The sequence below is a fragment of the Vanessa cardui genome, chromosome 11, assembly GCF_905220365.1.
Source record: "Vanessa cardui chromosome 11, ilVanCard2.1, whole genome shotgun sequence".
NCBI lineage: Eukaryota > Metazoa > Arthropoda > Insecta > Lepidoptera > Nymphalidae > Vanessa > Vanessa cardui.
Window position 1 is genome coordinate 10,595,685 of NC_061133.1, and position 288,358 is coordinate 10,884,042.

The 288,358-nt window shown below is 31.7% G+C and overlaps 5 protein-coding genes and 1 non-coding gene across 8 annotated transcripts in view; 1 reads left to right on the forward strand and 5 right to left on the reverse strand.

Moving 5' to 3' along the window:
• Positions 1-44,265: 44,265 nt before the first annotated feature.
• On the reverse strand, positions 44,266-48,513 carry LOC124533882 (troponin C, isoallergen Bla g 6.0101-like). Its single transcript, XM_047109435.1, has 6 exons — positions 48,432-48,513; positions 48,280-48,307; positions 46,923-47,066; positions 46,024-46,146; positions 45,195-45,326; positions 44,266-44,517 (listed from the first exon to the last, which is right to left on the reverse strand). The coding sequence occupies exons 1-6, from the start codon at positions 48,432-48,434 to the stop codon at positions 44,489-44,491; spliced, it is 459 nt and encodes a 152-aa protein (XP_046965391.1). The 5' UTR covers positions 48,435-48,513; the 3' UTR covers positions 44,266-44,488.
• Trnah-gug lies at positions 46,571-46,642 on the forward strand. The gene has a single exon. It is a non-coding gene; the product is annotated as a tRNA-His (tRNA).
• A 26,503-nt stretch (positions 48,514-75,016) lies between the features above and the next one.
• On the reverse strand, positions 75,017-81,179 carry LOC124533767 (troponin C, isoallergen Bla g 6.0101-like). Its single transcript, XM_047109273.1, has 6 exons — positions 80,932-81,179; positions 80,784-80,811; positions 80,455-80,598; positions 78,499-78,618; positions 77,876-78,007; positions 75,017-75,562 (listed from the first exon to the last, which is right to left on the reverse strand). The coding sequence occupies exons 1-6, from the start codon at positions 80,932-80,934 to the stop codon at positions 75,528-75,530; spliced, it is 462 nt and encodes a 153-aa protein (XP_046965229.1). The 5' UTR covers positions 80,935-81,179; the 3' UTR covers positions 75,017-75,527.
• Positions 81,180-97,218: 16,039 nt separating this feature from the next.
• On the reverse strand, positions 97,219-102,974 carry LOC124533766. Its single transcript, XM_047109272.1, has 3 exons — positions 102,829-102,974; positions 100,279-100,498; positions 97,219-100,133 (listed from the first exon to the last, which is right to left on the reverse strand). Exons 1-3 carry the CDS (start codon positions 102,888-102,890, stop codon positions 98,331-98,333), a joined length of 2,085 nt encoding a protein of 694 aa, XP_046965228.1. The 5' UTR covers positions 102,891-102,974; the 3' UTR covers positions 97,219-98,330.
• Positions 102,975-114,655: 11,681 nt separating this feature from the next.
• LOC124533537 (slit homolog 1 protein) lies at positions 114,656-238,735 on the reverse strand. 3 transcript variants are annotated; one of them, XM_047108891.1, is made up of 12 exons: positions 238,535-238,735; positions 178,392-178,441; positions 130,389-130,483; positions 125,333-125,516; positions 124,211-124,379; positions 123,698-123,807; positions 121,790-121,902; positions 121,319-121,455; positions 120,498-120,650; positions 120,243-120,423; positions 115,513-115,652; positions 114,656-115,259 (listed from the first exon to the last, which is right to left on the reverse strand). In XM_047108891.1, exons 4-12 carry the CDS (start codon positions 125,504-125,506, stop codon positions 114,994-114,996), a joined length of 1,443 nt encoding a protein of 480 aa, XP_046964847.1. In that variant the 5' UTR covers positions 125,507-125,516; positions 130,389-130,483; positions 178,392-178,441; positions 238,535-238,735; the 3' UTR covers positions 114,656-114,993. The 3 variants fall into 3 exon arrangements, with proteins under 3 accessions (XP_046964847.1, XP_046964846.1, XP_046964845.1); XM_047108890.1 differs by lacking the exons at positions 178,392-178,441; positions 238,535-238,735 and adding an exon at positions 135,943-136,495; XM_047108889.1 differs by lacking the exons at positions 178,392-178,441; positions 238,535-238,735 and adding an exon at positions 135,939-136,495.
• A 42,218-nt stretch (positions 238,736-280,953) lies between these two features.
• LOC124533762 (laccase-2-like) overlaps positions 280,954-288,358 on the reverse strand; it is a 28,363-nt gene continuing 20,958 nt past the window's right edge. The window contains exon 5 of the mRNA XM_047109256.1: positions 280,954-281,635. Coding sequence (XP_046965212.1) covers positions 281,265-281,635 — 371 coding nt within the window. The 3' untranslated portion in view covers positions 280,954-281,264. The remainder of the gene's footprint in view (positions 281,636-288,358) is intronic.

Genomic DNA, 288,358 nt, shown 5'->3' on the forward strand with positions numbered 1-288,358 from the left:
TCGCGAATCATTGACGGCTGTACAAAATACTTCTTAATCTTGACAGATTAAGTGACGTCAGTCAATCAATGATAAGGATCATTAATCGTTGATATATATATAATCTATACATATATAATACAATTGGAGAGTATTTTTGTAATATTAAAGGCATATGTATGTACACACAGTATATACATCAAAATATACTTTTTGTCTTGCTGTCTGTCTATTCCCGCTAATTTTTGGAGCGGCTGAACCGATTTTAACAGGAATGTTGTTCGCTGATAGCTGATGTAATAAGGAGTAAGACGCGCACAAAGTCGAAGGCACAGCTAGTTATTAAAACGTGAAACAACGAATGAGTTTTTTTCTATGAAAGACTAGTTGCCGCCCTCGGCGTCGTTTGTGTTTTTGTAGTTTGTCGCGTCAGGTTTAAGCACATATCCTGTATTGAAGTACAACTTTACAATAATTTGTTCAAAAAGGACCAACAGACAGACAGAGAGAGTTGTTTTTTTAAAGAGTGGTTGTGTGAGACGGAAAATCGCTTAGAATCCGCACTTTTGTGGGGTTTCGGACATCTGTGGCTTGGGTGGAACTTTTAATTTTGACAAGATGTCCAAACGTGAACTTCCGCATTTATAAAATAAATCCATAAGAAATACATAAATTTAAAAACATTTCACGCATAACACACAACATACATACACACACAAACATATTTATACAATTTTAGAAAAAGAACCATTCATAGTTTACATTAATACTTATAATGACACACGTCATAACAACGTTAAAAATTAACGACGAGATTTTGAGATTTGCGTCTTTTTATTACAATTATATCAGACATCGTCTAGCTGATCCTTATCTTTTCTATTTATAAAGTCAGTGTATCTCATTTTCACTATTTATAAATTAAGGTCGAATACCGATCGATGGGCGCCTATCTTAATAAATTGTTCATTTAATAGTACTTACAATTAAGGAGCCCTCAAGCCTAAACTATATTAATTTTGTATTAATACAATGATACCTCTTTTGTGTAAAATGATACTATACCTGTACCAGGTTACTGACCTGCTTTCGTGTACTACATAATAATAGGGTACAGGATTAGTACAGATTGCTAGGAATATTGTTATTTATATTAATATTATAAATGTAAACGTCTGTCTGTCTGTCTTTTTCTCTTTCACGACCAAACCGCTGAACCGAATTTAATGAAACTTGCTATGAATCAAACTTGGACTCCAAGAAAGCACATGGGTTACTTTTTGCCTGACACATGACAACCAACGCCCTAAAAAGCGAACGATGCCGCGTGCGACTACTATATAGTTAATAAAAGTATAATAGCTAATATTTTTGACAGGTTGTGCGTGTGTGAAGTTAAGTGTGTGTTTGAGATGCGCTTTTAAGAGATAGGTATATTTTATATGTGAGAAAATATTATTATAATATTATTATTATAATGATATTCGTTATAAGAGACACTTACGTATTATTCTTTTTTTACTCTTGTTTCTTTACATTATTGTTTATTATACTGTTATTTAATAATGAAAAGGTTATAACTATAACCGAACACGATCGTGAAATATGAGAAGGTACATTACCTACACTATAACACCGTAAATAGATTTTCAACATTTCAAGAGTAATATACGAAGTGACTTCTTACAGAACAGAATTGCAATGTCGGAAATACTAAAAGGCGGGGCGTCGGTTAATATTTATTAGAACTGAGTAGGATGGCTGGGTACTACGGGTCCTCAATTACGAATACATCCATATTAATATCAAATGAACATGACCGTGTTCGTTTCTTGTGGTAGAAAACCTAGTTTGAACATCCGGAATGATATTTATGATATATGTTGAGTATATTTCATAATATTACTGCACTGTCTCGTTGGTTTAGTGGTAAGTAATGCCGATTTCTAGAATATAAGGTTAAACATCTAATCACTTATACGCAATGACTTTTTCTGATAAGAAATTCATAGTAACAGATAATATCTTCAATGATGCTAACATGTCGCAGATTTTGGACTTAGGCTCAACCCCATTCGTTAATATTTAGAATTTATTACAATTGTTATCAAACGGTACCCAAGAGAAAGTAAAAGAAGAAGAGGAATATAATTTAAACGATGAGGAGATGACTATAAGAAAGTAGCAGGCCCAGATTTCATACTCATAGAAAAACAAAACATAATTAAATGGAAGTACTTAGAATATGCCTTTGTTGAAAAACATGATGTGGATGTAACCAAATGCAGTGAAAAAAATATAAGAAGCGTCAACAGCGCAATGGGCTGCCTATCCATTTAAAGTCGTAATCCATCCCGATCACTTGGCCTAGTGTCGCGCCCAGTCCCAAAACAAGTAATAAGCTTAAGGAATATTAGTAATTTCTTAATTAGTTTGGGGTATTGATAGTGCATATTCTTAAAAAAATAGTTTAAAATTGTTCTACCTCACTTTTGAACTCAATCTTTTTTTTTTGTTATTTATGTTAATTTAAAGAGGAATCGAGATGGCCCAGTGGTTAGAACGCGTGCATCTTAACCGATGATTCCGGGTTCAAACCCAGACAAGCACCGCTGTTTCATGTGCTAAATTTGTCTTTATAATTCATCTCGTGCTCTGCGGTGAAGGAAAACATCGTGAGGAATACCTGCATGTGACAAATTTCATAGAAATTCTGCCACATGTCCATTCCACCAACCCGCATTGGAACAGCGTGGTGGAATATGTTCCAAACCTTCTCCTCAAAGGGAGAGGAGGCCTTTAGCCCACCAGTGGAAATTTACAGGCTGTTGTTGTTGTTGTTGTAAGGAGTAATAGAGGTTTATTTTACTTTTTACTTACTCTCATATCTCTTTACCGTTTACCATTTGTCGGAAACAGCATTTTTTATAACTTTTTTTTTTCTAATATAGAATAGAGTACCTATGTGAATTACAATTCAAGGCACAAATTAAAGCAATATTATGAATTTGCTCGTATGTACTAATACATCACAAAACTATATTTAGCACTTATTTTAAATACCGTATTTAAAAAATATATCGTTTATACTGTTTATATAATTTGACGCATTTTAAAAATCGAATGAAGGATAGCTTTAAATGATATAAATAGAATTAGAATACATTAAAGTAAATTACAGGTAATAAAACATTGTTCCTCATTGTTCTACTTTACCTTAAATTCCAAGTGCACTATAAAGTCTCTATGTATGGAGTCGTCGATACGAATTAAACACATTTCATAAATTTTTGCGTTTGACCTTCCGTTATAACAAGTATTTCCTTTCAATTGTTTTAATAAATATAATAAATATACGTTCCGCATTGGTTTCTAATGATAAAATGATATAGTCGCTCCACTAAAAGGAAAACTTTTACTATTTTTTTAACTGTTTATATATGGTATTGGATTTATATCAGTTATGTGTATTATAACGTTTTCATATTTCCTATCTGTTTATTCATTTAAGACTTAAAGTACATGAGTTTGCACATTATTTTAGACCATGTTTTAAATAATGTGCTATAACAGCATATTAATTCAACCCTGTGATATGATGATCCGTAAGTGCTTTAATGAGCACACTTGAATATATTATATTTTGATTCTTGTAAGAGATATCGTTTTTCTTGATGGTGGTTTGCAAATCTGTCTAAGTAGGTATATAAAATCTTATATCTTGAATGGACAATGTAAATGTTTTATTTTTCTTACAGTGCCTTTGTATATTTTTGGTGGTGACCACTTAACATTAGGTGACGCATGCCATAAATACAATAAATTAATGTGGTATGTCTTTAAAGTCATTAACCTTTTGTCCAGTACACATCACCTTTGATTTGGTCAAGAACTAAATCAAGATGTTAATTTAGTAAACGAGGTTTATGCTTGGTGGGTGATGGTGACCACTTACCATCATAGGCTCGCCTTCGACCTCTACAATAAGAATATTGTAAAATATATTATTAAAATAAAAGAAATAAATATGAGACAACATCACATACATTCCTCTGATCCCATTGTAAGTAGCTGAAGCACTTGTGTTATGGAAATCAGAAGTAATCACGGTACCACAAACGCCCAGACCCAAGACAACATAGAAAACTAATGGTAATCTACATCGACTCGGCCGGGAATCAAACCCGGGACCTCAGAGTGGCGTACCCATGAAAACCGGTGTACACACCACTCGACCATGGAGGTCGTCATGTTTTGTTTATTATGTAAAGACTGATATTGTGACACCAAGACAGACACAGAAACAGCCTGTAAACTTAACACTGCTGGGCCTCCTATGCCTTTTAGAGGAGAAGGTTGGGAGTATATTCCACCACGCTGCTCCAATGCGGATTCGTGGATTCACATGTGGTGAATTCCGATGAAATTAGACACATGAAGGTTTCCTCACGAAGTTTTCCTTCATCATAGAGTTCGAGAGGAATTACAAACATATATTAAGCATATGATAATGTAGTGGTAAAACCCTGGCAAGTGCATGGGTTTGAACCAGCAATCATCGATCGAGATGTACGCGCTCTAACTATTGAGCCATCTCGAGTAAGACGTTAAATATATTTAGTTATAATAATAATAATAAATTGAATTTCTCATTAATTTCTATAAATGCCTGTTTATAAAATATCACAATACTACCAAACGATGACAATACATTACTTTATTGTAATTAACTTGATTTTATATAAAATGTAATCTTTATATATTAAAATAACTAACATATTATTCCTCTTATCAGGGAAATCTGTTTTTAATCAAATTAACGTATTTTTGCATTGTTATATGTAGATTATTGAAGATTATAAAAAATAATTAGCTTTGCGGTTCTGACAAAGAAGGATATCTAAATGCATGAATATTAAAGACAGCTTTGAAGCATTTACGCTTGTGTGCAAAAGACGTTTAAGAATTAAAGAGCTCATGGTTGATAGCAACTTTTTAATCGGAGCGATCGCTTTGGGACTATTTCTTTGTTATATATTACATATGTCATAATCATCATCATAATTTCAGCCGAAGGACGTCCACTGCTGGACATAGGGCCTCCCCCAAAGATCGCCACAACGCCCGGTCTTGTGCAGCCCGCAACCAGCGTCTTCCCGCGACCTTCACCAGGTCGTCGGAGCATTGTGGGGGCTGCCTCTTCCGGTCCATGGTCACCACTCGAGTACTCGTCAGGTCCATCGGCCGTCAGATCTTCGAGTAATGTAAATGTATGTAAACTATCACAAAATTGTCAAAAAAGACCCGTTGGGTTTCTTTATCTGACTCGCCTCAGGTCAGTATTGTCATTAGTTTACAATGCGTAAGTAATGCTGCTATATTAAATAAAGGAGTTTAATTGGACTCGATTCACAAGAATATTAAAAACAGTAAATTTTCGACCATGGTAATAGCTGGCGACACAATTAGGTTGCAAAACGTTTTAATAGGCTGTATTATACCCTGCATATAATGATGTAATCCGGCAGATTTCGGTTACGGCTGTTTATCTCACGGGAGACTGACCAATTTCATATATAAAATGCACAGATAGACTCTCCATTCCGTCACACTTGTAAACCAATGGGTCATCAGATCTGACACGAATGGACAGAGATCAGGACCAATGGTTTTACGTGTTTCAAGTGGAATATACAGAAAAACTCGATAGCTTTTTACTGGGGTTTGAACCAATAACATCGGTAGCTGTGATCTATGAAAGCCACTGAACTAACGAGCAGTTTTACTATGTACATAGGGGCACGGAATAGTCTACTTTGTTAACTAACTTGCATAAATTGTCATCTGTAATAACTGGCCAAGTTACTACGTAATCATTTTGTAACACTTAAAACAGTGGTCAGGTGTATTTCTTCCTGCAGAAATATATCGTTATTTGTATATATAAACAACTCGTTATGATATAATCTAAGGATAAATGCGAATAAGGAACTGTGCTCAATGATGAAATACTCGCATACATATTTAGTACTTCCCACGATTAGACTTTCGGGGTATTATAGTAGTTATTAAATGCAGTTTTTCAGGTTTGGTCGTAAAACATAAGCAAAGAAAACTGATAGACAGATAGACTTCTGTAACTTAAACGCAAATGTTTGCTCTTAAAACAAAAGCTTTTAAAGCACCATAGATAAAAAATACAAATAAAACAATGTCTAAAAAAGAGGTGGCATGGAGCACCCGGTTGGAAGGAAATCGTTTTCGCTATTAATTATGTACGTATTAAATAACAGACGCAAAAATAATTGAACAATGTTTAAGAATGATAAAATTATAATGATAAAATTATTATAAAAGATCCCGTGTGAATTAAAACAATAAATAAAAAGTAATTGTTAGTAATTTGTTTACAAACCCTCATAGGTTTCTGGTCTGTCTCTTTCTATTAAAACCTTACAACAAGAGCCTGTAAATTCCCACTGCTGGGCTAAAAGCCTCCTCTGCATTTGTGGAGAAGGTTTGGAACATATTCCACCACGCTTTTCCAATGCGGGTTGGTGGAATACACATGTGGCAGAATTTCTATGAAATTTGTCACATGCAGGTTTTCTCACGATGTTTTCCTTCACCGCTGAGTACGAGATGAATTATAAAGACAAATTAAGCACATGAATCAGCGGTGCTGGCCTGGGCTTGAACCCGCAATCATCGGTTAAGATGCACGCGTTTTAACCACTGGGCCCTCTCGACTCATTAATTATTAAAACCTTAAAAGGTTTTAAAAAGAGACAGAGAGAAAGAGAGGTAAGATAACGGTTACTTTTGTGACGATTTCTGTTTAAAAAAAATCGTAACACGAACTATTTTTTAATTTGAATAAGACTAGAAGGTAAAGGCAATCAGCCTAGGCAATGTGTTTATTTTAATATTTTGAAGTTGAAACATAAGTATTCCGTTCGCGTACGGTCAGCTTTATCGGTAAATGACGGCCTAAGTGACATATACGTATATCACTTAAAAGCTTTGCGATGTAGCACAATTCTGAGACACCAATATAAATGTAATAAATGTTTTATCAAATATTCGAAATACTTATACATTTGAATTATAACCACTTGTTTGATAAATTCTGAGGACCTGGGTTCAAACTCGAGGTTGAAAAAAAAATTGTATCGAAAATTATTTGAAAAGTTTAATTGTGTACTTTCCAGTGCCACAAAAAACACGCTAATCTGAACGTGAAATTATTTCAATCTTGGCGGATTTGAAATTCCAACGAATTATGAATGTGAGGCAACAGAGAGTGCAACTGCGTTTGCGCACACTCTTGATCGCTAGTATTAACTGATGATTATTCTCCATTAAGGAAGGCTGTGTCCAACATCATATATCTTATTAGCTGGAACCCTCATTTTCGCGACCAAGTTTTTGTTGTAGCCTAAGTGAGTTTCATTATCTAACAGTTAAAGTCTCGTCGAAATCGGTACAGCGTTTCATAGATTAGCCGGCACAAAGAGATAAACAGACAGACATTTTTTTGTTAAAAAATGTTATTTTGGTATACGTAAAATGTATACGTTTACATTTGTTGTTGCAAACAAATGTTACGATGTCAAAGGATTTTATTATCGTACTAACTTATTCGAGACCATTCTAGAATACAAGTAAACTGTGTCAAACGAAAAATAACAAAAATCTATATAGCCATTAAACATTATTAAAGACCTAATTATTGATGAGTCATTTTGTAAGACCCAATGCCTTATGATACTGTTTATATTAGACAGCTCTGATATAATTGAAGTCGTACTTTGGATAGAAATTTATGACATCATGCTCAAACTCTATCAGATACAACAAACTAGCCTTTAATATTTCATTGAATGCTAACAATGCTTTGAATTGTTATATCACTCTGATAGCCAAGTTAGACAATGTTATTACAGGAACGTTCCGACATGTCCCACGCTCGACAGCGCATTAGCAATGAATGACAACCTCAATGCTTTTTGACATTGCCTATCGTCCATATTCGTTAGACCACTTAGTATCTGGAGAGTTATTCTGCAAGAACGAGTTTGAAAAGCAAAACCGTACACGATTTATATTATGGTATTAATAATAAAAATACTAAAAAAATTGTTGGTTTATCCCCTTTCAACGTGAGTAGGAAGTGAGATAATCATACAAATTAAGATTCAAGATTCGAATATAAGAACAACAACAACAACCTGTAAATTTCCCACTGCTGGACTAAATCTCCTCTCCCTTTTTAGGGAAAGTTTGAAACATTTCCACCACGATTTTCCAATGCATGTTGGCGGAATACACATGCGGTAGAATTTATATGAAATTCGACACATGCAGGTTTCCTCACGATGTTTTCCTTCACCGCCGAGCTCGAAATCAATTATAAACACAAATTAGGCACATGAATAATCAGTGGTGCCTGCCTGGGTTTGAACCCGCAATCATCAGTTAAGGTGCACGCGTACTAACCATTGGGCCACCTCGGCTCCAATGTAAATACAAATAATAATAATGAAAGAATAGAAATATAAGAAACATATACAGAAAAAAGTCTAAATATAATATGTAACTTACCCCCTGTAAAATTGTATTTCAATATAATATAATCTTCTAGAATATAGTTGCTACTCTACTTTCTTGTTTTGGGAGCCATCTTAATTATCTTAAGTGACAATATTTAGATATTTGCTATATATTTATTAGCTCGAGCTAACATCAATATAAGCTCATTGATGTATAGTAAAGCTCACGTAAACATCGGAAACACGAACCTTCCAATGAAACATTAGTCAAAATAATAATTAAATTGTTATAAGCTCTTCAATAATTATAGTGCATAGTGAAGTATTAAATCCTTAGTCTGAATTAATTTGACGACCTCCGTGGTCGAGTGGTATGTACACCGGTTTTCATGGGTACGCCACTCCGAGGTTCAATTCCCGGCCGAGTCGATGTAGATTACCTTGCTATGTCGTCTTGGGTCTGGGTGTTTGTGGTACCGTCGTTAATTCTAATTATCTATAACACAAATAATTTAGCTACTTACATTGGGATCAGAGTAATGTATCTAATGTTGTCTCATATTTATTTTCTATTTATTTATAAATTAAAAAATTCCATTAACAAATACCTACTTTAAAAATTAGCTATGTATTGTTTTTTGTTTTGACTTCGCTCAAGTTTTATTTCTTTCAAAACGACTAACCTTAACTTTAGCTAATATATATTATTGTTTAATTCAAATATTTATTATTGTATCTTAAACGAATTCAGTTTATTCAAATTTTGCTGAATTTCCGTGAGCGATGAATGAATAATGTAATTGTATGGGTGTATATTGTTTATGTAGTTGTTGTTATGTCTCCTTTGCAGAGAACAGTGACTTTAGTGGCGGATATCCATCAGTATTCATCAATTAATTATAATATTAATTACATATGTTACGTGAGAATTATACTGGATCCACTATCCGTTTTAATTTTGAAATGAAGGCTTTATTTGTTCATTTTCATGACTACAGGAAAAATCATTGTTAAAATATGGTTATGTGGTATTCATAATGACATTGCTGTGTTAAACTACTTAAACGAATCGTATTTTATTCAAATAACTATAAATATAAATAAAAGATTCAGAAAATCACTAAAAATGAACAAGAATAATCTTGTTCATTTGAAAAATCTTTGAAGTGTTAATAGTATAAATGTAATTTTATAAAAGTTATTTTATTATAAAGTAGCTGTTACTATGAAATATGAATATATTTGCCAATTAACTTTTTTTTTTATTTAATTATTTATTTATCATAAGAGTTTTTACAAAAAAAAAATAGTTCTCGCCAAGCTGTTAGGCTTAACGGCGAGAACTAATATATTACATGATTTAGTAATTAATATCAGTATGGATTGACTACTGTTAAAATATTTTATTTTTTTAATATTATATGGTATGTTTTTATTTCATTAAACTTTCGTCGATTGCAAGCAAAACATTACATTTAATTTACGTAAGAATTAAACATAGATGCAAATTTAATAAAAAAACGAAGTTTTATTTTGAAGTGTCTTTGGCAAAATTGTTTTAATTCGGTCACATGTTTTTGTATAATCTTTAATTGTACAACATCTAAAATAAACACAATATTTATAGTTCTTATATCTGCGTCAGATGGAAGAGACCAATTATGATTGTTATGAATTGTATTATCCGCTTATGGTCTGTGGTCTGTCGATCCGAAACTATTAAGCTATGCTGTACCAACATTTGTCACGAAAATATAATTATTAGTATTCATATAATTAATCGCTGTGACTAATGACTCAGCTACTATTTAGCTGTTCTTGCTTGCAATATCCGTATAAAAGGACTGACAGACCAATGCAAGAATCTGAAGGAATGTTGGTGAAATACTAATATGACTCATTATAAAATCATAATGATAGAATCATATTATTTTATTCTCTTGAAGATGTAAAAACACTTTGATATTGACAGTGTTAATTTTTTACGTGATATATTTAAAAAAAGAACTATGCATATTTACTGTTAATACTTTATAATTGTAGAGGTATTCTGAAAGAAGAAACTCGCAACTTACCCCTGAATAAAAGTGTAGAATTTCCGGATATGATATATTATATAATAATATTGCATATATTGACTATAATTAATTATGAAATTTATAGGATGATCGTATCAAATTGGCGTATCACAGTAAGCCGGCTGCTATCATTTCACGAGTGAGAAATAAAGTTAACTCTTACAGAACCGCACTGCTGAAATCATATCCTGACAGACTAATTGTGGGAAGTTATAAATATGTTTATTTCATAATTATTCGCACAGTTCCTTATTCGCATTTACCTTTAGATAATATCTTAATGAATTGCTGTTTCGCTATGCTAATGATTATTAATTTATAATAATTATGCGTTTATTAAGTTATACTTAAAAAAAAAACGTATGGAAGTGAATGTTTCGGGCACACGGGACATCAAAACTACATTATAAAGTTAAGCCGCCAATTAAGTGTCAAGTTAAATTATTTTACCTTAAATTTAAGTTATTACAAATTTTAAACTGTATTTTATTTTGTAAGTAAATGCTATAGCAGTAATGAAAACAAAAAAACTAGTAGATTATGATTATTTAAATGTAAGTCAAAACGACTTTTAATTAAGCACAAAAAGTACAACTACTCATGTGCGTACCTCTATCTTATCTCAATGTGACCTATTATTATTTTGCGTAAATGTTGTATTAATAAATTTAGATATCGCTTGCAACCTAGTGGTATGAGAGCCAGAGGACGTCCTAAAGATGGGTAGATTAAATTCAAAAATTGCTGGAATAGACTTGATGAAGAAAGCACGGGTAAAGAAAACCTAGAAACTGTTGGAGGAGGCCTATACATGCTATGGGCTTTAATAGAAAAAAAATGTATTGTTATGATGTTTTTTTTATTTATCTACGTATGTTAAAAACATAAAGAAAGGCTCTATTAATCATATTATATTGCGTGCAACCATTAAATAAAGCCGAGATCTGAGAATGAATTATATCATTTCTTAAATTTGATGTCAAACAATTTTTCTTACAACATATTTAAATATTTAGTGTAATGCATATTCATTAAAATCAGAACATCAATAAATCATAAATCAACGAGTTTATGTGTGTATTTAAATTTCAAACGAATATAACATAATTGCATACAATTTACGTAATTTATTGATTATTCTGATATCCTTTAGTGATATTTATTGTCATCATACAACTGAGACATAAATCACTGTTACTTAGCTATTGAAAGTAAACGGATGGTTGGAATGAAACACGCTTTTTGCAATGGTCTCTAAGCCAATGCAATTGCGTTTATCTTGCCTATAATCAAATCAAAGATGTTGAATTGAATTCGTTATAAGACCGGCTTCGCGCGTTGATATCACACAGATGCAATATTTATTTAAATGTAATATTTTGAATGAAAACTATAAATTTGTATTTAAATTGACTCCTCAGTTCGAATACAAATTGAGTGTTCAATTTTTTTATTGCATTGTAAATCTTTTTATTTGAAAAAAGCAACTATGCGACTTTCTTGCTGTTTCTTCTCGCTACAGGCTGCTTTCCGAAACGCTGGTGTTATTTAATCAGTGACGATTCAAAAACGCTTAATTGTGAAGTTTACTCGAATAAAATTTGATTTGTTTTTGTATAGATTGGTGAACGGGCAAATTGGCCACTAAATAAGTGGTCACTGCCGCCTTCCGATATTGGCGCCATCAAAAATATCAGACATTCCTTACATCACCAATACGCCACCAACCTTGGGAACAAGATGTTATGTCCCTTATATTAATAGTTACAATCGCGAACTCATCACCAATCGAGAAAGGCCAATGATCTCCTCCTGTCAAAAATAAAACACAATTTAAAAAAATCAGATCAAGTCAGTATAAATAAATTAAGCTTCTATTAATAAGTGACAGACGCATTTCGAGCGGTAAGATTATTATATTTTACACGTAAAATTGGTTTCTTTGACATTTTACACTTTTTAATTTAGTCAGTTCACTAGCGACCCGTTCCGGCTTCGCACGGGTGGACATTAGATTTTTTTAATATTTTATACTTTTATAAATATATTTTTAATGTTTTATTAAATATATTAAAATATCTTTATTATTGAAATGACATTAACAACTATCGTTCTATTTCAACTTATTTACAAAAAACCTTAATAAATGATATACCTTAACATACATCATGAATAATTCTGTCTATTAGTGAAAACCGCATGAAAATCCGTTCAGGAGTTTTGGAGTTTACCGAGAACATACAGACAAACAGACGCGACCATACCATACCATTTATTCTAATTAGTTTGCATTTTGTATCAAAATTCGCGAATCAAACACCGCAAAGTAACATTAAATTATGTATACAACGCAATCAGTTCTATTGACCTTCAATAAAACCACAATGTATCTGTTTTAGGGGCATTTCGATTTTATGATCCCATATCAAGTTAATTAAACCATTCTCGGCCTTCCGGAGGCTAAAGGCTTACCTTTTTAGTCTATTATAATTTTGTAATACTATTCATATAAATACAATTATCTCTCGCTATCCAAAGACAATCATTATACTGAAAATAATAAAAAAATAATTAATATATTCATACAGATGTGTGTGTGAGTTAACTGTCTACTTAAATACATTATTTATTTTTCTTGTGATTATTACAAACGGTCTTGTCTGCACTTCCTAAGGACGCCTGACACTGAACACTTTTGCTATTAAGCCAACTTTTTGTACAGCCAGCGGATACGAATAGAATAAATATAATAAAACTAAACGAAAACCCGACTACGATCGGATAAAATAAATAAATACGGTATATTAATTATTAATAACTTACTGTAGACAAGTTTCAATTTACCTTTTTTACCCATTTTTGGAACACACTGAACGCACCCGTAAACGTCAAACATGGCCGCCCGTTTCATTTCATCACCTGTCATGTCATTGAATTTTATGGATTTAATAACAAAATATATAATAATCTCTGCCTTTTTGGCACAAATAAAAGCCAATAATATATCAAACTCAATTATATGATTTTTTATGGACATGTTGTCGTCTAAAGAATTATTATCAAGAATCTATAGTTGTGTATAAGTTTCGATATTGTTTATCGTAGAAATACATCAAATTATTAATATAGATAATAGAAATATATTATTTAACTGTCAAGTACAGTCAAACGTGTTACGTTTTATTATTACATACCTACCTACATTATAATATTTAACGAAGTCATTCCCGATTTCATTTAATTAAACAAAATAAAACAGAATTGTCCATTTTAATTGCTAGCGAAATGAACGTTTCGTTTGGCGTTCGTAAAAACGAGTAATAAAATTCGTGTTTCGCTGCAGAGATTGTCAGCAGACACCAATTTGTGGGCGACAAAGCTGATTTTTAATCTTTTTTGAACCATCAGACCGTATAAAGTTACATTTAATTAAGCTAGTCATGTAACTGAAATTGTGACAGTAACAGAACATTGAATAAATATTCACGGATCATTATTATCCTCCGTATATAGTCTTATTGTATGAAAAATAAAAAAATAATCTTTGACAATTATGAATTCATGAATTTAATATGTTATATTGGGCACGAACTGTTTGTATTAGGCTTGTCGAAATTGTGGGACGCGTAGCAGATGTCAGATAGAAATTGATACGTATTCAAATATTTTCTGATTTAACAAAACTAATCTATAGGACATAGGCTATTCTTTATGCCTTACAGAGGATAGACAACCCTGACACGGCAAGTATAAAGTAGTAAATAATATTGCAAAAATAAAAGCAGCTTCTATATTGCTTCTGCTTTCTTCTATATATCTTAAAATAATGAACAGAGAAGTATGTAAACGTATAACAAACAAACATTTGTTAAATCATAAAAAACAATAAAAATACTCGGTGGTAGGGCTTTGTGCAAGCCCGTCTGGGTAGGCACCACCCACTCATCAGTTATTCTACCGCCAAACAACAGTACTCAGTATTGTTGAATTCCGGTTTAAAGGGTGAGTGAGCCAGTATAACTTAGTAACAGGCATAAGGAACATAATATCTTAGTTCCCAAGGTAAGTGGCGCATTGACGATTTAAGAAATAGTTAATATTACTTACACCATTATTGTCTATGGGTAATGGTGACCACTTACCATCAGGTAACCCATACGCTTGTTCGCCAACCTATACCATAAAAAAAAAAAACAAAATATACATAGGTACTACATTCCTATATACTTTTTTGACAAATACTTAGTATTATTTGACAAATATATACATATACACACATATATATACACACATATATATACACACATATATATATATATATACATCCTACAACCTTTTTGGCGTCATGTACGTGGTGCATTATTACGACGTCCCCAACTTCCCCTTACTTTACTTAACATGTCTTAATGAATACTGCTTAGTTTTTTGATTTCCAGGTTCTTGGGATACGTTGTTTTCCGATAAAAAGAAAATCCGCGATATTCGTCTTTCAGTCATGCCCAAACATTTTTGAACCCCTAACCATGATGATATATTTAAGGCATCCTAGATATATTGATCATAATTTACCTATGGCATCGATTATTTAGCGTCCTCACAGGATGGACTGTATTTGGAAGTGCGACGTTGCCAGCTTTAGGTTTGTTGTCTCTTTCTTTTCCTATCGCTGTTCTGTACAAACGGTTCAACGTTTATTTTGTTCCAATATTCGTAAGGCTTATATATATACGGATGCCCAATATGTTATAATATGTAAATACGAATCTTTTGCTTCCCATCCTGGATTACGCCGACGACTGTTATACACATCTCACGGAGGATCAGCGAAAAACTTGGGCGATTTCAAAATTTCTAAATAAGATTCATATTTGGTTTGCGTAAATATGATTGTGTCTCTCATTTTCGCTCTTAGCAAAAGTTCATCGGAATAATTATGTCCTCTCTATCATATTATTTTGTTGTTGTATTTGTTATCTCCTGTGTTTTATTTTTCCTGTATGTCATAAAAGTCTACCTACCAAATTTTATATTTACAATAATAAAATGATAGTACTTCTAATAAAATGAATTTACTGGGAACAGTGCTTCATTTTATAGTTGGTAGCTTGCAGTCACATAATACCACCTCAAATAATACTGTATGGCCTCAAGATCACTATCGCTCGGCTATCGTACAAGGTTCAATTTTGGGTCCCTTTCTATTTCTGGTATATATAAATGATCTTCCTTTCTATGTTAAAGGTATTTGTGATATAGTGTTGTTTGCTGACGATACTACACAGATTTTAAAGGTTGACAAAAAAACTGACTATGACGACATGAACGGTGCGTTATCACAGATACACAAGTGGTTTACGGTAAATAATTTCGTTTTGAATACCTAAAAAAACAAAATGTGTAGTTTTTACCCTACCCAATGTTAGAAAGCATAATTATAAGATATCTTAAAACGGTGACCGTCTTGATGTAGCCGATACTACGGTGTTCTCAGAAATAGAATTGGATTCCAAACTTCAGTGAAGTCCTCATTCATCATCCCTAACAGGAAGACTCAGCTTCGCAACATACGCGGTTAGAAAAGTTAGACAAGTAACTGATGTTGATACCGCTCGTCTAGTATATTTTGGTTATTTTCACAGTATTATGTCATATGGCATATTACTTTGGGGTAACGCTGCAGATATTGGATCTGTCTTTATTTTACAAAAGAGAGCAATCCGGTTTATTTATAATCATGGAGCTAGGGACTCTCTTCGGGATGTTTTTAACAAAGTAGGAATACTCACTGTTCCTTCACAGTATATTTACAACAATATTATGTATATTCACAGCAACATTGATCACTTTGATAAAATCAGTGATCATCATTGTACGTGCCAAGTTTCCGACTCCGCAAAGTCAATAAATCCTTCTTGGGGCAAGGTATCCGATTCTATAATAAAATTCCGCAGACATTTTTAACTTTGCCGTTTCGTAAATTCAAATCGTTTGTAAAAAATACATTGGTAAAAAAAGCATATTATTCGAAACAAGATTTTATAGATGATAAAAAAGCGTGTAGGTATCTGTTGACTTCCAAGCTGAATATATTAATTTAAATATATAAATAATCGTCGTCATAATTTGCAACAGTCTTAAGAATGATCGTTTTAAATACTTATTTATCATACTTGCCTAATTTATATAAAGCGCAGTGAAATTTTAGAATTAGGGACAAACCTTTGTGGTTTTTTATAGTGCTAATCAACACATTGTACTGTAATATTGTTTTTTTTTTCTGATAAATAAATTAAAAAAATAAATAAAAAATAATTGTATTTAATTAACATGACTTTGTATTTTTTAAGTGTTGAAAAAGAGTAACTACTGAGATTTTTGCCGATTCTTCTCGGTAGAATCTACTTTCCGAACCGGTGGTAGCTTTACTTAATTGTAAAATGACTCTTCAAAAGTGCTTGTTTAAGCCTACTTGAATAAATTTTATTTTGATTTCTGTTTTTTTTTTGATTGAGCGTCCGTATGAAGCTATTGGGCGTCCGTATACAGCTATTAGGCGTCCGTATACAGCTATTGGACGTCCGTATACAGCTATTGGGCGTCCGTATACAGCTATACGGCGTCCGTATACAGCTATACGGCGTCCGTATACAGCTATTGGGCGTCCGTATATGGCTATTTGGCACCTGTACAAAGTTACTAAGCTTTACGCCGGTTTGTTTACCCCGAATAATAAAAACTACCAATCACAGATAACAGAAGATTTAACAGTACAGATACCAATCACGATTGATATAGATGTTGTACAAACTTTCACCCCCTTTTATCCCCTTAGAGGATGATTTCGTGGATGGAAACTATCCTATCTTGATACCAAATTTAATTTAAATTAGTTTATCGGATATAGATTCCCTGTACAAACTTCTACTTTCCTTTATTATCTCGTTAGAGACAAAATTATCCTATGTCCTACAATCCTATGTCCTCTACAATGTCCCCATACCAAATTACATCTAAATCGGTTCAGCAATTTAAGCGTGTAAAGATAACAGACAGACAGACATACTTTATACCATTATTATGAATAATTAATATAAATATTAATTATTGTAATATATTTCAAAAAAACTTCCACCAAACCCCCGGGAATTCATATATTCATTATTTATAAACATTAAATGACTGATGTAAAACAAACAATAATCAAGCACAGAATAGGTATTATGTAGCGCGTAAGTAATGAGCGAGATGGCAACGTCGCAATTTTGGACGCCAAATACGCGAATCCGTAGTCAGGAATTCCCCTCGATATACAGTGTGCGATATACGCGCTGCGGCAGCGCCTCACCTGTGCGGTGATTTCTTTGGGAACTTTTCAATATTTTATTGCAACTATTTAGAGCGATTTTTAGCTTCCGTCGATTTTTGTACTACGGCTAGCTAGGATGTATAGGACCTCAGTGCCACCGGCTAAAAAAGTGGCGTCCGGTATACGGACGCCAAAAGCAGGTGGACGCCAGTTTAAATGCATTTTCGCCTTCAGTGGACGGCCAATTGTTTGCGGGATAAATATATATATATATATATATATATCGTCATCGGATATGATGATATTCAAAATAATAAGTTAGTCGTTCACATTCGTAATATAATTCTCTCGATATCCTTTGAAATATCCCATTATCGCTGTCATGTGTATTACGTCAGACTCACGTCGCCAGAGAGATTTAAAGAAAGCTAAGAAAGTCATCGAAACGGTAATAAATACAAAATTAAATTTGGGTATCCAAATTATTCATTAAAAATTATGACAAACATGTTTTTTTTTTATTATTTACAAAACCAGGAAATTATAATTGATTATATAATAAAGCCCATACTTTTTTGAATTTAGAACTTATAAACGTTTCTGAGCACGAATAAAATGCATGAATGTATATTTAAAACTTTATAAGGTTGTTAGAATGAAATAAAAAACTCTATTTGCATATAAAATAATGCGATTAGAACGTAAATTTCATAAAGTTATAGCATTTTTGCATTTAATTTCATCATACGGTATATTTTGTTTCAAATATGGAATTCGTTATTTTTAAACGGTAATAGTTTATGTGGGAAGTGGACGAAAGTCTGACGTCGTAATTCCATAAATCAACGTCAGTGTCGCGTGGCATTACAAATAGACTCTTCGCTTCGCTTCGCCAGCGTTTTGTTTACGACTCCAACATATATAAATACATCCGCTTCAAACATAGACGATCATATATTTTAACATGTCGTTACATAAAAAATACAAGATAGGTAGTATTTAGTTTAGTAATTACAATTCTTTAAATTCTTGTCACTGCTTTGAAGTACTTGTTGGTTTATTATGGATCCTTAAATAGGTACTCCACACAGCAATAAATCATTCAAAGATATAATTCTAAGGCTTTATATAAACCTATCTGGTAACCACCAATATATAAATAATATCGCAAAACAATAATAATCTCTACTACTGTAATAAAGTATGCCATATGTACCATTAAACACAAATTTTGATTCGGGTAAGCCAGTAGAATATAGTAAAGTGCAACAATACAATATATTCTAGTTAGTTCCCATCCTTCGCGGAGCATTGTATATACTAATATCTACATTATATATTGTAATTAAATAAATACATTTTAATAACACAATACAACATTTATTTTTATTTCGTTTCCGCAAAATAATCTTTGTTATACACACAATGTTATTTATTTTAAAATACGTTTAGAAGATCTTTAAGATAAGATGACCGGACACAACACATCAGTCAGAAATGCTAAACAACTATAATGAAATCATTTAACAATTCACCGACAAAAAATATCAAAATATTTTTTGATTGTAATCGGATCGGATAAAATCGGAATTTATTTCCGATACTTTATTCAAGGAGGCTATTACAGGTATTTTTCATTTTCATTTACCATCGTGCCATGTAGATTCTACCGAGAAGCGTCGTCAAAAATCTCAGATGTTATTCTTTTCGAACATTTAACTTTATACATATAATATTACAAACCGCCTGAAAGTCAACAGGCCTTAGTTTTACGCTTTTTGTCATCTTTATAATGTTATATTGAATAATATTGATGATTTTTTAACAAATGAGGTAAATTTATGAACCTTACATAACACTAAAATTATACTAAATTCTACATTTTAGTCTATTGACCTCGTTGTTGAATACTTATTTAAAAAAAACCGTTTGAGACACTGCCAGGCGCTAATACACTGTAATCGCTTCAAACTGCCGATATTATTATATAATTTAAAACTAGTACAATAAAACTTTTAAAACTACCACTTAATAATGTAATTTTATGCATCATGTATTTTACTGTATAGCTTGAGTAATAAATTGCATAATTATTAATTATCTTCTTTAATTATACTGGATCGTAAATGTTCACACTGTAATGGAATATAATTGAAAATTACATTACTTTTAGCAAGTAAACTTCAATGGTGATTTGAATCGTCAACGACCAACATCGTAATCAAAACAGCTAATGCAAGCAGGCGTTGTTAACTTGTATAAATCGCTTCGAATCAAGCTGTTAAATTTATTGATATTATGGGCATAAAAGTTTAATGGATTTATTCAGCGCGATAAAGTACTTTTTGTCTCAGAAAATGCGTAGATTCATAGATTATAATATAGATGTATGTATAGTTGTATAATTCTTAACATTCCATGGGATAAAGTACTGATAAATCAGTGAGAATCAATCTATCTGATTATTTTAATATCTATGCCGAATGTCGCACTACAAAAAACTAAAACAAACAACGCAAACTATCTTAGTGTGCGTGGCAGTTACGTTTATCAAACGTCATAATTCTTTGCTAGTGTGAGTACTTACTGGCTACCAAAAGGAATCCCAAAAATATAATATATTCGATTATTTGTTCTCTCTGATAATTGCGTAATTTGTTATAACTGTATTTATAATTACATCTGTTATTCTTATTCTTACGCGCTATATTATTATTATCTTATGTCTTCGTGTTAACATTATTAAATATCACATCCCTCTGTTCCAGACAGCTTCTGGAAAACCACGATACATCTGTTCACGCCATTTTGACGTCACGAGCGAACAATGTTTTCTCTCTTTTACTCTTTAACAAAAAGCAGAAAATCCTCTATAACTTGACAACCGTTATACGTATTTTTGTCGCAGGTTTATATAACACAGAAAAAATATATGGTCTTGTAATGAAAATCTTAAGTAAGGTTATTTAGTTTAGTAAGCCAATATCGAGTTCAGGGGATTATCTAATTGTACCAATTTATTGACTAAGACAGTTACGAGGGCATTGTTGAAGAAATTATGAGATAAAAAAATATATTAAGTAAGTCAATCGCTTCCGATCTCTGGTCACGAATCTAGACAATTTCGACACAACTGCTAAACAAAGATATTTTGAAAACTGTTAAATCGTTATGTCACGATTTTTGTTCTATTTCCGTCCTATTGAATTTTCATTGTATTCATAAAGATTAATATTAATTTATAAATCTTCATTGTTTTTTAAACACTTAGCCTAAAGAGAACCCAGGACATCTGACAGTGGTTAGAAAATCTGAATCTTAATCGAAGATTTTGGATTATAAATAAAATTTTAACAAAAAGAAAAACCGACTTCAAACAAAACACTATTTTATAACAAAATGAAAATGCGCTAAAAAGTAATAAAAATAATTGCGTATTCAAAATATTTTTTAGAGTCTTCCTAAGTAAAATGAAATGAAAAATATTAGACTACTTAAAAGTCAATTTACGATTATATAATGTAGTTATAGTTATTGTTATATTTGGAGTCGGTGTCAGCCACGGTGCCCTTGTCCCAACAATCAAACGAAAGAAGCGATACGAGCCCCTTGACTGATCCAGTATATTATTGTATAAAAGGTAATTTGTAAAAAACATATTTGTTAAAGTATTCTCGTATTGTTTTTTGATAGATATACTGTAGGGTTTTCTTGGCTCGTTCAAAATCGGTCCACCCAGTAAAAAATTATGAGGTAACAAACATAAAAAAAAAAAATACAGACGAATTGATAACCTCCTCCTTTTTGAAGTCGGTTGAAAACTCGGGCCGCTGAGTCTTCGTATTATAATTATGAGTCAATTAGCAAATACATAGGAAAACTCAGGTTGAAGTAAAGGAAGAGAAGCGTTGGAATAAGTAGGTACTTATAATTCTTCTGTAAGAGAGAAGAGCAATGGAAATGTTACGTTAAATAAAATTTTCGGTAAAATTAATGGCAAAAACAATCAATTAATTAATTTATTTATAAACATATTTGAGACAGCGGTTGTCATCATTAAATATGAAGGTCTAGGTTAAACTTGATTAAATTCTAATTACCTACGTCTCATTAAAGAATATATGAATTGACAATTTATATAAGACCTTTTTTTTTAATAATCATAATTAAAATATTTGATAACGATAGTAAAACTATCGATATATAATTTAACACAATGTCCTATAATCATCTATTAAAAATTGTAATCTTTGACGTAAAAATGTACATTTTCTAATTTGAGAATTAAAGCCATTTCATGCTACATTTCTTTTGATTGAGATAAACGAAGTCGCTCTAAGGAGGTTTCATTACATTACACTTTTACGACAAAAAATATAAAACACTCAACATTAAGGAACCGATAACCGTTTTTGTAACGTATCATGCAATATATAAACACGGACCACTCCCAGAGAATTTATTTTATACGGAAACATAATTTGTACACTGGAAAAATAACCGGAAAACACACCTACGATTTTATTTGATCTACATATCGTTGATCTCTAATTGCGATATAAATGTGTAAAAATGTGTCAAATAGATATACTATTAGGCCAACCCTATTTCAAATCAATGGATTTGGAGAGGTTATGTCCAGCAGTGGACCAACATGGGCTGATGATGATGTAGGCTTTTACAAGCACTTTTGAATCGCCATTGAACAACTATGTTAAGTTAACCACCGGTTAGGAAAGTAGATTCTACCGAGAAGAACCGGCAAGAAACTAAGTAGTTACTCTTTTTAACATACAAAAATATAGTCATGTTAGTTAGATACAATTATATAAGTGTGTAATATACTGCCTAGAAGTCAACGAGTATTATTCCCACGTTTTTATATCAGCTGTTTTATCTTGTATTGAATAATATGCCTTCTTTAACAATGTAGTTTTTATAAATGATGTAAATTGATGAAACGGTAAAGTTAAAAATGTCTGTGGAAACTGTATATAATTTAACAAAGACCTTTTGTTATATCGTCATATATAGACCTATACTGAGTAGTATACTGGAACCAGGTTAGTTTATAACGTAGTGCTATTCGATACTAGTGTTAAGTAAGATACTGTAGACATTTCTGAATTGTTATAAATTTACTAGTTCTGTAATCCCAAGCAATAGTGTCAGGTTTCAAAATTAACGGAAATTCGAAATCAAAATATAAGGATGTGGTTCGAAAAATGAAATTTCGTATTTGGCTTATTATATTCGTAATTAGCGTCAAAGTATACAGCTTTAAAAATACGTATCAATTGGAATTATGAGGTCTCCGGAACATTATTCTAATTACTAATGTCTTTTATTTATCACATAATGCTATTATAAATTCAGACAGTCGTTTGTTTACATTATTATAAATTAGATTAATTCGCGATTATCATTCCTTGGAAAAACCAGTTGTATTAAATTCTGTCTATCTGTATATCCACCAAACTACAGCGAGTGGAGCATTATTATCAGTAAGCTTTAAACCTTATTCGCATACACTAATATTCTATGAATAGTCAATATTTTTTCTAAATATAATAAAATTTTAAACATATTTAAAGCTATGACTAAAACCAGTTTTCAATTACATTGTTACAATAATAGTGACTAAGGTTAGTCCTGTTGACATGAATAATCTGTGAAGCGAGTGAGGTCCGAATTATTGCTACATTTTGGACCTCTTATAAAAAGCATGACAAACGCTATTAAAGCCGAGAACAATTCAAAAGATTTCTAAGGCGTTTTTCACATGAGCAATCTGATCATTTTTAATAAACACAATTCTCAAAATTATCCCAAATTGTAAATTGTGTTTCTATAATTAAATTTGTCTTAAAAGATAATATAAAAATAAAACACGAAAGTATCTCCATTTTTCTCTTGATCGTTCACGGTTAAGTCACTGATCCGATTTTGATAAGATTTGATATAAAGTAAGGTTTTATGTGTTTAATTATTTCAGTAGCCAATAATCTAAACGAGCCAACGATTGGGTTCAATTATTTTATAATAAATATAATATTATATTTGTGTCGTTGATTTTTTCCGTCGCAATTATCGAATTTAAATTAGTTATTATTTAAATTATTTACGCAGCTACCGATTACCTTGCAACAGATACAACAGTCATATAAATAAAACCTCATTACGCAAATTAAAAAAAAAACAAATTCATAAATGGAACACAGTATTCAAACGAATATTATGACGTATTTTAATAGCATTTCTGTTGAATTTTGTTCATTTGGACCAACTTAACTCATTGCTTTTAATTAACACCTTATTTTAAAGAGTAGCATGGGAACAGAGCTTTACAAATTAAGTATTTCGCAACATTTCACCTTGCTCTGTACAATGGGGACTAACAAAGTTAAATATCTTACTTGTTTCATATTGTACTACTTGTTTAAATGTAATTGGCGTTTTAAAGAACTGCTTCTATTATTTTGAAAACACGTCCATTTAAATATTATGAAATAGAATAATTCTTTCTTTGACAATTGATACCTAATTTCACGCTTTAATTTTAAGAAATTAGATACCTGCTGATGTCCTCACGATGTTTTCCTTTATCGCCAACACGAGATGAATTACAAACACAAGTCCAATAATTATGTGGTGCTTGTCTGGGTTTGAACCAAGAATCCATAACATACGTAACATAGTATGCCTGAATTAAGTTGTGGTAAGGCTATGTGTAAGTTTATTCGGTAGAAACAGGGAACACTTAAGCTATCGCGCACTTTATTTAATCATTATAATTGAGTGAGCCGGTGTACTTATAGTTACCAGACCAAATATATTTTTAGTTCCTACAGTTGGCCTGACATAACGTAATTGATACATTTGACTGAATATTGACAGTGAAAATATTAGTCTTCGAACATTGAACCGAGTCAGTTTCAAGGGTGGAGTGACTATACTTTTTTTAAAGGTATAGGTTGGCGGACGAGCGTATGGGCCACCTGATGGTAAGCGGTCACCATCACCCATAGACAATGACGCTGTAAGAAATATTAACTATTCCTTACATCGTCAATGTGCCACCGACCTTGGGAACTAAGATGCTATGTCTCTTGTGCCTGTAGTTACACTGGCTCACTCACCCTTCATGCCGGAACACAACAATACTGAGGACTGGTATTTGGCGGTAGAATAACTGATGAGTGGGTGGTACCTAACCTACCCAGACGGGCTTGCAAAAAGCCCTATAACCAAGTAAAACTGTGTGTACTGTGTCAGAAGATCGATTTGGTCATCTGCTGGAAATAAAATAAAAATATTATTAAAAGAGTAATTTTGTTGGAGAGAACATTGTTGATTAACTGAGGCTAAGTATTTAATATATACGGATGAATTCGATATATCTACTAGGGTCTGGCTTGTTCATCTGGGTACCGCCCATATTCCACTCATATTCCACTGGCAAACAGTAATATTTATTATTGTTATGTTTTTGTTTAGTTTGAAGTGGTGAAATTAGTGTTGGGTGAGTGAGCAATTTTGAATACTGGTGCTACTATAATACTCACGGTACCGATGTCCTTGATAAATGATGACTACCTACTATCAGGTTAAAAAATGCATTAAGGCTTCAACTAATCGCTAAATGTTAGGGCGATACATGTTTTGTTACTAAACTTTATTGAAACTCAACGCTTTCTACGGAATTGTGAGGGTATTTTTTTTAAATTAATTTATAGATAGCTTCATAATTTAATATTTAATACATTATCATTATTTGCGTTCGGATACTTTAACAATGTTTTTATAGTGTAATCTTAGAAAAGGAAACTCGTAGCCAAATGAAATAAGGAAACATTACCGAATCGGCGAGTAGAAAAGACTCTTGGGACGCAGCCTCCAATGCAATCAAGATGATGGAGGACGCTAGGCGGCATTGCTAATCGACGCCAAAGTGATATCACATCTAGAATAATCATTATTCAAGAACGAAGAAGACGTGGTAACCATTTCGACCCCACTCTGCTTAATTGCGATTTCTTTCTTACAATACTTTTATTGTAACGACTGACGTGAAAAGGTCAGGATTTAGGGCACGAGCTGCTATTTATTGACTTGAGCCAACTTTGAAGGTTCTAAAGGTAAATGTTACATTTGCGGTATAGCCGACAAACTTTGTAATAGCCTCGAGTGAAATATGCGGGTAGTTTCGTTTGTCCCATAGAAAGGCCTACCTATAGGTAAATGATAACCGCTCTGTTATCTTGGATCGATTTATCAGTTTTGTGTATATCACAATTCAAAGATTTTTTTTTATGGTATCTGGCCCATATGGCCGACGAGCATATGGGCCACCTGATGGTAAGTGGACCCATAGACAATGACGCTGTAAGAAATATTAACTATATAAGATTTAAATTAACACGGTTATTTTTATTATTAAAGTTATTAATTTCGGGATATTTACCATGTTTTTTATTAAATAAAAACTATTCCTTACATCGTCAATGCGCCACCAACCTTGGGAACTAAAATGCTATGTCCCTTGTACTACTCACTCACCTTTCAAACTGGAACACAACAATACTGCGTACTGTTGTTTAGCGGTAGAATATTTGATGAGTGGGTGGTACCTACCCAGGCAGGCTTGCACAAAACGTATATGGCACAATATCACATTTTTTCTTATATATTTACTGCGGAACATAATCATGATATGTCAGGAAATTATTTCCAATATGATGTGATGGGCTTGTACCACCAAGGAAATCAATCATCGTGAATTTGCTACAAAACTATGCGAAGACGAGAGTTGCTACTTTTGGACACATATTAAAACCTTCTCATAAATGTTCTGGTAGAATATTATATAAGATATTATATACATGCATCAAGATACCGTAGCACCATATAGTCTGATTCCATCTTTACGCGAGTGAATTAACACGGAATAACATTGCTTTATAAAAGTAAATTCAAGTATTTTAAAAGCCACTATTATACGTACCCGGATTTACATAGCCATTCATGAATAAAACACGTTTTAAGCAACCGGAACATACTGTTCGTGGTCAATCAGGAACTTATAAAATCAAGTTTAATTAATCAGTTTTTTTTTAAGTCTGTAATCAAACTGTCAATATTTGATTCATTTGAAAGTAGCCTTTTATGTAACACATTGTTTTGTTGATAACAATGAAAAATATCAAATCGGGTCCATTGACCTTGTCAGATCACCTGCCCATGTCGCTTGATCTACTGACCCCCAACGTTTAACCTTAGAAAGTTTGAACAAAAAAGGTTTGAAGAGAATTTATTCATCAAATTAACTGTACTAAATCAATGATTTATTAGTTTTTAATTATAAAGAAATGTATTAAATCATTATTTGTACCTTCTCTACGGATTTTATTGTTCGTATAATTGTATTGATAGTAATTGTAATGGTTAGTCATAAATAATAGTGGTAAACTCATAATAAAATATCATATGTTGTGTTGATTACACGTAGAGCGTATCTATATAGAATATGTTCATCTGGCAATTAATTGACCGATTTCAAAAAAAGAAATGGTTCTCAATTCGACTGTATTTTTTTTAATTCTATTTTACCCGAACACGAGATGAGTTAAAAAATTAAAAGCCTTTGGGAGAAAATTTTGGAGAAATTCAACATGATCTAATCACTGATAGCTCTTGGGTTCTCGTCTTGGAAATCAAAGGCATATTACTAAATTTTTAAATATCGAGATAACCCAATGGTAAGAACGCGCGCATCTTAACCGATGATTGCGGGTTCAAACCCAGGCAAGCACCGCTGATTCATGTGCTTAATTTGTCTTTATAATTCATCTTGTACTCAGCGGTGAAGGATAACATCGTGAGGAAACCTGCATGTGACAAATTTCATAAAAATTCTGCCACACGTGAATTCCACCAACCCGCATTGGAACAGCGTGGTGGAATATGTTCCAAACCTTCTCCTCAAAGGGAGAGGAGGCCTTTAGCCCAGCAGTGGGAATTTACAGGCTAATGTTGTTGTTGTTGTGTTGTTATAAACATACGAATGAATCATTAATCAAGAAAATGTTGATAAGGCTTTAATGTATCATTTATAATAACTTAATATTCATAAAAGAATAAAAAGTAGCTTTTTCTTTTGTAAAAATGCCAAAAATGTCAGTTACATTTAGTAAGGTAATGCGTAATTACTAAATGACCAAATTACGTTCCATTCTTTAAAGGACGTTAATTACTCTGACAGATGACTTTATTGTATGCGTATCAATTAGTTACCCGAGTAATTTTTTATTAAGTATAAAAATACAATCCGTGAGAAATATATTAAAAAAAAGAATCGATACTTTTATTTGAAAATAGAACATTTCATATTATTTTGTTTTTTTATATAAATTAAGAATTGAATTCTAGTTATATTACCAATTTATGCGATTATTTATTGCGATGTTAATTTGACAAGTAAAAGATATATACAAAATAAAAATAAATAATGCATTAAAAATTCCTATTGTAAGATGTATCATAAATCATTATGTAATCGATAAAAAGATATCTGAGCTCTGTACGATAAAATTAATTGAACTTGTAAATGTCTGCAATTTGTCAATAGAGTAACTGTTGAAATATTTGTTAGCCTACATTAAGCCTTCATTAAAATTCATCGGGAAATAGCAACATTTTGCACCCATATACGGAATCGAGTATTAAATAAAAAACTAAATTCGTACCCGGATTAATATCGAGAATTCGCAAAAAATAATTAAAAATGGCCTAAGCGGCATTCCTTAGGCCTTGAGTAGAATAAAATATTTTGTAAGGTTTTCACACATTTTCCTGTTCATTTGAGATTAATAAAGGCCTTGTTGGAATTCACTATTAGTTCACTTATAATGATGGGCGTGCGTGCGTTTTATAGTCACGCAAGCACGATTATTTTGAGTATGAGCAACTAAGCGGACAACTGTTACGTTACGTTAATATCTTAAAAAATATATGTGGAGCATTTTGTGATCGAACACTTACATAAATATCAACACTAAATAAAATCTTCGGAAGCTAAACGCGTTACAGCCACGTCAACTTGCCAACTTAAACCTTTAAACACGTATCACTTCATATGATTGACCTACCTATAATCATACACACATATATATGTATTGTATAGATGTGTGCGTAAGAACAGTCTTTACCCGTTTAATCCAGATAGGGTGATAGCTTTACGTCACTAACGTACAGAGCTCAGTGCAAGACCAATTGCTTGGCAACCCACTGGAGCGTCAACATCGCACACTTCTAAAATTTGAATTTCTACTGAGAATTTACTAAAGGGTCAATAACCTTTTATGTTTAACATCACAAAAAAGCATATAGAATAATCGAAGTGACTAAAAAATCATAAATGAAACATACCTTATTCTATTAGAGTATTATAATTACGTTGAAACGTAAAGCAATTACCGGTTAAATAGCACTATTGTTTGAATTATAAAACGCTCTGCTCCAATGCGGGCTAATACACGTGGTAGACTTCCATTTGATATAAGCAGAGTTTCCTTTCAATGTTTTCCTAAACCATTGAACGAGATGAATTATAAACACAAATTTAACACATGAACTACACATGGAATACAGTGGTACTTGATTTTATTCTCCGATTCGACGTCATGAGGACAACGATTCCATGACTTCCTTTTTTCAACTGGAATAACAATGATTTCGAATATGTACTAACTAGCGACCCGCCCGGCTCCGCACGGGTGCGGATATGACATCACAGTGGTAACTTCTTAAATTGTCAGTGTTTCTTTACTAAATTGTCCATGTATTATATATAAAAACCTTTTTATCGAATCACTCTATTTATTAAAAAAATCGCATAAAAATCCGTTGTGCAGAATTAAAGATTTAAGCATGCATGGGGATATAGGAACAGAGAAAGCGACTTTGTTTTATACTGTGTAGTTTAATGTGTACTGTGTAGCTTCATAAATAAAATGGTAAATTTTAAACATGATACAAAACCTATCACTGCAGTTATTGGTGTAGTTATTGGAAAAAAATAGTATATTTCTTTCAATTGTATAAACGATAGTACAAACTACGAATATAGCTTAAATAAAATAGCATGTAATAAAAATGCATAGGCTTTGTTCATAGAACTTGTTCTAAAAAAACTAACTGTTCGTAACCATTCGTGAATCATTCGTGGGAAATATTTTCAGGGCGATTTTCCAGCGGGTCGTATATATACGACCCGTTACAACGCGCCACAGCTTTATAAACGAACTTGTTCTTGATTCATCGTAACAATAACTGTTATTCGTACAGATTGTACTTTTAAAGAACATATTTCTTTATATACTTAGTCTACTACATTACCTAATTTATATTATTATTTATAAAGGAAATCTCTACGTTAATATGCGGTAAAAAAGTCTTTATACCCATTTTAAAGCATGAATGATTGACTTTTATATAATATGTGAAAAAAATAAGAATACTAAAATGAAGACTATGGTAAAATATATATTTTTGTTTGAAAATGGTAATCATTGAACCTATTTATCAAATTCTAACAATACTTATAAAGATACAAAGCTATAATTTTCCTGAGTGTTATTGCGTATAATTTAAATTCGTTTGATGCTGTTAGAATTAACCGTTCCCTACATTGCCATTAACCAACCATTATAACAAAGATATTATGTTCTCTGTGTCTGTAGTAACACTAACGTACTTACCCTTTAAACCGGAACACAACGATGCTGAGTATTTCTGTTTGGCTCATGGGTGAGTAGCGCCTACCCAGGCAGCCTAGCACAAAGCCTAACAAAAATAAGTGTAGTTTATTTTTGAACTATTATTAATGGATTTAAATAATTGCGAAACAAAACTTAATAACGACCCAACGGAGAAATGTAAAAATTTGTAATTTACGTAAATAATAATTATTATATTCAATATTTTTTATAAACTAATTGTTTTATTTATTTATTAAAAGAAGCGAGCAAGACTGTATGTACGTACTGTACGTACTTCTAGGCGACGAGTTAAGAGAAGTTTGTAAAGTGCAAAGTTGAATGAATGGGAATTTCTAAAAGTAAATTCTCCTCAGAACAAATATCAAGACAGAGAGAATAACTTGGAAACTATACTTAACTACTGCATACATTTAGAATTTATTTAACGACAAATACTTTAAATGAACATCTTGAGTAATTAATTAAATTGACACATCAATTTATGAAGCTATGATGACTTAGCGCGCAGAACAAACATCTAACCAGATGTTACTGTCTTCAAACTCATAAACATCTCGTATATAATACATCTTGTGCTCGATGTAGACTGAAAACTACGTAAGGATAGCTTTGTGTGCAGTAATAATTTGCTACATGTGTATCAACCATAACACATTTTTGCAGGTGGTAGGGCTTTGTGCAAGCCCGCCTGGGTAGGTACCACCATCAGTTATTCTACCGCCAAAAAACAGATAGCAGGTACTAGGGACATAGCATCTTAGTTCCCAAGGTTGGTGGCGCATTGACGATGTAGGAAATAGTTAATATTTCTTACAGCGTCATTGTCTATGGGTGATAGAGACCACTTACCATCAGGTTGCCCATATACTCGCCCGCCAACCTATTACGTAAAAAAACAAAAGAATTGAACTAGCTTGATGATAGAACAAGCTTTTAACCTTCTTCTTAAAAAGAGAAGAAGAGGTTGACCTCTTTCATGCAAACTACCCACTGTTGACAGTGGGTAGTTTGCATGAACTATTACTTAATGGTGCTTATATTTCATATCGTACTGGGTGGATTAACAAAGGTATCGCGAGGAAATTTGCATGGGTCGGATGAAAATCTGTCATATATATATCTAACTCGGAGTAATGTGTTCATTTAGTAATCAAAATCATATGCCAAAAAATAAATATGACGGTGACAGTCGGATATACAGCCTGTTACTTTTTAACTTGTATTTGAATTTACTTGAAGATGGTATCTTATAAGAGTGATGAAATTTTATGTTCATTAATTATATACGTTTTACAATTAAAGTAAAGTAAAAAGTAAAGTATCAGTCTGTAAATTTCCCACAGATGGGATAAGGCCTCCCCTTCCATTAAGGAGAGGTTTTGGAACACATTCCACCACGCTGTTCCAATGAGGGTTGGTGGAATGCACATGTGGCAGAATTTCGATGAAATTAGACACATGCAGGTTTCCTCACGATGTTTTCCTTCACGAAATGAATTATAAACACAAATTAAGCACATATGTATATAGTGGTGCTTGCCTGGATTTGAACCGGCAATCATCGGTTATGTTGCACTCGTTCTAACCACTGGGCCATCTCAGCTCACTTTTTACAATTATTAAGATTTTATTAAGTAAAATCATTTATTGAGTTAGGCGAGTCGTATTATTATATAACATTTTAAATTTACTCTTATTTTGATAAAATAAATTAATTTAAACATTAACATGATTTGAGATTGAAATGTTTTAAATTAAATGTGCCAATTTATCACCAAAAATAATTATATATCAAATCTTAATACGTATTTTATTACACTGCTATTATGAGAATCATATTTCAATTTTAAAATGTCGTAAGTCGACTTACAGTGTTACGCTATTTTAATTAATATATCTATCTGAAATATAACGGTCATGTTCTGTGGTATGTTTCGAGCTTGTTCAGAGAACTGAGCGAACTCGCTATACTGTGTGCAGCTATAAATTGCAGTGATGAATACGCAAAAATTACCACTGGAAGACCACAAAATTACAAATTATTATTAATCAGCTTTCTAACGTGGTTTCCTGGCAGGTGCGTACACTTAATGTAATTTCAATTTGTTTAATAGCATAATGACACAAGAAACGATCTGCGTATATACAATGTATACTTTACTCCAATCGAAAAAAGACTAAGAACACGATAATATATTACATATGATTTATTAAGAGCACGACAAACAGTTCTAAGTTATACATATTTATGTAAATCCATTTCAAGGTAATTTTTTACTATAATTATTTCCTGATCTAAATTGTAAAGTGTAGATACAGCTGTTTTAATGCTTAGGGAATTAGGGTATAAATCTTCATGATAATATGATATATGCATCGAAGTATAAGTATAAGTATCGAAGTATCGTTTTATAAAAAAACATATGAAAAAAAAGTAACTACTGAATTTCTTGGCGGTTCTTCTCGGTAGAATCTACTTTCCGAAACGGTGGTAGCTTCACTTAATTGTAAAATAAGGATTCAAAAGTGCTTATAAAAGCCCGCTTGAATAAAGTTTATTTTGATTTGATTTGTTGGAAAAATTAGATTTTTTTCGTATCAAAGTATCTTACGATATATTTTGCTCCCATCGAGATTCAATAGTAGTAAAGTATATTATGATTATGGATGGTGATGATGACCATTTCAGTCAAGTTGTTCAATAGGAAGAGACTAGCCAACTACGCAGGTCATACACAGATACACTCTCCATTTTCACACTCTCATAGTCCAATGGGATAGTGAAACTAAAATGACCAGCACGGCCGGAGTATGCCTAATGGCTTAACGTGCTTTCCGAGGCTGTAAACCCAGCTGTATACTGTATACTAATAACTTTCATGAACTGTTGCTTATAAAATATTTTTGCCCCGAATTTCAATGACCTTATATTTTGCAAGAGTAACGAAAGTCTTAAACTATATCACCCGTTAAATAAGGATAGCTATACACCCGTTAAATAGGACAGTTTTTAAATCGCTAAATTGATGTATTACAAATACATACAATTACTCTTATAAAATATTTTTTTGAATTCATACAGTGCATAGAACGATGCACGTTGCATGCAGGTCAATGACTTACATTAAAATAAAATCCGCCCACAAAGCAGCGATTTTCGCAATAAACTGAATTGTGAAAATAAATCGTTTTTATTAGCATAATATTTCACTTATCGTTATGTTCGTTTTATTTTATTAAATTTCCTGCTATAAATAAACCTCTTAATATTTCTTCATTGTTTAAATATAGCGCAAACAATTTACAGTTGCATTAAATCATTACAATAAATAGCATTTATTGAGCAATATAAGAAACATTGAGCATTACTTGAGGTTGATAAAATTAAGTTGTAAGTAAGTAAGTAAGTTGCACTTTTATACGTATAAAAAATATATTTTTTAAAATAGATTCACTGACAATGTCGCGCCCCCTTGCTTAATTAATAGCCTTGCATTAGTAAGAAGTATGAAGCTCATGCTTACAAGAAGTTTTTATAAATGTACAGATTAATATAAAACGTTGATAAATATTTGCCCTAGAGAAAAAAAACAGCTCCAAAAGAGTTTAAATCACACAAACTATTGCACGAACTTTTATGACATCTTATTGTAGAAGTTTTTAAGTCTACTTTCCTTTGGTGGTGGAATTGTATGAAAAAACATTATGGCGAAACATTATTAATGCATCAGCGTTTTTGTGATATACTTAATTAAAAAATTAAATTATTAAAAAAAATAGAGTGTTTCGATAGGATACATATTTTCAGCACACTAGTTGTACGGCGCCGTTCAGTAAAACGCCTAAGCCCTTCATTGAATGGCTAATTTAACACGTTGACTGTCCAGGCCAAATCCAACAACCTTCACGTGGCGTCCTGCGGTTTTTTATTAAAGGTAGTTGGAAATACTTCACATTTAATAAATTTATACTTGAAATCTCCGTCACTGTAATATTACAGTTATTTTCAGCATGTATCATATGTGATACAAGGACGTCTCGTCCTTAATTTTAGTGTATCACATATGATGCAGGGAACGTCGAAGCAAAAAATGTGGGTATTCATATAACTAATGGTTTTAGTTTTCTTGCGGTAGTTGCATAAAAATAATTATAAACGTTAATCATAATTAATCTAGCATCGAAGATCTATTGTTGCACAAAATAGTTAGCAAAAATGAGTTCCCAACCGTCCTAGCAATATTTTCATTCAGTAAAAAAAATGTGTTGGTTCATTGGTGTTTTACTTTTCTTAATATCTTTTCTAGACGTCCTAATAATATTTATTTCCCTAACTCAGACGTCCTCGCCAATAATCGGTGTAGAGTCTGTACGCCTACTTGCATCAGATGTGATGAATTTGTATCATATGTGATGCAGGGACTGTCAACGTGTTAATAGTATAAAAGTCTAAAAACATTTTTACAGATTTATCTCTTTAATAACTTTATCGGTTTTTAAACACTCCAGACCATCTTCTGGAATAAGTTTTATTACTATCGCAGACATTCCACCTGAGTTAAATTAAAATGTCAATTTGACGAAGACGCGCTTACAGATTGCAAGATTGGATGACGTTTATGGTTACCGCTCCTTAAAATGGCAGCGTTAACTTATATAGCCAGCCCATAAACTTTCTCGATAAACAGAGTGTTATAATATCTCCGACTTCTATAAAATAATAACTCATAACAATAAAATAAATTTTATTAGACAGCTATGCATCATGACTATAATATATATCATGACTATAATCGTCTATACATATAGTGAAATTGGATTGTCTGTTTGTAAAATTAAAATAACCCCTTTCTACTCCAAATCCATATTATATACGATACATGTACCAAATTAACATATTTACAATATTTTGTCTGTGTGTTTATTCTGTCTAAGCCATTCCAGATATCAGTCCAAATGTCCAAATACTGACCAGTAACGCGTGGCCTTGGCGCATGCCACTACTCCGTCAAATCGAGGACCTCTCTCTCATCATACGAATTAATATCACAAAATCTGCCTATTATAAAAATAATAACTCATAGTAACATCTGCGAACTGAACAAAACCTTTTTTACTAAATTTAAAAGAGGGCGAAGTCGCGTTCTTACTAGTATTATGATATAATCAATATCGCCAAACAACATAATATGAGTACAAGATATGTGTACCAAGTGTTTATTTGTATGATAAATATATCATATAACGCTAGAACCAGTCTTTATTGACAGACCACGTTTTTTTCTATATTTGTTTAAACTATAATGATATCGAATTACAACAAGACATCAAGTAAATGCCAAAATGTATTGTTTGATTCTTTTCATTATAGCAGCGTGGTGGTATGAGATCCAAGTCTTTTCTCCTCAAAAAGAAGCTGCAATATATACAGATATAAAAATACTGATTACAAGTTGTTTTGTTTCTTTACTGTCACGTTTATTTTGAAGCAATGACAATATCATTTATAATAAAAGAAAAAAAAACATTTTGCAATTAATACTAAGTAAAATAAATTGTTTTTTTTTCTCGAGAAATAGAAATAATATTACAAAATTTGTAATCGAAATAATGTCTCTCGTTGATACTTAGCAACTTCTTAGAAAAAAATAATTAAAAACGTGACTGGGGATAACAATTTGCGGTGTAAATAACTAAGCGATTCTTAATAAAAAATTCTGATTAGCAAATTCGCATTAAATAAATAATTCTATTAATTAAATTGTAATAGATGTCTTAATATTTACCAATATTGCTTCTACGATCTTAAAGAACTTATTCATCAAGATTGTATAAATACTTAAAAACGAACGGTTTGATTTCGATTATAATTAAATTGATTCAGTTGTAATAGCGCCAGCTCCTTAAGGTGAGTGTCCACTACATTCGCATAACAGCCTGTGCTTCGCGCATCTGAAACTCAGGCAGCGTCTCTAAAGTATTTGTTTAAATATATTTTTTTACGATATCAACTGAATTAGCTGTCACTTACTTTATTTTTGCATAGAAATATATAATTATATGTAAGCGTAACGCATCTGCTTAGTATAATGATTTTGTCTTTGATTTTAACCAATATTTACAAGAAAAGACAATTTAAAACAAAAGCATATAATACGTCAGACCCTGAGGTCCTTGATTTAATCCCAAGTATGTAAGATTGGGTTTTATTCATGAAAATTTCTCAGTAATTTCTAATAGGTAGTGTAGAGCTCTCACTGCTAGAGATGTCATGCCGAGTAGTGTAAGGTGCTAGTTGGAGATGGTCACTTTCTCTGAAAGTGTTCTATCACATAGGGAGGCAACGTAGTAAGTGCGCGAGAACAATGTCTCCACAGACCTGGTCCATCGAAGTCTTCTTCAAAGCAGACGTTTGCGTTATGGATACCTTTTCTTACTAGAACTTGAAGTAGAGGGTTTTTCTGTATCCGGACAATCGTTTTAGCTAGGAAGTCCGCTAGGTTGGGGCAACCTTCTCGACGCAAAAAGGTAGCATGCAAATGATCCCGTGTTGCCCTAAGAGACTGAATAGGCATTACAGGCATACTAAAGTTCAGAAAACGTATAAAAGCATTTTACCATGGAAAAATGAGTATTATAGTTAAAGCGGATAGTGTACACGCACCTTTATATTTTATGCCACAGGACAGTAATTGGACGCGGCGTGTTCTTTTTGCAATTTATATTTAACGATATCTTAAGGCATTAATGAACGTACCTTTGAATGTCTATTTACTCACAAAGGTAATTAAACAGAAGTATTTTTGAAAGTATTGCTTATAAAAAAATTCACTAACATTTAGACGCTTTTTGTTTTTTACAGATTTTGCTTCTGTATACTCAATGGTAACTATATTAGCTAGCGATCCTATCCGATTTCGCACGGGTACTATTTATACGTAAACGCCATACACACTCCACTATAGTGTAAAAATTACTACTAGAGTGCTATAGTACTCTATCTAGGAATAATATAGCTGTCTACCAGTGACAAACGTTTTAGAATTAGGATTGGGATACAGTTATATATTTTTTTCGAAGCAATGCAAACCACAACTTTGATCTTTTCTTACTTTTTGTCTTTGAATAGTAGCAATCTCAGTGTAAGGATAATGGCTGTGTTACACTATCACTTTCCTTTTCTGGTAGTATCTAATTACTGTTCCCGAATCATGAGAGTGAAGGAATGGAGAGTCCATTTTTATTTCTTGCTTTCTATGTCTCATGTAGTTATTCGATGAGTTCATTGACACGAGAACAATTCGGTCTGCAGTCCTTCCCTTTATAATTAATTTATCATTAATACGAAGTTCTTGAGGTTTATTGTTGAAATAACATTTCATAAACGCTACCATTAACACCAGTTTATGTCAATATCTTGTAACTGTGTCGTAAAACACGCTGACAGAAGTAAAAGCATTATCGCAATCAGAGTGTTATACAATTCCTGAAGTAACCGCTATTTGTAATAATAAATACGCTGATAACAAATAGCAAGTTGTTTGTCGCTTTATTTCTGAATAAATATTTCCAATTAAATAAAATGCTTTACTTTTTTAATTTTATTTTCATAAGTATAAAGATAAAGGAACAACTGGGAATATTACAATACAGGACTAAGGATTAATCCCCTTTATAGGATATATGGTTCGGTGCCTTTTTTACCACGCTGCACCAATACTGGTGGTTTATTTAAATAACAGATAATTATTACAGTTAAACCCAGTTTAAAATAAAATAAAAAAAACATTTATTGAACAAAAAAAATCATCCGCAAAGATCTCTATTCTATGGTATGCTAAAAATATCTGAACGAACGAAAAATAAAAATAAAGTTTTATAAAAAACGAAAGCATATAATTTATACCATAATGGAAGACCACTTTCGACTTTTTCGGCGAATAACAGTATCAAAATTGGGTTTTCGCAATAGACATGACTCAGTATTGAAAGAGCGTTAAGTCTCTCTAGTCATACCGTATCTGATTTGGTCGAAAACCCTCAACATCCTGCTTATTTACTTAAGCTATTTCGAAATTATATCAGAACTCCGTTTAATCAAAGCCCAGTGGCAATACCAGGTCTTTAACCGATGATTGCGAGATCAAATCCAGGCTAAAACAACTAAGTCATCTTATGTTTTATTTGTGTTTTGTATACATTACTTCTTCAATTTCATTTTTATTTCTTTTTATAGTTATTGTTTGTTTGGATTACGTAATGTATACTTTGTCTCTTTTTTACCTTTACTTAACTGTAAAACATTCAGTTTTTTTTTAAAATATTATTACTTTTTCAAGATAAGTTATTTTTATTAGGTCAGATATCGATACTATATTGTATTAAGATTTATTGAATTTGCGCCTGTAAAGAACATAAGAATACATTTGGAACGTTTTTTTCGATTTATGAAAAAAACATAAAAGTATACCCTCAAGTTTAAAAACATTTCAATTTCTTGTAGAAGTTTAATATTTACATAATTACACAGACCGTCAATGTTCAGAAGCGCGATTCCAAAAAATAAAAATATACACAATGACAGGGTTTGGAATCAAGTAACATTAACGAAAACTTTGACGTCTTTATCCTTTTCTGGAAAGCATTTAAAGTCTATCGATAATCCAAAGCAATCGATACAATCGATACTATCAATAGTATTACTGTCACCAATAGTATTGCTTACATATAATATCGATACTATTGCTATTATTAATAGTATTGCTCTCGGAGAGATATCGATACTATCGACAGTACTATCGATATTCCGTATAGTTTTCGAAGCCAACTATCGATAATCAGACTATCGATATTTCTGCAAAATATATATAAACGGAGAAATTTTTCTGTCCATTTGAGGGCATTGACTCGTAGTCTGTAATATTATGAAATCAAACATGCTTTTGCACTTAGCTTAGCCGACACACATTGTTACGACTATTCAATTGTCCCTTTAATTTTAGTCTTGGAATATATTTCGTTGATACTCTTTCTGTTTATCTTTATTAATTTAATACTGCTTATTCTTGTATGGTTCTGTAATATTCGCAAATTAAAATAAAAGTTTGACAAACAATAAAATTGTCTAATTATAATTTTGAACTGGACTAAATATATTGTACAAACTTATGGTATTATATATTTACATGAGATGTAAACATAAGATATACATTAAAAACGTCTGGGTTTATTTGTGTGCATTATTATTAACATTAAAATTGATTTGACAAGAGTTCATTTAAAAACAACTACCTGCAAAAACAAATAAAAATACTTTTTGAAGCATCAATCGAACTCCCAACATACAAGCATGGTATCAAATCCATTGTTCACAGGCTATATAACGTTACAGACAAAATATTTTAATGAGTATTTTCTACGACATAAAATAAACAAAGTATCCTTTACATGAAACTTGTTTTAGTGGAAAAAGAAAACTTTTTAAAGTGTTAATAAAACCTCTTTAATGACATAACGTATAAACTTGTTTATAAAGTACTAGCGATTCACCTTTTTAAGGCGAGATGGCCCAGTGGTTTGAACGCGTGCGTTTTAACTGATCATTGCGTGTTCAAACCTAGGCAAGCGTAATTGAACATTCATGCTTAATTTGTATTTATAATTCATCTCGTTTTCAGCGGTGAAGAAAAACATCGTGAGGGAACCTGCACGTGTCATATTTCATAGAAAATGTCACATGTGTATTCCACCAACTCGGATCGGAACAACTTGTTGGAATATGTTCCAAACCTTCTCCTCTTAGGGAGAGGAGGCGTTTAGCCCAGCAGTGGGAAATTTACAGGCTATTGTTGACTCACCCCGGCTTCGCAATGGTGCAGTGCTGATACTAAATGTAGTATAGAATATGTTTATTTACGACATCACATTAGAAACTTCTACAATTAGCAGCGTTTCTTTACTATATTGTCCATGTATTATATACAAAAACTATCCATTTGAAATACTCTATCTATTAAAAAAATCCGCATCATAGTCCGTTGCATAATTTGACATATCTAAGCATGCATAGTGATTTCGTTTTATACTATATTCTATATAATGTTAGTTTAGTTACAGTAAAAATGGATATACATGCCTTCTAAAGCAAGGTAGTCTTAAAACTGTTTACATACTAAGTGTGGGTTTAAAATGAGATTTATTTAAGGAGAAATTCAATTCACAACTTTTTAATTGGCTGGCGAATTTAACCTAAGACCTCAAGATCTACAGCCTTATAAAGCAAACAATAGATAAAGGTTTTAATTAATTATTTAGGCAAAAACCATGTAGGTACATGCAATTACTTACTCGAATTCCGTACTTCTCTAATGAGTAGGAATCGTAAAGGTGTTATATATATTATAACGATAAAATGAACCAATTTCAAGTATATTATTACTATAGGTCTAAAAGGATCGTAAAAACGTTTTAATAGATCATAAAATCGGAATATGTAATCATATCAAAGATTTCCTACCAATTGGTATTACATTAGCTTACCTAATATTGGTACTTAGAACTAAATTTGGTATTAAATTATGCAAAATTATCTACGAGACATAGTTCGAAAATAAACAATGGCATACAACTTACGTATCAAAATTTTAAACAATTGACGATTTGTGATCTAAATGTATCAAGATGACAGATACTACTACAATACATCATTAAGTAGTAAGCTCAGTAAAATGAATGAACTAGAATACATCTGTTACCTAAATATATTGATCAAAATATATTTAATTATACATTTCATAAACAATTAAAAAACCTAAAAGAAATTTACATTTAGCATTTATTTAAACAAATATGTTCCGTTACCTAAGTCCATCAAAATTAACTTTCTAACCGATTTACAAAGGAAAACTCTGTGTTAACTGTGATCCCATTCTCTTAATCCAGTAACTAATCTATTTTATTATCGATAAGTGACAACTTATCGTCTTACCTTCGATATCTGCGATCCTGTTCCATTTATCTGTTCATTTTCCCCATTACTGATTTATAAGTTCCTTTGATACCTAATAATCAACCGTTCTACCCGATTTTCAAATTAAGAATATCTTAGCAATATTATGTTCTCCATATATATATTAATACATTAAATAGTAGGATTATTACTTCATGCGATTCAATTTTTTTCTACCGTGTAAATTAATAAAGATTATGTTGGTTTAGCATTCCCAATATTCGAATTAGATTTTTTATTTAATAATAGTTTATGTTTTTAGCGAGACTTCATTTTATCCGCAACCACAAGATGGCGCAGTGGTAAGAACGCGTGCATCTTAACCAATGATTTCGGGTTCAACCCCGACAAGCACCACTACATATGTGCTTAACTTGTGTTTATAATGCATCTCGTGCTTGGCGGTGAAGGAAAACATCGTGAGGAAACCTGCATGTGTCAAATTTCATTGAAATTCTGCCACATGTGCATTCCACAAAGCCGCATTTAAACAGCGTGTGGAATATGTTTCAAACCCTCTCCTTAATGGGAGAGGCCTGAGCCGAGCAGTGGTAAATTTACAAGGTGTTACTTTACTTTTTACTTTATACAATAAAATACAACGTCAAAAATATTTACATTCCAGTTTAATAATATTATATAAAATTCATGTACAATATAAATACAGGATTCATCAATGTAATGTTAACAAAGTTTGCTTATTGCACTGAAATTATTATATATTATATAAATTAATTCAAACCACGCCAGATACAAAGCGATATTTCTCGGTAAAATTCTCATTCATCTGATCCGCTGCAAGATTTTCGTCGAAATGATAAAATAGATTTATATTATGACGCTTTGAAAGCACTCGTTAAAGGTAATTTAATTAAAAAACGATTTCTATTTAAATTTATCATTCACTTGTTGGTAAAACTTTGTGTATTTTAAAGGGTAAGTGAGCTAGTGTAACTGCATGTACTTTTTTTTTCACCCAGGGAAAATTTTCATAGATACCCGACTCCTGGGGATGTCGGGTTATGTGAGATTGTACTCACTAAAAACCCTGCGATAGCCGCCATCAGCACAGAAAACGGAGAGGCTGCGGGATCGCTTTCGCAGCACGTCCGCTGCCCCTCCCGTGCGTTGCTCCGCTCGTGGCTCGCCAGCCACGACACGAGCACGACTCAGGAGGGCGAAGAATGGTAACTACACTATTGCATCTGATTCCACTCTCCCTAATGGTATGTGGAAGTGGAGACCATACGCGAAGACGAACAGTTAACAACAGTCAACAAGAATAAGCTGCACTAGTCTCTCTCACCATGCCGTCCAAACAGATGCCTCTTCACCTGTCATTTAAAGGAACCCTGATAGTAAGAAGAGGAGAATAAGTGGATAAAACATGTATGTTGTCTAAGTTGATCGAGCGTTTATAATTTACGGGTTGTAAATGTTTCAAACAGCATCCATCTCTACGAACGGTGGTGATATTTACAAGTCTACTTGCCTACCATTAATTGAAAAAGAAACAGTGTAACGATACATTTATTTGGAGCATTAACCAAAGTCTTCCATTGGGTATAAAATTTATTGGATCAAATTGCCATTGTTGTGAATCATCAAATAAAAGTTAACAATTACACTGATTAGCATTTTACAACATGACGTCACTATCGATGCATCAGCCACCCAAACAAATCGAACAAGCCAGCTAGCATTTCAACGATTACGCCTAAGTTTCATTACAAATAGTGCTAGCTATCAACTACACCATTTACGCGTAGTATCGTACCATCGAATTCGACAAACCCTCTAGTTGAATTGCCCACATTTATTTCAAATATCGAATATCGAATTGGAATTGTAAATGAGCAAAACATTCCATTTATAAATCTTTCAATGCAACCAGTATTCCGTGTAAAATTTTCGTTTTCTGTTGTTATTTTTGATGTTCGACACTCAAACATCTGATACTGATAGCGATACATCGAGGGCTCATAGATTTTTATTATTTTTATCGTCGATACATTGGTATCAACGATATTTATTTTCCGATACAACGTAAACACAAGGCGGGGACTTTTGTCGAATGCTATCGAAACATGACTAACATTCGGGAAATTCCAAAGTTATATTTCCTCCACAAATTTTCGCCCACTCGACTCTTTTAACTCACTGCCTACGTTTTGTATTTTCGTTAATTTCTTTCATACTTTAATACAGATACATCTTATAACTTTTCTGAATTGTAATCCTGCTGCAAATCAGAAAACTGACAATAAAATAATTCGCCATAATGCTCAATTCATCGTACTAGTTTCAAAACAAACAAGTTGGAAATAATTTACAGACAGCCTCTATCACTGAAATGTGTCCCTGTACATCGTATCAACTAAAATGCACTTATAATATTTATTTATTTTTATTTATTTTATACCATTTCGTCTTGAAGTTGATTTTTTTTTTTGTAATTTTAGTCGTTTTGTAAATACCAAATTGAAGTTTTACAGACATTTTAGAAGCATTTAATCAGTTCAATGTTACCTCGATGATTTTGATTTGAAATCAAACTACATAATATAATAACACTATTTCATTTTATTATTAAAATACAGATATATCATCAATACAATAAAGTTATATTCATATACATAAATATAATCTTATATACATAAGAATTGTTTTTAAATTTTATCATTTATGTTATATCTAATATATCTTAAAATTATTCGTGCTTGCTTACATACACTAAAAAGTCTTATTAACATAATATTATTTAAAGTGCTTGATTCTAAAGATAATTATTCACCAGTCATTACTTCAAGGAATTCTGAAAATTAAAAAAAAATAATAAATTAATTTACAAAGCAAAACAAGATTTTTATTACACGTAAGTTGGCTGGAAAATTAGTCACGAGATGGTAACTGGTCACCACTTACATAAACATTGGCGCTGTCATATAACCATTCCTTCGACCTAATGCGCCAACCTTGGGAGCTAAGATTTTATGTCCCTTGTGCTTGTAGTTACACTGACTCACCCTTCGAACCGGAACACAAATAATGAATTTCGACCAATGTTTCTCATAATATGTTTTCTCATGATGATTGATTTTATATAATATATTTTTCTTCGCCAAACTGCTTTTGTTGTGTTTAGTTTGTTGGCGAGTAAGCGGTAATACATTTTTTTGTCAAGCAGATCTAACCTTTAGTGGTCCAGTGAACTAAAAACGTTTATCTTAACAGTAAAAAAACTGAGAACGTCGTGATGTACTTCACGGTAATTTTGAAAGTAAATAAAAAGTTTAAAAAAAAGGGTTTTGTTCAGAAGTGGCACATTAAGAATATAGAATTTAAATATGTTTTTTATGCCATAGGTTTGCGAACGAGCATATTACCTGAAGATGAGTGGATGGTACCTACTTAGACGGGCTTGCGCAAAGCAATAGTAAACCTACCACCAAGTAATTTATAGGTAATGGTTATGTGAAAAAGTGATGTTACCATCGAAATCAACTGTTCCCGATCCGTCCGTATCAATTTCAGTTATCATTGATTCTAAGTCTTCATTTGATAAGGTATTGTCCAGTTCCTTGAATATTTCTTTTAATACTTCTGTTGTGATGTAGCCATTACCTGTAAGGTTTAATAAGTAATATGTATTAAGTATTTCATTAATCAATAACCTGGAGTATTATAATTTGGAATGAAGATCTTTTACGCGACTTGCAGTGAAATTAACTGGAAGAAGTACACGTACCTAAGGATAAGTGTTATGCTACTTTTAGGCGATCTCTAACTCGCTTTCCTTTATCTCCTATCTCTTTCTATTCTATATGGTTTTATATAAGATGATTTAATGTTATGTTTTTTTAATGCATACAATTATCCTAGTACGTCGTTGATTAATTTCATTATTTTTTATTTAGTAAAAATATATTAGGTACGTTCCTAAATAACTTTGTTGATACGCTAATATGAATTTACACTTAAAATTAATTAATTCTTATTTTTATAAGAGGATGTTATCCTTATTAAAATAAGACATTATTCTTTAAAATTACATATGACATAAATAATGGTAATTCAAAAAAATATATAAATAATTAATTTATTCAATCCTGCACTAATCACGGGAACTATTCTTTTTAAGACGATTATGCCGTAATGAAACTACCTAATATAATAAAAAAATAAATGATATAATGTATTGTGTTAGTGAAGCTATCATTAACTCAATACCCCAATTATTCATATACGTAAATACAATAATTTAGTCTTTAAGATCGTCACTTGAGAAATGATATCACATTAATGCATTAAAAAAATTTACCTTCTCTATCATACAACCGGAATGCCTCCCTCAGTTCTGCCAGCATAGCTTCAGCATCTAACTCCTCAACCATGAATCTTGATGCTAATGAGCAAAATTCCTTGAATTCCAATACACCGGTACCTATAATACAACATAAACAATGGGATATGGTTTATATAATATATTTGTATTACTTATGTCTAAAACAAAACCATAATAAAAGATACATAATTACATTATTTTTTTTGTATTGACGACGCTATGTTTTGTAATATACCTATGCTTTTTGCAAGAAGTATTTTAACAAAAATAACTTTTAATTAACAATTAAAAACATTTTTTTAATAAAAATACAAATGCTTTTAGAAGTTAGTAAAACAGTATTTGATTATTAACTCAAGTATACGTTTTTATGTAAATTGTAAATAAATTATATATGTACTTACTTAACGTATATATACAACATTGTATCAAATTCCTACATCTATACTCTACATTACTTATCAGTTAGTTGCATTTTTCAATACAGATGATAAAATTCGACAGACAAAGCAGTGCCTCAATAGCCGTGATCGTCTAGTGGTTAGGACCCTACGTTGTGGCCGTAGTAACCCAGGTTCGAATCCTGGTCACGGCAATGTGCAAACATTGTCACGGTGAGGACAATTTTTTCTTTTATTTATTTATAAAAGTTTACTATTTTTTTAAGCAAACCAAACGATACTACACAAACTTTTATTAAAACTACTATAAAAAGCTTCTACACGTGCAACGCCATCTATATTCGTTCAGAAGAAACACAGTGTGGTATTCTGAGTCAACACGCTATGCCATCTATCGGTGAGTTTCTACAACTAACTAAATGTAACAAGTTTTTATAACATTTTTTACTACGTATAATGATATAATCTATTTACCATTAACATCGTATTCTTGAATAATTTCCGTTAGAGTATCATCGTCCAGTTCGTGGCCCAGCATGTCCAAGATTGTACCAATCATGTCGGTGCTGATAACGCCTTTCTTCTCCTGATCGAAGGTATCAAATGCCTTCCTCAGCACTGTAATATAAATGATGTTCATTAATAAAATAACAGCATTTCTGGTTACATTTTTAATTATATATTTTTGTCCAATCTACTGTTTATATTACCTTCGGAGAATCGGAATTACGATAGAATACTGCTGGCTTTCTTGCCACCATTCCACGCGGCCATGATTTGCACAGTAGCTATTTTTAATTTTTATTTGTGTAGAATTAGAGCTTCAATTTACATAAAAATGACTTTTCTTTTTAAACGTATTTTGTTACATTTCCAATTATATCTCTAGATTTTTTTATTAAATTAATGTTTGCTCTTATTACTTTAATTTATAAATAGCACGGTGTTATAGACTTTTTCGACCTTATACCCACATATGAGGTAAATAAATGTATCTATATCGGGACGAATAAGTACTTTATTCAAAATTATTAATTTTTATGTAGATACTACATTAATACGATACAAACTCTTATTGAAAAATGAAAAATATTTTAACTGTTTATTTGAGATGACATTAAATACTTATATTAGTTTTAAGTAAAAAAATAAGATAATTTTTAATGTCATTCAAACTTAGCAAAGGTCTTAATTAATTCAGCCGATTTTGATATTTAAAAACCATTAAATGAATTCTTTAAATTTAAACATGTTATTTAAGTACTTGTATATTATATTTCAGCCAGGATTAAATTATTATTAAATAACTAACTATTAATTTAAAATAAAATTGACAATTTAAAACAGATTTGTTTTCTGTTTCACGAGTGTTTAGTAATTGAAATTTCTGGCACGGTGTCAATCCAATTAAGAGTATTTCGTTGGTCATTACTTCTAATGAAACTACAAATAGGAACGTCGTGTTTGACATCGGACAAGTCTATATTCAAAGAAGCCATAACCTAGCACAACGAGTAATTAATTAAAATTAATAATAATTATTAAGGTAAAAATATAGGGAGGTTATTTCACTGAATTTAAAAAATACGATTTTAATACAATATTTACAAAATCAAATGATTGGAAAAAGTCTATACGCAAAGAAAATAAATAGAAATGTAACCAGAAAGTAATTGTTTAAAATGTTTTTCTGTAATCGCAAGAGAGAAAACTTCTATTTGAACTTTCATGTTACCAATTAATAAACAATATTCTATTAGAATTACTTTCAATGTATTTCATTTATTATAAAAAATTCAATTGAAAATAAATAAAATAAAACATTACTTACTTTGTATCTGACTTTGGTCGAGTTCATCCTGTAAATAAACAAATGAAAAACATATAAGAAAAACATAATTCGTAAAAACATATGAAATCAACATTAGTTATTTAATTTGTGACTTGTAATATAATATACGTATTTCTCTTATAATTACACACCATATCACTGGTCTTAATAAGTCGTAAACAGGCACTGAGTAGCAGATGTGTCAAAAACTGTCTTGATCTAGTTTCCTGCAGTTTATATATCATGATTTCGATTGACGCATTACGCCTTGGTGGAATACTTCAGGGGAGATAAACGAGAGTTCCTTTTTAAAAATAAATATAATTATTAATAAGATTTTTTTAATTATGACGTCATATATTGTTAAAATGCTTATTATGTATTATTCAATACGCATATGACATTTCACTTAAGTTTGTAAATCATCATATTCATAACATGGTATAAAACAAAGTCGCTTACAGCTGTCTGTCCCTATGTATGTCTAGATCCTAAAAATAACATAACGGATTTTGATGCGTTTTTTTCAATAGATAGAGTGATTCGTGAGGCAGGTTTTTGTATATAATAAACGGCCAAATAATAAATGAAACAAGAGAAATTCTATAGTATATTTAGTATCAGCATTGCACCCGTGCGAAGTCCGCGCGGGTAACTAGCTTATTATAAAGTTTTTAATAATAAATGAACTTCGTATTTAATTCGTACCGTTTAAAAATATATTTATACAGACATTAACAAGCTACTCAGTCCGACTTCGTACAGACGGTACATTTTATTGTTAATTTATCAAGCTTCAACAAAATGTTCTCTTGTAACCCATTCCATAACGCCTTAAGGCAAAAATAACATGAAAGTAAAAGGCATCTCGATCGAAATTCTACGAACTAAAGATCAGGCGCCAAAGAAGACCAACTAAATAAATACGAGTGGAACATATTTACGTCATTCTTCTTTTGAAGTTGGGTAAAAATACGCATACGGATGTAAATTTGTTCTCGTATAGTTCGGTTGAATAATATAGTTATTTGAGAAGTCATTTACGAACTCACTTCACCGAATTTATTTTAAATCTATTCAGTGGTGAGAAGGAATATCAATTATTGCTCTTGTTATTTTATTTATTATTTTCGAATAGATATTTGAATAACCAGTCAGCCAGTCGTTTTTCATATATCTATGTATTTTTTTAATTCATGGAATAAAATTTTTGATATTTTTGAAATAGCCTTTAATTTAAGAATTGGATGCACAACACATGGGTAGAGTAAAACCGCTCAATAATGAAAAAAACATTCCTAGTTTAAATAAACTAGGAATGCCTACTATGATATAATAATAAATAAATAGGTACCTACGTCAATTTTTAGTATAGATAGATTTACAAGTATATACGAACCGTACCTATAAATACATGTATATAAAAAAAAGCGACTTTTAACCAACTTATAGATTACTTCTTTCGCCATAAAAACAAAATAAATATTGATTAAGTATTAACTTGAAAAAAAGTAAAAAAAATACTCCTACATTTCATTTATAGCAAAAACACAAAGGGAAAAATTAATAAAAAAATTCCTGTGGTATACCTACAAAAGTATAAATTAACATACATAAAGTTCATCGAATATTATTACATAAACTTGTATCTTATAAAGCAAGCTCGAGGCCCTTAGAAATCTAGAGACATACTAATAACAGGCACAGCCCTCAGCAAGCAAGCGAAGCAATTTATCCCTCGTTTTTACTTTATAAAAACCTCTTTCATCTTTTAATCGCATAATCACGATATGCAAAATTAAATTATAATTAAAACAGTTGGTAGACCCTGCAGTATCGCATGAGACGCCAGGAATTTCACCGTGATGTTAATGACAGGGCCGAAATTAAACTAACGATCTCTATCTATCTGCGTATATGTCATTACTACTGTTTGCCTGTGTTTATATTCGTTACATTGTTATAATACATTAGCTGATTACTATAAAGAGACATACTTTGCAGTAAATTTATATATTACTTGTATTATAGTCGATATTTATTTGGTTGTTTTTTCAATGAAAATATGACTTTTACTTCTGGTTGATTTTATGTAATTTAATTTTCGAAGCGTATTTAGATTAATTTTAGTATTATAATAAATATGTCAGTTAATTATCTATAAATATATAGTATTCAAGTGTTGTTTTTTTTACTTAATGTACATGTACCTATATATTTACGGTACAAATCCCAAAATATTCCTTTTTACAATTTTGGTGTCTGTCAGTCTGTTTGTTCGGACTAATCTCTGGAACGGAACGGATGGACTGATTTTGACGGCACTTTCACTAGCCGATAGCTGATGTATTAACTTTGGTTACTTTTATATTAAAATTATATACAAAATAATAATAAAATCACACTGCAATGTCTAAATGCTGTCCAGTACTGCGCCCATGTCACAACTCCGCCGTCAATCCGAGTGGCTCCTACTAACGACTTAATATCACAAAAGCTGCCTAATATAGAATTAAAAAGTAAATAAATATCAACCTATTTTATACAAAAGTATTTTCCAGTCATCAATACATTAAAAAATTTGGACTTTGATACGATGTTTAATCGAAGTTATATTTTAAAATCAACTCTAAAGTAATAGTATTACGCTTTCTATAATAGTAAGAAATATTCGATCTCCATTGGTCTGTTTAATGAATATAACAATAAATTTTGTGCGTATAAATTATTTTCATTAGGTTCCGTACTATGTATGTATATAGATAAAAATAACCCAGAAGTAAGATTCCGCTGTTCATTCAGCTGTTTGTCCGTCCTTGTGTCACGGTCGAATATCTGAATAACTAATATTGATATCAATTTGAAATTTGGCACGGCTATAGAAGACGTTTGCCCGTTTCTATTGCGGTGAAAAAACAATACTAATTTTGTTTTCACTAAAATTAGCAACCGAAGTTAATTCTATCATATTAAAATATAGGGAAATACTAATGTAACTACTGCATTAATTATTTTATCATATATTTTTCAGATAAATATTGTTTTTTATGATATATTTTTTTTTAATTTTAAATAAAAAAGCAGTCTTTCATCTATACTTTTGTTTTAATCATTTATTAAAACGAAGATAAAAGTCCTACGATGAAGTTATGTTGAGTAGATTAGGTGTAATAGTAAGTATATCTTAGTATACTTGTCTAGACAAATCGAACAAATCTTAGCAGTGCTAAGATCTGTGGGGTTAATAAGGAGTACCTACACAGGTCTATATTGATATCATCTACATGCTATCGTATTATTGCATATTAGCAAATATTTTTTTTATGACTTAGGTAGGAGGATTTACTAATTGGCCATAAGAGATGCTATAACCATTCCTTATATAGCCAATGCCCTACCAACCGTAGGAATAAAGATGTTATATCCCTTGTCTGTAGTTACTTTGGCTCACTCATCCTTCAAACCGAAAAAACAATATTAGGTACTGCTGTTTGGCGGTAGAATATCTGATGCTACCATCTGAGCCCTACCATCAATTGATAGATTATAAACTATATATATCTTTAAAATGTTGAGAGAAGTTGTTGTTTTATTTATAAGATTTGACTATATACTGAAAGTGAAATTAGTTGATACTGATATACTGCTATGAAACTTTTCAGTCCAATAACTTTTTTTTTAATTTGTTGTAAGCAAGCTAAATTTGCGGATGGACCGCGTGGAATTTATTTTTCGAACTTTATCTTGAAGAATGAAAAATAACCTACGCCCAATTTAAGCCTAATTTATATATTTCGTTCTTTTTTACTGTTACGTACAAATAGAGTATAATGGATTTATGCTACATATAACGTAAATTATATTTTAATTAAAACGTTATCAATTTTAAAATAACTGCAAAAACTATTTTTCTCTCCTCCGCATAAACACACGCACACACTTACAATCAACATACAGAGCAAAAGAGATAGCAAACGATAAACTCTTACAAAACGAAAATCATCTCAAAAGTCGTGTCATACGCTAATAAACATGTACCTGTCACAGCTTCGCCAGCGGACATTTAAATAAATATATAAGGGCGTTTCCAAAGCGACACATTTGTCTCATTTCAAAAAATGATAAATCACCTTGTATTTCGTCGTCGTCATAAAGAATGGCACATTAAACGGACGATTTGAGATCTTTCAATTTAAGATTGATAAGGTGCACCGGTCTCTTCTTAAATTGATATATCTGTATAGATTAAGCTGTACGCTGACAGTCAGTCATTGTGCTTCGTCATCAATTTAACATCGTATAAAACAAAGTCGCTTACCGCCGTCTGTCCCTATGTATGCTTAGATCTTTAAAATTACGCAACAGATTTTGATGCGGTTGTTTTTAATGAATAGAGATTCGAGGCGAAGGATTTCGTATATAATACATGGGCAATATAGTAAGGCAACAAGAGAAATTCTGTAGTATATTTGCTACCAGCATTGCACCCGTGCGAAGCCGGGCGGGTCGCTAGCTATAAATAAAAACTAATTTAAGTACACAAGCTCAAGCTATAAATCGATAGACAAAGTTGTATGACAGCGAGTGTTCCCATTTTGATACTGTCGAAGTACACGCCGCCATCTTTTTTCTATTCTTTAATCTTTTAAAACTTCGAGTGCTCTAGTGTGATCTTATCACGAAAAAAAGATTTTAACTAGTGGCGTCGTCTCTCGAAGTTTTTCTTTGTAACTTACGAACTTCTCTTTAAAAGGAGCGCCAATCTCAATAACAAAAATGAGGCGAAAAAAGTATATATAAAATTCAGTATAATAAAATTGTCGATAGTCTGTACATGCCCTTAGAATTTAATTAAGAAACAATTTAAGATTTATTCATCATTACGTTTAACACTTTGGCAGCTGCTGTCACCATAAAACATTTTAATATTTATTTGAAGTGAAAACTATCAACGCGAATAAGAATTGTGAAATATGTTCGTAAAGATGAATCATGATCGATTCAAAATAATAATAATAATAATTGCATTCATCTAAATGACAGATGTGAAAAGTTTTTGAGTTAGATACGTCAGATACGATTTCACCTCGAACTTTCACCCTCATCAAAAGAGGTTTTAAATGAAAAAAATATAAAAACTTTTTCTTATTTCTGGACACAATGTAATATTAAATAATATTAAAATATAAATCTCAAAATAGGTATTTGTTAACAAGGCTGTCTGAGCAAGGCTTAGCTATTGTCAATAATTTTGTGTGACTACCTAGTTTTATTTTTAATATTTCTGATGCGAAAAATAATCCAAATTTAATTAGTATGTATGTATTAATATAATACAACAAACTTATAATATTTTTACAAACGTTGTTTATTTAATTTTCTCTATTTACTCTTAAATCCCATATAAAGTCGATCTTCTTAACAGATAAGTCTGATAAAATATTTTATCTTTTAAGTCAAACTTAAAAAAATATAACCACGATCATATTTAGAAAAGATATTTTTAAGACAGTTTTATTTGATAACATATAACTTTTATCCGGTAAGCAGGTGTTTCTCACACCGGTTGACCATAAATGGATCTATTATTAAGGATATTGTTATCCCAAAATATGAAAGGGCAGCGAAAGCGTACACGGGATTAAATTTTTATGAGAAACATCTATCGTGCTTTGGGGTTACGAATATTTCGTACGGACGAACGGCATGATGCCGTCTTATGCAGTCATGCCCCCTCCCCCTTTGTTTTCTACTCCCCTGAGAACGTGACGCGATTACAATATAGTTCGTTGCTATTTAATAATAAGAAAGTATATTTGTTTTGCCAATATAAATCTCTAATTTATTTATTGGTTTTCTTTGAATATTCATTGTTTATTATCTGTCAAGCGTCACGTGATGGCTTTTTAGGTTCAATGTTCCCGATATTACGAGCAAATGTGTTCTAGAATGTTGGACGAGATGCGTCCCACAGGGAGTGCAAACATTCATATTATTTACATGACTTACCACCGTATAATACGATGTTGGCAGATCTTAAAATATAACCATACTGTTATGTAAGTATGTACGTATACGAGTATCTTATCTTAAGATAGATCTTTGATCAATTCGAATATAATAAATATTAATTCTATTATTGTTATACTAATTTTAATACGCTTGTTTACTTCGGAACAAAGTAAAAATATTCCAATATACATTTGCTAGATATACCTGTGTACCTATAAATATTCACTAGCGACTGTCCCGGCTTTGCATGGGTGGACAAGAACATAGATGTTTTTTTATTAATATAATTATATAAAAAGTGGTTATTTTTACATAATGATAATAGTTGGACATATGGTATTTGTTTTTTGTAGATATTGATATGTTCTTACACATTGTAGAACATACATTTTGTTCTATGAGAAATAGTTTTCGCAGCTCATGAGACAAATAACTTTTTAGGACCTTACTCTGAGGAGTACGTTACCTAAGTTTTAGTAAGGATCACTAATTTTTTCTAGCAACAAGTATGTAAGTAGCCTATGCTACTCAGGATAAATATAGCTTTACAAAGTGTGTGTGAAAGATTTTTTGAAATCGGCACAGTACTTTTTGAGTTTATTCATTATATACACACAAACAAAAGTACAAAATTTTCCACTTTATATTAGTATGATAATAAGTTATCAAATCTGCTGGTCTTCTCTCCTTTTTGATGAAGTGGTTGGTGGTTTTGTTGTTACCTTCTGAAGAATATATCAACAAAACCGTGATGGTCCAGTTCTTAAAAGATCTCAATCGATGATTCCGAGTTTAAACACTGGGAATCACCAGTAGATTACATGCGCTTAATTTATATTTATCATTTATCTACAAACAACAACTTTAACAAACATTTGACAAATAATATGATGCTCACATAGCCAGCCAGAAATTTTCACATTTGTAATATGGAAAATCCTTTTGACAAAATTTAAATAATACTCATAGAGATAAATAATAATGAGAATCTGACTGAATTTCAAGCAGGCCGGCGAATGTCTAAGTCTAATTAATAGCTATCGGCTCAAGAGTTATGAAAGTTCACAAGTATGTACACAATATTCTACCGACGTACATCAATATTGTTGTGTTCCAGTTTCAAGGGTCGCTGAGCCAACGTAACTAGAGGCACAGGGGAAATAACATCTTAATCAGCAATGTAAGGGTCAATATTTCATACAGTGCAAATGTCTTTAGGCCCTTCTTGAACCATTAAGTAACCAATTTAATAAACAGCGATAAAACATTAGTAAAATAATGGAATAAGCGAAAACACAATCGAAAATCAAGTATCAATGAAATCTTGCCTTAAGCAATGATCTTAATAATAAAATTGACATTTAATTTACAACGTTTCACAATACAAATAAATCCTTAATCCACCAATGAAATACGTTCCTTATAAACAAAGAAAACTGAAAGAAATGCGGTGAGGGCTTCGGGTAATTCGTTTAAGATTTTAATTTTCCTTGTCGTCAGGCCAATCCCGCAGGCGGAAATCGAATCACGCCGAGACGCGGAAAGTATCGATTCCGCCCCGTGAGTGTGCACGTGCCGTTTAAAGATGGAGGATTTATGCTCTTGAAAAAATAATTCTGTAATAAATTTAAGGAAAAGAATTACTAGATTTACTTAAAGTATACACGAGTAACCTGTCGTCTGCAGCTTCAGTTGTGGTTTTGGGGGTCGGTCGTCAGGTGAGAGGCATAAAAGTCTGTATCATTAATCGGGACTTCAGTTTGCTTCACAACATATTTCCTCAAAATTAGTTCAGTAGTTACGTCGTGAAAGAGTGACAGACAGACATATATGTCGTATTTATTAAGTTACTAATATGACTCACTCAAATTTTATGTATAACAACATTGTTTTTGAATTCAACCACGATATTTCATTCCCATCAAAATGTACTTCAAATACAATATGTAGTAAAAAAATTAAACTAACGTTGAAGACTTATGATTTTTTTATTATTATTATTTTTCTTTATTTCGTATACAAATCAATTTTAATAAAAAACAAGCTATTATGGTTTAATTACACACCATCAAAACAACGCTTAAAAGTAAGACTGTATGATACGAACAAACTAAATCGAAAAGCAACTTAATTGATAGAAATTCTGTAAGACGCGAGGACTAAAAATAATGTAATGCAATAGTAGGGTTGCCACTCATCTTAGTTACTAATTAATATTGTTTTTATTTAAATTTTACAGTTATTCCTATTCTTACGATATGGTTTCCCACTTTTTAGTATAACTAACCCAAAGTGCTTTTAAGAATTGGATCATTTACTCTACATTCACTTCGATTTAATTTGTTATAAAATTATTTCTTTATAAATTAGCAAGATAATCATAATAAGTTACCTTTTATCAAAGACTTAAACCATTAAATAATATGATAGATTTATCCGACGTATGGATGAAGAGTGCGTTTATTGAATATGTTTTCATTTATATATATGTTTTCATATACAAGATGAATTGTAAACATGAATAAAATATCAACAAATCAATCAATTTTAAATACTTGACTTCTTCGAAGTCTAATTGATAGATAAATCCCGCGATTCTGTGTACAAATTCCAGGTTTAGTCAGTAAAAGTTTATTACGTCTAAAAAATATGTGAGTGTGGCGTGTTAAGGGTACGCCTGTGTTTGCCCACACATTTGTGCACGATAATATGTGTTAATGAGTCGAGATGGCCCAGTGGTTAGAACGCGTGCATCTTAACCGATGATTGCGGGTTCAAACTCAGGCAAGCACCGCTGATTCATGTGTTTAATTTGTCTTTATAATTTATCTCGTGCTCAGCGGTGAAGGAAAACATCGTGAGGAAACCTAGATGTGACAAATGTCATAGAAATTCTGCCACATGTGTATTCCACCAACCCGCATTGGAACAGCGTGGTGGAATATGTTCCAAATCTTCTCCTCAAAGGGAGAGGAGGCCTTTAGCCCAGCTGTGGGAATTTACAGGCTGTTGTTGTTATGTGTTATGTAGTTGGATGGTCTCCTCTAAGATTTGGTCGTAGCTGATAACATTATAAATAAAATTTTAACAAAAAGAAAAACCGACTTCAAACAAAACACTATTTTAAAACAAATGAATATGCACGAAAAAGTAATAAAAATAATTGCGTATTCAACATATTTTTTAGAGTCTTCCTAAGTTAAATGAAATGAAAAATATTAGACTACTTAAAAGTCGATTAACGATTATATCATGTAGTTATAGTTATTGGTATATTTGGAGCCGGTGTCAGCCACGGTGCCCTTGCCCCAACAATCAAAAGAAAGAAGCGATACGAGCCCCTTGATTGATCCAGTATATTATTGTGTAAAAGGTAATTTGTAAAAAATATATTTGTCAAAGTATTCTCGTATTGTTTTTTGATAGATATACTGTAGGGTTTAATTAGTTGACACCGACTCCAAATATAACAATAATTATAACTACATGATATAATCGTTAATCGACTTTTAAGTAGTCTAATATTTTTCATTTCATTCAACTTAGGAAGACTCTAAAAAATATGTTGAATACGCAATTATTTTTATTACTTTTTCGTGCATATTCATTTGTTTTAAAATAGTGTTTTGTTTGAAGTCGGTTTTTCTTTTTGTTAAAATTTTATTTATTTTTTGATTTTAAGTGAAGCTGATGTTGACTAACTAATTTTTTTTAATATGGATAGATTAAACGTTCCATTTATATGAGTCAGAAACTACTTCGAGGACAATTTCAAAGGAAACTTACGAATAAAGCAAAAATAGACTTTCGAAAATGCGGATTTAATACGTCACGCGGCGTAAACTACAAGGATCCCTCGAAAGAGCTGTAATCGAACTCAGCAAAAAAACTTTGAAAAAGACCAACTATATTTCGTACATCATATGACATCACATCCACATACACAAAATTTGATTAAAGATAGTAAGAAATTCTGCCCCATATCGCACCCTAACTGCGAGCCGTATAGGAGTTCCATCACTACATAGTATAAAACAAAGTCGCTTTCTCTGTCCCTATATCTTTAAATCTACGCAACGGATTTTGATGCGGTTTTTTTTCAACCGACTTCAAAAAGGAGGAGGTTATCAATTCGTCTGTATTTTTTTTTTTTTTTTATGTTTGTTACCTCATAACTTTTTACTGGGTGGACCGATTTTGATAATTTTTTTTTTGTTTGAAAGGTAGTGCTTCCCGTGGGGTCCCATTTTTTTTTTTTTCCGATGATGGTATCCGTATGAAAACGACATAAGTCTTAAATTTGCATTATGTATGTGCGCGACAAATAGGTGAATAACTCAAAATCACGTTAACCAATTTTGATGATTCTTTTTTTATTATAAAGGATATACTTTAAGGGTAGTTTTGTGAAAGTTTGGTAAGGTTCTGAGCACAGGATCTATGACAAATTAAGGGAACGGGAGGGACCGGAACAATTCTGAGGAGCACGTTAGCAATACTCGGTCGAATCTTTTATTTATGGGTTACTTGGATATTTGAATCACCTTCCGGAACGTGGTTATGTTCATGTAATTGTCATAATCGAATATTATAATCAACTAGCGACCCGCCCCCACTTCTCACGGGTGCAATACTGATACTAAATATACTAAAGAATTTGTTTATTTACGACATCACACAGGGCCGCCGTAAGCGGGGGTGCGACGCGTGCACCGCACGCGGGCGACACGTCCAGGGGGCGGCAAATTGAGCAATACATCATGTACAGAATTCAAGTCATTATTATAATTCCCACAAATCCTTAAGTAAAATAAATTATTCAAAGCATTGAAAAATATCGCACTCAGTAAAGTTAAAAGTAAAGTTAATCCTATGAAAAACAATACTGTCGAAGTTAGGAGAATCCCCTTTCAGCTTCCTTATCAATTGGTAGATTAGGTATCCGTTACTTGTAGTAGGGCGTTGTCGTAGGGCGGCTTTTAAGGGTATCACGCCGTAAGTTATATTGGTGGTCGCTCGAAATAGCAGAGCTACGGGCACCGTTAAACCGGGCGCGGAGGGCATACGTTCGCTGTCGCAGGCGCAACGTGCTCAACGCAAACTTAGAGGTACACCTGTGGGCTGCACATCGTCAGTTGAAAAAAGAGTTAGAAAAGGCGTTAAGTAAACAGAGAGTAAAGGGGCGCCCCTATCGTGGTTTGCGAGGGAAGCTCCGAACATACGGCGCTCCTGTTACGGAATAACTACCGCCAGATCTCCTGCAACTGATCGGGGAACTATTTCCGGGAAAAAGGGCGGGTCATTCAACCATCGATGCTCTAAAACACTCTGAAGATCCAGACAATGGAGGCGGTGGTCCAAGGGAACGTAGTCCTAACGGTATCACCGGACGTGGCGAACGACTTCAATAGTCTTCCTTTCTTTTTTTCTTAATTTAATTTACGGCATCCACGGGCTCATAGGCCCATGCCTTTTTTATATTTTACATTTATACACTTTGGCGTTTTATACTTTATATTTTTACTTAACATCAGCAGATATTCGCTAGACTTCAAGCTCGCCGTCTTCCTTTCGAGACCATAGGACCATTTCGATATCACGAGTTGCCTTCCGATCTCAGAAGGCCGTTGGGGTATACCTCCAGGATCAGGTGATCCTTTGGGAGGGGGCGATGGACGACTTGTCCGGCGTTTTAAGTTGGTTTGACTGGCTCCTGCGGGCACCGACCTCGCTCGGGATGGGTGTGTTGTGTCACGGTGACGGGGCGAACCTTTCAGATGGCGGCCCTAAAGTAGGAGTGTCGCTCACGGTGGATCGAATCGAGATGCTGGTCTTGATGGTTTCTCTAACTAAAACGGAGGGCCTCCTAATCCACGGTCCTTGCTGAGGTCTCCTCGAGGAGCGTCTACCGCCCTCCAAGTGACGGCAATTAAGGCGCAGACACATATGAAGGATCAGGGCCTCATCCTGGATGGATGGATGGATGGAGCTTCGTGCAATATTTTGTCCAACTCAGCTTAAAGCTTTGCTCATCAATGCCAACGTAGGAGGACCTCCTACGTTGGCATTGATGAGCAAACCAAACACCTTGCCTGCGTGCGCTCTATGGTATTGTATTTTTTATTTATTGTAAATAAATAAATCTAATCCAATCCAGCCCATTTCCGGTCACTGCTGGATATGTCCAGTCCTCTCCAATTGCACGCCACTGAGATCGTTCTTAGGCTACTCGCATCCAGTTCCTACCAGCCGTCTTGCGTAAGTCGTCACTCCACCGTGCCCGAGGACGTCCTACACTACGTTTGCCGAAACGCGGTCTCCACTCTAGAACACGTTTTCCCCAACGGTTATCGGTTCTGCGACAAATATGGCCCGCCCACTGCCACTTCAGCTTATTAATCCGGTGGGCTATGTCGATGACTTTGGTTCTCTGGCGGATCGCCTCATTTCTTCTGATGCAATCCCGCAGAGAAACGCCGAGCATAGCCCTTGCCATAGCACGCTGAGCGACTTTAAACTGGTGGACCGGCCTTGCCGTGAGTTTCCACGTTTCGGCTCCGTATGTCATGACGGGTAGGACGCACTGGTTGAAGACTTTCGTCACAAGGCACTGTGGGATCGACGATGTAAAGATTCGACGTAATTTTCCAAACGCTACCCAACCCAGCTGAATTTTCTATTCACCTCGTCCTCAAGGTTGTTTCTACCTAATCGCAAAGTCTGCCCATGGTAGATATATTTTTGAACAACTTCGAGGACGGTACCGTGTATCGCAATCGGTTCCGGTAGAACATGTTCATTGAACATGACCTTGGTTTTATCCAAGTTCATCCGTAGGCCGATACGCATAGAAGAATCAGGAAGCGTCTGCAAATCTTAAGTGAGAGATGTATTCGCCATTGATGTTGATGCCACGTCCTTTCCAGTTCAGCGTCTTAAACATATCCTCCATTGAATTAGTAAACAATTTGGGGGAAATAACGTCCCCTCGTCTCACACCTTGATGCAATGGTATGGGATTTGTTTGCTGATTCTGTACTTGGACGGAAAATACACCTATTTGGTTGGACTCCCTTAATGCTTGTAACAAGGCTCTTATCTTACGGGACCCTGGGAACAGTGCTGCTGACCCGCTTCGCCGAAGAAGACCAGTAGAAGGAGTCTTCGCTATGGATGTCTTCTCCTCCCGCCATAAGTGTCCCGGGGTTAAGGGTTTCTGTACCCTGAGAACTCCCTAGGAAGTGGAACTCCGCAGAGGTAAGAGAGCCTACCGTTAGGACGTCACGGTAGTATGCACAAAAGATTTCGTAACATCCTCCAAAAAGACAGAGTGGGTCGCTAACGTCGGTTTTTAGCAGGTATACACCCCGCCCCCCACCTCATGTGGAGGAATAGTGGTATGCGTTTTTGCAGCAAAAAAGGGCGGCGTAATAGGTATTGCACGCGGGCGACAAAACAGCTAGCGGCGGGCCTGACATCACATTGCAAACTTCTAAAATTGTCAGTGTTTCTTTACTATATTGTTCATTTATTATATACACAAACCTTCCCCTTGAATTACACTATCTATTAAAAAAAACCGCATCAAAACCCATTGCGTAGTTTTAAAGATATAGGGACAGAAAAAGCGACTTTGTTTTATACTATGTATTGACGGAACTCCCAAACGGCTTACAGTTAGGGTGCGATTTGGGGCAGAATTTCTTTCTATCTTTAAACAAATTTTGTGTATATGATGTGATGTCATATGATGTCCGACATAGCATACGAATAGCTCTTTTGCAAAGTTTTTTTACTGAGGTCGATTACAGCTCATTCGAGGGTGCTATATTTGGAGTCGGTGTCAGCCAACCCTATACTATACCTATCAAAAAACAATACGAGAATACTTTAAGAAATGTTTCTTACAAATTACCTTTTATACGATATTATACTGGGTCAATCAAGAGGCTCGTATCGCTTCTTTCTTTTGATTGTTGAAGCGTGTGCCTGTGGCTGACACCGGCTCCAAATATAACAATAACTATAACTACGTTATATAATCGTAAATCGACTTTTAAGTAGTCTAATATTTTTCATTTCATTTTACCTAGGAGGACTCTCAAAAATATGTTAAATATGCAATTATTTTTATTACTTTTTAGCGCATTTTAATTTGTTTTAAAATAGTGTTTTGTTTGAAGTCGGTTTTTCTTTTTGTTAAAATTTTATTTATTAAAGATAGTGTGATTCAAGGGGAAGGTTTGTGTATATAAAACATGAACAATATAGTAAAGAAACACTGATAATTTTAGAAGTTTGCGATGTGATGTCGTATATAAACAAATTCTGTAGTATATTTAGTATCAGTATTGCACCCGTGTGAAGCCGGGGTGGGTAGCTAGTTGATTATAATATTCGACTATGATAATTACATAAACATAACCACATTACGGAAGGTGACTCAAATACCCAAATAACCTATAAAAAAAAGATTCGACCGAGTATCGCTAACGTGCTCCTCAGAATTGTTCCGTTCCCTTCCGTTCCGTTACTTTGTCATGGATCCTGTGCTCAGAACCTTACCAAATTTTCACCAAACTACGCTTAAAGTATATCCTTTATAATAAAAAAAGAATAATCAAAATTGTGCCAACCAATTTGGAGTTATTCGCCTATTTGTCGCGCATATACGTAAGGCAAATTTAAGACTTATGTCGTTTTCATACGGGTACCATCATCGGAAAAACAAAAAAAAATGGGACCCCACGTGAAGCACTACCTTTCAAACAAAAAAAAAATTATCAAAATCGGTCCACCCAGTAAAAAGTTATGAGGTAACAAACATAAAAAAAAAAAAAAAAAATACAGACGAATTGATAACCTCCTCCTTTTGGAAGTCGGTTGATAACTTATGTAATCGCTCATAACATTATAACTTATGTTATAAGGATTAAAATTTAGTACAGATATCAATAACAAATTATAAATATATTTTAATGCATATTTTGTTTGACATATAATAAAATGTTCTCAATCTTTAATATTATGCCATATTATGGCAACCCTATCGTAAGGCAATATTTCTTCGCTGGAGTTGACATGCGAAATAATATTCAGCAGTGGCGCTGAATTTTTTAAATTATTTCTGAATGCTAGCTGATTCCGTACATATATTATGTTACATTTCCAACATGATTAGTCTTTAGTATGACTTTACTTTAGAATTAGGTAAGTATTTATTCTATATGTAAGGATTTTTATAAAGTTTGATGATTCAAAAAATCTTTCCTGGTAAGGGCTTGCAAAAAGACGTTCAGAAAAGTTTTTTTAAGAGTAGGAAAAAACCGCATATATTTTTTAACTTAACCGATTAATTTACCCAAATCATTTGTTAAAAATAAATTATATTTCCTATGATCATATAGATGACAAAAAATATGGAGCTAATACTAAATACTCGTTAATTTTAAGGAAGGATATAGTGAAAATAACTATATTTAATTACCATATTATATGTACATATCAAATGTTGGAAAAGACCAATTCTTAGTTGTATGGCTTCTTGGAATCGGAATTACGTCCCGAACCGGTGGTATCTTTACATTTAACATAATTCTGTTGAATTATTAATTAAAAAAATGGACACGTCGTTTCGCCTTACCGTGAATTTGTATTGGGTTTGTTGTTTTACTATAATGTTCCTGAAATTCCATCTGGTTTTTGTTTTATTTCTGTGAAAGCAACGTTGATGACATCGAAAAGTAGATTTATTCGTTCGTTGTCTACTCTTAAACAACTTGCACTAGAACAGCATGACCAAATAAATTCCACATCTCAAGATAAAAAGAAACATTTGACAATACCAGGTACAATGCCTTGGATACAATTGATTACTTTAAAGGATTTGCTTTATAATATGACTTTAAATTCATTAAATTTTTTTAACACGATATAATAATTCCCCATAAACCTATCAAATAATTTCGTTATTTTCGTTTCGTTGTTTAAGCAAAATTAATTCACGGTTTTGGAAATGTGAAATTAAAATAGCTTTTTGACAAAATGAGTATATTGCGTAGAAGGAAACAGTTCGAATATTACTTTTCTCAATTGGTACTTATATTTGTCACAATTTTTTTTCTATACTTATGTTTATATGCTAAGTTATATCTTAACATATGATAAAACAATTTTATCAGTTACTTTTCCATGATCAAAATATTGAACCAAAATTGGTACAATTTGATACTACGCATTTTTCAATCCGTACTTCCTACGTCATAGTCTACTTTTTTATGCCTGACCTACAACCGAACCTCCTTTCCCTAAGTGGCGGGCGTCGCCGCGGTCAAAGCTAGTATTAATATAATATGTAACAAATATTATTTACGAGAACGAGGTGGCAATGGCTTATCATTAATCTGAAGCGACATTACAAATAGTTTCATAATTATTCAACATTCATTCCATTAATTTTAACTTCAATTTGCTCAGTGAAATGGTAATAAATTCCAACTCAAAACATCGTATGTATTCCTACACAGCTAATGCTTCGACATAAATCAAAACATTGCATTATGATATTTAATGCTAAGAAAATAACGATAGTTTTAGCGTGAACAATTACCGCTCCATTAGCAAAGCAATATGTGCTTTTATGATCCATACTACGACATACATAATATGTTTGTTTTTAAATCTCAAGTGTAAATTACAGCACAATTTTATATTATAATAAAGAAATCATCATGTATGTCTTATTGTTATTATTATTTATTAATAATAATAAATATACACATACATTACTCTGATCCAATGTAAGTAACTAAAGCACTTGTGTTATGAAAAATCAGAAGTAACGACGGTACCACAATGTCCACAAACACCCATACCTAAGACAAGACAAAAACTAATGAACTTTTTCTACATCGGCTGGGAATCGAACCCGAAACCTCTGAGTGGCCTGAAAACCGGTGTACTAACTACTGGACCACGGAAGTCGACTGTTATATAATTCGTTTATCAATATCATAATGATTTATAACGATAAATGATACGGCTTGAAACACAACAATACTGAGTACTATATAATATTTTAAATTAACATGGTTGTTTTTATTATTAAAGTCATTGATTTCGGGATATTTACCATGTTTTTTAATATGTTCGTTGGTGCTCGATATTTCGACATTATCTACTAATGTCTTTTTCACGAGACTCGACAAACAAAAATAAAAAAAAAATGGTAAGTATCACGAAATCAATATCTTTAATAATACTGAGTACTGCTGTATGGCGGTAAAATATCTAATGAGTACCCACTCAACTGACTACCCAAATGGATTTGAACGAAGCCTACCTCCGATTAAAACATCTATAATTCTGTGTCTACACTTAAAGTACCGGCTCTCCGCAAATTGACTGATACTATACCACTAACAACAACAGCCTGTAAATTCCCACTGCTGGGCTAAAGGCCTCCTCTCCCTGTGAGGAGAAGGTTTGGAACATATTCCACCACGCTGTTCCAATGCGGCTTAGTGGAATACACTTGTGGCAAAATTTCTATGAAATTTGTCACATGCAGGTTTCGTCACGATGTTTTCCTTCACCGTTGAGCACGAGATGAATTATAAAGACAAATTAAGCACATGAATCAGCGGTGCTTGCCTGGGTTTGAACCCGCAATCATCGGTTAAGATGCTAGCGTTCTAACCACTGGGCCATCTCGTACCACTATACCACTAAATTTTACATTTATTATTATTAACTTTTTGACTAAAGACTATCCTTCAGGATAACTGTATTGTAACTTTTTTTTATATTTCTAATACAGCAAAGTCTAAAAGTTACGAAACTAAGTACGACCATATATATTTTTTCATATAAAATTAAACTTCATCTTATTCATCTGACAAAATTTCATCGTCTACCCATGTAAAATAACATTGATATTATAATATTTTATGTACCGCTAGACTTAAGTTCCAGGAACAAAAATTATTCATTTATATTGGCTATACAAAAAATGTCATTTTTAAGACTTCCGTTCACCGTAATTTTTTATCAAGAACTCCTTTTTATTTTATTCAAATACATCGATTTTATATTTACAAATTAAAAAATAACCTTTTTTGTGATATTTTTTTTATAATTTATAAAACAAGGCAGATGGAGGCGCAGAACATTATAAGGTGAAGCAACAAAGACGAACAACAGATTCAAAAGTCGGTATAGATGATTCATTCACAATGGCTCGCCCCTCCATGTTAAATTATTATAAGATATATAAGACAAATTATCTTTGTGTGCGTGAAATAATTACCAGTACAGACAGCAAAAAAAATACAAATTCGATCAGATTATTATATTAAAAATTATTAAATAAATATAAAGGTAAAAATATCTATGTAGTCATTGACTATTTTAAATTTGTCAATAGTTAATAATTAAAGATACAGCGATTATCATGTAATGGCAAAAGGAAGCATATTTTCGTGTTTTATGGCAGTTTTTTGTTTTTATAAACTTTAGTTAATTCACTACCAAATAAAATATTACCTACCAAAGGCCACTGAAGCTTCTGAAATTGGAGCACCGTTAACGCTCTATACAGCATCTAAGTTTGTTTAATCGTATTACAAATAGCTTCTTATCAACGACACCCTAGGTATAAGACTCTTGGTACACTCAACTTAAAGTAGGCGAGTTATCTTTCTAATACCAAATTGCAAACATTATAGACCGGGAAATGATCGTAAAATATTCCAAGTAATTTGTTAAAATTATGGCGAAATTTTGTACGTGTCGAATTTGGTAATTAATTAGAAGAAGATAATGATCAAAGCGCTGGTCGTCGGGGTGTAATCGAAAGGCAATTCATCCAAGATGTCGGGTAATACGGGTTCCAAACGATTTGTTACAAAAAGATTCTTATAAAATTCTTTGTTAGTGACGTACCGAATATTCAGGAAATCGTTTTATTATAATAAAATTGATTTAAATAGACTCTAAATTAAATTTAAAGCTACCATGAGTTTGCGATGTAGACTCTACCGAGAAGAACCGACTCTTTTCCGTCATAATATAAAAACAGAAACCCATAATTATGGAATACAAAATGTAATAATTTATACTAATATTATAAGTGCGAAAGAAACTCGACTCATCTATGTGGCTACTTCTTTTCCAAGCAATCTATTACTTTTTCAAGGTCAAACCAATGAAGGCCGAAGGTTCCTTTTTTAAATTTGATTACCAACTCGTAAAGCACGAGCAAAACCGCGGGCGCCAACTAGTTCAACATTTAACGTTATTTCCTCTTGTTCGAAATTTAAAATTGCTTAGCTAAGGCATGAGACAAAATTGAATTATCTTGAAGACCTCGCGATAAATATTCTCTTTTGTTTGCTCTAGACCGGATTACACTCGGAATTAAAATGTTCACTGCTACTTTCGTACTAAGTTATTAAGCCGTAACATTCTCAGCAACGTCGGTTGCGTTGCCAAGTTTTTTGTTTATGTTTTTCTTTTTCACTTGGCACAAATACGCTGTGATGGTGAAAGTAATTGTTTTAAACTGTACTCGCAATTAGCTATAGATTTGTTGATAAAATTTCGAATTTATTTATTTGAGTTTCAAGAGCGACCACACTTCTATTTTTTTTTTTGGTTCACAAATAAATTTTATTCGAGTTTCATCAACAAATGTACTGTATTGTTCTACTTTTTGACTACAAAAAGTGACCAATGGGAATGAAGTAGATACAAATCAAATAAATTGTAATCAACATATTAAGTTATGAAATATGTCTTTTTTGCCTTTGTACCCCTGTATCGTTAATTTGTTTATAATTAAAATGTTATAAAATAATATATTTTACAAAAAAAATATTTTAAATTTATCAAAAACAACTACAACAGCCTGTAAATGTCCGCTGCTAGGATTAGGCCTCCTCTCTCTTTGAAGAGCATATTCCACCACACTGTTCGAATGCAGGTTGGTGGAATACACAATTGGCTGAATTTCTATGAAATGTTTTCCTTTACGATGTGGCACGAGATGAATATAAATACAAATTAAGCACATGAATATTCAGTGGTACTTACTGGTTTTCAACCCTCAATCGTCGGTTAAGATGCACACGTTACTACTGGGCTATCTTGGCTACGGAAATTACTATCAAAGAAATTAATTTTAAATGATAAATATCAAAATAACTAAAATTTTTATCTAATTTTCCGGTTCCATTTTAAAAAAAATATGTTACTGTAAACCAAATAAACGACAGCGAAGTGCAGTTAACAAAGTAGCTCGGCACAAACGGAATATTAAAAAAAATACCATTGAAACATATTATGAAGTGCAAGCTCTCGCTGCATGTTGCTTTTGCTTTTTTAACAAACATATCCTACCTCGGGTAAAATGTATGAGCGTAGGCTGCTTAATTCCACTTTGTTTACACCTGTCATAAAAAAGTACAGAAAACCACACGAAAGCAATATTTGTTCAAAGAATAATGTATTTTTTTTTATTCAATTATGACATTTTTTTATTTGTTACTTTAATTTATAGAAAAAAAATTCGCACGGTTCCAAAGGATTTATTTCCCTTTCACAGAATTACAGAATTAACTAAGAAAAAAAAACACGTATGTAAAATAAATCTTTAATAAAACCTCTTTTTCACAAATAAATGTTATTTCCAATAATTTTAATGTCACTCTACGAGTTTGTATGTATGTATGTCATATTTCTCTGAATTTATTCCGACGAGTGAGACTTGTATGCAGAGTTCAACTTCAGTACAAATATTGGATTGCGCTGCGTGTAACAAGATTACAAGACAATCATACTGAATATATAAAGAAGAGAAGAGAGATGAACTTTTATTTGTGTTTTAAATATATATGTTTATATTTTTCTTTATTAAAAGTAAAATTCTTTTTACGAGATACACTTTATTTTTATATTACGATGGTCTTTCATCTGTTCCTTGTTTAAAGTTATAAAATAAGTAGCTTAAGACACGGATATACCAGCGCGAGATTTATTAAATACAAGTTTCCAACCCGGTTTTACTCCCGTACAGATGGAGATTTATGAAATCCAATTTTTTTGGTGTCTGCAACCTGACAAGTATGTAGGTATTATAGTTGTAAGAACGGACGCGAGGCGACGGCGGTTTGTTACCTCTGCGGGGCGGATCAAGAAACTGCCCAGCTTACGCTGAAGGCGTGTCCCGCGTGGATCGCGGAGAAGCAGAGTTTGGTCCAGTAGATCTCTCCCTGCGGGCAGTGTTGGCAGGGGTATCGGTGTGATAGGCCGTTGTGTCCTTCTGTGAGACCGTCATGATACAGAAGGATATTGCGGGGCATCCTCCCGGCCTCAAAGCCCCATAGCCTGGGGCGGAATAAACTGGGCATTTCCTCCGGTCGTGGATGCGTGAGATAGTGGACTCACGCATCCGTTTCATACGGCTGAGAGGAGAACGGCAGTCCGGGGCCATAACCGGACTGCCGGTGTACGTACCAGCGAAGGGAGCAGGTAGGGCTAGACCGTTCTTCGCTCTCCTGAGTCATGATCCGCCAGCCATGGGCGGAGGAACGCAAGGGAGGGGCAGCGGACGTACTTCGTAGCCTCTCCATTTCCATGCTAATGGCGGCCATCGCAGGGTTTTTAGTGAGTACAATTCACGTAGCCCAGGAGTCGGGTATCTATGAAGATTTATCCTGCGTCAACAAAAACAAAAAGGTATTATATTTGGTTAGATCGTAATAAATCAATGAGTTATATTTCCCATTTATATGTGTCGCACACATGTTATCACTGAAACGCTAGCGCCAACTGTCGGCACTCGACAGAGTCAATCAATGACATCGGCTCCAAATATAACTGCCACTGGGTCCAATGGACCCTGACCCTTTGGGCCAGAAATCACGGACACGGTAGCCACAGGCTACCATAGAGGAAAAGCCCGGGTAAGGAGGTTCGCCTCGAGGCCCGCACCCAACCCTGGTCTAGGCCAAGGTGGAAGACCCGAATGTTGACCAAATATAACAATAACGACGTTATGTAATCGTAAATAGACTGTTAAGTAGTCTAATGTTTTTCATTTCATTTTACTTAGAAGGACTCTCAAAAATAAGCAATTATTTTTATTATTTTTAATGCATATTTATTTGTTTTAAAATACTGTTTTGTTTGAAGTCGGTTTTTCTTTTTGTTAAAATTTTTATTTAATATTCCATTTTATTTTTAATCCAGTCCAGATCCAGTCAATCAATGAGTACACAAAAATGTAGATCAACTTCACTGGCTCACTTACCCTACAAACCGTAACACAACACTGAGATAGTGATTAGCACAGTTTGATTAATATAAATTAATATATATAGTTATCTCTATATTATAATATAGATAAAAATTCTTTATTACACAGTTTTTTATATTGAATATTCTTACTAATACATTTGGTGTTTTGTTTTCGATTATTAGTTAGACAGTGAGTGAAAATAGATAATGTAATAAATAATACAATAAGGATTTAAGTAAAACTATCTTATAGCAACGAAATATAACAAATAAGTAGAAATTAATTAACAAAAAAGATAAATCTCTGCTAAAAATAAAAATAGTGATAGTACCAAGAATAATCGTCTTATATTATACATTTAAATTAAAAAAAATGAATATTTACAAATTTAGCTCTAAACATTTAACAGAGTTGCACATATTATGTTCATATCGCATTATTATTTATATTTTATTATTATCCGCCTTCGAAAATACAATAACGATTTAACTGGTTTTCTTGGATAGTCTGCTAGAAATTCTACCCTAGAATCTAAAGAAGAAACAGTCATTTATTGTATCGAAATAAAATAATTATTTAAAATAAGAATATCAGATAATTAATTATCTAATTTTATGCTGTCGTCTTACTAAGGATTCCATGTTTAAAAAGTTTAGTCATCATGATGACTATGTAAAATATTGAAAGTTAATTTCGAATACAAAAGTTGTCAATTTTAATTGCTTAGTAATAAATTTATGGTGTAAATATTTCAATAAATAAATAAGTAACAGTGGCTCGCTTTGAACTCACTCGATCCTAACCAAAATGTGTCTGCCAGACGACACTGCAAAACTCCGAAGTACTAAGTACTAACCTTTTTGTATTTTTGTGCTAGACTTAGTAAATTTCGTTCCATTTCTCAATACTACGAAAGCTAACATTCAATGCTGGTATTATACTTATAAAAGTTTAAATAAGATCCAAAAGATACTCCCAAACTTAACCAACTTAGTTAAGTAGGATAGAGATTTAGGAGTGAAGTTTTCCCTCACACACGTATTAGAGAAGGGAGGAGGAGGAAAGAGAGGAGATGACGTTTAAATTTTCTTCTAAATTTCCTATGAGTACATTATTTTATATATTATGATCTGCTGAGCTGTTGTCGTTACATCACCATAAAAAATCAGTTATATTGCTTGCAGGTAAGAACTATTTACTACTCTGATAATTTTAAAAACATCTCATAAATATAAGAAGTAGAGTTACAAATACCTTTGACAAACATATAATTAATTAATATTAAAACAAAAGAACAACCAGCAAATAATATAGTAGTTTATAACAGTCGATGTAAATGACTATTAAATATGGGCTTAATTACCTAAAGTTATATACGAATGTATTTGTTAATTTTGCTCATAAATCATTCTTAATAACTGCTTATGTGCCCACATTATTGCATATATTATGTTGAATGACTTTAACCTATACATGTCTTTGTTTGTTTAACTACATATAAATTAAAGGTAATTGAATGGTTGTACCTAAAATACGTATGCATATTCAAAAGAAAATAAGTTTTTACAAAATTTCCAAAACATGGACACAAGCAAAAATTTTGTTTAGATTTAATCAAATACTGTTTAGAGTTTTAAGTTTAAAAAAAAAACAATAAGAGCCATAATACATAAAATTTCATCTCAATCTAATAGAAAGTTACCCAGTCTGACAAATTGTTTAAAATCAATAATAAATTCATTAAATATTTTATGGATCTATATTAAAAGATTAAAAAAAAAAATAAGAGAGAAATGTATCTCTTAATCAAACAAATAGCAATATTCAATTTATAAAATAATCAAATATTTTTTTATTGTTACTTCAAAGAAGAATGAAATCAGATTTTTCCTTTATGTGAATCGGTATCTTCCCTATCGTTAATAGATTTTAATACTTATTTTAATAATATTATTTTTAATCTTGATTTAGAGGTCCTTAACATTAGAATAAGGTATGTACCTAAGATATAATGAACCTAAACAAGCTTGGAACCTACCCCATAAAGGCTGCAATTCAGTCTCTCTGAACAATAATGTTTAACATAATATTTATTAATAACACGCTCATCCTTCAAACCGAAGCGCCTATATACTATTTATTGCTGGTTAGCGGTAGAATATAAAAAGATTGGGTCTACCCAAACGGTCTTGCACAAAGCCAAGATATGTTTCCATTTTTTCAAATAGTATCCTGACTCATTTCATAATCGTCCTTCACGCCGAAGTCCATAAAATTATAGGAAAGGTTATGGCACTTAATAGAAAAATAACACACAGTATAATTTTGTTTTTAAATATTACGTTAAGTCAAAAAGGTACACCTACATTAAAAAGTTATACAAAGAATAACAAAATGGAAAAAGTCCTGGAGTACTATACCGAAATACAGCAATAGTAATAAACAAATTATTATAAGAAAGAAATATTTAAATAAAATATATTATTAATTACACAGACATGCATATATTACACTCCGGGTTTATTTTCATTGTATCTCATTCCAATACCGATCCGTTCAGTAGATTTTAAATTTTAAAATATTTAACCGCATACGTATAGAAATAATAAAGGACATTAAATTCTTACGATTGTTTGGTTTCAAATCACTAGTTCAATCTTCAATTGACAAATCAATCATCGAAAACCTTATTCTATGTTTTGTAATAAAATAAAAAAAAAGTAAAAATATTTTTAATAAAAAATTAACGATAATCTGTATTATGTGACCTGTTATTACTTATCGTTAGGGCACATTTTTTATTAAAATATTTAATATGTGCAACCGTATACATGACACTACGGGGTCACACTAGGATCAATTTTTAAGTTATTATTTTTCCATGTTTGCGCAATCTAGCTGTTACCCGCAGCTTTGCTCGCATGGAAATTGGTTATTAACTTAACAGACTAATTTAAAAATATATAATAATAATACGTCAATTTAAAACCCCTTTGAAAAGTACATTTATGGTTCAACTTTCACTAGATCTAACAGATGTGTGTGAACTTAGCAGATCATTGCCCAGTAGATTACAATTAAATATGAGTTCTATTACCATGCAGTAGAGTTCTACATTTCCTGATATTTTTTAGTAATAGTTCTGGCGTTTTTACCTTAAAAAAAGTTAGTCGACGAAATGATCTGCTAACTTCCCGTAGCAGGTCATTTCACAGCAAATCAAAAATAAATAGGATGTATAAGCGCATGTAGCTGAGTTCCATAGTTCCTGATACTTTTATAAATAGTTCCGGTGATTTTAAGGGGAAAATTGTGAAAAATTGATGTGATGATAAATATAGATTAAAACTCGTAATTAGTTCAAAACAAATATTTTACTGCTAGCAGATCATGGTAGAGCATTAAATTAACGGAAAAATAAAATTCCATGCTGTAAAATTATAATTATCAATACTAAAGGCTAGAACTCCCTCCATTATCAAACACTGGTATGAGATAGAGATAGCATCCTGTCCTATGCACTTTAGAACATGCTGTGTGTGCTGTGCTCTGTTAAAGAGAGTTTCTCGGATTCGCTTATGAATACTTTATTTAAGCTATATTTCAAAATGTCTTATTTACAACTTAGTTATTGAACTGTGTCTGTTTCTAAATTTTATTTTAAATTTGTATTGAGTATTCAGTTAAGGAAGTGAATAAATTTTATTTTCATTGGATATTATGTAGTAATTCGTTCTTTAGTACGAATTCGCTCAGGTTCGAATACGAATTTCCACCAGCGTCCTTTCTAGTCATTTTATTTCGGTTGCTAAAATAATCTGCAGAACGAGTTTCGCGATGATTTTTTTTTTTGTTTTTAAGGCATTTTTGAGGTATTTAAAAATTTTTTTTTAAATAATTCCCTTTTCCGTCTCGCATTTTTAAATTTGGACCGATACTTATTATTTAAATGCTAATAAATATTCAGTGTTTAATTGTTTTTATAAAACAGAAGAAAAAAATAGATTTCAATTGATACTTTTTGTTAAATACATTTTTGAAGTTTTTTACAAATTTTGAAGAAAATCTGAAAAACGTGATAACTCAAAAATGGTTAATTTTTGTACCATGCATATGGGGTTAAAATTATTGCAAATAGTCACCCCTATCACTTCCTCGCGGATATACGTAAAATTACCAATATACGGTATATAGATAATCTGCAATTAGGTATTGTTTTATCAAAAACTCTATGATGATAGTAAAAACAACAATGATAAGCAATATAATTTCTAAATGATAGATACTTTTTTACCAACTAAGGAAAATACTCGAAGGAAAAGAAATTTTGCTGGAAAAACAATTTTTGATTAAACAATTTTGGTTTTGACTTTAATTTATGAAAATTCAACAAAGGCAAATTTTGCTCAGGGAAGTAAGAAAAGAGAGAATGTTCGAGTTTATTTTTATTTCAATATAAAATGAGGTAACTGACAATATATAACAAAAATGTATTATATTTCACAGTTATTTATATTATATTAATACTTAAGCGTTTATTACATATTTCGGTCCAGGTTTCTTTTATTTTTGAATCTTATCGACTATGTTGTTAAAAATTAAAACGTAAAAAGGAACTTATATCAGGATACGTAAGTATTTCAACCTAAATCTTAATTCTTAATAAATAACATTGTAAATTTATTGTAATACTTTTAAAAAATATATTAAACAAAAATTATCAATATTTTATTTGTAAATTGTGGATCTCTAACTGTAAATCGCGATCTTGATTTATAGCTATCGATGCTTGTTTAATTTCAAAATAAAATAATATTTTCGACAAGATAGTTCTGCTTTGGAAATATATATAAAGCTCTGTATTATTCAGATACGACGGTAGCTAGCAAAGCGACTAGAATCGTAGAAAGTATAATCTAGAAGAAAAACTACTATAAATTTAATCGTCTCCTCCCGTCATCACCTCCATGAATTCTGAAAATGAAATAAAATGTGTTTTAGTTTTAAACATATGAATAAATTTAATTAAAAAAAAAAAATGAATGAATACAATTTGACAACGCCCAATAACTATACGAATGTCCCAATATTGGACTCCCACTATGCTCGATGGCATAATGTTTTTTAAGCTTTATGTGATTTAATCATTAATCATTTTAATCATTATTATATGTATTTCAAAATCAAAATCAAAATATTATTTATTCCAGTAGGCCATAAAGATGGCCCAGTGGTTAGAGCGCGTGCACCTTAACCGATGATCGCGGGTTCAAACCCAGGCAAGCACCGCTGATTCACGTGCTTAATTTGTCTTTATAATTCATCTCGTACTCAGCGGTGAAGGAAAACATCGTGAGGAAACCTGCATGTGACAAATTTCATAGAAATTCTGCCACATATGTATTCCACCAACCCGCATTGGAACAGCGTGGTGGAATATGTTCCAAACCCTCTCCTTAATGGAAGAGGAGGCCTTATCTCAGCAGTGGGAAATGTACAGGCTGTTACTTTACTTTACTTTAGTTTTAGGCCATAAAAGCATCACTACATTTAAGCAGATCCTGCACAAATTGAAGGGCTTTTTTATTCCTTCTTTAGTACTATAGTTGAAATTGAATAAACATATAGACTTAATTTATAAATTGCAAAAGTTATGAATAAAACTACAATACGAGTATATGAAAATAACTAGCATGCCCAAACGTGAATACCAATTTCTACGCCAACAAATGATTACAGTGCATTAACTCAACAAAGAGGTAGAATAGCAATAAAATTTAATTTACAGCTAAAGTTAAAACATGCCGGAATACTACGTCACAATGATCTAGTTCTGATATAGAAAATGGAGAACTAAAACGGGCAAGTTGCCGACAACAGCTGACCTTAAGAAGATGCAGATGTCTAATTTAAAATTACATCTTCCATATGTACGCTTCATTCATTGCATTGTCACAATGGACTCTCTCGTCTTTTAATTATTTTTTTTAATCCTTTTTCATGCATTACTAATTTCATGACGTAGGTCGCAGATATGAAAAAAACTACGACCTCATTTCCCAAGATGAATCCTTTTTGGAATCATGTAATTGCAAAACTGGTGTCTTTCCAATAAAATTTTTTCTTTTGTTTTTTTTTTAAGTACTTATATTACTTTACTTCAATAATCGAACATTTGGAGCCAAACAATAATAATTAATGATATGATAAATCAAATATACGTACACTTGAAAGATTGCCAGTTCGTGAATGATTGCCATTTAACCGCCAATAATACGCAATTGACTTTGGCTGATTAGGATTGGCCCTGATATTAGCTGTATATATAGGGCTGACATTATGCGAATATATCTATTTATATACAAATTTATGACTGTACGTATTATAGCATATGTCAAATATGACACGTGTATTATACATAAATATATATTTCATAAGTGATTTAGATCAATATATTACCTCGAATACAAATATGGTTACCCATCATGCATCATGAATCCGGACAATCATGCAGCTATAAAATGGGAAACGATTAATTGTCTTCTACTTTTCAATATCGTATAAATGATTAAAAAAAAGAGAGGAATCAAGGCTTGAAAGCTCGTTAAACAATTCGTGTCGAAATACAATTATTGTACAAGAATAATACAATAACTTTAAAGAAAAAATAAATAAATTAAAAGAGAGGAGACACAGAAATCTACAACATTTTGTTTGATCGATTCAGTATTAACATGGTACTTGATATATATATATATGAACTTTAAATAACGAGCAACAAAAATTGTTGTGAATTTTATCAATCATTTATTATTGTATAGCCAGCACATGTCATATAGAGGGGATCTATGCCCTTAGGTAATAGCACTGTACGAAGAAAAAACTATATCCTTTCAGGGCCCTAACTAAGGGATCTAATGGGATATGTTTAATTATAATGGATTGTTCATTATATAGTTATTAAAGTTATTATTTTCGGGATATTTACCATGTTTTTTATTTTTGTCATTGTCATTCACGAGAACAAGACATTCGTAGATAATGTCCCGAAATTAATAACTTTAATAACAAAAATAACCATGTTATTATAAAATCTTATATTTTTAGTTAGTCTGTAAAATGAATAGTCCTAGTTCGAAACATCAACAGCTTGTAAGCTTTTCGCGACTGAACTGATACTTATTCTCATTTTTTAGGGATTAGATATCGCCAAATTGATCGTAGTTACTTATGTACATATTTACCTACATAATTTGTACAGAATAAAAAGTTATTAATTAAACCTACCATCGAAGTCAACCGTTCCAGAACCGTCAGAATCAATTTCCTCAATCATCATGTCTAATTCTTCAGCGCTGATCTTGTCATCAAGTTCTCTTAAGATTTCTCGTAAAACTTGAGTTGTGATGTAGCCGTTACCTGATTAAATAATTAAACGAAACAACCCTTAATTAGTGGGTACAAGAATACAAGAAAAGAAATATAGCCCTTAAAATGCTACATTGCATGACTAACTTACATAAATAATATTTTAAAACTGAATTAAGTTTCATTTTTCTTATTTAATGGCTTACTTTCCATTATTTATTATGAATAAATTACACAAAACAGTTTCGTTATAAATTTTCAGAGATAAGAATTCTTTTTTTAAATCAAAATAATTGGATACTTAATTCACAAGAAAATTGCCCAAAATATTTTTCGATTCAAAAAAAAAAAACTTGAAAGAATTTCCAATTCATTTATCATTCCTACATTTCTATGTAGTTGTTGTATCAATATTATATCTATCAAGAGTTTAGCTTTTGTTTGATGTATTTTAATCATACAAATATATAGCAATTGATTAGTAAATATATAATACTGTTAAAAGGCATTGGTAGAAATAAATTATAAAAATGGAGCCTCACCTTCTTTGTCATATAAACGGAATGCTTCCTTAAGTTCCGCCTGCATGGCTTCTGCGTCCTCCTCAACCATGAACCTTGATGCCAAGGTTACGAACTCCTCAAACTCCAGCTCACCAGACCCTGAAATCAGTATGCTTCCTCTAAAACAACACATTATTCGAAACTTTTGTGCGGCAGCATATTCAAATTACCTTATTATTTCTTTACCTATTAGGTATATCCTTTAAATAATGGAAACATATCATTTACTATTATGCATCTTTTTTCCTCTTTTACTGATGGCATATTTTGTCAAAGTAATTGATCATAATACTAATATATTACATAGTTTATTAACATTGTTAAAATTTACCTCCTTTCTTAAAAGTATTTCTATGGTCATAGTTATTCCTTTTTTTAATCTGAGCTATTATTATAAAAAACGGAAAAAAAAATAAACAACAATTTAATCTTATACTAAAGAGTTTTTCGGTATAATGAACAAGTTCAAGACACAAATAGTATACAAAATGTTCAATTAGGATGATCATGATGATCATGATCATAATCTTTACTAATATTATAAAGAAATGGAAAATAACTTTGCTTCGAACATTCCATTTATTAAATAGGTTCTAGACTATAAATATTCAAGCTATAGCCCATATTCTATAGAAATACAGACATTTGTATATCATTATTTCTAATTTCTTTCTGAAAAATAATTCATTATTTATTTTTTGAAAACAAAAGTCACGTGCTTGATAAACATCGAAATATATATTTTGATGTTTTACCTAAAATCGGAAAATGTTGCCAGCATGCCATGAAAATTTTAGGTGCGTTAAAATGGAAATCAAAATCAAACGCTGATATTGAAATATTAATCGTTACGTCGAGATTAACTCCCAATATTTAATACCGGAATGCGAGCGTGGAATAGGCAATATTTCATTTATTATGCGGACATGTCATAACAAGTCATCGCTCATCACAACGTGTGGTAACAAGCTCTCGGATTTCAACGCTATTTGAAAAATAAAAACTTCGCAAAACTATTGATATACCAAAAATTGAATGTTTTGGATTTTGCTTTCATATTTTATTTTTAATAGCTATCAAAGGTTAATCTTTGTTACTATTTAATGTGATGTACTCTTAACATAATTATTCGTGACTTTTTTATAATATAAATGTTTTGAGAAATTTGAATATCGGCAAAGTCTAAATTTTGAAATAGTGTTTTCATTAAATTTTTGGAAACTCATTATACTTTTTATCTATGGAATCAATTGAAGCCTTTTAACTTTATTCATAATATTACTAATACAATACTGAAAGAAAATTTACATATTTATAATATTTATGTAAATATCGAAATTGAAAACGAAAAATGATTATTGTAGTATAGAAATGGAAGAAAATGACTTCAAAAATTAGTGAATTTATCGGATATATGTAGTCATGACATTTTTCATCATTGCAAAGGAGGCAGAAGGAGCAAGACATGAATTATTAATACAAATAATCTGTTGGCCTTGCTTTAAAATCCATTTCCTATTAACTAGGGAAACCCCAGAGAAATGTCCAATTTTATAATTTTCTGAGTGCATAATTAGCGAAATAATCTTAATATTCGCTTGGCAGTTGATAAGAATTTAAAACGATTGCATTCATTATTATCGTTCCGTGCCAAAACAATCAAACAACAAAATCACTGCACCTTCTTAACATTTTGAACATTTAAAACGAAATATATTTCACTATTTATTTTTATCCTGATCACATTTAGACTGCACTAAAATGGCACTGACCTTAATAATATGAACTCCAACTATTTTATTTTTAAATTCATAAAAAAAGCTTTCTAAGGTAATGTTATATTATGTCAAAAGCAAGGAATATTAATGTCAATATTTTAGATGATGACAAAAATTTGTTTTGCAATTCATAATTAAAAAAACATGAGGTTCTCACCATCCACGTCCACTTCATTGATGATTTCCTTAAGGGTGTCGTCTGTGACCTGATGCCCAAGCATACCCAGGATAGTACCAACCATCACAGTACCGATGCATCCCTTCTTCTCGTGATCGAAAGCCTCGAAGGCTTTTTTGAGAACTGAAAGTAAAATTTTTATACTTAAATTTTATCATCATAAAATCTAAAAAAAAAAGAAAGCTAATTAATAATCTGTATAAATTTAAACATGAAAATAATTTATCAACTCTATTTCGAAAACAAGAAAGAAATATTTCTTCAACGAAAATTAAAATTAAATTAACAAATACAAAAAAAATACGTACTGGTAATTTGTTCCTTGTCAAGTTCCTCCTGAAAACAAAACAGAGAATAAATTATAAACGTTCAAAAAAAACCAAAACACCAAACATTGGCGAATTAAAAAAAAAAAAAACAAAAACGAAATCACAGTCACTTCGCGACGTATCTCACCATTGTTAGAAAAACAATAACAGTGTGTAGGCGATCGCGAACCAAAGCACTAGGAACACGAGTCCTTTGATCTGAACGACTTGAGCGACTAGTCGCAACCTCGCGATTATCTCGCCCAGGTTAGCTCGGACGCGTACACGCCACAGTCAACAACGAGTATTCTCATTTTGGCCACACGACCGCTTTTAACCGTTATTGTTAAGGCCGTAATATATTATCTTCAGAACACGGTGATCCGATTTCCGAACTGCCAGGCCAAATTTAAGCAGTATTATACATCAAATTTATTATAAGCAAATTAATTAACATAGCATTGGATGCATGCCATCGCTTTTGCAAGTTGTAGTACGTTTGAATTGTGTTACCCTTAAAAGTGATTTTCAGTTCCAATAAAATAACAATCTCAAGTTTTATAAAATCTTTAAGTTAATAAATTGAATTAGCAAATTTTTTAATAGCGGATTTTGTATATGAACATGTTATCAATAAATTCAATTTACCAATATATTTTCTATATTTCTAGGAAATGGTTCAAAACTAAAATTTTAGAATTGGTATTACAAAGTTCGTGTATTGAATTCACCTGAAACAAAATTCTACTTATCAAATGAATATTTTGAATCAAATGATATTCAGAGGGATTATTGTAGCGCTTTCACGGTAATGCGTTAATAACGTTTCCTGAAAATGACGAATGGAAAAATACGATTTCATAATAATCTAATGTATTCAATATGATAAATATATTATCACCAAATCAAACAATTATCAACATTTCATTATTGTATATTTTTAAACCTATACCTATTTATTCTCATAACAAAGCTAAGAGATAAATAAAGGAAGCAAAGTTAGATGCGATATGGCAAGCTCTAAAACAACATTTAATTCCCCTTCTGCGATCTAGAATTAATGAGATCTGTAAACGTATGAATTCATCCATTCTATTATAGCTCTGAAAATATTATATTTAAGTACATTCATAATTTAAAAAATATCCGCGAACAAAGTAGCTTCTGTTAACATTAGTTCTATGTAAAAAAAACAATGTAAGAAAATCTCAATAAAAAAATCACCTTAAAGAGAAAGAGATATTAATACACGATACGTAAGTAAGGTATCTATCAATTTATGATAAGGATGGCTATAACGCATAAGCTTACACCTAATTGGTTGCCTATTACGTAATCGACTACCTCCGACCAATAACTATTCCAATTGAAGGCAATTTACTTAATTTGATTTTGATCAACTATTCTGAATCTGGAGGCTATTAAATTCAAATTTCTATCAATTTTGTAAATATGAACAAAAGCTAAAGCTATCCTATACTAATATTCTATATATTTAGGTAAATATCGTCTATTAAATGAAAGAGGTAATGTCTAAACATACAACTGTAAGAAATGCAGGTAAAAAGCCACAATATTCCTGAGTGCTTTAAGGGGACTACATGAGCTAAATGCAAGTTTTAAAATGCCAAAAAGTATATAATCCAATGCAATAAACCAAATGAAAAAAATATATGTTAATCTTCAGGATAGATGCTAGTTATTAATTGTGTTGAAAACATGATGTAATTAATTTGGTACGATAGAAAAAAATCGCAAAGTTACCTCTAAAAAAGTCTTTTTTTGTTTTTTAACTACACTTATATACCTTCAATAATTTTGGTCTTTTGTCAGATTATTCTACAAACAATATACTAAAAATTTATTATCATAATTATTTAGTAAAATCAATAGATTTTTTTTAAATCAGATTTTCTTATTTTCGACCAAAATGCGTAAGCATGTGTGCGTGAGCGCCTCGTACAGACACTGCCGGCCGAGGCCTGTTGCTATACAGACGTGTCGCTCTTTTCACCGCATCGTTGCGAATAAAATCTCGTAGATTTTATTTTTGAGTAATTTTAATTGTAAATTAATTGTCGAATATTATTCTTTTATGTAAATAAATATATTAAGTTAAAATAGTCTAGTTGTAGTTAGCCATTTTTTTGTTAAGTTATTTTTATAAAGTTTAATTTTGTAAACATAGGAAATAAAGTACAATCTGTGAAGAAAACTAAAAAACGTTCATATAAATTAAAAAGCCGAACATATGAAAGATAATATGAAAAGGTAAGAGTATTTAATTAGTAAACATATATATATATATATATATTATAAATAATGATTATTGGAAACATTTATTAAAAACAATGCAATTAGTTCGCATAGAATCAGATTTTTCGACAGATTTCTTACAGTCACCATGGAGTATTTGGTCAATGCAAGCAGGTCCAAGAAGAATGAGCGGGTTCGATCCCTGCACTGTATACTAAAATTTTATTATTTTTAAAGGACTATATTTAAAAATATAAATTTATATATGTATTTTATAATTATTAAAATTTAATTCCTAACAACTGTGCATTTATTTTTTCAGAATTAAGAAAATCGAAAAAAAATAACACGGAAGCTATTTCTATTACGTTAGAGTTTATTTTTATCAATTTTGTTTATAATAGGAAATATAGTTATGTATGGATGAAATTTAATAATAAAAAAATAAATAAATACAAATTAGCACATCACATGAATATTTAGTGGTGCTTGCCTGGGTTTGAACCCGCAATAAGATGCGCGCGTTCTACCCACTGGGCCATCTTGAAATATGTAATTGTTGTGAACCAAAGAACTAAAATATTTAGAAGTGTCATATACGTAATTCAATATTTTTTAAAGATTGGAAATAGTATCAATTGAAAAATTTTAGCTCGTAGCTTCAGTGAAAGTGGGTGAAATATTGATTGTAAGTATCCAAGATATTTTAATAACGAACGACGACGAACGAATAATTAAAAAAAAAATTTTAATAAAAAAATTGAAACGAAATTTATTTGTTTTTTTGTTAAACCAAAAATAAATAAAAATATTTGAATTTAATTGAATCAGTTTTATTTCAAATATCAGTCAAAAACAATACAAATAATTCTAATATCCAAACTATTTTTATGAGATTTATGACTAAACCCACTGTGATTGACCGAGTTAACCAATAATTCTACTAAGCCGACTTGACGATATTATTTTTATAGTAACTTTTTGATGCTGACTTTTTTAACTTATTTTTTTTTCTTTGTGTACCGATATTAGTAAAACGAACAAACTCTACGCTTTTTGTCAATGTACAAATTACGAACAGTTCTAATTTTATTTAATAAATCGCTTAACAAACTTACAAAATTTAAAAATAGGTACGATTTAATATTTAGTATTACAACTAATTGAATTGATACAGTAAAAATTAAAGAAAAAAATGTTTAAATTAACTATTTTTTGTACAAAATAATAATAATTTAAGTTTAATTAATTCAGTTTAATTTTATCATATTTTTTTAAATGACACAAAGAAACAATTCTGTTGTCCTGTCTATTTTTATGAAATCTATGATTGATAGAATTGATAGAATTGACTTCGCTTCGCTTTCGCTCGGCGCGGCGCGCGGCGGTTCGGCGCCATCTGTTGGAATATTCAGGCGTAACCTCGCCGCCTCGCTAAGCGTAGTGCGCGCGGGGACATGCCGTTTTTGTCGTTAGTGTAAGTGTGTGCGCGTGATTCTCAAGGGCAATTAGCTCCTGTAGTCCCCTTAAGACAAAAACAGGTTATAGATATGAAACTTTAGATCTGGATACGGATACATTCATAATATTTTATCGGCTTCAGATATAGTTACGGATACGAAACTATTTACGGATTATCCCATTGTAACGGATAATTTCACTCACGGAAATCATAATATCAGTTTAGAACTAGGAATTAAAAAAAGAGAATAAAATTAATTAGTAATTTCTAATTCGAATTTACTTTGTAGATGAAAGTTGGATTTTAATAGGTAAACAATTAATCTCTTTATTTAAATAAAACTATACATAAACTTCATTATTACGGTTCCGAATAGATTATCTTTTCGGATATCCGATTGTTACAGCTACGGAATTCTATAATATCCCAGGTATAAATTATATAGCATTCATTTCTTGTCGCATATATCCAATAATTTGCCATCATAGTATACATTTTTCACGTAAATCGAATTATTTATTTTCAAGGAAATATTTTCACTACTATTAAATTTACCAAAATGTCATCTCCATGTCATAATTAACATTCATGGTCGAAAGTTATTGAGTTAATACAGTTTAATTAAAAAACTTTACATATAAATAGAGTGTATTGCCGACCATTGCCTAATCAACAATTCGTAACCATCAAGCGAATTAATTCTTCAACATCATTAATAATACATGTTCTTGATACAAAATGTATTATGTCAAACAAAAATATGTACTTCCACGGTCTGTATGTTACACTCATAACATTTTAAATAAGTCTGTTCTCTACATGACAGACTGACATATTTGTAGCAGTCCTGTTTTCTATTACTCTTCGGCCGCAGCTGTGACCATACACACGGATACAGTTGATATTTTAATATCTGTGAAGTCATGGAAATAAGAATTATAAAAAGATGAAAAATCTTTGTTCGTGTTATATCCTTTCTCACTTTATTTTTATTGAATTTCGTGTGAATACATTTATTATTATTCCGTACGTACGCCGTCACGGCAAACGGTATAACGCTTATGGCTTCGAATCCCGTCTCCGCTACAGATATCTAGTATATTTTATCTGCATGACGCGTGTTCTATATGCTCAGGGATATACGTACATACATATATTGTTATATATTTTTCTTCAATTATTAATTCTTAAAATCGCCCGCCAGTTGTCTCGTGACGATCGCATTTTTAGACGACCAAAGCACTCACTACGCTTCTTAAATATAACAATAAATCAAATATATAACATATATTAAACGTGTAAAACGTGTAAGACGAACTCTTTGGTCGAGTAGTGAATACGTCGGTTTTCATGTGTACGCCACTCAGAGGTCACGGGTTCGATTACGGGGCGAGTCGATGTAGAAAAAGTTAATTAGTTTTCTATGTTGGCTTGGGTCTGGGTGTTGGTGGTACCGCCGTTACTTTTGAGTTTACATAAGACAACTGCTATTTTCACTGGGATCAGACTAATGTATTTTTTTACACAACTTTAATCTTTTATAGTTTATTTATTATTATTTTATAGGTACTACAAATAATTTACTTTACTAGTAAATTGATAGTATTTTAGTTCTGTTAAGAAGACTTTTTTAAAAGTACTAGAAAACAATAAAACAAATTTAGAAATATATTTTATTCATTGAAATGTCAATAAGCTACGTTCCGATAACCCCTTGTTGTCTTATTTAAATTGAAAAACTATCCTTTTTTTCAGATTTTGGTTGTTTTAGTATTTTTTATACTAAAACAACCAAAATCTGAAAAAAAGTCATGCTGATGATACATAATAGTGAACATAATAGTGGACATATATATAACTTGAAGATTACTTTAAATAAAAACTGAAAAGGCCATCCATATTTGACTCTACAATCTTAGTCCAGGTTCCGTATATTTTGTCCAACGAACAATCACGACTCCATCGTATACGTATCTAGACTTATGTTAAAAATGAGTGAGCTGATCTATTAATAATCGCACAATACGTAACATTGACGAGCGTCTCGCTAAGTGGTTTGTATATCGCATCAAAAATTACAAGATTATCAGTCCGTAACATAGAAAATGCTGTAAATTCAACTATGAAATTGACTTACAGCAAGTTTTGAAGAATTACTAAAACACCTATTTCAGGTAATTTTGAAATCGAATAAAAAATCATTAAATCGACCTTTAGATTTATTTTTAGAACATCTTACATCAAATTATTAAGAAGGCGCGTAATTAATTCCATACAATCATAATCCTTAGTCCAGAGCAACTTACTTTGGGCTCCTATGTCGTACATAGAAGTTTACTTATTATTAATATACATTTAAAATGTAATATGGGAGATAATAAATTATTATTATTATTATTTACCATTTCCATACAATCCCAATTCAGATTATTTCTATAAATAATGCCTCTCGATGTGTTTATTACTAAAACAGCTCTAACGCAATTTTAAGATTCTGGACCGACTGAGTTGTGTGTTGACAGATGGCTTAATCAGTCAGCATTAGTCATTGACCAGAGTATTTTTTATGTGTGTAATATTTGAAAACATATGTATCATATAAGTAGATATAATTATACGATATTATTGTAACATATTGTTTATATATAAAACAACCACAACAACAACAACAACAACTACAGACTGTAAATTTCCCACTGCTGGTTTAAGGCCTCCTCTCCCTTTGAGAAGGTTTAGATCATATTCTACCACACTGTTCTAATGCGAGTTGGTGGAATACAGATGTGTCAGAATTTCTAGAAAATTAAACTCATGCAGGTTTTCCTCACGATATTTACCGTCAGCGCCGAGCATGAGATGAATTATAAACACAAATTAGGCACATGAATATTAAGTGGTACTTGCCTGGGTTTGAACCCGCAGTCATCGGTTAAGATGCATGCTTTTTAAGCACTGGGCCATCTCGGCACTCTTAATTTTTTTTTGATAATGTTTAATTTTTTGGCAGATTATTATCACACCAGATTAATATCATTCAGCGGATGAAGCAAAAAGGCTAAACTGTACTTACAATTGTATCGTACTGTTGTGGGTTACATGCTCCCAAAACTAATTTAAAAGTTTGATGTCACTGTTTATATCTACTAACAAATTTTATACGATTGAATTTATTGTCATAATATTTCAACTGTCTTAAAAGGTGGCGTTTATCAATCCATCTGTATGTATATATACATATATGTTCGTGATTAATATCTTTGTTTACCAGTCGATCGCAATTATTCCTATTACGTTGTATTCAACATTACTTCAAGGCAGTCCAACTTCAATTTCATTGGTGCTGATTTTTTAATATAATATAGGTAGGTAATTTAGATAAGTGCTTTCTGATGGTAAGTGATAACCATATCCCATAGAAGTTGACATTGTATAAAATTAACCGTACTTCAGATAACCAATGTGCCAACCATGGGCACTGAGATAGAAGAAGTTCCTTGTGCCGCTTCAACACAACAATAAATAAATAAATAAAAAAATAAGAATAATTTATTTCATTCAAAGTAGTACACTTGTTTATACATCGTTGGGCACCCCCTTTTAAGTATATCAATACCTGTAGTAGGAAGCCCCGCTCTTCCCTTATGCAATCAGCGGTAAGTACTACGAGACAGCAGTTACAAAATATACTACACTTTACATAATAATTTTCTCATACTAAAACTTAAATAATGACAATCACGGTAATACAATAACAAATTTTATCTAAAATGTGTATTATTATAATAGTATTAATATGTTTGAGGGTATGTGTGGCGTGAGGATGTGAGAGTATCTGAAGCGTGAGACTTAAGCATGTGTTTTTGTGAGTGTGTTGGCTTATGTCAATACTGAATATAGTTGTTTGGATTGAATACATGATTACTATCTGGTGGTCTCTTAGCTTGCACAAAGCCCTGACATCAAGTATTAGTATCGAACATGGTCTTCGAAAATATCCCTGACAATCCCTCAAAACTAAGCAATAAACAGCGGCGGGGGTATTTTTAAATTTAGAACAATCCAAAACCTATGTCTAATGACGTGGATTGGGGTTTCGAAGATATAAGACGGAAATATGGAATGATCTTCTTCTTCTTCGTGTGCTTCAGTAGAATGTCGTGCTCTTCCTGAAGCGCCTTCACAGATTCGTCGACGAGTTTCCTTCTAACCACCCTGTCTTTAGGTTCTCTTAGGGCAGTTGCAATATTGAGCCCATTTATATTTTGAATTTGGTCAGTTAAGCAGAGAGACGATCGACCTCTATTGCTCTGGATCTTCCCTGTAACAACCAAAGTAACACCAGACACTACGGACAGCACAAAAGTAGATTTTATTTCTCCCGTGGATGTCATGGCATTCATCTGACTATCCAATAGGTAGGAATATTTAAACAACATCAGAATAAATACATTAACTGTCCAAAGACGTTCCATAAATTTCAATAATTAATACACTTTTTCATTAATAATTCAACAATAATGTACTGGCGGGGTAATTACTGGCTTAGACAATTTAAATTTCGATTGATCTGGGAAATATTTCTAGAATAATTTCACGTAATTATGATTTGTACTATTGTTGTTGTACAAAACAGTATAATTTCATGTATTATATTTTACATACGTATGTTAATTCATTAAAGTCTTTTTTGAATAAAAAGTAGGCAAAAGAACTATGATTTTTATCGGTCAGTAAGATCAATGCTATTTTCAGAAGACATTTAACCAATTTTGTCTTGGTGGTAGGGCTTTATGCAAGCCCGTCTGGGTAGTTAGCCCAGTGTAACTACAGGCACAAGGGACATAATATCTTAGTTCCCAAGGTTAGTGGCATTTCGCATTGATGATTTAAGGAATAGAAAATATTTCTTGCAGTGTCATTGTCTATGGGTAATTGTGAGCACACCATCGGGTGGCCCATATGCTCGTCCGCCAACCTATATCATAAAAAAAAACTTAATGAAAGAAATCTGTCAGTCGCATATAGTTTTATTTTATTTAATGTATTTACTGATTCCTCGAATGCATTTCAGACAGACATGATGATATAAACCTTATAATCAAATTCATTTATTTAAACGGATTCGGATATGATTATGTGTTTCGACATGTTCTAAAAAAACTGAAATTATTATCTCATTTCGTATTATAATTATATTTGTCAGAAGTATACATACTTTGTAAGAGGTAAATACATTCGTTTCTAAGAAAACCCAAGTATGTACTCGTATGTATATACTTATGAACGTAAATACAATCATTTTCTTCTTTTAATTAGTATGCTGATTTAAAAAAAAGGTAAAACATATTTTAATTTTATATGAAAGGCATAGACTAGAGAAGCTATACTAAAGAGTGATGAGCATAAAGGGAGAGAGGGAGAGAATAGACCTTGGAAAATGTGGATAGTGTGGGTGTTTACTTGGTGGTAGGGCTTTGTGCAAGCCCGTCTGGGTGGGTGCTACCCACTTATCAGTTATTCTACCGCCTAATAACAGTACTCAGTATTGTTGTGTTTCGGTTTAAAGGGTGAGTGAACCAGTGTATCTACAGGCACAAGGGACATAACATCTTAGTTCCCAAGGTTGGTATCACATTGACGATGTCAGGAATAGTTAATATTTCTTACAGCTTTATTGTCTATAGGTGATGGTGACCACTTACCATCAGGTGGCCCATATGCTCGTCCGCCAAACGATACCATATAAAAAAAAGGAAGATGACGAATAATAGAAAAGAATGGAACGAAAAGGCATGTTATTATTATTATGCATAAGTTGGGATGCGAGCAGGGAAAAGAAAAGAAAGAACACTTCATACAAACACACTGGCTCACTAGTTCTTTAAGTCGACAAACTCAATAATTAATAAATGAGTGGTATCCATTGAGACGAGCATTCACAAAGGCATCCATGAAACATTCGGTGTAGTTAGTAGTAACTAGAAAGCTAAACGATGATGTTCGAATTTCAAAAAGAGAGTTCAGTGTTTTACTATTCAATCAATAAACAACGTTATACTTGAGGCCGTTAAAGACTATTTATATAAATATTCTAATGGCAGAGCATTCAGCAATTACTTTGGCATTAGCACGATTAAATGGTATAATCACATCCTATACGAATTACGCCAGAGATTGTCATTGATACAAGTTTGAATGGCTGTAATATAATCGATAGTTTAAACAGATGCTGAAATTATTTTTGTCCAAAAGAATTATAAGTTAGCAAACAACAGTAAAGTACCGGTTCGAAGCGCCAGCAAAGTTTCAGAATACATATCTTGTGTTATGAGAGTTTGTATCGAATATGATGCGGTATTTTAAAAGTGACTTCTGAATGTGACATTGTAACACATAGATGTATTTATAGTCTAGACATAGTTTCGTTCTACTATGTAATCTAGTGAAGGATATAAGGAATAGCATAAATAAATATTTCGTGTATTAACATTGAAATTTTTTGCGCTATTATATTAAATCAAATGTTTAATTAATTATTCTCGAGCGAGGATTCTCAGACGTATTGAATAATTAAACAAGTTTAATTTCTTAGACTCCAATGTTACTGAAAATAACTGGTGACCGACAAGAAATAAATATAGTAGCTCTTTTTCAACCATCATATTTATATAGGTAGAATTTATGTAAAATTTCATTTATATAACTTGCATGAAAATCTATGATGAATGGAATGACTGTTCCATACTTGTATAGAATAAAATGCCTTTTTTCACAATGATTTTTTTTAAATATACAAAGCTTTTCACATAACTGGTCAGGAATTATATATTATATGTATAGATAGGTATTACAAGTTTTTCATTTAAATTGTATTACGTGGATACAATTGTACAAAATTGAAAAAAGAAAACAAATACTTATTTATTTTGCGTTCTTTTTTCAAATAAAATATGTCATCTGTCAAATTGTCATTTTATAATCTATATGTGAATGAATAGGCAATAATCCACAATGCTTACAATATTTGGCATTGACGCCGACAGACGCAAATAAAATGTTTTAACCGCTTCGATTCTAATCAGGAATGCAGGTGTTCTGCATTTAATAGAGCGATGTCTAAAAATATTCCAGTATATTATGATCAAATTTTGAACTATGTAAACACGTGAAAATTTTGTAATTTATAATATACTTCCTCACGCTTTAATAATAAATTTTGACGCGTCGAGTAATTGCTTATGAATAATTTTATCGTTTTAGTATTGCGAACAGCTATAGACGAATCTATTTATAGCTTTAAATGAGTGCAGCTCGACTTTGTTAGCCTTTTTACGTGAATAGATTCAGCAAATATATAAAAATAATTTACGAGTTTCTGATAAAACAGAAACGAAAATCTTTTATGTAACATTTGTTTCGTGGTTATTGTAGTCTATTTTATATGCTTTTATTTAAATTCAACACGAAGCGAAGTCTTCCTAATCAATGAGACTAGTATGACGATAGTATACATTTAATTTATTTTAATCCATTCTTGTTTTTCAAACGGTTATACAATTTTAAACCAAATTTAATATTAATTTATTCGTAGCACCGAAGTGATTCAATTTTCATTTCATGGACAAGAAACGCAGTGCATCTTACTTATATATATAAAAAAGTACTGTAATCATCGAAAATAATGAAAGTCCATTATTTTTTCGTCTAAAAATATAATCATAATGTATTTAAAATATACAAAATTTATAACAAATGTATAGCGTAAAAGTACTACTTAGTATTGAAAAATATAAACTTTGAAAAGTGATTTATATATTTATATGGAATAATATTAAACATTGAAATCCAGCATAGTGAGTAATAAGAGTCGAAAAGTCATCATATCAAATCATGAACTGAACAATAATTGTATATATGTATTTTATGAAAAAAAAATTACATGATTGTATTTCTTTTTATGCTTCAATGAAAATATTTTTTAAATTATTAATTTGGCAATTTCCTAGCTTACCCATTGGGATTACGTTAACGTTGTAAAGAATTGTTGTGATATGTCTTTTTAATAATGTAGAGTAAATTTTGACCACCCCTAGGTTACCTACTACGTATATATCATCATTACATTTAATCATATTTACCTTATATAAATAAATATATTGAAAAGTTTATCTCTTATGAAATATATAAAAAGCTACCAACCATTTTATATAATTAACTTCTTTGTGATAAATGAAATAATAGCAAATAATTCAGTACAATATTGCGGAAAACACTAATCGAAATGAAGACACCAATAACACGCAATCTGTCTCTTTGTAACCGATCTTAAATTGTAATCAGTAAAGCATCTAAATTCCTGGATTAATAAGATTACAACTGTTTTCCTCTATTGAACAATGGAAATATTTTGTCTTTAAATTTGAATCACCCATTAAAATACACGGAAATATTGGTTAATTTAAATGTGTTTACTTTTGACTTACGTCATATTACCATTTTATTAAAATAATATATTTTTGAAATAAAATATAAATGAAAAGAGCAAAAAAAGTGCAATTGTTATCTTTTACAAGAATCCTAAATGCATTTATCGTATCCAGTGATTCCCAAACACCTATAATAATATTATGATTGTGAAAGTTTGTCTGTCTGTCATTCAAACGAATTAACTGAATTTGATCTATAATTTAGTAGAAGCTTGCTTGCAACCTAGGGAAGGACATAGAATTTTTATATTTAATACTTAATGCCCAACCCCATATACATGAGCAATGAGTACTTAATAATAAAGAAAATAAATGAGCTCTAATCCATTATCAGCTCCATTATCAGCACGATGCTATCAAACCATTAGAGAAACTATTTTTTTCTATAATCACTAGATAATAGGTTAATAATGGACATAAAGATACATCTTACTAATTTTAAATAAAACGAGTAAAAATAAAAGAATAATATTTTATATCTCTATAATTACGTAAAATTTCAAGTAAAAATACTTTCTTGACCTTAGAACCTTCAGAGAAAGATCTTTAATAATTAAGCATCTCTACATAGAGCGCCGGCTTCGTCACTACACAAACAAAGTCGAAAATGCATTCTTTTTAGTTTTATTCTGACATTTCTTTGCTCAGCTTTTCGCGACTGCTTTCTAGATCCTGGCTTGTAAAGCGCTTATATAAATCTTCTCTTGTACACTAAAACTGTACAACGTTTGAAAAGGATAAATTTAGCTCGCTGTTTGAAGACAAATAAAATGGACATTATACGTAGTGATTTCTTTAAACGTTTATTTATAAACCAAAGAACATTGTCACATGATTTTGTTTTCTTCCTATTATTTATTTACTTATTTTTATTTTGTATACCAACACACTCAAAACTAATTTTATTATTTAAATTAAAGTATAAGTTACAGCGATCTCTTCCAGGCTGCCTCTGGACTTTTATTTTAAGTTACGAACAATTATTTTAAGTTGTGAATAAATGAAAATAAATAAATACATACATAAATAACTATATATAATATATTATGTAAAATTATTTAAATATAATACATACATACCTATATAATGTATTATTAAACATTTATAGATTATACCTTTCTCGTTAGTGTTATAGTTTCCATCTATTATACAAACTTCCGCCCACGACTTACCTGTTGTTAGGGTTAGGTAGGTGTGACCTTTCTATACAATTGACAGCGTGTATGCAAAATTTAATGAGGATCGATTGATAAGTATCTTGAATACGTAACAAACAAACAAACTTAGTTATTTATATATAATCTAAAAATATATACGAACACACATCACGAGATCTTTCCGATTGCCATCCCATTGGGTTATGTGTGTGTTTGCGTACACTTCTGTGCTTTGTAATAACCCCTAATACCCCTATTTATAATAGCCTATTTCTCTAAAGCCAATATAGGTCAACGAACAAACACGATTCATAGTAATTTACAATGAATATACAAATTTTGAAATCTCTTAAAGGAAATAATAAATAAAGGAAAACTCGATATCATCATCCTCCTGCCCTTATCCCAAGTCTACTCGGGGTCGTGCAGCATGTCTTCTCCTTCCATATTTCTCTCTAACCATTTCTTATTTCACGCAATTCATCCATCGTTTCTTTGGTCGTCCACTACCTCTACATCCATCCACATCCATGCTCAAGACCTTCCTTACAACATGGTCCTCATTCCTCCTCATAATATGTCCATACCATGTTAGCCGGTTTCCACATAGTTCCTCGGTTACCGGTGCCACTTTCCAACTTCCTCAAACATTTATCTCACTCATATCGAAAACTCGACATGAGTTAGAAAAATGCCTACTATTTATATATTCAGCTAAATTACTTAGAAGAAACTGTACAAAAATCTACGGAGCTACAAATCTTGAAGAAAAAAAAACTTGGATTATAAGACTTCACTCAAAGTTTACTGGATAATATGAACGAAATTATAAGTCAACTGAAAAGACGACTGAAAATATTCGCAGAGAAAATGCATATAAAATATGATATTTAACTGAAAGATACAACAAGATTAAAAGGGTACTCTAGGAGTAACTACAGTTAACAGTTTCAACGAAATGCAGATTATATTTTTCACATACATTATATTTTGCTGTTTGTATTCTTTGATGAAACTGTTCATCAAATTTAACAATAAATATTCTTTTTTACGAAACAATATTATTTATTTTAAGCTTATGTAAAATATCTGGGTCGAAAATTGCAATTGAATTTTTAACCAAGCCAATGGATGGTGGTGAATTTTTATGAAACGTTTCCGCATACTATATAATCAAAAATACAATACAGTTTTTGTTCACGATTTATATTTTTTATTTAAATATCCCTTTTAAAAAAAAACATTCGTTGATCGCGAAATTTCGTAACTTTGTGTAAGTGTTAAAAATATTTTATTTTTGTCAATCAAATAGAATATTTTCTATCTTTATTTATTTTTTTTTTTTTTTTTTATTATATAGGTTGGTGGACGAGCATATGGGCCACCTGATGGTAAGTGGTCGCCATCAAACATAGACAATGACGCTGTAAGAAATATTAACTATTCCTTACTTCGTCAATGTGCCACCAATTATGGGAACTAAGATGTTATGTTCCTTGTGCCTGTAGTTACACTGGCTCACTCGCCCTTCAAACCGGAACACAATAGTACTGAGTACTGTTATTTGGCGGTAGAATAACTGATGAGTGGGTGGTATCTACCCAGACGGGCTTGCACAAAGCCCTACCACCAAGTAAATTATTTATTCATTGTAAAAAAGAAAAAAAGAATTTCACTTTACAACTTGGAGTCTTACTTGACTGGATTTTTATTATTAGGTGACTTGCTTCAAAATATATTTTAGTTCACAGCATAACACACGTTATAAGCTTCATATAGGTATGTATGATATATAATATGTCAAACAGTGTATGTACTATATATTTAAAAATAGTGGTTATTTTAGACATCATACGATTTTCTTAGAAAATCAATGTACTGCCTGGTGACTTCCGGGATGAAACGAATATAGAGCTTTTCTAGGTTTGCGCAGACATAGACCGTGACTACGATATGGATCGTAATTGTTGTCATCTAGTCTTTTGAGTTATTGTTTGAAAAAAAATATTTTTTTTACATCAGCTCCTTTGTAATACCTACCTTATTATTACAAGATCAATTTAAATTCCTATGAATAATCGCAATGTTTGTAAGGGTTATCAAGGGCATTTAAGGGCTATTCCCTGATTCAAAAATATTGGCCGGAAATTATACTAAACTCAATATTAATCAATACGACATACTATATCAAAATATAGTATACTACACTCTTGTTGATTTGTTTTAGATAGCCGGGATAGCCCAGTCGCAAAACATAGGAATTGTAACCGACCGTTGCGGAGTCAATCCAGGAAAAATATTGTAAGGTGATGCCTCATATATCCACAAATCCACGTCATAACAGCGTGTTTTGATTTATTATTTACGGCCAAGCACAAAATTAATACATTAAAGTATATAAATGTTTTTCCATATATTTAATAAAAAAAATACAAATAGTATTGATAGCTACTTATTACTTTTGTTTTTTTTTTTTTTTTATAACAGATATTAAAATTATTACAAAATCTTGGTCAATAATATTCGAAACCTAAAAACAAGCGAACGATAATAAATTTATATCATTTTTAAATGTATACGATGATGAATAAAATAAATGTAATGAACAATATACTTTATTTAAAGATTTAAAATCTTACATTTTACATGAAAACAATCTTATAAAACCTTTAAAGTAATTAAAAACCCACTTTCAAAATAAGAATATGAATAATACTTTCAAATCCTATCTTATTTCAACAACAATGTATAAACAATACATATGTGTAAATAACAACATATTATGTCCTTACCATTAGCATATCGTAACTATTTACGTACGTAAAATAAATGGTGGTAACCAAAAATAATAAAAGTATTTGTTTATGCCTCAAAGATACGCGAAAACGGGACCTATTATTGTTATTGATTATTATATTTTTAAATAAATTCTATTACTATTTTAATGTTACTATGAAAGAAATCTGTAAAGTAAGTATCTAAAAGTAAAAGTAGTATTAGTAATCTAAAAAGTAAAATTTGAAATTTAAAATAAATGTAACATAATAAAACAATTAATAAGCTTTATTGCGCATTTTATCATGTAAATTAAATTAAATAAATAATCAAATTAATTACAGATATGTGCCAAGATGTGCATCTGACTATATGCCTGGTGATAGCTCTTATAAAGGGTACAGTCGTTTCCGAGCGGACGGTCAAAATAGAACAGTCGTCCAATGACAAAGACAATACATATCGTCTGCGCTGGCGCAGCTCATTCGAAACAGCTGTATGAAATTGATTCACTTAAAGGGCGCGGACGTGCTCATATGGCTGACCGATTTGAGCGTCTCGCACGCGACCAGAATAAATAGTCTCACTGCTTCCTCAATATAATGATTTATGACATTCGAAGTACGATAATAACTCGCTAAGAGTTATGTACATTTAAATGGCGTCAAAGAAATAATTTATTGCAAATATTTAATATAATGCAAGTAAAACCCCGCCTTTCGAATTATTTATTTAAAAATGCATTTCATATCATCAATCATAATGTCGGTTCAGATTATGATAAATTCTGTTACGTAATACGCATTTAATAAAACTTGCGTGAATTACACATGCTCTGCACAGTATATGAATGTACACTGTTACAGTAAATTAAAATAATACAGTGAAATTGTATCATAGACAATTTACATTTAAAGTAGCCATTGTCTATGAATGCGTTTGGAATTATTTAACAGTATAATATCCATATGTTGAAGCTGCACCAATATTCTCACTCCAATTTCTGTGTATACTTGCACGAATAAATATTTCACTTCCTTGAGCGCTTTTGAAACGTTATAAAGCTTTTAGAATGTTTAGAATTGACTATCCGTAATAATTTAAATCGCAAAGAAAAAATGCAATAGTAATAAACTTTTTAACATAAAATAATTATTTTTTATTAATAGATTACCGATATTTATTCAAGATTTTCAGTGAATACAATTTCCAAGTATAAAAAAGTATGTATTTTAAAAATATGTCATCTAAATGATACATTAATCACGTTATTTTGTAAAATATACTACAATGAACATGTTTGATCTTTATCTAGAAGCCTTAAACTTTTTTGTGATAATTTTATGCCAATCAGATAAGAAATGTTTGCGTGAATGAATTAAAAATGAGCCTTATGATTTATGATTTAAACTTAATATTGTTTCGGAACTTCGTAAAACCTCTCACAGGTTTGAATCGAGTAATAGGGTAAAGAGTCTTGGTCAAAAATGCTATAAAATGGCGATGTATCGCTATCGGACATGGGTATATTATCAAATTGATCGACGCTTTGATTAGAACGCCATTCGTTTATCTGTTCCTCGGTAGGTGGCAAAGCTGATATGTAACTTGCATCATTACTGTCGCAGCTTCTCATCGAAATCGATCTAGCAAAATTCTTCGGAGACAATCTGTCAATATTATCTGATAACAAGAAAATTTTCTTCTTTTCATAAACATGACTGGTTATCGGTTTTGGCTCGCTCAAGAAATTCTTGCGTTTCGGTAATTTTGGTGGTAATATTAGTGCCTCGATAGACTTGTGTTTGACAAGTATAACTCTTTTGTTTCCCTTTAAAAGATTTGGATATCGTTGAATGATCACGTATACAGATACAGCACCGCACAAAAGACAACCCAATGAAATACAAATGTACAATATCAATTCATAATTATTAGATGCATAATTTGACGTCGTATCTAAAAAATTAAATGATACACATTGATGTCTCAATACTTTCTCATTAGTTAAATTGAATGGGCAGAACGTGTAGCTTACGTCAGAATCTATGTTAAAAATCTTCAGAACTTGCGGTATCGTGTTGGTGCAAAAAACTTCTTTGAAACATAACGACTGGTACCAAAGTAGACCAAGACCTGGTTGTTCAGACAATACCATTTCAACCATCGAATGGATATCACTTCGAACGGAATACACGGGTTTTATCCAAACCGGACGAATTTCGTCACCAATATTATCAGATGACAAATTCAGTTCGTTACTATTTATTCTGTTTAAAAGACACGTCCGTCCCCTTGATACTGTTCTTACTTTATCATTGGTAGAATTCGTTTCAGAACACGCATCATTCATATACATGACATTAGATATATTTTTACACGGATTAGTCTTCGGATTGTAAACTATTCCATTTTGATCAACGACTTCTTTACAGTACCCTTCTAAATCAGAGAATGTCATCCCATTTAATGTATGTGGGTAGCGGCAAATAGGATCATCTATCAGTAGGCCACTGTTAAAAACATTCCTCAAATCCTTTGAAGAACAATCACAGTGCCAGATATTCTCCTGTAAAGCAATTCTTGGTTCAAGTGGTATAATTTTGTTAAACAATCCCACTGGAACTGTTACCAAGTTGTTATCGTTCAGATACAACACTTCAATGCTATTCAAATTGTCAAATGTACCTGGACCAAGCGATGTTATCCTACACGAGTTAAGAAATAAAACTTTGCAGTAATTTAGCTTGGAAAAACTCCTGTACTGTAAAATGTTATAAAAGTTATTCAATGAAAAATCAACAACGGTTAAAGATTCAAGTTTCGCTGAGCCTGTTAGATTAGTTGGATTGAAATCATTAGTAGCTTTGATGTCCAAAAATTGCAAGCTCTCGTCCACGATTCTTAAAGCATGTTTTTGTATATCATTCAGAATACAGTTCTTGATATAAAGTTTTTTTAGGCTGGAGAGACCTATTAACATATCGTTTTCCCAATGATTTATTTCTATTTTCTCCAAAATTAATGTCCTAAGGTTATTGCTGAATGGTGTCATGAATGCATACGACGGTATATATTTAATATTTCCTCCAATAATAGCCAACTCCCGAACATGGGATCGAATACTGGAAAGCCAATGTTCCGGTACTTTAGAATTTTCGAATGTTGGTCTGTTCAGCTGTAAAGCAATGCTTTCGCAATTAGGGTCGACTTCCTGTAATAAAATTATAACATCATTAGCATTTAGTATTTACCGAGAGACTATGGACTTTGTACTATATATATAATTGCTATTGGCTTTAATAAACACATTTAAAACCGTTGCTTTTTGTGTATATTGTGAATAAAAAAATACTTACCGCAGCAGCATTTACAATATCATTCTCATAGTTCCCATAGAATGGTGCGTCATTGCAAATAACTCTGCAATTGACGACAGTGCATCTCGAATTACGAAGTGTCGCTCTATGAGAGCTGTTCAGAGCCATGAGCACGATCAAAATGAAGCTGCTCACGATGAGGGTACCAAAAATGATTTGAACCAGCCAACGTAACCATCCTCTGCTGCAAGACGTGTTCCTGTGTATAAAAAATGCTATGAACTTCTTTATGACAATATTAGTTAGACATTCATATATTCCAACATATACGCTTATGTTTTTTTTGATTTCAGCTACAGTGGTAGTACCTCAACGGAGACCGTAGTTCCTTGAAGAGACATAATATAAAACATATGAATGTGTAGGCAAATACTGCAAATTAACTCTTATTTTGGATTGAAGGACAAATTTAATTAGTCAGTTCAGGTGCAGAAAAAATATCGTTATCTACTTTTCGAGGATTGGGCCAAAATGTCCACTAACTTTTTAATAGAATAAGTAGTAATAGTTATAAAATTATTTGAAGACGTTTTCAACTATACCTTTTATTTAGCAATTTTGTATTATTAGTTAGTTCGCTAATATTGGTTGTCTGTGTGTAATACGACTAAAATTAACAACCATTTATAATTAATGTATGATTCAAAACAATAATAATGGTAATACAGTGTAGGTACCACATTCACGTTGCCCCTGACAAAGGTTAATATTTCACTATAAAAGCATATTAATGACTACAAATTCAATACTATCTCAAAATAAATACATCAAACTATACTATCTATAGTGTAAATAAAATAGAAAATGACTCACGATTCCAACACAACAAATATTAAGCCTATAATATAATAATATAGGTGTTTACCATTAAAGATTGGCGTATACAAATACCAGATTATACGTCAAAATTCTATACACCAATGTTATATGTTGTTTCCTCACAATATTTTCCGCCAAACAACACTTGATATTCAAATGAAGACGTTCAAAGTGATGCTTGTGAGATTCGAGCTTAAAGAATAAGATATATTCTCTACGTATTCTATATACTAGACTAACTATACGAGTATGATTGTTTGTGAAAAAATATGCCTTTAAAGAAACGACTTCGCTTTCTTCCTTATAGTGTACATAAATCAATAACCAATTAGAACTATGTCAACTTTCTGGCACCGTATTTACAGTACAGGTATTGCGTCATAAGAAACAACCCCTTGAAAAAAAAAGCGTAATAATTTTATTGCAGTACTATTCTGGACGAAAGGAATTCGTATTTCACTCGTGAACTCTAACAAACCTACTTACGTTGAAACGCTATTTTTATACGTGTATCATTTATATGTGATAATTATTTTCGTGTACGTCGCATATCACTTTCTGACATTTGACGAACGTATTCATGAGTTTTGAGTTTAATCTTTCTGAATTGCTCTACTTGCTCTAGAATATTAAAAAAAAAATCATCATCAAGATTTATTTTTTACCCACAAATCCAAGATCAATGACTATATTACACTAGCACAATCTATGATAAACTTTTTCTCTTTGTAGTATATAGGTACTGATATTATAAATTTGTTTGTTTTATTGTTGGGGCAACCCCCGGATTAATGACATTTATATTTAAAAAAAAAACACTTTTAGAAAGCTACAGTATTCCTCAGTGCTACAAATTGTGAATAATGTTTATAAAACATAATTTATAAATTACATCGTGCCAAGGCAGGTTTATTATTAAAAATTACATTCAATTAAATAATATATTAAATAGATACAGTTATTTGTTTTATTGTTTTACATGTATGTCATAATTGAGAAACATTATTTAAAATTGTACTGGGAAAGCTAGATTAAAATAAAACATAAATCGGAAATAACTGAGTTCCAAAAATTACGAAAACCAGCGAAATTATCGAAATAAAGAATGGAACTATAATCCTACCACATCCTAGTCAGTAGTGCCTAGTAATGTTAAGTGGGCTACAATATTCCAGAACCTTAAAAAAATATATGCATCAGTTGAAATTTTTTGCCTTTGTTTTTAATTTTTTTAAGTATGCAAAAGCTGCATATTTTTCAATGTAATTAACACATTTATATGAGTAAGGATTAATAATTAATCCGAAAATATGGCTTCGCAAATACCTTTAATTTTTGCTAAAATAATAATCATGATATAACTTTACAAGAAAGGTCCGTATTACTGCGGATTTTACCGTTGACCTTTTGAAGAACTACAATCTTCTAGTAGATTATTTTGATATATCTCCTAAGATTTACACAATATAATTCGTGATTTAAATAAATTGATATTTTAATATCGGTGTTTATTTAATGAAAATAGCTATGTAACATCTAACATTGTACTACAATACGAAAATTGTTCATCTGTATTACATAATTAGAGCCTAGTTTCGTATAAAATTGAAAATTACACCAAAGCTGTGTTCAATTTAATTACGTTAACAATTTAATGGGTTATCGAGTGTCATGTAACTTGTCTTTTGGTAACTGATTGAAAATTCTTACCTTACAAATGAAGATATAGATAACCGTTTCTGCTTTAACAAGTCGACTGGAACAAGTTTCATTTTTCAAAACATAATATAAAAACAGTCAAATATATAATTTACTATTACTTTTTTTTTAATTTCTCGTTCAAAAACAATAATGGCCGCTACTTTGCTAGCACTTTTAACAGTTATAGTCAAAGCTAAATGATATATTATTTCCTATAATCCATGTCGAGATAAGCGCTGATAATAGCGCTGTATCAGGCTTTTAATGGACGTATGGAAAGGATAAACTCAGCAAACAATAACATGATCGAGAAGGTAATTTCACGGACAAGGGCGTGATTATTATCAAATATCCTGTAATATTGAACGCACAATATGTATTGCTTTCTGGCTTTTTCTAATCGTTCTAACGTGCTATGGAATCTGATATATTAAGGTTTTAAGGGGTGAATAATTGAACGAGATCCGTATCGATTCGCAGTCAGTTCACCAAGATCTAATAAATATCAATAGAACCATACTCTGTATCATTTAATCAAATATGTAATTATAAGCATTTATCGTGTCGCAATATTTGCTTTACGTGACGTTTTTATTTTCGAAAACCTATTATCTTACTAAGTTTTGACTTTCCGTGTTTCATGTTTTTTTTTTTCATATATATTTATTTAAACCATTTACTTTGCTACACACATACATTACATAGATTATACAGGAAAAAAAAAGAAAAAATTAAAGAACACAGTGTAAGTAGCAAGGGGTTCATCAATGCACAGCACTGATTTTCAGATGGCCCCTGACTATTGAGTAAACATAAACATTTATTCATTACGAGTAAATTGTGTTTCTCTATGTATTTATTTATCTTTTGTGCACCCTAAATATTATGTATCTTTCTTACAACATTTCCTAAGGTTGCCGAGAGAATGATATAAATTAAATTTTAGTTAAAAAGAAAATACGAACATACATCCATTGGAATGGACTATCCATTCCAATCGAAGAAGAACTGAACATCAAAAAACCTTAGTATGTCATAAAATTTATGTCACGCTATTTGCTAGTTTTGTTGTACAAAATATAAATTCCTGATAAATCTTTATAATACTGTGCAGAGTGGTGTTTCTTTGCAAATCCATAATGAGTATTATGAGTTATTCGAGCTGTCGTTATCAAATGTTGTTTATTTGCTTTTTGTGTTTTTGTATTTAGGATAGATTATATGTGTATATGTATGTGAGCTAAACGTATGTGACTCAACTTTAATGGAGATGGATCAAACCATGTCGCTGTCTATTTATATTAAACAGATATGTATATATCAGCAGACGTAATTACATATGTATGTGTGTATATAATACGATATTCGAAGTAATAGATATTATTATTTATTAACAGCTTCTATTTAGCCTCCCACTTACACAGAAACCTAATATATGTTGGTATTATTGTTTTATAGGTTAAATATGGACTTAGACACAACTAAAATCTAATATATGTATATGATGGTGATAAATACATCCTTGAATTTAATTGCTCTATAATTTAAAATAACTTGTCTCTTTTCTGTACAAGCTTTTATGATAAATGAGAAGACTTCTGACATTTAAATGAACATTAACTCCAGCATTTCCTACACGAACTTCTTTATAAAAAAATTAAAAGATCTGGCGTCTAAATTATTTCGTATACATAAGTGAATAATATATAATATTTTTACAATAGTTTTATTTTACGCAATAGCTAAAAAAACCATACTTATATTTACAATATTTTATTTTAAGATTATGAGAAATATTATTTACTTTAATTCCTTGCGAATGTCTTCAACACAAAACTTTAATCTCTGTGACCAGTAAAAACATAATTTTTTTAAATGTATAAAGGCGGAAGGGTTAATGTTCCACCTCATATTAAGTAGTCACCACCGCCCATAGGAATAGGCGTTGTAAGAAATATTACGCATTCCTTCCTTAGCCAATACATGAATACACCACCAACCATGGTAACTGTATTTAGATCACTCGATCCTAAGGAAGATTCACGACAGTATTGTTTTAAAATAAAAGTAAGATGTGCCACCATAATAATTGTATTTTTTTTGGATCGTGTTTGTAGTAGTGCGGTTGGCCTTACTGGCCTTTACAGCCTCACCGGGCGTTGAGGCATGTACTAGTCTCGGCCTTGACAATAGAGGTCTTTGGGCTCGAAAGTGACGACGTTCTGAGGGTGTTTTCTATAAGATCGCACCTCGGCTCAGAACGTAGTCGGTGGGCTGGAAAACACTTTTGATCGGATATGTTTATTCCATGAAATTCATACCATAAACATCTCTTATCAAAAGTGTTTCCCAGACCACCGACGCGAATATTGCCATCGCGATGTAAAAACATGAATTACTTGTAAGCTGCATTAATTACTTGTACATGATGTTATGATCCTTGTTGTGTAGCACTGAGCCACTCATCCTTCAAATCAGAACGCAAAAATACTCTAAGTATATTGTTTGGCGGCGAAATACATATATCATGAGTAGGTTTTATCTACCGCCATTTAAATATGCAGATTTTAACTAATTACTTGGTTATTTATAAGTTTTTTATCATATTTAAAAAACAATAATTCACTTTAAGAGCAACCTCAGAAGTCACATTAAAGTAATTTTATTCATGAAACGTTATCATAAATACGTCCTGTTGTTATCAGAAGTTATTTCATTTTCCTTTTATATTTAAAGATATCGTTGAGGGTAAAGACCCGTTGTTTTCGGTTATTATCATACATTTCTCAAGGGTATACATTTCTCTAAACGAAATAATTATATTCTTCTCTTATTTCGACAACATTTATTTTCATAAATCAACAAATATTCGAACTTAAAATAATTCAATTTATATTCAAATACTGTCTCTTGAATATTATGAATAAATTTCGGTAACTAAATAAAAACAATGAACTTTAGAATAATCGTACTAGGAATCCGTATATATTTAATTACTCCCCAAGTAAAAGATTAACAAATACAGCTAATAACGTTCGAAATCAACCAACCTACTGAGTTTCGAATAATAAGAATCTCTACAAACATTTTAGCTAAAGTATTAGTTTCCAAGGAACCACAAGTCTGACTTGAAATAACTTATTCACGTTAGTTTCTCAATTTATTGATAAAATCGCGCTACGACTCACTGAGGCTGTGTGGACATTTAACGTGGGTAGAACCGCTCAGGGACGCTAGTAGCTAATTAATAAAACAAAACAAAGTTTTGTACTGAATTACTAGATGTACCGTTGCAAAATAAATAAACTAATAGATTGAAAATTGTAATTTCATGACAATTTTGGTTCATACAACAACAACAACAACAACAGCCTGTAAATTCCCACTGCTGGGCTAAAGGCCTCCTCTCCCTTTGAGGAGAAGGTATGGAACATATTCCACCACGCTGTTCCAATGCGGGTTGGTGGAATACACATCTGGCAGAATTTCTATGAAATTTGTCACATGCAGGTTTCCTCACGATGTTTTCCTTCACCGCTGAGCACGAGACGAATTATAAAGACAAATTAAACACATGAATCAGCGGTGATGCCTGGGTTTGACCCCACAATCATCGATTAAGATGCACGCGTTCTAACCACTGGGCCATCTCGACTCTTTGGTTCATAATTACCTTGATATTTTTTTTCTTAAGATGTAGGCAAACGAGCAGGAGTGTCTCACCTAAAGGAAAGTAACTAACACCACCTATGGGCACCTGCAACACTGGGGGCTTGTAGGTGCATTGGCGACCTTAAAGAAATGCGTAGGCTCTTTCCTTGAGGGCTCTTAACCGGTTCTGAACTGATTTCAGAAAAATCTCCAGCAAATGCTTATTAACAAAAAGTTATTCATAACACGTGGGTAATTCCGCCTAATGATATGTGATTATCGACAAATACAATACGCACCGATTACATAACGTGTATTAAATGTTTGGCTTAAATCAGGATTAATTAATTAAATATTATAATTATTTATCCGATTGTTCATTATTCTTAATTTAAATCGTACGTGATTAAACCGGTAAATTTATTATAAATGCTAATTAAGTAATGGTGACGAAATTAATTAAATTATGAAGTTGTGAATATTTATAAAGTTTTAATTAAAAATATTATATTATTTTGCAGTATTTGCATGAAAAGATTTTATTTTTGTATATAAATAAATAAATAAATCGAACACTCGAATGCTATTGATAGCTTAAATGTGACAGATGTACATTCTAGCCGAAGTAAAAAGCTGATTGTCAAATATATTATAAATACAAAATATTTAGAACAATAGATCTGTACTCTATCGACTCAATTAAAAGCCATTAAACTATGCATTGAATTCAAAAGAAAAAGTATCTCAAATCAAAGAATAAGTCGCACATCAAAGTAAAATATTTTTAAAATAAGAACGGATAAGCTACTGGTGGTTAAGGTTTTTGACTCATATTAAAAACAATGCTCAGGCATAGGTTAGTGAACGATTATATGGGCCAAATGATGGTAAATGGTCACCACCGTTCATAGACAATGACGCTGTAAGAAACATTAACCATTATTTACACCGACAATGCGCCACCAAACTTGGAAACTAAGTTGTTATGTCCATTGTGCCCGTAGTTACACTAGCTCACTCACCCTTCAAGCCGGAACACAACAATACTGCGTACTGTTGTTTAGCGGTGGATTATCTGATGAGTGGGTGGTACCTACCTAGAGAGACGTGCACATAGTCCTACCACGTACGACTTACGTTTAGGTCGATGACGATGTTTTATTGATAAAATCACGCTTCGACTCACGGGGCCTGTGCGGACATTTAGCGTGGGTAGAACAGCTTAGACCCGCTAGCAGCTAAGCTTCCATTGCTAGAACGTCCTCATCGACTTAAATGTCTCCCATTAAATTAACTGTGCACCCCAACATGGAGTGCTCAATGTTGGTTATCAAGTTTGGGCCCATGATGTTAATTTGAGCTTCATGTTCCACAGGTGAATTTGAATTCCTTAACGAAAAAAAAATTCCATACAACAAAATGATTTGTTATTTGTGAAAAACCTTGCTGCAAAATTAATATGCCCATAGTTACCTAGTTTATAATCCAAGGTTATCACATAAACAGCCGAGGTTCAAACAGACATATCTAGTAACGGAATTGTAGAAATTACTGCACGGCACAGCCGTACCGGTCGCAGGAAACGCAATAAATCAAGCGTCGCCAGTTGTTTGAATTAGTTCCCGCATTTATTGTACTTTCCTTGAAACTACATATACACGATATACTTCACTGTTTTACCTATATCTATAGTTAACTGACGTCTAAATTGAAAGAACTATTTGATATTCGCGATCACCTTATAATTATATCATAATGCCGGTCTAAGTTAGCTGGTCTGATATGTTGGTGGTAGGATGCATGCCCGTCTGGACAGGTTACCAACAGTTCATAATATATTGAAGCGCCAAACATCCTTGTATTATTTTGTTCCAGTTTGAAGGCTGAACCAGTTTTACTACAGGCTCAATTGGTATAATAACTTAATTGTTAATGTAAAGAATGATTAAGAAAATTCTTACGACACCATTATATATTGGCAGTAATGACCACTAACCATCAGGTGGCCCATTTACTCATCCGCCTACCTAATTAATAAAAATATTGGACTAATTACAGTTTTATTAAAGTTTTATATTCGTAAAAGTTCCAAAGAGCGTACATCCGGGTAGATTAATTTAAATTAAATTAAATTTGAAGTATTGTTACTGTACTTTCTTAAATCTTAATTATAACCTCGAAATATATGGTTTTATAAACTAATCTCTAAGACGATGGTAGATTTTAACAGCCATTAATATATACATATATAATATATTTAATAAGAGGCAAAAAATCTTCTTAATACACAAATCTATTCTCCTATAATTAATTCATACCTATAATAACTTTTCGAAACTATTTCTAAAAAGCTTCTACTAAAAAAAAAGTTAAGTGATGTTCTTTTTTTAAATAAATGCGCATAGTTCCCAATTTCTTCGTAGTGTCACACTGGATAAAATGCGGGTTAAGTTTTAACGTCACAAGCTATTCGTGTCGGGAATTCATAGTTAGCGGAGGATTTATAGTTTAACTTCGAACTAATGCATTTATGTAAAATGAATACTATGATTTAAATTTTTCCTAAAATAATCAGAAATGCGGATGTGTGTTTATGTCAATTAATCTCAAATAACTTAAAGATTTATCAGATATATAATTGAAATCATTAAAGGGTTTACTTCGACTCACGTAGTTATGTCTCTTAATTAATTTTATGTTTTTTTATGGTATAGGTTGGCGGACGAGCATATGGGCCACCTGGTGGTAAGTGGTCACCATCGCCCATAGACAATGACGCTGTAAGAAATATTAATTATTCCTTACCTCGTCAATGTGCCACCAACCTTGGGAACTAAGATGTTATGTCCCTTGTACCTGTAGTTACACTGGCTCACTCACCCTTAAAACCGGAACACAACAATACTGAGTACTGTTATTTGGCGATATAATAACAGATGAGTGTGAGGGTGGTACCTACCCAGGCGGGCTTGCACAAAGCCCTACCACCAAATAAAATGTTACACTATTTTTACTTTATTTTTAGATTTCTATTCGTGCCAAAAAGGCACAGAATATTATTATGTCACGTGCGAATTTGACCATCATACCACAGGGGTCAACTAGAATGACTTATTTTTTATACACATATATGGTTCATCTTGTAGCCCAACACATGGAAAATCGAAAAGATGATTATAGAAATAATGTTATTGTTATAGTACTATTATAAAGCAATGCAGTATAACGTAGTTACGCTGAGTAGGTATTTCCCTTGAAAGGCGTGACTGCATAAGAACGCTTCATTGTATTGTTATTACTTACATGTGACTAAAAATATGTCTTTGTACTGAATATATAAGTGAGAGCCGAGATGGCCCAGTGGATAGAACGCGTGCATCTTAACCGATGACTTCGGGTTCAAACCCAGGCAAGCACCACTATATATATGTGCTTAATTTGTGTTTATAATTCATCTCGTGCTCCGCGGTGAAGGAACACATCGTGAGGAAATCTGCATGTGTTTAATTTCATCGATATTCTGCCACGTGTGCATTCTACTAACCCGCATTGGAACAGCGTGGTGGAATATGTTCCAAACCCTCTCCCAAATGGGAGAGGAGGCCTTAGTCCAGCAGCGGGAAATTTACGGGCTGTTACTACTACAACTACTAAAAATTGATCCCAGTTTAAGCATTGAGTAAATAATTATAAAAAGATCTTATGTCATAATTTCTTTTAAAAGATAAACAATTACTAAAACAACGTGGCTTGCGTTTTTGAGAAGCACCCAAAGCATAACCGTAATTGTGAGTTTATTTCTCCTTCCTTGCAATAATTCTGCCACTAAACAGGAATGAATTGCATCAATATATTCCAGTTTGAAGGAAATTGAGCTACATGTGGAGAATATTAGGCTGTCTACACACGATGCCGGATAAGTCAATTTCATACGTAAACAGCATTGCATCCTTGCGTCAAAACGTAGTAAAGCGGCGTCAGAGATGAACAATTTAAAAAAAAAAAAACCTTTTTTGTAGCTTCGTGTATTTATTTCTACTCGATATGAACATTGAAAAAGTGTTGCTTTCATTATCTTAAGCAGTTGGTAAGTTCTTGTGTCATCATTAAAGGTAAGTAGAAAACACCTACGAGTAGATTAAAATATTACTACATATTACTTACTTAATATTTATTAGTAAGTAAATATCAATGGCGGTATGGATTAAAGACCGTCTGGCGTTGTTAAATGTTACAGGTTCGATCCGGTGTACGGCTATTGTCCCCACTCCTAGCAAAGCTTAAAAATTAATTAGAGGAGTATAAAGCATATAAGTATTTTCTTAAAAGATATCGTATTGCTACGATTCTTTTTACATAAGTATACTGCGAATGTTTTGTCTGTAATGTTTAATATTAAGACCAGTTTTCGTGTACTATGTAATGAAGACATATAGTCTTAAAATGATGATTATTTTCCTCATTTTTGAGCGACTCTTGCTATAGAAAGTCAATAATATTAAACTTAAAAAAATTGTTTGGCTCATATTCCTTGGAACCAAGATATTATTCTTTGTGCCTCTACTCATTAGCTAACTTACCTTTGAAACAAGCACACAAGATTAATAAATATTACTATTTTGCGATAGAAAACGTGTGGGTAGTACCCAGACAATTTACTAAGTAAATATATTTTATTATGTTATTTTATGTATGTGTCTTATTAAGCACATTACTTAGAAAACAGTTTATTAATATTTCTGCCCTAAAAATCTATTTCATATTTGTACATTAGATGATATATAAATATAAATATTATTTTGAAATCCCATCTACTGTTATCTTTAATAATTAATATGTATTGCTTAGTAAATTCACAAGTGCTCGAGTTATTAATTAAACATGTGGAGACGCTGAACGAATTCAAGCATAAATCCTCGTTCGAGATTCTCAAGAAAATTTCATGTTATTAAAAGTTTTCCTCAGATCTCGAAGTGTTTTAGTACAAGTACCGGTCCCATTATTCTGCAGCCAAGTTTCTTGAAAACCACTTGAAATGTGTTTGTTCAGTATTTCAGAGTATTATTATATTGAACTATAAATTTTTTAAACTGAATTTAATGGACAAATCTTTAGTGGTATTATAGATGACGGTGACTTTGTATTTTTATTACGAATTCACGGCTTAAATAGTTAGTGTGTTGGTAGCTTAAGCGTAGACAAAGAATATCGGCTACTTATATAAATATTATAAAATGAAAATTTTCTTCATTTATAATGTATTCTATTCTTGTTAATTATAAGAAACCAAGGTACCAAAATATTATTTATAAAACTTATATATAACTTAATTATTTTTTCTTGCGTAACATAGCGTTCGTTCTCGATACACCCACATTTCGAATTCCTTATTATTTAAAGAACTAACAAACCCAGGTTTCGCACATCTTCAATATATCAATAAGTTATATCATATCACTAGTGATATCAATATGTTATATACTCTAAAACACTCAGCAATAATATAGCTCCCAATCAGTGAATTTTATTTTAGAATTGGATCATTAGTTCCGGTGATTTAAAGAAACAACTTATCTCATGATATTACTACAAATTAAGTCAGCGATTTTTTCTCCTTCTTCCATCATTGTTTTGACATTCGTGAGAAAAAGACAGAAACACATACAACTAATCACCCTTAAACAACATTGATATTGAAAATCTGTTAATGTTTATTTAGATCTTGATTTTATAGTTAGTGTACATTTTTTGGCCTATATGTGTTTGTCTTCAATTATTATTAATATGTTTTAACGAATCCTATTCAATTTCCCCAATTGAAATAAATGACGTCACGCACTAATATTCAAATGAGCCAATAATTTATTTTATGACGTTTTAAATAAAACACAAGATCAATCGTATTTATATTTTTATTAAAATCAAAATTTGATACAACTTTACAGCGAAAATTCAATATTAGATTTAACTTAAATAATAAATGTGACTATAAACTTTATGAACACGTCTTTTAAATTTATATCAACAACATCAAAGATTAAAGGGGGAGTATCATTGAAACATTATTTTTTACATGTAAAATTATTGCTTGCCGAAACTACGTACCGGTCACTCCTATTAACACACCTCGGATTCGATACTATTCATTCAAGACAACACCTAAGATATACGGATGAAAACATCGAATTACCAAGCTTCCAGAATACACAACAACGATTAATAACAGTTAATATGAAGAACAGTAAAATACACAACAGTTTACATTAAATGTCTTAATACTAATTTGATATGCATTGTTAGGTTTTGGTGTGAAGATTGCTTTATGCGTAACTCTCACCTTGTATCCTTCCGATATGTTTGATGTTGGTTCGATTTAATTATTTCTATAAGAATCATATCAATCAATATCTTCATTAATCGATAAGGTATATTTAACTTGCGTCCTATAACCATAAATATAATAAGAGCTTAGTAAACTTGCTTTGCCGGTTAAACACGAATCAAAGCACAGTTACATCTTACATATATCAAAGTAATCCATTGATTTGATGAAGAATAAAGATTATATTTATTCAAATTGATTGGGACGTAACAATAATGATGTGTCGTCGTAAATTTGAAGTCATCAAAAATTCTCATCAGCCGTTAAACTTTGATTAAACTGCGCTTTGACTCGTGACCAATCACAAAATGAAATTGCATAGACATTAATTACAACATTTATATTCTTTAAATAATGATAGTATGAATATAATTCTAACATAGCATTTATAATACTCATCATGAGATGGTAACGTGTCCTTAAGTTATCAGGTTTTTCGACTCCGACCATTTATCGTGCTATTATTACGTTATAAATATAAGTGCATAATCGATTACATATTGTGCGACAAATACCTATTCCTAGTGAATAAATACCATTTATAAACTGCAATAGACACGTCCATATTATAACCACATATAATTATATTTATTTATAAAATATTTAAACGCGTGTTAAAGAATACAAAATAGGTATTCAATCTCGCGTCCTACACGCGTTAAACATTTTTATAGAAACATACATTACAAACATTCTAAAAGGTCGAGGTTTGAAAGGTATATATTTTTTTATCATTTCGATATATTTTAATAATTTATTACAGAAGGTTATCACATAGAAAGCTTCAATTTTATTCGCAACATTTGTATATCATACGAACATACTTAAATATACTTATGTAATTCAGACTAGGGGATATGTTTTTGGTTACATTTATCACTTAAATAATTATTATGATCACACATTTATTATAATATTAGATACAATAAGGTTATAAGATAAAATATATGAATGCTACGAGAAAGAATGGACTACATTTTTACCTTGTGATTTCTGAATAAAAATTGAGCGTTTGCGTCATTTTGAAATTAAAAAAGCTAAAAAAAACTTAGGAAGCATATAGCAAACAGCTTAGAGTCACATTTATTACTCTATTAATAAATTTTAATAAAATCTATACAAAATATCATATAACTCATTTAACTATAAACAAATTAACTAAGGTTCATACCATGCCTTTATGTAAAGACTATCAAGATTAAATTATCATTAAAACTCGACCATGCAAAACTTAATTTTTAATTTAAAATAATTTCATACCTTAAAATCAATTATAATTATTCTACAGCCGAGCTAACCAATCATAAATTATATAAAAATATAAATTAAAAAAACTATAAAACTGCATATTTCCTTAAACCTAACACTTACCTATCTATAACTAAACTACAACGAACATCCAAGGGCTCCATCTAACGCATAGCGTCAGTAATATCATTTGTAATAATTAAACTAACGTAATTCATAAACAAGAGGTAGAATTATTTCAAGGAAATATGTGGAAACACATTAAAATTTTTAAATATAATTATAACCCTAAATTATACAAGAGCCCTGCATTCTTACGAATATAGAGATAAACATTGAATAGTCAACATGGTATATGCGCAAAAGCTTACTAGAACATTATAAATATGAGTAGAATTACATAGTAAAGGCAAGGGGTAAATGATAAAAAATATTAGAAGTTTATATTAATATTAGGTCAGTTTCAGAAACATTTTTGACTCGCTCAAGATTGTTCAGCTCGTTAATGACAAAGTTTTAAAGACGACTCTTTCAGATACTCGAAACTACTATTTCAATTTCGCCTATAGGCTGGCAATACTCTAAAGTAAGGCATACCTATCCCAAAGGTATTCTAATTAAAATACCTAGTGTATCTCACCTCTGAAATCATCCTTATCACAAATTCATTCCAAAATTCTACTAATTTTTCTTCAGCCCAAATTGATATGTTTAGTTTTTACAAATTCATCACCTTACAAATGAATATAAATAACGAAAGGTCATATCGAGGCATCCGGCCACAGTTAACTCGACAGACCTTTCGTTGAACTTAATAGGGAAACTAAAAGGGTTTGCAATCATAGAACCATTTGGTAATGGATCTAGAATATAGTGTCGGTAAGCCAATTTATCTAGAGCCATCTGACGATAGCGAGGAAGACAATATTGGTTACCATCATCGGGCATGTGTGATCGGCGCTCGAAGGTCTGCCGTATCCAGGTTTCCTTTTGCAGTTCATCTTCTCGAGGGGTATTTTGGCGACGCTGTACTCACGATGCTCACTGACCATGGTGCAAATCGTTCGCTTCTTCTGCATCATCTCGTCATCTCGGTCGCGGAGTCCAGAAAGCCAAGATTCATACCACGCGAGATCGCAGTCACAGATCAGAGGATTATCTAAATGAAATTGAATCTTATTTAGTCACTATGGTTTAAGTCAAATATTTCTTAAACGATCATTTATTATACCTAAATAAGATAAATACAATATTTTATACGAAAAAAGAAATGAGAGTGTTTTTATCTTCAAATCTAACATATTAGCACGTAAATACAATAATTGACATATGATCCTAGAATAGATTACTCTGGCAGATATATTTTCTTCAATTAAAATTTAATACAAAATTATGTAAGCTTCCTATCTTACCCATAATGTCAACGACTCGAAGTGTATCGAGAATCGGCTCCATGATCTCCTCGGGGATGTGCTGCAGTTTGTTGTTCTGGAGATTAAGCGTCTCTAGCGAGTTTAAGTTGTCAAAACCCATTGTAGGTAATTGGTGAACCCTGGTAAATATAGATAAGAATTTCTTAATAATTATTCTTTGAAATATTTTTCGTATACTTCGATATCTTGTTTCTCGATTAATTTTTTTAGGACGGAAATAAATGGATTTGTTGGAAATATACGATCGACCACCTATCCAATCTCCTAAAGGAATGCTAGATTCTTAACACCTTACGGTTAAGATGTTTACGTAATTTCGATTCCCTTGTCAGGTCTTACGACACCGTCGACTCTAGATCTATTATAATCTGACCAAAACATATGATTATCACATGATCAAGAGCTTTTGAAAACTAAAATATATGTTACCGTTTGTAAAATAACCTAGTTTATTCTTTAAGCGGCTTTATGTAAAACGAAACGTAAACGAAACCTGATTTTACGTAAATCTATCACCGAAATAACCGGCAAACATATTATAATACATACATTATATCAACAATGTCGATCAAATAAACTGTACAAAACTGATAATTGGCTAAACAAACCCACTCCCCTTGGGTAGGTATGTATTACGTCAATGTTAGCTGACTAGCAATTCTATTCGAACTAGCAATCTAAATCAACAATGCTTCACAGTGTAATCAATTTGCCTGCTCAGTTAATTCTAGCTGAAGTGATTTTATCCCTTTGTTTTTTTTTAAAAAAGCAGAACCCCTTTTTTTTGCTTTTTCTTTACGGTAGATTTGGAATTGTCTTGTTGGACGCAGATCCAAGGTCCTAGATTCTAAACCAGGGTTGGGCAAAAAAGTTATTGGACATTAAATAATTTATATTACGTCTGTCTGTAAATTGGTGCCCAATGCTGTGTAGTATAGAAACGCAAAGATATTTCAAAAATGTAAAAATAATATCAGTGTTTCGATATTAGACAAACGGCGAAAGACCAATTATTATTCTTTGAAAAACGTTTCCAGTGATTATTGAACATACCAGTTTTTCGAAAGTCCTATTATTAAAATTTGATCACTTATAAAATGTAATTGATGATTTTATTAATATCTATATTTTATATGCTGATCCAATGGTACATCGACGTTTTCTTAATAGAAAGAATTTCTATAATAACCAACTACCTACATAGGAATGATAACAGTTCTTATAAACACAGTTCACAGTTTACTCTATCGGTATCGGTTGCGAAAGCTATCTAGGACAATGTGAATTTAATTGTTTCATTGTGAAAGAAACAAATGAATGTCGGATTGATATATGTTTAGAACAACCGTGACACATACTCTCAATAGGATCGTATATAATGTAACGATGACAATCGGTGAATCGATGTATTGGCAAGGTGCTAGAACGTTCCGCTTTCGGTACAAGACGAAAATATGTAGACAGCGGATTTTTGTATCACGTTTCTTGTCTCAGTTTTCTTTACTTGTTTATTTTTACACGTGAACATAAGACACACTCTTGTCACGTAAATAGTCTTCATTTGTTTGACTTGGTAGTAGGGACGCACCTCTGGCGGCGAAATTTAGAAGTTGTCTTAGAACGACCCTTTTTCGTATAAAGTGGAGGTTAAATACATAATCAGATGAATCAAGATTACATGCAAACCTGTTGCTAATGAAAGTAGAAATACAAAATATTGTTGTGACTTATATTTCATTTGTTTTCTCAAGCAGCAAGAAACCACATAGAACTAATTTATATTTAATTTTTTTTCCGTGTATGATTTATACTTAACCAAAGGGTATTAAAATAATGGGTAGTAAATAAAATTTCCAATTTTCCAAATCAGTTCATAAATTACAGAATCCTGCGAAACGTTAAGAACAATCAAACAAGAATTGATAAACTTATTTTTATATAGCCGGTAAAAAATTATAATGAAAATGCTTAATTTCCTGGAAGCATAGATACAGCCTATTTTTATACCTACTCGTAATATCAACCCCTAAAACTGAAACAAAGTCGTGGGTGACAGCGAAGAATAAATTATTTAAGATTCTGAACTATATTTTCACTGGCATTCACTTGAACTTGTCATTTTGTAACACAAATTTTCTACTTTGTATGTATTGCACCGCTGTTACGAAGACAATGCGACAAGAATACAAAATAAACTTGTAACTAGGCACACAAAAAACCGAAGTTTTACCCGAAGGTTCCATTTATTGAAAAAAGAGGTTTTATATGATTTTTTTGTGGCAATAATTTTATTTCACCTCGGTGAGGTGTGTGTGGATCAATCTAAGCAATCGATTGTAAATCCGTTCTTGTGTTTTATTTAGACAATTTTTATGGATAAAACGTATGGTGAAAATTAGAAAGGGTTCATTAAGAGTTTGTTAAGGGTTTTTTTTTTCTTTTTTTATGGTGGAATTCGATGTTTATGATGGCATAATCTACGAATGACTTGTTCACGAGAACGTATTAAAAACTTCTCGTATTAAAAATAATCATGTTCATTTAACATCTTACATGTAATAATTATTGTCTATTCATACAAAAGTTCTTTCATTGATAAATGATAATATGAAATTTTTATCTTTCTTTACATCGTCCTTTGTGCTTGTAATTAAACAGTCTTCAACCAAAATGCAACAATTCATTCTCATTTAAAGATTTATTATTCACAAAATATATTAAAGCCATACTTTGTAAATTTATATTATTTACATAATATTTAATTATAAATATACTGTATTTAGAAGATTCCTTTATCCATATAACTGGCTAGAACAAAAAAAAATAAAGAAAAAAAAACAAAAGCGCGCGAAACGAATTTAATCCGCCATTAATTTTTCTTTTTTGGGCGCGAACTGTAATTTGTCAAAAAATGTTCATTGTGTTTTATTTTGGACTTGTAAGCTGAACCAAGTAATTAAGTTATATGTTTGTATGACTTGATAATTTATGTATGTTAAGATAAATTCGTATTTAGAACTATATTTAGTTTGTTAGTAAATTGTTACAAGTGATTTATATTATTGTCATTTTCAAAATCTATCTCACTTCTGTACTCTAAATACACATAAATCAAAGATACTATATATGTATACATAATTCTTTAAACAAATTGACATGAATTAATTAATAATTTTCAAGACAAAACAAGATAGAATATTAAAGGAATAATTTCTCACGATTAATCAACTTAAACGTCTACAGGCCAATACTGTCGAAGAGAAGCTGAAGTAACTACGAAAATTAATCTTAATTAATACCGACAATGTACTACGCAAGAACCAACAATAAGCTTCATTCAACGAATCCTTTCTTCTAACGTAATATTATTCAATATCATTACATAGTAACAAAGTTGCTTGCAAAATTCCTATACATATATGCTTATATCTTTAAAATTACGCATAGGATTTTTAATGTTTTTTTTTTTTTTAATAGATAGAGTGGTTCGAGATGAAGTTTTTTGTGTCTAATACAATATAGTAAAGAAACGCTGATAATTTTAGAAGGTTCTTATGCGATATCGTAAATAAACAAATTCTTTAATAAGCTGAAGCTGGATCGAGTTGCTAGTTAAGCTCTATAAAATTACATTGTTACGTTTAAAATAAAATATACAAAATATTATTTCACCGACATTCTCATTTTAGTTAAATATTTCATATGAATATGCCTTATCTCGCGACTGATTTTGAATGTATGAAATATTTTAATCGTCAGGAGTGACGCTGCCTGTGTGAGCATGGCAATCGCGTTTTTTATTTATTGGAATGAAGCCCTTTTACCCGGCATACAAGCGAGTGAACTGGCGGGAATCATGACGAAAGGCAAAATCGTCATGCCTAACGTAGTCGACTATTCTTTTTTTTCCGTTTCTCTCTATTTAGTCCTATTTTATACATTCCTATACATTATATTAACTTATATTATTTCAATTCACATTTTATATATAATTTCTTTTATTATACAACTTTTAATAAAAATTACAGTTGTTTTAATTTAATTATTTGCCAACGTTGTTTAATTATTTCACTGTTCTTTGGTAAATAATAAATTGTGAAAGCAACTTAGTTGGGTAGTTGGGTATTCCTTGATATCTCCCTCTTTTATTTACAAGTTTATAACTTTTTCTTTTAGAGTGTCATCTTGCAATTACATTTTAAATCAGATCCACTGGCCGTTTGCGCTTTGTTTTGTTGCTAGTGTAAAAAAAACTAAACAGCACACATTTACACAAAAACTTACAAGTAGAGTAAACTGTTACTTTTTTTTAAATATCATTTGTTTGATTAATGAGGCTAATGTCATGCAGACAACTGTTTATGAATGTTTTATATTGATATAATTAATATAAGGACAGTAAGTATTATTAAAATTATATATTGCCAATTTAAAATATTACGAAATAAATGTTAAGTTTGCACTGTACCCATAGTTTAACAAATTAAAAAGATGTATAATTGGTAAATTACAAACAAGTGTCCTCTTATATTTTCCCTATGGTTAGAAGAGCTCTTCAAAATGAGACTATAACCAATTTTCTATGTGCAGCGTATCGTCCCATCACGGGGGAAAAAATCTTACACTATTAATGACGTTATTCAAATTTTGAATTTAGAACTAGTTTTAGTAACGACAACGCATGAATAATTATTTTTTTTTATACTTACATATTCTTCTGCAAATTCAGGAAGGTTATGGAATCTCCGTATCCAGTGAAGGCATCCTCGCTTATGTAAGTGATGTTATTTGAGCGCAGGTCCAAGTGACGCAAGCGGTGCAGAGGTCGGAGGGCCTCGGATGGTATCTCGTGAAGACGGTTGTCACCGAGACGCAAGTATTGCAGGTTTTCTACAAAACATATATAATTATACGAAATTCTTTTAATATAGTTGTTAATTTTGTAATTTTTTGATTGAGTTTACCTTCCAGTCCAGAAAAAGCCTTTTCGTCGATACGTTGAATTTGATTGCCTTCGAGTTCCAGTGAGTTCAGGAATATCAAATGCGAAAACACATTAGCAGGTACCTCCCGCAGTTGATTATGTGCTAATCCTAATGAATCCAAATTCCGCAAACCTATTAATTGAATAACAACTTTATAAGTATTTAAATCAAACTATTGAAAGTCTTTAATAATATAAGGTTTTTAGGTTTAAAGAAGTTTATTTCCAAAAAGAACAAAGTTCGCTTACAAAGGAAATTTTAAAATTATAACTACAATTAAGATATTACAAATAATAAACAGTAGTGATATTAAACAAGATCAGTGAAATCATCTAATATATGGGTTCTTAATCGTTTTTTAAATAAATTTAGAGATTTTGAATTTACAACACTTAGAGGCATTTTCATATTTCAAATCTCTGTTCTTAGTAATAAGAGCTATACTTAATTTATATTGTATATAGTTGAGGTAGACAGGAATTATAAAATGAATAATAAAACCATGTAAGAGACACAAAGCCCAATCAAGTATCCACATGTTATTACAAAAAAGCTAAGAGGTATACGAAGACTATAACAATACACTAATTATACAACTTTAACAATTTATATAAACTATTAAAACAAAAATTAACTTAATTTAAAAACAGAATCAGAATTATTTTGGAATAAAAATACATTAGATTATTAATATTAGTTTTAAATATTTGAATATTTGAATTCAATACTGTTACTATGTACTTAGTAAAAGTCCAACGGTACAATATTCTACATAATATCATAAATAGTGACACAGTTACCTGCAAAATCTCCTTCAGTTATAGTAGTAATGCGGTTCTCCTGCATTTCAAGTTTCTTCAAATTCTCGAGTAACGCAAGAGCTTTCTGCGGTACGGCTGTCAGCTCGTTTCCACCCAGATTTAAACGTTTTAATTTCCTAAAAATATATTTTATACGTGAGTTAAACTATAATTATGATAGTGTGCAAATTTACTGATTTTATTTTATATCAAGAATTTTTAATGAAAGAAATAAATAATGTGAATTTAAAAAGATAATGAAATTAAAAGAAAAAGAAAGATTTATTACAGAGTGTGTTGTGGGAAATGTTAATTTAAAGTAGATTTGGAAATTTCTCGAGTAAAATCAATCAATCCCTGTATAATTTCATCAAACTTTTATTAAATCACTTAAATTTATCCTCAAGCTCTTCGAAGGTGAGAAAAGGTTCGAATAAAGCGGAAAATCAATTAAAAATATATTCCACTTACTTTTCCAAGCCCTTAAAAGCCTCGCCGTCGACAACCGATATTCTATTTTCGTACAATGTCAGGATCTCTAAAGTGTCGAGACCCAAGAACGCCCTGTTATGTATTGCTGTCACCTTAAAAGAAGGTATTTATGAGGACTTTCAATTTTTAAGAAAGAGTATATTACTTGTTTTGTCTGTTTTTTCTTTTTACTTTATTTTAGGATCATTTATATAAAATTGGTAGTAAATAATGGCCCTTTATATGACAACTGCTAGATATTGACTGTTTTTATAACGAAAACTAGCGACCCGCCCCGACTTCGCACAGGTGCAATGTTGATACTAAATGTACTACAGAGTTATTCTTGTTTCTTTACTATATTTGTCCATGTATTGTCACAGAAGCCTTTCTCTTCGAATTTGAGAGTAATTGCTCTATCTATTAAAAAACACATCAAGACCTTTTGCGTAATTTTAAAGATCTAAGCATACATAGGGACAGACAGCGGAAAGCGACTTTGTAGTATAGAACACAAAACAGTTGTCATAAAATATATAACTACAACATAGATAGATATTTGCACGGAACATATTTAATACTAAATAAAATAAATTGGTATATTAAACCTAAGAAACTTCTGCAGCAAGTTATTACGAAAAATTTATAATCAATACTATAGCACAATGTATTACTAACAAGTTACAATATATCACCATAAGAGCATCTCAATTTCAAATCTGAGACTTAAATTTTGCTATATCATTTAAGATAGTTTTCCTCTCGTATTCGTACAATCTAATCAGCAATCTGATTCCTGACTGATTACATGAAAAGGGACGGAAGTGTGTAACCGGAAGCTGGAGAAGAGCACGTTAATTGATTTGGACAATGAGACATTTCTTGATAAATAACGTTATTGAATATATCAAATATTAATATTGTTAAAGCCATGTTCCATATTTGGTAGTTCAGATAAGTTGATTGAAACCAAACCGATGCACTGATTTAAATCATCAGCTTCCAGCCCATATTCCAATTTTATTTGGGGTCGGCGTAGCATGTCTTCTACTTCCATACTTCTCTGTCGGATGTCATCTCACAAGTAACATTATTTCTTCCTTTCTTACCATATATTATTTAGTGCAATCATACAATCAATGATTTAGATACAAAATTAAACCGGACATGATTTAATTTTTTTCTATCTATTTTTTCAATAACGACGACATACATTCGAAAAAACAATAAGTAAAAAAATGAAAATAACTTTGGCTATTGTACCGACTGAAAGACGTTGCCAAATTAGATAAAACACTTTATAAAATGCCAATGAAGCAATCGGGTGCCAAATCGTGTCAAACTAAAAACGTGGAAAGATAATAAATATGTTCACATGCGATAAAACAAGAATATATTTCAGTTTATAGTCTAAGTGACAAATATATTGTACGCTACATAAAACATCAACCCTGAAATATTCAAGATCAATTTATAAAGTACGAGCATGCAATGCCTTTAATATATTTATATATTATCTATATTTGTATTCACATGTTAATTATAACTGTAATAAAAAAAAGAAATATCATTATGTAAGCTTTGGTAAGGTCAATATTTAGATTTGGCTCCTGTGCGGTGTATGGATTCAAAACAATCAAGTTTCTAAATGTTTTCCTTCACGGAAATGACAAATAGAAACAATATACATTAAAATATTGTGTTCTTTTTTTTAATTTGAAACCTGAATCATTGGTTAATATTCTCGTATGCTAACCACTGGCCTGACAGATGTTTTAATATAATTTTGTGTTTACAAAGATTCCATTTTTGAATAATAAATATAATTGAGAATATTTTAAATAACTACGTAAAAAAATCAAAATGTAAGGACAAGTATTTAAATTTACCCACGTCGAATAAAATTACCTTATTGTGATTCATGTTGAGAATAAGTAAGTGATTAAGATGCGTGAAAGATGAGGTCGGTATCGTCGCGAGATTGTTTTGAGACACGTCGAGTTGCGTCAGTTTATTTCCTGAAAGTGTTATAAGTTTTAATTAAAAGTGAAAACAACTCCATTTGAAACCTTCTCGGATTAAATTTAATAAATACTTTTTTGTTATTATTTATCTATATGAAATAATCTCATTACTAAAAATCAAATTTATTTTTTCAAAAGTTCTATAAGTCAAAGACTCTTATAGCACATTGAATCGGGGAAGAAATAATTTACTTTGTGTATTCACCATTATTTTAATTATTAATAATTAAACGAAAATATGGAAGATTTATTGAAAAAATATGTACTAAATGTGTATTTTTGCTTTGACAGTTAATTTGATTAACAAGAAAATATGTTAGGGCTATTGCAATATTTATACTGTCCTATCACATTAAGTGAGGCAAAAAAGTAATATATAGTATCCATTACTACTTACCAATGGAACTTAACGAAGAATCTTCAATAACGGCTAAGCTACTGTTGTGTACAGTAAGATGACGGATGTCAAGGCTCAGGAATATATACGAAGGGAGCTTCGCTAGATTATTGTGTCGCAGCTTTAAGTAGAATATGATCATCGGCTTCGATCGAAGTGTGTTCATTGCCTATAAGAAAAAATAATTATTTAATTGTACATTAAAATTCAAAAACGTTTACAGAAAGCCTTTTTCCAGACTTACTTTTTTTTTAAACAAAAATATAATGGCATATTTATGTTAATTAAACGATCCTTTTATTTTGCTAAACAAGCAATTAAAAAAATAGAACGGTGATTATTTTTACGACTAAACTTTTTTTCTGAAATATTAAAGAACAATCAACAAATTTCAAATTCTCATTACGCGATTTTGCCCCTATTTCATTCCTAAGCAAAGTTTTTTTTTGTTGTTGTTTAAAGTCAATTCTAAATATTCATTAAACCAATAAATAGCTTATTAGAATCAATTTTAAGAGAAGGCTTGACATACAAAGGACCAATTACTGTTTAATATTATTAAAATAATAATTATATATATAAATCAATCATAATTAAAACTTTTTCTTTATTGCTTGTTAATTTATTGCAAACATTAAATAAATATGATGTTGGCGTATTGATATGGTAGAGCTTTACACGGCCGCTTGGGTAGTAATCATTAGTCGTCACATATTTTATCTCCAAGTAGCAAGGATCACTGTATTCTTGTTGATGAACAAAGTCTTTGGGCAGTAGTCAATTATATAAAAAAATGCCAAGTAGCTAAAAGTAACTCGTTAAAAGAAATGAGACGAAAATAAATAAAATACAAGTTCTACTTGATATCGCGAGTTCTTAGCCTAAATATATGGCTCCACTAAAAGACCATAAATATTTGTGCGACAAATCATTCTGATCACGTAATCCGATAAGTACGATTAATTGTTCTGTGATTACGGTCCGAGCTCCTCGGAGTTAGATCCATTATTGTCATTTCATTAAATATTAATTACTGTCTGTCCATCTGAAGATTGAACAGTTTAAACAAAGCTCATTACTTTTAGGTATTGCACATTTACAATTAAATAATTGAGGAGATACCTTTTGTATATGTTGTTGCTCAGTGAACTCGCATAAGATATCAAGGCCGTTCTTTTTAACGGTACAGCTGCAGGGAGTGATAGTGTTCTGCGGTGGGCACTGCTGAGCGCCCTGAGGGTGGACCGGCCTCGCGAGCAACACCACACAGCAGAAAAGTAACCAACGTGGCACCATCTTGGAATATCTGGAAAGAAACTTCGATTTAATTATACTATATAAATTTATAACAGAATCGCACGTAACTTATTGTTATTTTTCAGTGGACGAGAGACCAGCCTATGCAGGACATATAATAGTGCACGAGTAATTCGTCACTCACAAAATCCAATATGCCCGGAAGAGTACAGATGTCAGACGAACTTCTCTACGTCCTATTGGAGACATGAGAGTGTACAAACTTCCAACTACTAGACTTCAGGCCGTTACAGAAAAAAATCTACAAAAACCCACCAATATTTTTTTATTGGCTAAGCCTTTTTCATCCCAAAACCTCAGACTTGTGGCCTTTTATCAAGCCACTAGACCAAAAGGCGATTTTTCATTTATTCACTATCGCTTTCGTACCTATATATACGTCATATTGTTAAAATTCAACACTCTCTTACTTCCCACCCTGAGAACTCATTCATTTTATCGTTTAACGGTAGAATAAATACTTCGTGTTTCAATTTAAAATAACCGACGAAAAAAGGAAAATAAGTTAAAGCGACTTTGTGTCAAATATGTTGCGGAATAATGAAAACATACTGATATAATAGGAAACATTACTTTTATATTTTGATTTAAATGAATGAGTGAATGAGTAGCCAAGGTAAGGTGAAGTAAATTAGAACGTACTTTTATTTTTGATCCTCTAATAAAATAAATGATGAATAAAATATAATTACGTCACGCGATACTGAAATTCTCGTGACTGAAAACTTAAATATACTTTAAAATAACAACGAAGACTTTATATTTTCAAAGGCACATGTTTCTTAAAATCACGAAGCATTTATCTTTAGTAGTCCAAAATATTTCCGTAGGCGTATTTCTGTATTGTGTAAGAAATAAATACAAAAAGCATTCATGAACATCCTTTCACAAAAACCTGTTTCACCCAAGGGACTTAAAGTTTCGTAACGAAATAGGTGTATTATGCTTTTACTCATAATTTCGCATTACAGAAAATTGAATTTTACCGTCTCGCTCGGCGGTAGATTAAAGAACTGGTTTTTTCCATGTTTTTATTTAACTTTACTTATTATTTTCTGTGATTCATATAATGCAACTAATTTTAAATCCACCTGTATCCAAAGTAATAAGTAAATATAATGCTATATATTAAATATTATATGAATTATTATTATTACCTGCATTTATATCATAGATTTGACAAGCACGTCATGATGGAATTGATTGTAGGATAAATATTTTTCATCTTGTGTCGAGTATAACTTTAATATTTATTAGAAAATTATATGAGGACAATCTAAGTATTATCGTTATTAACTTAAAACCAAGTTATTTCAACATGAAACACATTTTTGCCATCGTAATAGTTATGGGCACAAATACTGTTATGATAATATCAATATTTAAATCATTTCGAAAGTTGAAAATGAATGAAACGTTCAATAATGTCTATTGGCGTATTTGAATAACATCCCACATAATGATAATATCGCTGACTAAACATAACTATCACCCATACAAAGTTGTGTAATTACAATTTTCAACTGAACTATATTCGTTTTTAGAATTGTACTAATGTATATGTCTAGGTAGTTTCGTTTAAAATTAACTTCATTTGCATTTATATCTGATTTGTAATTAATAATATTGGTGTCATTTATGAAATACTAGTGGACGCCCGCGGCTTCGCTTGCATTTTGAGAGTGTTGATTGTCACGAATTAGGCGAAAAAGTAGACTATGTCCTTTCTCGGAGTTAAAGTTTGCTTCATACCAAATTTCAACAAAGTCGGTTCAGCGGTTAGAAAGAGCGACTGACAGACATACAGACAGACAGAGATACATTCACATTTATAATATTAATAAAGATTTTTTACAGTTAACAATATCATATTTTAATAATAAATAAAGATCCATTATAGGTACTCCTACGTGTTTTACGTCACACACTTCACAACTTGTGAAACATTTTTATACCGACGCTTTTGAATTAAGCCTCGTTGACAATTCTACCATCTATTTTACTAACCGGACGTTAGTCGTATTACATTTTGTTATTCTAATTTTATATTTCACGTCCTTATAATATTTTTAAGTGACTCGTGTTGAAAGAATTAAAATTATCATATATTTTTACATAAAACTGTGTTACATGTTGTTTTATGTGTATATTTATACTTATTAAATTTATATGTTTGTGTAGTTATGAATAATATGTATATAGTACTAGAAATACAATGAAAATTAAAAAAAAAAACATATGATCAGCAGGAGAAACTAAGAGTAACGTTTTATTTTGAAATAAAACTAGTTTTAACGGATTTAAATCGCGTATATTAATTATTTTTATCATCCCGACCAGTGGCGTAGCTAGGTGAGGAAGGGCTCTGGTGCATAGAAAAAAAAATTGGGCCCTCACCCCCTCTTTTTCATCCCTCTTTAACTAATAATTACCCTTTAAATTATAGATATCAAATAAGAAATCTTGTGCGCAGGGTCGTGATTTTCTAGCTACAGAAGCTTAAGGTTTAGCTTAGCGGGCCCCCTGCACTCCGGGGCCCTGGTGCACTGCACCTCCTGGCCCTACGATAGCCACGCCACTGATCCCGACGTTTCGAGCAGTTAACAGCGTTCGTGGTCACGGGATGATAAAAATAATTAAGGTATCCGTAAAACTAATTTTATTTCAATGTGTAATAACCGCGAAAATCTAAGACAACGTTTTATATGTCATTCATGAAAGAGAGTAACTACTGAGTTTCAAAAGATTAAACCAAGAATTGAATTGAATTGAGTTTCAAAAGTATTCAATTTGGTCGTTCATGATAATTTATAATTACTTAGCACATTTTGAACTGGTCTAGAAGCTTAATTTAATCTTATAAAATAATGATTCTAAGGTTTTTAAGTATACGGTATATTATGATTTTTATGTGGGCGCATCTCGCCAAAGAAGATTTACTTTTTATAAAATCAAAATTTTCGAAGTGATTCTCAAGATGCCAATCTCAAATTTCTTTTGTGTTTGATTCAATACGGTACTATATTATTATAGCTGTAGTGCCCGCTACACCGACTTCCGGTGCCACGAAGGTCGTTTCGAAACACGAAACAGCTCAAGGTTTCAGGTACCAGCTATTTGCATCATAATTTATATTAATTACTTTCACTGTTTATGCAATATATTGTATTGTTAAATCAATATATTCGCTTGTATCAAAACATATAAATATCCCTAATTATCTTCACCAGATATTTTTTGACCTTTTTTAATTAGTGTTGTAAAGGAAAAATAGTATGTCTATTTTTCCTTTCATTTATTTTTCCGTTTTTGAAAATATTTGTTACAATTTTGAAAGTTCATTTACGCGGCTTAGAGTAGAGTGAACTCTTATCGTCACGTAGGGATCAAATGTTATCCCCCTTCAGGCAAACTTTCCATCTCTTTCTAACATATACGATTTTGTATAACATTATTTTAACGTTTTACTCACACGGGATTTTAAATAACAATTTAATTTCATGCCGTTTATACATTCTCAAATGTTGTTCATTTATTCCATTGTGTTTGTTTTTTATTACACAATGAAAAGAAAACCAACCTGGTTCTAAGCGGGTATTCTACGCTGTTTTTTGGGGTGATAGACGAGCAAATGGCTGGTCAGCAGGACTAGTCACTGTCACCAATATTAACAGGTGCTACAAGTCATCACTCCATGACCTAAAATCTTTTGTTCATTGTGCATGTAATTACTCTAGCTTATTATGCAAAAAAATCGTTGTATTCTTATTTTAAATTAATAAATAATTACATAAGTAATAACAGTTGTGTTAAATGACAAAATGGAAACGATAACAAAACGTTCAACAATCCTCTAATTTCAGCTTGTCTTGCAAATGTATTCATTTCAGTTTTAGAGAATATGTTTTTATATTTTCATAACATTTACTTATTTTAAAAAAAAAGTAGAATATAATTTATTCCAATTACGTAAATCATCTATATAAATGATATATTTATAATACTTGATTCGTTAAAATAGAATTATTAATAGTAACCTAATCAAAAGTTTCTGGGAATTACAAAAGCGACGATATATTTTTGTTACTGATTACAATTTATTGAATAAAATTATTAGTTAGGAGTTGAGTCTCCGTTGATATTATTATCTTTATTCCTCGTAAATTAACGATAAATATTTATATTATTTTAGATTCTATTTTTAAACCGGAAAATAATTGGTTTTTGCCCCTATATATTTTAGTGTAAAATTGTAAATTATTTTCAACAATATAAGCATTGCAAAATTCTCATAATATTTGTGTTAATTGCAGAAAGTTTTTAAACATTCGCACACCAAGAAGAATCTTTTTATAAATCTGTGCATTTAACTACTACGAATCTGTAAGGTATTTGTTTAAAAAAGGTGGAATACTAACTTTACTCGGTGGCATGGTTTTATGAAAGTCTTGGTAGGCATCACCAAGAGAGAAATATTCTACTGCCAACCAATACTGGAACAACACTAGTTCTTGTGTTCCAGTTTTAAGGGTGAGTGAGCCAGTGTAACTACAGGCACATGAGACAAAATATCTTGGCACTCAGGGCTGGGAACGTATTGGTGATGTTTATCCGCTTATATATATAATAATTTTGAAAAAATATAATATTTATTAATAGAATAAAATATAAAACAAAATAAACTAAAAATTGCAACAAATACTATGAGCCTACATTTTTGATGATATCACCTCGTACAAATTACAAAGAATGTTTACAATGTATGTACCAAACAATATTGGTCACGTGTGTACCAAATGTTCACACAATCATAGCTTCCACTTCCTTTATAAATAATACAAGTGTGTGTGTAAATACTCACGTATGTATGAGTGCGTGTCAGGTCGGCGAGTACGGTGAGGGGTGTGCCGCGGTCATGTGGCACTAGGTCATATTCTTAGACATCCTCTGCCCACCCTGTGTGAATAATTATATCATAAATATGCATATAAATTTTGTCGTACTTTTAAATATGCAATAATTTTCACTACAATATTTTTTAAATATGTACCTACTTTGGGCAAGATTAAAGTCAATTTTTTATAACTTATGTAATTGCAACATTGAAATAAATATATACGTGTGAAACATTTCTGCAGATTTTGGATGAATGAAAATAAGTTTTATATTTTGGACGATGATAAATATGCAAATTTAAAAAGTAAAAACGCTTGATTTATCGTTCTACATAAATTAAGTTGGTCATATAATATTTACCCGCCATCGAACATTATTCATTCTTTTATCCCAGATTAGGCGAAAGGTAAAATATACGAAAGGTCGACACGGGGCAATACATTTCCTACATTAATCTAGGAGTCAAATATTTAAACAGTATTTGAGATTAAGTGATCTCATAACTTTATGTTAATAAAGTAACATCGAACGTAGGAAATAATTTGTAGTACATTTATTTTAATATAAAAAGTAATATAAAATATACTATAAATCTGTATAATATGTTATAGATCTTTTTGTTATCGAATATAGACGTGCAAATCGTGCCCTTTGTCCCTTTTGTTTTTAGTTACTATGGCTCACCCCTCAAAACGGCACACATCAATTATATTTATTACTGTTTGGCAGCAGAATTAATGAGTGATACTCATCTAGACATTATTGGAAAAAAATAATTCTTATATATATACGTTTTACAGTAAGCGAATTTGGCGAACCAAGAAAAAAATTTTGAACTATTGAGGCATCCTTGACTTCACAGCGTTTTGATTCTCCCCAGTGTCATAAACTGTGACGTCACTGGAACATGACGGATGGTCGTTAAAATATTGAGCTCGTTGACAAAAACGACATTGTTTGATAATAAAAACAATGTGATTTACTGTATTTCTATCGTTAAGGAAGTAAAGCTTTCTGTAGTTAATATTGAGTGAGCGAATTATTAAATTAAAATATCAAAGGCAATCAACATGTTCGAGAGCTATGAATATACAACGACTTCAAGATTACTTACAATCTTTCCTGATTAAAATTCATTTATGGAAACTTCATTGAACTTACTGAAATTTTACAGAAATATTCGTTTATATTATGTCTATAGGAATAAAGAATTACATACATTTTCATTAAATTAAGCTTTATTTATTGAGTTTTAGTAATAAATATGAATATCTGTATTAAAATGGAATTCGAATCCAGGATGTGCAGATATAGATAAAAAGTAATATTTTACGTTTGACACGGACATAATACAATAAATTTTAAAAGACAGCTTACTTAATATTTAAGAAACTCTAAATCAAGACACTGTTAAGAAATGTTATACTTAAAAGTAGGTATGTATATAACTAGATTATAGACTTTTGGAAATAATTTTATTTGCATTTTTACTTAACATAAACGATGGTGCTCCAAGATCGTCTGGTTATTTTATAATTTTCAGTTACTTTATCACAAATGACAAGTTATTTAAACTTCTGTAATTATGTGTAGTATTGTGATTTGAACCGTGTGACTGAGCCGGTAAAATTATAGCAACGACAGCCTGTAAATTCCTACTGCTGGGCTAAAGGTTTCCTCTCCTTTTGAGGAGAAGGTTTGGAACATATTCCACCACGCTGTTCCAATGCGGGTTGGTGGAATACACATGTGGCAGAATTTCTATGAAATTTGTCACATGCAGGTTTCCTCACGATTTATATATAGATGTTTTCCTTCACCGCTGAGCACGAGATGAATTATAAAGACAAATTAAGCACATGAATCAGCGGTGCTTGTCTGCGTTTGAACCCGCAATCATCGGTTAAGATGCACGCGTTCTAACCGCTGGGCCATCTCGACTCTTTTTTATATTATAGACTATTAAAAAATTATAGACTCTCGGAAAATTGCATTCTTATTGACGGTTTAAAAAATGGTCTTCTTACAGATCCGATGTTTACAGTTAATGATGACCTTTTACCTTTACGCCATCCTTCATGTTATGAAAAAATACAGATTTCATTTTTTCACAAAGTCTATTTAACTATTTATGAAAAGTGTATACAACAATTTCGAAAATGCTACGAAATATTTAAATATTGCTCCGTCTAGATATAAATTACATAATAGTCATTAACGTCAGAAAAACACCAAGGAAATTGGGCAATTCTCCTCAGGGAAATTTAAAATTCCTCGATTATTTAGTCTAAAGTAGGGTCGCCATGTGAGTGGTGAAAACAAGGACAAAATGGAGGAGCGTTCGTACAAACTCTCTTTAAAACAGGAAACTGTTTACTTATATGTTTACGGACGTAAGTTTTAACGAATCAATCTTTATACTCTTTATATGCTATTTCATATGCTACAAATGTATTAAAGGATTTAACTTATTTTATTACTTTAAATTTAGTTACTTATAATTTATAATTGATTTATATATATATTTTAAAAATATGTATCAGAGAAAGTCTAACAAATGAGGTTTAACTTATGACGTTAAAAATAAACTATTCTAATATTGTGTCTGTCTGGTAACTCTGTCTGTCTGTCTGTTCCCTTTCAAGGATAAACCACTCAAACGAATTCGATGAAGGTTAGCGTAAAGCAAGTTTGAGGCTCAGAGAAGATAATAGGTTTACTTTTAGGAAGCAACACCTTGGGTGATGCCCATAAACTAGAAATTAATATAAAGAAACTAAAAAAAAAAGGTGGATATATGCTTTCATTTTTCTTCATTTAATTTTTTTTAGTTCTTGTTCTTGAATAAAAATAAAGTTGGTCACCTTAGTCTAAAGTAAAGTAACTAAAAGCGTTAGAATTATTCTGCATCGGATAAATTTCCTTCGTTCAAATATTAATATTACTTCGAGCAGCAAGACGGCCTTTGCACACTTAGCTCTTATTTACACCGATCCATAACGTGTACAAGTATAATCTATCTATCTATTATTACCTTGACTTTAATATGAAATATTAACACCTTCATACATTACTAAGCTGTTTTAGTATGTATTTTGTGTGATAATTTGTATAGAAAGTTTGGCGAAATTTAATCAGACTCGAGATTAGTAAATATTATTATGCCTAATCCTTTATATGGTAGTATATAACAGGTATGTGAACATCAACTCTTCATACTAAGAACATAAATATGAGACAACATCGTAACATCACTCTGATCCCAATGTAAGTAGCTAAAGCACTTGTGTTATGGAAAATCAGATGTAACGACGGTACCACAAACACCTAGACCCAAGACAACATAGAAAACTCATGATAATCTACATGGACTCGGCCGGGAATCGAACCCGGGACCTCGGAGTGGCGTACCCATGAAAACCGGTGTACACACCACTCGACCACAGAGGTCGTCACTTCTACTAGGTACAATATCAAGTACAAGTACACAAATTAACAAATTGCGGCCTCGAGGGACGTCGGTCAGATGTGAAACATCGAAATTGATGATTATTGATAACAGCGAGCTCGGTTGATATCCCTAGTGTATGTATTGGACTATTTTCGTGCTGTGACGTAATCTATATTAATAATATAACTGCGAAAATCGGTCTATCTGTCTATCTATCTTTCACTACCAAACCTCTGAAACGAATTTGATGAAATTTGATATGAAGCAAACTTGAACTCCAAGAAAGAACATAGTGTACTTTTTCGCCTGAGAAATGACAACCAACACCCTAAAACACGAGCAAAGCGACAGGCGACCACTAGTATACTATAAATAAAATCATTTCATAGTAAACTAAAAATATTATACACAATTGGCGAAGATGATATTTAAACCACCTTGGGTATAAATTCGCCAGAGAAAGACCACAGTGGCGTTCACTTGGAGAGACTATGTCCAGCGGTGGATGATGATGATGGGTATAAATAGCAATTTTACCGGAACATGGCAATATTATCACTGATGGTATGACTTACTATGAGCTTATTTGGTAGAAGTACCCTGCTTTAATACTTTTATAGACGTAATATAATATGAAGGAAATCATTTTATGGTTACGATAATGGAAAAACGTAGTACGTGATTCTAGTAATGTTTCAACTGGGAAATGGCGTCACATCCGATTTAGATATGATCTTGTTTTGTGAGTTTAATGCATGGCTATTAAGAAATACATAAAGTTCCATAAATTCTGCTTGCTACTGAATTGACTCTAAAATACAAGTACTCCAAGAAATATTTACTCATTTATTGTATATCAATAAGAATAATTTGGAAGTGAGGTTTGTAAGGATTACCAAACTTTTCATGTCAAAAAATTGATATTTAACTTGTTATAAGGATTTTTTGATGTAAATTATTATTATTTTGATACATATCTTTAATCTATATCTTAGAAAACATTTGTTTCGGCTTAATATCAAGGCACAGTTAAAATTAATGAGTCTACGATGAGATATGGATCGGTTTATTTAACAATGATTTTTTGATATAATAGTAATACATAGTAAGAGTATCTTAACATTTGACATATATTTTATCAAATTTCATTTAAAAACATTTAGCCGGACTAAAACCATCGGTTCCAGTTCACAATAAGCGAAAACACACACAAAAAAAGCTTCATTTGAAAATAGAACACAAGATATTGTTTACATCGACAGTTACATTTGTTTTAACCCATACAGCTAGTTATACATATAAAGTTTTAATAACACTGAAATGTATAATGTTAAAAAAATTAATGTTGAACTTTATTTTTCACGATAAAGAAAATTCTGCTACACTTTACCCTTGCGCTTGAATCACTTTGCAATTTAAAGTGTGAATAAATACAGCAACGCTAAAAGGCAATTTTACCAACAATTCGCGATCTTAAGTAACTATTTATTCGACGGCGTGCGAAATAGCTTGTCATTCAAAACAAGTTTGTTTAGGAAAACAATAATATATATTTGTAAATGAGGCCCAATTATTTACGACTATCAATTGAATAACATTTACTTACACTTTGTTATTTTATTCACAGTACATCTTAGTTAGTTTATTCATTACATCTTCCCAAAGTAGTACTTTGGTAAACCAAATAACAATGCTTCTTGTTTTATTAAAGTTGTATTAATGTTTATAAACTAAAATCATATGTAAGAAATAATCTGAACATTTATACTAAAAATAAATATACTAAAATGAGTAAGGAATCAAAAGAATAGCCACTTCATTTTAAGCTATTTAAAGATAGAAAGGTTACGAAGAAATAAAGTGGTCACCTCCGCCCATAGGCATTGGACACTCTCAGACATAAAACCCATTTAAAAAGCTACCGTTGTATCTTAGAGTTTTTGTTCATTATTACACTGTCTTAGAACCAGACTAGTTTGATGAAAGACTTAACAGTCTTCAAAGATTTTTAATATTAATTAATTTTAGTTTCTCAATCATTCTATAAATAAAATAAAATATTACCTACGTAACAACAATAAATTCAACCCAGCACTGACACTGATTCGATGTACGGTTTATTTAAAACGTCATAATATCATCACATAAGTAATTGAGACACAAAATCACGCACATGAGAAAACAGATCAACTTTGAGGATATAACGCGACAAAACAAACTTTGACACAAATAAAACACGCGACTTCAACGGAGGTCTACGTTTAATTTAGTGGAGTTATAAACTTGTAGTTTTAGTGTTATTTATTTTGTATAGTATACTCTTTCGCAGATTGTTATCGACTGCCCAGGCCCCTTGACTGATCATCCATTATCATTTGATAGCCCATCTCCGTCCGCGTGTCATTGTGCGTAATCGCATTCAGTGACGAGCTGCCGGTTCACGGCTTATGAACGGCACTGATCAGTGAGTCGGTGAACCCTTGACTAGGATAGATATCCCTTTTGAATAAGACTTATTAAAGGCTTCAATATGTAAACTCCACATAAAGATAAATTAATTATGGATAGGTTATATTCGTAATTTAAATATGAAGAAAATGTATATTTTATTTGTTTTAAGCTATGATTTTTTGGAGTACTTTTAGTGGAATGCTGAATATTTTTGTCAATACAAAACTCGCGTATAAGTAACTAATTGGATGTATGGCTTATCAAAATTATCACAGCAAATAATTGACCGTGAACTGCTACAGGCATGAGATAGATAAAATATTGTAGTGTAATAAGTTTTTATATCATTCTCCATCACAAAATGGGATTATTAATTAATATAATAATAGATGTTTGCAGTATAAAATAAACCTTACAATATTATTGAACAATTCAATTTTCGTTCCCTTGTGACCGTTATCACGTGGAACATACCAAAACAATCTCATCGATATTATAAATATTTTATGATTCTATAAAGTATATATGCGCCTTTGGTTACGCATTAGTAGTAAAAATATTTTCAAAGGCAATACTAATGAATTCGCTAGTGTTGTGTTTATAATAAAATACATCGATAAACTAATCATTCGTTATCTGTCGAAGAAAATTCGAACAGCTTTAATACCCCGAATCAAATGGGTTTAGCTGGAAGCCAACCGAACGATGCTGCGAGCGCGGTAGATAATTTTACAGACTAAGAAGTATCGATCCGACTTACTCTATATATAGATTCTTCCTGTTACCGCGACAAAACACCGAAATTGCTATACCTTATACATTCTTATAGAGCGTTTGTGATTTTATGAAAATTTTCTTCGAACGAAAAAGTAAATTGAATATTTTAAAAGTGATAGTGTCGTGATCAGTAAGATATTTTGATAATTATAATACTTGTCAGCATGCTTGTTGCTATTATAAATAACAGTATTCAACTTAAATCTTAACTTTTTGAAACACTAAAACAGTGATAAAAATCCTTTTAGTCATTTTGTGTGATACCCGAAATTTATTTGATGATAGGGTTTTGAGTTAGCCAGGATGAGTAAGTCAGTGAAAAATATAGGAACAGGGGCCTCACATAATAAAAAAAAAGAAATTCGAATTCTTTACATATTGTTTACATTGAATCGTTTTTATAAATATCTTATGTACAAATGTGTCATTTAAATAATAATGGACTTCATAAATCTCGCGTTTTAATTCTCATTGTTGTTTTGAAATGGCGTATTCACCCTCCAAATGAAACTCGTTCTTTATGTCTTATTTAATACTTTAGTCAACTACTAAAATAGTAATTACGGTATATAATACTAGTTTTCCCCTCGTTCACTCGCGTGTTAATGTTGTAGGTGTTAAGTATAACCAGTAACCTTCCTTTGGGTTCAAACTTTCGTCTTTCGTTATTACCGTATTGTATCAAATTCATTTCAATGGTGAAGCTATGAATGCGTAGATAGACACATGAATACGATATAAGTTATATATTTTAAAGAATACCTAGTTGTTTTAAAAGTAAACCTATACTTCGTTATGAAAGGTATTCTACCGTGTCCTAAGTCTACATCGTACCTAAAATGTAGACTATGAAATAGTGGACAACCTATTTTATGAGAAGCAAAAAATTATTTTTAAAAAACTTTTATAAAATGTTATGTAAAAGTTCAGTAAAAATGATTGTATTTCTGTGTTTATTTTCTGTTTTATGTGTTATATTTATTAATTACGGAGTATTTGTGATTCTTATTTGAAACGTCTTGAAATTATAAAAAAGTGGAATAATGTTAACGAATATTTCTATTTACATTTATATTATTAGGAAGATTGCAGAAATACTCGAAAATCCACACTTTTGATTATACCTGTGAGAAAGGTATAAACAGAATCCCCCAAATCACTTGAATCTTACTCAATACTTTTGAACTATAATATTGTTAAGGATCCTTCTTGGTTATTTTATTGTTCGCCGTGTACAAAGAGAGAATTTTAAAATTATTATATTATTTTTCAAATATTTTGTCTTAATACTGGATTAGTAGATACTGGACATTTAAAAAAAAATTATGGCAGTTTCCTTTGGGTCTAAATCATTTTCCAAAAAAAGAGCTATCCTGTCTGTTTATAATCTAGGAGTTAAAGACTCTCTTCAGGATATATTTAACAAAGAGGTAGAGGTTTAACTTACAGATGCTTCACAATGTGTTCACAAAAATATTATGTCTATTCGCAATGATATAAATCTTTTTAAAAGAAACGATACGATAGGGATACGAGGAGGAAAGATAAACTAATAACACCGGGTTTCCGGCTTCGCAAAGTTAATACATCCTTTTTGGGGCACGGCATTCGTTCCTATAATAAGATTCCAGCTATTTTCAACTCGGCCTATTAAAAATTAAGCTCATGTCAAAGCATTGATAAATAAGGCATATTACTCAATACTAAATTATATTAGTGATAATAACCAAGAGTTATTAATTTCTAGGCAAAATATATTTTATATGTTATTGTAGTCAGAGTAAGAAAACCTTCGTCAGTTTTCGAATTCCTTTATCAAGTCTTAAACTCTTAGTACCTTTTGGAACTAAACATCAAATAAGTGTGACGCAATGTGCCATTCTCGATCGGTAAAGCAGATTATCGCTCGTACTGAGCACATGAAAATAGATCTTAAAATGACGGACTTTTTCTTACCCCGACTATACTTTACTATACTACAGAGTGTAATGGAAGGGTGAACAAGAGTAACTGTTAAGTTTTTTGCCGGTTTTTTTCTAGTGCAAATATGCTCATGTGTTCGATGCGATAGTAGATAGTATGTATAAGTAATTTTTATCAATAAGTAGGAAAGAACATGAAAATGACTTCGTAAGGCCTATCTGTTATAATTTTAACAACACAAATACCTAAAACGCTGATGTACATACACATTATAATTCGATTGGTTTACGCGGCCCATAATCAGTCGAATTAAATTATTATTGAATAAATTTGAAAAAAAGCCTCAAATATTTTCAACAATAATTATTATATTTGAGCTAACATACCCAAAATCTTCCTCTTGAATCACGCTATCCGTATGAAAATTAGTATGTATATATATATATATAGTTATTCGTCAAGTTGACGCGCAGGTTGGATTTTGTTTCATAATATATCGGCAGTGGAAATTTGTTAATAATAAGATTTTTTAAATGTCAAATTAAATAACTTGCGAATGGAAACGAACAAAAGTTGAAACCATTTCGAAGTCTATTTGATAATTGCTTTTAAAGTTCGAGACCCAAAAGTCTGTTCTTGCTGCTATAAAACAGGTAATTTTATGGTAGGAAAAATTGGACTGTCTGTTTTATTGTTCTTGACAGCTTGCAGCTGTGACATTTAAAGGCATTGTTTTCGAGAGAAATAAAGGATAACGTTCTTACCTCTTCAGGGAAATACAGCATTTTATGTTCTACTTTTATATCATGTGACTTTTTTCAATCGAAATATTTTTTTCTAAAAATAATATCCTGAATAGTTTTTCTTACAGAGAAATAAAGATAGAGGAGCATAATAAAAATCGTAAGTATACAAATCATAAGCGTGTGACAGGGTCGCAAAGCTTTTTGACGTTGAATATATATTATAATATATCATAGAAGCATAAAAATTAAATACTAGTGGCTGCGCGCAGCTGCGCTCAGTTGGTTCTCATGTGTTAAGCAAAAAAGTAGTCTTTACTCTTCCTTGGAATTCCAGTTTGCTTCAAAACAAATTTCATCAGATTTAGTTCATTGGTTCAGTAGTGAAAGAACGACAAACAGACAGAGTAACTTTCAAATTTATAGCATTAGTATAGATTTAATAATAAATTAAAGCAAAGAGAGGTATCATTAATAAAATTGATTTTACCTGAAATGAAGAAAGAGATTTCTAAACGTTTTTTTCTTAATGGAATGGGATCATATATTTACATTCATATTCATTCGTTCCACTCTGAAGCTCAAACGTCTCTTTTTCAACGAATGAGATTCCCTTAAATTGAATTCATTGAGACATATATAATTCATATGATGTAATATTAGATACGTCGAAAGGAGCTGTCCGGGTTTTTTTTTAATATTTATTGACATTATCAGAAGGCACTTTGTAAAGGTTATTTGACCCAGAAAAAAAAATCTATATTATGTTTCACTAAAATAGTGATATGAAATGATCAGAGAGATAAGTTGTCCTGCAAACAAAACTATCGTAGTTTGTCTTGCTTCACTTATGTTCATAATATTCATTTCACGATCGGTGGCGAAGGAAAACTTCGCGTCAGATAAAATTCCCCCATACGTTTATCGATATTTAGGGGTGTGTGTGAAATCATATTCTGCAAACTTTCTCCTTTAGAATTCGAGCATTTGCGTGCAGAGGGGCTTTTGCTATTTCTATATTTCGACTTTTAGTTGAGAAAACTAGAGTAACCAACTTACAGCGTTTTTATTTTTTATTGACGAATAGGACGTCAAATATAAACCAAATTTAATGTTGCTAGATCTAGGTAGGTCAGAATAACAGTTGGACTCCGAAAATTTCTGTTGCGTTACCAACGTACAGACACATGTACCTACATGCTTCTGTAAAAAAGCTACATGTATGTCCAATATATTCTCTTTATTTTACTTTGTACAGCTGTATCATCTAATATTAACACTAAAAAATAAAAGTTGTGTTGTTAACATTAAATTGATTTCAAGAATATCAAAAAATCATATTCGGAAAAAAATTTATGAGTTTCGATTTTAAGCCCGTACCAAGTTTAAAGCATGTTGATTAATATTTAAATATTTACTATACAATTTTGATGTTTGAACTCATTCAAGACTATTCGAATATTTTTATTCGAAATGGAGTCTAAAAATACGGGTAAAACTTTATTTATTCCATATTTAAAGAAACAAAAAAGTATCACGGGATAATCCAGCTTCGTATCGTAGCTAACCGGACTAAGTCTAATTCCGGTCTACGTTTGAGGCAATAAAAATAGCATAAAACAAAAACATTGCGCATAACCGAACTAACGTGTGCTGTTAACCTACAAACATAAACACGAAGTAGCCATTTCAGTATACAGACACAATGTAATTCTTTTGTTAAAATAATACCATAAAGGTCATTTTAGATCTACCTGGAAATACACTTACGTCATTATTAGATTTATGCCAGCAGCATGGTAGTAAATTTCGGCACATTCTTTTTGTAATGCCTAACTTAACTAATATACAAATACAAATAAACATAAAGTTAGACCAGAGAATGCAGTGCTTCTTAAAACCATTAAGTTAAAATTTTAGCCGGTTTGGCGGTGGTTTTCCTTTTTCGATTTTATTTGGTTTTTACAAGTAACTGTATATAGTTTTTGGAATATACGTTTTCTTTTACGCAAGCATTTAGATGTGAATCAACAAGCGTAGAGTGGGACGCGCTGTGTTACGATAGAGAGATGTACGGATAGTAGCTGGTAGAACATGGATGAGAAGGGCTGAAGACGGGCTCAGTGGCATATCTTGGGGCCTGTGTCCAACGGTGGACTAATACAGACTGATCGCGATGATGACGTGCTATTACATATGAAGATAATTACTCTATAGTATTATATCATCATCATCATCATCAGCTCGTACCCGTACACTGCTGGACATAGGCCTCTACACGCCACTGTGTTCTTTCTCCGGCTACTCGCATCCAGTATGCTACCGTTCAGTTACAATTATTCATTCACACACACATAATAATAATAATTATAAATAACTTTTTTTCTGATAAAGCAATACTTACTTATACTATGAATCTGTTACATTAAGTTTTTATTCAATGTTAGTTCTTACTCACAGTAGCGAAGTGTAAAGTAGTGTTAAATACTTTACACGAACGTCTAAAATTTCAGGAGCAAATGTATTAAGCGAAATATATATATTTCAACGGAGCGAAGTTAAGTGGTTTCAGTAGTTATCTCAGTAGTCAGATAGCTTTCTGTATACGTTTTAGGCTTATTATTAAAGATAAATAACTCGTAGTACAAAAATTAATTAATATTTTATCCAATAAGATATTGTAACATAAGTGCTTTTAATCATCTGTAATATGTATTTTGTGATACCCATTTGTATAATGCTAAGGGCGTGTTACAATTTAATACCAATAGATGGCGCTTATTGGTTAATACTTAATACCAATTTTCACAACAACCAAATCCAAATTTAAAAAGAAATATCGTTATTCAACAAAGAAACATTTCAATTTTTAATTAAATTTTTAAATTTCTTCTAACACTTTGAAGAAAACATCGCATATTTTAGAAAAATCAGCAGTGAAAACTCAGCGAGATTCTTTTTCGTATCAGTAATGTGTAAACGATGTCAATTTACTTATTTTTGAAATGGCCATACGACCTTTTCAATCTAAAATCATGTACCATACATGAAGTATTCTCTCCATTCCTTCTCATTCTTCTTCTTACTATTCTAAGTCCTTCACTGTAGAAGCTTCTCGACTTTGGAATACATTACCCTTAGCTGTAAGGCGCGCACAGTCATTAGCCGTTTTTAAAAGTATGGTTAAGGACTTTTACTTATCGCATTAGTTATTCTAAGCAGTCGTTGTTGTTGTTGTTAATTTCTTGTTTAGTTAATATCTCCTATTTTATTATATATATTTTATGTATTTATTTATCTATGTATGTATGCATTTAATATAGTATATATTTATATTATATATATTTATTGTTATTTGTGTATTGTATACTATTCTATTAAGAATTTATACTATATATATATGTAAAAAGTTATTGTACCCTTCCCATTAATATCAATATCATGATCCTTTACCCAAAGGTTGCCTGGAAGAGATCGCTGCTTAGCGATAAGGCCGCCTGTTGCACCTCATGCAACTTTTATGTAACTAAAATGTTATTTTTTAGTTGTAAGATTGGGTGCAATAAAGAATAAATAAATAAGTATTGTAACTATACTCGTATATATAGTTAACTACAAAACGTTGTATAAAGTAATTAAATAAGTTATTAAAGTTTATAATTCAAAAATTATAAAATTGATCACTCAATGCTTTGATCGCGGCTGTGTAAACTACATGTAGTATGACAGTCGGTTATGTTAAGAAAGCTATAAAGCAATCACTAAAAAGTAAATTGACACAAATATCAATAACACCAATTCACAATGTTTAAGTTTAAAAACGTCGTAAATCACTAACGTTACTTAAATAAAATGATCGCTATTACAATCGATAAGAATAAATAAATCAATATCAACAAACGTTAACATTAGCTCATACTACGTTTAATTGTAAACTAGATACATATATCTCACCCCACGAGGTTGGTGACGCATTGGCTATGTCATATATTTAATATTTTTTCAGCGCCAATGTCAATAGTGGCCACACACAATTCAAAAATATGTCTCATGAAAAAAAAAACTAATATAAAAATATTGTCGACTCTATAGGGTAGTGTAAACACACCTTTACAAGCAGGTGTTTCAGACACTAATTACTAACTTATTCAATTTTAACCGCTGAATGCTCGAAGTGTATGAAACGTGTTAATGGACTATCAGCGTTAATAGTGGAATAGGAATAGTTTGATTGATCAACGTGTCAATCACTGCTTCGTAACCAGTGGCTTCATTCAGATTAGACAAATGTGACTTAATTTTACTTGGTGATGAGGCTTTTTGAGAGCTTGATTGAGTACTGATCATCATCATTGTGGTGTTCTAGTCAGAATTAATGAATCACCCATTGAGCTAGTGCAGTTTTTTTATGGAATTTGTTGGCGGACGAGCATATGGGCCACCTGATGGTAAGTATTCCCCATCACCCATAGACAATGACTCTGTAAGAAATATTAACTATTCCTTACATAGTCTATGCGCCACTAACCTTGAAAACTAAGATGCTATGTCCCAAGTGCCTGTGCCACAACAACACTGCGTACAGTTGTTTAACGGTTGAATATCTGATGAGTAGGTGGTACCTACCCAGGTGGGCTTGTACACAGCCCTACCACCAAGGAAGTAAAAGAAATTCAGTTTTAGTGATTAGTGATGATAATCTTCAACATCTTACCATCAAGTGATAAGTAGTGGTAGTATAAATAATTAGTAAACCAAAAAAGGTTATATTAAATATATCATAAATAGATTGATAAATAAATTAAATAATACATCAACTTGACGGCTCGAGCATTTCCTCGCTCGAATGTAAAGCCAATTCAGAGACAAAGTAAGGCTTTTGTGAAATTCCACCTTAAAATTTACTTATAGGCGAAAGCTTTCAAAGTAAATCTGATAAGGTATTTTTTTAAAAGGTTTTTTCGGTATATCGTCCTTTGCTAAATTTAATTTTATGCTGAATGTTTTAAATTAAGATACATATAATAAGATTTTATTCGTACTACGTGGTAGTGACCTACAATGTCGATATAGTGATATATGAGCTACAAAAAAAAGTTTAAGGTTTCAAATCTCGGGCAGGACTAATACGTTATTGGATCTTACTGTAAATAAATTTCCAATATTAGTTGAGATTTAGGATGGTCGAAAGTAATTCACTACTGAACTTTGGAGAGAACATAAATAAATTGGATTGGATATCAGTCGTGTCAGATTATAATTAGGACTGTAAGAGAAGGACTGCTGTATAGGACTATTAGTACCGTGAAGTATGAGAGAATACAGAATATACCTGTGTTTGCACACTTAGAACGGCACAAGAGTAAGGAGTGTTAATGTTGTCTACCCGTGACCACGAACGCTGTAAAGTGCTCAAAACGTCGGGATGTTAAAAATAATTAATATACGCGATTCAAATCCGTCATAACTATATTTTATTTCAATGAGTAAGGAGTGTTATCTAGCAACTGGATTGCAGAAAAACTTTAGCAAAATTCAGACACAATTTACAGGATTCTAATTCAAGTACCATCTAAATTCCAAATCTAACCGAACTACTTACTCTTAATGCAAATCTCAATCATAAATATAAGTCGGAATAAAGGTATGAGAGATCAAACGGACGAGGCCAGACAGCGTAACAAATGAAACGCCCTTGACGTTTAAATATCTCCCTTAAAATCTCAATGGAAGCTCGTAATGAGCTGACCGCGACGCTGTCGCTGCCTCACAAAATTCATCTTACTCTATCAAGCCGACATTAGTAATCAAAAACAAAATATACTTTTTCAGGTACACTTATAACAATTTTGATTCGATAGGTTACAGTGTTGAATTAACTGTATGTTGCTTTACATTTCATTCAACATTTACAACAACATAATCGTAAATCTTATCGCAATATCGAGTTCCATCACATAAAAATAAAAAAACATGGTAAATATCCCGTTTTTAATAAGTGTAAAATACATTAGTTACCACTTGTTGGAAAAGTAGATTCTACAGAGAAAAATCGGCAAAATCTGCTTTGGTTGAAACTGAACATGATTATTGTATATAATGTGATGACCTCATTTTGCATTCAATTACTTTAATGACATTATTAATGATATCAGAGATTATAATATCTGTTGTATATTGAAATCTTGATTCAAAAACGGCAGCCTCGTTGTTTAAGCGACGGTAAGTATTCTTGAATCCGAATCATTTAAATCCGCTCATTAAAAGTTATGGGTTTTTGTTGAAGAATCTTTTAAAGCGACCAAAAATTAGCATACACGAAAATATAACTCATTAATTCACAAACAGTGAGAGCTAGTACTATTGCTTCACACAAGCACACTTACTTCGCTAACAATAGAACAAAAATATAATGATTAAGGAGGTCATCATATCAAGGTCAACAAATAAATGAAGAAGAAATCAAAAAGATACTAAGTCCGCGCTGTTTTTGTTTAATATAATCTTCTATTGAGTAAAATGCCTTCCTTACCAATGTTTTTTGACATGAGCTTTAAATATTTAATAAACCAAGATAATAAGCCTTCTGATTTTTGATATTTCAACGCTTATTATTGTAAGCTTCTCATGTATAATAAATCTTCGTATACCTCAAATTCTTCTTTTGGTCTTGTAATAAATTGAATTTCTATTATGAAATAAGAAAGTAAACAAATAGACTATACTGATATGATAATATGTAGATTATTTGATAACTTACTGTATATATGCATTTTGAATAAATAAATAAATATTGGACATCATCACATACATTACTATGATCCCAATGTAAGTAGCTAAAGCACTTGTGTTATGGAAAATTAGAAGTAACCACGGTACCACAAACAACATAGAAAACTAATGAACTTTTTCTCCATCGACTCGGCCGGGAATCGAAACCGGAACCTCGGAGTGGCTATGCAAACCAGTTGTGATGTCGACCTGCCTGTTATTGGCCAAAATAATAATTCTCAAAGAAGAATAAAATGTTCAAAAACTTAGAAGTGTAAACATGGGAAGGGAAACTAAGATTATTACAACAGAAAAAAAAACAATCGATCTAGTTTCTGATCCCACTTTAGAGATCTGCGGCTTTGAAGCCACTAGACATACGAACCAGTCTGTGTAAACACAGTTTCGATTCATATAAATTATTTAGTTAATGACTTCAGATTATAGACGATAAACATAGATTTCGCCTGAACCGCGTAAACAGTTTATAGTTCTCAAAACGTATTAAACAACTAGTGTGAATATGTAGCTTATAACGAATATAGGTTTGTGATTTAGAATATCCAATTAATGACCATTCACCATGAGTTTAGCCAAAATGTCCCAGTGGTTATAACGCGTGCATCTTAACTAATGATTGCGGCATCAAATCCAGGCACCACTAAATTTTCATGTGCTTAATTTGTTTATAATTCATCTCGAGCTCGGAGGTGAAGGAAAGTATGTGAGGAAACCTGCATGTGTCTAATTTCAACGAAATTGTGCCACATGTGAATCTACCAACTCACATTGCAGCGGCGTGGTGGAACAAGCTCCAAAGGTTCTCCTCAAAAGGCCTTAGTCCAGTAGTGGAAAATTGACAGACAGTTGTTATTATTGTTGTTGACCATGAGTCATACATCCTACATCCGATAGTTACGAACCGAGCTTAAGTATAAGAAACTTTCATTCAGGAAGAAGGTATTCCACGATAAGATAAATATTTGATAAGATCAAAGCTTTACAGGCGTGTGTTCAACAAACGTTGCAACACATAAGCCTGTACTAATCTGTAAAGCAACTCACAAAAGTGTCGTTGAATTATTGACAACGAGGAGGAGTATTTGGGTCTTATTTTAATAACGAAGTGTTACTAGCCTACGGCCACGGTACTTGGGAGTGTTGTTTAGGAATCGTTTTTACATAAAGTACCGATATTCGTAAAGTACAGTCCGGGTAAGAAAAGGTTCATCACCTGAAGATCTATTTTCATATGTTCAGTATGAGCGATAATCTGCTTTACCGATCGAGAACGACATGTTGCAAAGATTTGATGTTTAGTTCCAAAAGGTACTAAGAGTTTAAGACTTGATAAAGAAATGAATTTAAAAACTGACGAAGGTTCTCTTACTCTGACTGTACACGCTGTAAACGCAGAGTTACAATCAAATTTAGTGTTTCCAACTATTTTAAAACGTTTAAAGTTCGACTTCAATTATAAACATATCGTTTTATTGTTCAAACTCTCTGTAGAACATAATTCAATTTTTCACTGTAACAAGTACACGGCTCCATTCGAATATGATTGAATAAAACGTACTAGGATTGTAACGTGAGATTTATCTTGGAAAATTTCGTTTCATTTCGTTGGATATTCTTATATAAAGTGTTGTATGGAATATGTATTATTTATTGATGCAAATATTGCTTCGTTTTGTTATACATATCGAAAAAATAGCGTTATTGTTTTATAAGCAGATATGAAAACCTTTTATTAATTTTACATATGAAGAATTGTCTTTGCAATTACAAATACAGGTAAAAATTTTTAATACAAATATTACGACTTACGTCTGTTTATGATTGTATGCTGATAAATTGAAAACTTTAATTAGTTATTAATTAGTCCGACGTAAGCGCAACAGAGTTTCAGACACCCAATAAATGTTGTCGAGTCATATCAATATTTTTCTTTCTATTCGTGTACTTTATTACTGAAGGTCATGCGAACTAATGGTCATGGTCATGTAAACTGCGATTGTTTTATATTAAATCACATGAAACAACAATGTTAAGAGCTGGTGCCGCTGCGAAAAAAATCTGAAGCAAAAAAATATCTAAATATTCGTGTCTTATATCAAATTACTTTTTTGTTCCTTTTGCTGTCGAAACGCTTGGCCCTTGGAGTAGTGGTGCAAAAATCTTCATCAAAAGTATAAAACCTTGCCTCATAGCCTCCACTGTGACAGGAGGGCTGGTGAATTGCGATTCAACGGGAAAATGCTGCTAGGATTCTTGCCACCATTCCATGCGGTCAAGATTTATACAATAACTAGTTTTGAGTTCATATTTGTACATATTTAAACATTTAATGTTATTAATACTCTAATATACATGTTAGTGTGTCGAACATATGTAACCTTTTCTTTAATAATTTAATATATTCCTAATGCATATAACATTAAATTATCCTAGCGCTCCTTCTCTATGTTAATTTTAACCATGCCATATTTCGTACTTCTAAGTACTTTTCGTAAAAAAAAAACGAACTTTTGTTTCAGGTATATGTATAATAAATAAAACAAAAAAACGTATGTTTTACGCTATCTGTATATAAAATTATTATATTACATAATCAGAGAAAATAAGTAAATAAGAGTTCAGACTTTTTTATATGTTATGACTAAAATATATTATAAAACCATATCGAGTTTAATTCCGTATCAGACTTAAATTTATTAGATGCACGTAACCGCTGAAGTTTTAATTAGTCCCGCGTTAATTTCACTTCGCTTTCCCGAGCAAGTGTTAAATATTCAATGCGCGTGCTTTGTATTTTCTTTTTGATGATAAAAATAAAATGTCTCCTGCGATGAAAATTGTAAAGGTTGTGACCGGAGTCCGTGACGCTCATTCGTAATGTAAGGGAATGAGATTACAGGGTCTTCTATTGATTTTCATCTTATACCGCATTTAAAGTTAGTTCCATAGATAGATAGGTTTTTAGCCAAGAACTGTCTTGTACTCGATGAACGAGAAATGGTGATGATTAATATAATTGTTATATGATGATTACTTGCCTACAATAATATTACCATATAAACGTGAAATAAATAAATAAGATATTTATATCACCGTCTTTATAACTTTATCGATATTATTTTGGACGCTTTCAATATTTTCTAAAAACTTTCATTTATAAATACTTTTCCGGTTTATTGTTGATGCTTTTATCGTACATTTAAAATAAATTATTATCATTATTATACATTCCTGGTTTAGAAAAATACTACGGATAAGAAAAACATATTGGAAGATTTATGCCCGGCTTTTGTAATAATTCGTTTTGCTTACGAATGGTTCAATAGCATTATTAAAAAAAAATCTCAATGTAAAACCTTTTTACAAGTCTTGAAGTGACGCGTGTGACGTGAACGACTACGTCACGAGCCATTAAGGCACGTGACTCGTCGAAAATGGAACTGGCCACAATTAAATTTTCAAAAATAGACTTTCTTGTGTTCGTGTCTTTCTTTTTAATATGACTGCAAAAGGTTATTCGGCCAGAACTATACATACAATAAAATTTGTGTGTCTGTTTGTAATACAAAAATAGCCATTTTTAAGTCAATGCATATGTACGTATACTACATGCTACATATAAAAAAATTAAATTTTTGTCGATCTGTCTATTTGTTCCGGCTAATCTCGGACTAATTTTGACGTGGCTTTCATTGGCAGATAACTGATATAGATGGGAGTAACTTAGGCTAAAATAATATTTCTTTATTTTTTTAATTGAAACTCGTACAATGTCGCGGGCACAGCTAGTATTAACATAAGATTAATACACACCACTAATATTACTAGTAACTACTTTTGTGTAGTATAGGTATGATTTTCCGTTTTAAATCTTCGGGCAGGTGAAAATTTCTTAACAGAGAAACTACTTCTTTTTATTTAACACGGTATTTGAAAATGTGACATCAGGAAGCTAATACCTCAAAACCAAGAAAGTTAAGTAGAAATTAAATTGAGCAAAAAAAATTAATTTTTAATTCAATTACAACCCTCAATTTCACTTTTATTAAGATAAAGTAGGCTTATTTTGAATATTATTTTTTTTTTTTTTTTTTTTTTTTTTTTTTTTTTTTTTTTTTTTTTTTTTATGGTATAGGTTGGCGGACGAGCATATGGGCCACCTGATGGTAAGTGGTCACCATCACCCATAGACAATGACGCTGTGAGAAATATTAACTATTCCTTACATCGTCAATGCGCCACCAACCTTGGGAACTAAGATGTTATGTCCCTTGTGCCTGTAGTTACACTGGCTCACTCACCCTTCAAACCGGAACACAACAATACTGACTACTGTTATTTGGCGGTAGAATAACTGATGAGTGGGTGGTACCTACCCAGACGGGCTCGCATCTTAAAGTATGATCGTCCCATTACACTGAAAATTGAGACTTCATTATTAATATAAATGACCTTATTTAGTATTTATAGCTTCAATTAATTTAACGATATTGTTAATCATAAGGACAGACATTTCATGTAATGGTTTACATTGCAATCTTGACTCAAGACCTGCATCAGCAGCAAGATTGACATGAGGCAGAATTTCATTGAAATGACAAATATAGATTTGCTCAGGACGTTTTCCTTCACGTCCAACTCGAGATGTATTATATATTACACATATTAAGCATATAAAAATTAAATGGTGCTTATCTGAGTTTGAGGCCGCAATCATCGGTTGAGATGTACGCGCACGAACCACTGGGCCATCTCGGCTCATCCATGGGCTATGGTAGCCAGTTTCCAGTAAACAATTAAGTATCTGCGAATTTCAGTATCTTCCACTTTAAATTTACATTAATGACATGACAAGCGTCAATTTTATTATTTTGTATTAGTCACGTGTGTTGTAAAATAATAATTTAATAATAGAACATTATTTAATTAATTATATTATATTAATTATGCAGTACTCGTTAGAACCAATGAAATATATGCTACATTCTCGATTAAATTAATTGTCGAAATTGGAAAAATTCTATTATATGTATATTTGAATACAATTTATTTCGAGGAATTATTTTTTATTTACGTACTATACCGATTTACGAATAAACAGCATTTCACCCCCGTACATAACGGTTTTAGTGACCGTAGCAAGTTCATAAAACGCGCGTGTGATCTCCGTATGGCCGACCAAAAGACCCGTGCTCTTAGTAAAAAAGGACTTTGTCGGTGACTGTTTTTGTCAGTGACGGAACTTTATAGTAAGTGTAGTTCTAAACACAAAGGGTATTTTATTATTCGAAAATATTGACCATGTTAATAGTAATTAAGCCGAGATGGCCCAGTGGTTAGAACGCTTGCATCTTAACCGATGACTACGGGTTCTTACCCAGACAATCACCACTGATTTTCGAGCTCGGCGGTGAAGGAAAATATCGTGAGGAAACCTGCATATGTCTATGTGTCTAATTTAATTGAAATTCTGCCACATGTATATTCCACTAACCCGTATTGGAACAGCGTGGTGGAATATATTCCTAACCTTCTCCTCAATTTTACAGGCTATTGTTGTTTGTTGTAATAGTAATTACATAAATTAAATACCATAAAATTAGTAAATACATATTGGCGATACACATGAATTATGATTAATATAATCTCTTTTAAAGCTTCTTAAAAGTAAGCCAGAACAAACTTGTTACGATCTTTTAAGGTAACGGAGATAACCATTTTTCGAAGGCTCGTGACGAAGCCAATAAACGTGACGCTTTATATCTTATCAGAAAACTGAGGAGATACTATTATTTATAATGTCAGAAACAATCGCTTCTTAAGAACCCTACATCGCCCGCCTACATAACCACTTTCGAAGGTTTTTTCTGCGTGAAAAAAAACGTGTCTAGCTTCATCCCTCCCTGTCTGTATATAACGAGGTTACGGGCTTAATGCCTGTAAAGTATGAGACTAAAAATGGTTCGATTTTACTTCTAAATTCTAAAATTAATATAAGGAACTAATTATCGCCCGCAGCTTCACTCGCATTTTAGGGGGTTGGTCGTCACGTGTCAGACAAAAATCGTAGCCTATGTCCTTTCATGGATTTTAAGTTTGCTTCACACTAAATTACATCATTCATCAAATTCGGTTCATTGGTTTGGTCGTGAAAGAGCGACATACAGACAGACAGACAGAGTTACTTTCACATTTATAATATTATATATTATATTATAGATTAGTAATGTAGTAACACTGCCTGGGAAATTTTACAAAGCCTCAATTTATGTTCCTGCACTCTCTTGAAATATGTGAGTAACAAAAGTAAATACTCTCCTATCAGCACACACACATACGCATATAGTTAAACTATCACATACAATTGGTGTAGTACATGTACTGTATATACAAAAACATATATACATCTTCACATGTTGATACATAAACTGTTATCAATGTAATGATATCAAGCGCTTGTATTCCCCAAGCCCCACTGCAAATGAATTGGTCGACGTAACATTCGTATAGCCTTGTAACTGTCAAAATATTATTTATGAACGCTATGTTTCCTATAAATAATATCTGTAATCGAAATTTATGTCTTTTTTTACGTTTTAATACTCGATCGGAAAAGTCCCGGCGTTCTATCGGAGAAGGTTTTATGCAATAAAACTACTTTATGACAAAAATAAATTTTACTTGTTGAAATAAATATTTCAATGTATATGAATTTAAAAAGATAATAATAAAATTGTTCTATACTTTATTAAGCCGTGTTACGTACAAAAAAAATTTGGTAAAAAAAAATTTTTTTTTAAAACTACTATCGAAAACTGTGACAGGTTTTGTTTTGAGATCATTTGATTATAAACTGCTAGTCACCTACATTTGGCGCCAAAATGATAAAACATTAATATATATTTTTAGCATCAAATAGCAACGAATGTATCGTTCAGATATAATTGTAGTTTGTCGAATACAATTTACTTTAATTTTGTTTATATTTTTATTTTTTCTTATACAGCCGACCTCTAACCACCCAGTAACTTTTCTCTGCTCTGTAAAATGTATTTTTTGTTAAGACGTAACGATGTATTTTTTTATTTTTCTACATTTCTACGACTAGAGCTCTTCAAAATGAGACCATATCGGCTCATGCTGTTAATACTTAAAATTATTAATTAAATCGAAATTATTATTATACATATTATTTAAAATACATCTGAATAGACTTTCAAATATTATCGTATAAAGGTTAAGATCTATAAATATTGGAATTAGATTAACAACTGAAAACTAGAACTCGTATTAATGTTATTGCTAATCAATAAAAATATTGAACATTTTAAAAGCCATTTAAAAAATCCATGCAGTATTTTTAAAGCTGCATGTATACTGAATGAAATTTCCCATACCTTTTAAAATAAAGTATTTTGTTTTTGTTCTGTAGCCGCGTAATCAAAGGCGGGCTGTATTAGATTTTATTCCACAATGTATGTATGGTACAATGGGAACCGCATTACGGTAACCAACGAAATTATTCTTGTATTCCATATAAATGTACACCGCGACGATGTACTACTTGACAGTTTCAGATTAGTACACATGTGGTAGTATCTTGTTCAACCGTCACGTGCAGGTATCGTCAGGAAGTTTTCGAGCACGAAATGAATTATAAACAGAAATTAAGCACATTAAAATTGAATAGTGTTTATATGACTTTGACCTTCGTTAAGATATAAGTGTTAATTTGACTTTATTTTTAATTATTCTGGTACATTTACACGATTGTGTGTATGCTAACTACTATATTATACTACTAATTGTATAAATGTACTAAAATATTTAAAATTATATAATAGTTTGAAAATCTTTTATTTACTGTTTTCCAGGCTTAAAACTATTTACGAATATTTAAACTACTTAACGTTATGCAATTCTGAAACTTTCTGCTTAAAATTACTTAAGCTGCTATTTAAATAAAGTAAAGGATAAAATAAAATGAATGGGAATAAGAATTTATCTAAACAGGGACCAGAACAATGCGTTGAACATTGCAGTATTTGTATATACCCCTTCTAAGTAATAACAATTATATACGCTAAATAGTTTATATATATTGAGAGAGAGAGAGAGTTGTATTAGGTAACATTAAAAAAGAGCTGTGAACTAAAAAAAAGAAAAAAAGATTTCAAACAAAACAAGCTTTACAAAATTCACGTGAACAATACTTTTGATATAATTATTTTATATTTAAAAAACTTGTTTCTTGTATTAGAATAATTAAATAAATATACATAACATTAATACGTGTTGTCTTAAAACAATAAAGAAAGAATCAATAATATCAGATCGTGTTGTATAGAAATGTTTCAACTCACAAACACAAATAAAAGTTTTTAAATTAACATGGTTATTTTTATTATTAAAGTTATTAATTTCGGGATTAAGATTAAAAAATCAGGATATTTACCATGTTTATTATTTTTGTTCGGTGGAGCTCAATATTTCGACATTATCTACGAATGTCTTGTTCTCGCGAATATTAATAACTTTAACTAATAAAAGTTATTAAGATTTTAGGGAGAGAGAGAGAAAAGTTTAAAATGCTTGATATAATTTTTTTTTTTCGCTTTTAGTCCTTCAATCACAGTCCAAACCCGACGTATATTATATAATTATGAAAGTAAGTTTTCTCTGTTACCACTTGTTTAAACCGCTGAACCGATTTACATGAAATTTGGTATGGGGATAATTTAAGTCACATAGGGTTACTTTTTTACTTCACCCTTCGAAGGGGTAAAATGCATGGTAAAATAAAGATTGGCGTGCGATAAAAATCAGCAGGTAAAGCCACGCTATTCAACTAGTTATTCGTAGCTGTTACTATGAATTTGATTACACGCCTTACTATTGCGGCATAATTGAATAAAATCATAATATATTGACTAAAGCTTGTATTCATTTCAGCGAAGCCATAGTTTGCAAGTAAAGTGCGCATAACCAAACTTTACCAGGCAGTAATAATTTCATCACGCTAAGTTGCAGAAGTTACTTGGGTTGGTTAAATTTATGCGAGAAATTAACAGTGCTATAGGTAGTATCTACGGTGTGATATTTCACTATATTTACTTGGTAAGGCTTTGGGTTGTTCAGGTAGTAACACCTACTCATCATATAATATCGCCCATCTGGTTTCGCAATATAGATTAAGATACATATGATAAGAATATATATTTTTAATTTAATATATGTTTATGTATGTATTATTGCAAATAAGCAAACCGATGATTATTTATCTACCAACGCTCATCGATATTTGCGTTATAATATTAACTCAACATATCACCAATGTACCACTAAAGTTGAAGCAAACAAGTTATATTCTTAATGCCAGGTAAAGTTTCAACAAACAAAAGTTTGATTAGTGACCTTTCACTGCTCATAGACATTGGCCTTGTAAATATTAACCCAATATATCACCAATGTACCACCAATGTTGGACCAAACAAATGATGTTCATAATACCAGCTAAGGTTCCAACAAACACGAGTTAAGTACACGAACTCAGTGTTTCATGTTAGGATTTCAACTACGGTATTTAATTAAGATTGACATATTAGTCCATTATGGCTTTAAAATATTCTACTTCAACCGTATACCGCTTTATAAATAACGGTCACGGAAGGTATAATTTAAATTTTAAATCATGTTAACGTTGTTACAAGGCGAGGTTTGAACCTACACCCTAGGGCCTCGTGTCCAATTAAGTCCGACGCAATTACACTATACGTACGAGTAGTTACACTATACGTTTTAAATATAATGTTAAAAAAATCACATTTTAAGTGTTAAATCGATTAAAATCTTAATATAAACGAAAAAAAATACTAAGAATAATAATTTATTATACCCAAGCAAACGTTTTACTTCGGCATTCGAATCAGCATTATTCAAAAGTATATTAAGTAAAATAACATTAGGGTAAATGTAGATTCTACCGAGAACCGACTAGAAAGTCAGTAGTTACTGTCTTTTTAATATATTTTATGCCACAAAATAATAATCGCTTTCATTATTATTACTACCTAAATATTTCTCTTAACAATGCTTTACTTCGGCAAAGTTAATAACTATTATCATTTCATTTACCATACCTATTAAAAATCTTTTCTACTTATATATGCTGTATATTTTCATTAGCAAATGTATTGCTATTGCATAAATATTATGTAACGTAAACAAAAAAAAAAACACAATACAGACTCATAGTATGAAAAAAAACCTTTGTAACAGACAGATGTCGCAGTACATAGTAAATATAAACGAATTGAAGCAATTTTAATTCAAAACAGATATTGCTATAATACACATATTGCGAGTTCCATATTCGGTTCTGTTTCAAAAGAGTCATTATTTGTGTCCTCCCAAATAGTTCGCGTACTGCGAACGATAGTATGAACACGTTTCCATTCATATTTGCACTGTAAAAGCTCTTTCTATTTTTTTACATGTTATTTTTGTAGTTGGGTAGTAGTATCAGTCTGATAGCATCACAACTATAGATATTACAGATCTGATATTACAGTGACCACGTTAGTTTTAAAACAAATCGAATCCGATCTACGATTTCAAGTAATAATTACTGCAATGACGCAAAAGTCTGGTAGCCGCTTAAGAACACACATATAATTGGAATCATTGACGAAACCAATAAACATACAACTCCTAAAACAGCTTACAAAGTCATACTGTTATGTCGTCTAGTGTTTGCGCTCTTGATTGAACTAGAGAATGCAATCTACAAGCATTGTGAGTTAGACAGTTACCGTCTACAGAATTAATCAACTCCGGTGTAGAACTTGCATAACGCTTCACATTATTTCATGTTTCAAACTATAATTATGATATAAACAAAGCACGTGCGATAATAATATATGTGTACTTATACATAATAATTTTAATCCTAAAATTACGTCATTTTAATACAATAGCATCACCCAATAAAAAAAAATGATTTAGCACTAAATGACACTCAGACTAGAATGTTTAGTCATTGGTTGTGCGAAATCTTTCCACTCGTATCCGATTGCCATCCCATTGAATTTGAAGTCATATAAGTAGAAAGTGCATCGGTGATTGTGTTCCATCACTTCCTGCTTTAATTGGATAAATTTCATTGGGATGGAACACTGTAGTTGGAATTTATGAGAAGGATTACAAGAAATACTCTAAGCAAATATTAATATAACATAATATTAATACGAAAGAGAGAAGTGATTTATCAGTATTTATGTTATAATGATAAAGAGATTTTCCGCCTCGTCAGGGCTACACTCAATAAGACGAGGACAGGACTCGATAGAAGGATGTGAGATTAGCGTAGTGCTTACTGCAGCTGACTTCCGAGATAAGTTAATTTCATTACTCGATACAAGGATATATCTATGCAACATATCAGCATGATTAAATAATTACTAAACGATATTGACTTGAAATTATAAATTTCCGTTGTTCATTATTATTCCGTAAATTTCGTAATAATTAATAGGTCTCAATTTTCCCCGATGTCTAATTACATAACAATCAATTCTGTGTTCAATATTAGTGTGTAAGCTCTACTTTTTTCGAGCACTGGTAAATCGACATTATAGCAGAATAAAATTTAAAGTAACCACAGATTTGAAAATAGAATTTAGATTATTTTTTTTTTTTTTAAATCGGTGGTTTCGGTTAGATTTGGCTGACCAATAAAAGAGAGGTTTTTATCCATCAAACACATCACACGAATACGTTGATAAAATACAATTTAAACATTATTAACTCTTAGGTCAAGCAAATTATTTACCATATCATGTTTCATCGGATATTCATGCTTCGTGGCATATCGCGTTGATAAGACTTCAGAACCTATTAAACACGAGCACACTCCACCCAAATGCGATGAGAGGTACAAGATTTTATCGTGTATCGATTTCCAACTCGACGCCTCAACAAATGTTACGATAACTTCACTTCATCGAACTGGATTTTCAAATAGAAATACGATATTACATAACTGAAATCTATATTTAGGAGCTACTACTTTAGATTAAAAGCCTTTAAAGCTTTGTGAAGATCATCCTAAGGTCTGATTAGATCCAACTCATCAAGTATTCTACCTCCAATCAGCAATATTGTTGTGTTTCGGTTCAAAGAACCAGAGTCAGTTTAACAAGAGACATAATGTTTTAGTTCCTATGATTAGTGGTGGTTTGTTTCTCATGACATTTATGTCTTTGAATGGTGGTGTGAACTAAGATGTGACCAATATTTCGCCTATCAATAACATTGAAAAAAAATCCTGTTCACATTTCAATAGTAAGTTATAATTAGTATTGTAAATACTTTAAGGTTGTATGAGAAAATATTTTAAAACACTTTAATTACTCATACAATTATTTGTAAGAAAATGACCAAAGTATTTAGAATTTCCTTTCAAATTTTAACTAGCACTACCAGGCTAATATGTCAGACTGGCATTTGGTGCAGGCTTTGTGCGTGAACAGTGTATAGGCGTTACAGGGGTAGAAAGCTCGAGCCTCTATCTAAAATACAATGCGCAATCATCTCACGCTTGACTAGCCACTGTTGACTGGAGCCACACCATACACAAACTGTTCATGATCTTGTTTAACCTGTATAAATGTTATCTTACTAAACATATCTGAATAGCGGCAATATATTATTGTTCGATCGTTCTATATTAAAGCTTGATCGAATCATAATATAATACATTTCCGAATGCACAGTTCCACTGCGTTCTTCCTGAGGCAAGTTATTCGATTGTATAATTTCCCACAGGCGCTGTAACATTTTCCTTTTGTCATAAATTTATAACTTATTTTAAAAATCAAAAATATGTATATAGAGAAAGGGGTGACCAAAGAAACGATAGATGGATTATGTATAAGACAATGTGGCTGGGAAGAATGTTACTTCTGAAATGACGTCAGACAAAGTTTGGTAAAGGGCAGGATGATGATGGTATTAATCTACTCTAGATTTTGTTTGCATTTAATTATATTTATTTGATAGCAGAAAAAGAGTAAATACCTAGTTTTTTATTTATTATGTGAGTTAGCTATTTTTCACTGATGTATAGAAACGAATAAAATAAAGTTTAGGTTAGATAAATAGATGTTATCTTTCTAGTAAATAATTATATACAAATACATTACATAATGTTATGTATATTCAACATGCTTCGTCTTAATTAATTTAACATGTTATATGTGTAAAATAGAAACAGCAGAAATGCAAGTTGCAACAGGTAGGCTTCACATTTAAGTAGATAAGCTACTGTTGCGGTTGTTACGTACTTGACAGCGCTATCTTGCTAACTTGCTAAGCTAGTCAAGGCGAATACAATAGAATTTAACGAAACTTATGCAAATGTAGCAGCTGCAAGCTAGATGCAGCGCTTATAAAACAAAAATAACAATCCGACATACCTTGTTAGGTCATTATATGTGTATAATTTTTATAACTATAGTGACTTCTAGATTCATGCGGTTTTCAATTTGGCTTCGCGCAATACTGATACTAAACATACAGCAAAGATTGTTTATTTACGACGTCACATTAGAAACTTAAATTATCAGTGTTACTTTTCTACAATGTCCATGTATTATATACAAAAACCCTCCTTTTCAACCACTTTATCTATTAAAGAATAAACCGCATAAAAATCCTTTGGTAATTTTAAAGATCTAAGCATACATATATAGGGACGGACAGCGGTAAGTGACTTTGTTTTACAATATGTAATGATAATAAAACCATTGAACCGAATGTAATTAAAAACATCGAAGCATTCTATATAAATTATCTAGAAAATTAAAGGGAGACGCGTATAATATACATTTATTTGTAATGGTGCCATGGATTACCACAGCATCGATGATTACGTTAAGGATTGAATGAATATTCACAACTCATTAGTGTTTGTCAGACCATTGACACACAGTACATGCTTAGATAAATATTTACATAAAGTAACAGCCTGAAAATGTACCATTGACGAGCAAAAGCCGCCCCTTCCGTTGAGATCAAGATTTTGGAGCACATCCTCGCGACGTCTCCCTTCACCGAATGAACTAAGCGAGGTGCGTTATAAACATAATTTAAGCACATAGAAATTCAGTGATGTTCGTCTTGGTTTAAGCATAACGCTTTCGTATAGACCGATGTCGGTTTAGATGAACGCGTTCTAACCACTGGACCATCTTGGTTCATTAATATATATATGGTAAATATATTAATAACAATAATGAACTTAATGTAATACTTTTTTATCGCTTTTAATTCCTCATTAAAATTGGTTACATAATTTAATCGTGGGAAATGATCGGTACGATGAAACTCTGCCTATCCTCGGAAAAGAGGACTCGGGTAATTTATAACAACCTTAAATAACATCAATTTGAAATATAAATTTAATATAGTTTAATCGTTCAATTAACATTTTAAATTAAGGGGATCTAAAACAACTACAAAATATGTCGATTGAACTCTGGCTCAGATTTATATTGTCATTAAATTTCAAAAAACAAAAATGTTTTAAAGTAAATTGAGGTTTTCGCTTAAAAGTACCGCATGGAATTCAATCAAACTCTCGCTTTTATTTTGGATTCTAGCCAAATTTAAAATGGAATGAAGCAACAAGCCACATTGAAAAACCTTTACGAATTACAGAATAAAAATTAACGTAGAACTCATGAGAATAGCTGAGATGGCCCAGTGGTTAGAACGCGTGCATCTTAACCGATGATTGCGGGTTCAAACCCAGGCAAGCACCACTATATATGTATATGTGCTTAATTTGTGTTTATAATTCATCTCGTGCTCGGCGGTGAAGGAAAACATCGTGAGGAAACCTGCTTGTGTCCTCCTTAATGGAAGAGGAGGCTATATCTCAGCAGTGGGAAATGTACAGGCTGTTACTTTACTTTACTTTACTACTCATGAGAATAACTAACTTTACGGTGGCTATGTAAACGTTGCGTAACGCTTTCGTTCCAAACAAGAAATACTTCATTTGGTTAATATTCATTTATATACAACAACAATGTCAATTTCCCACTGCTGGACTAAGGCCTCCTTTCCCTTAGAGGAGAATGTTTGGAACATATTCTAACACGCCGTTCCAATGCAGGTTGGTGGAATACACATGTGGCAGAATTTCTATGAAATTAGAGACATGCAAGTTTCTTCACGATGTTTTATTTCACCGCCGAGCACGAGATGAATTAAGCACATTAACATTCAGTGGTGCTTTCCTGCTTTCGGGCAATATGCACGCATTCTAACCACTGGGCCATATCGGCTCTCCTCATCAAATTATATAAACGAGATTAATATCATTAAGAATGAAAACTATTTTTAGTTTTTTATTATAATTTACATTAAAATTAAAAATTCCATTAGGAGCTATATTCAATCTCTTTGGATCATCACTGTACGAAATAATTTAAACGTAGTTAAATGATGCTACCGCCCACGGTTTGTAAATTTGGATAAAATTTGAATTCATAATGTAAGTTGACCTTTAAAAGCAATTTTGAATCGTCATCATACAAAAAAGTAAAAAGGTGAAGCTACAACCGGTGGGAATGTAGATTCTACCGTGAATAAACCTTCAAGGAACTTACCCTTACTCTCATCCTTAGGTAAGTAACCCTTCTTGATTTACCGTGTGCATATAATTTACATATCCAGGTTAATTAAATGTATTAATAATAATGCACGAATAATATCTTGCAACAAAATCAACGAATGCTAACTCCACGCTTTCATAGTTCAAAACAAATATAGAATTAATAAATACAATAGATATTTTCCCTAAACAGATAATAAAACATTTTATTCAATATTGTTTAAGCCTAAATAATAGCTGAATATTATAAATAAATATATAAAATAAACAACACACATCACGAAAATTTCAATTCATTTTATGTACCAATATCTGTTACAAAATTAGTACAAACAAATATTGTTTTAGAATAAATATAACAACAAACCTGCCAATTCTATTACATGTAACCTTTGGGGTACATTTAAATGTCAGAGTTCATGAAAGCTTTTAAATAAAATACTCGCTGAAGATCATTAGTCTACGTCGCGCAAAATTGAAAAATGTTATCGAAGAGCGCTCTCAAATAACTTACTAAATTAACTTGTAATTAATCTTCTCGTAATATAATCCTTTAAATAAAGATTATAACACATAGTCATCGATAAGCGAATCGTGTGCGATACTATAAATAAGAAATATTTGATTCTTTCAATAAATCAATCAGACACCTGCTCAGATAACTCAAGGCGACCTCGTAACATAATCATCTGTAATGTCGTAGCTGTCATAGCATCTGCGACCGAATAAAATAATAATAAAAAAGATTGGGCAATCACATTTGACTGTAAATTTAGGGACATTTGTGTGAGACAATCGTTTTTGCACCACGTTTTAGTAGTCCTAAAATTATTGATTTAAAAAAAATATGTTCGCACCATGACTTACAAGTTCCATTGAAAAGGCATTTAAATTATGAAAAGAATTATATCATGATTCATTAAATGGTTTCAGTTATATAAAAACAAACCATTTTCAGTCAATTATTTTCCTTCAAATATTTAAAAAAGAAAATATACTTTTACGGTAATAGTCCAAATAGTAATCATTTAAAAAAATGTCAATATTTTTAATGACTAATCTATATTTAATAGTTACTCGTTTAAAAATAGATGATATTTTACGTTAAAATGAACGTTTATTTTTAATAGCCTTCATAAAAACATTCAACGATACTGATAAAAGCTTTCCCGACAAGGCCAGATAAAATAAAAATGTTTACTGCGCTGGCCGTCAAGTTCCACTGTTACGGATTTATTATGCAAGTTGTTTTAACAAGTGTAGTCACAATATTTAGAGGTCAAACTATGTTTGGTGTCCGAAATTTACGTGATTGGCGTTAATTCGTTTTACTGAATTATTTAGTAAAAGCATGCGAGTAATAAAAATATATTTTTACAGTGCTCAATTCATCATCAGCCTTTTTTCGTCCACTGGACATAGGCCTCTCCAATAGCACGCCACTGTGATCGATCTTGTGTGTGATCTTCCTCTATGTGCACGCAAGTGCTCAATTATTTGCAAATATGTATATCGAGGTAAAGGAGATCTTAGATAACCGTTCAATGGCCATCGATTTAGAGATCGAGGTCAATGACCGACTAATAATATAAAATCAATCTACATTCGATACGAGGTTCTACATAATAATTATGGCCAAAAATGCATTTATTCCGTAACCAAAACTTTCCCACTTCCATACTATGGTGAATCAGAACATAAAATACTGATTGACTGGCTGATACTGATAAAAAAGGTAACTTATTTATTATTCAATCTACTAATAATAATCGTAGGTCTATTTCTTCGTAATCTGTACAATGTTATGTCGTACCATAAATACGCTGGTATAATATTATGTTTATGCTTTGTATACGAAAGATTTGTAAATATGATAAGTTTTGAAATCTGAGCGTATATTTGCTTAAATAAATATTTATATATATGAGCTCTATACTTAGTCAAGAATCTATTAATTTCATATAACTCAGATGAAAATATAAACCTACTAATTATATTCTAAAATTAAAACCAAACAGAATTAAACATTGAAATGCTAAATAAATAAAAGTTTTATACATAATTTTTTTAACAGTTTCAGCCCATGGTCACTGTGTGTCATGTCATATGTCAATGAATATTTTTAATTGTTTTTTTTTGGTCTGTATTTACGTTAATCGACAGCAAATATCAGCTAGTCGCGTTTATTTCTTTATGTCACTAAAATACATTTAAACGAAGAAAACATTTTATTATGTATTGTATATAATAGTTTCTTTGTATTTTATATGAAAATTCAAAAAGTTTTTTTTATAGTTTATTTACATTTGACTAAAGTATGTAGGTGCCATTTTGTTCCATAACTTTTTGCCATATTGTTGGTAGTGACATGATCCCATTGCTGTAAAAATTTTGGGGCTTCTGATCGAAAAACTGCGACAAGTGGTTTTGGCAGTTCTCTCGTGATGTTAACCTGACACTGCCTAAGGAATTCTGCAGAGACCGAAACAGATGAAAATCTGAAGGTGCAAGGTCAGGACTATACGGCGGATGCATTAATACCTCCCAGCCAAACTCTCGTAATTTTTGTTGAGAGGCTAAAGATGTGTGAGGTCTAGCGTTGTCATGGTGAAAAACCACACCCCTTCTGTTGATCAATTCTGGCCGCTTTCTCTCAATTTCTTGCTTCAATCTCATCAATTGTTCGCAATACAGTTCTGAATCGATGGTCCTGCCGGGCGGTAACAGCTCATAATGAATGATGCCCTTCCAATCCCACCATACACACAGCATTACCTTGTTGCGAGTTAATCCGGGTTTTGCCACAGTCTGTGAAGCTTGACCGGCCTTTGACCACGATCTTTTACGCACGTTCTAGTCGTATGTGATCCACTTTTCATCACCAGTTATCAGCTTCTTCAAAAATGGTTCGGTTTCATTACGTCGTAATAAAGAATCACAAATGAGTACACGGTTCATTAGGTTTCTTTCAGTGAGTTCATGAGGCACCCATATATCGAGCTTTTTTGTGTACCCAGCTTTATTCAATTGAGTCAAAACCGTTTTGTGGTCAATTGCCAGTTCTTCAGCTACATCGTAACTACTTATATGCCGATCTTGCTCCACTTTTTCAAAAATGGCATCAATTTTGTCCGTAACAGGGCGACCAGAGCGAGGTGCATCTTTGATATCAAAATTTCCGGCTTGAAAACGCTTAAACCAAACTTGCGCTACTCTTACAGATACTGCATTAGGTCCATAAATATCACAAATTTTTTTCGCGGCTTGAGTTACATTTTTACCTTTTTTATAGTAAAATTTTAAAATGTATCGAATTTCTTCTTTATATTCACTCATTTTAACAAAAACAAATGAAAATCAAACAAATTCCTAATTTGAATTTGGAAGTGCCTTCTTTAAAATTAAAACTTTTTAATAATACCAAAACCAGCCAGATACAAATGGTATAGCCAAAGAGATTTTATTACAAGTTCATACATACTATATGCGAAAAGACTTTTTCCCCAACCTAATATGTACATATATTTTACGAATAAGTACAATCGCTGTCATAATATGTCTTATTGAGGCTTTCAAACATATTTGTTGTACACAGTTTGTAACTTTGGATGATAAATGTTTCCTAAAATTTTTGTTTTTTTTTTTAGTTCAGTAGAATAGAACGAGATAATTAATTACATAGAAAACTAGGTATAAATTAGAACATCATAGCCAGCTATGCTTTGAACACATTTGAACACATGGAAATAATTGAATATCTAATTTCCCACGCGAACAAAGGGATGAAAATATGGATGAATAAAGAAACCAGTTTCAAAATTAAACACGTACAAGTAACAAAAGTATTTTTATACCACAGTCTGATAGAAAATGCATATATTTGCAGTTGGTACGACTACGTTGGTTGAATACTGAATTTTAACCTGTAAAATAACATGCGGGGTTTTTCTTCCAGTTTCACTTATAATGTGCCGAGCTTATGGATGAATTCATACATTTTGATAGACAGAAATTAACGTTATAAAGAAATTGACCATTTTAGGTCTTATTTATAATATTTTAAATATGTATTACATTTTAAATATTATTAACAAATGTTACAGTTGATTTAGAACTTAATCTTTTTTATTGATTACCATAAAAATATGTAATATTAAGAACTATTTAGTAGTAATTTAGTATGTTTTTATATGAAATATAAATTATTTTTGTTAGAATGCTTTATAGTTTGAAGGAGTTAAGGCAAACACTAGTCTGATTACGAAAAATATTTTACAGCATTGTTCAAGTGCAAAAATAGTACATAAAACAACCATTCTTTGGAATGGATCCGTAGCCATAAACGAAAACCAATCCGGAAAACTGGGCAAAATCTCATATATTTGAAAAAGGCATATGTGATCCACTAAAAACCGAATTGGACCGTCGTGTTCCAAACTTTCTCGTCAAGAGAATTTTGCGCATTTGTGAAATATTTTTTAAAAATCTTTAGTTTTACATTATGTTTATACACCGATATATATTACCGTTTCCAATTTAAAATAAAACTAAATAGGTGAAAATATATGAAATATTGACGTAATTATAAGAAAACATTATTAAAATAAATAAATTAATATTAAATAAAACAATTGTATGGTCAGTAATAATAATATTTTATCGTTAATTGATCTTTCACATCAATTAAGTTAGGTATGTCTACAAACAATATTTATTTAAAAACAGTGTCTCGAAAACTATCGTATTAGTGCATCGAAGCTGGTAGTTAGACTAGTAGTATATTCATAGTTTTCTTTATGATTATATCGTCCCGGGAAGTCCCGATCTAGTCTTTGTTCAATATTATCTGAGAAAGTTTTAACACACTGATATAACCATACAGAAATGGAACAAGTCTTCGGAAAGTATTGGAATGGAAATAACTGACAATTTCAAAACTGCAAACGAATCCTATTTCTGTCAGTGCATATATACACTGTAAAATTTCAATATTATTAATATCACTATAATTTTTACTTGTTTTACTTTACCTCATTCCCCGATTTCGTTTTATCGATATTTTTGAGTCACATGTAACCTGTTATAAATCCACTCACTCAGACGCGTCCTTACACGTTACTTTATCGACGTTTAAATGAAAAAACTTAACAAAATACATATAATCGAATTTGTATTTATTGTTGTTCTCTAGCACACTAAGACATATTGTAAACACTAGCGTTTCACACACATTCTTATACACGATTGTATTAAGAGATACGACTCCTTGCATGAATAGATTTCTACTATTTAAACATTATATTAATTCTTCGAAATTGTAATGAATATCAGTCAGCAAAAATATACTATTTGAAAGTTATTGTTTGTTTCTCTGCCTCTGTAATAGTTTTCATTGTATTATAATTTACATTTATGCCAATAAATACGAAAATTTTCCATTCCAAGAAATATGCACAAAATGTAAACGTTCGTGCATGTTCAACGAACGTTCACGTAACATAAATACAGATACAAAATTTTAACAATAAATTTAACAATGGAACGACTGATTACTAAGCGCCGTTTGTTACATGATTCGTAAATTACACACTATTTACGGCTGTTTACGTAATACGAATAGTAGATACATCCAACTGTTATAGTTCAAAGGCACGCTTTGTGCGTGAACATCGCAGGCTTTACACAAACGCTCGAATGCCCGACGTTAGATATAAAGCACAATAGGCAATCACTTCTCGCTCCACCCGGTTCACTCAAGCCGTGAAAGTGGACGTTTTTAATATATTAAACGAATTCTCTTTATAAGCCTGGTCTGTTATAAACATTTAAAAATTAAAAATTTAGAAATTTATATGCGAGGACTATATTGGCTAATAACTTTGATGTAGACATCAACGAATAGTTTTGAGAGTTAAGATATTTGTCTATTTGTTTATTTTATCTACTTCAATAAAGATTTTTTATTTAAGCCCTTTAAAAACTGAGTTGTAAGGTTGTACAGGTTTGTATTAAATTCAGGTGCAATTAAAATTTAATATATATCTTTTGTCCGAAACATACAACAACAATTTTGCATTAATTATTATTGAAGATAAACAATGATACGAATCATGGAATAATTATAACAACAAACATAACATTTCTCAGAAAAAACATCAACAATTTTATTATACTGATATGTTTTATACGAAAACAATTTCGTCCTCCATCAAAAACATATCATATTTCATATCAAAGGAACATACTAGCTGTATAAAGTCCCGGACATATAACGCAACAGGTGACACCCTCATTTTTCAAACTTCAGATCTTATTGTGTCGGAGACTTGCAATAACGGCTTGAAGCGATCTTTGTAATGGAAGAAAAATTGTGAAATACTTATTCAAATGACGCTTTTTTCAGAAGACGATTATTAAGCGTACTACTTATCGTCAATAGTAAGATATTCGTATTTAACTATCGATATAATAAACAACTTTAATACACTAATGGCTAAGCCCTTGGATATGTTACATTTTCAACTTCAGTTTTGTATGTGGATTTTATGTCACACTCTGTTATGAAGAGGAACATATAAGATTATCATTCAAACTAGTACTTGACATACGGATTTATTATTCAAAATCCAAATATTCTTGATTTGAGGAGAAAATAAGAACTTTTCAAAAAAGATTTTTAGAATCGTCATAGACTAGTTTTTAATTAAATGTAAAGTTCCCACCGGTCTGGAAAGAACCCTGCAAGAAACTTAGAAGTTGTTCTTTTTAATGTCAGTAAATTAGATACAATTATTTATTTTATATACTGCCTAGAAACTAACAAAGAATAGGTCAACGCTTATCATACGAATAAGTTACAACAATTTTATATAATTTAAGGTCATAATACATATTAGAATCTAGTATGAGAATATTTTCTTAATTGTTACTACTATTCATAAAGATTATAGCAAAATTTAAAGTAAAATAATTGAATCGAAGATAGAACATCCACACCTCTCTATTTCCGAAATTGCAGCTTCATACTCAAATACCTGTATTGTCAATACAAGAATTTGTCACAAGCGGAAATTGCTTTATTCGGGACAATGGTCAAAGTACACGTACAGCGTATTACTTTCTACGTCAGGCAACCTTTGTCTTTCGTCATATTTGTTCTTCACTAACGTAAAATAGAATGTGTTTCGAGCAGAGTAAAATGACAAGAGTTTATATGAAAACAGACCAGTGACAGCTAGCGTTTTCACAAAGTTTTTTTTTTTATGGCAACATTCCAAATGATCTTTTTTATTTCAGTTTTGCAAATACTTAATTTTGCACAGATTAAATACTTTTAAAAACAAATCAAATAATTTTTCAAAATTATTAAACGTTTTAAATTTTTTTTTTTTGTTGAGTTTTGCAGAGAAAGAATTTATACGTATTAGTAATAGGGTGGTGATTATGACAGTAATTATTTATTTATTTGTTCAAAACTCCGGCGGCATATTAACAAATTGTCGTGTAAAAATAAAAAGGTCGTATGCTTTATTATACACCAGTAAAGGCATTTGAAAAACATATTTATATAAAAAAACTAAACATGAACCTCCTACGTGTATATAAAAAAATCTATATTGGACTTAATTTGGGTAAGCTTACGTTAATAAATAAATATATCTACATTGCTATGTAACTTGTTATGCCATGTTGGCATTCATATGTATATATAATGAATTAAATTACAATAAGTAAAACAATTGACAATATTTACAATTAAATGTAATTAATACAAAGGGATTAATTAAATACTAGTAAAACAATACTATAAAGCAAGATAGTGTTTAATTAATTTGACGAACAAAGAAAGTCTTCGCCTTGCTTCATAAGAAAGAGAGCTCCATTCATAAATTAATCATTTTAAAAGCTTTTCATGAACGTCTACGGAGTGTTTATGTTTAATAATGTTTAGATTTTAGCCTTTTGTTTAAGAGACCAATGTAAATGTAATAAACAATAAAACGCACATCCAAGATCACGACGCGGCAGAAATGAAACGTTATTGAGTCAGAATCGTTTCACTGTAATTTAAACTTGTTGGTTTTCAATTGCATTTGATAACAGATAATAGACATTATAATCTCTCTTTTTTAGTAATGCTGAATTCAGTAGGGTGTTTTAAAATTAAAAAAAAATCTAACCCAAGGCAAAGACGTACATGTTTGCGAGCTAAACGGTAAATAAAAAAATGAAAAGCTGGTATTCAAATTCAACCTTGAATTTTTACTCCGTACTTCAAACGTCAAAAACAGTCTTACTTAAACAAAAGCTTGATTCTTTATTTTAGCAAAGAAACGCATATATGATTAATCCTATGGGATATTGCGGCATGCTTAAGTAAGGTTCAGGTGTAATGTAGTCTCTTGTAATCCCTATTCGTATAAACGCAGGTCACGTCACATAAAGTCTGACCTCGAAAATATAAGTGAAATAGAGCAACCGAATGGTATAGAGCCGAAACTTGGACACTAACGGCTCAAGACTACTTTCTTGTAATATTTTATTATCAACTAGTTCTACCTAAATACTACTTACTTAGGATATAGTTTATTGAATATACAAGAACGCTGGATTATTAGTAACGAGTGACAAATAAATTGATTTTTGAACATTGAATATGTTAAGATATATTTACCTTAACATAAAGAAAAAAAGTAAAAGTATATAATAATACTAAAATATATTTTTGCAATTCAAGGGAGATTTGCCGGCATTCTTTTTCGCCATTCCACACAGTCTTTATAGTATTTTTAACTAAATTCACACGTTAATAATATTCTAATTTAAAGAAACACACATAATTTAAATAAAACTAGTTATAACGGATTTGAATCGCGTATATTAATTATTTTTAACATACCGACGTTTCGAGCACTTTACAGCGTTCGTGGTCAGTCTACCCGTATTTAAATGTGTAATAATCGCGAAAATTTAAGACAACATTAAACACACATAAGTTAATTAAAATGTAATTATATAAATATATTTTGAAATGATTAAAGTATTTTATACTGATTTCCCGCATTCATATAGATACGTATTTTTTTTATTTTATATTTTTTTAATAAATTATTGGTGCATCCATTAATTTGCATTATAATAGCGCGGTAGAGTAACCTTTAAACCTTTCCTCTTTACTCATAAATAGAGGAGTTCCATGACAAGCAGTCTATTATCAGTTATCATCATATTTTTCTTATTGTTCGGTTTGCGTAATCCATTAGCAGCGTAAAAGCATCTTTTAACGACTTTGCTTGACTCGAAACCATAAAATTCCTTTGCTATTATAAAATTTTACATGATTTTACAATCACTCACACTTTCCATGAAAATCGTCTTAATTCACGTTTAAGTTAGGAGAATCTATCAGACAAAAAAGATATATATATATATTTGTATTATTTATAGAAGCTTACAAATTATTATTTACTTTATTTCCTCTCAGACTTGTCACTGAAGATATTTCGATATTAAATCCATAAAATTCAATGCCATGAATGGCGGCCATGTTTGACGTTTACGAGTGCGTTCAGAAAGTGTGTTTGAAATAATAATTTCGTGCAGGGACGTTAGACTCTATGGAAATTTATCCATGATAAATTATAGTCAAAAAAAGTAATGATAATTCCGAGTGAATAAAACATATGCGGCTTGTATGATATTTCGTTAAATAAAATAACGCTACGAAATGGCAACCTTGTGAACCTTATCATCCTGGCAACCATAACACCCGAAAAGCTCTTTGTCTATGCTACATTAAAACTTTCATGCAATGATTCCTATCAAAAAGATCTGCGGAGCAATATCTTAGTTGTCTGTGAGTGAGAAGTGAAAATTGTAACTGCGCAAATGTTATGAAAAAACTTTCAATAATCACAGTTTATGAAACATGAAAAGTAAATAATAAGCCGTATTTGTTTCATTTTATTTGAACAAAGTCGCGTTTTCACCAAGTGAATGAATAAATCAGTAGTGCACAAAATTATTTCATCGCCAATACGCTAGTGCTATTTAGTTTCTCTACGTGACCAAGGAGGTCAGGGCGGGTCAGGCTTTATTTTATTTTGTAATGTCTCTCCAGTGGCAACCGCTGGCAAAATTATAGTAGACAGCTCCATTAATCATAAATGAAGTAAAATAAGTTTAAAGTAAAAACACATATACATAACTCAATGTCCAAAGCTTATGACCTCTAATGTTAAATATTAAAAAAATAATATAACTACTAACTTAGATCAGGAATAACATGTAGAAAAATTCATAAAATGATCTATCGCCAAGCAATATATAAACGTATGTATATCTGCCAACAAAACCTACAAATCAATTTTATACATGATATAAAAGTACTTAAACCATGTATCAAGAGTGCTCGTTCTATTATCCTGTAGTATTCGGCTATAATCGTTAAATTCATAACATATTCTATTATAACGATTCGAAGTCATTGACACAAATATAATACCCCTATCGTCAATAGATTATTAAATCAATAATCGTGAGTTGGAGTAGCTATAGAGTGAATAGCGTCAATCTTAATGAAGCGTTAACACGGGTTACAGTAATAAAAGAAAAAACAGCCTTCCTTTAATCTTTTATAGAAATAACACATAATTATATTATACAGTAGAGTATGTTTAATCCTGGCAACAAATTTCAGAGTGCGATAGTACTACGAATCTTGGAGTACAGTTTATATTAATCACCCGAATAACCCGACACAGATGCAAAGCCACTATGGTCCAGTAACGGGTAACTTAATCCAGGAAGGTGGTTTCAAGTGAATAAAACATTCCGTGCTCGGCGGTGAAGGCAAACATCGAGAGGAAACCTGCATGTGTCAGATGATATTTTGCTGTATAAATGTATCTCTAATATAAATGATTGGTTAGTCATGTCATTGAAATATGTGGGAACGTGTTTTTTTTTTAATAATACAGGTAGGTGACGGACAAATGGGCTTCCTGATGGTAACAGACCACCACCTATAATCAATGGTGTTTTAAAATATTGACCATTCCTTACATCTAACTACGCTGCTTCACTCGCCTTCAAACTCGAAAACAACGTTAATTATTGTTGTTTATTGGTAGAATATTTGATAGGTGGTATCTGCCCCAGCCGGGCTAGCATAAATTAAAATGGTTAAACTCCAAACCATGTCTTTAGATAAAGCAATTTAAGGACATTTGTGGGACATACACATAGGTTTTGGATGTATAATTAACATCCCATTTTAATAATACTTACGAACAAATTATTTTTTTCGAAATCGATATCAAAAAGTTATTAAGGAATCCGTGCGTTAACTTCCTTTTATAATTGACTTCATATAAAAGACATTTATAATATGATAGGAGATTTTACATTCGTGTGAGTTGATTTCAGTCTTTGTAGATAGACTATAACGTATCTCTGTATAAAACCTTTTCACTGCTCGGAATCAAAAGTAAATATTCGTTTGAAATGAAGTTCTATAAGAGTATATAGCATACGTGATATGAAACTAAAAAAAACAGACAATGAATTATAAAATGTCTAAAATTATTGCTTTTTTTGCAACCTCTAATGACCACGATGTATTTGAGTCGTGTTACAATGTCCCATCAGAAATTATATACTATCCCATGATATAAATATATAGTAGCATATAATACTACAAATGTTTCTATTTATCCCTCCATTAAAGCCTACTACTTGTGTTAGGAATGGGTACAACAGCCCAACCATTGCGATATTGACGTTTATAAAATACAAGCGACCCGGTCCGACCGCACACGGGTGCAATGCTGATACTATATTTAGTACTACTACTTTAATACTACTACTACTAATCATTTGTTTATTAACGACATTACAATAGAAACTTCAAAAATTATCATTATTTCTTTACAATATTGTCCATATATTACATACAAAAACCTTGCTCTCGAATAAAACAGCTTCAAAATCCGTTGAGTAATTTTAAAGATTTAAGTATATTGGAGCACATAACGGTAAGCATCTTTGTTTTATACTATGTTATGATTATAATTAAACAAATCTAAAGCTCAATCACCTAGGAATATATGAGTGAGCAATTTATACACGAGAAGCAGAATTTACAAGTCAAATCACAGCATCAAAGTATTAATAAAATTGCTCAATATCCAATACACGATTACAGAATACCGTTCCAAGGTTCTACATTAAAAATTTATCACGCGCGGATTCACGACAAAGGTACATTTTTCCGTAAAAGTTTACAACTGAAAAAGCCTGTTCACAATTCCACTTGACACGATAACGAATTGAATACTTATTCTGTACCATTTCTGTTCTAGTTTCACTGGAGTCTGCTTGGAATCTTAACGAATCTCAACTTAGCTGTTTTCACTCAGATTTTAAAAATAGCTCATTTTTTTTCATATTTTATTTGGGTTAATTTGCTCAGTTCTTAATTTCGAGCTGAATAGCTGAATTGCATTTCAAATTTAGTCATTTTTATACGTTTGATAACTTTTTAAATAGAAATGCGATGGTATATTTAAATGGGACTTCTGAACCCGTGGTTCGTTATTATCATCATCATCAACTGGCGTTTAGATGTCATCGTCTGTAGATTTATCTATTTATTGAAATATTTACACTAACATGAACAAAACAATACAGATACATAACTTATTTCTGTAAACAGAATCTATTCTACGTTTCAAGAGTTTAGGACTCTTCATTAGTATGAGACTTTGACGACCTCCGTGGTTGAGTGGTGTGTACACCGGTTTTCATGTGTACGCCACTCTGAAGTTCCGGATTCGATTTCCGGCCGAGTCAATGTAGATTATCATTAGTTTTCTGTTGTCTTGGGTCTAGGTGTTTGTGGTACCTTCGTTACTTCTGATTTTCCATAACACAAGTGCTTTAGCTACTTACATTGGGATCAGAGTAATTAATGTGATGTTGTCTCATATTTATTTATTTATTTATTCATAAGAATATGTGGTCTCTCTCTTTCACTGTATAGACTGTTTTGATTAAACCATTAAAATCATACATTAACGGTGTAATAATAAACAAGGTCACAAAGACCTAGATCTCTAAATTACTTTCATTACAAAGTTTGTTTTGTGTATATAAAATATTACCGATGCCATATCATACAAAATTATTATTATATAATATAAAATATTAATCAACTTATCGTTAATTAAATTATTTACTTACATTTATAATATCGTAGTTAACATAAAATTAAATTAAATTCGAAATCGTGGTTAGCTGTATCGTACCAGTCTGACCACGGAGCAGTGATATTAAATAAACGTTTATTTTAAAGCACATAATATTGAAAGTACATTACTTTGGTATAACTTGTACATAAAATATGGTATATTATAAGCCGTTAGAAGTATAATATAATTTATAATTAGTTTTGTTATTTATTTAGATCGAAAATAAAATGACGACCTCCATGGTCGAGTGGTGTGTACACCGGTTTTCATGGGTACGCCACTTTGCGGTCCCGGGTTCGATTCCTGGCCGAGTCGATGTAGATTACCATTAGTTTTCTATGTTGTCTTGGGTCTGGGTGTTTGTGGTACCGTCGTTACTTCTAATTTCCATAACGCAAGTGCTTCAGCTACTTACATTGGGATCAGAGTAATGTATGTGATGTTGTCTCATATTTATTTATTTATTTATATATCAGAATTAAGAAACAGTTGGTCCGTCCGTCAGTCCACCGCTCCTTGAGCAGCTGACGGTCGGTTCACTTATTAGTCAAATAAGATCAACTATCGACGTTGATATCAACCGACTTACTTTGACTTTTGCATTTGTAACGCTACCTCCCGGATCATGCAGTTGGACGCCGTTTGACGTTTCGCCAGAGCAAAATTAAGAGCAAAAGTGTACCTACACTCGTCTAAAAATTGTTTGTTTCGATCGATGACGGCGCTGAGGTCTAGATGCCATGTATAATTGTAATAAAAATGTGCATGTGTGTGTGTGTGTGTAAATACAAACAATGTTTACGAATTTAGACTCAGTGTAAATAATCTTCTCTGGATGTAATAAAAATTCAAATTTATCTATAAAATTAAATTATGCTCACTTATTGTGAAAATCGATCGAAAATAATAATAGTCCTCATAAGAATTAGTAAAAGAAATACAGCCGCTTTTACAATTTAATAATTTATTATTAAAGAGAAATAGCTAGGCAGCGATTGTTTAGTTCCTTTGAAATATGAATATGTGACTTTTCCGAGTATACTGTTCAGTTTAAAACACAAATATTTTACGTCCTTTGTATTTATAATTCATATCCACATGTGTAAGTATGATTGCATGTATCGCATTAAAATCTCCCATTCGTCTCTGGTGGTTTCTGGTTAGATATGTAACAGAAGTTCGTTGAAATTGGCTACATGCAGGTTTACACGCGATGCCGAGTACGAGATGAATTATACAAATTAAGTACAAGAAAGTTCAGTGTTCAGTCGCTTGCCTGGGTTTGAACTTGTAATCATTGGTTCAGATGAACGCGGTACCACTGGGCTATCTCGGTTTCAACTTCAACGTGGACTAGATATCTGCCCGGGATATATTCTTATAGTGCACGATTGAACCCAATACCTTAATATCTGTAACTTGCCTAGTAGCTAATAGACAAAGCAGACATATATCTCAAACGCATATGCAAGAGATTAGAGAAGGTTTTTGTCCAGCATTATGACGTATATTGGCTGTTACTTTAAAGCAAAAGTTAAATTAGTTCGCTAGCCGCTCCTAGTCACTACTTTAAAACAACGCAAGCCATTACCTGGGTAATCTAGGATTTTAACGATACGTTAATTAAGTTTAATGTCTGAAGACAAACATTGTTTACGAATTTAGGCTCAGTTAAGTTGAAACACGTTATAATTTCGAATTTGAAATTCACTGAACTTCGTATCATAATCATAAAGCAAATTCAGTCTTACGAAAATATAAACGTTGTGATAAATGTATTTATAGTATAAATAATTTACGATTGTCATAGCAATAATTTTAGACCAAAGTGGATAAGATTTTTATAACGAATTGTAGTTGAATAAGATCTGAGAAAAGTGTTCTGCTAAATACATCGTATTGTCAAACATTCTTTGTTTTAAGCTACGTTTTGAAGAAAACACATTTTAATACGCTACTAATAACGGTTATGAGTCAGCCTAGAACAATAACATTTGTTAATAATAAAAGATATCTTTCATAACTATCTGAAGGATATTTACTGGCAATTTATTTTTATTGGTTTTAAAAGTTAGTTTTTATATAAGGCAAAAAAACCTCCAGTATACATTATTACTTTACATTTAAAAGTTTGAGTTCCTAAAATATTCATTTGATTGTGATGATACCTATATAGTTTTCAGAACCAATATAAAAAAGTGTAACTGTTAAAATATTCATGAGTATTGACGTAAAATGACGAGTTCTGACGTCATCTGACGTCCCCTCTCCCTACCCTAAGCAAAGCGGTAAGATGTTTACATTCAACAATATTTTTTCTTCGTATACATTCCCTTTAATATAAACATTTCTTGTAGCCCCTGAAGCGATGTCAAAAGGAACAAATGAGTGTCAAAGTTAGGTTCTTGAGTATACGCTACGCTTCAATTATAAAAATGTTTATATATATCGCTAATATACAAAATAATGTTCATATTATAGAAAGTTATAACAGAATATTAATTTTTATATTTTGTAATTTACAACCTGAGGAAAAAGTTTAAAAATAATGTCCATTATCGATGGTTGAGAACTCCAATACACTCGTTATGTCATTGTTGTAGATATAACTCAAACGACACAAGCTGACAAGCTGTCGTAATGTTTCTGGTGGAAATTTTTTTTGAGCAAATTTGCATTCAATGTAAAAATATAGTATAAACGCAATAATTCATACACACAATTTTCAATTAAAATAAAGACATTTAAAATATATATGTTTTTCAGTTTTAAATTAATTCGAAGGCGAAAGTTATCGATTTGATTTATTGAAAATGAATATTAAATCGAAATTTATAAAAAAAATATTTTTAGAATTGCATTATATAAAAAGTCATACTAAAATAATTATTATTCTTCTTACCTTAAGCAGTTTTAAATTCCAATTCCAATACAAACAGGATATCTTCACTTCTGAAAAGAATAAATAAAATAAATTAATATATCTTTAAGACTAAATAACAATATAATATAATCAATGTATTTTCTAGTAATTGTAATATACACAATATTAATACAAACTTCAAACATAAACTTGCTTTTACAATAAGATCTCAGAAAATATTCAATATGTTTCTATTGTTATATTAAAAATAAAACCTTAAAGAACATTTGTGTGTTCAAAGTTAACGAATTAATAGGTTGCACGCCTTGGGAACGACACGATCGCCGCCAGGCCATTTCAGAATGAAATGTTATAAATAATTTATCGTTGTTAACATATTTTTCTAACAAAAAACCAGCTTTATATTTTTCATTACCTCTTCTCGAGTCTGAGGTGTTTTTTTCTGGTGGTACAATTGTAAAATCAATAATTGCAGCATCATTACTCTGGTTAACTATTTGAAATTGAAATCAATGTACATACATCCAAGATCTAAAAAGAATCAAGCTCATAGTTCTAGTTTACACCTAATACAAATAACTGATAATTTTACACTGAAATCAAAATATATATCATTTCTTCGATTTAACACAAATTTAATTTAATATATCAGTAACTGAATTATATGTTTGTAACATAATATTTGTTGAGCTTTAAAAAGAAGTATACATATTAATACAGTTCTGATAATTGCAATAAAATTACAAATTCATAACTCTGAATGTGAATATGGTCACAATCACACCTAAACTAATTTGCATACAGATTTCAAATATAATTGGGAAATTTTATTATTCCTATGATTTATGGAAATTTACTGTTATTCAGACACTACTTACATAAGTCTACAACAATAGAAAACGAATTTACTTATAAAATTATTACAATACAAAATATATACTTTTTTACACTTCTTAAAGTACATAGAACAATTCATTTACCTAGTGAATAGACTACTTTAACTTAAAAGAAAATACTTATTATGAAAGAAAACACTTTTATACCATTTAGAAAACAACAAAAAGAAATGAAAACAAAGGAACGGGGCTTAAAGCTTATACATTTTATTCGGTGCAACGAAGTGAAAATTCTTGTAAAACTTATGAATACATTAGACCCAGAACGGACCCAGATAGAGTGACAGTTTAAGTTAAATTGTTTCTCCATATGTATTTTGATTCGATTCTTTTCTTATATTGAAGAGGATACCAAAGAGTTTTTAGAGTTACGCAGTACTGTTCGTACCCACATTTTAGCATTGGCTTATACACATATAACAGACTTGCGACCCGCCCCGACTTCGCACGGGTACTTGATATGTATCGTTATATATGACTAAATTACATAAGATCGTTATAAATTGTAGTCCATTTGTTATTCTAATTTAAAACCTATATTACTGCAAAATTTCTTCAAAATCCGTTCAGTATCTTTTACGTTAAAGAGTAACAAATATACATACAGCCATCCTCAGAAACGTTTGCATTTATAATATTAATACGATATCATCAGACTTTCTCAGGTTTCTTGTTTTTTGTTTTTGTATGTTTTTTTCATCGCTGATATGTTAACGACAAATAAATAATAAATAAAGAGCAAAAAATAAGATATATAGATACGAGTTCATGATAATGTATATTAAAAGTATACGTATATTTTCATTTATAATTTTAAACAAATACCACAAAAAGATAAAGGTAGAAATACATATATATGTCAATATATAAAATTCTGTATTTATGTACGTAAACAGATTGTTAATTGCTGTATAGACGACCGCGACCGTAAAATATCTTATTAAATATTAACCGGTGTCTACCCACTTTTTACTCGTCCCAAATTTAGGCAGCAAGCAATTTCAGCGCTCACACATGAATTTATAATGCACCCAGACTCGTTCCTACAAAAGTTCTCGTGGGAACAACAAACAGGAGGCTGTTTTTGTTACGGCAATTAATTCAAGAAAAATATCGCATTAAAGAATTTGTACTTATATTATAATTGCGAAAGTAACTCTCTTTGCCTGTCTGTTTGTCGTTTGTTCTTTCACTACTAAACCACTGAAATTGATAGGTTACTTTTTGAAGGATATAGGTTACTTTTTTTGCCTAACATATGACAACTAAACCCTTAAAATGCGAGCGAAGTCGCGAGCAAGAGCTGGTACTTTCTAAACAATTACAAATATAACGATTAATAATTATTAAAACCTCTTTTAATGTATTCGTACCATCCAAATTAAGTTTTTATCGTCATGCAATAATAAATCACTCAAACATTTCTTAAAAAGTTAATTTAATTATATTTTCAAAAACAAATTTATTTAATTAAACTGGCTTGTGTACGTTCGCCAAGTACATAGTCCATACATAAAGTAATTTATCCTTATTCAGCTCTGTATCAAGGAAGGGTCGTTAAAGCGGCCCCAGCTAAATTCACACCCTAGTAAATAGCGTACAGGCATCTGATTTCATCCCATGCTCATCAATTTAGGTGAAGGTAATCTACGAACAAAGACGAAAATATTTAACTAAAGTACAGAGGCTACTCTGCACATAAAGTATACTTAATGTTATACACTAAATTGTCATTAATAAGACCTTTTAAAAATAAAAATAAATTTAAATAAATTAAAACACTTCTAATGTCACAAAAAAGTTTTAAATATCGAAACACTTATTTCCAATTATCAGGTACATTACATATTGATATTAAAATTTAATTTTGAAAATGGAACTTTAAATATATTTTAAATAAAATTCATTTACAAAAAAAACGAGCTCTGTACACCTGATAGAAATGTAACCTTTTTGTGGGTGACAGTTTTCATTTAAACTTTGAACGAAAACACCAAAGAAATTTAAGTTACAAAAAATAAGCAATTTAAATCATTTTATTTAAACACATAATATATTTATTTTTATATATAAATATAATAAACCAACAGCATTTTTACATACGACTCATATCTTATGAATGTCTTTATGTAACAAAACATGATGTGGGTAAGCGTGGTTAGTTAAGCTTGGGATGTGTTGAAGTTCGGCTCATACCGCAGGAAATTAATTTTCATAATTAATGAACAATCTTCTGCTAGTGGAGAAAAGTAATCCCGTCTCGTTCGTTATTTATAAAACTAAAGGAATTTAAAAACATATTTGAAGGAGTTTAACGTTCTCTATTTTTATTTAGACAATGGAATGATCTTGTTTAAAATTCGAATAAAGCAGACATAAAGAAAATATATATCTTATAGTCTTCTATCAATGAAGTGTCAAGAATTTATAGATATAAAATGCAGTATTTTCATTGGTTGAATATGAATGCCTGCTTAAACTGTAACTCTTCAGGCTTACAATTGACTTCAAATTGGAATAAAACTTTTGTTTGGTATGTGCTATAAATGTTCAATTATAAAATATTCTGCAGAGTTAACTGTAACCCCTTCACATCAATAAGTTCATTTTTAGCACAGATAAATAATACACGTCATATATATTTTTGTTATTAGACAAACGTGTTCTAATCACAACGCTCTATTTTTACTTTTTATAGATATCCTCACGAAGATTAATGCCGGCTCAAATTATGATCATAAATCTGTAATTAATACTTTAAGAGTTATGATATAATTATCCTTAGACGTGATTAGAATGGTAGATAAAGGTATAATAAACACTGTATAATTAAAATAGTTTTATGAATAAAGTTGTATTAATTATTATTTTAATCTTATTCATCTTAACAAGAGAAACTGTTTTCAGAATCATAAATCACCTGATAATAATAAAAAACGATTTTGTTTTACTTAATCAATATCAATGTTTAATTATGTTAACGTAATCAGAGATATAATCTGTACCCGGAATGTTTAATAGTTCACGCGTGTAAAAACCCAATGGGTAGAAATTTTATTTGTTTAGGAAGTACCCTTTAAGTTAAAACAACTCGAACATGGCTCACTCTTTGTACCAGATCATGTTACTATACTACACTCAGAGTATGAATGCTTAGTAGTAAATTAATTAATATAATGGAATGTTGCAACCTTTAAAAACCTATTTCAATCTAATCATACAAAAACTAATCATACATTCCCGAGTAATATATCCTTATTAGAATATTGCTAACAATTAAAAAAAACGGTTACGTTTACGATACAAAAATATGAATTTTGTTACTAAAATACGAACACTTTACTCAGAACTTTGTTCTGTGTTATGCGGTATTGTCTTAATTTTTACCGGATCCAAGTTACCTAGCAGACCTAGTGATATTATATAATCATTGTAAAAACATATACATGGATTTTAGTATTTAGTTTGTATACTACAAATAAACTTTATTGTTTTTAGGTCGTATGAGATTCTTAACCTCATTGATAATCCTGAATCAATCAACTTTGAAAAGTAAATATTGCGATACTTTTTTTAAACTGGTTGTAGTACACACAGTAGTAAATTAATTAATCAAGACTAACTTATCATATTTTTGAAAAAACAAAATACAATACTTAGCATATAAGCTATTAGAATATAAAGATATACACGATTTATTGTAAGTATTTAGAAACCACGCAGAATGTGTTTATATGTTGACCATATAATAAAGAGAGTACTTTTTCTATATACAATTAAATGTACTTCTATTATGTAAACAAACTTTAACTTTTATTAATATGGATATATTATAAGAATCTAATATATGAATAAGAGCCAATATAGATCGATAGATAGAATATATATCTTAACCTAAGTAAACTAGTTGCAAAATTTCAATACGTTCAATTTCTTTTTCAAATACACATATCAAACCATTAAGCTTGTGTGTTGCGGAGAAATTGTATCACATGTAAATCCCCCACAATGGAGCAGCGACGGAATTATCCCGTAATCTTTAACAGAAAAGGACTTTGTTCAACAAGAGGTTATTTCACTTTCTTTATATTACATTTTTAACTTTTTCATTTGTCACTTTGAAGTGACAAACATATTATGCTTCGTTTTTCTTCTCTGCATTTTCTTATCCAGTTATTTATCAACTAGAGCCGAGGTGACCCAATGGTTAAAACATGTGCGTCTTAGCCGATGAGTGCTGGTTCAAACCCAGGCAAGCACCACTGAATATTCATGTGCTTGATTCATCTTATGCGGTGAAGGAAAATATCGTGAGGAAACCTGTATATGTCTAATTTCATAGAAATTCTGCCACACTTGTATTCCATCAACCCGCATTGGAACAGCGTGGTGGAATATGTTCCAAACCTTTTCCTCAAAAGGAGAGGAAGACTTAGCCCAGCAGTGGGAAATTTACATTCAGGCTGTTCTTGTTATTATCAACTAAATTATTTATATTTACTCGTCAAGATTTATTACCGTTTCGCTCCATAGAACTTATTAAATATTGAATTTAAAGTGAAACATTTAAGATAAATATTATGTTTGCCGTATTTACACCATTCAGATCAAACAAACTTCTCTTTGCGATGTTCTGGTCAACATATAGATATATATTTCTACAAGATAGTACAAATATTTGTTGCGAACGGTAATGGAAAGTTATCGTGTATTAAATGTTGTTATTGTATGTTCCAATTTCACTTAGGTTGCTAATCGGAAAACGCTCGACAAAACATCACCGACTGACAGTAGAATATAAACGTGTCAGCTTCATGCTGATGGTCGGTAATATTGTAGGAAAATTTCGAGGACCTCTCGATAACTAACGTTTGTGATACTTCATCGCCTGATCATATAATATTAAAAATAGTTACAGGTCAATCAATCCAACGAGTCGAGATGGCCCAGTGGTTAGAACGCATGCATCTTAACCGATGATTGCGGGTTCAAACCCAGGCAAGCACAAAATGTGTGTTTGACAAATTTTATCGAAATTCTGCCGCATATGTTTTCTAGCAACCCGCATTGGAACAGCGTGGTGGAATATCTTCCAAACCTTCTCCTCAAAGGGAAAGGAGGCCTTTAGCCCAACAGTGGGAATTTATAGCCTGTTGTTGTAAAAAGGTCAATTGTGAATATACGATACTCAACACTATCTTTTACAGGTTTAGTAGCGTTGCCGTTAAATGTAATATTTCATTTACAGCTCTATCTAAAGAGTAGAATGCATTGATCGTTAATCCTGTCCCCGAGTGCCAATAGTTTATCCATATACATATTATGTCCTGTTTGTACCTATGTGGTATATTGTATAAGACGCTTGATAGCAAAACTGTCGCTACGAAACTCCCGGTAGATAAGAGGATCGAAGGTTATTAAAGTTATTTATAATTAAAGAAAAACCAATAAAAAGTTTTGTTTAAGTTTCCTTAAATTTTTTTTTATTAATGTAGCAAGGGACTATGCTGTATGAAAGTTACGCACACACAAGAACGGTGGCGTAGAGGTGCTACGGCATGAGGCAGTGCTATGCCGCTAGCCATCAATACACGTGAGTCAGTTTTGCAAGCCATTAGAAGCCATTAGAGATTTTTTATCAAAAAGAAAATATAATCTTTAAATTTTATGTATTCAATAACATTCATGATGGAACAAATTAACAACTGTTGAGATTATATAATGATGTGATATTTTTTTTTTAATAAAAAACCCATATGAATAAATACTATAAAAAAGTTCAAATAATGTTACGCCACATAAAAGAGAGAAAGAGAGATAGGTCGTCTGAATCGCATATCTCGTTTTCCTTACGTAATGATCTACAAGATTAATCTACTGTATGAAAGAAAGCATCTATGTAAAAGTTTCTGAATTTACTAATCGAAATACTTATAATATTGTCATTAGCCTTAAAAGGCAATATCAACAAATATATTCATTTCATATAGAACATTAAAATTAAATTAAAATTTGTGTATACATATTTCCTTCTGCTCATTTTTCGTTTTGTTTTGTTTTTTGTTTCACTTTTGTTGTTGTAGCGAGTAATAGTAATTAATAGTTAAATTAGCACGTAGTGTTTGCTTTTAAATGATTTTACATAATCTTTGTATGCATATCATTTAATTGTATATTTATGTTAGAATGACAAATGTAAAATCGCTAGCAAACCCATTAAATAAAATAAAATAAAATAGACATAAAAATTGAGGCATTAAATTTGCGTATAGAAATACAGAATACGGATATCACTTAAAAGCTTTTTAAGTGTACAAAGCACATTATATTTACAACAAAGGTCCAAGATAAACACCCGGCTCGAATTTCTAAAACAACTCAACAATATTCAAGTGTATATTTAGGCTTTTCTCTCCACACTGTATTCTTACTTATATATAAATGTAATAGAAAATGACGAGTCTGACATCGTGATCAATTTACCACCCTCCACTAACAAGGTGCGGGAATTAATACAAATATTCCCACTTTACACAGATATAAAGAGCTGATCCTGAGATTAAAACACCTGAATCTTATGCTAAACGGTGAATGAAAAAACATCCATTTCATTGCGACAGTTACCGGTTGGTTAAAGGGCAGCAGTAAGAATAGTGTTCGGAATTGAAGGTTGAGTGAACTAGTGTCACTACTGGTACCTACAAGGGATCAAAGTCTTTTGATAGCGCATTGGTTATATAAGAAATGATTACAATGCCTTACGGCGTCAAATTCTTTGAGCAGTTTTGATTTACCACCCAGTGACTCATCTGTCCAAAAATTTAAAAAAACAAATTCAACAAACTATCATATCTACTGAAGAAGTTCAAGTCATAATTTTTGCTCATAATAATCAAATTAATTAATAATACCTTGATAGTTCTAAATAAGAATTAAAACAAATAGATTGATCAAATCATATAAAGTTACACGATGCTCGTTAACGCATTATAAAGCGAAAACTTCCTATTTCCTTCTAATTAAAATATATAAGTACTGGCTATCCGTCCCAGCTTTGCAAGGGTAGAATGAAGGTCGAAATAAAATGACTAAATTGAAACAAATATACAGACTTTTTATGTTTGTTTATCTAAACATAAATTCTTGTGGTCATTTTTATATTTAAGTTTCATCACTATCTGAGGTGAAGTAAAAGTAACTTAAATTAAACTTTTAACTTAAGTAAATTACCTACCCAATTGAGGAGAGGGTTTGGAACATATTCCAATCTATCTGAGGTAGCAAAACATTAATAATAATTTTATATTAGTAGCATAAGTATAATATATTATGCTAATAACCTTATATATAAGAATTATATATATATATATATTTTATATAATTCTTTATATTATGTGTCTGTAATCCATGTCCCTAGCTTGGTGGTGAGGAAACCTATATGCGTCTAATTGCAATGAATTTCCACAATAAGGGAAATCTTCGAAAATATTAATTTAAATAATTGCTGTAAGGCCACACAGGCCAAGGTACAATAAATTTAAAAACCTTCAAATTTAATCATTCTATCTATTAAAAAACCACATTAAAATCCGTTACGTAATTTTAAAGATATACTACTAAATATACACACTTTGTTTTATACTAAGTAGTGATAAGCCCATTTTAATAACTATGAACAGTAAATGTTATCCATATTCATACTGGTCATACTTGCATCGATAGGCCTTCATTTGTTTTTTTTTTCCGTTGAAAGTTTAAAGTGTGTCAAGCGACTGAACAATTTGAAAACGACTGCGCTCACAGCTGATCTCTGGACCGTTTGAACAATGTTTGCTTAAGCGATTGCTGTGCGATAACAATATAAGCGAACAAAGTCGTGCGAAGTAGAGTAAATTGTTCGCTCCCGTTGATCAAGTTATCTCTTGTTTCAACCGACATCACGATAAACAATCCACAAGATTAGACAGGGCGACAGCGCAAAGCTTTTACCACGGCCGGCCGTCCGCAACTAACGACAAAGCTTCATTTGAAATGGAAATTTTTCATTTTCTACACTCCATGGTATAAATAACAAGGCTAAGGTAAACGTTAGCAATCATTTTTATAAAATACATACCGTCTTTTGTGATATTTCATTAGTAACATTTGAAATCAAGTCATTAATTAAAAAGTATTAATTTAGATGAGAATAATTTGCAATGAGTTTTTAAATATATACAAATAAACATTAAATATAGTAGCTGTATAAATCAGGACCGCGCGGAATTATAGTAATTGCTACTGCATTTGAACGTTGAATACCAAAAAATAATTAATCAATAAATAAGCAGACATCTAAAGAATCGCCCACGTATAATTCGAATAGGTCGAAAACCAGAGTGGGTTGAGAATATTGCAATAATACCACGTCATTATTCAATATTAAGTATATATTCTTGACGTGCCTTCTACTCGGTATTTCTTTTATAACATGGCTTTTAGTTGTACATAATGGAAACAAATTAATCTGCTAGACTTGAGTAGGATGTACAATACCCTCAGAGTATTGTTAGGCGTGATCGAGATAGGCCCTTTATGTTTCGATTGACACAGCACTTAATGTATTCCAGGAAAATTATGACGCTAAGACTCCCAGTTCCTTTTTGTAAAATATATTAAAATAAAGACCCGTAAGCACTGAGACTCTTCTGACTTTTTTAATCATTTGAAAAAGGAACTAATTCCATCAGGCTTTATTATTATTATTTATTATTGTTTATCCTAATCTGGTTAGTGGATGCTGCCTCAAATAATATCTATTCTTAAGAGATACAAGAACAATTACACCGAATATATCAGATTCGAGTAGGGAATGAGAACATAAGAGGAAGTTTGAAAGTGACACCAATAGCTGAGAAGTTATGTGGAGAGCGGCTATCATGGTTTGGGCATGTTATGCGGAGGAATGAGGAACATATTTTTAAGATGGTCTTGAGCATGGATAAAGATGGACGCAGAGATAGAGGATAACCGAAAAAACGATGGACGGATTGTGGGAAAGAAGATATGGTTAGAAAGAATATTACTTGTGAGATGACGTCCGATAGAGAAGTATGAAAGGATAAAACATGCTGCGCCTAACCCAAGTAGAATTGGTTATCCCAATTCTATTTGACTAGATTCCACTTTGGAAGGAGGATGATGATAATCAGATTAGTTATCAAAGTTGCCGCATGAAAAGCGAAAGCAAAGATGAAATCTACAGAAACAAGGCGGCGAAGAGAGCGAACGACTACAGGACCCAATTACAGGAGCGCATTACCTTCTTCGACGTAATGACACTTACTCCTCGTTATCGTTACACTCTGTGATCTCGTATTACCTGAGAAAAAACTAATTTTTGAAACGCTATTTCGAAATTTACATATATATATATATATAAATACACTTTTATTATTAAACTACTATTACATTCGTAGTGCAAAATTGAATGACTCGCATTTCAAGAAGGGATTGGCATTCATTATAAAATAATTTAAAATATTTATTATTTTCAGATCAAAATATATTTCTCGATTCAGTGATAGCTTTTTATTATTTAATTTGAAATACGAATCTAGAAATTTTAGTCGAAAATAATTTACTTTACGAATTACGCTTATCGCAAATATGGTAAAGTACTAAAAATGGAATGAAACCGAAATATCGACTGCATTGGCTAAATATACAATTAAAATAAAATAACCAAATGTACTTATAATTAAATAAGACATACATCGTTATAAGTAAAGTTCAGTCGAGGTATTCTGTGAGATATTCCGTCAAGCGTGAAATATTGGAATGTGAAATGAGACATTACAATATTATAAAATTTAAAGGATACATGTATCCTATAAATTATAACTTAGTGATAGGGCTTAGTGCAAGCCTGTTTGGGTAGGTACTCTTTAGACATCATACCGCCAAACAACAGTACTCCGTATTGTTGTGTTCCAGTTTGAAGGGTGAGTGAGCCAGTGTAACAACAGACATAAGACATAATAACTTAGTTCCAAAATTGGTGGCGCATTGACGATGTAAGGATTAGTTAATGTTTCTTATATCGCTATTGTCTATGAGCAGTGGTGACCATTTACCATGAAGTGGTCCATATGCTCGTCCACCAACATAAGTCAAAAAAACACCTAAAGTCAGTTGTCAACATTTCAAAAATGAGATACGAAGTGAATTCTTAAAGAATCGTACTACTAAATTTAAATTACTCAGTTAAAAGTTATAACAATAAGGAACCCAACTGCAAATCGAGAAAAAAGAAATAATGAATTAGAAACTCGGAAGTCCTTACACTGTCTTCCATAACAAAAACTGCAAGCAATCAAAGAAAGTTTTGCAATCGTGTTTGTAAATCTCTCACTAGCGAGGCACGACCTAAGCGACCGCCTCGCTCTGTGCATAAAGTTATCGAGCAAACTTATTCATTGTTTCCAACGTTTTCCATACGTATTTAATAGTTTCCAATGTCCCATTTATACAAGACACAAAATGTCACTGTTACTTAGTTAATTATTTGTATCGCAAACATGTTGTAACAAGTAAGCTTGTTTCAAAGTATATTCAATTTAAATCATATTATATAAGTAGGACGTGTCAACTCTTTTGACTTTTGTAAATAAAAACAGGGCACTTCATTCTTTTGATTAAAGTCACGCAAGTATTAAAATGTCTGGTAAACTTTCATATCTGTGCTAACGAAACTAGTTAATCCCTGCTATACCTGCCACTATAAAAATATTTTGATAAACATGCCTTTTAATTTCAATCATAATAAGCAACAGAAGTTTTAGTACGTTGAACATTAAACTTAATAGTTAAAAAAGTAAAGCATAAACTCAATGCATAATTACTTTAAATTAAAACATAAACTAAAGCACGTAAACTTTATAAGTAATCGCATTATTAAAACGAAACTTAAATAAAGAGAGCTCGTAACTTTATTCAGAACTCGTTTTATGTATATTCGTAATCATTAAAATAAATTTAAGTATCGAGTGGATTAAGTTTGATATCAGCGAGCGGTACTAACCTTTAACACGGCCGTCTCGTGCGGAGGTCAAAGCTCAACTGTCAAGACTGTCAAGTGTGCCTTTGTCGAAGAAACTCCGACTACCCAACAAGCGTTCAAGCAATATTTCTCGTGAATAGCGACACGAAACTCACCGTTCATGGAGGAGCGCGGTCTATTCACTGAATTACGACACCATTTTATTAGCTGCCAATCCGTCTTCCATTTGAATAATATGGTAGAAGTCTTTTCACGTTCTTTGATATATACTGGATCTGATTTTTTTTTCTCCTAATTTCTTTGTAAAGGCTGTGAAGTGAAATTGAAAAACGCCTACTCATAACGATTTCAGACACGGTTATATACGTTTCTTATAATTTCACGAGGAAGCCTTTTTGAACTTTGATGGTCGATATTGATTTTTTCGTTTCGTCAGAAAGAGATAAAACATTTGAGGAGAGAGATAATGTAATTGAAACCGTTGAAGCGACAGGACTGAATTAGTAAAACGATAATATTTTTGGGACTTTACAAAGGTAAATTAAACAAAACATATGTATATCACATATTTAATTACTTTATACGTTATGTTATAATGTTACTAATATGTATTATCAGTAATTATGAAACGGTTTTTTCTCATTCCTATATCGAAAACTAGCTGTTTCCCGCGGCTTCGCTCTCGTTATAGGGTTTGGTTGTCATGAACATGTGTATACGCTATATTTAAGGATGTTATTCTTCCTTTATCGCTGTTTTGTTTATTTAAAGTTTTGATATGTACCTGCGTTTTGTTTATTTTATAGTTATTTTATTATTATTGTATAAGTGTTGACAACGAATACCGTTGTACGGATAAATCCAGTGGGGTTTTTGTTACATCGTTGTCTGTATAAACAAAGCATGTATACTCGTATTCATAAATCGAAAAAAAAGTGTAAGGCAAAAACAGTACCTTTGTCCTTCCTTGGAGTTGAAAATTGCTTTATACCAAATTTCATCAAATTCATTTCATTGGTTTCACCATTATAATATTAGTATACATTACATACAAAATTAAGTTTATTCTCATAATCATGTTTAAAAATAAAAAGCTCCAAAAATGTACGATTTATAAATCTGCCTGTTAGTTAAAGCTACAAGGGTTTCGATGTCATTCGATGCCCTAACAATTTCCCTACACACTACACAGCCCAAAAAGTCGGGTCACAGATAACATCACGTACTTTAATCGAACATTTACCGAAGTGTGTAAGCTGAGTAGTATACTAGGGTTTAATATAAACCGGTATTTTTAATATTGCCCTCACTTGCCGTTATATTTTACTAGTAGTCGACTTTTAGGGTGTTGGTTGTCATGTGTTAGAAAAAAGTAGCCTATGTCTTTTCCTGGAGATCAAGTTAGCTTCATACCAAACTTCACGCAGACAGAGAGTTACTTTCACATTTATAATAATAATAATGTACTCGAAGATTATTATGAGTTACTTGATATTACATTGTACATATGTAATGTTACATTTATATTTATTATTATAAACACTTTACATCGAATGGGTAACGAAAAATGTAAATTTAAATATTTTTTTTTAGTACAGTTATATTTTTGACAGTTATAGTTTGACACATGAAGATTCGTGACGTGGCATTCACTGATTGGTCGAAATATCAAAAGTAAGAAATGAATATGTAGTTGTATTGATCAATAACTACATAAAACAATATATCAACAGTCGTTATGATAGACTCGACATGTTTGCCAAATGAATTTAAGTGTCTGAAATATTGATGAGACAATTTAGACCGTGTTGAGCCGAAATATTCTATCTCACTGTAATTACTAATAAAAGTTTTATTATGAATAATAATAAGTGTTACAGTCAATTTTAAATATTTATTTTAACATTAAGAGTTACATAGTGTTATGCAAATTATTTTAAAGATATTTCACACATTTTCTTATTGTTTTTAGGAAAAATTTCTGTACTGAAAATTTATAAATTTTGGAATTAATACAGGTCTACAATGTAAATAAAATTATTTTAATTTCTCAATAACAGAAAAATAATTTAATCGTTTATTAACGTTTTTGGGTATGTTTCGTGGAATTGATATGAAAGAATTATTAAAACGAATGGTAGAAAGAGAATATCGTACGCGTTTAGATCGAAATAATTATTAAATAAGCGATAAATAAGCTAAGGCGTTCTCACTACATCTTAATAGTTACATAAATATATAACGTTTAAACATCTTCCTGATCAGCAAAGATAACGTTCTTCTGGGTATTTTGTGGAATTGGTTGAAAGGAATGTACTTTATAAGAGATCTCGCCGTCAGCGCCATTCTGATTATATCGTTACGGACGGTGTGCGAGGTGCAACTTTATTATGAACCAAATAATACAACGGACGACGATAATTTCATTTCGAATTTCCATTTGTATGGTAATATTAATCAGGGGTGAACTGATTGCTGCCGGTGCACGTGTTTCATCAAAAGATTTTCATAATTATCTTTCAGATCACCTGGTCTAAACATATTTTTAAATTAATTGATTTGTACTTGAAGATTCAATGAAAGCCGAGATGGCCCAGTGGTTAGAACCCGTGCATTTTAAACGTAATTGCGGGTTCAAACCCAGGCAAGCACATTGCAAATTCATGTGCTTAATTTGTGTTCAAAATTCATGCCATGGAAAACATCGTGAGGAAATCAGTATATGTGTAATTTCATCGAAATTCTGACACATGTTTATTCCACCAATCCGCACTAGAAAGGAGTGCTGGAATATGTTCCAAACCTTCTCCACAAAATAAAATAAATTACAGGCTGTTGTTGATTAGTACTAAAGGCTTCGCATACGTAATATGAGTGCAGAGGCGTACATTCGATTACAGTCGCTAAAAATCCATCATCGATAAATGTATCAATTTCCAATTCCATATAAGATTTTCTGACATTTAAAAATATCATCTATAAAATTATTTATAAGCGAAACACCTACAAGTTTTATTTTTATATTTGATGGATTTTTAATAATAATTTGAATAAATGTTTCGTTAGTCTATTGGATTTAATTTAAGATTCAAGATTTTGATATCCTGCATTTAAATATAGGTTTTTCTGGAAAGCAATTTCATGTAACAACCTTTTGTAAGTTTATCTAGTGCAAAGGCAATAAGCAACAGCCATGTTTCTTGCACCTGACCCCTTCGGTACAAGAAGAGAGTGCGGGAATCAAGAAGTAAATTTATGTTTGCATATACACCTACTGCTCTCTGAAATATCTCCTACCCAGCTCTATCAGCTTGATAACCAAGACATTCTCTATCGAAACAAGGTTTATTAGTAAGAAATATATATATATATATAAATATATTAAAGACATTCTTTAGGGAAGGTTTTGGCTATATGTTCTCTTTTTAAATAATTCAGACCTGTTATAAAGTTCGTAGTCTATAAAGAGTTGCTATTAAAACTATTTCCAGCGGTAACATTATTTACAAGCTGACTGCCTCAAGAAAGCAAACTTTCTAGAAGCTCGAACTATAACCTTATTTTAACCTTAAGCACACACACCGACAAAGTTTGTATTTGAACTGTATAAAACAGGTGAAACATGTCTGAAACATAGTATATACAGTTTCTGAAATTTAAAAAGTAACGAAACGTCCTCTCTTTTCGTTATAACGTCAAAATCAAAATCAACTTTATTCAAGTGGTCATTTATAAGCACTTTTGAATCGTCATTCAACAATTAAGTGAAGCTACCACCGGTTCGGAAAGTGGATTCAACCGAGAAGAACCGGCAAGAAACTCAGTAGTTACTCTTTTTCAACATTTAAATAATACAAAGTCATGTTAGGTAATAAAATTATTTAAATTTAAAAAGTCTTCTCAGGTTAATTATTGTTAATATATTAAAAAACTAGTTGTCGCCCGCGGCTTCGCTCGCCATATAGGGTGTCGGTAATGTGTCAGGCAAAAATGTACCCTAAATCTTTGCTTGGACTTCAAGTTTACTTCATACCAAATTTTATCAAATTCGGTTCAGCGGTTTGGTCGTGAAAGAGCGACAGATTTGCATTCACATTTAGTAAAGTAAAGTTAAGTAACAGCCTTTCAGCTGAGATGGCCCAGTGGTTAGAACGCGTGCAACCCGCATCGGAACAGCGTGGTGGAATATGTTCCAAACCCTCTCCTTAAAGGAAGAGGAGGCCTTATATCAGCAGTGGGAAATGTTTCACATTTACAATTTAGATTAATTTATTAGTATAGATTGTTCTTACTACAGTATCGAGAATTTGCGAAGCAAGCAACAGCAACAGTAGCCTGTAAATTCCCACTGCTTGGCTAAAGGCCTCCTCTCCCTTTGAGGAGAAGGTTTGGAACATATTCCACCACGCTGTTCCAATGCGGGTTGGTGGAATACACATGTAGCAGAATTTCTATGAAATTTGTCACATGCAGGTTTCCTCACGATGTTTTCCTTCACCGCTGAGCACGAGATGAATTATAAAGACAAATTAAGCACATGAATCAGCGGTGCTTGCCTGGGTTTGAACCCGCAATCATCGGTTAAGATGCACGCGTTCTAACCACTGGGCCATCTCGACTCTTGAATTTGCATTGACTTTTCTTATTCGCTTTTGTTACTTGTCTTTTGTTTTATAATTTGTGTTCATACTCGACTTTATATTTAATAAGATAGAAAGGCTAACTGTTAAGCTTCAGCGATGGTAGTTTTACATTTTTTCTCTTAAAAAACGAAGTAAGAGTGCTCACAACATCATATTGGAATAAATAATGTAAGATTATATTATATATACATACATATAGTGGTTTCTTGAAGTACATTGTACAAGTGCGATGAATTTTGGATTCTACTCCGATAGGGGACTTGCTATTGTCGTCCGAACGGTTACATAGCTCTCTCGAGACATGTGAATCCTACATTGCTCGGAGGCAAAATCTGTTAGATGACAAAATATCTGTAGGAATATCAACCATAAAAATATTCTCAAAGCTCGTACCGACCAAGTTTATTCTTACACTCAAAGTAAGCGACGATAGCAAGCGAATATTACAACTACACATACGTATATATCAACAAGCAAAAACTATATAATAATAATATATAACTATAAGAACAAAATATAATTTCCTCTGACCCTATTAAAATGATTTTCTATGGGATTCGTCACGTGTTGTGTCAATCGTTGCTATCAAATTTTAATAGCGCGTTTAGATTGAACTCTAAAATAACAACCAAATTACTACTATCAAATTAAAAGTAAAATAAATTTATATGATTGTTTTTTAATTAAAATAATACAATACTATTATTGTAATTGTCATATACGTACGTACTTGTATATATCAATTTTATTAATTTATTTTATGTATCTGTTATTATAATAATATTATTTTCTAACATCAGTTATGTATTTTCTTTATATATTTTATAAAATTGGTAAGCAGATAGACTGAGGCGTAGTAAGTATGTAGTAAGTGGTCAGAATGACTTATAGATATTGTCGCTGTAAGAAAAAATAAAAAATCCAGACATAACACCAACGCGCTACCTAGTTATACTATAATGCCATGTCCCTTGTTCCTTTATTCAATATGGAACCATTACTTACTTATTAATAGTCTCATCAATCAGTAAAAACATACCCTGATCTGAGAAGAACCGGCGAAAGAAACTCAGCGGATCTTTTAGTAAATTATGTTATTTACATATATTAAACATGAATAGAAATAGCCAGGAGGCGATCGTTTAATTCCGAAGATGTATTTTTTTATGGTTTAAGTTGGCGGACGAGCATACGGGCCACCTGATAATAAGAGGTCACCAGCACCCATAGACAATGACTCTGTAAGAAATATTAACTATTCCTTACATCGTCAATGTGCCACCAACCTTGGAAACTAAGATGTTATATCCCTTGTGCCTGTAGTTACACTGGCTCACTCACCCTTGAAATCGGAACACAACAATACTGAGTACTGTTATTTGGCGGTAGAATAACTGATGAGTGGGTGGTACCTACCCAGACGGGCTTGCACAAAGCCCTACCACCAAGTACATACTATAATAATAAATACAAATACTTTATTTTGATAATTGATTCATATATCAAAGAATGGTTAATACTTCTATCAGCACCAGGTCAATGGTTGATGGTGACGATATACCGACAGTTGGGGTATTTACCGTTCCACATATACATATAGTATATAAAAAATGTCACAAGTTATAAAACTTAACCCATAATGCACTGGCAATGTACAAACCAGTAGCGTAACTCTAATATAAGTTGAGTACAAAGCAAACCACACATAATATTATTAGATGTTATAAACGTGGAACCTCAAAGATTCTCAAATGTAATACGTACAGAAGTTGTTCAGAGTTTCATAATAAATGCATTCCGACGAGCACTTCGGATATAAATATCGTGCAAGTTTATAAGTGTCGTAAACTTTGAGGCAACTATAAGTAACGGAAACTTTTGATATCTATTATCTGATAATAAATTTCATTGGTTAGAAACATACATTGGAATGGCTTTGCAAAGGAACGTCTGCACCACGTTCCTATCAATTAATTATTCTAGCCACAAACAGGAGTTATCTGTTTGAGTGAACTAGTATGATTCAAGTGATATATATAATAAATATTGACAACATCACATACAGTACTGATCCCAATGAAAGTAGCTAAAGCACTTGTGTTACGGAAAATCAGAAGTACCACAAAGTCACACTTAGACCAAAACCAACATAGAAAACTAATGAACATTTTCTAGATCGACTCGGCCGGGAATCGAACCCGGGACCTAGGAGTGGCGTGGCCTAAATAACTTTTTTTACGACGACTCGGCCGGGAATCGAACCCGGGACCTAGAAGTGGCGTGGAGAACCCAATAAAACCGGTGTACGCATAACTCGACCACGGAGGTTAATAAATAAAATAGATATAACATCTAAAATCCCATGATCAGCAACGAAGGATATATGTAGTTATACTTCCTACAGTATCCATTTCGTTGGGGACCACTTACTTATCAAATGGCTCTTTTACTCGACTTTCTTCGTAAATTTAATGAAAAAAGTTTCGACTTTAAGTCAGCTTAAGCGGCTGTAAATGTCGGAGTGATTTATTTAATTCTGTGTATTTCGATTATTAGGTTAGGAAGGAAATATTATAAGTGTTATAAGGGATTTGAACATATCCGCTACATACATTACTTGGTGGCAGGGCCTTGTGCTAGCCGTATGGGTAGGTACCACCCACTCATCAGTTATTCTACCGCCGAATAACAGTACTCAGTACTGTTGTGTTCCGGTTTGAAGGGTGAGTGAGCCAGTGTAACTACAGGCACAAGGGACATAACATCTTAGTTCCCAAGGTTGGTGGCACATTGACGATGTAAGGAATAGTTAATATTTCTTACAACGTCATTGTCTATGGATAATAGTGACCACTTACCATCAGGTGACCCATATGCTCGCAAGCTATACCCTAAAAAAAAAATACGAGTTATATTAATTTTGCGTAGGTTAAACCGCAGGCACAGCTAGTTTGCTCTTAATATAATACAGCATAGCATATCATATGGATTAAATTCTGTATACTTTTTAATCTAAAGAAAAGCAGTGCATCATATTACTATAACATTATTTATTATTAGCTGAACCTGTGGCTTTACCTTTCCAAAATTTATTAAACTCATATGTAGGGATGTGTCTAAGTTTACTGAATGGAGAGGTGAATTTAAAAATTATGCCTATATATCCTTCTCCGGGACTCAAAAAATCTTCACAACCGAATTTCTTCTAAATCGATTCAGTAATTAAGGCGTGAAGAGGTAACGGAGTTACTTCTGCATTTTTAATATTAGAATAATTTTTTTAATCAAGAGCCAAAATAGGTCTTATAAATCTTAATCAAAGATTTAGGGTTCCGACCCGATGTTATTTAAAGTGTTTACAATTTCAGAAATTAACTCATACTAAAAGAAAACAATATAATCCTATAAGCGTCTGATTAAATCTGATGAAATAAACGTTCTATTTTGTAAGCAAAAAAAAACAATACTGAAACATTCCAGTAAAATTTATAGATAAACAAAGTCATAGTACTTCCAATCTAACCACTTTTCAAATTTACATTCGCTGGCCACAATAAATGATGCAAGATCCACTCTGTTTTATAACGTTGCTCTCGTAAAACTCTAAGGCGGAATCACGCTTTACGACGTTCTCTGTACGTGTCAATAACGCCGCGAATTCATGTTAAAAATACACAATATTTTAACTTCATCGCATCAAGTTGTCTTGACGAGATATTGCATGCGATAACTGGAATTACTGGATAACTGGAATAACCAAGACGCGTCGTCAGTCGTGTTACAGTGTGGATTCCACATGAAAGTCTGCCTGACACATTTTATTAACGTCCTTGTTATTGACATTTTGAAAATCGAACACGGATTTTTTTTTATTTTACATGTATGTATGTTCGCGGTAAACTCCAAAACTACTGAACGGATTTTCATACGGTTTTTATTAATAGATAGAGGGATTTATAAGGAAGATTTAAAAATAAACTTCATTAAGATTTTTGTGAAAGTAAGTTGATATAGAATGTCAATGTTATACACGTCGGAAATAAAAATATAAAAAAAAAACTTGTAACTTGTAATAAAAATACTATAACTACATAACATCTGTTACATAAAGCTAAATTTATAATGATACACTTCTGTTTCCAATGAGTGACTTACGTAAGGAATCATTTAACACTGTAGATACGTATACCGAGTATATTTGGCAAGGTAAATTGGACCCTGACAGCCATCCAGCCGGCACTCGGCTTACCGCATGACTGCACCTCGTTGCCCCGTCCAATTGCCACTTGCAACACTCAGAATTTATTTTCATAACTTAATAGAATAATAACACTATGACACCGCTGTTCAAACATTTAGCTGAGATACTGTATCAAAAATAATAGCTGATTCAACAACAAAACAAAAGTATAAGAAAATACAATCAATTACACAACTAAGTGTGTAATACACATTTGTTCATTAATCTATACATATACTAAAATTGAAGTGTCTGTTTGTAATATTAAAATAGCCCTTTTTACGTAATGCATATGTATTTATTTACGGTACATATACCAAAATAACATATTTTTACAATTTTTGTCGGTAGTTTGGTCTGTCTGTCTGTCTATGTTTATGTTCCGATTAATCTCTGGATCGGCTGGACCGACCGACCGACGGGACATTCACGTTCAGATGACTGATATAATTGAGAGTAACTTAGGCTACAATAATTATTTTTGTTACATTCTAACGCATACAAGTTCGTGGGCACAGCTAGTTTTTATATAAAAACATACTCTAAAACGTTCATTAAAAAATAAAAGAACATTTTATTTCAAAACTAAGGAATATCTCGTAAAATCACAGACTGTAGTTGTAATGAATAAAACATTCCATTTTACATAATATGAATGACAAGAACGAATGGAATTAATGAATGAACTTATTTAACGTTCCGTGGCGTCGTCGTCAATGTAAACGGATGAGATAATATGACAAAGAAAATGAATATAGCAATGAAAGATTCGTTCATCACATTTCTCTAATCCAATGAATGAAAACTTAGAATATACCTTTGGAAGGGACAAAAATAGCCCTCAGTTTTTTATTGAAATGCCTATTTTTGTTCAATATTGTAGAGAAAGATCATTATCATTGCATTATAAATATCATTTGGGATGTACATTGTTATATTACAAGATTGCTTTGTGGTATGTTTTGAACCACATAGGGTACCACTCACTCATCAGATATTCTACCGCCATAGAGCAATACAAGTGTAATACATTGGCATTGCAGGGATTGGTTACTATATCTTGCAGCGCGAATGTCTATAGCTTCAGGGGTGACCCCTTACCATAACGTATGATACGTCAAACAATAAGGAACGAAAGTGTTTTGTTCCTTTACGTAATAGAACGAAGATGCTCACACTATATCTTATATCTTATATTTTATATTTTATGATATATCTAGACGCCATATCTTATATTTTTAATGACAGACACGACGAAATAATTCAAAAAACTTGAGAATAATTAAAAGAAAATATATTAGTCATAAAAGGCTCGTGTGATGACAAACACAAAAAAATATTTTATATACTACCGCATACAATAGAAAGAGACGGAGAGACAGGAAAACGTCGCCTTGGGGGGGGGGTCTGGACGCATTTTCCTTACGTGATTTGTGCCAGTTCACTCCACGGTGAGCCACGTAAAACTTCGATCCAATAATGAACAGACTTCGTAAGGAATTTCAAGAACAGGAAGTATAATGGATAAATTTACAAGACACATGAGCATCCCCAAGTAAATAAAATAGGAAATTTCAAGGCATGGCAGTCGCTTGACTGAAAAATGTTCATTTCATTTATTTTAGATACATTTTTATTAGATTTAATAATATGTGTAATCGTATAATTCAATTTGTGCAAATTACAGACAAAAAAAATTATACAGGCAAATATTTGTCCAATTTGCCATCGATTACATTTTAGTCGGTAAAGAAAGTATCCGGTTCTATTTTTCGTTTGTAAATGAACAAATGATTTTTTTCAATTATTTTTCCATATTCGATGATCAATGTAACGGATATCTCCTTTGTCACGAAAATGTTTGATGTAAATTTGATTCTGTTAAACGAAAAAACAAGAAGGGTTCTTTTAGACGTGCTTACACAAAATAAAACTGTCAAATCCAGTCCCCGAGCTAACAATTACGATGCAGGCAAAAGCGCACATCGACGTTGCCTCTCGTAAAAATTGGATTACTCGTTAGCCTCCGGTTAAAAGAGAATGAAGGTTTTAATTAAAGTTACTATAAAAACATAAATAGCACTTTTCAGCCACCTTAATAATATCGTATTTTTTTTAAGAATACATTTATTCGAAATTTAAACATTTCTTCGAAAACGTCAATAATATTAATGTAGATATACAGACAAGTATTAGTACTTGACAAACACGGCTTGATTATACAGTCATTCATTTTAACAAAAGCAACTTAATAAATAATTCAAATATTCGAATTTCAGCTCCACTCTATCATTAAAGTTCCCCAATATTACCAATATATTCAATGTATTCCATATTATGTGAATATGGTACGGATAACTGAAACAAGGGGACCAAATGATAGTTAATTGTTCCGATGGCCTGTCGCATCGCCCGTGAAACGTAATTACCGCCGAATCCGGTAATTAACCTGGCACGCCCGTGTACCTTCCTCCACATCCGCTGGGGCCCGTAAAATCATATTATCCGATTGTGCATGTTACAACGACAAACTTAATATCCGTATGTAACCGAGCATGAGAATACAAGTGCTGCTATATGAAGAACATTTATAAAGACCGCTAAACTTCGCGTTCATTCAACAGTTTTTTTAGGAATTTCGAAAATAGAAATTCAAATGAAAAATGAAATTACTTTATTCAGAAACGTAATATTAATAACGTATTTTAAAAGCATATCTCGGCATCGCTTTTAATGAATCCGTCCTTAGTAACGAGAACATTTACAAATAAATTACAGCAATTATGTATTATGTAATTAACGTCGTACTAAAATTAATTTTATTATAATGAGTTACACGTACACTTTCAAAGCATCTCTATGATATAATGGATACTATATTTATCCCATTCTATTTCCAGCTGCGAATTCTTACTAAGAGATCACCATTTATCGTTACTCCTACGCCGCACTAAGTTATAATCATTACCGTTTTGTGACACACGCCTTTGATGTTTCCACAAGTATTCCTGTGATTGCTATTACTATAGATCACAATTTTCCCTGCATAATTTTTAATTTATTAATGTCCCCAGATGTACATACTATATAGTAAATAAAATATCGAAATACCAAAGAACATCCCAGCACTATTTTATTATAAACTTATGGTAGATACTACATTATTTATTATAATTTGACTTATAAACAGCCTTAAAGGCATTTCTTATCAGTCAAACCTAAAAAAAGACAAGTTCGAAAAGAAAAACAAAAATAAAACAATTGTTTTATTATTGAAAAGGACTTTAAAGTATAGATTATTGAAAAACGAAACTTAAGGTGCGTAACATCTGCATCTTATCTTGGTAAGCTCAGGTAAGTAATAAGCAACATTATTAATAAATACCCTCAATGAATAGGTTGGTACTAACGTGGCGACCGAATAGTGTGCGCTTACCTGGCTTCATATTATACACTTCCGTCCCTTATCACGAAATCCCTCTCTCAGATTGCAGGAAAAGCGGGCGGAAAGGTAGTACAATCCGTAATATATTTAATGTATTTAGTTAATTAACATACCCGTGCAAATTAGAAAAACACTTAGAATCTTTATTTCAAACCGTTGATAGCATAACATTTAATTTTATATTGTAGCAAGATGATATGCATATGCTTAAATAAATAAATTATCGTTTAAAAATATAAAAAATCTATATCTTGTCTATTAATCTCATGCAGCAAAACTACATCCATTTTAATATATGTACCTATAAAGTATAATTATCATTTTGAGTTCAGCTCGGCCTACACAATTCACTTCTCGTTCGAAGATATAGACACTTTATTAATTCAAATACTTTTTAAACATTGTCTTTGCTTCAATAATATAAATAGAATTTAATTAGATGTTTATGAAATTACATAATGAATAAAATTATGTAGTGATTGAAGTTGAAGCATGAAGTTTGAATTCGATTTCTTCTGTGAGTGTTCAAAAGCAGATAAAGTAGTATATTTTGTCCCACATTCAACGTAAAGACACTGACACACTCGTACGATATAAATGACTTCGAAATTGTTAAAGTACAATACTGTTGGAGATTCCTTAAGTCATGAGTGGGGTTATGGTGACGACTGCTATATAAGTGGCTGAATACCAGCGCCTCGTCACGCCACCGACTTCTTTCTGAGTCGAGGTGCGGTCTCATAGGAGACACCCTCAGGACGAACTTTAAATTCGAGCTTAACGCTCCACCTCAGGGCTGAGGACATTAGTTCCCGCCCGAAATTCTGGTGACGCTGTAACGGCCAGCAGGGCCAACAGTAATACACACATATAAAAAAACGTTTGCATCTGTCGGGCGAGATAGACGTGTGTCGTAATTTACGTTTTGTCATATTTTTATAAATTGTTAATTGTTTTAATTTTTAAAGAATTTGCCTCATTTAATTCCAAATATGTTTTAATTATAAATTTCAGTTTTAGGTAATAACTTTTTTTGAAAATATAAACCGTTTCTGATTTCTAGTAATACAAATAATTTAAAAAATAATTTTGTCTCCTGTTGTTTTGTATAGATCTAAAAAATAGTGTTGTAAAAGTTATTCATGATGAGAAAATTGTCAATTACTCCGTTCCAGCGATCCGTGGGTCTATTTTATTTTTATTTTACGATTCAAACGAAACTTCGACCCAACCCTTCAGCATTCGACCCAATAAAATCAAACGACAACCCGTACAATTAACCTTCACCCGATGAAGATCTAATGTATCCAAGTAGCTAAACTTGCCTTCCACTGGTAACACGAACTAGGGGGAGCTCGTGTACGCTTGATTTGTCTGATTTAGACTAATGAACGGCAACGTTCTAACATTTAAATGGATCTGAAATCACTATGGTTTCACCCTCTTTTTCCTCGTAGCTATAACAGGATTCGTTTAATAAGTAATCCTTGCTTTAAAAGATCCTAACTAATGTTATAAGTACTTAAATGAGGTTTGTATGTTTTTTTTTATTTTGTAAAAATTTTATTAACTTAAGAATTAATAACATTAAATGCTTAAATATATACAAATATGAACTAAAATTAATTATTGTATAAATCTTGACCGCGTGGAATGGTGGCAAGAATGCTAGCAGCATTTCCCCGTTGAATCGCAATTCCGATTCTCTGGGCAAAAAACGAACCAGCCCTCCTGTCACCAGTGGAGGCAATGAGGCCAGGTGTTATACTTTTGATAAAGCTTTATGCACCACTACTCCAAGGGCCAAGCGTTTCGACAGCAAATGGAACAAAAAAAAGTAATTAGATGTAATACACGAATATTTAGTTCTTTTTTTTTGCTTCATCCTTTTCCGCAGCGGCACCGGCTCTTTACATTGTTTCCCGGATATGAGATAGGGAATGGGATTTTATTTTGTATCTTAACTTTTCAACCGGTGGTCCTGTTTTTTTTATGTATTGAATTTCTGTCAACATTTCTGAAAAGAAATACAGGATTCTCCCCTCAAACGTGGAGGAAACGACAGGTGGTATCTATTCATTAATGCTATAACAAAACGATATTTCTATTTTTGCTTCCTTGTGCAACCGCTGAGATTTTTAGGTCACTTTTATATATGTACGACTATAAAGCGGTACAAAATAACTCAGATATCAGACAAGCAATCGGAAAAATACCATTTATTTAGAAAAGGTCAAAACCGATTCTGCCTAAAAATACACTTTTCAATCCTATATGAAATATTTTTTTTAATCAATTTTATTAACACGTGAAATGTTATGTAAATACAATATATATGAAATAAATGATTATACAATATGTCGCCATGTGTGACCATGTCCTTTTGCCGAACTCGGTATGGTACGTTTGGAGTTGTGTGTCCTTCAGAAAACTTAATTCCATTGATTTAACAATAAAAAGCGCCTAGATACTTTATCATTGCTATTTTTGAATACAGTAAGTATTTTTTTTATTCAAAAGTGATAACCAAAAAGTGATAAAATTTAATGAACACAGTTCTCAAGACTACAATGTGTTTAACTAGTATGTATATAATATGTGTCAACCTTACACAAATTGTAACAACGGCAGCATAATGCTAGAGTTTCGTAACCCTCCGTCTGTTGGGCTAGAACTTTTAACTAGTATTGATTATGCTCTAAACTTTGCTTTACTAAATCTCAACCACTATGAAACATTAGAAGATCTCGATTGACATGTGACGTTTATCATTAAATAAATAGTTTTTCAGTTAAAACTTTCATAGTCCTAAGAATATAATAAGAACATTTCTCGGAACCAGATAAAAATACAGCTATCAGAACGAGCATTTAAAAGCAGTTTATTTTAAAAGCCGAGAGGAAGTTTCAGTAGTTTGACAAATCTGTATTGAATATTATAAAGCATGACTGTTACGTAACAAGTAAAATAACCTACAAATATTAGTGATAAATTATTGCAATATAAGGAGGTAAAGCATTGGCAATTATACTATATACTCCAAAAGATAATGTATTAATGAACTGAAGTATCAAAAAATCTAATTATAATTTATTTAACTAGGCTTTTACAAGGACATTTGAATCATCATTTTACAAAACTGTTCTAAACGTAACCTTACCACTTCGGAATGTAGATTCTACTATACGAAGAAAAACGGGCAAGATTTCGAAAAAAAAACGCAATTCGATTTTATATTTACATTTAAATCTCTTATTAAATCAGAGATTTCTGTTCTGTTCTATGAGATTAATATCGAAACAATTGTATTGTACTGTGAAGGGGACAACTAGTAATAAATATACCAGTAAAAGTTATTTGTATAATATCGTATCGTATATTTATATTCATTACTATTATGGGAGTATAACAGTATTATATATTCAATTTAATAAAGCAACGTTAATAAATATCAGTCCAGTGCGTGACAGAGCGTTAAATGTTTGAGTTTCCAGAGTCATGCTGCTGGAACAATTCCCAACGTTTTAATTGTTCGCTGGACAACAAACTTCGTTTGACTTTAGTCAGTTTAACTACAACATACTAACATGCGTTTAATATTGTTGAGTGTTCGTCATTTAATAACTCGATATTGGAAAGTTTTTGAAACATTGATTACACAGTTATCAAGTTGGATATTGGTTGTTATATCGATTTTTTTAAGCTTTCACGAAAGACTAACAAACCCTTATGCACTATACATTTTTAAACGTGTTGGTCTAGTCCGACTGTACGATGTGTGTGAACAGACACAATATCTAGGATTTAAAAATATATTTTAAACTGCATTTTGTTTTTATTAAGTCTTAATCATGATCATCAACTTATGGTTGAAATACCGTGTTTATTTTATTAATGCACTAAATACTGATATTATATATTATATTATATAGTGATATTTTACAAGTTTATTAACCTCAATCTAGTCTTGTTCGTGGTCTTGTTCGTGTAATGTGTTAACACAATATTGATAGAGTTGAAGTAATTGTTGAATCAGGCTGATCGCTTTATATACAGTACTATATATTTTTTTAATTTATTTGTATAATATACTATAATTTAACGTTTAAAACAAATGAATGCATAATTAAAACCAAGAATTGATTCGATTATAATAAAAATAGAATTAAAAATACAAATTGTAAAATGCATATTAGTACATTTAAATAATGATTACTATATTTTAGAAATAAGAAAGTACCGATATTGCAGTTTTTTATTCTATTCATTGACTTAAACAGCTTTAACATTTTAAACTAAATAAAAAGGCTGTAATAATTTATTTAAGTACTCAGCTAATTAATTGACTCTTCATAACCTTTAATAACTATTATCACTTTGTTTAAAAAACATATCGTATAAAACTCTCATAGTGAAAAGGATTAATCTACTAAAATAATATATACATATTCGTACCGACCAATAAAAGTCCCGTAATAATAATAATTATTGAAGATTGAGGGTTCGAGCCATACACCATGACAATATATATGTATTGTCATACATTTTTATTAAATATATAATAGTAAGTGGTAGGTTTCCCTTTCAATTTCAATATGGAAAATAAGACAAAACATTTAAATTTGATCAGACAAATGTTCCGACCCCATTCGAAAATCGCAAACTGTATTCGATTCGATTTACAATGTTAAAGAAGCTGATATTTTATGCGGCTACACAGATGTGTTATGCTATTTATTTACTCTAGAATTTATACCCAGTACTCACTCAAATGCGTCCGCTCAGCGACCACAATTGATCAAGCTTTTTTCTGACTGAAATAATTGTAGCAAATTTTTAATTCACAATTGGGAAGTGAAGGAAATAATTGTGAAAAATAATGTGTGTAATTGTATTGAAATTATGACATGTGTGCAAAAAAATGTATTAGCGCAAGGCGGAATAAACGCCAAACCTTGGGTTTAAAAGGAAGAGGAAGCTTTATTTTCTGCATTAATATTTGTAATTTTGTTTACGATGACGAAAAGCAAATACTATTTTTTACTTATTTTTTAAAATGTATCACTGATTCATCGAAAATTAATAAAACAGTTAGCGTGATTAAAAGTTAACTCCATCGAGTATAATAAAATGGCCACACATATTCTTACCATCGACTTATAATCAAGTGGCCCACTTACTACAGTACATAAAATATATATCTACGTATAGCGTTGATATCAAATTCTAAGCAAAATACCGCACAAAAGCAACCGCTATCTTACGTAATAGCAATCCATCAATATAAAACATGAAACAATTTCGTCGTAAATAATTTAAATTAAAACATCCAACGAATGAAATCACAATTCCCCTTTCCCCGGTCGTCCCGTCTATCAAAACCACTCAATCATTAATTGAAAACAACCAAATAATTTTCGTCGTTTGTATTCATATCAGATGAAGGATGAGACGGGAACCTTATTTCCACAAGCTTTTATTTCCGAGACAGACGTTCGAATAAAAAAAAACTCGGAATAAATCTGTGCTCAAATATGTAATACAATTTTACAAATATTGACAATTCATTTAATTGAGAATGTTTATTGATTAACATACTTATAATAAGCACTTATAAGTTTAATTAATAATTTATTTATATTAGTTTTGTTACCTTTCTGGTGGTGTGGGTATAAGGAAACAATATTAGGTTATAAAATCTTTAATGCCCGGTAACATAGTATTATAAACAACCAATTACTTAATTTACTAGTTACTTATGTTACTTCTTATAATGACTATTATATAAAATTATGCCAGCTAGACTCAGCGTGGGTCACTTGGGATAAAAGGTTTGAAAATTCAATGGTTATTAATTCAAAAATTTAAGGTTGAAAATTAGGCGCCACTGACGATTAAATTAGTTGTTGTGGTTTGAAAGAATACACCGTTCGCCAGACCGGTGTAAACAAAATTTATGATATAATTAAAAGGGGGTACATCACCAAAGTTTCCAGCTACACGTGGATACCGACAAAGGCTTAGGGAACAGGCCTGCCATCCTTGGAGTTGCACCAGCCGCTATCTGGGCACACTCAACCAGGAACCTGGAGCCGTTCACTCTTAATATTTCCATTCAAGAAGTCCACGTGGTGGGTAAATCCGATTAAAAAAAAAACCTCCTGTAATACGAAATATACAGGTTCAATAAGATAAGCTAATAAGAAAATTATAAATACCTTTAACGAGAGATGTAAGCACGAATTTACCTTCTGGAGGTTCAAAGTCCTGCTTACACAAATTGACGATCTCAACTCCGGAGAACCATTTCAAAGGGTCACTGGAAACCACAATTTACACATGACTACGACTTTTCGAATTGTAAACCAATGTATTTAATCAAAAACAAGAATAAAGACTTACAATTTTTTACGAGTCGGTAAACATGATATAAAGTTCTGTCAAACTTCAAAACTTCATTGTTAATATAAATTCTGAAAAGATAACTGCTATTAAAGCACTGAATACTAAACAACCACAAATTAAGAAACTCAATTATTAAGACAACTCACCGATATATTAAGTATATCGAATTAAAAGTTTGGATTCGGTGTGAAGCCGATAGTTCCAAAATTCAAAAAGAACGAAATCGAAAGTTCACGAACCTTTGAAAGGTTAGCGAGTGTGACCAGTATCACTACCAAAATACCCTTAATGAAAAAGGAATTATATCCATAATAAAATCAAAGAAATAATTATGGAATAATTATTATAATTAAGAAAAGCCAAATATGAGGCAAAGTAAATTTATCATAACTGGACTCCGACACCTACATCGAAGAACTAACCTTTAATCTGGAAGACAGCTATTAAATTAATCTGAAACGATGTGAAATGACCTCTAATAAAATTCAGCAAACGAATTAGATGATTAAAATCTTATTTTAATAATTGTTTTAATGCACCTTTAAAATAAATGTAATTTATTTTATTAATTAAAATTTTAGAAAATGCCAAGTTGAAGCGGTATACTAGCAACACTGATATAAATTAAGTGGGAAATGGGTCAATGGCACGGAATTTAGCGCATTGACACTTTTTTGACGTTTTATATAATTATAAAAAAAAGTTAAAATTATGGAAATAATTTTTAATGTAACAGTACCTCCCCTCCCGGAAGAATTTTGCGAGGATAAACGAGAAAAATTCGAGCTGGCCCTCCAGCTCAGAACCTCGAACCACACAAATAATTAATTTAAATCACATTTCAAATGTGAAATATAAAATGATAAAAAAAGTGGAAAATCCAACTTAAGAAAACTACTACTCATCACAACTCATTTATTCGGCTACAACCAAATAAAACAAACAGAGCTCCCACAATATGTGCAGGACAAACTCCACCAAAGCTTAAGCTCAACAAAAGCTTCGCTGCATGCATAACCAGACGCATGAACAAAACTAACATCTGCCCTAACACAGATAATATAAAAATAATGCCTCTCATAAGCAGTCTTAAAAAAAATTACTAGTAGTCTATGCCACTAAATAGAGAATATAATTAACCTCTATAAAATAGTATCACGACTCCAAAATTCGCGAACACAATAAAACTAATTAACTATTCGAACCCACGAGAAGTTAACAGTCTTAACCTTAACACACTATACAAAAAAAAGAAAATATACAAACCAACAGACATAACAATCCTTAATAAAACCAACCGTCAGGACTGAGGGTACTCACACATAAGACTCTCCACTGACCAGACGAACTACAACACTTGTTAGGTAATATGGGATGGGAAAGGAATATTAGGAAACCAAACAGATACCACGCTAACACAGAAGTGGACACTGGAAGGTGACAAAATGTCAAGGAATAGTATTAAGGCTTATTTTTACAGAGTCACAAACCGCTCTGAGTCGTAAGGCTTATTTTTACAGAGTTACAATCCGCTCTGAGTATTAAGGCTTATTTAAGGAGTTACCAACCGCTCCATAAGGATTTTAGGGTGAGGAAAAGGAATAAAAGGATGCCAAACAGATACAACACCATCATAAAGTTGATACTGGACGGTCACCAAACGTGAAGGAATAGTTTTAAGGCTTATTTTTACAGAGTTACAATCCGCTCTGAGTCGTAAGGCTTATTTTTACAGAGTTACAATCCGCTCTGAGTCGTAAGGCTTATTTTTACAGAGTTACAATCCGCTCTGAGTATTAAGGCTTATTTAAGGAGTTACCAACCGCTCCATAAGGATTTTAGGGTGAGGAAAAGGAATAAAGGATGCCAAACAGATACAACACCATCATAAAGTTGATACTGGACGGTCACCAAACGTGAAGGAATAGTTTTAAGGCTTATTTTTACAGAGTCACAAACCGCTCCGAGTCGTAAGGCTTATTTTTACAGAGTTACAATCCGCTCTGAGTATTTAGGCTTATTTAAGGAGTTACCAACCGCTCCATAAGGATAATAGGATGAGGAAAGGGGATAAAAGGATGCCTAACGAACACAAACGGAACCTAAAGACAATGCTATCCATACCATAATAAACCAACTGTCAGGACTGATGTTTCATACCTCTCCTCTCTTCTGTCCGGACATTCACACTTTGCGATACCTAACGACACTATCATACCTTAATAAACCAACTGTCAGGACTGATGTTTCACACCTCTCTCCTCTCTGCTGTCCGGACGTTCACACTTTGCAATACCTAACGACACTATCATACCTTAATAAACCAACTGTCAGGACTGATGTTACATACCCCTCTCCTCTCTGCTGTCCGGACGTTCGTTAATAAATAAGTTTACTTTTTAAGGTTTCTAATATGCCAACTACCTAAATGTTTGCCACTATTAAAATCTTCTAATTCGTAAACCAATGGGCTTAGTTTACGTACCACCCGACACTTTTCGAATTTCGGAGCCAGCTTAGCTGTAAAAAATTTTGTAGCGTCACTAAGAGGAAAGGTTTTCTTCCAAACAATGTCTCCAACGTTGAACTCTAAATGTCGCCGAGATTTATTGTAATAAATTCTGCTTCTATGATGGGCCTTAGAGAGTGCTGTCTTAACCTTAGAAAAAATACCTTCTAACGCACCTAATCCACTACCATAAGCCTCCAAAGAAGGAGTACCCTGTTTAGAAGGACAACCTCTGTTATAAAGGCTTCCGCAAGAGACGGGTTCCCTACCGTGTACCAAGAAAAACGGAGAAAAGCGGGTGGCTTCGTTGACCGCAGAATTCATTGCAAACACTACCTTAGGCACGAAAGAATCCCAAGAGCGATGATCCTCTTTAACAAGCGTAGAAATGGCCGTAATGATAGTACGGTTATACCGCTCCACAGTATTTACTTGGGGGCAATATTTAGGTGTAAAGTGAATTTCTGGAATCTGATATTTTTTGAACAAGGATTTCATCTCGCTACCCGTGAATTGAGTACCGTTATCTACAATCACTGTACGCGGGATACCATGTACCAAAAATACACCTTCCTCCAGTCGAGACACAATAGACTTAGCGACAGCCCTACGCAAAGGAAAAGCAAGACAATATTTACTGAAACAGCAAACTATCACCAGTAAAAATGTATAACCAGCTCTGGAACGTGGTAGTGGACCAACTAGATCTATGCTGATGGTTTCAAAAGGACGAGAACAATTCTTTTCACTACCCATTAACCCAGGAACCGAGGTCTGTGGATGCTTGTGTGCAGAACAAACATCACAATTACTAACAAATTTAATAACGTCCTGATACATATTCGGCCAATAGTAACGAAGAGATAAACGTTTATACGTTTTAAAAATACCGAAGTGGGGGGAAGTCTCACTACAATGATTGGACTTTAGCAGATGTTCACGTTGCTTCAAAGGTACAACTTCCTTCCAATCAAATTCACTTGTAAACCCGAATTTGTTTTTGGAATATTTAAAGAGCTTATCTCCCTCAACGACGTAGTTAGGGCAAGAACGAGGAAATTGGTTACACTTAGTATAAAGTCTGTTAAACCAGGGATCTGATAGGTCAGACTTTATTTCAGAAACCACCGGAACCGAGCGTGACAAAGCATCCGGAACTACGTTGTCTTTACCCTTACGGTGTTCGATGATAAAATCAAACGGAGATAACCTGCACCCCCATCGTGCTAAACGACCGGTAGGATTGGACAAATTAAAAAACCACTTCAAACTAGAATGATCAGTTATGATCTTGAATTGCGGGCCCCCCTCCAGATAAGCACGAAAGTGTTCAACCGCGAAAACGACAGCGAGGGCTTCTCGTTCCGTAGCGGAATAATTTCGTTCAGCTCTGATAAGCGAACGGCTAGCAAAAGCAACGGGATGCTCTTGACCGTCATCATTTAATTGGGTAAGAGTTCCAGCAATCCCATAGCTAGAAGCATCGCAATGGACAGAGAACGGCTTTGAAAAGTCGGGGCATGCCAAAACAGGAGCCGACACCAAACAGGATTTAAGTTCTAAAAAAGCTTTTTCAGCTTCCTCTGACCAGGAAAACGCAGGAGCATCTTTACGGGTACTAGTCAAAGCATTTAAAGGAGCTGCGATTGAACTAAAGTCTTTAATGAACCTGCGATAGTAGGAGGCAGTACCTAAAAACATTTTAACTTCCTTGCGATTAGTGGGAGTAGGATATTCAACTATAGCTTTAATTTTAGCGGGATCTGTATGTAAGCCCCTTTGATCTACAATGTAGCCAAGATATTTAAGTTCTTTTCTAAAGAAGTGAGATTTATCCAAATTAATAGTCAAACTAGCTGACTTAAGCCGATCCAGGACCTTATCAAGTAAAGAAATATGTTCTTCAAAGGTAGAACTAACAATAATTATATCATCAAGATATACAAAAACTCGATTACCAAATTCTGGGCCAAATAACTTATCCATCAAACGTTGTTGGGTAGCTGGTGCACCTTTCAGACCAAAGCACATAACAGCAAACTGGAAAAGACCTCGTCCAGGGACAGTGAACGCAGTTTTTTCTCGAGATTTTGGATCTAGAGGAATTTGCCAAAACGCAGCTTTAAGGTCAATAGAAGACAAATACTTAGCTTCCTTAAGCTGGTCTAAAATCTGTGAAATATAGGGAAGTGGATATGCATCTCCTTTGCTAATTGCATTGAGTTTGCGACTATCAAGGCAGAATCGAAACTCTCCATTAGATTTAGGAGCCAATAGCACTGGATTATTCCAAGCGCTTGTACTAGGTTCCACCACACCTAATTCTAACATTTCGTCAAGCTGACGATTTAATTCTTTTAAACGTTCGGGAGACAAGCAATAATAACGTTGCTTAATGGGTGCCGTATCACCCGTATCGATCGAATGTGTTATAACATCCGTTCGACCTAAGCCCTTCCTTTCGAAGGAAACCTCCTCAAACTTACCCAACACCTCCTTCGCAATTACGCTTTGCGAAGAAGATAAATCCTCAAGGGAATGTAAGAACTTCACTCCCGAAACTACATTCGTTTCGGATGAATCAAAGCTTACATTAAAAAAAATAAGTTTGGTGCAAAAAAAATAAGTTTGGTGCTAAACCAAACCTACGCCAAAAATTAACCCCAAAAATTAAGGGTGTTGTCACACTAGGGACAACATAAAATTTGATTACGTTAGTCTTAGACTTCAGCGTAACCGGTAAAAATAAATAACCTGACACACGGGATCGTGCATCATTAGCCGTAGCTATATAAGAAATATCAGATGTGTCATACATCTGGACACCCTGACCGACAAAATATTGACCTAAATTTGACCCTAATATAGATATAGATGAACCGGAATCTAATAAACCACAAAACTGTTCATCAAAAATAGAAACCGACAAATAAGGACGAATGTCATCCGGAGGACGCTGCATAGCCGCTACACTATGAGTAAAGAAAAGTGAGATTCGTTTTAAATACTTCCGCCAATCGTCAGGATCAAAGTTAGCGGAACGACTTGACGGAAGGCTTCTCCGTTTTTTGGATCAGCAGATTTAAAATTAAGACAGGACTTAACGGTGATGCCCCTAGTACCACAACGAAAACAGACAATATCCTTAGACTTACAAGTACCCAAGTCATGTCCCTTAACCCTACAACGAAAACAAAACAAACCAGGTTTACTCTTGCCGCGAACCATCTCGACTTTAAAAGATTTACTATATTTGAAACCTAAATCAGGAGCTAAAGTATCAGCATCGATCTTTGGTGGATCCCTTATCTCAACTTCATAAATAAGTTCATCCTTCCTAAGTAAGTGATAAGCTATAGGCCTTTCCATGATGTAAAAAAAAAATATTTCCCAAAAAAAATAAATATTAAATAAATAAATAAATATGAGACAACATCACATACATTACTCTGATCCCAATGTAAGTAGCTAAAGCACTTGTGTTATGGAAATCAGAAGTAACGACGGTACCACAAACACCCAGACCCAAGACAACATAGAAAACTAATGGTAATCTACATCGACTCGGCCAGGAATCGAACCCGGGACCTCGGAGTGGCGTACCCATGAAAACCGGTGTACACACCACTCGACCATGGAGGGAATATTCTAAGTGTAAGCTATGAATGTGACAACTGGTTTTATATAGATATAAAACAAAATTTAAAAAACTATTTAAAAAAAATTCAGTAAAAAAAAATTGTATTGAACCAGTATAAAAATTTGCAGAACCCTAAAAGTTGTAATACTAAAGAACCACACAAACAATATGAATAAGGTTCAAAAACAAATAAATTTAAATCAAAGTTCAAATAAAACTAAATGTGCAAAAGTCCAAAGTGCAAGTAAAATTAATTGTCATATTAAATGCTGATAATAAAAAGTTAAGTCGAGCTGGCTTCACAATATAATATGTAAGTCACTTAATACTAAACCTGTTTAAAATATAATTGCATCATTAATTTAAATTTATCCTCTTAAAGTAATAATTATTATATAATTAAAGTAATATTACAGTATGGTAATTTACTTAAAATTTTCTTCCAATGCAATATGAAATGTTGTAAAGTTAATTTGAAACACATAATAAAGGAATATAATTATTAAAATAGTACTTGTTAAATCTTTATAATAGTTTTTATACAATAACAATATTAAACATTGATTTTCAAACGCCTTATTTCAATATAGCAAATACAGACATACTGACTATCCCAAGTCACGCCCCTAACGTTGTGGTGCCACTGTTACCTTTCTGGTGGTGTGGGTATAAGGAAACAATATTAGGTTATAAAATCTTTAATGCCCGGTAACATAGTATTATAAACAACCAATTACTTAATTTACTAGTTACTTATGTTACTTCTTATAATGACTATTATATAAAATTATGCCAGCTAGACTCAGCGTGGGTCACTTGGGATAAAAGGCAAGTTTGAAAATTCAATGGTTATTAATTCAAAAATTTAAGGTTGAAAATTAGGCGCCACTGACGATTAAATTAGTTGTTGTGGTTTGAAAGAATACACCGTTCGCCAGACCGGTGTAAACAAAATTTATGATATAATTAAAAGGGGGTACATCACCAAAGTTTCCAGCTACACGTGGATACCGACAAAGGCTTAGGGAACAGGCCTGCCATCCTTGGAGTTGCACCAGCCGCTATCTGGGCACACTCAACCAGGAACCTGGAGCCGTTCACTCTTAATATTTCCATTCAAGAAGTCCACGTGGTGGGTAAATCCGATTAAAAAAAAAACCTCCTGTAATACGAAATATACAGGTTCAATAAGATAAGCTAATAAGAAAATTATAAATACCTTTAACGAGAGATGTAAGCACGAATTTACCTTCTGGAGGTTCAAAGTCCTGCTTACACAAATTGACGATCTCAACTCCGGAGAACCATTTCAAAGGGTCACTGGAAACCACAATTTACACATGACTACGACTTTTCGAATTGTAAACCAATGTATTTAATCAAAAACAAGAATAAAGACTTACAATTTTTTACGAGTCGGTAAACATGATATAAAGTTCTGTCAAACTTCAAAACTTCATTGTTAATATAAATTCTGAAAAGATAACTGCTATTAAAGCACTGAATACTAAACAACCACAAATTAAGAAACTCAATTATTAAGACAACTCACCGATATATTAAGTATATTGAATTAAAAGTTTGGATTCGGTGTGAAGCCGATAGTTCCAAAATTCAAAAAGAACGAAATCGAAAGTTCACGAACCTTTGAAAGGTTAGCGAGTGTGACCAGTATCACTACCAAAATACCCTTAATGAAAAAGGAATTATATCCATAATAAAATCAAAGAAATAATTATGGAATAATTATTATAATTAAGAAAAGCCAAATATGAGGCAAAGTAAATTTATCATAACTGGACTCCGACACCTACATCGAAGAACTAACCTTTAATCTGGAAGACAGCTATTAAATTAATCTGAAACGATGTGAAATGACCTCTAATAAAATTCAGCAAACGAATTAGATGATTAAAATCTTATTTTAATAATTGTTTTAATGCACCTTTAAAATAAATGTAATTTATTTTATTAATTAAAATTTTAGAAAATGCCAAGTTGAAGCGGTATACTAGCAACACTGATATAAATTAAGTGGGAAATGGGTCAATGGCACGGAATTTAGCGCATTGACACTTTTTTGACGTTTTATATAATTATAAAAAAAAGGTAAAATTATGGAAATAATTTTTAATGTAACAGTTTGTTGCTAAATATTAGTTGGTTGCTAATTATATTTTTGACTGCACTATTTTTTAATTAAAAATTTTAACACACGCGTTTGTTTAACTAAAACATGAAATTCACATAATCAAAGGTAAAAGAGCCCATGGACATCTGCATCACCGGGGGCTTGCAGATGCGTCAATGACTATCAAGGAATGAGTGGTTTTTGGTTCAGGAAAATAAATTAAGAAAGCGGGTTTCATAGAGTGATTGTGCTGAGCAGAAAATGTCTTAAATATTATGTATTTGTAAATTTTCGAACATCGAGGTTTGCGTTATTTTAAATTTAGAGAAGATTTCCGATCTTAAAACTCAGCGATTGATTAATCCCAATATAATAATATTACGTAGTAGTAATAAAAACCACTCCAAAACGCTCAGGATCTTCTAGTATTTATTTTGTATAGTTTTATTTATATTAACTTAACGTTAAAATGTATATAAATTATATTGCATAGAATATGCACAAAGGGTTTAAAAATTCTCTGACAAGATCCCACGTCTGCATTTTCTGACGTAACCTTACGACGTAAGTAAACGGAAGTTTAGATCGTAGGTGAGCAAAATGAAAGAAAAACATAATACTATTTCTTTCCCATCAACTTTGACGCAGCGTGGCTTAAGAAACTCCGAAAGATTATTAACAGCACAATGCTTTTGACCTAAGTAAAGTATTCACGAGGTACCCCAGTGCGAAAAAGTGCATCTTAAACGAGGTGTACCGGTTCAAATCCAAACAAGCAGAACTCTGTATTTAATTTGTATTTAAAGTGAGAGAGAGGAAACCTGCATGTGTCCGACAACAATGAAACATATTCTGCGTCGTGTGTAACTTCATAGAACACTAGAACAACTTGATGGAATAACATCCAAGATTTCGGACATTTACTTTAATTTAATTTCCATAAATTTAATTCCAAAAATTAAGAAAACAAAATTATTCAACCTCATTGCAAAGACTATTTTATCGACTTTCATGTAACTATGTCTATACATAACTATGTACTTTATCCTTCTAAAGTTCGATGTTAAGAATGACTACTAGGTATATATTACGAGGTATAATAATAATTTGTAACACCCTGCATTCTTTCTTTTTTGTTAATATTTAACAATGGAAAATCTCACACCATGCACGCAATGTACACAAAAAGCTACTCAAAGTTTTCTTTACACGTATTAATATATTCCAAAAATGCGTGCAAGGGAACATTTTCAATGTAATCTAATAAATTAACGTTGATCCCAAAAAATCTTTAAAAATAAGGAAAATTTACGTTTGAACTATAGGAACCAAGGAACAAGGAAAACGATGCTTATGATAAGAAGCTATATAAAGTTCTTAGCTGCAGGAAAAAGAAACTTAAGCCTTATTATCGTTGTCTGTTATCGTTAAGGAGTTTTATTATGTAGTAATATAATTAATGCTGCATTTTAATCGTAAGAAAATCTCCCTGTTTCTTTACTTCATATTATAAAAATATTCTTTACCATTTTCTAGATACTATATATCAATGCTATTTTAATTAAAATATTTTTTTTACAAATTTGTAAATTATGGTCCATTCAAGGTTTTCGTAGTCTCCAAACTTTATTGTACATTAAGTCATACAGTTTAAATGATCGAAATCAACCTAACTATCCGCGAAGTCTATCACGACGGACGTAAAACCTTCGATTTTCTGATGTTGGTTTAAAAACCATTCAAGTTTATGTTTGACTCACTCAAAGAGTTTTCTACCACTCTTGGGTGTGTTTTGTCATCCTTCTGGTATGTTCCACGATTTTGTGGTATGTTCTGATAGATTAATGTGGAAAAGCAAACAAAATGTAATGATGTCAAAGGATTTTATGGTCGTACTAACTTATTCGAGACTATTCTAGAATACAAGTAAACACACAAGCGAAAAAATAACAAAAAAACTATATGGCCAGTAAACATTATTAAAGACCTATTTATTGATAAGTCATTTTGTAAGACCCAATGCCTTATGACATTGTTTATATTAGACAGCTCTAATATGTTCCATGCTTAAACTATAGAATATATAATCTATTTTGCTACATAAGCCGATAAAACATAAAATAAATTGATTCAAAGTAAAATCCCTATAGTGACGGACTCACTGACATGAACGTTTCTATTTATTAATTATTCACAAGAGCGAGTAATAAAAAATAAGCCACTCTTGTCATGGAATATAGTAACTAGATAATTCCATAAGTTACCGTGAAACTCCTCCCATGGGAACATTTCGGGGTTTTATGTGAACAAACAAGATTAGGTAGGCTAGAAGGTAACATATGGAAATATTGAGAATATATTTTAACCCTTATTCCTATATACATTAGGGCTATGTACTGTCAGTGTGTTTATAACCAGGTGTAGTTATGATATTTCGCTAAGGGACGAAACCTCTCTACCTTTATAGCGATGTTACTCCAAATTAGCTGAATTAATGTACAAAGGAATTAGGAGTTGTGAATAAAACAATTTACTAAAGGACGCACATAAAAAAACACAAGTCTATTTTCATCAAATTGTTGAATAAAAATTAAATATTTCTACCCCAATAGTAATAAAATTTCGTTTAATCATATATTCTTTTTACATTCAATATAAACCAGTTTTCACAGAAAATACTACAGGAATAGTCACTGAAAAATTGAAGAAAGAATTTTACCTCCAGACTGAGCTATAAAGATTTGTCACATAAAATATAAGAAAAAAGTTTCCAGTACGGAACAACAATAATAAATTCTTTGAACGTTCCCTTGTCTAACTTATGTTGCTTGGAATACAAGTTGACAGTATACAGGTTATTTTGTTGCAGACAGCGTACCTGGGAAAACTTTCATCCAATGAGGCTGAATAAAATAATTTACAATGATTAAATGTAATATTCACAGCCTAGAATATTCATATCTATATTCAAGCTTCAACGTACTACGAATATATACATTTCTTATATATTTATATTAATTCTAATAAACGTTTTGGGTTGTCTGGAAAGACATCATAATAAGTTTTCAAGTTTTGGCACTGAATACAAATAAATTAACCAATAATAATTAATCCGTTGATAACAAACTATTTTGACTTATTCTTTTTTTTTATTTTATGTTACCATAAATATTTCCATTAGATTTTCACATTCACAAAATGATAGTGTTCCAAATTTCAATCACGGAATTGATGAAGTGTCCATTGTTCCTATATATTTCGCTCTTATTTTCAGTAGTGACAGGTACTAAACCGTGTTCTTAAACCTATTTGGTAAATTTTGGGTGGTATTTTCTTAATCCCATATGGTAAATTTGGGCGGTAAAATTTTGCTTTAACATCATAATTTTATCATAATTTGCCTTAAATCACACATCTAAACAATTTAAAAACATGTTCCAAGTAATAGTGTGAGTTATCGCAGTTGAACACGCTCCTCACCTTAAATAGAGACTACTCAAAAGCTATTAAACCCTTATTCAGGCATGTTCTTCAAAATTAATTATACTAAAACATGATCATAATTTTCTGGCATCGATAACCTTTGGTTTCTGCCAAAGTAACATGATACGCGAAGCCGATACTTCGAAATCTAGCCGAAATATTCTGAATTTTCTAGGCTTCCCGCCGTAAATATTGGTGCTATACATATTGATGGGATTCTTTTGCGTATTATTGGGTTGTTGTAACTGTCGAAGAAGTAAATAACAAGCAAACCTTTCTTTAAATATTGTCGTTCAAGGAACAACAAACATTGATATGGTGTGCTTAATTTGTGTTTGTAAGTGATCTCGTGATAGACCTAGAAGAAAAACATAGCGATAAGTCAGGGTGTCTGCATTAGAGCAGTGAGTTAGATTTATATAAATATATCATGTAAATGATCTTGACTGAATGTTAAATTATTAAAGTTATTCATTTCGGGATATTTACCAGATAACTTTAATAATAAAAATAACCATGTTAATTTAAAATCTTATATTGAATGTTAAATGTTAAAAAACAAGTAACTACTGATTTTCTTGCCGGTTCTTCTCGGTAGAATCTACTCTCCGAACCGGTGTTAGCTTCACTTAAATATAAAATAACGATTCAAAAGTGCGTGTAAAAGCCAACTTGAATAAAGTTTATTTTGATTTGATTTGATTTGACTCATGATCCCGCGGTAAGTCTGACACCAACACCATCATAATTCCTTAAATCACAAAAGCGTCGACATACTTGGGAACATAGATGTGATCTCCCCTGCACCTGTATGTAGACTAGATCGCTCATCCATCAAACTGGAATTGCTGGACCTAGACCGGCTTGTACAAAGCCGTGCCAAGTGAATAACCTTAAGCCCTATCCTCTAGACAAGAGGAGGACTTATAGCGCAATGTGCTTTACCACCGTTACTAAACTATGTATTTAAATAACCCGATATATGTTTTCTATATGGACAAGATCAATCAAAAAATTATTCTATTTATAATTATACCAGTAGTCGCACGCGGCTTCGCTCGTTTTAGTGTATTGGTTATGTGTTAGTCAAAAAACAACCAGAGTATACCCTTTTGTGAAGTTCCAGTTTGCTCCATATCAAATTTCATCAACTTCGATACAGCTGTTTAGTCGCGAAAGAGAGACAGTCAAACAAAGTTACTTTCACATTTATAATAACAATATATGTAGATAAATGTATCGTAAATATGGATTTGACCCGTCAATTGAGGTTTACTTTTTATTCGTAGATTCTCTGAATCCGACAGAAAAGCTATAACAACCGGAAACCGGAAACAGTTCAGTCGCTGGACAAACGGCCTAACGTGTTTTTCATGCCAACTCCTAAACTCCAAGCTCCTACTGTGAATTAATATATTGGCTTCTTTTCATTAACCTGACATGAAAATTATGATCTTCAAGTGAATATAACTTACTTACCTACATTACATTAACAGCCTGTAAATTTCCACTGCCGAGCTGAAGCCTCCTCTCCCTTTGAGGAGAAGGTTTGGAACATATTCCACCACGCTGTTCTAATGCGAGTTGGTAGAATGCACATGTGGCAAAATTTTAAAATTCGAAATTGCCAGGTAACTTAAATTATTTTAAATATGAACATACATAATTACACCAACATGAAATATCGTGCGACGATAATTTTGTGTTATATAAATCACCTTTACCGAATAAAAGAACTTCCAAATGAGAAGTCAATAAATAACAAAAAATCATACCTTAAAAATACCACACAATTGAAAGATAATGAAAACAGGCTCTCTCATTAAAAATACAACAATACAATACAACCTGCTCGTTGCAGTTTCCCTGTAAAGTAAATGCCACTCCACGTGGAAATGATAACAATTGCCAACACTACACAGCGATGTATACAAGAGGTCATTTGTGTGCGCTACAAGTTCATGAGACTTTTTAATATAACCCGTCGAAAAAAAAAAAGTATTTTCGCAATTTCAACTTCCACAGCTAGAGTTAAGTATTATTTTGTTCACACTACCATTTCGAACACGCAATTAAACTATTATTATTTATATACGTTATTGTAGTTTTACTATTGACGTTAATGTTATTTCATGCAGTGTATTATTATTTTAATAAGCACTGCTAATTTATAAAGGCAATACTACATGAAATTATTATTTCAATTCTGGCAAAATATAAAGGCTTTCCGTCGCTTGCATTAATTAATAGTTTCGATGAGGCTTAATTAACGACGAGAGAGTACTTGTTGAGCGCCATTTTAACACTGTTATTTTTGTTTAAATACTTATATTTTACGTTTACACACACATGTACAATTTTCACAAAACTTGATGGGATACTAACCTTATTTCGCGTCAATTTGTCCAAACGAAAGGTACTTAACAAAAAAAATAGAACAATGGTTCAAACGATTTTTTGAAATAAATAAAAACAAATGTTTAAATTTTGCGACTTAACAGGTAACACTTTCGTAATTAAATGATCGCCTCCAGGCATTTTCATTATAAAATAGAAAAACGTAAACTGACGATTCAGTGAGAGAAATATAAGCGTTTATTTTCTTGAGTCCTTTGTTCTATTTCTTTCGTTGAGTTTTTATTTTTATTTTAAATCTGTGTAAATTGTAAAATGGAAATAAAAATGTTATTTTATTTTTTATTTGAAAAATTTGGTTTCGAAACCAATACTGTAATTCAATAATATATTCTACTTTTTTACAATAATAAATATTTTACTTTAAATTTAAAAATTTAAGATATTATAAATGACTGTAGAAATATATTTGTAAGGATATATTTACACAGATACATTTGAATTATGACGCAGTAAGGCCGTTATTATATTTTAAGAAATTCCATGTAATATAAAATAATAAACTAGGTATATGAAACGATCGATGAAATAAGATACGTTTCCGACACAATTGGGTTTAAACGCCCTAAGAAAATATAGGTTCTTACCCTTTATTTGAACTGAGCTCGCAACCAATCAAGACCATGGGTTACTACGATTCTCAGGAAAGTATTAATAAAAACATTAAATCCTACAAAAAATATCGCTTTCGTATATTAATCAACATCAATATTACTATAATAATATTATAAGTGTGAAAGTATCTGTATGTTTGTCTGTTCTTTAACTGCCAAACCAATGAACCGAATTTGACGAAATTTGCCATGAATCAAATTTAAACTCCAAGGAAGGCTTTTTTGCCTAATACATGACAACCAACCCTTGAAACGCGAGGGAAGCCGCGGGCAACATCTAGTATACCATAAATTATTTTCTGAGTAATTTATTTTACTACCATCAACGTGTGTATTAAATATTAATATTACCCCGAGGGCTCGTGTGATAACTAAAACATATTAAGAAGGAATGATATTTTTTTTCTTCACTTTGTTAATAGTATGAAACGTTAATAGTTGGAGAGTATTATCCAGAATCATCGTGGCTGGATGGACACCAACGCTCTCATGTTTTGCCGCAAAAAATTGGTTCAGTTTTAAAAGGTTTTATATCCAGCCAACTGGCAAAGGATAATCTATTTTGCGTTCAGGTACAGACATCCCTTTTTGCTTTCTTGGTCAATTTCATTGTTTTTTATTCAATGATCATTAATTCAGATAGCGTAAATCCTAAGGTTTTCGATTATGATTTTAGAGAGGTTGACAAGAAAATAGGTCGATGACGCTGCTTTAATAGGAACTCAGATATACCAAATATTTAAATCATTCGATGAAATGAAGTTAAATCTATTGTAAATTTAATGGTATATATGATTTAATGCAATGAAAATATCTTTGTTTTATGGTATAGGTTGGCGGACGAGCATGTGGACCACCTGATGGTAAGTGGTCACCATCGCCCATAGACAATGACGCTGTAAGAAATATTAACTATTCCTTACATCGTCAATGTGCCACCAACCTTGGAAACTAAGATGTTATGTCCAGGGCCGTATTTAGGGGAGGGCAACCGGGGCAACTGCCCTGGGGCCTCCACATTAGTGGGGGCCACAGTTTTCAGCAAGTTAACAAATACCGAGATATAGTCAAATTATAATAATGTTATTATTAAGTAAATAAATCATAGCTTACCGATTGAAATAAAAAAAGTAATTAATTCATGATAATATAATTATTAGGTTGTTCACGCTTCTGTTTGTCTAGGGCCCCCACTGCTTTGTGGCCCGGGGGCCTCCAGACCTTTAAATCCGGCTCTGGTTATATCCCTTGTGCCTGTAGTTACACTGACTCACTCACCCTTCAAACCGGAACACAACAATACTGAGTACTGTTATTTGGCGGTAGAATAACTGATGAGTGGGTGGAACCTAACCAGACGGGCTTGCACAAAACCACCACCACTAAGATGAAAATATCATGAAATGTTACCAATTACATGATATTTTCATTAATTTTGTTCGTCAAATCCCTCCAAATAATGTCACTGTGTTCGGATTAGTAGCGAGTTACAATAGTAATACGAGCGTATCCAGAAGGAAGACCACGTCTATCATCCGCGCGTGACTCGACTACTGCCTACACTTCGATCCGTTATATTGACAAAGCAAATGATTTGCTTTACTAATAGGTTAAAATTCAATCAGCGTGTTCCTATGTTGCCGGATATAAAATTCTCGTTCGATCCGTACTAACCATTGACAAAGTTATGGGTGGCAATTTATGACAGGATTGTCAATAGAAAGATTCATCAATTTATTTTTATTACTGTAATATCAAAATATACATTTTTTAAATTTTAAAATTGTGTTAAATTTATTATATTTATTGATTTCAATACAAGGTGGTCCGAATAATATTTTATAATATTAATTTAAATAATTGTATTTAACTAACATGACTTTATATTTTTAAATGTTAAAAAAGAGTAACTACTGAGTTTCTTGCCAGTTCTTCTCGGTAGAATCTACTTCCCGAACCGGTGGTAGTTTCACTTAATTGTAGAATGACGATTCAAAAGTGCTTTTAAAAGCCTACTTGAATGAAGTTTATTTTGATTTGATTTGACGACCTGGTGAAGGTAGTGAAAAGCCTCTGGCAATCTTTGGGGGAAACCACCATCAGTGGACGTTTCATCGATTGAAATGATGATGATGATGATGATTCATTAGAAAGTTTTGAAGTCGTTTTTAGATGAAGGGAAAGAAATAACAAAATATCTCGTAAAAGCAATGTAGGTGGCACGGTGCGATTTCTAAACAAAACAAAAGGGGTTATTTTTTTTTAATTACACTCCATCCACGGGCTCATAGTTTCCCGAACCTTTTTTCACTTTTTGGTTTTTGTTGGGTGTGGCGCTTTAGTTTCAAACAACAGGTTACTTGGCGAGCAATTGCATTTATTAAAGTACATAAATAAATATCGATATACTTGCTTTAAAACTTTAAGAGCGGTATATAATTTATTACGTTATCCTTCTTTCTGACTTAAAAAAAAACTTAAAAAGAACTAGAGCGGTTAGATAATGAGGACTGTTTTATTGTTATCACATTTAATTATGAACTATACTAAACTGTTTTTTTGACAGAATAGTATTCATTAGACAAGTACCCATACAACCTTACTAGTACCATACAATATATATATATATATATATATATATATATATATATATATATATATATATATAAAACTAAAGCAATTGAATGAAACAGTATCTCTGTTTTATATTGTTTTGTTGATAGTAAACATATTTGAATTTAATGCACGTGAATTTATAAATAGAAGCGCTTTCAGTGCTTACATAATTTAATCACAAGGGATCACACGGCCTCACAAATCTACATATATTAGACAACATTTTGTTACCCTATCACAAATTTACCCTTTAATACCGTCCAACCCTCCCAGATACTAAGATAGTATATTGTTATTGTTGCTACGTGTATATTGGCCGCAATCACGCCGATATACTCGTATACATATATGAAAAGGCAAAATTGAGTCGAGATGGCACAGTGGTAAAATTACGCAAACCTTACCCGAAGTTTACACGTTCAAAACCCGAACAAGAATGGTAACATTAGATTTACATGTGCTTCTATTTTTTTTGTAAATGAATCATATTAAGCGGCAATAGCACAATAGTACACGGGTAGCTTAAATCGATGTAAAAATAATATATTATAACGTATTTATTTACGAAATCTTCGTTAGGAAAGTTTCGAATGTCGGATGTGATTGAGCCACAAGTGAATCCATCAACGTTTATTGGAGAAGTATGGAACAAGCCTCAAAGTCATCTCCTCTATAAACTGGAAGGTTTTTATATATGACTGTGTTCAGCAGTGGAATAGTTACATGTCAATAAAAAACCCATGTATACATGTTTGGAGCATATTTTTGTGTTATGATGTAGACGGACACTGTGCAATGGTAAGTAGTATCCTCAAGCTTTAACTCTATCCATACTTCCATTCAATGATTTAATTAAACATTTTAAATTTTAATCTGTTTTCGTACTAGCTTCGTAAACATATTCATATAGTTACGATAAAAAAACTATACATATAAAAGCGAACCGATACCATTCTCTGAATGATTACATAATATCTATAATAACTACAAACTTGAAATTTGACAGGTACGTTCCTTATAGTGTGTAGATATCCACTAAGAAAGGATTTTACGAAACTTCTCCTTAAGGGGGTAAATGGGGCTCGGAAGTTTGAGTCTCATAAATGTTGCGCATAAAGCCGCAAGGTCAGTAGTATAATTATATACTTATGTGTAAATATACAACGGGTAGTATTCGTCGTACATATATATTATTTCAATTATTTGTTAAAAACATTTTTTATGCATTGACGACGTTATGAACATCAGACGGGGTTTATGCTCAGCCATTATATTTTATATTCCATTTTTAGAAACGGCTACAGAAAATTTATGCAACACCTTCATTTTTATTACGATTTACCACGACACATTTATTATATATTTTTTCATAAATTAATATTTTGATTTTATAAATTTTTGTATAAAATAAATTTTAGACATCATTCAAAATTCTTATTCAATAAATTATGTTTTCATTAAATCGTATGTTCAAAAATATAGATAAAGTTGTAAAAAAATAACTAAATAATATTAAGATTTTGGAGTTAGCTTTTTGTTGATTCTTATACAAATGTAAGCAAATTATAAAACAAATAGTAATACGCAAGGTACCGGTTCTTTTCGGCATAGCATTTAATTACTTTCAATCTTAGAAACTGACTGTGGAATAAATTCTAAAAAAGAAAAGTATGTCTTGATTAGTGATTGATTAAAACAAACTGTATAAGTAACATGTACATAGCTTTTAAATAAAACTATTTATAACGGATGAATCGCGTATATTAATTATTTTTAAACATCCCGACGTTTCGAGCACTTTGCAGTGTTCGTGGTCACGGGCAGACTCTGCCGGGATGTTTAAAAATAATTAATATACGCGATTCATCCGTTATAAATAGTTTTATTTAAATGTGTAATCATCGCGAAAATTTAAGACAACATTATGTACATAGCTTTATGACATTTTCATTACAATCCAACGAATACAGTTCATTATCATGTAAATTGAAGGATAACATGAACTATTTAAGCAAAACGATTTCCGCCATCGATCCTCTCGTGGTTTTCTCTAAGCGGCTCAATTTATTTTTCCATTTCGCGCAGAAGACAATTTAAATCCGAAGCTTGGAGCTCGAATTGTTCTATTTACGGTCATTAGCTCAATTAGTTTCCTTTAAATTACACTTTCGCGTTTAATTCTAAATTTAACTACAAATGTCGAGGAAAGCCAATGACCGATATTTTGAATTCCGAATATATTCGATTTTATTTACGTTTTTGTATGATCTTTTCAGAAATAAGTATGCGGACGGGTTAATGAACCACCTGATCACCACCGTTCATAGACATTGGCAACTTGATAAATTGCTAATTTTATGTATATATTTAAAAAAAAATGGCTAATTTTACATCAGCTCCAATGCGCCACTAGCCTTGAGACCTAAGGATGAAAGAGGAAGCTTAAGATACGCTTACTCAATCACCCTCTTAACCGATACACAACAGTACAAATATCACTGTTTGGCGGTAGAATATTTAAAGAATGGGTACTACCTAATTAGAAGGGCTTGCACAAAGGCAAGTGAAATTATCGATAAAAATAAGCCTACATAACATCTATGTATATTGTAACTTCACCCAATACCAGATCTTTGATGCTTATGATATTGCTGTAATTTTACAGGTTACTTAGCTATTAGTCTATCGCAGTTTAATTTTAGGACGATTCAAAAAGCTAGATCACAATTTCTTACGTAATTAAAATATACATAGATCTTTGTTAAAATGTCTTTTGTTTGTGTTATATTTTGTTTTAAATATAACTTGTACTGTATATACTTCAATCACTTAATGACGATTTTGTTTTCTAAAGTAAATAATTTTGTGAACTTGTAAACATTAAAAAAAAACAGAGTCAATTTTTATTCCGGTCGACCAAAAAGCGCAATAGCACGTGTACTCTACATACTAACACTCCATAATCCAAACCAAAAAAACCGACAAAAATCAGACGCAGGACCTAGAGCTTTACAGGCTTTCCGCGGCTCACGAGCTTTATACACTACAAACTTCCAAGCTATAAACCGATTGTGGGAGTTATTTTTAAGAGAGCATAATACTTTTTACTGCCACGACCCGGATTTTAACCTAGGACTCAGAAATCTGAAGCATTATAATCTAACCATAAGATAAGCGGGACTGTCAGCAACTGACAGCACTTAACAACTTTACAGTGCAATGAGCTTTCGAGCATTGAAACCAAAACGTTACAACCTTATGCCTATAAATAAATCTCTGTACCAGATTAGCGGTACAAAGCACAACTACAAACAGCTGTAAGCACTTCTGTTTGTTTGTAAAACTGATGAAAAGCGAACACGTACACATACAGCCCTATGTTATGTCTGTGTTATCATTACATGCCTTTATATAACTTCACCTGTTTCTATGTGTGCGTTGAATCTTGCTGTGGAATATTAGAATAGTTCCATCCAACTAATTAAACTAAAATTTCACACACACTTAACGTTACTGACTACACAATCTAGTATTAGTTTTGTTACTTGAATTTTTATGAACAACATTTTTGTATTAAATGTATTATAGATTTTTACTTAATATATTATTTCGAAATATATGTCTTCAAATTTTTTGTATGTACTTTTAACACTTATAGAAGAATACATACGATTTATTAATAATAATAATGCAAAAATTTTAATCGATATTGATATATTCGAATAAGTAGGTTTCCTCGCAATTTTCTACCCCCACAAGATTAACTCTAAAGACAAATAATTTTAATGAAAACTCTTTGATGTTTGCCATGATTTGAACCCGTTATCTTCGTTATTATTAACGTTATTAAGTCTGAACACATCATAGATTTATCAAAACATATTGTAGCACTTCTATTTTGATCACTGAACGTTTAGCCTTAGTCAGCGTGACAGTTTTAGCGAGAAATCGATTACCGGTTACGTGATCAGAAAACGTAACATCTGCAATACCATCTGATAATATCATAACACACGTTTTACCTAAACTCGTTCTTTTACGTTTATGGACACACGTGTAACCCAAGCGTTGAAACGTATTCCCTTTACGACAAAGGAAAATGACTCATTACACGCCTGGATAGACATTGTTACTCAAACTTGCGCTGACATTATGTATGAAAATAACTGCGTCGTACGTTATATAACTGAATAAAAGGTATGCAATTATCTTAAAAACTGTGAAAGGAAAAGGGAAAGCGACAAGGAACATCCTGTAAATGTCCCACAACTGGGCTAAGATTTCCTTCAAGATTATTACACCACACTATTGAAATACAGATTTGTTTTCTTCACAAATTTTCGTCACCTCGGAAGGTAAATATATTCATTAACATAAATTATGCATGTTATGAAAACTCTGTAGCACTTGAATTAGTATGCGAAATCTACGGTTAATTTTAATGTTCTGAATCATCTTGGGTTCTCTGCATTTTGTCTATTTGGAATATTGTCTTAACACATTGAATAATTTATTTCTCCTCGAAGGATTTATGTGTTTGTTCCAAACAAAACATGCAGTAACATTCCCTTATGTTCATGTTTTATTTATCTCCTTCTATGACAGCTATAAGTCATATACATGTGTTGCGAACATATTTGTTTCGGGGGAGATATAGAAATTTCACGCTATATTGTTTGCGTAAATGCGAAATTTCAGCTATCCGTATTCTATGAGGAATCATGGTTAATAAAATGTTTTTGTTTCATTAAATACTTCCGGTCCTACCCGGCTTCGACTGGATTAAATAAGGATACATAAACATTTATATTGTAAGGCGAACGACCGCGAATAATTTGTTTTTTGTTAAAATGTTAATTTTTTTTTTTGGCCATTGGTCACAACCCTTTTGCTCTTCTCCACAGTTGATAATAAGGCTTTTTGCAAGTTCATCTGAGGAGGATACCCACTCATCATAATATATTCTATCGCCACGAATCAATACTTAGTACTGTTATGTTCAAGTTTGAAGGACGAGTAAGCCAGTGTAACGAGGCAAAAGGGACATAATGACCTTGGGAAATATCCCAAGGTTGATGGCACATTGGCGATATAAGGAATGGTAAAAAAAATTTACGGCATCAGGTGGTCAATTCTCTAGTTCGACTATAAATATTAAAAAAATAAAGAAACCAAAATTTCATTACAATGGATGAATAATTTAGCAACTTAGAGAACAAACATACAGACACACATATATACATACATTATGTCTGTTTAACGGTAATTATTTTAACGATGCTAGACACATAGGTATAGCAATGAGTTTATTTCAAAAGATAGATGCTTTGTTAAATAATTGTGTTTATACATTACATAACGAAATTAATTATCTATTTTCGATGTTGTATGAAATATTAGGTACTTGCCACTCGTCCCGTTCGAATAAGGGTCGACATATAACATAAAACGCGTATTATAGATGTATTATTACGATAAATATCTTTGAAATAAATATTCGGCACGAACGAAATATATCTTTAAAATAACACAATGCGACAACCGTGACACAAGTTGGTCAAATACAATACACTCAAAATGCGTATGACCTTGTCTCCGAATCTATTGTTAGAAAAAATCAATGGAACCCAATTTGCGAATGTACTCGAAATCAGACAGCTACAGGAAGTCCGAGAGTACCCTTACGAGATATTTATATATCTTTGCTAATTGTATTAATATGCAGAAAAGTATAAAAATGAACTTTCAATATGAGGCGATCAAAAAGTAATTTATTGAATTATTACTCAAAGCATTTTTCATTGTTCATTTAATTTTCATTTGTTAAATTCGAAGGATTCTCGCTTTTATACGTGTTTTTCTATGTGTGTGTGATAATATTAATAACTACATTATTACGATACAACGACACTATTTTTATAATTATTTTATTTAGTTAGAAATTAATTTAATTTGCTCTTTAAGTATGTGCGGATAAAATCTTGCAAATTAATTTTGAAGCAGATGCCTTTATCAGATTGATAAAATTGAATATACAGGTCCAGTTTGGATGACAATGAATGTTTAACGTCATTCTAAATCCAATATGGCGGCATACCCAAGATGGTGGACCAATTATTTTAATATTCCAATAAGATGGGTATCAAATAAAAGGACTTTCTAAGAATAACTCAAAAAATAATGTGACGTAACTCTTAATTCAATATGGCGGACTATGAAAGCTTGAAAATCAATTTTGAACCAGATATCTTTAACTGATTGTGCTGAAAGCTCTTGCGACAAGCTTTTATATCATATAAATTGTGTCAAATGTTTCAAATGAGAAATGACGTTATGAGATAATAGTAAAAGTTTTAGTGTAAACGTTTATTTTTTTAACTTGTATTTAAAAAGATTTTTATGAATAATAATAATAAATTATTATTATAAATAATTATATTTATAATAATAATTTATTATTATTATTTATCTATATTAATATTATAAATGTGCAAATAACTTTGTCTGACGGTCACTCTTTTACGAGTAAACCGCTGAACCGAATTTCATGAATTTCATTTTTTTTTCTTAACACGTGACAACCAACACCTTAAAATGCGATCAAATCCGCGAGCGACTACTAGTATGTTTATAAAATGAAATACGAGATTAACGCTTATCATGCTTATGAATTGCTTAGGTTTAATAGTTAGATCGGATTAAATATATGTACTTACAAGTTTAACAATTGATAGAGTATAAAGGTACTTTTATTCATATCGATTTAAAAAATAAAAGGCATTCGGACCATTCTTCCTGTTTATAAATTACATCACAATTAACAAATCGCAGTGAATTATGGGTAGGGATATCTAATCGGATTATATCAACTCAACATACAGTTCCCTCGGGATAACACGCTTTGGTAATAATCAATCAAGCCTTAACAAAGGGCTGGTACAGAATATATTAAAAGTTTAAAAATAATACTGAAAATTCGGCTGAAACAATCACTTACATATTGGCTCATAAATATACAACGCCATTCCATTTGAAATACTAAAAATATTCACTCTATTTCAAAATATGATATTCAAACTCATATGTATAAATATATATAAATTAAGCTTTCTTGAAAAATAATACAAGGGAATATGTGTTTCAGAAATTCCTGTTTCTATTTTCTTCAAGTTCAGAATAAAATTTGTGTGAGAAGTGAGTACGACTTTTAAATATTTAAAAGTTGGAATAGTACTTGCTTCGTATATATCCGAAGATGGCTTATATGATCCTTTAAGTAATGGATTATTAAATAACTGATTCGTTTTTATTTATTATATCTGCCGTATTTTATTTTTTTATTTTGTTATAAAATTTTAAAGTGCTTTCAAAGCTATACGATGTGAAATACGAAATATATATTTTAACGTCCATAACTGGATACCAGTTCACTTTCACGCTCCGTTCGGATGTATCAAACTATCTCCTTTATATTTCTTAAGATTTCAGTCTGAAAATTGTGAATTTTGTTTCTAAAAATATAATATATTATCTAATACTAATATAATAAATTTGAAAGTAACTCTGTCTGACTATCGTTCTTTCACAACCAAACAAATGAACCGAATTTAATGAAATTTGGTGTGCAGCAAATTTAAACTCCAAGGAAGGGTTTAGGCTACTTTTTTCGCCTGACCCTTAACGATCAACCCCCTAAAACGGGAATGAAGTCGCGGGCAACAAATAGTTTTATTATAAAGCAATCGCTTAGTATAAAATAATGGTCTAATAAATATAGAAAGTAGTAATATATCTAAGTTACGTTTCAATAGATTATTTGGTATCTGTATAAGTTACACGTTCGAATCCCGGGTTAGTTTGTATTCAGTTAATAAACTTTGTGTAATAGGCGAGGATGAGAATGTTACGCTCCCGTACCTCAGAAACCACGTGAAACCATTGTTCCCGTGATTGATTTCATTCCAGTCGTATTGAATGTACCCCACGAGACTTGAAATTAGAAAAAAATAGGGCATACACTTTTTCCCTATAAAATTGGCTAGTTATAAGTGCCTTCACTGAAGTTGATCAAACACGCATTATATAATATATTTTTTCGAAATATATGTCTTCAAATTTTTTGTATGTACTTTTAACACTTAGAAAAGAATACATATGAATTAATATTTATAAAAATGCAAAAATTTGAATCGATATTGATATATTCGAATATGTAGGTTTCCTCGCAATTTTTTCTACCTCCACAAAATTAACTGTAAAGACAAATAATTTTAATGAAAACTCTTTGGTGTTTGCCATGATTTGAACCCGTTACATTCGTTAATATTAATGTTATTAAGCCTGAACACATCATAGATTTATCAAAACATATTGTAGCACTTCTATTTTGATCACTGAACGTTTAGCCTTAGTCTGCGTGACAGTTTTAGCGAGAAATCGATTACCGGTTACGTGATCAGAAAACGTAACATCTGCAATACCATCTGATAATATCATAACACACGTTTTACCTAAACTCGTTCTTTTACGTTTATGGACACACGTGTAACCCAACCGTTGAAACGTATTCCCTTTACGACAAAGGAAAATGACTCATTACACGCCTGGATAGACATTGTTACTCAAACTTGCGCTGACATTATGTATGAAAATAACTGCGTCGTACATTATATAACTGAATAAAAGGTATGCAATTATCTTAAAAACTGTGAAACGAAAAGGGAAAGCGAGAAAGGAACATCCTGTAAATGTCCCACAACTGGGCTAAGATTTCCTTCAAGATTATTCCACCATACTATTGAAACACAGATTTGTTTTATTCACAAATTTTCTTCACCTCGGAAGTTAAATATATTTATTAACATAAATTATGCATGTTATGAAAACTCTGTAGCACTTGAATCAGCATGCGAAATCTACGGTTAATTTTAATGTTCTGAATCATCTTGTGTTCTCTGCATTTTGTCTATTTGGAATATTGTCTTAACACATTGAATAATTTATTTCTCCTCGAAGGATTTATTTATAACATACAGTTCCCTCGGGATAACTCGCTTTGGTAATAATCAATCAAGCCTTAACAAAGGGCTGGTACAGAATATATTAAAAGTTTAAAAATAATACTGAAAATTCGGCTGAAACAATCACTTACATATTGGCTCATAAATATACAACGCCATTCCATTTGAAATACTAAAAATATTCACTCTATTTCAAAATATGATATTCAAACTCATATGTATAAATATATATAAATTAAGCTTTCTTGAAAAATAATACAAGGGAATATGTGTTTCAGAAATTCCTGTTTCTATTTTCTTCAAGTTCAGAATAAAATTTGTGTGAGAAGTGAGTACGACTTTTAAATATTTAAAAGTTGGAATAGTACTTGCTTCGTATATATCCGAAGATGGCTTATATGATCCTTTAAGTAATGGATTATTAAATAACTGATTCGTTTTTATTTATTATATCTGCCGTATTTTATTTTTTTATTTTGTTATAAAATTTTAAAGTGCTTTCAAAGCTATACGATGTGAAATACGAAATATATATTTTAACGTCCATAACTGGATACCAGTTCACTTTCACGCTCCGTTCGGATGTATCAAACTATCTCCTTTATATTTCTTAAGATTTCAGTCTGAAAATTGTGAATTTTGTTTCTAAAAATATAATATATTATCTAATACTAATATAATAAATTTGAAAGTAACTCTGTCTGACTATCGTTCTTTCACAACCAAACAAATGAACCGAATTTAATGAAATTTGGTGTGCAGCAAATTTAAACTCCAAGGAAGGGTTTAGGCTACTTTTTTCGCCTGACCCTTAACGATCAACCCCCTAAAACGGGAATGAAGTCGCGGGCAACAAATAGTTTTATTATAAAGCAATCGCTTAGTATAAAATAATGGTCTAATAAATATAGAAAGTAGTAATATATCTAAGTTACGTTTCAATAGATTATTTGGTATCTGTATAAGTTACACGTTCGAATCCCGGGTTAGTTTGTATTCAGTTAATAAACTTTGTGTAATAGGCGAGGATGAGAATGTTACGCTCCCGTACCTCAGAAACCACGTGAAACCATTGTTCCCGTGATTGATTTCATTCCAGTCGTATTGAATGTACCCCACGAGACTTGAAATTAGAAAAAAATAGGGCATACACTTTTTCCCTATAAAATTGGCTAGTTATAAGTGCCTTCACTGAAGTTGATCAAACACGCATTATATAAATCCAGTGTAAGATTACTTTATGTTTAATATACATAGGAACTGTATATTCAAGACGATAATATTTCTAATGTACGATGAAAGTTGTTACATAAAGAGGTAACCTCTGTAGATTTTACATTCCGAACCGGTAGTAGCTTTAAATCTTTTTATCTTGCGAATGACTATTCAAAAGTAGCTACCTAAAACGAAGAATATTTCTTTTATGTTATTTATTTTTTAAATTAGTAAATTGTTAATGTACAGATATCATTAATTTGTACGTTTACATTAAGTTGTAATCTATATGCGTTCAACAGTTGAGCAAAACCTTTCCCCTCATAAGGAGCTTTGGAAATTCCACGAAATGAAATTATCTAATTCTCTCCCGGATTTCAAGACGTTTTCTTTACCGCCGAGCACCAGATTAATTAGATACTAAAACTAATTGAGCTCATGAAAACTCAGTGTGGCTTTGCCGATTTGAGCCCTCAGTCTTAAGACTGGTAATGTTATATGTAAAGAAAGCATACAGTAATTCTAGGCTTAAATATATTACAAAAATATATGACTAAAAATTTTGCTGTAATCTTGATCGAGGTATGCAAAACCAACTTGTTAATTCCGATCGAATCCGCTGTCACTAGATTGACATAGTTTATTTAATAAAAGCAAGTTAACGCGATTAGCGACGTCGTTCGAATAAGTTTATTGAACGGAATATATTAACATTGTCTTGTTCGTTCTTTGTTTGGTACATTTTCAGCTTACTATGTCACGCAATATGTGGGCTGAAGTTTTAACGAGTTCGAATAACGGTCTAGTCTCGGCGGAGTGTCTGAATTATGTATTCCACCAACTGCGCTTAGAACAAGCACTAAATCATGATGTTGCCTCAGTATCGCCGCACTTTCTGTACGTCTAGAATATTTAAATACTTAAAGACAGCTTATCTCATGTGCCGCTGGGATTTACTAGATCCCTTAAAAGGCATTCCTTCCGATGTTCAGAAGAAATTGCATCAATCTTTCCTTAGCGTGTTAATAATAGAGAGGAGAAAGATTAATTCACATTCTTAGTCTTCTTTCTTTATCTTTTTTAAATTCTAGGATTTATGATAAGAACCATTTTAATGATTAAACATTTTTTATTTTACTGTTATACAACCTTTTTGGGTGACTTAAAAAAGTACCACGTATATTATTTATATTTATTAAAAAAAATTCAGCCAGTATAAAATATTCGAATTTTAAAAGGCTCACTATATTTGATTCCAACTGTTGTAAGTATCGCATGTCTTCACAGGATTCCAAGTTCTTTGTTTTACCTTTAATGGTTAACACAAAGAGATGAAAACAAAATGGTGGACCAACTGATAACGGTTAGGATGCTCATTGACAAATATTACCCTTTTTATAGAAATGTATATAATTAGATGTATTTATTAAAAATAATTAATTTCATTAAATCTATATATATGGACTTTCTTCTTAATTATACAAATATTTGTAAATTTTTGATAAGCGTCAAAGATTTCAATGCCGTTGTTACGATACGTACATAATGCTAATTACGATATTACATAATCCGTTAAATGAAATCGTAATCTGTTAATATTTTCAAGCTTTATAGACATATTACTACATCAAATATTTTTATATTATATATCTATCCCAATTAATAATAATAAAAACAAAATTTTAAAACAAACAATCTTTTTAAGTCCTTCCTAGTCATAGCGGGAAATTAAATTTGAATTTTTCTTTCCGTTTTTTTCGGAAAATATTAAAATACGTTTCAAATATGAAAGTTTTGAGAATATAATAATTTATGTAATAATATTATAACAAAAGAAAAAGTACTTACCCCAAAATTATCGACGAAAATGTACAGGCGCGGCGTTTAACTTCAAATGACTTCCGAGAAGGCGCGAAACAGTTCAAAGAGGACGCAACAGGCGTGGAAAACTACGCGTTAAAAATTCAATCAACTTGTATTTATTCACATAGGATTCAGACACAGATTTTATGTCATTTCCTCTTTATATATAGTCGGGATTTCGGCGGTGATCAGAGCGGCGTTCGGTCGCCGCTATCGCGCGCTGTGTTCTGCCGCGCACCCCGCAAGCGATCACCCCCGCCCGCCCCGAGCTCTTAAAGCCTTCATTCGTTTAGTCTTCGCGCCCTTTGTGACACTTGAACCCATTGTTCGTAAACGAATTCTTTCAAAACTTGACACTACACGTCATATTGATCATCAAAGTATCTATGCTATCTGTGGCGTCTGCCATCGTTAACAATAAAGTCAAGTATGCTATTTTTTTAAATAAAATATTATCAATACAAAATTAGTTTAATATTCATAAGAGTATGTGAGTCAATTAAATCGGACTCTTTCCGATGGGCTACCGAGTCCTTTGAGTGTGTTGATGCTTTTGCTAAAATCAATCCGTGGGCAACCTCCGGGGAAATCATAAAGGATCCACATTACAATACTTGTAAATTCACAGTACGTCGTCCCTCGCGTTCGTTATATCTTCCCACAACATAACGACTATCACGCTGGTTGATGAGAACAATAATGAAACACATTACGACTTGTTACAATTCAGCGTAGCCGCGCTACGCCGTAGGGCCGAAATTCAAATAAGATACATTTCAAAACATTATACAAACGCAAAACATTATTTTATTTCATCTTTAAATATAAACGTTCGAATTTCAACAATTTAAATTAAGAATCTTGGCTAGAATAATACATTAGAATGTTTCATATCAGATTGTGTAATATTGTTATACATTTCAACATACATTTCTAAAAGAGTCAATATGACCGATTCTAATACCTTTGGGAATGTATGATAGACACAGTACCAAAATAAATTTACCCGACATATCTATATACATCTACGTAGTCGTGTTTTGGGTCACGACGGGGCTGCCCTGCGACGTGGAAGCCAGTTCGATCCTGACCTTGGACTATTATCGTCCTCACCTTTTAGCACAAGCATAACTGTTAGTTCCGAAAAAATAAAATATAAGGTATAGTTCAGTTATTAAATATTATTGCAAATAGTTTTTTTTTACAAATAAAATGAGGTTGTATTGTATGTATAGGTATGTTATTTCTACCTTAATCCAAATACTTTTATAGATAATAAAGTCTGACCGTAACATTTGTATTAATCCCAAATAATAAGTAATAATAATACCTTAGAATCATATTTATTTATATTGAAAATAATTAATACGGTGATTTAGTATATAAAACTATGTTATTACTAGTAACAATTATGTACGTTTTCTATAGATATACTAATATTGGTATAGAGTTGAGTCCTTTATATTTTTACTTATTAACTTGTTTTTTTAATAAACGGCTTAAGAATAAATGTATACATCAGCATATTAATAAAACGTAATGAACATTGAACACAATTAAAAAGAACTTTATCCTACAATTAATTAAAAAAATATATAAACATTATTATCTATGAATAGATCTATATATTTGTCAGAACGCCAGTGGGCTGTGTGAGTAGGGTCTGTGACGGAAGTTATTATAATAATAAAAGCATGTATGTAGAGTATTTTGAAATACATAAGTCATGGAGTGTAAATTAAACAACATTATAATATTACACAAGTGGATGAGCAAACACAGGTACACCTTTTACATTCTGTCATAGTCACATGGGATGCTAACACCACGACTGGCAAGACACCAAAATCAGGAAAATCGTTTTCGTTTCTTCCAAAGTATGGAATGTTAAACCTTCCAACATCCTAAAACGGTCACATTTCTTTATCCCTATCGAATAGAAAAAAGTAACAATGCAATTTCAATGAAAATATTTACTTAAATTTTATAAACTCTTGACTGCCAGTAATAATTTCTTGATATAAAAACCACGATACCGATTGATAAATCCGATACGACCTGAATATAATATTTAAGGATAATTATAATATAGTATTGTACATAAAAAATCTGTTAGAAATCTTTAGTCACTGACTCATTAAATATCTCTAAACCCATTGCGCCTCTAAGCCAAACAGTAAATAATTTGGTATATATGTTACTTAACGTCTTCAAATAATAAAAAAATATTTATTAAATAATCAAAACATACATCATTAAAATAGGCTTTTTTGCTGTTTTAAATATAAATCCTTCCCGTAAAATATTGTAAAAAAACTTAGTTATTACTCCTTTTACATAGTCAAACACTTTATGATTATATTTACTGTTAAATGAACATATCAACCTGCCTCACTAACAAATACAAACTCTAAAATTTAAGATCACAATTGGTTTCATTTACTCAAGACATTTTTTATTGACCAAAATTTAAAATACTTGTGGAATCTAATATATTGTATATTTCTTTTCGTATCATTACTTTCTCATTTCTAACATTGGTTAAGACTCCCGGGAATAAGTTTAATTAACCTTATATTCCGACGAGTCACTAGACATAAAAATATCGAAATAACGTCGAAAATCGGAAATCAAACATATATCCGAGTGAAATTACCGTTATTCAATCAACTAAGGACCTATTCAATCATTATTTTTATTATCGTATTAATTCGATACACTAATATAGATAAAGAATGCTAATGGTTTTTTTTTAATACTTGTCGATTGAAATTAACATCTTTTTTTTTTTTTTTAATTTATATATCTGTATTGTAATGTACAATCTATTAACGTGTTTTGAGGTTAAAACCGAAACATACTATTATATGAAAGCAAACAGCGTTACGTTATCTTACGCCGTTATGCTCTTTCTCCGTAGCTACATAAATGTACTTGTGTGCGGGGCGCGTAAACTGTATAATTCGTGACTTTTCTATGTTTGTAAAATGTAATGTAAAATTTAACAATTTTAGTTTATTTGACTGAATGTTTATTTATTGTTTTTCTTGAAACGACGGCGAAGGATAACGTCGTGAAGAAACCTGCCCGTGTCATATTTCACAGAAAATTCTGCCAATTGTGTATTCCACCAACCTGCATTGGAACAGCGTGGTGGAATATGTTCCAAACCTTCTCCTCAAAGGGAGAGAAGGTCTTAGCCCAGTAGTGAGAAATTAACAGTTATTGTTGTTTTTCTTGAACTATAAATTCTTTCATTGTCCATCAATTTCGATGTGTGCATTTGCTGTGCATCCCGTGTCGGTACATTTATCCTCGAAGAGAGCATAAAGAGTACCGTACATAAGCCTATATGATAAACGTAATAAAGCATGACAACTTACCAATCGACCGCGAATCTAAATCCAGCCAACACTCCGTTTTATGTGCTCATTGTGTAATATATTTTCTCATCCATCACAAAATTTTCAACCTGCATACAAGCTATTGGGGAAAATTTGCGTAGTAATGAAACATACGGGTTACCTTTTTTTTTAAATATTTCAGTCAGAAAAATCAAATTAAATTCGGGGCGACAGAACAACAGCTTGTTAAGGAAATATATTCATATTTACACAGTCAAAGTCTGATCCAGTAACAAATCTAAAAATAGCGCATGCAACTCAGTACTGCTGACAAAAATACAGCGCAATTTACGTTATTTTGCATCGGAAGCTTCATTTTTACACGTCACGCTCAAATCATTTCTATATATTGCCTCGTTAATAGCAATAATATTAATAGTGTCTCATATTTTCCTAGTGATTATGGAAGGATAGCTGCATGTTGATGAAAATCAACAATTTACTTAATTGTGACGATTTAACTATAATTTAAGAATTAATTTTAGATAACATAAATAATCTAGTTACTGGCCGCTTAGAGAGCGGTGCTATAGCTGTATATATATAAAAAAAAAAAAAAAAAAAAAAAAAAAATATAAAACGCGTGAACAGACGTTTTCAGTTTTCAATAAAATTAAATCTTTCAATATCAAAACAAAACCTGTCATAAGTTTCCAATAACCTAAAAAATATTTTGAATAACTGTGCCATTGTCTGCATGTTGGTGATAACTTACCATCAAGTAGTTCGTTTTCTCGCCCGTCTATCGATATAATAAAAAAGGTATCATAACCGATGAATTTGTGTTCAAACCTGAGCATTGAGCCTAACTGACTTTATATGTGCTCAATTTGTGTCTAACTCTATTCATGCTCGGTGTGTGAACACCGAGAGGGTCAAATTCCAGTCCAATATAATTTTGTCAAATATGCATCCACAAGCTATATCGAAGGCCGTGTCGGAATAATTTCCTAAGCTTTTCCTTAGAAAAAAATATTTTCTCATTAGGGTTACAGTTCATGTTGTAAATATTTTGCTTATTTGTTAAACCACTTCAACAAAAAATACGAGTATTCATAAATTTGTATCAATATCAGATACAACAATAAATATTTTTTATTGCATACACGCATAAACAATGTATAACTTCCATTTTTGCATATATAATAAATATAAAATACAGTGATTTAAAATTTGCATTAATATTTTAATGAAACGTAACCTTGTATTTATTCTGCATTGAGTCACTTTTAACGTAAAATTATATGTGAAATGTCATAATCGTTCGAATTGAAAGCGTTTGCTTCACTAAACTACATTTTAAAAAGATCGTTTGGTCAGCAGTTGCACTTTGACTTAGCCTTACTTTACTTCGCTATTCACTACGAAGTTACGCTTCTCTACTTTAAATTTTTATTTAATTATTATAAATATAATCTGAAGTCCTATTTCAAAACGAATAGCCGAACAAGTAAAGCACAATTATTTTTATTTGAAATTTATTTATTCGGCGTAAAAAATTAAAACATATGTAATTAATTTTATAGTAACAACTCATTTTTTTGTTTTTGGCATGTGAATATATCTCTCAATAGGCACCGTGCGTAGCGATGACTCTGCCATCTCGTGACTCATATTCAAAACTTTTACCCTCAACGAAAAATATTTCTGAATTATCGTGTTAATTTTTGATAATTTGAGCTATCGAAATGTATTGTTGTATTTCTGGATGCCGTAATACAACCAAAAACAATTTTAAGGGTGTAAAATTTTACTATTTCCCTACTAATAGTACTCACATGCCATGGCTTAGGGATAAAAGAATGAAATGGATAAATGCAGTTATAAAACACACGTAAACACAACACCTTCAAGTATTTAAAAAGTGCTATTTGATTTTATTTATATAAAAATCACCAATTTTGTGGGTAACTGTTACGGAAGACAGTTTAATTTTCGTCGATCGTTGAATCTAACCTATAACCGTTGTTTCTTTTAGTAGACATCCAAATAACTGGTTCCCATCTAAAAATACTAAATAATTTATTGGCAACAGAAAATCCGAAAATCCTCAACACCCCTCGTATGTACCTACAATTTTTCCTGGTGAACAAAATATAAAAAACTTGGATAAAAAAATTCAAAGATTTGAAAGACACCAACGTCGAATGCAAGCTGTATCAGTAAAAGAAGATAATTATGAGATCATTGTTAATTGGTAAAAAAACATGTTTTATAAAATTTTGATCATTGTAAAATCATATTTACAGACTTGACAGCTGCCAGCCTGCCACCAATGTGTCTGGGAAGTTTCTTTTTTTTACTCGCACGGTGTCTCTATTGTCGGGATTATAACGCCCTCTATTGTTTCTGCACGGTGCCTATACTCTTAAACATATACTTGACAGGGAGCATTCGCAGGTTTAAAATAATAAAAAAAAATTAACATTCGTCCAATTGATTTATTACTGAGAATTTCTTTTATTTTGATCAAACATTATCTTACACATTTTGTTATTTTTATTTTCTCCAAATATGTTTTAAAAGATATGTTTACGAAAAAGATTTGGTACAATAGTACGAACTTCAATCAATCAATTATCTGATTGGAATGATATCATAATTGCATATTAAATTCATAATCATTATATTAAACAATATTATGGAGTGTAACTGTTTTTCCAGACAAAGCAAGGACGGACAAACTATATTATAAATGAAAATTCCTCGCCTGTCTAAATAGAAATGTTACCGCATTGTTCTATTCTTGTTTACTGTCAAAATTTAATAAAGAAACGCTTAATTACTCGTTATTATTATTATAAAAATATATATGGTTGAATCTAGGAAATCTAGGACTATGCGTCCTAAGATTAACAACCCCTCAATGGCTCAGCCTCAATGAATTAGCCACTATAGATTAATTATATAACCTGTTGTTCATACAACCTCTCTCCTTATTGGGTTGTCTGGAAGAAATGGCTACTTAGCCATAAGATTGCCCGTTGTACTCTACAATATTATATATAATATTGTAACATATTATAATGTGTAACATGTGGTGTACAATAAAGTATAAATAAATAAATAAACCATTGAGGCTATCCAATAAACACTGATTACTACATAAAATAATGTAAGGGCTATTATTTAAAAGTTCCGAACAGTTCACGACACTATATGTCATCTAATTAGGGCTAGCCATATGGAGGAATTCTCTGGTGAACAATAAAATGAAGATAAATTAATGAAATCTGCAATAACTTTATACTTTTTCATATTTTTATTTATTTCTTGGTGGTAGGGCTTTGTGCAAGCCCGTCTGAGTAGGTACCATCCACTCATCAGTTATTCTACCGCCAAATAGCAGTACTCAGTATTGTTGTGTTCCGGTTTGAAGGGTGAGTGAGCCAGTGTAAGTACAGGCACAAGGGACATAACATCTTAGTTCCCAAGGTTGGTGGCACATTGAAGATAAGGACGCTGTAAGGAATAGTTAATATTTCTTACAGCGTCATTGTCTATGGGTGATAGTGACCACTTACCATCAGGTGGCCCATATGTTGGTCAGCTAACCTATACCAAAAATAAATCAAACCATATGGAGGAATTGGTGTCCAATAATATGAAGAATCTGGTGACCAATAATATGAAGAAAAATAAATGAATTCTGTAATTTAGTAACTTTATACTTTTTCAGATAATATGTTATGTAATCGGTGACAGTATCGCACCTATTGAGGATATTAGTTTAACAATGAATACCTTTGACATTTTAATTTTATTCAGCTGCCTAAAGACTCGAGGTCGACAGTAATAAAAACGCGAGGGCGCACGTATCAACCCTTGGGTTGAATATAATAGGTCCTAAGGAACTCGTACGCAATAAGCCTGGAATCTTTTAACGAAAACATGTATTCAGCCTTTATATTCCTTTCAAAAATGTTTAACGTAATATTATCTTTATTATATATTGTTACATTAAAAATTATTTTCATAATTTTAACTTTTTTTGTAATTATATAAAACGTCAAAAAAGTGTCAATTCGCTAAATTCCGTGCCATTGACCCATTTCCCACTTAATCTATGTCGGTGTTGCTAGTATAACGCTTCAACTTGGCATTTGCTAAAACTTTAATTAATAAAATAAATTACATTTATTTTAAAGGTGCATTAAAACAATTATTAAAATAAGATTTTAATCATCTAATTCGTTTGCTGAATTTGATTAGAGGTCATTTCACATCGTTTCAGATTAATTTAATAGCTGTCTTCCAGTTTAAAGGTCAGTTCTTCGATGTAGGTGTCGGAGTCTAGTTATGATAAATTTACTTTGCCTCATTTTTGACTTTTCTTAATTTTAATAATTATTCCAAAATTATTTCCCTGAATTAATTATGGATATAATTCCTTTTTCATTAAGGGTATTTTGGTAGTGATACTGGTCACACTCGCTAACCTTTCAAAGGTTCGTGAACTTTCGATTATTATTATATATTATATTATTAAAGTTTTAAATCGAAAACCTCTCACTGTATTTGGATAGCGACATGTTTCCAACACGTTGGGTATCGTTGTCTTTACAAAATGAATAGCCCTCGACAAATAACTTGAATGAAACCGGAATAGTTAACAATACACTCACGAACCTATTAGTAGGAAGTCATCCTTCCTGAGACGAAGTATTTTTTGACTATAATAAAATAAGGCAGAATATTGTATGGTATAAAGAGTCGAGATGGCCCAGTGGCTAGAACGCGTGCATCTTAACCGATGATTGCGAGTTCAAACCCAGGCAAGCACCGCTGATTCATGTGTTTAATTTGTCTTTATAATTCATCTCGTGCTTAGCGGTGAAGGAAAACATTGTGAGGAAACCTGCATGTGACAAATTTCATAGAAATGCTGCCACATGTGTATTCCACCAACCCGCATTGGAACAGCGTGGTGGTATATGTTCCAAACCTTCTCCTCAAAGGGAGAGGAAGCCTTTAGCCCAGCAGTGGGAATTACAGGCTGATGTTGTTGTAGTTGTTGTTGATTGTATGGTTAAATATGTAAAAATAATTTATGGGAGTTACATTGATTATACTTTTTTGATAATTGATAATAATCGAAAAACGCATAAAGCGGAAAAAAGAAATAAATGAAATATACTACAATTTACATTTAGCATTTCTCTTCTTCGGGACAAGATGTTGTGCTGAATATACTTTTATCTTTATTTACAAATACAGTGTACACACGTGAAGTTTACACACATCGTAACGCATATCGGTAAAGCTCAATTGGGTAAAATCAACAACGAATGTCCACCTATTACGATTATTACGAAATAAAAATAATATAATATTTAATAAGGAATAAATATTATATACCAAAAAAGTTTGGTACTTATTCTTTGATTTATATACACGCCACGGATAATAATATAAATGTAATAGTATACCGTTGAAAATACATTTAATTTAGGAAAAATAACGAGTTAATCGCTTGCCGTTTCTTCTTGATAAAATCTAAACTTCGAACCGGCAGAAGCACTGAATTCTATTTAAATCCTACGTCAAAAGTAATAGCTGAATTCAATGAAGAATAATATATTGATTAAAACAACAATAAATTTTAATTATAGTGGCGGACGAATGGTTACCTTAATAGTCAATCACCAGTGTGACTACAGGTACAAGAGACATGACATCTTAGTTCCCAAAGTTGGTGGCACATTGACGATGTAAGGAATAGTTAATATTTCTTACAGCGTCATTGTCTATGCTTGATGGTGACCACATACCATGAGGTGGCCCATATGCTCGTTCGCCAACCTATACCACAAAAAAACCATTGTCCGTAGGCAATGGTGACGTATTCTTACAGCAATATTTCTATATTGACACAAACCTTAAGAACCAAGATCTTATTTAGGGACTTAAACCAGTGTAACTACAGGCACACCCTTGTACCCATAGTTACACTGGCTTACTCAAGTAATTTGATGTAAAATTAAATACTAAAAGTAATAAAGCTTTACTTTTAACTGACAAAAAGTTTAGTCGAGAAATAAGAAACATATATATTAAATCCATGTCATTAGTTTAAATATTATGATATATGTACATTTTTACAGTTGTAAATAACGGTTTTTAAATACATAAATTCGACAAAGTTGTAACCTAAATCTGAGACGGATAAGTCGATTACTTTATCAAAATGGCACACTTGCACGCGAACTTGAAATTACGTGAAGAAATTATTTTATACATACATACATGTAGATTGTAGTAAAATTGTAAGGAGATTTTTTGTTAGATTTTTTTGTGTCCTAGAAGCAGACTATATACAATAGATGGTTATCTTAGAAATGTTACAAGGATTTACAGTACACGAGAGAGATGGACGTACGTACGTATGTTGTACATTTTTCTTTGTTGTAATAAAGCGATGCGTGACTATCATAGCAACAATGACCTCAGTTGTTTTCATTATGATAGATATAAAATAGTCTAAAGGAACAGAATCTTAGATATTAGATATATTATAATATTTTAGAAATCTGTTATATATAACGTTTATATAACGAAATATAACGTAAGATATATAACGTTTGATTAATACATATAAAAAGAGATCAGTACTTTTTTATTTGTGTAATGAAAATAATTTATATTTCTTTAAATCGAATAACATATTATTTTTTTGTATGTATTATAAACATATTACTATTGTTTGTAACTTATATATAATCATATACGTTGCTTTCCACTTCTGAAATATATATTTAAGAATTCACCAAATCATCCACTTCCATTAAGTGATGACTGCAAAATTAACATAAAAACAATACGTATGCAAACGAAAATCATGCTATAGTTGCACACAACATGACATATATTCGCTTAGCGTTATTTTTTAAATGTGTGGTCACTTTAAGAGTAATAACAACGGACGGGTAAAAAGAATAGAAGCTTAGGTTTTATTAAAGCTCGTTCGTCCAATAATGAGCCTGGAATAGCACTGTTATTATTTTTTATAGCCGTTGAAAATACGTTGCCGAAAACTCTGCCTTCGCAGTACTTAACATTTGTCTGTAAAAAATGTAACTGCGTTTTATTCTTATTACTTTTTGAAAATTATATCTTATGTTATAAAACTTTAGAATATTTTCAAGTCTCTATAAATCAACGAGGCGCTGGTTGGCGATTTGATTATCACAGATTTGACCCGCATTCTCTCCTTATTCTCGTGAACAGTTATTACGAAATCCTTAGATTTCATTGCCAAGTTTTTTTTATTTATCATTGATTAATCTGGCAGATGTATAATAAGGTGTGGGTGGTAAGCATTAAACATCACTCATTTACTACATACATCGGTCTATATGTCATTATGAACGTTTTCTTACATCACAATATTGACACCAGCTCTGGAAATTAAGGAGTGACGCCTTTGGAACGCTGCCTTGGAACATAACAATAAAAAGCTATCCTGTTATAAAACATAAGTAGAATGAGTGTTAAGTGGGTGATACCTACCAAGGCGGGTCGGCACTTCCACCAAGTAAGGTCAACAGAAATATAAGAATTTCCCGCTAAAAACATTGGTACAGTAAAAGCAACGAACACTACGACTGTCATATATGTCTTCTGCGCTAACGCTCGCGAGTTATTACCCAAGCTTGTGTTGTATTTTCATGTCCCGGAGACACAAGATGAGGCGTTTATTTATCAACTAACCTTGCTTGGGTTATTCATTTTTGTAATATTTTTTTCCTGAATTTGAGTATCCACTTATACTATACATTATAATTTTATTTTTTAAAACTGTAACAAACAATTACAATCAAATTAAAAAACAACAAAAATTATACCTAACTTTTATTTTAATGTTTATAACATTTTTTATTAGCAACAATTATAACAACTTTGGATGTGTCAAATTGCTATTTTTTCAGAGTAGGCAATTTTACGACCTTGTAGGTCGTAAAATCGCCAAAAAATCCATTGTTCTATAGAATATACGTTGTATCATGTCTAATATTTTTTTAGGAAGATCAATCATACAAGCGATTATTTCGACGATCCGTCATCGTTTGTTCAGCAGTTATTTTTAAAGTGACGTATATAGAAGTTTATTGTGACAAAATCGAAGAAAAAATTATAGGTACATCAAAGTTTCTGCGTCTTTATTAAAACTTAAGTTAACTTAAATTTGAAACTTAGATACTTTTATTTTTTACATAATTTTATATATATATATATATATATATATATATATATATATATATATATATATATATATACATCCTACAACCTTTTTGGCGTCATGCACGTGATGCATCATTACGACGTCCCCAAGTTCCCCTTAATTTACTTAACATGTCTTAATGAATACTGCTTAATTTTTTGATTTCCAGGTCCTTGGGATACGTTGTTTTCCGATATAAAAAAATTCCACGATATTCGTCTTTCAGTCATGCCCAAACACTTTTGAACCCCTAACCATGATGATACATTTAAGGTATCCTAGATATATTGATCCTAATTTACCTATGGCATCGATTATTTTGCGTCTCACAGGATGGACTGTATTTGGAAGTGCGACGTTGCCAGCTTTAGGTTTGTTGTCTCTTTCTTTTCCTATCGCTGTTCTGTTCAAACAGTTCAACGTTTATTTTGTTCCAATATTCATAAGGCTTATACATATACGGATGTCCGATATGTTATAATGTGTAAATACGAATCTTTTGCTTCCTACCCATGATTACGCCGACGACTGTTATCCAGATCTCTCACGGAGGATCAGCGAAAAACTTGAGCGATTTCAAATTTTTTATATTAGATTCATATTTGGTTTGCGCTAATATGATCGTGTCTCTCATTTTCACTCTTAGCACAAGTGGCTCTGCCCATAAAACTTCATCGGAATAATTATGACTTCTCTATCATATTACTTTGTTGTTGCATTTGTTATCGCCTGTGTTTTATTTCTCCTGTATGTCATAAAAATCTACCTACCAAATTTCATATTTACGATAATAAAATGATAGTATTTATAATAAAATTAAATTACTGGGAACAGTGCTTTCATTTTATAGTTGGTAGCATACAGCCACATAGTACCACCTAAAATAGTACTGTATGCTTCAAGATCACGATCTATCGGCTATTGTACAAGGTTCAATTTTGGGTCCCTTTCTATTTCTGGTATATATAAATGATCCGTTTTATGTTAAAGGTATTTGTGATATAGTGTTGTTTGCTGACGATACTTCACTGATTTTTAGGGTTGACAAAAAAAACTGACTATGACGATGTGAACGGTGCATTATCACAGATACACAATTGGTTTACAGTAAATAATTTAGTTTTGATTGCTCAAAAAACAAAATGTGTAGTTTTTACCCTACCCAATGTTAGAAAGCATAATTATAAGATATTTATAAACGGTGACCGTCTTGATGTAGCCGATACTACGGTGTTCTCAGGAATAGAATTGGATTCCAAACTTCTGTGGAGTCCTCATATGTCATCCCTAACAAGAAGACTCAGCTCTGCAACATACGCGTTTAGAAAAGTTAGACAACTAACTGACCGCTCGTCTAGTATATTTTGTTTTTTTTCACAGTATTTGTCATATGGCATATTACTTTGAGGTAACGCTGTAGGTATTGAATCTGTCTTTATTTTACAAAAGAGAGCAATCCGGTTTATTTATAATCTTGGAGCTAGATACTCTCTTCGGGATGTTTTTAAAAAAGTAGGAATACTCACTGTTGCGTCTCAGTATATTTACAACGATATTATGTATATTCACAGTAACATTGATCACTTTGATAAAATCAGTGTTCATCATTGTTTGTGCACTAAAAGTAAGGATAAGCTTATAACACCAAGTTTCCGACTCCGCAAAGTCAATAAATCCTTCTTGGGGCAAGGTATCCGATTCTATAATAAAATTCGGCAGAAATTTTTAACTTTGCCATTTCGTAAATTCAAATCGTTTGTAAAAAATACATTGGTAAAAAAGGCATATTATTCGAAACAAGATTTAATAGATGATAAAAAAGGGGGCAAGTGCGAGTTGAACTCGCGTGAAGAGGGTTCCGTACGATGTTACCTATATGTTTTTTTTAAATCTGACCCAAATTTGTTTGTGGTAACTAAAAAAAGTATGAATGGTCCCTGATTGGAGAGGGATATTACTAAATATATTATCTATTGTTGAATTTTGTCTTGTTGTATATTCTTGAATACGCGGAGTAAGACCGAGTGACAGAAGGTATTCTGATATTTCATTTTTTGATTTGTCCTTAAAATCAATATTAAAGTCACCGGCAATAATAATCTTTTCGTTTGCACTAATAGCCTTTTTAATACATTCGACTGCAATTTTCGGAAGACATCTTGGTGATTTATATACGGTTAAAAATTGAACACCAAATGCTTTGAATTGAAGACATTCACAGTGTCCACCTCCTGGACTATCTATAAATAAACCTTTATTGGAACCGTCATCTAATTCATTGACGTAATTACAATTTATATATGCTATTGCACCCCTTCCGGGATTTGCATTCAATACATTGGGACCGTCTATTCTGCACACTTGCTCAAAACCTTCCAACTCAAAATTGTCGCTTCGAGAGCCCCAAGTTTCTACGAATAATGTAATATGAGATGAATGAATTATACAATCAGCTTTTACATCTAGTAAATGTTTACGCAATGATTGTACATTATGAAAGATTATTTGAATTTCATCTCCTGGTGACTGTAAAACTTCGAACTGGGGTATCAATTTATTTTCTAACAGTCTCATCATTTCCAAATGAACTGCACTTTTTTCTGATACCTTTGCTGGGGGATTGAAATTACCATCTGATGTAACCAAATAAAGGCCACTAGCTGAAGTAGCTCGAGAACAGGCTACATATAACATTGATCGCTTCACATTTCTACTCAAATGAACAACTATTTTTTCCATAGTGCAGCCTTGAGATTTATGAATCGTCATTCCCTCAGCTGGTACTACTGGAAATTGAGACCGATGTACCTTGAGGTTCGATGACTTCCATTGTTTCACTGTATACGTAGAAGTTTCTAGCGGTGTCCACTGAGATTCTATATATGCATGGTGATTCCGGGTATGAACCTCAAATTTATTCCTTGTCGCAATACCGACATTGTTATCAAACTGTAACCACAATCGCAAAGGTCTTCTTTCATTAGTAGTGATATGGCGACCATATTCTATAGCTTTCAGTAATCCTGTAGTGCCATTAACTAGTCCATCAGATGTATCTAGATTTACTGTTATCATATATCGGGCACTTATTTTCACATACAGTATCTTAGGCAAGCCGTATGTCTTCATTGTTGGTAATGCGTTCACTGATTGTAATGCTTTTTTTTTTGCTATCGGATTGGGTGAACCGGAAACTATGTCTATAGCCTTGACAGAACAACCTTCAGTATTCATTAGTGATAATTTTTGTTTGTTGTAATTGTCCACTTCTTTGTTACTTGCAAATAAATGTATAGCACCATCAGCATCAGCAGGTAAGCTGCTCATTTTGAAACACCGCGACTTGATAAGTTGAATATCAATGTGATTCATATTACCAGTAGCCATGTTATTCAAAGCAATAGCAAAATTGAGATCATCCCTCTGACGCATTATTTTAGTCATCGGAAACAGCCGAAATGGTTCCCACAATGGTGCACCAGCTAGAACTGCCATCGGATTACGTCCTGTATTAGGCTGAAAAATCCAGTTGTCTCCAACTGGCGGCAATTGATTAAAATCTCCTACAGAAATAATAGATTTACCAGCAAACGGGACGTCTGTATGAAAAATTTGCTGTAATCTGCGATTAATCTGATTGAAAGTCCTACTTCCCAACATAGATATTTCGTCTAAAATTATTAATTTAACTTTACATAGCTTACTAGCTAATGTGTTAGCCGTGCCTGCCGACAAAGACGGCATAGTACTACCACACTGTGAAATTGGCAAACAGAATGCGTTGTGAACAGTTTGTCCTCCAATACCAAACGCGGCTTTGCCAGTAAAGGCGCAAAGTAATATTTTTATTTCATCTGGGTTAGTTCCAGGCTCACGATTAAAGATTAACATTAAATATTGATAAAGGGCCTTTATCAGCAAGCTTTTACCAACTCCAGCACCGCCGCTGACAAAATAATAAAATGGGAGCTCTAATTGTTGCGTGAACAGATTTCCTAGGTGCAAAACAAAATTTCTTTGGTCACTATTCAACATTCTTAGTAATGCGAGCACATGATCTTCGTTCATTAATAATGGTTGAGCAATTACTCTACATATCAAGTCATTGCCTTGTTCCCCTTGTAATTGCAAACAATGGTCGGGATCAATTTCTTGGGTCTCCAATTCATATTCACCTAGAGCACAGGCTCTTGCTTCAGCTCGATTGTTATCATTTTCTTCATCATCATTTTCTGCATTTCGAACCGCTGCTAATAACGCTTCAAATTCTTCTGGCCCTCCTAAGGAATTGAACTGTATACTTTCTGATTTTATCATATTACATTTATTGAGGAAAATTTCTTCTAAATTTAATTCGTCATTTACAAGCTCTGACTCTTCATTCCTCCAAGGTACATATAACATAATCTGCTCTCTATAAAAGTTATCTGGGTCCTGCTCACGATTATATCGTCGAAAACGTATTATTTTAGGCTTTAATCTTCTTCGTATGTAGCCGTCATTATTTAATAATTGTATCCAGCTACCAGTTGTTCTATCTTCGGTATTTTCTTCCATATTTTCATTCTCGTACGATTTTGATAGCTTAGTTGAATAGGTATAATAGGCAGCAAAATATGCCAAGCTCATTCTTTCGAAATAATCATCCTGTGGTCGATTGATGTAATGGTCTAACAAATTTTTTTGAAATATATCAGTAGAGGAAGCATTCAATGACTTCAATGTTTCCATCGGCTTTAGAATACCTACTCGTTCGTTTGGATGACCCGTATTAATATAAATATCAGCTTCGCTGGCACGAGACAAAGGCAATCCTGCGAGGCAGTAAATAGCTTCTTGCGCAGAAATTTCTGATGAATTGAGAAACACTTTAGATATCGCACGTAGAGATTCTTTTATATTTGCATTACCATTTTTAGCTTCCTCTACAGCAGCTCTAAGTAAGTTGGACATACCTCTGTCAGTTTTATTAATGTAGTCTACAATATAAACTGAACATGCAAAAGGATCTAATATAAACTGGCAATCCATATTCGCCTGCTGTAGTTCTAATATTTTTTTGCAAAACGGATTTAACAAGATATCTTTGGGTTTTCTTTTCAAAAATATTTTTGGTCGTTTGAGTGTAGCTCTTACGGCTAAAATATATTCGGATATAGTTAATCCAGTGGATTTCAAGTAATCATCAAATGTGATATCATTAGAAACATTAGATAGGTCTTCTTTTAACTTTTTAGAATTTTTTTTCCATTTTGCTGTGGAAGGATCGTCTTTATACAATTCAGTCAACAATCTTGTTTTGTCCATTGGAAAGAAAGGTATTCCGAATCTGCATGGTCGGTCTGGTTTTGGGTGACATGTGTGAGTGTGTTTGTGTGTTTGTATTGCTACAAGATCGTTACTTATTTCATTACTGTCACAAGATACGATCATATCAACAAATTTTATGATATTTTCAATAGAAGTTTCGTCTTCGGGAGTATATATTGGTGCACCTTCTATCCACAACATTATGTGTGCATGTGGCGATCCACGATGTTGAAATTCTATCCTATGGTACTGATGGCTAATCTTATTGTCCCCAAATGGTCCTGATGGAACTAACCATGTCTTCATCAATTCTTTAAGCCTTGTTTCAAAAAATGTGACACAAATAAATGGGTCTGATTGAATAAGACGTGCCTTTTCCTCATAAGAGATAGATCGTGCCTCTTTAAGACTAACTTCTCCCTTATCAACAGTTTTTTTAAGTTGTTTTATAAGTTCTGGCCATTTGGCCTCTGCAGCTGACACAGTAACAAAAAGGGTTGGCACTCCGAATTGTCGAACCATAGCGAGTACCTTTTTTTTTTCGTTTTCCCAATGAGCTGGTGAATTTCTCACGTCGCACAAAACTCTATACCCGTCATCATGCTGTATAAGATTATTCAAATACTCATCTTTCAGCAGATTGGAAACTATAATAGGTACAGAATTATTTACTTTTTTTCGTAAGCAGGTCAAAATATTATTTCGCAGCTGTAACATTTGTTGTTTTTTCAACAAAGTAAATAAATAGTCAGCCCTCATGGCTCTCCGGTCAAATCTTGTTATCTCTGATTTCATAATTTCGGAATTACTCAAATTTATTTTGAATTTCCGCTCAACCCCTCCGTGTATTTTAATGAAGCCTAATTCTTCCATATATTCATCATAAATTAGTGACCTTGGTTGATTACCTTCTCCTGGCGCCATTGTAATAGTAACATCTTTTTCATTATCTAATAGAGTTTCTACATTTCCAGGGTTAATATTTTTTTCTTCTTGTGCCAAAACATCACACGTACATTTTTCGAGACAATTTTCGTCATCGGATTGGTCATCGTAAATCCACTCTTCATCATATTTGATACCTATTTTCTTAAACAAATCAGTTTGCACTAAATACTTTGCAGCTTCTCTGATTACGTCCGGCCGGATTCGCTCTTTTCGACCATGCTTATAACACATTCTCCGTTTTAATTCTATTGTAATAATGTGATTATCAGATGGATGTCTAGGCAACGCTGAAATCATAGTATTTACATCCACAGGCACGTTAACAACTCCACCTGTTAATCCATGTTGATAACCAAGGCCCTGCCCTTTTCTTACTATTTTAAGGAATATATGTCTTGGTGAAACCAATCGCTCCTCAAGTGGTGTAAGTTTTTGTAAAACGTCAGGAATATCAGGGAACAGTAAACCATTACTCATTGCTAATCTCGGTATTTTTCCCGCTTTCAAATTATTATGACAAGTGTAGCAAAACATATAATTATTATTATCAGAAAATGTACTTAATTTTATGTTTCTCATGACTTCATCTAGGAAAAAAGACAGATGATTTACTTTTAATGACTTCAGGGAGTTTCTATGCCACAATCTTCCGCAGCACGAACAAATGCTTGTGTGGCCATGTAAAATAGAATCAAAGAATTGTTTTTCAATTTTGTCCCAATCATTTTCAATATTCTGATTTCGTATATTTCGAATTTCGGTTTCACGAGTAGCGTATTCTGGATTTTTACGTGATAAACGATGCGCTATGGTATCACGTTCCTGTTCTAGCGTTTTATATGCAGGATCCTGACGTAAAATATGGTGTGATGCAGTGTTAAGTACCCGTTCGCGTTCCCTGTAAGTACGATCCTGACGTGAAATGCGACGCGAAACAGTATTGCGTTTTTGCTCCGTCTTGCGTCTACGAGGTACTGAACGTTGCAGTTTTTTCGACTCTTTATCTCGCTCTTTTTTTCTATTTTTAGTGTCATCACTACATCTGGATAATCTTTCTCGTTTGAGGTTATTCTCTAATATCCTTGACGATTTTCTTTTACAAGCAATAAGCGAAGTACTTTTTACTGGGCTGAAATTACTATTTATAGGGGCGTTCTGATCATACGAACAATTAGGATTTTCCAATGTTTCATAGGAAACAGGAATAGTAATCGAGAGAACAGTTTTCCCTAAAACCTCTATTTGACTACAGTTCGATAGTTTATTGATTTTTTGGCGCCTTTTTTTGTTTCTTTCACCAATACGTTTTCTTTCTAACTTAGTGCCACAGTATTTGTTTTGGGGACGTCCACCACGATTAATAACTGTAGACGGAAATTCTGTTAGCCTATGTGTTAAAAGAATGTTTAAAGTATGACTTCTTAAAAACTCGACATTGAATTTAATATTACATGGATCAAGGCCTAACACAATTGAAGTACTAAATGCTATTGCGTATAAGCCGCAATCAATCAAATTTGGTTGTTTTTGTACAACAGGAAATATGATTTCATTTTCTAGAATGTAAGGAAACAATTTTCTCAAATACTCTGCCTGTATTTCACTAAGATTTTTATACAAACTATCATAAACTTTGAGCGTATGAGATGAATAATAGACACAAACCCAATGCCCAACTTTCGAAAAATCGTCAGAATCAGGACGAAATAAAACCTGTAGAAAATTTGAGTTCGGATCAACAGGGAGAGCTTTTTGGCGCAATCTCTCTGTTGTTATCTCATAAACACTTCGGTTTTGATACCCATGAACTACTCTAAGTAAGGAGTTAAACTCCTCCACAACATCTTCTTCAACATAACTACCATTATCCAACAGATAGTTATATGATAACTGTACAGAAGTCATTTTCAATAGGGAAAAATATTTTTTGTGAAATATTTTTTTTTGTAATAAATCTTACTACGATAGAAACGACGAAAATTATCACATCAATATATAGAAGTCTGGGATACGTCTGCAGCATAGGGAGCCGACCGCGCGAATGAGCCGCGCGGGCCTTGTGTCTGTGACATAGACTCGAAATCCCCACCACACTCGCAGCGCAGCGCGCATCACATTAATATTACTCCAGCCAATACGTCATTAAATGCTTCAAAAACGTTCGATTTTTAATTTTCTTTCTTTAAATTATTAATCGAATATGAAAAACAAACAACCCCTGAAGAAAATTATAAGACTTATTGTTTAAAAAACCAATTGCTTAAACAATCATTTTATTACAATATTTTGTAATATATTTATCAGAGATCGAGACATTTGTATAACAATAGATTAATTATACCTCGAATTTTTGACGCTATAAAGCAATGAGAATGTTAAATTTTAATCGAGTGTAATCGAAATATGTTTTCTTTTCAAACTGTGAAAATTTTGTATTTGATAAGATTACCGACCAATGAAAATATATATAATGTAGAGATGAATTTTTTAATATATTTTAATCACTTTGATCGGACTGACTAGTGGAGGGCACGACCTTGGGGAAATCTATTGAGATGAAAATGTGCGTAAAGGTAGTATTCCAGGTATATATGTATATATTACCTGTATAATATATGTATATATGTATATACTGTATAATATAGGTATATATGTATATATTATTATTTATTTATATTTTCTTTCATTGATTATAAAAATAAAATGACTGTTTCTTAGTTATTCTTTATTATTAATTTTTTCCCTTTTATTTTTTGTAAATTTCTATTTATTTATGATCTGCGGTGAAAATTAGAGGTAAGTAGAAAATGAAATATAATCTCCCATACGAAATATTTTCAATTTATATTTTATAATGATTATTATTCGGAAGCATGTACCATTTGATCATGATTTATAATTAAATAATATTTTTAAATAAATTAAAAAAAAATCGTATAACACATTACATTTTATTTTTCACCTACCTATAATTTTAACTGCAAATAATAGATGAATTAAAATTTACGAATAATTGAAGGAAAAAAATAATAATAAAAAATAAAAAAGAATCAGTCACATTCTTATAATTAAAAGAAAAAAAAATATGAATAACTTAAAAAAAAAAGTTTAATTATGGACTCGAATACTACTTCTATGCACATTTTCATCCTGATCGGTTTTCCCATAAATTCTACATTTAAATTTTTAATTTTTCTAAACGATTCATACTATAACACTTTTATGTCTTCATTGATTTGTTTACAACTATATTATTGAAACAAGACACTAGCGCACAAATCTGTCTCAAGTAGAGCAACGTGAAGGTCATGTCTCATAATGCCGTAGTAAGGGCCCGCGCCTTACTAAGCATTTATTTGTCATACCGCGGGCGGAATTAAATTGAAAAATTAATTAATATCTCCTAAAACATTGGTCGTAGAATGCTCATTATGGGCTTATTTTTTTCGTTAAATATTCATCTACAAACCGATTTAACAAAACTTAACATTGGAGTTAAAAATATGTTCTCCCACACATTCCACCTGCAAATGTAAGTTGGTACGCACAATATTGAGTGATTTACCATGTTATTTTAATATCATGGACTTCTTATAGGTTTTCCTATAATCTATAAGGAGAAAACTAATTTCTGTATTTTTTTCAAAATTTTAGGTTCAGTAGTTTCGGAGATAAGGGGGGGGGAATGGTCGATTTTCGTCTATTTTCTTGAATAACTTGGAAACTATTTATTTTAAAATTACAAAAAAAAACATTTAAGATCTTCTCAACAAGACCTTTCATTTGATATGCCACACGATGCAGTTTTCAGATATTTTTTTTTTAATTTTCCCCTTCCCCCCCAAAATGACCCCCCATATACAGATTTCATCTACTCACGTCACACCTCTGTGTTTGGGTTACAGGAATTGATATGTGTACCAAATTTCAACTTAATCGGTCTAATAGATTCGGAGATAATTGACTGTAAGCGACGGACGGACAGACACACGAGTGATCCTATAAGGGTTCCGTTTTTGTATTCAGACGTACGGAACCCTAAAAAGCGTGGAGGTATCTGTTGACTTCCAAGCTGAATATTTTAATTTAAATAATTGTATTTAATTAACATGACTTTGTATTTTTTAAGTGTTGAAAAAGAGTAACTACTGAGTTTTTTGCTGATTCTTCTCCGTAGAATCTACTTTCCGAACCGGTGGTTCACTTAATTATTATTGTAAAATGACGATTCAAAAGTGCTTGTTAAAGCCTATTTGAATAAATTTTATTTTGATTTCTGTTTTTTTTTTTTTTGATTGAGCGTCCGTATGCAGCTATTAGGCGTCCGTATAAAGCTATTGGGCGTCCGTATAAAGCTATTGGGCGTCCGTATAAAGCTATTGGGCGTCCGTATACAGCTATTAGGCGTCCGTATACAGCTATTGGGCGTCCATATTCAGCTATTGGGCGTCCGTATACAGCTATTAGGCGTCCGTATACAGCTATTGGGCGTCCGTATACAGCTATTGTGCCATCGTATATGGCTGTTTGGCCTCTGTACCAAGTTACTAAGCTTTACGCCGGTTTGTTTACACCGAATAATAAAAACTACCAATCACAGATAACAGAAGATTTAACAGTACAGATACCAATCACGATTGATATAGATGTTGTACAAACTTTCACCCCCTTTTATCCCCTTAGAGGATGATTTCGTGGATGGAAACTACCATTATAATTTATTATAATTATTATAATTAAATCTTCATACCAAATTTAATTTTAATCAGTTTATCGGATATAGATTCCCTGTTCAAACTTCTACTTTCCTTTTTTATCTCGTTAGGATATAATAGTAGAAAAGAACATAGGATAATTTTGGAGACAAAATTATCCTATATATATATATATATATATATATATATATATATATCAAAAACAAAATAACTTTATCGAAGTAGACTTTTACAAAGACTTTAAATCGTCATTTTACAACTATATAAAGAGAAGCTACCACCAGTTCGAAAAATAGATTCTACCGAGAAGAACCGCCAAGAAACTCAGTAGTTACTCTTTTTCAACTTTTAAAATAAAGTCACGTTCGTTTATATTTGTATTTATATAAATATCCTGCCTGGAAGACAACGAGTATTAATTCCACGCTATTTTATCGTCGGTATTATTTAGACTTTAAAAAATTGGTCCAAGATTGGTGAGATCATCTTAGTATCAAGTAAACGATTTGATCTTCAACTTCCGTAAATCATGTCTCTTTTTCCAGTGGAAGCTTTCACTGCCCACTCTATGGCATATAAAACTTCATATACTGGCTTCACTTTATTGTATCTTATTAAACCGTTTCTCCGAACTACTTAAGTTCCAAATTTCATTTTCTTTATGACGTTCTTGCTCTTCAACTACTTTCCTCTGACTCCTTAGTCCGTTTTCATTCTCTCTGTCTGGTTTTATGTCTAACTCGTTAGCTCTGAACGCTGCAGAAACAAATCCCTATTTAGTATAAAGACGTGTTGTGTTTAGAAACTCTTTTAAAAATATCAGCGGGTTTTTCTGTTGCGATCATTATCTAAACTACGTGATGTCCATTTATTTTTTCGAAAGCAAATTTATATTCTCTTTGATGTTTATTTATACCTTTATTATTATTATGTGAATATTAAAACGTATTTAGTAATCATACGTTCATTTTTATTACCTTGGATCAGTAGTAATTATAACCAAATAAATATTAGACAACATAACCCACATTACTCTAATCCCAATGTCAATAGCTAAAGGATTTGCATTATACGTATAATATAATCTGAAGTATCAAAGGAACCACAAACACCCAAACCCAAGTCAAGTTAAAAAACTAACGAATTTTTTTTACATCGACCCTGCCAGGAATCGAACCCGAATGACGTACCAATAAAGACCACTGTACACACTACTCGACCAAAGAGGTCGTCAATTATTATTTACCATGAAAATAATTGGATTGTGGTTTTTGTAAGTTTTAATGAACTAAAAAACGATAATTACAAAATTACTCTCACAAATTTTTAAAAGCACTTAAATACGCACTGTTAATTATGAAGCTGCCTCTTCATAAATTATATTCTTTTAATAAACTCATGAGATCTTTATTCTAGATATTTGCTAGCGAACTATAAATAAACTAAAATATATAACATGCTTAATAAATCTCTCCTACTATTACAAAAGAACTAACATAACATTAAAAATGAATTATCGTTCTTTTGTAAAGAACATAATATTCACATACGACCTTTTATGTACACAGTAGCGATACGCTACGTCATATTTATGTTTCACTGGCTCTTTGACAAACAAAAATAGGATCATTACACACAGATAAATTCGTCTTTTAACGATGATTTACGTTTCAGTAATTACAGAATACGTATATCGCTCCGTAATACTTTTTATAACATTTTTATATTATTATTTTTGCCAGAGTAATTTTTCCTCGTCAATATGAAGATGACTATTTATTTTAGTAGTATTATATTTATACGACATGAAAAAGGAGATACTGTCCAAGATATTAAATGGCCCAAACGACAAAAATTATTCAAAGTGATATCTTCTCCGCAGGAATCACTTATTCCGGGAAAATGCGGAAGTTTTCGAAATTTGTTAGTTTCCAAAGTAAAACAAAATCCAAAGTAAAAGAGGTGACCATATATATATACATATATACAGATATTAGCTGTAACCGTGCAAAGCTAAATAGTAAATTTTCAAGATATATTAAAATTAACAGAATATTTACGAGTGTAAAACTATAATGATTTATAATTGGTATTTAATAATTTGTATATATTTAAGAATTACCTGAAGGTTTATATGGAGTAGGTAAAGACCTACTAAACATAAACCACCACACTCCATTTTACCCCTACGAGGAGTGAATTAAAAAAGTATCCTATGCCTTTTCCCAAAACTTCAATATCACCGTAACAAATTTCATCCAAATCGGTTCAGTGGTTTAACCGTGAAGAGATAACAGACAGAATTACCTTCACAAATAGAATATTAGTACAAATTGATTAATAAAAACAAATTACTTTATGTAACAAAGCTTATTGACTTATATTGCATTGAGAAGTACCCAATAAAAGTTATTTATGCACAAAGATATTGGTTTCTTGCTTATGCATAAACACATAAATCAATTTCGCTCGTTTGACTCTCGTATGCATGAGAGAACATATTTTGATCTTCTATGTATCCGCCATATGTAAAACAAAATGAAATTCTAAGTATGCTGTTCAAAACCTTTTTAAATTATCTTTTACTGGCTGAAATTTTTAAAATTTTACCACTCAAACCATCAGCATCCATTTAAGCCCCTTAATGAATTAAAAAATTAGCCTATGACCTTCTGTTCCATCTTCCCTAGTATTCAAACTATGTCCACAACAAAATTCATCTAAATCGGTTCAGCATTATAAACGTGACAGACACACAGATTTATAATATAAGTTTAGATATATAAAAAACGAATATACAAAGACAAATGTGATTGTTTGAACGTGCAAATTAAAGTATTTACCTAAAATGTTGAGATTTATTGAGAAATTTTAAAGATAACATACACATACATAACAACACACTACAATCCACCATTGGAACGCAGATATTAATATAAAAATGAATCGAGGTAATCTGTAGCCTGGTGGTTGATATTTGTATAGTCGGGGTAAGAAAAGATTCGTCACCTTAAGATCCATTTTCGTGTGCTCAGTATGAGCGATAATCTGTTTTACCGATAGAGAATGACATATTCCGTCGCAATGATTTGATGTTTAGATTCAAAAGGTACTTAGAGTTTAAGACGTGATAAAGGAATTAATTTGAAAACTGACGAAGGTTTTCTTACTCTGACTGTACATGCTCCGCTAAACATCACTCTGTAATTACAAGCAAATACAATAACATCTTAGTTTTCCTAATTGGTTTAAGTTTGAGGAACACTTATCATCCAATTCAAATATAAAAACCACAGACTTATATTTTCACAATTATAAATAATGGCTACAGATACAATTATAATTTGCAAATCTTATAACATTCATATTAATATGAAATGAATATAATTGTCTCGTAAAAAGAAACTTAAACAAAACACAAACAGAGAGACTAATGTATAATAAATAATGTATTTCTCGACTTCTCGATTTCAAAATAAAATTCTGCTCATTACGCCGGTAACGACCACATTCACCGTCTGTAGCTAATAAGGGGACTGTCACTGTTATTAACGAAGAGGGTAATTAAAGTACCAGCAACTAACCATTATTTTTCTCACCTGAATATCTCATTTCTCTTATAACGTGCGTTACGTTTCGACTTTCGTAATATATTACTTATATATACGCATGTAAAGTGAAAAAAAAATGATTATTTAATTTATTTTTTAAATTAAGAACGTTTGATTATTTTGTCCATAATATTTACGAAATTTCAGCTTAATCGATTGTGTGTAACTTTTTTTTTAAAGGTTTTAAAGTCCGTTGCAAACAACCCTAATGTCATGATGACAAGTTGAATTAAAATAAAATATTATCAACAGCCAATCACAATCCACTGCTGGACATAAGCCTAATAATTATAAAACGTTCTTGGTACGAATCATGACCTCGCGGAAAAGTAACAACAATTCTGACAGCATTATATGTATATTATATTTCTTATCACATTCGTTATTACAGAAAATTTCTAAACGTTTAAACTAGCATCAAAACTTATTGCTTTTACTTAAGCGGGAGAGTTTTACTTTTCGCCCGGAAAATCGGAATTTCAACTCAACGTGATAATTAGCTAGCATTCTCACCAGCGTTCCACGCGGCCAAGATCTGTTCGTTTATAAATTTTAATTTGTTTAATAAAGTCTTTTGCTTTTGTTAAACATTGTATGGAAACAAATGAAGTAACAGCCAGTCTTAATGGGCAAAGGCTTTCTCGTCTTTTTTTCTCGTCATCATTACAGTCTTTGTTATAAGAATATAATTCCTTTTGTTATGCATCTAAAGAAAGACCTGTAACTAATGTCCGAAAAAACCTTGTGTCTCCATAAAATAAATCGTTGCACTATTTTAAATTAAGAATACATATATATTATAACTATATAATATATTAACTAATTAAATTTAGAAATTGCTTCAAGAACTTGTATGAAACCAATTTCACCCTTCACCACCAACCTTGGGAACTGTTATGTCCCTTGTAGCTGGTTTAGGTGTACAGAGCCTCTTTGATATAGTAAACATATTCTACCAGACTCTGTGCATATATATTCGACTGAAAATAACCGGCAATAAATTTATTTGATATTTTTACCTACAATAGAATTTTTATTACAATGATTGTATGTAACATTAATTGTTCCTTATACCCATCATTACACTGCCAACTGTAAAACAAAACTATCGTAAGTATATGTCTTATTCAACCGGAACACAGCAATGCTAGTTTCCAGTTTGACGGTAGAATACATTGTGATAAATGGGTGGTACCTATCCACTCGCACAACACCTTACCACAAAGTAAAGAATAACCTAAAACAAATTAATAAAACATTCAACGTGATTTACAACACAATATATTATGATATATTGCCTTTGATTAGTTGATGATTATTATGATAATTATGCAGCAAGTTGCATATGTATGCAGCAAATTATTGAGCAGAGATGGCCCAGTGGTTAGAACTCATGCATCTTAACCGATGATTGCGGGTTCAAACCCAGGCAAGCACCGCTGATTCATGTGCTTAATTTGTCTTTATAATTAAACTCGTGCTCAGCGGTGACGGCAAACATCGTGAGGAAATCTGCATGTGACAAATTTCATAGAAATTCTGCCACATGTGTATTCCACCAACCCGCATTGGAACAGCTTGATGGAATATGTTCCAAACCTTCTCCTTAAAGGGAGAGGAGGCCTTTAGCTCAGCAGTGTGAATTTACAGGCAGTTGTTGCATGATAATTATATGTTAATTTAATTAAGATTACACAACCGTAAACCCCATTAAAAAATCTGGAGCACACCTCGTTAATATATAATTCTAACTTTATCTCGAGAAAGTAAGTCATAACTCGTAATCAATTGATCGGATTTTATTTTATTCGTCTACGGTCTATTTACTGTAACGTAAAGTAATTTAGAAAGTCAGTAACTAGGACGATAACCGGCCCTAAAAACAAACGGCTATCAACGAAATCATTGTGAGTATTGTATTAGTCGTAACGAATTTGTGATATATTGAATAATTAACTTAGAAAGTTAAGGTCGAGAACTACGTGTCGCAAGTCATGTCATGTATTGAATATATTCATGTCTCAGTGTTATTTCAATGAAGCAATCTTGTCATTGTCTTGGATGTGAGTACGATAGCGTCTGTTGCAATTAAATAGCAAACGATAAAAGCGTACTCAGTTATCACCCATTTGTGTTTAATCGAAACATCTAATATGTTCTGTTGTGTTTATAAACTAGTGACTATGGTATTTCGATGATTACTGGTTATATTTTATGCTACTCGTTTTTAGTTTGCTTATGGACGGAGAAGATAAATATAGCAGACTGTTATGATAAGATCGCAAATCTTATATTATTAATAGTGATTAGATATCAGATATTTAATAATTAGTAATTAGGTTTTTTAAAAAATATATAAACAATCTTAAGATGCTATAACAATTTTTGTTTGTTATTTAATATTTAATTGTTATTCTTATAGTGCGATGGGTAAATCCTACAATATAAATAGTGATTACTGATAAAATACGTATACGATTGAAATAAAAATGTATACAGATAATGTTGGCACCTATTTATATAGTATAAACAATTGATGCCGAGTTTGAGGTGTGTTTTTTCTTCAAACAGAATCTAAGCCACCCTTATACCACGCGTGTCGTGTGTATCACTTTTGGAATCAAGAAATCTATATTTGTAATGAGCTGAGATGGCCCAGTGGTTAGAACGAGTGCATCTTAAACGACCATTGCAGGTTCAAACCCAGGCAAGCACCACTATATATATATATGTGTTTAATTTGTGTTTATAATTCGTCTCGTGCTCGGCGGTGAAAAAAAACATCGTGAAGAAACCTTCATGTGTCTAATTTTATCGAAATTCTACCACATGTGCATTCCACCAACCCGCATTGGAACAGCGTGGTGGAATATGTTCCAAACCCTCTCCTTAATGGAAGAGAAGACCTTATCTCAGCAGTGGGAAATGTACAGGCTGTTACTTTACATTACTTTTACATTTGTAATTAATGTACTATGCGTTATATATGTATTATAAATGTATTATGCGTATGTTCAGTATCAATAGCGCATGGGTTTTGATCTCCCTAGTGATGTAAAAAATGAAAGGTTCTATTCTGACACCTTGGACTACTGTGGACACATTTAGTAATAGCTAAACTTGATTGGAGGTGTAAAGATGATGATGAAGATTTTTAAAGGGGGGCATTGCTCATCATCACTGGTCATCTCATATATATATATATATATAAGACATGTTTATACAACTAAACACACTACGAAAAGAACACTGAGTATTTTTTGATATCTCGAAGCCTGTGTGTGTGAAACTGTAAGCATATTGTTTAAATTAAATTTCTGTCTCGTTTCATAAAAAGGCGAAGGACGAAATTTATAATTTAATTATATATAAACTCCTTTAAGGTTGGACTAAGTATCTGGCACAAATAACCAGTACGTGGGTCACCCAACTAGACGATGTTATAAGGGTCTCGTCCCTGTTATTATATTTGCTCATTCATTCGATGTTTATATGTTTGTAGTACATCTGCACAAAGCTTTGTTTTCGCTTACAAATGCATTTATATATTTTTATTTAAAGAAAAGAAACTCCGTAATCACACTTACCGAAGACAATAGCCAGTGTAAGTAAAACTATGATATGAAGAAAAAAAAACATAATTGAATATACTCTGAGAAAATTTCGTTTGAGAAATTAGTAGCGATTTTTAAATCATAATCACGAATAGATAGATTGATGGGCTTAAGGAATTCCTAGAACGTACTTTTAACACTGTAAGATTTCTTTCTGTAATATAATTATGTATTTTATATAAAAAAATAATTATTGGTATCATCACTTATTATATTTCTCTGATTAAGTTGAAAATTTATTCAGTTACTATACATATAACACAACACTGGTGATCGGATAATTGATTAACAAAATTTAAAAACACGTTACGATGAATTAATGAATGAATGGAATAAATAATTAACCAGTAATATTCAACGGCAATCTGTGACAGATAGAAACACAAAAAAGAACGAATGTAAAATGGAACACTAAAATCGAAAACGTTTTCCGAACGCAATTACAAACTTTCCGATTTGATAATAATAATATTTTTCAGCATAAATCACTTTTACTAGATCTTCATTAACCTTTTACATTTATACGAAGAAACGACCGAATCGCGTGCCAAATAGAACCGTACCATCTACTTATGATTTTTATTGTATTCCGCCGTTTACATACATCGCTCGAATGGTATATACATCGCAATTAACTGCAATATCGTTTAGACTAACTATAGCGCGATTGAAGTCCGTTTATTACCTGTAGGTCGATTATTTCATGTAATTATATTTGCGATCGGTTATTGATATGTATCTCGATCGTAATAAAACACGATGCATATTTCGTGTAATGAAATATTTCGTATGAATTGATAACTGCGTACCATGTATGTATATGACGATGATTATTTTAAGGTGTTTTTTTTTTAATTTTTATACATATTTTTTAATTTTATTGTTACATACTTATTACAGTTTTGACATGTTAGTTGCGTCAACATCAATGAAATTATTCTTTATTTCTTTAATACACGTACACGACTAAGTAACGAATATGGATTAAAATCTTAAAATTCAGAAGGTCCGTACGTCGTCTAATTGTGATAGCTTTTTCTATCAAGATTGTTTACCCACAAGAACCTAAAAAAAGTAATTGAGTATAAAAAAAAATCATATCACAATCTTCCTTAATAATGTGCATACAAATGAATACATGTATAGCTTTGCACTATGGTAACACCCACGTGTTTGGATAATACATATTCACGCAGTTTACCGTATTAGTTCAACCAATTACTGCTTACGATGACTGTTTCGCTCCTTAGAGCCGTAGCGTGAAATTTCACGCTTCAACGAATGGATTATCTAACGCAAAAATAACTGTTAATCTCGAACTGGTACTCGTAGCTACTGAGATTAGCACGATCAAACCATCGCTTTTAATTTTAACAAATTCACGGGGTATTTAGGTTTTAGGTGAGCTGAGATGGCCCAGTGGTTAGAACGCGTGCATCTTAAACGATGATTGCGGGTTCAAACCCAGGCAAGCACCACTATATATATGTGCTTAATTTGTGTTTATAATTCGTCTCGTGCTCGGCGGTGAAGGAAAACATCGTGAAGAAACCTGCATGTGTCTAATTTCATCGAAATTCTGCCACGTATGCATTTTACCAACCCGCACTGGAACAGCGTGGTGGAGTATGTTCCAAAGCCTCTCTTTAATGGAAGAGGAGGCCTTATCTCAGCAGTGGGAAATGTACAGACTGTTACTTTACTTTACTTACGAAGTATTTGATATATACAGGGCGAAAAACGCATTTTGCGTTTCGGAAATTTGCGTGCAAATGTGTAGAGGTGTGTATTAGTATGGACAGGATATAGATTTTCTATACGTGACTTGTAACCGTAATATATTACGGTTCGGGTCAAACTACTAAATTTTTAGTTGCCGCTCTTCCTTCTATAAACATTTAGAGGCCGTTTTGTTTGGTTTGGTAACACCAAATATGCAGAAAAAAAAAACAATTTTAACAGATAACAAAATATCTCATCCTTCAGTTGAATCATGTAGTTATTTTTTTTTATCGATGCAATGATTATAAAGGAAAACATTAATAGTAGGATTTATAAAATAATTAACACTCTCATTATGATTTAATTTAATTATAATAAACATACATTATAATTAGATTATAATCAACATTTCATAAGTAATGACTTTGGCTAATTACGTAGCGTAATTTTGTATTAAAAATTCTGAATTTTCAGCCGACGTATCACGGGCGGACCGGTGTGAATATTACATACAAAAGCTTGCTCTTACTAAATAATTCATGTGACGTTTTCAACCCTAATGTATCGTCGACGTTATGAAGTATGTATAAGCGTTTCCTTGCTATTTTGAACACTGATTCGTTTTAAATTACATGCTTAGGGTTATATAATTTCCTAACCTAACTAAATTTAGGTACTGTGGTCAATCTTAAAGGCTAGCCATCTGCGCAGGACGTATTACAATGCCTAAGTTGCAGGGCGGTAATCTGACACAACCCTACAGCTACGTGCTTTCTGAGACACGGGAATACAACACTCCTAGCTCTAGGCTACTGAGAAAAGTGTAATAACTTTTTTATTGATGCGGCTCGCATTTCAAATGCCATACCTTGTCATATAAAGCCTTGTATAGTAATTCGAATAACGTAAACATTTTAAAACCATAATATAAATTCATAAAAGTAAAACGCTTATTAAAAAATTACGAGTTAAGAGATGTTATAATCGTAAAATTGTAAATTGTGCCCAATGACTGGCTAAAATACGTGTATACTTTATACATGTAATAGAAGTTTTATAGTACTGCTGTCCATAGACATTTTACTTTCTTCACTATTAAACTTTCCACAGATAATTTCAACATGAATACTCTCGATGAAGAGACTCGATACAATTATGCAGTCGTACAATTATGCATAACATACGTCATCAAAATAACTAATCTTATAATTCCATACACTTTAATCTCTAATACATAGAATATTAGTATGGAGATGGAGCTTTTTTTCCAAAAGACAGATCTTTTCGTTCTAATTCTTTTTTTTATGGTATAGGTTGGCGCACGAGCATATGGGACACCGGTAAGTGGTCAACATCGCCCATAGACAATGACGCTGTAAGAAATATTAACTATTCCTTACATCGTCAATGTGTCACCAACCTTGGGAACTAAGATGCTATGTCCCTTGTGCCTGTAGTTACACTGGCTCACTCACCCTTCAGACCGGAACACAACAATACTGAGTACTGATATTTGGCGGTAGAATAACTGATGAGTGGGTGGTACCTACCCAGACGGGCTTGCACAAAGCCCTACCACCAAGTGAAATATTTGGCTATTTATGACATTTTAATGGATTTTTAAAGACGAAAATAAAATAAATGTATTCATGTATTCCATTGAATGAGATCGTACAATTTCGAGTGATAAAGTGATACAATTAACCTCGATCTTTACAATTAAGACTTCAAGTTGGAGAAAATTATGGGACCCGCCCTGTAATAAGCAGTCAAGCTATGAACGTATTAAATTTTGTCCTTGAGGTGAATGAAAATTTACATTAAGCAGAAATTATTGTTCCTTCCGAGTTCCAAATCCCTCCAAGCATAAGCTCTTCCCACATTGAAGGTTTATTTTTCGTTCTGCATTCTCTTATAGTTCTCACACACATCTTATAGTTCACATACACACTGTTGCTATTTATTTGCAAATAAGCTTACACACATTTATATTTCAGCGTATGTGTAGGTGCGGTCGCTATTATTATGGATTGCGTGACTACATATTCTAATTATAAAAAATATATATTACTAACATTTATAATTTTAATGATTAATTGCACCCTAAGCTGTGTTACATACCTAATGTTAAATAAATCAATTTGCATTTGTTGTTTTTTGTACGAATACAACTACGATAGAACTATTTATATATATTATTAGACAATTTTGTGTAATGAAAACCAATCAGAACCTTATTGATAATTATCACAGGATAAAGTTTTCTCTGTATTTTTTTTGTATTATTGCAACACTTATTTCTGTTACTAAAATGTTCGCATAAATAATTTAAACTTGGTTTTTTGTTAACTTTAATTTAAAATCCTACTATAAAGTCTCCGTCATTGTTTCAACTTCTGCACAATCTTCTCGAGTCAGCAATTGTATTATTGGTGGGGTTCAACGACAGAATGTCCTGAATTAATAACTTTTTCTAAAAGGTTATTTTTACATTTAAAGAAAATTGTTATTATTTAATGTATGTCGCATATGATTGGATAACTACATGTCATGTCAAACTACAACTACATTTCATTTGGAAACAACGAAAAATTCCAAAACAGCCTGTAAATTCCCACTGCTGGGCTAAAGGCCTCCTCTCCCTTTGAGGAGAAGGTTTGGAACATATTCCACCACGCTGTTCCAATGAGGGTTGGTGGAATACATATGTGGCCGAATTTCTATGAAATTTGTCACATGCAGGTTTCCTCACGATGTTTTCCTTCATGGATGGATAGAGATGAATTATATAAAGTCAAATTAAGCACATGAATCAGCTGTGCTTGCCTGGGTTTGAACCCGCAATCATCGGTTAAGAATCACGCGTTCTAACCACTGGGCCATCTCGACTCACTTGAAAATGAAACTGAAATTTAAAAAAAGTATATTCATACCGCTGAGTTTCTTTCGCCGTTTCTTCTTAGGTCCGTTAAATTTGGAAACAGTGGTAGATTTTTGACTGTCAATTAGCAATTGTAATCACTTCTATATTTAATGAAGATTTTTCACTTTGACTCCAATGATTATAAGTGTATGACCAAACAATTTACCAGTACAAAAACCTTTTATACACAATAAGACACCAAGTCGTTTATTTCGTAATTAATTACTTTTAGAGACACTTATGACGTCATACAAAGGGCAGTGAGGGATTTAATGTTACGTAGTGTGAGTAGAAGTGGATATCTGTTAATGAGACTTCCAATTACAAGAAAGGCATAAATTGTATGTAGTAATTACCAAATTGATCTTTATGTATACTGTCTCTTTTTCTATTTTAGATTGACTTATTTTTTAATTGAAAATACCTTTTATCACACGTAAATTTTCGTTTCAATCACAAATTATCTAAACATATAACTGAAAATAGTATCAATTTATTTATCAAACTAAATCGTATTAAAAATGACACTTCTTTTTTGCAAAGTTGTCTTATATTTACGATATATATACAGAATATGTATACTTGAATAAGTGTTTCAAAATGATACATTGCGTGTGTAAGACGTATCAATTAGCAACACTACAATCGGGATTACTTAATTCGATACGGATTGTATCATAAAAAAAAAACATATCTAATTTTGACTAAAAAACATCTTGATTTAAATCCCTAAAATTACTCGAAGCGGGTAGTCATTTTATATTTTTATTTCAAACATATTAATTTTTTATACGAAAACGTCTTGTTGCTTATTAATTTATAATAGGAAGACAATTACCAATTAACACCATGATAAAAAGCAAATATCTAAATTATCTATAAAATATTTCAACCTTCTTTCTCCATCTAAACCGGCAAATAACTCAACAGTTAATTTTTATATACAATACAATTAAATACATGTCTTAAATGAATTTAAGCATGTGTAACATAAATTATTTCTTATAGCTGTAATTCTGTTACCAACTATAAAACTAAAATATCATATCTCTTGTGCCTCTAATTAAGCTGGCTTCCGCCATACATGTCAAAAGTATCAGATTAAATAATCCACATAAACTTGAACCTCAATCAAAGCCATTTCACCAGGAATATCTTCAAATTTATATTTTTTTTATTATTATTTTTTTATTTTATGGTGTTGGTGGACGAGCATATGGGCCACCTGCTGGTCAGTGGTCACCATCACGTTCTAGCTAATTGAATACTTATCTTTTCACATATGTCTAACATTAAAACCACGTGTAATATATAACCTTAATGTATTCTTGTGAAGCAGGCACGGTTTTATGGTATAAGTTGGCGGACGAACATATAGGCCACCTGAAGGTAATTGGTCACCATCACCCATAGACAATGACGCTGTAAGAAATATTAACTATTCCTTACATCGTCAATTTGCAACCAATTTTTGGAACTAAGATGTAATGTCCCATGTGCCTGTAGTTACACTGGCTCACACACCCTTCAAACCGGAACACAGCAATACTGAGTACTGTTATTTGGCGGGAGAATAACTGATGAGCGGGTGGTACCTATCCAAACGAGCTAGCACAAAGCCCTACCACCAAGACAATTAGTGAAAGAAAATATTAGACAGAGATGTTTCTGTGCATGAGTTACGGTTATTTAACAAACGTCTAGTTTCAATTCGATACACTGACAGCTCGTATATCTAATTCATTTATAAAATTCGTTAAAAGAATTCTTTGCGCGAAAATTTACAAATAACCGTTTTGAACGACTATTGTTCAAAACATTTAACATCTGTTGCAAATTACTCTACCTAATTTGTATATCTTGTAAATTGAATAACGAGCAAGTAACCCAGGAGTACCCTTCTGTACTTCCCTTTACAGATTTCCGTCTTATATACTAATTTACTTCCACGAAATGCCGAGATAAAATATAAAGGCAATGCTTCACTGAGAACTAAGATGTTATGTCCCTTGTGCCTGTAGTTACACTGGCTCACTCACCCTTCAAACCGGAACACAACAATACTGAGTACTGTTATTTGGCGGAAGAATAACTGATGAGTGGGTGGTACCTAACCAGACATGCTAGCACAAAGCCCTACCACCAAGTACACGTGTGATGTGTTATATAATATTATAAACACGTTATTTACATATGAATTCGAACATAAATGTACATCGTTTTCAACCTATATTCGGACTAATGCAAAGCTATTGTCGAAGTTACGGAGGGTTAACTAAACATTTACATTATTTAACACTGTTGATGTGTAAGTAAATATTAAAATTCATAATTGGACTGAAACGCACTTTGGCGTGTTTTGGAAATAAATTCAAATACATTACAACTGGACAACTGCTAGTATATATTACAATAAACAAACGAAAATCGTAACTTTGCCTTTCATAAATGTATACAAGATATTCAATGCAGACTCGCTATACAGATCGTATTTGTGGTCGTGCAGACTCGTCTAACATTGAAACGATGTTTGAAATACGTTTTTTAGTTTCATTACTACGAGTATATTAAGTATACTATAAAATGCTGCACGCTCCCGTTCTTTTTTTAGAATCGGTTAGTTAACACAAAGTTAAAGTATTATAAAATACATAACAGTAAATATTAATATAACTATTGATTGATTTAAATGTTGAAAAAGATTAACTACTGACTTTCTTGTCGGTTCTTCTCGGTAGTATCTACTTTCCGAACCGGTGGTAGCTTCACTTAATGTACCTAATTGTTAAATGACGATTCAAAAGTGCTTGTATAAGCCTACTTGAATAAAGTTTATTTTGATTGATTAACTTTCTTTTAGAAAATAAATATTAAACTTAATTAAGTATTATATGTAAGATAATTTACTATAACAATCATTTGTAATAAACGCAAATTATAACAAAACAAAAATATATACTATATGCGGTTATCAAAATAGTTATTACAATATTTATCATTTTTATAAAAATACACAAATGTTACGTATTATTATTGATATGGTAAATATTTTTATAAATGGCAACATTAAAATGTCAGGATTTAATAATAGGATAACGTGAGGTTTATCATAATGGCAATCTTTTACAATTTGATGCGAAGGTTAAAAATGTAAATATATTCAGAGATAAAATGAGTAACTTCAAAAATGCAGCTATTGATCGAGTGCCGTTTAAAAAGTGAAAGTAGCCGTAAGGCATCTCAAAACAAGTTCCGTTTTAGTAAGGTAACAAAAAATCTACTTACCATGTTTCCTGACAATTCATAAAAATGACCAAACATGCTTTCAACGAAGATTATGTAAAAATATCTTTTTATTTCTCAGTAACGTAAAAAGTATCTACATGTTTATTGTCAGTTTTGAGGTTTTATTTTTAGTTATATTTGTATGCGTTCACGTAATATCAATGGAATTTCTAATAAAGATCTTGGAAATAAGTCCATATCTTCCTTATTTGATTCAAGGCAAAAATATATAAAAGCATTTTCGTTCCGGTCACTAATATAAATGTGAACACAAACCTTATCTTGTACATAAATCCGTAAGTAATGTGAGAAAATTGTGGCGACGGATAATCTATTTTATTATTATAAATGTGAAAGTAACAGGCTATTTGACAATGCGAAAAAAATATAATAAATAAATAAATAATAAATGGTGAATTATTGTAATCAGTGTATATTATGAGTTTAAAAATGGTTATTTACTAACGAAAGTTGAAAATAATACTTAATTTATTCAAAAATCCATAAATAAAAATGCATCTTTTCAAACGTTTGTCACGTGACCAAAAAACGCTCCTGATTGGCCGGGCTTATGATGAAGTCACTTTCTTGTGAACCTTGCTTTTCTACTATATGTACCGCAGTTTAAAATAAAGGAAAGTGACGTCACCGACCCCATTGCAGCGCCATATTGTCCAAGTAGCGTTTTCGCGCGTTATTTAAATATGAAATTTTTAAGGTAAATATGTACTACAAATAAAAAAATCAATTTTTAGTGGGTTCCTTAACTTCTACTAAATAATATAATATGGATTTTTAAAACCAATCAAATAGCCTATTGAGGCGTATAGACGGACAATCTATTTTAATATTATAAATTTGAAAGTAACTGTCTGTCTGTCACTCTTTCACGACCTAAGCGCTTAACCCAATTTGATGAAATTTGGTATTCATTTTTAAATACTAAAATTGGCTAATTTTTTGCCTAGCACATGACAACCAACACCCTAAAACACAAGCGAATCCGCGGGCAACTACTAGTTACTACATATACACTATGGTCCAATGGTACTTTGAAACACTTATTTTATTTTATTGTATATTATAAGTATTTATATATGTAAACTTTAATGTATTATATATATATATATATATATATATTTCTCATTTTTAGTTTAGTATTTGTTTTAGTTTTATTTTGTAATTGTAAACTCTTGCCTGTCTACCTTTCACTGTTCTGTCTATTTTCACTCTTCTGGGCATGCTGGAAGAAATCTCTTATAGGAATAAGCATACCTTTTAAATTTTGCTTTCCTGTGACTTATATATTTGTATCTGTACTGTATCTGGCAAATTTTAATAAACTGTTAAATAAATAAATAAAATTATTTCCAAAAATAAATATTAATAACATGTTCGTAACCTCAACGTATCGCGAAATTTATAACCGTAACCGTGTAATCCAATCTAAGTTAAAATAAAACCAATTAACTGTTATGAAAACGGTGGAGAATTGGTGTGAATTATAGCGACTTGTATTTGAGAGAGCGCATAAATCTCAGTTTAAAGGGCCTAAGGGTGCGGTAATGCCGTGCCCTAAGGACCTATACATTAAACTGAGACCTACCTATTGTTAAGATAAGTCTATTAAGTTCATCGAGATTGAGATAACCAATTTGTTTCTTATGTTTTACGGTGCTTTCTTAACTATTGCTTTCTAACTTATTGTTTCGGATCATAATTTGATCGAAAATAAACTTTTTTTTTTTTGTTATTTAAAATAGGCATAAAGTAAAAAAAAAGTAAAGTTCCTCTTCCATTAAGGAAAGGGTTTGGCATATATTTCACCACGCTGTTCCAATGCGGGTTGGTGAAATGCACATGTGGCACGATGAAATTAGACACAGGCAGCATATATATATATTGGTGCTTGCCTAGGTTTGAACCCGCAATCATCGGTTAAGATGCACGCGTTCCAACATCTGGGCCACCTCAGCTCTTAAAAAAGTAGGCATATACATATTACATACTGGCAATTAAGTCAATTACGTAATTGGTTACTTTTCCCCATAAATATTATCTCTTACATAGCCAATGCATTACAAACCTCGGTACCTATGACGTCATGTCCCTTGTGCTTATAGTTACACTGGCTCACTCTTGTATATCGTATCTTTGGCGGTAGAAGATATTACCATGAAGATTATAGGATGTTACCTACATAAACGTTTGCACGTTCCTAGAAAGAGGTAAATGATATAAACAAAAAAAAAATCAATAATAGTTAACGCATGGTTACAGTGTATTTAATACTATTGTATCAATTGAAATCGATACTGTTACACTTAAATACCAAGTTTAAATTTAACAGTTGAACACAAAAAACAACTTACTTCAAAAAATTTACTTAAATATTTTCTATGTAGCTCATACCGTTGCCTGAAATTTCTTTTGTCCAAATATTAACGTTAAAAACGAGAATTCGTAAACTTTTTTCGCTGACTCTCCAATAACTGAAAATCTTAAATATTTATCATGACTAATCTTCTTATAATAACTAACAAACCAAAATCATCAAACACATAGGTATTTAGATGTCTACAAATACATGTATTACTTCAGTCTACACAAGCCAATAACATCAGTAATAATATACTTATCTATTGTTCTTTAATTAAAGTAATTTTATATACATTACTTCAGTAAATATATTTCAGTACAAAGCAGAGTTTAAAAGAGTAAAAAAAACGTTCTAAACGCGCTTTCACTATTCGCGAACTAAAAGATCTTGGTCGGATGTTTCTTTTCTATTTTATTTCTCACCTAAAATAGCTACTGGCTGTCAAATCTTTTATACCTCCGTTATTACATCATAGCCGACTATAAAAACGTTCTTCTTATTGAAAGAGGACAATTTATATCGTATTTGGCCTTAACTTGGGGAGAGAGCCTCACTATCGCAAAATATAAATATTCGTATGAGTATGTTTTCTTTTATTACGCAATGAGAGGTAAAACAACTGTCATACGCAGTGTAGTCGATTAACTTATAAATCGATAACAAATTGTCTGAAAACAATGTATATTTGTAACCTGTAAAGTTTTGTTGATTTATTTAATATTTTATTATATGTAGATACTAGTAAGTGAAAACAATGTATGTTTGTAACCTGTAAAGTTTTGTTTATAAATTAATTACTTAATTATATGTAGATACTAGTAAAAAAGATACTAGAACTTAGTATATAAAGTCTAGTCAATTCAGTCTTAAACATACTTTAAATAATAATAATCATTTTTTTACCTCAGAATTAAAAAAGTATACAAAAGTACACAATAGTGATAAATTCATTAATGAATTATTTTCCTAGCCAGTACCACTAGTATGGCTAGGGTAGTGTTAATGTTCTAACGATACCCCATATATCCAATATTTTCTGGCATTTAAATGCCGTAATAAAAATAAATCAGGTTTTCATTTAACTCATTTTTGGGTAGTCGTACAATTAAGTTGTGTTAACATGTTTTAAAGAGAATAATTCCGGCATTTACCTAATAAATCAAAAGCGAACTATGATGTGTGAATAGTGTTCAAAGTTTTGAGCAATTATTCCTATATAGTTGAGGATCGTTAGGAAAGGGTGTTCTATCTCTGAAAATTTCAAACTACTCCGAAATAATGTTTTTATAACTTATTTTTTCAATGAAATATATCATTTTTTATCCTGACAATATATATGTATGCATAGGTTTCGATTTTAAGCTTAATGGAGAGGAAAAAATCAGCGCACAAATACATTATTACACAGTGCATAAATAGCTGATTTTCAATTCAAGAACTCTTGAAACTTACCACACATCTGCACTCCAATTTGGTGGAAACATAGTTGCAGATAATATTTCCTTGACCACCAAACACGAGATGATTTTTGTGTTTTTTAAAACTCATAATTCAAATCAAATGTACGGAACCATTAACCTCAACCAAAATAAATCTTATGACTTCCAAACATTCGTATATAGCATGCTTTCCTTACCGTTTTAATTATATTATATACCGCCATAAATTAGGTACGGAAGCAAAGCGATAAATATTATTAACTAACATAAATGTTTATTGTGCATAAGCTCTCGTATGAATACATCAATTACAGTAACCCATACAAATATTATGCACGGTTCATTTGTTAACATCGATTTTAATGCAATCAACATATGAAACTCATCATCAATCTATTCATGTGATAAAGTGTAATAAGGCTGAATATATAACAACAATAATTTGTTATCTGTGCTTTTATAGTGCTAATTTAATGTTGTTCTATTATTACTAACAATACGTATTATATTTTATCTGTGCATAGACTTAGAATAGCCATCTTTCTTTTAAGCCTCTTTTTAGTAACGAAGTGTTTCAATGAAATTAAAATATACTTTTAACTAAACGTTTATTCTTATAATGTTTACTTTATTATAGATAAAATATGCATATTATTAGCACTTTATAATTTTTTAATTATTTAACGGTAAAACATTTAAGTTTTAAATTAAAATAAAAATGTATCGTGTAAAATTTTAATTTTAAACGAACGCACATCCGCGTGTGAAACTCGTTTATCGCTACATCGCTCTTTTAAAATATAATGTTTTTAAAAAAAACGCATGAAAATTATTTTATAACATTTTAATTGTATCTATGGTAATTCGAATAATAATAAGGTATTAAATTTTCAGTGTGATTATATCGACTATTTAGAAACAAAACAATAATACATTTTCATTCCCACGACTAATTTAAACACATTTTGTATAAGAAAAAATTAACATGCAATTTAGATTTAGAATAACAATTTTACACCAAAAAGATGTGAGAATTTGTGTCTCAACGAATTAAAGTTGGCCGAAATCACAATAATAATATCACAAAGTAATAAATATTTGAGCAACTTAACAATATTGGTAACGTAGTATCAGTCTCTTAACTTAGATAAGAAAATATTCTGGCCCGACGTACGAACCGCACTTGGGAAAATCTGACGGCGCCTGCACGAAGTCTCCGCTCTCGCCGACTTTTAAAACGAAATCTAAGCCCCTGGTCCAATGAGCTGACCTTTCGTCTCTCATCATCCAATAACCGGGGTTATCGGCCTTAAAACGCAGGGCAACGACACCAAATTTCGGTATTACAATGGTGTCTTTCATTACTGGATCGTCTAAGTTTTTGGAATTGAAGAGATCTCCATCATTGTTCATCTGGATTACTGCATCTTTGTCCAAACCGGTGTTGAATATCCGGATACCAGTGACGTAGAAACTGTATCCGTGGAGATGGAAGATATGGTCTGATTCGCCGCCTGTAATAAAAAAGCAGTTTAAATTACATTCCATATCATTAAGTTTTAAGCTGTCTTTCACTGCAATTGAATTTTTGTAATTGTTACGAATTTGGATAAAAAAATATCTACGAATTGTAAACTCAAATATGACATTAAATCTGTACATAATCTTTAAATATAATATGTACCAAAATCAACCCCATCATTTCTATAAATGCATAAGAAAATAAATAAATATAAAAAAATTACACGAATGTCTTACAATAACACAGATAATAAGGTAACCTTACTTCTGCAAGTCAGTTCTGAAGTACTTTAGAAAAAACTTATATTTACGAAGAAAAATGCTAACGTAGTATTTTAGTTGAAGTAAACAGTGATTAGTTTGACTTTAATATCCATTAATAATATTATATTTAATATAATAATTACAAAAGCAACTCTCTTACTACTCGCTCTTTTTTAGCTAAATCACTGAACGAGATTTGATGAAATTCAGTATAAAACAAGCTTGAATTCCTAGAAGTGTAGGCTAATTCGACAAATCCCTAAACACCACGAAAGCTACAGACAACAAATACCTTAAAATAAATTCCGTTCAAAGTTGTAAGTTTTTATGGGCCAATTAAATTTATAAAACAATTAGTGAAGAAAATGACTTGACAATTACATTTTGTAAAACTGCATATCATTCTTTTTAATATTATTAACAAGAGAAACTAAATGTGTTGTCACCAAGAACCTACTTTCTTAGAAGAAAATAATACGTCATAATTGAATGTTATGAGAATTTGTATTTCTTAATGACAAGTAAATATCATCTACTAAATCAAAACTCGGCTTCGCTTAGGTTAAATATATAAATAATATACTAACTACTGTACCCTTGCACGAAATTATTATTTTTGAACGCATCCGTAAATATCAAACATGGCCGCCCGTTGAACTGTCATTTCATTATCATGTTATTATCGAATTTTGCGGTTTCCATATGTTATCGACTAAAACTTCATTATTTTTAACGATCTATATATCTGAATAGGTTTCGATCGGGTATATCGTAGACTAGTAAAGTCTAGATTAAGAGTCGAGATGGCCCAGTGGTTAGAACGCGTGCATCTTAACCGATGATTGCGAGTTCAAACCCAGGCAAGCACCGCTGATTCATGTGCTTAATTTGTCTTTATAATTCATCTCGTGCTCAGCGGTGAAGGAAAACATCGTGAGGAAACCTGCATGTGACAAATTTCATAGAAATTCTGCCACATGTGTATTCCACCAAGCCGCATTGGAACAGCGTGGTGGAATATATTCCAAACCATCTCCTCAAAGGGAGAGGAGGCTTTTAGCCCAGCAGTGGGAATTTACAGGCTGTTGTTGTTGTTGTATATCGTAGACTTGCACGAAATAATAATGAAGTACATAATATAGCTACGTTCATAGCCGTGGTCACGTGCTACTGTTAATAATGATGTTTATTTAATAATATTCTGTCGGTTATTATTTCGTTATTTTCGTAGCTTGATTCCATAGTAGATTTAGGTTTTAAACTTTTTTTTAATTAAACTAATTCAGGGTTTTATTTCGTGAAAGATTTATAAATAAATCAATCACATTTATAGCCTATTCGAACATCTGAGTCAAGTAGAACATATTATTCGTATTGTTTGCTGACTCTCATATTAAAATTTTAATTGCCTGAAAGCACAATAAAGGTTAGTGACCCAGTGTATACAGGCAAAAACAATTTTACATCGTAAATTCGCTTCTTGTTTTGTATTTTTTACACTGCCAGTGTCTGAAGCAAAGGTAAACTTATCATTATGCGAGACGAATATACAAATGATTAACAATATTTATTAAATAAATATCCCGCTTTCTAATTTCTATATTCAGGTAAATAAAGTTTTATAGCAACAGCTCAATTTTTAAGACGATTATAATACTACTTTGATAATCGGCTTAAAAATACATTTCACTTAATTAAATTATATTTTCATAATAGTTTTTTATTCACCAAGGCTAGCTATACTATTTTATTTTAAATCGCCAAAACATTCAAATGAAATTAATTTTTACTTAGGGGTGTTTTAACTTTTACCGCACTCATAGTTTGCATACTAATTAATTAAGATAACTGTACATAATATTGTAATATAGCATCACGAAATAAAAAAAATGCTTTATAAATTTTCATTATACCTGCAGGCGCAATTAAACAAAAAAGCATGCGGGCTGTTGTATTATTATTTAATGTAATTTACATGGTATAATTAAATCATAATCTAATAGCCGCTTTCACTCGCGCGTAAGAGACACGATTACAGAGTATAGACTTCGGGCTACTGAAATGTACTCCAAACAAATCCCACAGAACATTTTCTTGACTATTCCCAAGGTTTATACGACCTTATGAAGCCAACATCGACAATTTTTATAATGAATACTATAGGGACTAATATTAACTTCCTTCCCACACAAGTTAAAGATTAATACATTAACCACCACCACCAAAGTTCTCTTATTCATTTCACGATAAACGACAATATTCGCCTGTGATAAGTATCTCCGTACACTCTGTAAATAAATCAAAGTAAGATCATGTATCTTTCTCCTATTCCTCGTTTCTACATGATTTATTCACACATGTATGGAGTACGGAAACACAATTACATAATTAAACCTCGTGTACTTCGAAGCAACGTATACAGCTAATGTACGATTTTAGCAAACCATCGTTAAATTGAATAACTAAAAATGTTTGAATAAAGAATGTTTAAGAACTACCAAATAAAGTGGAAAATTTTGTTTGTTTGTTTTAACGGTTTGATGCAAATCTTCTAATCCGGTTTGTATGGAGCTTTCGTACATTGATAATTTATATTTTTACGACGTGAAAAATAGTCGAGAAATTAGTTGCCTGACTCGATACTACTCGTAATATTATATTTTTTAGCAGTACGACGTCAGGGCGATGAAGTAAGTATATGACAAATCATTACGCCTAGAAGTTTTTAAAGGCTTATCTGAGAAAAAACTTAATCAAATATTGCATATTGTAATTATAGTATTAGCGTTTTATATCAGACAAAGTACTATAAAACGTATAATCTTTACAGATTATATACGTGGCCGTGATATAGATTCTCAGATTGTGTCACGATTGTGTGACGTCACGAGACCAATTTAGTTAGTGGGAACGCACACACGCCAAACACCGATTATTTGATGTTCCAGCTAAGCTATTTCAAAGCTTATATATCTGTGTATATAAATGTATAGATATATAAAAAAAAACAATGTTTTTTTTTAATTTTGGAACGACAAACCAAAAAGCAATCCTTACAGCAACAGATATCTGTTTATGACATAGTAATAAAGGTAAATTTTGTTTTATCAAAAATTATATTTCTGAATAAGGTAATGGTGATATTCAAACTTTTGTCAAAGTAACAAATTATGTTAATAACGTCTGCGACCTATAAATTCCGAAAGTTTGTTTTCAAGATAGAGACAACAAACAGCCAGGCAAGTTTCTTACATAATGTTTTCTTCCTTGCACCTTTATTCTGCATATACGAGTGTATACAACACAACAACAGCCTGTAAATTCCCACTGCTGGGCTAAAGGCCTATTCTCCCTTTGAGGAGAAGTTTTGGAACATATTCCACCACGCTGTTCCAATGCGGGTTGGTGGAATGCACATGTGGCAGAATTTCTATGAAATTTGTCACATGCAAGTTTCCTCACGATGTTTTCCTTCACCGCTGAGCACGAGATGAATTATAAAGACAAATTAAGCACATGAAACAGCGGTGCTTGCCTGGGTTTGAACCCGCAATCATCGGTTAAGATGCACGCGCTCTAACCACTGGGCCATCTCGACTCCCGAGCATATATCTCGTATATAAATGAGAAAATAACTCTTTATGTCTGTCGGTCTACTCTTAAACGGTCAACCCAATGAACAGAATTTGATGAAATTTGGTCAAAACAACTGACGACCTACCTTAAAAGACGACATCGACGACTAGTCCATATTAACGTTATAAATGTGACAGTAATCTGTCTGTTGTTCTTTCACGACCAAACCGCTGAACCGAATTTTATGAAATTTGGTATGAAGCAAACTTGAACTCCAAGAATGGACATACTTATTTGCCTAATACATGACAACCAACACCCAAAAACACGATCGATGCTGCGGGCTACTTCTTTTAGATATATTTGCAACTAGAGTTCGTACGATTACGATTGGGATCATCTTGGGTACTTGCAGTATTATAATTATATATTGTAGACGTTGCGAACTCGTGCCTTCGACGTCGGAGCGCGGAGATCGTGACTCTGACTACGACAGGAGGTACTGTGTCAAAACGTTGAGCAAAATGCAAAAGGTACCTATTATAGCTGTTGAAACTCGAATAAAATACATAAAATTAATCCGGAGTACGAATATGGAAACGTTAATAAGATTACATTATTAATTAGCTAAACAAATGAATAATTCTCTTAATTACGGAAGATTATTAATTAAACCTGAACAAGCATCAATGAATTTTCATGTAATTAATTTGTGTTTATAATTGATTTTGTCTCTGGTAGAAATTCTGTCACATATCAACCAACCAGTATTGGGTAGCGTGGTGGAATATGATCTAAATCTACTCAAAGAAAGGAGGTCGTTGCACAGGAGAACATTATACATTAAGATAGGTTATCAGTATAAATGTATATAACAATTACATAATATTACTTTTTCTAATTAAACAAACTATTGCTGAACTCTTCCAGTCGTAACAGCGATGCTGTCCTATCGGATTATGAACGCGAGGAAATGGAAAGTGCACTTATTTTCGTTAATATTATATTAACATTATTTACTAAAATATTAACGCGTTTTTAGCTTGGCTTAGAGATTCATAAAGATTAAAGATTTCCACTGCACATTTTACGAGCCGAATAAGATTTCATTATACAACTCTTTATTACATTAAATGCATTTTGACCTTAGGTTAGAGATTATAGATTATACACACATTTGAGTTTAAATCTTCCGTATTACCATTACTTTTTTTTAATTTTATTTTGAGACGCACTGCATTTTAATTAATATGGTAATAATTACTAGCTTAAGTCATTCTATTAAATTTAAATAGAATATAGGATTACTTAGTAGAGCTTCGTGTAAACACCCCCGGGTATGTATCGCTCAGCGGCTGCCTCATCATGAATTCTACCGCTACACAGCATTGAGAATTGGTATTCCAATTTAGGTACATGACTTAGTGTAATGTTAAATGCAAGAAATATAATTTCCCAGTTTGCAAATTTAGTAGCACATTTGTGGTTGACCATTATTTTTTACCGCTGATACACTTTAAAGAAATAATCATCATTACTTACTATAAAGCAAAGTTGCTTACCGCTGTCTGTTCCTATGTATGCTTAGCTGTTTAAAATTACGTAACGGGTTTTGATGCGTTTTTGTTTAATATCTTAATAAATAGAGTGATTCGAAATGTATTGTGGAAAATATAGTATAAAAATACGGATAATTGAGACATTCTCTACAATATTTAATATAAAATAATAAATAAATAAATATGAGACAACATCACATATGTACATTACTCTGATCCCAATTTAAAGTATCTAAAGCACTTGTGTTATGGAAAATCAGAAGTAACGACGGTACCACAAACAGCCAGACCCAAGACAACGTAGAAAACTAATGATAATCTACATCGACTCGACTGGGAACCCGGGACCTCGGAGTGGCGTACCCATGAAAACCGGTGTACACACCTCTCGACCACGGAGGTCGTATTCGAAGCGAAGCCGGGTCAGGTCGCTAGTATAACATTTTGAATTCTAAGTGAATAGCCGTTAGTAAGTGGTCATCCAAGCCTATGAACATTATAATGCCAAAGGCTTACGGCAAGCGTCTTCTGTGAGCGCGCTGTCAACCGTGAAATCTCAGCTCTTGTGTTTATTGTTCGTGGAATATCGCTTGCTCATCACCCAAAAACAAAACAATAGTGTTGCTATATAATTAAATACATAATTAAGACAAGTTAACGACTATTTATTGTTATATAATAACTAGGTGTGCCAGCGACTTCGTGCTCGTCTGAATTGAACAAAAAAACTTATTTTGTAGCTTTAATTACTTCTTAATACAACGGCTATCTGCCAGTGAAGTCCAGTCAAAATCGGTCCAGCCATTCTAGAGATTAATCGTAACAAGCAGACAGACAAAAATTGTAACAAACTTTATTTTTATTGTATATATTTTTTTATATGCAAGGTTTAATCAGAAACTAAATAAGCTATTTTTAGCTTATTAAATATTATAGAATTACTAATTATACCTATGTATACAGAATTATAATAGTTGTCCTAAATAAAAGTAAGTAATGTATATATGCATATTTATATCACCTGTACATATTATTATGTACAGGTGATTTCTGGGTTGCACAATACAGGTTGTAGGTTACAAAACCGTCACTGACTTATTTTAATTTTAAATGTAATTTCCTACTTATGTTTATTCATTTTTTTTAAATACGAGTACATACATACATATTTTATACCAATTACATTACTTTTTACTGAGTAAATATTCAATAATGACCGTCAGAATTTGTAATAAAAACTATTCTGTAAAAAACAAATCGATTAAATGTATACATTATTCATATCCGTGATGTTTGTCTTAAATATTTCAGTGTAAT

Bases quoted from the DNA above. Each gene is read 5' to 3' on its own strand.
- LOC124533882 (XM_047109435.1), bottom strand. The intron at 47,067-48,279 runs GTAAGTAATGTT...TTTATATTACAG, and splicing joins CGACCAAAGTCAGATACAAA to TGCTGAGGAAGGCATTTGAT. The intron at 44,518-45,194 runs GTAACATCACTT...TTTAATTTTCAG, and splicing joins GGGAACAGTTGATTTCGATG to AATTCCTTGAAGTAATGACT.
- LOC124533767 (XM_047109273.1), bottom strand. The intron at 80,599-80,783 runs GTACGTATTTTT...TTTTACTTTCAG, and splicing joins TGACAAGGAACAAATTACCA to TTCTCAAAAAAGCCTTCGAG. The intron at 78,619-80,454 runs GTGAGAACCTCA...TACTGATTTCAG, and splicing joins CAATGAAGTGGACGTGGATG to GGTCTGGTGAGCTGGAGTTT.
- LOC124533766 (XM_047109272.1), bottom strand. From the start codon at position 102,890: ATGAAACTTGTTCCAGTCGACTTGTTAAAGCAGAAACGGTTATCTATA. The intron at 100,499-102,828 runs GTAAGAATTTTC...TTTTATACACAG, and splicing joins TCTATATCTTCATTTGTAAG to GAACACGTCTTGCAGCAGAG. The intron at 100,134-100,278 runs GTAAGTATTTTT...ATTTTATTACAG, and splicing joins ATATTGTAAATGCTGCTGCG to GAAGTCGACCCTAATTGCGA.
- LOC124533537 (XM_047108891.1), bottom strand. From the start codon at position 125,506: ATGGTGCCACGTTGGTTACTTTTCTGCTGTGTGGTGTTGCTCGCGAGG. The intron at 123,808-124,210 runs GTAAGTAGTAAT...TAACACTTTCAG, and splicing joins TTCTTCGTTAAGTTCCATTG to GAAATAAACTGACGCAACTC. The intron at 120,424-120,497 runs GTAAACTCAATC...TATGTTTTGTAG, and splicing joins GGCTTTTTCTGGACTGGAAG to AAAACCTGCAATACTTGCGT.